The sequence below is a fragment of the Cajanus cajan genome, chromosome 9, assembly GCF_000230855.2.
Source record: "Cajanus cajan strain Asha chromosome 9, NIPB_CcT2T_4, whole genome shotgun sequence".
NCBI lineage: Eukaryota > Viridiplantae > Streptophyta > Magnoliopsida > Fabales > Fabaceae > Cajanus > Cajanus cajan.
In genome coordinates, this window is record NC_138525.1 from 13057516 (window position 1) to 13345873 (window position 288358).

At 35.6% G+C, this 288358-nt stretch overlaps 17 protein-coding genes, 2 long non-coding RNA genes and 2 other non-coding genes across 22 annotated transcripts; 13 read left to right on the forward strand and 8 right to left on the reverse strand.

The window, feature by feature from the left end:
* The first annotated feature begins 20613 nt into the window (after positions 1-20613).
* Positions 20614-22172, forward strand: LOC109813907 (alpha/beta-Hydrolases superfamily protein). The gene is made up of 2 exons (XM_020378198.3): positions 20614-21144; positions 21290-22172. Exons 1-2 carry the CDS (start codon positions 20774-20776, stop codon positions 21717-21719), a joined length of 801 nt encoding a protein of 266 aa, XP_020233787.1. The 5' UTR covers positions 20614-20773; the 3' UTR covers positions 21720-22172.
* A 28432-nt stretch (positions 22173-50604) lies between these two features.
* Positions 50605-53007, reverse strand: LOC109813906 (ARM repeat superfamily protein). The gene is made up of 2 exons (XM_020378197.3): positions 51784-53007; positions 50605-51008 (listed from the first exon to the last, which is right to left on the reverse strand). The coding sequence occupies exons 1-2, from the start codon at positions 52759-52761 to the stop codon at positions 50952-50954; spliced, it is 1035 nt and encodes a 344-aa protein (XP_020233786.2). The 5' UTR covers positions 52762-53007; the 3' UTR covers positions 50605-50951.
* On the forward strand, positions 52874-54694 carry LOC114916881 (uncharacterized). The gene is made up of 2 exons (XR_003805531.2): positions 52874-53013; positions 54343-54694. It is a non-coding gene; the product is annotated as an uncharacterized LOC114916881 (long non-coding RNA).
* Positions 54695-76149: 21455 nt separating this feature from the next.
* LOC145951742 (uncharacterized) lies at positions 76150-81444 on the forward strand. Its single transcript, XM_083063699.1, has 2 exons — positions 76150-78947; positions 79299-81444. The coding sequence occupies exons 1-2, from the start codon at positions 78791-78793 to the stop codon at positions 79598-79600; spliced, it is 459 nt and encodes a 152-aa protein (XP_082919825.1). The 5' UTR covers positions 76150-78790; the 3' UTR covers positions 79601-81444.
* Positions 81445-97721: 16277 nt separating this feature from the next.
* LOC145951946 (uncharacterized) lies at positions 97722-98705 on the reverse strand. Its single transcript, XM_083064144.1, has 2 exons — positions 98378-98705; positions 97722-98257 (listed from the first exon to the last, which is right to left on the reverse strand). Exons 1-2 carry the CDS (start codon positions 98703-98705, stop codon positions 97722-97724), a joined length of 864 nt encoding a protein of 287 aa, XP_082920270.1.
* Positions 98706-99508: 803 nt separating this feature from the next.
* On the reverse strand, positions 99509-100687 carry LOC145951947 (uncharacterized). The gene has a single exon (XM_083064145.1). It carries the CDS (start codon positions 100685-100687, stop codon positions 99509-99511), a length of 1179 nt encoding a protein of 392 aa, XP_082920271.1.
* A 9575-nt stretch (positions 100688-110262) lies between these two features.
* LOC145951948 (uncharacterized) lies at positions 110263-111198 on the reverse strand. The gene has a single exon (XM_083064146.1). It carries the CDS (start codon positions 111196-111198, stop codon positions 110263-110265), a length of 936 nt encoding a protein of 311 aa, XP_082920272.1.
* A 2806-nt stretch (positions 111199-114004) lies between these two features.
* On the forward strand, positions 114005-114078 carry TRNAT-AGU (transfer RNA threonine (anticodon AGU)). Its single transcript has one exon. It is a non-coding gene; the product is annotated as a tRNA-Thr (tRNA).
* A 9224-nt stretch (positions 114079-123302) lies between these two features.
* On the forward strand, positions 123303-126795 carry LOC114916880 (uncharacterized). The gene has a single exon (XM_029274472.2). It carries the CDS (start codon positions 124719-124721, stop codon positions 125451-125453), a length of 735 nt encoding a protein of 244 aa, XP_029130305.1. The 5' UTR covers positions 123303-124718; the 3' UTR covers positions 125454-126795.
* A 4840-nt stretch (positions 126796-131635) lies between these two features.
* LOC145951712 (uncharacterized) lies at positions 131636-136457 on the reverse strand. The gene is made up of 2 exons (XR_014429600.1): positions 136025-136457; positions 131636-132287 (listed from the first exon to the last, which is right to left on the reverse strand). It is a non-coding gene; the product is annotated as an uncharacterized LOC145951712 (long non-coding RNA).
* Positions 136458-142909: 6452 nt separating this feature from the next.
* Positions 142910-144586, reverse strand: LOC109813918 (F-box/kelch-repeat protein At5g43190). The gene has a single exon (XM_020378209.3). It carries the CDS (start codon positions 144346-144348, stop codon positions 143212-143214), a length of 1137 nt encoding a protein of 378 aa, XP_020233798.1. The 5' UTR covers positions 144349-144586; the 3' UTR covers positions 142910-143211.
* A 12451-nt stretch (positions 144587-157037) lies between these two features.
* TRNAT-AGU (transfer RNA threonine (anticodon AGU)) lies at positions 157038-157111 on the forward strand. Its single transcript has one exon. It is a non-coding gene; the product is annotated as a tRNA-Thr (tRNA).
* Positions 157099-159944, forward strand: LOC109813919 (mitochondrial outer membrane protein porin 2). Of its 2 annotated transcripts, XM_020378212.3 has the most exons (7): positions 157099-157277; positions 157354-157421; positions 157876-157986; positions 158074-158160; positions 158247-158455; positions 158938-159261; positions 159506-159944. In XM_020378212.3, the coding sequence occupies exons 1-6, from the start codon at positions 157226-157228 to the stop codon at positions 159242-159244; spliced, it is 834 nt and encodes a 277-aa protein (XP_020233801.1). In that variant the 5' UTR covers positions 157099-157225; the 3' UTR covers positions 159245-159261; positions 159506-159944. The 2 variants fall into 2 exon arrangements, with proteins under 2 accessions (XP_020233801.1, XP_020233800.1); XM_020378211.3 differs by having other exon boundaries at positions 157100-157277; positions 158938-159536.
* A 10666-nt stretch (positions 159945-170610) lies between these two features.
* On the reverse strand, positions 170611-201177 carry LOC109813904 (nucleic acid binding protein). Its single transcript, XM_020378195.3, has 8 exons — positions 200813-201177; positions 186383-187122; positions 180593-182343; positions 177544-177767; positions 176790-177384; positions 176621-176702; positions 171507-171554; positions 170611-171048 (listed from the first exon to the last, which is right to left on the reverse strand). The coding sequence occupies exons 1-8, from the start codon at positions 201126-201128 to the stop codon at positions 170845-170847; spliced, it is 3960 nt and encodes a 1319-aa protein (XP_020233784.1). The 5' UTR covers positions 201129-201177; the 3' UTR covers positions 170611-170844.
* On the forward strand, positions 191469-193383 carry LOC145951660 (uncharacterized). The gene is made up of 3 exons (XM_083063313.1): positions 191469-192232; positions 192372-192771; positions 192883-193383. Exons 1-3 carry the CDS (start codon positions 191484-191486, stop codon positions 193288-193290), a joined length of 1557 nt encoding a protein of 518 aa, XP_082919439.1. The 5' UTR covers positions 191469-191483; the 3' UTR covers positions 193291-193383.
* Positions 201178-225838: 24661 nt separating the features above from the next.
* LOC109813916 (uncharacterized) lies at positions 225839-229631 on the reverse strand. Its single transcript, XM_083064147.1, has 5 exons — positions 229146-229631; positions 228743-229014; positions 228415-228590; positions 227906-228219; positions 225839-227851 (listed from the first exon to the last, which is right to left on the reverse strand). The coding sequence occupies exons 1-5, from the start codon at positions 229629-229631 to the stop codon at positions 225839-225841; spliced, it is 3261 nt and encodes a 1086-aa protein (XP_082920273.1).
* A 12792-nt stretch (positions 229632-242423) lies between these two features.
* On the forward strand, positions 242424-245630 carry LOC109813905 (uncharacterized). The gene is made up of 5 exons (XM_029274471.2): positions 242424-243459; positions 243979-244218; positions 244330-244395; positions 244515-244580; positions 244899-245630. The coding sequence occupies exons 1-5, from the start codon at positions 242878-242880 to the stop codon at positions 244995-244997; spliced, it is 1053 nt and encodes a 350-aa protein (XP_029130304.1). The 5' UTR covers positions 242424-242877; the 3' UTR covers positions 244998-245630.
* An 8443-nt stretch (positions 245631-254073) lies between these two features.
* LOC145951949 (uncharacterized) lies at positions 254074-254589 on the forward strand. The gene has a single exon (XM_083064148.1). The coding sequence runs from the start codon at positions 254074-254076 to the stop codon at positions 254587-254589; it is 516 nt and encodes a 171-aa protein (XP_082920274.1).
* A 1759-nt stretch (positions 254590-256348) lies between these two features.
* LOC145951950 (uncharacterized) lies at positions 256349-256976 on the forward strand. The gene is made up of 2 exons (XM_083064149.1): positions 256349-256382; positions 256456-256976. Exons 1-2 carry the CDS (start codon positions 256349-256351, stop codon positions 256974-256976), a joined length of 555 nt encoding a protein of 184 aa, XP_082920275.1.
* An 11675-nt stretch (positions 256977-268651) lies between these two features.
* Positions 268652-272269, forward strand: LOC109813917 (uncharacterized). The gene is made up of 4 exons (XM_083064150.1): positions 268652-269426; positions 269505-270445; positions 270912-271607; positions 271793-272269. Exons 1-4 carry the CDS (start codon positions 268652-268654, stop codon positions 272267-272269), a joined length of 2889 nt encoding a protein of 962 aa, XP_082920276.1.
* A 13131-nt stretch (positions 272270-285400) lies between these two features.
* On the forward strand, positions 285401-286307 carry LOC109813909 (zinc finger protein ZAT10). The gene has a single exon (XM_020378199.3). The coding sequence runs from the start codon at positions 285456-285458 to the stop codon at positions 286110-286112; it is 657 nt and encodes a 218-aa protein (XP_020233788.1). The 5' UTR covers positions 285401-285455; the 3' UTR covers positions 286113-286307.
* Positions 286308-288358: the final 2051 nt, after the last annotated feature.

The following is a 288358-nucleotide window of genomic DNA, read 5'->3' on the forward strand; positions in this document are numbered from 1 at the left end:
AGATTCACTTTTTGGTGAGTTAAAATTTTTTTAACCTAACTCAACCCACCACGGATTAGTGGATTAGGTGGATTGACTCAATAAAATAAAGAGTTATAATTTTTTATATCCAAAAATCAAGTCTATCATTGATTCAAATACAAATACATAAATAAATATCAATCAAATTTCGACTAAAAATTACATAAAACACACACACACACACACACACACACACATATATATATATATATATATATATATATATATATATATATATATATATATATATATTTAACTAGCAAGTTAAAAGGACCAACCTGGCTCACTTAGGCTCAAAGCTGTTTGACTCATGGATTAAGTGAGTCAGATTGGAATTTAGCCAGAATCAGAAGAAAAAAAAATTCTAACCAACCAGTCCGAACCCATGGTTAATTGAGTTAATCCACTGGATTTAACTCATTTTGACACCTCTAAATTAAGTTAGACAAAAAAAATACAATTTAAAAGTAATATAGGTTAATTTATCTTAATACAAAATTATTATTTAACTTGTGCGGATTAGGTCGAGTCAAATTAACTCGACGTATCTATTCAAATCACATAGGAAAGTCTAATATTTTTTCTTCTTAAAATATTTTAAAAAGAAATATTAAATAGTTAGAAAATCAAGTAATTACATTAGGATAAGTACTTCAAATTTAGAAAGAAGGAAGATTGACAAGTTATGTACTTGAAGCTTTAACTGAATAATAGATAATATGCGGAAAACTTATGAATAAATTCAATTTTTTTTATCATTTTTAACCATCAAAGTGGGTAATAAACCCTATTACTTTTACTTTTAAATCATTCATTTTTGTGTACGTCTGTTAACTTTTTATTTCATAATAAACACGTGATAAAAAAACAGAGTTAGAGGAAAATGTCAATCATATTACTACACAATTTTAGTTTATTTTTGCTGATTTAACTTGTGATTTAACAACTGATTTAAATTTGTTATATATATATATTAACTTTGTCGGATATATTTATTATCATTTTAGTTCAGTTTGATCAGATTGTTGAGTCAATTCGCATGTCAACTCTAATTTTGGTCTCACTTTCTAGGTTTAAATTTGTTTTACTATCTTAAATTTAAAATTTTTATTTTTATTTTCTAGAATTTTTAAAAATATTATTTTAATTTTTAAATTACCAATAATATATCTAAAATAAATTAAGACAATTATATAATATTAAATGAATTTAATATATGTGATATTTTCATTAACAAATATAATAAGTATATTTTATATGAAAAAAATTGACAAACTTCTAATAAAATTTAAATATAAAAATAAAAATAAAAATTTTAAAATTATAAAATTAAAAATAATTTTAAAATTAAAAATATAAAAAAAATTATCTTAAATTTAAAAGAATAAAAAATCTAATTTTGATTATAAAATTTTGGATAATATTTTAATTTTATAAATATTGACTATTTCTATGTTAGAAAGAGACAATTTTTATAATATTATTATCAAAATGGGTACCTAGCAAGCAACTCAGCCTAGGTGAGGTTAGTACATCCATTTCTTGGATTATTTAATAAAACCTGTTTAGGTTCAGAAAGTGGACCAACAATTGACCACTGTAAGATATGGATCAACAATAGTTTTTTTTTTCTCTTTTTTTTGGGAATTATTAATTTTCTAATAATGTTAAGGTTTGAATGAAAAACGGGTAATTGAATTCATGTGAAATATATCTAGCTCTCTTTAAACAAAGTACTAGTATCATGTTTGAATTTTATGCATACGGGTGAACGAGAATAGTTGACGAATTCTGAATAGAGATTAGGTTAAAACAAAAGTGAGAAAAAAAAAACAGTGGAGAGTGAAATTTTGTGGTGCCGTACAATGTAACAATAAGGTAATTTGAAACGACAAAAAGTGATCATCATTGTCATGTCGTATCCCTCATAAATCTACCATTTGCTTTGCTGATTACTGATTAGTTGAAAACTAATCATATGAAATTCGTTTGCCACAAAGTAAAATCACACCAAATCATAAGACTAACTGCCGCTGGTTTTTTCAATCCGAAATGTTTTGTGAAAATGATAGTTTTCTAATAAAACTCATCTAAGTAGCGGATAATTAAAGTTTAAAACATAGTTACAGTTATTTATGGTATGTGTGGGTGATGTTTTTCAATAAGATTAGAATTTTATCTCACTAATAAATTTAAATATATTAATAATATCTTTATTAAATATAAATATATATTATCAAAATAAAATTTCAATTTCAACCAAAGAATAATACTGATTACACTTAAAAAATTGTAAGTAATTTCTTTTCATAATTAAATTCTTAGTTTTACTAATTAAACTTTCACTTTTAATTGGGTATAAAAAAATTAATTATACTTTAACATCAAATTTTGGATCACCAAGTGATAAATGTGTAATATTTATCATTTTTCTAATAATTAAGAACAAAATTTATGTACATTTTTTTTTAAATATGATGTAATTTTCTAATTAGAATTGAAGTTTTATCTTAATATAAGTAAATGTATATTATTGAAGTTTACATTAAATATAAACACATATTGTTGAAGTAAATTTCTATTTATAATTGGAGAATAACATCAATTATACTTAAATAATTATATCTAAATTTGTCTTAATTAATTAGTTTTTGTGTCAAAGAAATTGGTTAATCCTACTAGTAGAGTTTTCTCTCAATTATATATATTTTTTAAATTATATTTTTAATCATTTATCTTATTTTTTAAGATTCATTTTAGTCTTTTATATGTTAAAATATTCATTTTGATCATTTAATTTTTTATATTTGAATCAATTTGACCTTATTAAAATAATAATAATTTTAAATTGTGTGACACAATTTTGAATCAATTTTCAACTAATTCAAAACATGAAATTCATAACATTAAATTCAATTATATAAAAATTATGAAATTTTATTCATTCAAATCCAAAAAGGACTATAAATATAATGAAATTTTTGTCTCATAAGTAACTAGAAATTAATATGAAATTATATTTTTTTAAATATGTAATTTTTACCATATTTGTAACACTTTTTTATTTGATCGTTACTTTGTGTTCAATAGTTTTCACATAAGCAAATTATATGAGAGAAATTTCAAGTCTTGAGTTAGTTAAAAAATTATTCAAAATTATGTCTCAAAATTTAAAATAATCATTAATTTAAAAGGACTAAATTAGTTCAAATTTAAGAGATAAAAAATTAAAATAAATATTTTAAAAAATAAATTATCAAAATAAAAAATTTAATAAATATGATAAAAGATCAAAAATATTATTTAATCTTTTTTTCATTGTAAAACTCAAACCTAAAACCTAATGGAAGAGATTAAAGTTTCATTCCATTCATATTAACACAACATTGATTCTCTAAAAATCTCTGAAGATTATTTTTCACACTATGTTAATATAAAAAAATTACATTTTAATTAATAAAACATTTTAAATATAGTTTTTACAATAATTATTATACAAGAAATTATTTACCGTCGAAAATGGTTCATAATGCCAAAATATTTACCCTATTACTATTTAAATAAAACTATAATTTTTATTTCCTATAAAAAGATTGATAATGTTTTACTGTTTGGTATCTGTAACATAATATGGAAATATAAAAATTAGGAGTTATTTGATTGAGAAGAGATCGTAAGAAAATAAATAAATAAAAAATCACCAAAACCCAATTAAAGAAAAATCCATGCATGAGATGAGAGGTTGGAAAATATCGAAAAAATTTAACAAAGTGAGCCATTCGTTCTGTTACTCGATCGTAATTTATTTTAAATAAAAAAGTATTCGATTAAATATTAAGTTAATTGATTAAACTCAACAACTAATTGATTGAACTACAATTATTATTTTTTTCTATTTCATTATTTTTATTTCTTTTGTATTTTTGAAAATTAAATAATATTTATTCCAGTTTGTGTCTTATATCTATTCATATTTATTCCATTTTTCTATTTCCTATTTTTATTTACTTGATTTATTTCTGTCTATCTTATTAAACACACCATTAGACCTTAGTTCATAAAATAAATGAAAGTTTTGAATAACTTATTACCAGAAAATTAGATTACTTGTTTTTTTTTATCATATCTCAAATTAATTTTAATTAAAAAACAAAGAATCATATCATTTTTTATTTATAATTTTTTACTTCATTCTATTTTATACCTTTCTATCTTCTCTTATTGTTTCTCTCTCTTTATTAAAAGAAAAATAAAACGATCCCTTCATACTTATTTTAATTATTTTATTTTCTTAAAATTATGTATTTTGTATTACTATTAATTTGTAATATATTTCTTATACAAGAATATTATACACTATTTATTTTATCCCACTAAAAAAAATTCTAGATCCGTACCTAATTAGGCCTTTCTAGTGCCAAAATAATATATTATATACACCTACTTCAAATGCACGCCATATCTTTGTATTATAGTCAAATGTCAAAATCATATTATTCAACATTTTTATTTTAAAGCTAGTGTTATAATTTTTTTATTTTTATTTACTTTTATTTCTCTTCACTTTATTTTGTATTTGTTTCTTTTTTCTTTATCAAACACACAACTCAAGTTTTAGTTGTTTTGAATATAAAATACTTTTCATCCATTTTAATAAGATTTTTTATTCGTATATTTAATTATTAGCGAAGGTACTTCAAAGTTCGAACTGACTTCCAAAAGAATATAGCAGAAGGAAAATAAATAAATAAAAATTCCACGTTTCCACACGGAGTTTGTAATAATTGTTAGTATGTAGCAAATGCACGATTTAGTTTACTTTCGAAAATTTACAACTTTTTTTAATAATTTTTTTAAAAACAATTGTATTTTTTCCGTACCCTTATATATAAAATTAAATAATTATTTTTATAAAAAGAAATTAGTGATTATTTTTTATTGAAAAAAATCATTTTTAATGAAGGTATTTTTAAAAAGATTATCACCTTCTCATTTGTAGTATTGTCATCGTTTAATTTGACAGTTGCCGAGAACTTTGGAGCTGAAAGACCTTGAGAGCACGTTGTCTCTAAAGAAGATATAGAAGGAAGATTTTCTTTTTTTTTTCCAAAGGAAATATTCAAAATTCTAAGAACATCGTAGAGAAACTAGAGAAGGGATTAACTCTTCTTCTTTCTTCCTTTCTCTCTTCCTTCCTTTCTAAATTTTTCACTTAAACCCTTCATTTTCTACCATTTTCCCAACTTATCATAAAAGGTTGTGAGGAATTAAGACTGAGCTCCGAGGTTTGAAACCTTGAGCCAATGGCATGTGAAGTCGCTCCTCTTTGTTTCCTCTTGTGAATTTGAGTCTCCAAGAGGTAAGGGAAGCTATGATTCGAACTAAGTGTGTAATTTGTGTTGGTGATGATTGGAATGAGTTTATTAGTTCAGTTGATCGATTTAATGATGAAAGTTGAAAGGGGTTTCCATGGGTTTTGTGTGTGTTCAAAGGTGTTCATGGAGGTTCATGATTGATTGGTGATCAATTTTAGTTGCATGTTATTTTTGGTGATGAATTTATGTTGTATAGGTTGTATAGATGTTGTTGATTATGTTGCATGTTGTTGGAATTTTCTTGCTTTTAGGTATGTGGCGAAATCGGGTTTAGCACAAGTGTAGAATCTGATATCGCATCGAGGGTGTCTTTAAGGCGTCGGACATGGTTTTAAAGGAGATGTCTCTAGCTCACTAATGATGGGCATAGGATTGGTGGTGTCAGGCATGAGAAGAAGGACTCATTTTGGGTAGGAATCACGTCGACTGTGGGTTGAATGGCGTTGGATATAAGGAGAGAGACTCGTCTCTACCTAGATTCACATCGGACACTAAAGTGTGTAGCGCCAAGTGTGGGTCAGGTAGAAAGCTCTCTACTTGATCGGGCCCAGGCATGGAAGTTCCCACACAAGGCATGAGAGTGTGGGCACTCTCTGCCTCAACCACGTTGGGTGCAAGTGGTGCGACTTCCAGCGTGAGCATGATAGGGAACTCCCTGCCTTAGTGATGTCGAGCGCACAATGAGCGACATCAAGTGCGAATTTGATGATTAAAAAGTTGCATTTTAATGATGTTTTACAATTGATTGATGGTAGATAAGTTGTATGCTGAGAAGTGGGTTGTTAAATCTTATTTTTTAGTTGATGAATGATGAACTAGTTGTGTAAGTAAGAGGATGTATTTGTTGTTATGTGGTGATGTTGAATATGTTGTAAATTTGTAAGTCATTTTAGTTGCTTAAGTTGATTTCCAATGTTGTTTGTTTAAGATGTGTTGTAAAGATAATGTTGTTTACATTGTTTAAATTGACATGTTGTTAAGTTGAAAGTTGAATGTTGTACGTTGTTAAAGCTGATAAGTTGAATGCAGAAAAATGAATAAGCTTTTAAGTTGATAAGCTATAAATATATGGGTTAGATACATGTCTTAGTTACGATACATAGAAACTAGAGGAGAATTAAAGATTTTTTTATACTTAATATCCCATGGAATGGATATATGTTGTGGTGCTTTGAGAATCCGATTAAATCCTTCGATAGGTAAGTTGGCCTCATGGTTAAGTTATTTTTCAATTGTCTCTTCTAGTTTTTATGTGGTATCCGTCTGTGGGTAAGGCTGAGGCACACATGTAGAAAGTAACCAACCGAGTAAAGTATCGGGTCGGGGACTTAGTCTCCAACCTAGTATCAGGGGGTTGAGTTATTTGATAGTTGGTGGGCTAATCCCACAAGTGGCTTAGTGTTACAGACTAATGTCGTGATAGGTCCACATCCAAACTGTTTTACCTTAACATAGTATCATACTTCCTTTTTTAAGCGGTGAAACTTGAAAAATCAATCTAACTTATGTTAGCCATTGTTTTTAGTCTTGTGCTAGTTGTTGTTTCTATCCTTGGTGTCAAACGTTGTTTCTGGTATTATACTAACCGTTGTGATTCAGTAAGGTCCAACCACTTAAACTACTCAACCTAAGATGTAGAAGATCTTCATAGTTGATATGTATGACGATGCATTAGTTGATGTAAATGTATGTTCATTAATATGATGAATATGTTGTGAGTTGTTAAGTTGCTATGATGAGAATGTCCTATTGTAAGTTAAATTGTGATGGAGGACCATCCTTGGTACTTAATGTGAGACCCATCACATGGTTCATGACTAGGATAATGGAGAGATACCATGTATGGATCCACCTCCTAGGCCCAATTTGAGTAGTATAGAATTTTATTGCCTTATTCCAATTTTACCCTTGTATTTTGGGGTGTTTAGGACTTAGAATTTATTTTCTCTTGTATTTCCCATTTTATCCTTGTATTATGGGGTGCTTTAGATGATTAGGGTTTTAATTTTGGGCTAGGGTGTTAATTAGAAGGTGACGCATGTTTTTGGTGTTATTGAGTCTATTTTTGGTGTTAGAAAGGCTTAGGCCCAAGTGGAGGGCAAAGGTTGCATGGTCTTATCATGCACCTAGATATAGCCAATCAAAACCCAAAGATTCCATCCTTGGCCACCAAGTTGCATCTAGGGTTCATTTGCATTTCATTTGGAGTGCATTTGCCTACTCCAAATGCAACCCTAGATGCCTCCCCTCCTATAAATACCCAATGCACCACACCTTGTAAATACTTTGGATTATATGAATTTGAGAGAGCATTTCTTTGCCTCAAATCCTATCCTTAGTCCCTAGGTTAGTTCGGCTAGCCCCCTTCATTCTCCACCCTTGGAGAGTGAAACCCTAGAGTGGCCTCCACCTTCACTTGGAGTGAGCCAACCTTGAGCAACCATACACCATACACTTCCGCCAATCATCACTACTTCTCGCCTAGCTTCCTTCTTCCACCATAAACCTCCCTTTGTCTAACCTTTGGTGAGCCTAGATCATGGGCAAGGTGTCTCCCTTCAACACTTCACTTACAACCATGGAAGGAGGGACTCCATCAAGTGGTATCTAGAGCCAAGGTTCATCATGGGTAAAACTTTGTCTTCCTTGTCTTCTTGCTTGTTTTTCCTATTCGGTCATTTCTCTACTCTTTCTCATTTCTTGTGTGGCCAAATAGTTTAGGGCTCATTCTTTGTTCCTTGTGAGCCTTCCTTGAATATTATAGGTTTCCATTGTTAGGTGTTGCCATGCTTTTCTATTTTTTTAGGTTGAGTCTCATATGAACATGCTTTTGATTTTTGAATCCACCTAAGTTTTGTCATATTTTATGTTTCCTATATTTTGTCTACAAAAAAATTCCATGTATGTGCCAAACACCTTTGCATGAATACATGAACCAAAAATACCATATTGCATGATATATAGTGGGCGTGACATCTAGCTACCATCTAGGAGTCATTCATGCATGCTACTTAGTTCTAGCATGTTCCTTGAATTTTTTTGAGTTTCCATGTGTAAAATGCTTCCTTGCACATGCATATAAATTGCTGCTCACTTTTCCCTTGCATTCCCACTTGTGATGGTCTATATTTGATGATTGATAACCCTAAAAGAATCTAAGAGGTGTGCTGAAAATTTAGTACAAAACAAATTGTCCTAAATAGTACAAAACCAATTCCACTAAAAAGATTCCCTAAAGCACCTCTAAGAAACCGCCACTTGTCCTCATCTCTTTCTCCTAAATTTGACCTAATTTTTTTCCACTCACAAGTGCAAAACCTAAGCAACAAATGGACTGAACATTTAAAAAAAAAATTGGACCCAAAGTATAAAGAAAAGTGACGTGAAAAGAAAGGAAAAGAAAGAACAAAAAAAAAAAGAAAATTTGACCAAAAAGGACTTGTTGCTAGACTTGTGGACTTGGACCTTTATCTAAGCATTTGGGAGTTGGATGTAACGACCCGGCAGGCCACTATTCTCACAAATCACAGCACACCGAAAATACTAGGCAGATTAGAACGAGTATATAATTATAGTGTCTAGAATATAAATATATACATATGTCCCAAGTCCGACTAGAGTTAGGGTATACAATACAAGGATTACCCAATGCTCACTCGCGCTTGACGCAATGGCCATTGCGCCCAGCGCCGGCCAGGCAGAGACTCAAGGAGTCTCACGCGCCCAGCATGCACAACCCTGCGCCCAACGCGGGGAAGGCAGAGACCTCCCTTGGTCTCGCGCCCAGCGCAACTCAAATTGCGCCCAGCGCCCACGAGGCAGAGACTCCCAAGGAGTCTCACGCCCAGCGCGACAAGGAGCGCGCTCAGCACCCAAAAAGAGAACCAAAACCTGCCACAACTGGTATCGCGCCCAACGCGGTCCAAGTCACGCCCAGCGTGGGCCAGCCAGAGACCCACATTCTCAAGCGCGCTCAGCGCACTCATCATTGCGCTCAGCGAGCTTAGCCAAATGGGGTCTCCTGGTGGTCGCGCGCCCAGGCGCGAAGAACCCCGCTCAGCGCGAAGCTCAGCAGCAGCCAACCATTTTCGAAAGACTTTTCAAAATCTGCAGAATAATCAGAGAACCCCACATGCAATCGGTTCAATCTACTACATTATCATCCCAGAATTCAAAAACACCACCTTTTTCAACATGCAACAACAAATTCATCAAAAAGCCCAAGATTTGTGTTAAGTCTCAATTTTACCTCTTTTTGGATGAGACTTATTGAACAAATTCCACTCATCCTTTGAACCATTGCAATATAATTGTTCTCTTTTTGGTTCATTTTGTGTGCAGATATAACTAACCCAAATTCATCTAACAATACCTTAATCCACCTCATTTTTTGTGCAGGTATTGAGGAAGAGTGGAAAGTTGAAGACTCTTAGGATTGGAAACCTAAGAAGCTAAGGAGCAGAGAAGAGGCTCTGTGCCAGGCTCAATATAACCTGCGCTGGGCGTGACAAAAACAGAGTATTTCATCTCTGCCAGGAATTAAGCCGGGCGCAAAAGGAATTAAGCCGGGCGCAAAAGGAATTAAGCCGGGCGCAAAAGGAATTGCGCCGGGCTTGTGTTGAGACAGAGAGTGCTTGACTTCTCTGGAAGAACTTGCGCCGGGCGCGAAGAATTGTGCGCCGGGCGCGGAACCCTAATCTGATCTCCCAGGCTCGTATTTGAAGCCATTTTCGGGGTTCTTTCCCCCCATTCTCACATTGGGCGCCTCCAGGAGCTGCGGAAGGGATTCCCAGGGCTTGGGATCGTCCGTGTGCGGATCTTTCCTTCGGTTCTTCACTTCCTCTTCCATCTCTATTTTGTATTTGCCCTCTTTGTTGAGTGGTTTCACCCATTTTGTGGGGTTAGATGTAACCAACGTACTCTATTGTAATCTTTACGGTTTTAATGATGTATATACATGTTGTTTTATTCGTTGTTGTGTTTGTTTCTATTCTTAATGCTTGCTTTGGATTGATCACCCTTTGCATGATTTAAGGTTCCATGGGTATTGGAAAATAACCTTTGAAACTAGTTCTGAAACATATGCCTAGTGGTGATTGTATCTAGGGATAGAGCTTGACCCATTAGTAGTTTTAAACCCTAGCCCGTAATGCGGGTGTAGATATTGGGTACTCAAGGGATTGATATTCAATATCCGCATCTAGGCTCTTTCTCTAAGGGATTAGGTTTGAGTAAACTTATGGGTTGACTAAGCAATGAATTCAACAAGAGATTAAGGATACATTAGTGTTACGTTTGGTGAAATCTGACCCCCACAACCTCACAATACCACAATACCATTCCTTACCTTTTCCACTCACAAAACAATATTTATTTACAGCTTTCATTCCAATAGTCACAACTTTGCATTCACTGACAAACTATAAATTGGAATTATTCTTTAGTCACGAATAGTCAATAAATGCTTATTTTACCTTCTAATCCCTGTGGATACGATATTTTTACTACTTGAACGGCCGGTATACTTGTCGTGTTTGAGACCGTTGATAGAATTAAACTGATTTACAATTATAACAAAAGTACTTCAACGGAAATCTCAACAAGTTTTTGGCGCCGTTGCCGGGGATTAGAATGGAAATTTAGTATTTATAGCTATTTGTGATTTAATCCTTTACTGTTTTTGTTATTCTTTGTTAGCAATGAATTGTTGGAGCTAACCTGTGTACTCTAGTCTTCAGCTTTCTCTTGTATGCAAGGTACTGCTCAAATTGGATTCACCAATCCTTCTGAGTCATTGTTGAGCAATCATGAGATTGCACACGGGGCAAAAAGGAACAAGAGCAACAAGAGGAGAAGGAGAATCAGAGCACTTCAAGTTGGTCACCGTCAGGCTCGGGACAGTAAACAAGCGCTTCCTGGGAGGCAACCCAGAGATCTGACTTTGTTTATGTGTTTGTCCTTTCATTCTGTTGTAGATTTTAGTGTTAATGTTTGTTATGCATGATTGTTTTGTGTACACGTTGTTTGTGTTATATGTTGGTTTGTGGTATGTATTGTTTTGTGTTAGATGTTGATTGTTAGAATCATGCTTGAGTGGGTAAATATAGGGTACATCTTGTTGGGAGTGTGAGGAAGAGGTAACTCTGTATCTAGGTGGAAATCAGGCCTTATCTCAAAGTAAATTTAGGCAAAACTGACCATATCAAGGTTATGCGCCCGGCGCGCTTCACCTCGCGCCCAGCACAAGACTCGAATTGTGGTCTCTGGAACCCACCACGCCGGGCGCGTTTAACGCACGCCCGGCGCGATATCAGATTTTAAAACCTCGTTGATTTTTACTGATATTAAGCCCGGCGCATCTGTGTTAAGCCCGGCGCACCACATTCCTGACAGCCCATATTTATCTGTTTTCAATCATGTTTCTTTATGTTCTGTTGTATGTTGTATGTTTGTGTGCTTTATGTTGCATTGTTATAGTTCATTTCCGTGTGCATGCATGTTGTGCTTAATTTTGGTCTAAGGATATTCTCCATTTTTGCTATATTTGCTTGGTCATCACTGTGTATAATTTTTGTGCTCACCATGTTCTTTCATGAGTACACTCTGCAATCACTTCTGGTTACCAGGACTTTCAGGCGTATACTGGTTGGCCTGGGGACCAGGCTCCTAAGTTTGGGGGAGTGGAGCTGCTGAGGTTGATGGAGTTGATGATGGTGGAGCAGCTCTTGGAGATGATGATGACCAGACCCCATAGATGGAAGCAGATGGAGCCTACCTTAGTTTACCTTTGTCTATTGCAATTTATTCTTCTGTCTTTTATTTTCAGTATTTAACTATTTTTATATATAGTCTTTTTGACGATTACTTTGTTGGTTCTTTTGTGAATAGTCTGCCTTAGCATGGTTTTTAATCTTGTTGATACTTGTTTTGCTTGTGGTCGATTCTGGATTATAGTTTGCTTGATGTCTATGTTGTGTGTACCTTAGACATTTTCAAGTCACATTAGATCTTTAGTTCATGACTAGTTGCATACGGGTTTCAATGTTGATCATAGAACTGAGCTGAGTTCGATAATTTATGGATGCATAGCCGGGTGAGGTTTGAGCCTAAAACACTTATGAGTGAACTACGCTTAAGTTGCATGATAGACTTTGCTTGAGTTTTCCTGGTGGTTTGCTTATGTTGTGCACTTATATGATCAAGGCATTCATACTCCTCTATTTTGTAACCATCTAAGCCAAAAAGCCATCTCCACTCTTCACTTGACCCATACCTTTCTAAGCCTAAACACCACACCTTCCACTTTCCCCAAACCATGAAAAATTAACCATAACCCTTGCTTTGGTTAAGAGAGCAAACTGATGACATCAAATAAGTTTGGGGGAGTTGAAGAATGGGGAATTTTGGGAAGAAGAAAGTATGTGGTCAGCCATTACAAAAAAAAAAAAAAAAAAAAAAGAGAAAAACAAAGCAAAACAAAAACAAAAATATTAAGATGCAAAAATATAAATATGCATCTCATAAAGGCTAATGGCTTGGATCAGGTAAAGGGCATGTGCCAAATTGTTGTAATGGGGTATGGAGAGGGACATCATTGTAAAATCTTATTTGCTCTCTTAAGCTATAGCACCTTCAATCCTTGAAAAACCATAAAACTGCTACCGCTTGACCCTGCTTGACCCAGATTGCCCTAATAAAGACCTTGTGATAAGTGTCTGCATTTGTTTTACCACTAGTTTCATTTGGAAACGAAGAGCAAAGTTGAATTATGTGGCGTGAGTAGTAGACTAGAGAGAAACACTCACCCTGATACACTAGTGTGCATAGAGAGAAACATTTTCCTAGTGAGGATGCATACACAGATAGTCATTACTCTTCTCAGCTCTTTGATCTCTTTTGAAACCTTTGTTTGCACCTTGTCATGTTCTATTGCAATAATTATGATTGGAAATTCATCTGAGGTTCATGCTTGCGAAAAGAAGATACAAGTAAACTAGGATGTAGAAATTGACTCACTTGCAGTGCTTGTTATCTGCTAGATTAATTACCTTTTGCTTGAGGACAAGCAAGGTTCTAAGTTTGGGGGAGTTGTTAAGTCTCAATTTTACCTCTTTTTGGATGAGACTTATTGAACAAATTCCACTCATCCTTTGAACCATTGCAATATAATTGTTCTCTTTTTGGTTCATTTTGTGTGCAGATATAACTAACCCAAATTCATCTAACAATACCTTAATCCACCTCATTTTTTGTGTAGGTATTGAGGAAGAGTGGAAAGTTGAAGACTCTTAGGATTGGAAACCTAAGAAGCTAAGGAGTAGAGAAGAGGCTCTGTGCCAGGCTCAATATAACCTGCGCTGGGCGTGACAAAAACAGAGTATTTCATCTCTGCCAGGAATTAAGCCGGGCGCAAAAGGAATTAAGCCGGGCGCAAAAGGAATTAAGCCGGGCGCAAAAGGAATTGCGCCGGGCTTGTGTTGAGACAGAGAGTGCTTGACTTCTCTGGAAGAACTTGCGCCGGGCGCGAAGAATTGTGCGCCGGGCGCGGAACCCTAATCTGATCTCCCAGGCTCGTATTTGAAGCCATTTTCGGGGTTCTTTCCCCCCATTCTCACATTAGGCGCCTCCAGGAGCTGCGGAAGGGATTCCCAGGGCTTGGGATCGTCCGTGTGCGGATCTTTCCTTCGGTTCTTCACTTCCTCTTCCATCTCTATTTTGTATTTGCCCTCTTTGTTGAGTGGTTTCACCCATTTTGTGGGGTTAGATGTAACCAACGTACTCTATTGTAATCTTTACGGTTTTAATGATGTATATACATGTTGTTTTATTCGTTGTTGTGTTTGTTTCTATTCTTAATGCTTGCTTTGGATTGATCACCCTTTGCATGATTTAAGGTTCCATGGGTATTGGAAAATAACCTTTGAAACTAGTTCTGAAACATATGCCTAGTGGTGATTGTATCTAGGGATAGAGCTTGACCCATTAGTAGTCTTAAACCCTAGCCCGTAATGCGGGTGTAGATATTGGGTACTCAAGGGATTGATATTCAATATCCGCATCTAGGCTCTTTCTCTAAGGGATTAGGTTTGAGTAAACTTATGGGTTGACTAAGCAATGAATTCAACAAGAGATTAAGGATACATTAGTGTTACGTTTGGTGAAATCTGACCCCCACAACCTCACAATACCACAATACCATTCCTTACCTTTTCCACTCACAAAACAATATTTATTTACAGCTTTCATTCCAATAGTCACAACTTTGCATTCACTGACAAACTATAAATTGGAATTATTCTTTAGTCACGAATAGTCAATAAATGCTTATTTTACCTTCTAATCCCTGTGGATACGATATTTTTACTACTTGAACGGCCGGTATACTTGCCGTGTTTGAGACCGTTGATAGAATTAAACTGATTTACAATTATAACAAAAGTACTTCAACGGAAATCTCAACAAGATTTGTCAAAACCATCAAAGAACTCAAAAATTTCTAATTTTCAGCCTTTCTCACGAGATCAGCAACCATCAACCCTCTTAAACAACTGAAAAACATGCAACAAATGATTCTCATTCCAAAATCACTACAGAACTAGCTTCCCTTTCCTCAAATCAAGGAATCGAGCTTCGGGAAGAATAAAGAGAGGTAAGCGAAGAACGACTTGAACGACGAAGGAGAAGAAGAAGGGAAACTCCTACTCAGCTAGCAAAATCCCGATTCTGCTCCACACCACCACCTTGAGACAGCAATTTGGGGGAGAAGAACAAAAGGAAAAAGAGAGAGTGAGATAATGTAAGGTGAGAGTTTAGAGAGGAAGGAGTTAAGGAAAGAAAGATCCGTATGGGGGTATCACATTGGACTTGTGACATTTTGACCCTATTTTGAGACCTTAAGAGTGGCTGGACCGAATCACTTAAAAGACTTAAGCAAGTGGACTAAACACTAATCCATTCTAGTGCCATTCTAGGATTACTCTTTTGTGTGCTTCCTTTTTTTTTATTGAGTCTTAATTTTAGTTTGTCTTTTCTTTGGCCTCTTTTGTTTTGTCTCCATTAATTCTCTCTGAGTTTAGCCTTCCCCTAATTGTGCATTTTTAGTTTTTATTTTCTTGGACTCTTGCTCTTGGGTTGGTTTCATTTTGTTTGTAGGTGAAGAACCTATCTAGCAAACTAGCACACCTTTGGTGGATTTGAGTGGAGGAGTGAACCGAATCCAAACCTAGCCTTTGGAGGGATTTACACCACACAAAAGGAGTGTTTAAACACTTGGAGAAGACTAACAAGTTTGCTCATTGTGAAGGGACCCAAGTGGAGGAGTTGAAGACCTAGAATTTTTTTGGCTTTTCATATTTTTACTTGATTTTCCTTTTCGGCCTCTTGTGTTTTGGGCCTTGGTTTCATTCATTTTTTGGTTTGTAATTGGTCATTTCTAAACCTCTTCACTTTGGTTTTAGTTCGTGTAGTTGAAGGTGATTTGAAAACCTTCACCTAGGACTTCGACTAGAGTATGTTTTAAGTGCTTTCCTTTTGCATGTTTTATAGTTTTTGGTAGTATAATTGTTAGGGTTTTAACTTTGGTTCCAATTACGTTTAGAAGGCTTGCTTTTGCCTACTAGGAGTAACGTGCACACACACACTTTATTGTTGTGCCAATTTGTTTTGTGAGAAAAGTGGAAAAGGCTTTGTGATTTTTACTTGAAAAGACTTGGTTTTTAAGTGATTCCTAGTAGTCCACCTCCCTTTGATAGTTCACTTTGTACACTTAGGCCTTTTCCTACCTATCTTGCACCTTGAAAACCTTTTTGAAAACCTTTTATCACTCACTCTTTGTGAAAACTTTTTCAAACCTTTTTGAAAACAACTTTGTGAAAACCTTTTTGGATCAAAGATGAGTGATCATTCTAGTGTCCATGGTCATAATTCATGTAGTACTAGGTCTAGTGTTAGGGATGAACTTAGGCAACTCAAGGAGTACCTAAGAAAAAAAGAAGAGGAAAATATAAAAAGAGAGGAAGAATTAAGACAAAAAGAAAAAGAGTTTGAAAAAAATAATGAGGAAATAAAAAGATTGCTTGCTAGGCTAGTTGTGGGAGGAGAGGTTAGTGGCTCAAAACCAAGAGTCACTTCTCCTAAATCCTCAAAAGGCAAGGGGCATATGTTTCATTCAAGTGTTCACGAGGAGGAAGGGCATCATACCCAACCTCCAAGTGATATCTTCTATAGTAGTCATCACAATGATGATTACTATCAAAGACCCCCAAGGCAACATAAACATAGGGAGTCCTCCAATAAGGAACCCAACATCACTCTTCCCCCATTTCATGGCAAGGATAATGTTGAAAATTATTTGGATTGTGAAATGAAAGTTGAACAACTTTTCTCATGCCATGGAATAAGTGAAGATAGGAAGGTTTCTTTAGCAACCCTTAGCTTCCAAGGGCATGTTATGTATTGGTGGACCTCCTTAGAAAAAGAAAGGAGAATAAACCATGAGCCCCCAATCCAATATTGGAATGAGCTCCGTAGTGCTTTAAGAAGGAGGCATATTCCTCCATACTATGACCGAGAGCTTATGGATAAGCTTCAAATATTGAAACAAGGGTCCTCTAGTGTGGAAGAATATAGACAATCTATGGAGTTACTAATGATGAGGGCTGGGATTAGGGAGGAAGAGAGGACCACAATCTCAAGATTTCAAAGTGGTTTAAACCTTGAAATAAGAGACAAAGTTGAACTTTTACCTTATAGAGATTTAAATGAACTTGTTCAACTTTGTTCAAGGGTGGAGCATCAACTTAAAAGAAAAATTTTTCGAAAAGACTCCACTCCATCTTATTCCAAGAGTTTCAAGAAGGAGGGCCACTCTTCCCTACCTTATCCCAAAGACGAACAAGAAAAAAAAAGAAGAAAAAGAAAATTCATCTTTTAAAGCACCTTCCAAAGAGTCTAAGTCAAGTGAAATCAAGTGCTTTAAGTGTCTTGGAAGAGGACATATTGCTTCTCAATGTCCTACAAAGAAAACCATGGTTTTAAAGGCCCAAGATCACTATAGTAGCCTTGATGAAACTACTTCATCTTCCTCTAGTAGTGAAGAAGAAGCCATAGAATCCGAGGAAGAGATTTTACCTTGTGAAAGAGACTTACTTTTGGTAAGAAGGTTTCTTAACAATCACTCTAGTGACATTGACCAATCTCAAAGAGAGAACTTGTTTCAAACAAAATGCAAGATTTTAGAAAATACTTGTTCTCTCATTGTAGATAGTGGATCAACTTCCAATTTTTGTAGCACTAGATTGATTGATAAGTTAGCCTTGACTACAAAACCTCATCCTAAACCTTATAGAATGCAATGGATCAATGAGGAGAGAGGTATTGTAGTTAACCAACAAGCAAGCATACCAATCTCCATTGGCAATTATAAAGAAGAAGTTTTGTGTGACATAGTGCCATTGGAGGTTAGTCATGTCTTGCTTGGGAGGCCATGGCAATTTGACAAGAAAACAATCAATGATGGCCTCACAAACAAAATAAGTTTCCAACACTTAGGTAAGAAGTTTGTGTGGTGTTCTCTATCACCCTCTCAAGTGAATGAGGACCAACTCAAACTAAAAGCTAAGAAAGATGAAGAAGAGAAAATCAAAAACAAAAAGAAAAAGAAAAGAAAATAATTTTCCCTTTGAAGAAAAAGAAGGGTTAGGTTGAAGAGAACCTTAACCTTTGTGTCATCCTCATTCTTTTGGTGCCAAAGAAAGATGGAAATGGAGGATGAACACCTTTTTTTTTAAAGCCATCATTGAATAAGAGGCACCCAATCCCTAAAATAGATGATTTGGTGAATGAATTACATGGGGTCAATAATTTTTTTAAAATGGTGATGCCTCTTTGGCTCTCTCCTTTCCCTAACACTTTCATTCAACAAATTGTGTACTTAAGGATTGCATAGCTAAGTTTTAGTATTTTTACTTCCCTAATTGTGGTTTCACATCTTTTGAAGGATCAATGGAATGGAAGAGCTTAAAGATTTGAAGTCAAATCCTTCTCAAGAGGGAGGGGATGATGGAGGACCATCCTTGGTACTTAATGTGAGACCCATCACATGGTTCATGACTAGGATAATGGAGAGATACCATGTATGGATCCACCTCCTAGGCCCAATTTGAGTAGTATAGAATTTTATTGCCTTATTCCAATTTTACCCTTGTATTTTGGGGTGTTTAGGACTTAGAATTTATTTTCTCTTGTATTTCCCATTTTTACCCTTGTATTATGGGGTGCTTTAGATGATTAGGGTTTTAATTTTGGGCTAGGGTGTTAATTAAAGGGTGACGCATGTTTTTGGTGTTATTGGGTCTATTTTTGGTGTTAGAAAGGCTTAGGCCCAAGTGGAGGGCAAAGGTTGCATGGTTTTATCATGCACCTAGATATAGCCAATCTAAACCCAAAGATTCCATCATTGGCCACCAAGTTGCATTTAGGGTTCATTTGCATTTCATTTGGAGTGCATTTGCCTACTCCAAATGCAACCCTAGATGCCTCCCCTCCTATAAATACCCAATGCACCACACCTTGTAAATACTTTGGATTATATGAATTTGAGAGAGCATTTCTTTGCCTCAAATCCTATCCTTAGTCCCTAGGTTAGTTCGGCTAGCCCCCTTCATTCTCCACCCTTGGAGAGTGAAACCCTAGAGTGGCCTCCACCTTCACTTGGAGTGAGCCAACCTTGAGCAACCATACACCATACACTTCCGCCAATCATCACTACTTCTCGCCTAGCTTCCTTCTTCCACCATAAACCTCCCTTTGTCTAACCTTTGGTGAGCCTAGATCATGGGCAAGGTGTCTCCCTTCAACACTTCACTTACAACCATGGAAGGAGGGACTCCATCAAATTGTCTTAATGTGCTGAATATATTATGAGTCATTTAATTGCTATGATGATGATGTTGCCTTGCCGTAAGATGAAATATTTAATATAAAGATGTTTTATAAGTTGCATATTGAATTTTTTTCACTAGCTTATCTTTTGTTTTCCTTATGGTAGGAACTACGATGATCATACTTGGTATAAGAGAAGAACATGATTAGCAGGATGGTTGCACAATTGGGAGGATAGTCACATTAGAGGTGATTAGTTTTTCTTGAAATTGAAAATCCAATTTGATTATTTTTTAAATCATATTGTATTGTTCATAATTTAATGTCAAAATAACAATATAATAAACAAAGGTTGCAAAGTATATGTAACACTATCAACAAATAATAAATTTTATACTTTTTCTTAAAAATGTGATCATGCTATATTGGAAGAGGCATTATCCAATGAGAGAGAATAAAATATTTTTTTCATCTATCCCTCACTCCTCAAGAGTTTCAAGTAATTTTTCAAATAATTCTAATTTGATACGTGAACTGTCCAATTTGTAAAATGGAAGCAACTTACTATTTATGTTAATTTACATTATATCAATTATTAGTTTAACAAATCAACTCATAAACCTAGGATAACATTCAATTTGAAACTATTTGTCCTGTTAAGCTTAGTGGATTAGGATAAAATAATCAAATTTTATTTAAGTCAATGTTTTAAAACTCAACCTAATCTTGTTTTCAGATTGGTCGAACCAAGAGACCAAATTCAAATTGATAGTTGTAGCATACTGATGCAGTTGGAATTACTAATTTTATTATAAATTTTTTAGTTTTAAGGATTTGTTTATATAATATTTTTACATTTTTGAATTATTTCTATATTTTTTTTGGATATTTTATCCTTCTATTTTTAAAATTATTTAGTCATTCTATTTCTATTTTATATATTCTAATTTCTTTTGTAATAATATAATTATATACTTAAATAACTCGGTTATAATACATTTTTAGCCCATGTTCATCTTTACATCTTAAAATTTATTATTTTTATAATGTGAATTAACTTTTCTTAGTAATTATTTTTTATTTTGAAATATTTTTATACCATTATTGTAATTTTATAATTATAATCTCTAAAATTATACTACTTTTTATTGAATAAATATAATCTAAATTAAAATTTTTAAAATATTTTACTCGTTCCGAGAAGAGAATGTACCGAATTCCTGTATTTTGGTCGGTACAGTAGCAACTGAAGTTGAAAGGTTAAAAGGAAGATGTAAAAAAGAAAAAGGAAAGATAAAGAAGTGAAAGATGGGGGTGGCGGTTATAAATAGCAGCGAAAGGGACAAAGGGTTGGCAAAAAAGAAATACAAAATAAAAGAGGAAGAAGTTGGAGTTGAAGTGGAAGTGGAAGTTGAAGTTGAAGTTGAAGTTGCCTTGATCATCATCATCATCATCTTCAACATCGCAGAAGAAATAGGTAATTAGATTATAAGAGGATGGGAAGTTCGATTCTGGAGGCCCTGAACGTGCGCGTGGAGGGCTCAGGGGAGAAGTACCTGGTCCTGGCGCACGGCTTCGGCACGGACCAATCGGCGTGGCAGCGCGTGCTCCCCTACTTCACCCGCCACTACAGCGTCATTCTCTACGACCTCGTATGCGCCGGCAGCGTCAACCCCGACCACTTCGACTACCGCCGCTACACCACCCTCGACGCCTACGTCGACGACCTCCTCAACATCCTCCTCGCCCTCCGCGTCCCCCGCTGCGCCTACGTCGGCCACTCCATCTCCGCCATGATCGGCATGCTCGCCTCCATCCGCCGCCCCGACCTCTTCTCCAAGCTCATCCTCATCGGCGCCTCCCCCAGGTCCCACCACTACAATACTAATTCACTAATTCACTAATTCACTAATTCACTAATTCAGATTCAGATTCCTATTCCTATTCCTCTCTAATCTCTATGCTTAATTAATTACAATTTACATCTATCTATCTCTTCTCTTATTTCCCAGATTCCTCAACGATAAGGACTACCACGGGGGGTTCGAGCAGGGGGAGATCGAGCAAGTCTTTTCCGCAATGGAAGCCAACTACGAGGCCTGGGTCAACGGCTTCGCGCCGCTCGCCGTCGGGGCCGATGTTCCCGCCGCGGTCCGGGAGTTTTCTCGGACGCTCTTCAACATGCGGCCCGACATCTCGCTGTTCGTGTCGCGGACCGTCTTCCACAGCGACCTTCGGGGGATCCTAGGTCTGGTTAACGTGCCGTGTTGCATTATGCAGACGGCACGTGACATGTCCGTGCCCGCCAGCGTGGCGACCTACATGAAGGAGCACCTGGGCGGGAAGAGCACCGTGCAGTGGCTGGACACGGAGGGCCACCTCCCGCATCTCAGCGCTCCTTCCTACCTCGCTCGCCAGTTGGAGATAGCGCTTTCCGAGTAGCCAAGCGCGTGGCAGTGGCAGTGGCAGTGGCGAGTGGGTGTTGTTAAGTAATTACGGGGGTAGCTAGACTAGGCTAGAACCCACACGGGCTCAACAAAGAACAAGTGTACGAAAGGCTCCCAAACTTGACACCTGCCCAATAACGTGTGGGTGTTGCTTCTTACACTTTCGGATTTTTATTTCAGGATAAGAATCTGCACGTGATCTCTGCGTGCCCATTTTTAGTATTTCTTTTCGTTCTTGTGCTTTTTTCTTTTTTTAAGGGCAAAGAAAAAAAAAAAAAAAAAAAAAAAAAAAAAAAAAAGAGAAGGATGAGGGAGACTTGTTATTATTGTTTGTGGCTATTATTATTATTATTATTATTATAAAGGTGTTGTTTATTTTGTTGGGTTGCTAAATAACTGCATTAAGTGAGACAGGTGAAAAGAAATGAAATGATTTTGAATTATGTGACACGACCTGAGTACGGCACTTTCCCATTTTACAATGCCTTATCCGTTATACACTATCTTCCACAACGTGTCTGGCCCACTTATTCTTGGGCTTTCGTCTTGTTTGGGTTTCTGCTTCCTGTTTTCCTTCTTCGCCTCTGCCTATTCTTTTTCCCTGTCGTTTAGTTTATCTGTATTTATATATCCAAGTTTTTCTTTTAATATATTTGAGACAATTTTAATCTTTTAAATAAAAATATAAAACTGTTAAATAGAGATAATAAAAGGTTCAAATAATTTTTTTAGTGTGTAATAATTACATATTATTCTATTCTTGTGAGTAATTAAATGGAAGAAGATGACTTTCTCTCACTACTATATTAATAAATTTTTAAGTAAAAAGGTTACATAAGTAATTTTCAGTATATATATATATATTATATTATTTTTTTTACCGTAAAAGTAATTTCAGTATTAAAAATCATGTTACATAATTATTCCGGGACTGAAAAAACTTTAAAATTAGTTTCTAATATTAATAAAATATATCATAAGAAGTATTTAATATTTCAGAGACTATTTACATAATTTTATTATTTTAAAGATTATTTAAGAACGATAAAAAATATTTCAAGTCAAACTTTAATGATTTATGTGAAATCATATTTTTCTTAATTTTTTATTAGTTGATAATTTAAAATAATGTGTTAAATATTTATTTCGACCTAAAGAATCCGAAAAATAGTTATTTTTTTATAACTTAAGTCATTTTTTTTCAATATTACTCTAAGCATGAGGTTAAAATAAAAGATAAACTTTGTGAGATTTAATTTTCTTAATGTCATGGTGAAGCATATTAAAATTATTTTCAGAAGCATTTACATGCAACATTCCACAATAATATTAAAAATATTTAAAAAGTCATAAATTATTTTTATAAATTGAAAAAACTATTAAGAGGATTAAAACGAAAATAATTAAAATAATCTTACTTTAAAGGGACTCAACTTCTACATAAGTTAACTTTAAATCACCAATGGTATCTAAAGTTGTTCTGTCTGGTTGAGTACTTAGAATATGCATTCTTGCTAGGAAAGGTCATTGTTGTAAAAAAGATGCAAGATGAAGGTTACTCGGTGAAAACTTATCTTGACCAAATTGGGTGGACCTCAATTGCCGAGCTAAAGCGCGACTAGCACCATACTCCCTAAGTTATTTTCTAGGCCTCCATTATCTAGGGGCCAAACTCCATCAATGACTGTATCAACCAAACCACCATCCACATTAACCCTCTAAACATTGTAACAGTCTCTGGTTGCAAGAAGGAAGGCGAAACATACAAGGGTGATTAGGAGGCAACCATCACCCAAGAAATAGTAAATGCACTCATCTACTCTAATGGCCCAAGACCATCAGAGAGGAACGCCTTGAAAAAATTCCACTAATAGGCCAACTTGACTCCACTCAATAAGATGTTCCATAACCTATTGTTCAACATCTTCTTGCCAAGGTCAGGCTTTAGAGACCACGTATCTAACGTGGATCACTTCCGCCTTTACTATCATGTGTTGGGAAACAAGATTAATTTGTCAGAGTTGGTGTACAACCACTAGAAGGCATGTCTCTCGTAGCGCAACCAGGACAAAAGCAATAGAGCCCCAATACCTTATGGGATGCTCTTTTCTTAGATCATCTAGCATGTAAGGATTGATACTTCATCCTTCTCAATCGATCTTGATGCTGGAGAAGTCCCTATGACCACACTTTGAAAAATGGGCATAACCCATCTTTTCCCCTTTATGCAAAGCCACCCCCTGACCATCAAGGATGAACTAGTGGAAGAAGAGCCATCCACCAAGAAGCTTGCACTAAGTGTTCAAAAAAACTCGTTTGTCCAAACCTGCTCCCTCTAAACCATCTTCCAAAGTCAATAGCTCCAAACCCCTCAAAATCCATGTCTAAAAAACATCATCTGACTTAGATGTAAGCCACTTGTCCACCATCTTCATTGGAAATCCTCCACTTTCATCCTCGAAATCCTTTCTCAACCTCCTACACCATCTACATAACTACCTGCTTCTTCGTCTGCCCATTCATCCCAACTACAATCCTAATCTCAACCACCTTTTCAACCTTATCCTTAGCCACAACCACTTTAATAAACCATCCTATCGGCTCCAATAATATGCAAGATATGCCTAATACCTGGCCTTTAAGCAACCCCAGTCAATGGAGGAAGAGAAAACAGTGAAGCATCTGAAGCTTTAGTCTACAGAAGAAGCCAAGTAATAAGCCCTCACAAGGGCTGCTCTAACTTCCCTAGAGGCCCAACAATTGGAAGCTGCCATTAGTCTTTCCTTTACGAAGTAGAGGACTAATGATACTCAAGCTTAGATGGCCCCCAAGTTGTTTTTGAGGGAGAGCCTAAATCTGAAGGTCCTACTTAGGCTAATGCGGCTGAAGTCGAAGCCTCAAGTTTGGCCTTGCCTACTATGCATCTTTGTGGCACCACAATTCCAAACTTGGTGGAACTTGTGCATGCAATTTTCAATGCCAACATCTCAATCGAGGTGATCGTTGATGTGGCATCACTCAATGTGGATTGTTCCACGATGGAATCGAATCATAAAACTTTAGAGGATTTAGCTTATATAGTACCTTTATTTGATCTAGTTGACTTTGTCGACTAGAGCTCATACTCTGAAAAAGCATGCAAAATGGAGTGCTATTGGAAGAATAGTCGTCAGATGATGACTGTGTTAAAAAAAATGGCCTAACCAAGAGAGCAAGTGAATTGGTTGCTTAAAAATTTCTTACACAACTTTCTTAGTTTTGAAAAACTTTTCTAAATCTTTCCAAAAAAAAAGTATGTTGATCTGTAGTTGTATTTAGGATACTAAGTTCATATTCAATACAAGTTTATATTCACTCAATTATATATGCAGTGTTTATGCCTCACAACACATAACAACAAACATAAAAACATAATTACAAGAATGTAAATTCAAGTGTAGGGAGTGAGAAAAATGCACAACCAATTTATTTTAGTTCAACCACATCCACTTGTGACCTACATCCAATCCTCAATCAACTTAATTAAGATTTTTCACTAATCTTTAATATCAGATGTTTTACAATCACAATACCACATGCAATACACTTCTACACTATTAAAGAAACCACTTCTTGCACCCCAAGAAGCACTTGTAGCACCTCACTACAAGACTTCCTTTCTTAAGAAACCTACTTAAGAAAAACACAATAGAGAAGTTAAGGAAAGAATTCACCTGATGTACAGAACAAATTAGAGTAGGTGAATCAACTAAAGTAGTTTATTCTATCACTCCATGAATATGATGATCAATTCAATTCCTGAAATCTTTCTTGAGGTTATCACAAAGGTTATAGAACCTCTTCTTATAAAGAAAAATGTTTCTTAGAGAGTGTTTTCGAAAAAGATATCACAAAGATTTAAGTCTCTCAATTCTAAGTGTGAGAAATGATATATATATATTGATAGAAATAATCAATTATTTACATGGATAATCGATTATTTTGTTTTTAGCAGATATGGAAATCAACCAAGTTTAATCGATTATTTTGAGTAATAATTGATCATGCCAACAACTACTCCTAAGAGAACTTGTTGTGATAGTTATGTAAAGATATTGGTTATGTGTATAAATTGAGGGATATGGAATGTTAATTGCATTTTATAAAACACTTTTATTGATTAAATTGTGAGTTTTGGTGAATTGAGTTCTGACTTGTAATTTTGCATTTTTTGTTGCGTGTGGTTTCTAATATGTTGTCAAGCGCCATTTGGGGTGCATCGAGCATCGTCGAGGCAGAGACCAAAGTTTACTCTTAGTGTCTCTCATGTCGAGCGTGGGATAACCCTTGTTGGGCGTGAAAGCTTTAGGGGTTCATTGTGACACTTCTGTTGGGCGTGAGCTGACCCTCACCAAGCGTGGACACTTCAAAGAGCTCTCAGTGGTGTTCTCACTATGTGTGGTCTAAACAGAGACCAATGTGGTCCTATAGAGGTATTGCATTGGTGCAGACATGTGTCACTAGGCACCATTCTACATGTGATTCTTCTATTATTCCTTTGTTTAACCCTATGTTGTGACTCCTATAATGCAATGTTGATGTGGATATGAATTGATCTCTGTTGATGAATGTATGAGAGTGTGGGATGAGTAATGAGACATGATGAATGTGTGAATTGTGAAATTATGGAACCACGTGAATCATAAAGTCTATTTGACATGCATCATATGCATAAAAATGTTTTTGTAAGGGTATGATATGAAATACACGGCTAGGGAAGGTCCCTTGTGTAAAAGCTTGGGAACCAACCTTGGAGATAACTCAATTTGGAAGTCCTAGTCCTGCCCTCATGAGCATAGGATGTATCTTGCACAACTTAACTTTCCTGATCAAACCTTGATAGTATTTCCTTCTAGTGAGAGTGCAAAGGGTGTGACCCAACATGTACTCCTAGACTACTCTAGTGTATTGCTAGCGATAATGCACAAGTGTGATGTTTTTACTAGCACCACATGCATAATAATACATAGTCCATGTCCATTACATAATGCATTATAATGTATCTATCATTACTTATTATGTTTTTATTGAATAATTGTGTTAATAATGTCTATTGTATATGTCATATTTTAGTATATGTATTTTTTGTGTTTGGCTAGCTAGTTTTCATTTTTGCACTGTAAGCCATAGTGAGATATTTTTCACTCCCTTTCCTTTTATGTTATTTTCTTGTGGTTGTTGTAGGAGATCATCAACATGGTACTGAGGATGTTGGTGATGATGCTTAATCCTCAACGTTGGATTTTGCTCTAATAGGACACATGACACTAGAGTTTAATTAGGACTAGTTAGGATTTGATTCATGTTATTTAAATTGAGTAGTTTGATTTCAATTGCTTGTAATTTTATTAATTTCATCAAGTTTAGTTTACGTTAACAATGTGATTCACTTTACCTGCGTGGATTTTGTGCTTATTTCATCATATTGAAGTTAGTTAGTTTTATATTAATTATATGTTATGGTATGGTATGGGAGGCCGAGGTAGAGGGTGTCATATTCTGCACTTGTAGACTTACAAATCTAGCTTAAACCATCTGAAAACCAACAAATTTCAAGTATGCAATCCAATATATCACACACATTTATCATCCACATGTCATTTTCAACAAGATTAACATGCAACCAAGACTGACTAACAATCATCTGAATCACCCTAACATGCTCAAGTGACTCAAAAACCCCACCATGCAAGAATTTAATCTTCAAACACTAATATAGCCAATAACTTGGTTCAACATATTCAACAACCAATTCAATCAATGTTCAAGTTCCAACTTCCCTTATCTTTAATCTGAAGTGAACCAAGGGAAGAAGAAGAAGAAGAAGAAGAAGAAGAAACATAAGTCGAGCTCTAAGACTCAACACCAAGACAGATTCTTAGCTCCACAAGCTTGGAATCACTAACTCAATCGATCAACTATGATCCTACATGCCAATGAAATATAGAAAGTAGAAAAAGAAGGATCAAAACTTCAGAGCTTCTCTCTAAAGACTCCTCAAGAGTCCCTTAACTCCTAGGATCTCTCAACCACACCTCAAAACAACTCAACACAAATAGTGTAAAAATACAATAATTAATAATATAAAAAAAACTTATAGTGTTGCATTTGTAATGTTTCCTATTGATAAAAAATGATTAAATTTCACAAATTTAGCTTAGATTAATATATAGTTCCTATAAAATAAGGTTATTTTCATTTTAATCTTTTTTATTGTAGTTATTTTTATTTTGGTCATCTCAATTTTGTTTTTTGTTTTCTTTTTGATCCGCCCAATTTTTTATTTTATTTTTGTTTTAATCCTTTTAAATTTTAATCTTTATAATTTTTTAATTTTTCTATTTTGGTTGCTATAAATTTTTAGCTTTTCTACATTAGATTTAAAGGTAAACCGAACGACAAGGGAAAAAAATTCCAGGGGTGAAATTGAAAAAAAATAATTCAAAAAGGACTAGAATTAAAAATTATTTAAGCCAAAAATAAATCAAAATTTTAATTTTTTATATGGCTTATTTTATATTAAAATTATAAAATATTATTTTACTTTTTTGTTCAAAATTAAAAAAAATCAATTAAAAAGTAACTGATAGAGTTAACTTTGTTGCTATTGTAAAAAAAAATGGTAAGTAAAAATGTCAAACTTTTTACCTTGACTTTGTTATTATTATAAAAAAAAATTAATAATAACTTTTTACTCCATACGGTGTTTTTTTATAAAACTAATAATTTATGAGTATTAAGAGAATTTTTTTTTTCTCTGCAAATAAGATAGTTGATTTGATAGTATATATTAAAGTTGTCCTAAATGTATTTATTTATTTTTATAATTAACCATAACATTAACGAGAGACTTATTTTTATCAAATAATAATTAATGCCATAGATATTTTAGATTGATTATTATAGAAAGAACCAATACGTTGTATTGGTCATATAAAAAGAAACGGCAGATAATATATTATATAAAAAAACTGATAAATAATTGTAAAAATAATATAATAAAACATGTTATAATTATTTTCACTTATTTGAACAGAAACTAAAATGACCATTATTGTAGAGAGGTTTAATAATGGTTTCTGATGAATAAAAGAGTTGGTGAATGTCCCTACTAATATAAAAATCCCAAATTAGTTTGAATAGATACTTTTGAAAAGTGTATATTTTATAATATCTACAACGTACAAACTATATTATATTTATCTTCTATTCACAATTTGTTTTACTTTTTTTTCTTAACAAATATGATTATAGAATAGTGATGCAATTGCGTTTAATGAGTGGACGCAATTTAAATTTCACCTTTAGTTTTTTAATTGGAAAATATATTTTTATTATTTATAGAATACTCGTACAAAATGTATATTAGGGTTTACTTTTTTAAACATCCAGTGTAAAACAATAATATTTCAACTAATTGTTTAAGTAATCAATCATATGTGTCTAGAATATTTTTGAAGATCAATTTATTTGTAGAATTATTCCAACTTCACTGGGTTGCGGTGGTTGCACTTGCACATATGCAAGCCCAATACGGCCCAAATTATAAAACCTATTTAAAACTGAGAAAAATAGATATTATAAAATAATTTAATTTATAAATTTCAATAAAAATTCATCTAAACCTATAAAAAGGTAATACCATTAAACACTTAAGTTTTGGAGGAGCTAGTTAAATAGTTGCAATCGGATAAAATTATTTATGGTTCAAACTTGTGTAATAATTCTTTAAATAAATCTCTGTTGATATTTTCAGCATGCCATTGACCCTAAATTTTTATTATATATATAATATGTGTTATTTTTATATAAGAGAGAAAAATTAATAAATCATTTAATTATATATAAATGGTAAATATTAAAAAAAATTGACAATGATAAATATTAAGTATTTAAATGTCATGAAATTATTAGAGACTATCATGATCTCAACTGATTTCTATATGATAAATATAAAGGTAAAATATGTTTTTGTTTTTTTTTTTTTTAAATTTCTCTAATTCATTTTTAGTCCTTAAAAACTTTTTATTTTATTTTTGTCTCCCTAATTTTGAAATGCACCACTTTTAGTCTTCAAAATGGTTGAGATAACATTTTGCAAGTATTTTAAGTGTTATCAAAATTATTTTGAGAACCAAAAGCATGTTTTTAAAAACTAGATCGAATGACCAATCAAACCAGTTGGATATAGAATCGATCCTTAACCAATTCAATTCATTTTGCAATGAATTGGTGAAAAATTGGTAAAACCAGTCTAAAATCGACCAGAATTGATAAACCTGATAAACAAATTGGTCAGACCAGTTTGAACCGATTCAAAATATTTTATTTTAATTTTTAATATTTAATTTTAAAATATTTTTTTATATGAAAATACGTATTTAATAAAATTACAAATTAGAATAACTTATTTTTAATACTTGTCTCATAAATATAATTTAATCATTTATCTTGATTTGTAATTTTTAATATCTTTATTTTTTATAATTCATATTATATTATTTTGATACTTTTATTCTAGATGTAAAATTATTATTATTAATAGACATTATTATATTTTCTTTAAATTTAAACTTAAATATTATATACTACTTTGTTTATGATTTTACATATACATTAAATGTTAAGAACCTAAAAATAACGTTTTGTTTTAGTTTTTAGTATTGTAAAGTTGTGATATTATATTTATTTAATATTATTTTTCTATTGATAATTATAATAATAATTATTATTTTATTAATATTAGTTTGATCATTGTTTAACCATAATTGAATCATTGAACTTTGAATTAGTGTTTTAGACCTTAGACCAATTTAATGATCAGTTTGATTTTGAAAATATTGATCAAAAGTGATAACTTATCAAATTAGAATAATCAAAATCTTTCAAGAGATTTAAATTGAATTTTAATTTTTTTTGCCTTTCCCAATTTTTTCCTTCAAGCTCTGTCATTGACTCTTAATATGTAGAAAATTATACATTATACATGCACACACATGCACGCACACATACACACAATACATATATAGGAGGGATTCACTTACTCTAATAATAAGTCTTTGTAAACATATTTTACTTAATAACTCATATTTTACATTAAATTTTAATGATTTAACCGTTGAATTATAAGTTCTTAAAGTATAAATCAAGTCTACAAATTTTTTAAAATTTTGAAAATCACATGATACTTTATTTTATAAATTCAAATCAATATATAAAATATTTTTATGATTATCTGTCAATTTGAAACTTGAAACTTGAAACTTGAAACTTGAAATGGAACCCAATATAAGATCTAAAATAAAAAATTGAGACTTGAAATTGAAAAGGTAAAATTTTGAGATAAAACCTAAGAAACCCAAATCAATAAATGGAACTCAAATCTAAAATAAAAAGCCATATCAAATTTGAAACACATGTTCTTCAGAAAAAGAGCTTGTACTTTTGTTTGCATACAAACTATACCACCAAGACCTGCCCCTTTTCCTATAACACAACCACTTCCCCCTGCATTATGCCTCCTTGTAGGCCCATGAAGTACCTCGACGGTAATGGAAGGGGAAGGAGAGAGGGACTGGTTTGGAAAGTAGAAGGTTTCTTGAGAGGGTTTGGGAAATTATGAAACTAGGTTGAAGGATGAATGAGTCTCTTCAACTAGCTTCTAGTTGTGGTCCTATCTTCTTCCATGGTGACTCCAAGCTTCAAGAAGTTCCATGATGCTTCAAGAAGCTCCATGAAGCTTCAAAAATGGTGGGATATGGTTGAGATTGGCATGCCACTTCCCTTGGGAGGAAGATAAGCTATGGTTGGAAGAAAAGGTCTTAAGGAGAAAATTCTCAAAGAGAGAGCTAGGGCTTTTGGATGAGAGAAATCAAGAAGATATATCTCATATATGCTTAAAAGTAATGTGAATACAAGAGGGAACACACACACACACACACACACACACACACACACATATATATATATATATATGAAAGTTAGTAGCTTGTGATGCAAGCGAAGCTAACCTAGGTTAAGTTAACTTGAACTCAAACCACTCGACCAAACCAAGTTCCAAATGTCACTATCTTAGATCTAGAATGACCAATAAAAGCTTGCTATGTGGACAAGCAAGGGAAGTGTGACTCATGTTACCATCCTAGATCTAGAAGAACCATTAAGAGCTTGCCATGTGGCACATGTATTTGGTGTGACTAGACAATATCATGTGACTTGTTGGCTTACTTGGATGGACAAGGGGACATGTGGTACCCACATGTCTTAAATGTCCAAAACACTTGCATAAGGCAAGCGGATGTCCAAGCCATGATAAAAGGGCCAAAGTTGGCCCATCCAAGCCCAACAACATTTATTTGACCCTTTCTAGTAACACCTTCCTAAATTACTATTTACACCCTCAAATTAAAAAAAAATACAAGGACAAAAATATCCACACTATATGACCCAAATACAAAGTCCAAAATAAGAAAAATATACAAAAGGAAAAAAGAATACAAGAGAGAAATAGGCTATGAGACAAGCTTGTAACTTAAGGGCCTAGGCCTTCTATCTTCATCCCAAGCCCATTTTTTTTGTATCCTCCTTGACATTATCTTGTGATAAGCTTAGTGGTAGACACTATGTCATCAGGAAAGGAGAAGGATCTTGAGGATAGGAAAGGATAATAGAGAAATGTTGAAAGTGGAAGAGTGAAAATAAATAAAAAAAATGTAAAAGGAATGAATTTGAAGGGACATGAATAGTTGCAAAATTTTAAAAATAATTCAAAATTAAAATAAATATAACAACTTGACCATCCACTATTTTTAAAATAGATTAAATCAAAATACCCACTCAAAATAAATTAAACTACCTACTAAACACTTGTTTTAATTTTAAAGTAATAATTAATGCATTACCAAAAAAGTTATGGATTCTCTTTAACTAGCTTCAATTTACTCCCAATCTTTTTCTATGGATCTTAAAACTCAAAAGAAATATGCAAATGGTGGAGGATAATAGAAGAGAAGTGCACCACTTCAAGGAAGATAAACAAAAATGGTGAAGAACTTGCCACAATTAATAAAAGTTCACAAGGAGAGAATTTCTCCAAGAAAGAGAACTACAGTCTTGAAAGAGAAAACTCAATGTAGTTGATGATATCACCCTTTTGTTTGATCAGACTACTCTTTGGTTGAAAAGACTATGGCCACAGGTCTTTTTTTTTTATTTATCGTTTTATATATACCATAGTATTTTAATAGCTTTGGTACAAAAAAAAAAAGCATTTTGATCACATCTATTCCAAAATTTTACTATGTTAGTGGTTTAAAATGGTTCTATAAATTGATTCATTATTGACATAATTTTGAACTTAATTTATCAACAAATTTTCACTTTTGTATTCTTATTCATCTCTAATTTTCTTTGCGTTCTAGTATATGGAACCCAATCAATATAATTTTCAAAGATACATTAACTATTTGCAAAACCAACTACCACCTCCACCCTCTACCAGTGAAAATTCTTGAAATCTTCACTATTTTATATATCCACCACCATCATCCTCTACTGATGATAATTCTCCAAATTTTTACTATTTCCTGTATCCAACACCACTATCCTCTACCAATGATGATTCTCCAAATTCCTTCTATTTTATGTATCCTCCACCACTAACCAATCCTACTATGTGGTATATGCCTCTAATGGTTTTCAAAAAAGGTGTGGAGCGTTTAGTTAAGGAAACAAAATCACAAATCAGATCAATGTCTAAGTCATAGGTTGAGCAAGACAATATCACACTTGATGTAGAGGGACAACAAGAAGGATTATTTACTCAATAAAATCATGTGTTAGCATCATAATGGAAGAGAACACACTCTTTATTTAATCATGACTCAACATTTTGAAGGATCCAATTGTAGGAGTTGACAAATAGGAAATAGTTTCTATATAAGAATTAGAGATAATTATAATAGTTACCGCAATCAATTTCTAGAAAGGAAACCAAATCAATTGAAAAATTGATGGTTTCATATCAATAAAGCAATTCAATTGTTTGTCAGTTGTTACAAACAAGCTCATGATCAAAGAACAAGTGGAAGCTTAGAGAAAGACATCATGGAAATGCATATAAGATTTACTCATAATATATGGGTGATAAATTCAATTTTGAGCATACATGGTAGTTGTTAAGAGACGAGTCAAAATGAAAAATCAACGAAGAGCTTTTTAAAGAAAACAAAGTTTCTAAATCCAAGTTACCCTCAATGTCTTCTAAGACAGATGCGTCAATTGATTCTGAAGGATATGACCTAACAATACCAATGTCCTGTCCAATAGGCCAAAAGGAAATGAAAAGGAAGAATAAAGCAAAAGTTGTTGAAACATGTTCCAACAAAAATGAGTTAGGTAATATAGAAAAAACAATGGAAAAAGAAAAGTGATGTAGTGAAACAATTTGGTTGAAGCGAAGGAAGTAGTTAGCTTCAATAAGATGTACAAAGTCCTCTTGAGGGACATCTGGGATGATTGATAAACAACTTGAAGATCATGAATTAGCTTGAAATTTTATTAGCCGCAAGTTAGGACAATAATTATTATTGTAATTTTATTTTAATTGAATTTTATTACAAGTTAGGCAAAAAGTTGTTAAACTATCACAAATTAGGCTAATTTTATTTTAATTAATCTTTATCAGTTATAACTTTATTTTTAAATTATGATTAAGAAACCAGTTGTTGTTAATTTATCTGTTATGCAACTAGCTATTATGAAACTAGATGTTACAGAACTAGTTGTTAGGAAATTAGTCATTATTCATAATACTATATAATTGATCTAGACTTGTTGCATCTCATTCACAATTTTTTATTTATTTATCAAAACCTCCATTTTATTCTCTCTTTAAGTTCAAATTTAAGTCTTCCATGTAATGGATTTCGACACAAAATTTGATTCTTTTTTAACCAAATTATAAGTGAGGAACTTGAAGACAACATTGACAAAGAAATATTGAGGATAATACTCAAGATACAATAACAATTTGTCAACATTACTTGTCGAAGGAAAAAAAGAATAACATAGATTGTTGTTATGAAGAATGACACAGTTGATTATTCAATGATTATTTCTTTGATAATCTAGTTTGCACAAATGCTCAAACATTTCAATTAGTTTTCCACTTTTTTTTTTATGCACATGATATATTCTCTCTAGAATAGAAGAATTGCTTGGAAAGTACGAAAAAAATTACCTTAGAGTTTTGTGTTACTTGTCTAGTGTTCATCGAGGTAAAAAGGAGTGAGTATTCTTACTCTAAAGTGTGATTTATATATTTGTTGGATAGAGAGATTCGCCCCTAATTTTGAAAAAAAAAAATGTCATTATAGATGATAGGGTTTGTTTATATAGTGACATTATTATGCATAATGACTAATCACTATCCATTATACAAAATGCTTAATTAAGAGAATAATCTCATTTAATTTTGAATCTTGTAATTTTGTGGGATTGAAAGTAGTATCTTTAGAATGTGTGAAAATGATACGGAAGTAAAAGTTTCAATAAAATTGTTCTATTGTGTGCATGAAAAACTTTAAAGGTTTTTTCTACGTTAGTTCCAATAAAATACCATAATGTAGTGGCAAAACATAGTAGTGCATAATGCTTTTTGTGCACGAGATTGCGGGTTAGTGTGATGTCATGTCTTAAGGTTATGTTGTTCGTCTTTGTAGAGCATGGTGACAATCTCCATCCAATGTATAGTGAGGAATTTCACACATGATTGTAATATTCACAATCTAAGTAGGTCTCAAGTCAGAGAAAATTTGTGTGCGATGAAGGTACTTCAGATTTCAGTTAGGGTACTCCATTCAAAATAGCATATAAATTAATATTTAGATTAATGCAAAGGATGGAATAAAAGTTATTAATCTTTTAACTTTATAAAATTCAATATGACTAATATGATGATGGGTGTCAAATTCATGAAGTAAATTAGAGGATCCACAACTATCGATGATTATTCTTAAAAGTTTTCAAAATTATCCCTGTACACGTAAATTGTTGGGACGTGTGTTGCAAAAACCGAAATACCAGACAACCACTTAACAAACCTCATGTGTACATTTGTTAAATTTAATACAGTGTTTTCATAAACAAATGAACCAATGTGAATCATGAATTATAAATTCACCAAATACAAATTTATATTTTGTTAAATCTAAGTCATAGGGGTTAAAGTGATAACATTTACTAAATTCAGGATTCAAATTAGGAGTTTGTTGTATTTTTCTACAAATAAATATAAGATAACTTATATATATATATATATATATATATATATATATATATATATATATATATATAAAATTATAATAACTTTTTTTAAGTGCTGTGACTGAAAGAATAAAGAAGAAGGAGAAAGAACACAAATGATTATTTGTCAAAGTCCACCTAATGCATTCCGATTGACGGAATCTTGTTCTCTTTTTCTATTTAAATAATAAACGAATTTCGTTAAGCTAGTTTTTATTTTATTTTAATGTGAATAGAAATAATTTTTAATCATTAAAGATTTAAACCCCTTCTTTACTTCTTAGGTGGGTATCGGATGGTCCTGCTTTAGAATCAGAATTTAGATCGGTGATCTTTGAATAAATGCTGGATTTCCGTAATTGAGCTTCGTTATCTGCTAATGCTATTACAAATATTTTTAAATTTAAGTAAAAATCATAAATAATTAATTAAACATAATATATTTAATATATTTGATGAATACTTTATAGTATTAAATTAAATTAAAGAGATAATATTTTTAAAATTAAATGTTATAACAATAAATTTTTCAACCAAAATAAGTGATTAAATTTTGTTAATAGGTGTAGCAAAATAAAATATTTAAAAATTATATTCAAACTATAATTGAATAAAATTATAATAATATTAAATTAAAATTTGATATATCAAAATAGAAATGAAATTTAAATTAAATTAAGTAACAGCGTTTGCAAGACAAAATGTTATTAATTAAAAAGAATTAATGTAAAAGAAGTTACACGATTTAATAAGGAAGAAAATAAATGTTAAAAATACTTTCTTTTTAGAGTAAAAACGTAAATTTGTAATATACGATTGGGTAAATAAAAGTAAAATCTTTTACGTTGATTTTTGTTATATATTCCTGGGTACAAGTTTTTAATACAAAATAAAAATAAATAATTTTCGTATATTTTTTAATATTTTAAAGATTTAATGCGTGTATGGATTCTCATTGGATCCAAGTTTTAATAATTTTTTATGTAGAAATGTACTTAAAAATAACAAATAATTACTTCTTTTATCTACCTTTAAGGTTTTTAGATTAGAATCCAAGCACCTAATTGTCAGTGATTCATTCACATTATCAATGAATAAAAAGTCATACTTGTAAAAGTAAACAAATTCACCTCACATATTAATTTGTGATTGAATAAAAATATATAACTTCTTGTCAGCATTGATGTTCAGTGCATACTGCATAACCTTTTTTTGTGAAGGAAATTGATTATGAAGATTGAGGAGAGTTGGGGCAAAAGGCAATTGCGTCAAGTGAGGGTGATCAACACTTGAATTTGGTGCAGCAATAGGAACTCACAAGGTTACTTGATGTGTTTCCTGATATTTTTAAGGAAATTATTGGGTTGTTGCCTAACAGGGAAATTGAGCACGCAATTGAGCTGCTACTGGGAGTAGGGCCTGTCAATATCAGTATCCTCACTTGTATAAAAATAAGATAGAAAAATAAGTTACTGAGTTTCTGCAAGAGGGAGTTATTAGGCATAGCTCCAATCCCTTCTCTAGGCCAGTCATAATAGTTAAGAAGGATTCTTCTTGATGAATGTGTGTTGACTATCGTGCTCTAAACAAAGTGACAATTCTTGATAAGTTTCCTATTCCGGTGGTGGATGAAATCTTAGATTAATTGCATGGAACCTTCTATTTTAAAAAATTAGATTTTATGTCCTAGTATTACCAAATAGAGATGAAAGAGGAAGGTGTTTACAAGACAACATTTATAACTCATTAAGGGCATTATGAGTACCAAGTAATGTCGATCAGTTAATGAATGCTCCAGGAAGGCCAATCACATATTTCAGTAAGGCTTTTGTAAATCATAACTTGTCCAAATCAGCGTATGAGAAAGAATTGATGGCTCTTGTGCTAGCAATATGATACTGACATTATCTTTTGGAATTTGGGTAGAAGTTTTGTTGTTTTTACTGACCAAGAAAGTTTGAAACATTTGTGCAGCAACGGGTGGCTAGTTGTTATCAACATTTGTTGGATATATAAGTTGTTGGGTTACCAATTTGAAGTGGTTTATAAACCGAAACTTGAGAACAAGGCTGCAAATTTCTTATCTCATATTCATGAGGAAGAGGATCTTAAGGTGTTGGTTTCTTCACCTATTTGGGACCAAAGGATGGAGATTATAAATGAGGAAACGAGGGATCATGTTCTGAAACAAATAATTGATGACTTACAAATAGATTATAATTCAAGACGCGGGTTTATCCTTCAAAAGGGAGTTTTGTTTTATAAGGACAGGTTAGTAATACTTTCTTCATCATCTTTCATGCCCACTTCTTTTGGAAGATTTTCATTCCTCTTCATCTGGTGGACATTCTGAATTTTTGAGGACATAGGAGAATAGCAGGGAATCTGTATTGGATTGGTATGAAGAACAAAAATTAAGGATTTTGTAAAGCTTGTGACGTGAGCCAACGACAGAAGTATTCAGCCACCTCTCCTTACGGATTATTACAACCCCTACCCATTCCCAAGCAGATGTGCGAAGATATTTCACTTGATTGCATTACTGGATTACCTAAATCTAGAGGATATGATGCATTAATTGTAGTTGTTGAATGTTTGCCCAAATATGCTCACTTCATATTCCTTAAACATCCATACTCTGTTAGACATGTGGGTGCTGTTTTTGCAAGAGAAGTGGTGTGAGGTGTGGTTACATGGAATGCCACCATCAATTTTTTAGCATCTTTTGGCAGGAGCTATTTAAATTGCAAGGAACGGTGTTAAAAATGTCTTCTTATCATCTGAAGATTGATGTGCAAACCGAAGTGATAAATAGATGCTTAGAGACATATCTGAGATGTTTTAGTTTTGAACAACACAAGGGCTGGTCTGAATTATGTACAAGTACACCACCACCTTTCATATAACTACAGGAACTACTTGAAGTGGTATATGGAAGAAAACCACCAACTGTGGTTCGATTTGTGCTGGGAGGTGGAAGTTGTGGCTAGAGAATTATAAGATAGGGATGAGGCTTTAAACCAGTTAAAGTATAATTTAACGGAGGCTTAAGAGCATATGAAGAAGTATACACAGATAAAAGCAAAAAAATGCAAGTATTTGGGGTTAGAGAGTGGGTTTATTTTTATTTTTTTTTTAAGTTACGCCCATATAAACAACAGTCTGTTGTGTGTAGAATATATATATATATATAAAGAAAACTAGCTACAAAATATTAAGGGCTCTTTCAAGTATTGGAGAAATATAGGACTATAACCTACAAACTTCAATTACGTCCTACTTCACGGGCTTACCCTGTATTCCATATCTCACTACTTAAGAAGGCTATTGAGAATCACAAAGTAGAGGCAACATTACCAACTATATTACGAGAGACAACTTTTAGTGCAGTGGAAGGGTTTGACTATGAAGGACGCAACATCTGGGGATGAAATGAACTTGTGTAGTTAATTTCCTCATTTTAGCCTTGGGGACAAGGTTGTCCTTCTAGGGGAAGGAAGTGATAGATACCCGTTGTTGAGCCCAAGTCATGAGAAGCCCAAAGTTTCGAAAGTGTTTGTGGGTAAGAAAGGTTGTTATGCCAATTAGCTTTTGCTAGTGGAAAGGTGGGGTTCCAAGAATCTAACCATCCAAATTTTCTAAAATTATTAAAAAAAATATTTTTATTAATTAAATAAATTTTAAGAAATAATTCAAAAACTTTTAAAATAATTATGAGTATTTTTAATTAAAAAAATTTTGTAAAGTTATTTTATTATAATAAATATTTGAAAAAACATGTGTTTTTATTATAATTTTTTTATATTTTTTATTTTATTTATAATTGTGTTGGAAGAAATATGTTTATTTTATATATTATTTATAAGTTTTAATTAATCAAAGGGAAGGAAAGTATAATTGTGGTTTATGTGATTTTCTAATGGATTAAACATAAGTTAAGGAGTTTTTATGGGGGTTTAAAGTTAGCTTTCCTTTTTACTCTTTCTCATCTTTCTTACACTTCTCCAAATTCACAGTTTGTGCTCTAAAATTAGAGTGACTTGCATGGTGGGTAGTGAGATAAATCCTCAATCTTTGTTCATGTAAACTATGAAGGAAAAATCACAATTCTAATTTATAAACTGTGAATTTGTGTTAAGTACTCTTATTATGTGTTTTATATGTGACATTTGAATTGTGTAATTAATTTCATGTAATTTAAATTGTTTGGAAATCGATGAGAGCCTGTGGTTCTTGTAGGAAACTCTTGATTTATAAAGCATAGTGGAGATTGATGCTAATTGCATGAATAGGTGAAATTGATGTTGGATTTGAGTAATTGATGATATAATAGAGTAGTATTAGGCTTTAATTGTGATTTTTACCTATTAGTTTGGAGTTTGGGGGTTTTGGTTTCATAATGTGTGACTTTCGCACATCCTAGAAGTTTTTCATGAACTGGTGTCACATCAAGCATAAATTTATGGCACTGAATGTGATTATACATAGTGTTCCCTATTCTTGTGGCACCAGGTGTCAAATGGACCTTTATGGGCACCATTTGAGGCTATTTGTATGTAGAGAGGGTTTTATTCTCTCTATTTCGAGTGCGAAAAACGTCTCATTGAGCTTGATAACGTCAGAATTAGGTTTTGTGATCCTCATAAGAATTGTAGCCTTGAATATTAGCTTTCAAATTTCGTTAGAATCATCTTAAAAGGAGGTCTAGAACCCAAGTTATGATCAAATTATGAGCACAAATCAAGTTGTCAAATTTAGGTTGAAATGATGTATTTTTATAATTTTTAAAAATAATATATGACATAATTAACTATTTAAGTCTACACAAAAGTTTCATATAATTGTTTTATACTTTTTAAAAAAAATTAAGATCACCTTAATAACACGTATATAGCTCTAGATATCCAATCAAAACTCATACTTGAACAACTTAGCATACAACTACTTATCCTTAAGGATTTGTAATCTACTATAAGATTCTCAACATTCTCTTATCTAGTCTTAAAATATACAAGAATGTTTTTTATGAAGACTACTACGAACTTGCCAAGGTAGGGATGGAAAATCCTATTCATGTAGTCCATGAAAACTCTAGGTCCATTGGTCACACCAAATGACATAACCAAATACTTATAGTGACCATAACGGGTCCTAAAAGAAATCTTTGGAATATCCTCCAACCACACCCAAATTTAGTGGTATCTTGATCTTTTTAAAATTATTTTCTAAAAATATAATTTTACTTTTTTATAAAAAAATACATGGTGTTACAAAATTCAGAAGCAACACAATGCCCCCCACATATTGTCTCGTGGGGGTTATGCCTTGTTTGAGAAGAAGAAAATTAAGGAAAAGATGAGGATAAGACAAGAAGCACAGTTAAAGGGAGCGGTTAATCTTCCAACTCCTTCACACTTTCAAAAGTGGAAAACAACTCACACAAAGAAAATCCACACTTCATAGACCATGTTTATAAACTAAGAAAAGCATTATATGTTCTAAAACAAGCACCAAGGACTTGGTATGATAGATTAAATGACTTATGAATAATGGTTTTTTGAGAGGCAAGGTAGACACCTTTATTTTTAGAAAAGAATTCTTGGTAATAATTTCATTATTGTACAAATTTATGTTGATGATATTATATTTGGACTTACTAATGTGAAAGAATTTCTCAAAGTTAATGCATACTAAATTTGAAATGAGTATGATGAGAGAAGTAAAGTTCTTTCTAAGCCTATAGATCAAACAAGTAGATGAAGAAATCTACATTCATCAATAAAATTATAATGTAGACGAGCAACATTTTAGGATAGCTAAATTATCTTCTGACACTTTCTTCTAAAGTTCTCATGCAATAATATATACTAATTAGTGATTAGGTTACTATATTTATGAGCTTTTTCTTTTTGTAGATATTATAATGATGGCTATGAGATTCAAATATAGGATTTTATATATACTACTCTAAACTTAGGGTTGTGGTTAAGGAAAGGTCATTAACTTCTTTAAAGGTCAATCATATCTAAATTGTTCCAAGTTAAACATACTTAATTATGGAGTACTTAAGTGATTAGCACAAAAAAGTATATGCATATTATTAATATAAATAATATTAATTAATTTTTTTAAATCATTATCAATTGTATAGTTTATGGATCCCTCTCATTCAGGTGTATTCAAAATGTTACAAAAATTATTGCATTTGTTTTGATTTGAATAAAAAAATGATATTGAATGAATGTAAAGATTAAATTTCATAAAAATAATATAATCTATTTAAAAATATTAATGAAAATGATAGTGGTAAGATCTTAAGAATAATTGTGTAAAGATTATTCTTTTAGTTCTTCTAAAAAAATTGATATTTTTTTAATTTTGATTATTTTATATAAATATCATTTTATTTTATTCACAACCTATCGGAAAAAAAATATGAAATCACTTTGAAAAATTTTATTTGAATTTTAATAAATAAGATTTTGAAAGAAATATTGTTATTAATTTTATATATTAGTGAACATGACTTTTTTCTTTAATTTGATATTACTAAAAAAACACAACAAATTAGTGCTCCATTATAAATATTAAATTATATTAAAAAAATATTTTTTTAAACGCTTACAATATATATTTATAAAATATTATAAACAATACTTGTAATTATGTCATTATTTTTTTCAAAATTAAAGTTTTTAGATGTATTTTGATACTAAGTTGCAAAATAGTGACTCAACGAATTATTATTGAATGAGATGTTAAAAATTTTTAATTATTAAATTTAATTGACAAATTTATTGTTTAAAGTTTAAAAATTAAAATGAAAACTTAATTAAGTATATAAAAATAAAACTTAAATAAAAAATTTGTCCTAGACTTAAAATTTATTAGACATAATCCTATTTAAATTCTACCACATGACTTTCGATACAACTCTTTTCTTTTGCTCATGTATGTAGTGGATCTCAATCAAAACAATGAGTAAAACAGAATCCACCGTTTTTACTTGCTTAGGAGAATTTTTTCCACCCTGCACGTGCCAAATGTGTCTGAACTTAGATTTTAATTGACGATTGAAATTGAAGTCGTCAACTTTGGAGTCTGATTTTTTCGTTGCCATAATTTTGGCATGTATTCAATAAAATCTCACCGGAAATGATGACACCCTGTGAACAAATTAAACGATAACGTGCAATAGCAAATAGCAACAACACTTCCTATAAATGAATTTTATTGTAACATCGATATAGCATATGCATGTTATTTCTGAGAAATTATCATTGTACAGTTTTTTTTTTTTATAGCATCTTATGGAGAGAATGTTTCTTCATTAGATCTATCTTTTTTATTCACTAGGGATGGTCAATGCAGGTTCATCTACAGAGTATGATTCGAAATTGTCAAACCACAAAGGTTGAAACAATTGGCATTTCTTGATGCAGCCGAACAACTAACTACTACCATTATAATAAAAAGCTTAATTTTAAAAAACAAAATGATGTTGGAATTTGAAAAGAACTTTAAACTATATTGTTCCATTCCCACAATTAAGTATGTGAGATGAATTGATATATAATTAAATTTAATTTAACCAAACTATTATGATATTATATTTTTTCTAACAATTTTTTTAATATATGTTATTTTTTTATTTCATAAAAATTAATGATAAACATTTTTTATTGATGGGCCAAAAATTTAGCTTTGCTTGCTTAAATTATCTCACATTAAAATACAAAAAAAAAAAAACATATGGGACTTTGGTTGGGCTGTCGTGTTAGTTTTAATTTACTTTAGTAAACGTGTGGTATTATATCCTTTAGTGAACCGCATTTTGGCATTATCACATGTTTAATATAAGTCAGAAGGTTCGTGATTGCTTTATATAAGTTATATAAAAAGTGTTGTGAGAATTAAACATATTATAAATATTTGATACGCAATCATTACAAATCGTTTTTATATACGTATAAAATGATTGTATGCAAGATTAGTATATTAACAGCTTATTTGAGAAAACATTTTAACTGTCTTCAATTAAAAAAGCTGTATAAATAAAATTGTCTGTCACAACAGTTTAAATTTAGAAAAAAAAATTTAAAAATGTTATTTTTATCAATTTGAAAAGTTTTTAGGAGTTGAAGAGAAAGTTGACTACTTTCCTAATTTTGGTGTTATCCAACCCTAGTGAGTCTTTTGATGTGTTTTATGATGTTTTTCATCAAGGTTGGGGTATGTGTTTATGCAACAAAGGTAGTTAAAGGTTCATGAGAGGAATTATCCGACTCATGACTTAGAGTTGACAGTTATGGTGTTTGCCTTGAATATCTAGAGACATTACTTATATGGAGTCAAATAGGGATGGCAACGAGGCGGGTCGGGTACGGGTTTCATGATACCTGTTCCCGTCCCCGCAACTCAAACCCATCCCTGTACTCATCCCCATACCCGTCAGGTATATAATTTTCATCCTCATCCCCGTCCTCGTCAGGTATCGGATATACTCGTACCCGTAAAAAATTATTTTATTTTATTTTTGCAAAAAAATACATAATATTTTTAAATTATTTTTCCATTATATTACAATTATAATTAGGTTGTTTCTCTATTTCTTAATAATTAAACAACTATAAATGTTTTCCATTATAATAAATAATTATACATAATAAAATATTAAAATTCTTTAACACAATTAAATTGGGGATGGGTATTAAATCGGGGATGGTATTAAATCAGGGATGGGGACGAGGACGGGTATGGACGGGTAAGTATATACACATACCCGTACTCGTACCCGGTTTAATATATCAGGTTTTACCCGTACCCAGTCAAAGTCAGGACGAGTTTGGGTATTACCCACGGGTACGAGTTTATTTTCCATCCTTAGAGTCAAGTTTAATGTTTTCAATGATCATAAGAACTTGAAGTACTTGTTTGACCAAAAGGAGTTGAATATAAGGCAAATGAGGTGGATGGAATTTCTGAAGGATTATGACTTCTAATTGATATATCATCCTAGAAAGGCAAATGTAGTCGCTAATGCACTAAGTAAGAAATCCATCCACATTTCATCCTTCATGATTAAAGAGTTGGAGCTAGTTTAGAAGTTCAAGGATTTGAATCTCTGTGTAAAGTTGGCTCAAGATCACATTAGTTGTGGAATGAGTACCACTACTAATGAATTCTTAGAGCAAGTGTAAGAAAAATAAATGCAAGAGTTGAATTTGAGGAAGACTAGAGATTTGTTGGGCATTGAGAAGATAGTGGGTTTTGATGTCGAGGGAGATGGGATTTTGAGGTTTAAGGGCAAAATTTGTCTACCTTAAGATTATGACAGCTTAGTCTACATCTTGATATAACTAAGATGTACCAAGATCTCAAGAAAAAATTTTGGTGGTCTGGTATGAAAAGAGAGGTGGCAGAGTGTGTGACATCTTGTCTAACTTGTTAAAAAGCTAAGGTGGAGCATCAGAAGTTAGGTGGTTTACAATGATTGATGGAGATCCTAGAACGGAATTAAGATAGCATTACTATGGATTTCATAGTTGGATTGCCTAAATCTACTAGGAATAATGATGCTATCTAGGTGACACTAGTACAGAATATAGATTTTACGTCGGTCATTTTAGGGGGTTTTACGTCGGAAAACGTTGCGACGTAGAAGCGGGAGACGTAAATTTACGTCGGGGCGCGAAAACTGACGTAAATTTACGTCGGACATTACTAGGTCTGACGTAAAAAGTTGTAAAAAATTTAAAAAAAAAAGAAAAAGAAAAATGACTGCAAGCAAGCAGAACGGCCCGTTTTTCATGGAGAACAGCCCGTTCTAAATGGAGAATGTCCCGTTCTGAATGGAGAACGTCCCGTTCTTCATGGAGAACGGCCCGTTCTACAAGGAGAATGGGCCGTTCTCCAACCAGAACGGCCCGTTCTCCAACCTGGACTTGGCCACTTCCTTCTCCAGCTTCAAAAACTCAGAATGCACAAAGAAAGTAGTAAGTAGAAGAAGATGGGTTACCTTAAAGACCCTCACGAGGACAAATGCAACCTTAAACATGAAAAAATCCATTTTTTTCAGTGAGAAAACATTGTGTCAAGTGAAGAAAACAAAGAAAATAGGAAATGGGTACCTTGTTGTGAAGAAAAGTGAAGAAAACAAAGAAGAGAGCAAAATGTAGATGAACGAAGAGCCACGATTTGAGAAGGAAACGGGAGATGAGTTTGGGTTTAAAATTTTGAATTCTCCATGCGTGAACGATCCTTTTAGAGAGTAGAAGGCGCGCGGGAATATGAGAATATTGAGGCTAATTTACGTCGGCCTGGTGGGGGTCCGACGTAAATTAGCAATTCTACGTCGGAGCAGTATACAAGCCGACGTAGAATTGCTAATTTACGTCGGACCCCCACCAGGCCGACATAAATTAGCTTCTCTTTATTTACCATTCTACCACCGCGTTTTTATAACGTCGGTGTTGGCCTATTCCGACGTAATTTAGGTGACGTAAAAGACTCTTTTTGCACTAGTGTGATAGTTGATAAGTTGACTAAGTGTCCGCATTTTTTACCTATCAAAATTAAGTGGTTATTGGAAAAGCTTACTAAATTGTATATCAAGGAGATAGTATAGTTGCATGAGATGCCTTCTAGTATTATTGTAGATAGAGATCCGAGGTTCACTTCCAAGTTTTGGTAGAGTTTACACCAAGCTTTGGGGATAAAATTAAGGTTAAGTTTTGCTTATTACCCATAAATAGATGAACATTCAATGAAGACTATTTAGTCATTGAAAAATTTGTTGAGGGCCTGTGTTTCATTCATCTTGGTAGTTGAGAGGATGTATTGCCTTTAGTGGAGTTCACTTATAACAACAATTTTCATGTTAGTATTAACATGGCACCTTTTGAGACCTTGTATGGGAGCAAGGACGGAGCCAAGGGGGGACCTACGGGTGCCACGGCCCCCCAACAATTTTAATTTTTTTTTATATACATATATATTACTTTAATTTTCATTTATTATAAATTATATATTATTTATTCTCGGCCCCCCAGTATTGAAATCCTGGCTCCGTGGGAGAAGATGTATAACTCCTTTGTGTTGCTATAAAGATGGGAATCAATTGTGGTGTGACCATAGTTAGTTCAAAAACTACAAAAAAGGTGAAGATGATTTAGGAAAGGGTAAAGACTATTCAGAGTAGATAGAAGTCTTATTCTGATAGGAGGAGAAAGTCTTTGGATTTTTAGGAAGGGGAGCATGTATTTCTCAAGGTGAGAATAACTATTGGAGTGGGAAGGACAATAAAGTTGACAATACCAACCAAGGTTTATTAGGCCTTATTAGATCCTTTGTCATGTAGGTCCAGTGGCATATCAGTTAGCTTTACCACCATTATTATCTAACTTGCATGATGTGTTTCATGTCTTCCAATTGAGGAAATATATTCATGACTAAATCATGTGGTTGAGTCTGATGTTGTGCAAGTGAAGGAGAATCTAACCTATGAAAAACAACCAGTTGTTGTTGTGGATCATAAGGTGAAGGAGTTGAGGGGCATGTCCATCAACCTATTCAAGGTTTTTGGGATGTGGTCACTAGTGAGGCTACATGGGATATGGTTGTGTATGGACGCTTAATCAACGATAGATTTTATGATTTTAATCTTTTGTATATTTTGATGTATATTGTGTGTGTGTGTATATATATATATATATATATATATATATATATATATATATATATATATATATAGAGAGAGAGAGAGAGAGAGAGAGGGTATATATGTAACCCCACCCGGGGCTTTATGTTTTCTAGTTAAATTGAAAGGAACTATTTTATGTGCACCCTATACATAAATCTATTGCATGAATATTCAGGTGATTATTGCATGAGAACCCTAGTCTAGTAGATGATTTTATGTTTTTTTGTTATGTAATAATTGTGTTATACTAAATATAGTGATCTGTGAAATCCTTACATTATCATCCCTACCAAGCATTACAAAAACTATATGAAATAAGGTGTAATTAATCAAGTGCACTACATATATAAAACATGAAATAAAAAGTAACTTCCATATATCAATAACAGGCCTATAGTAAATTTGGTCAAAGTTTAATTTGTGTATGATAATCTATAGTAATCTTTTTTTAAAAAAAATAAATGTTACAATAACTTATTAATTGAATCTATAAGAGTATTTTAATAAGTATAAGTGTGATGTTAAAAAAGTTTAATGTAATAGTGATAAAAATATTAAATTAAACCAATTAAGCAAAAAAGATAAACCATAAGAATGGTTTTGCCTTTCATTTATTTAAACAAACATTTCTTTACAATTTTAGTCCAATCATTAATTGTTCAACGTTAATTGTTCAAATTATAATATTAATTATGATATAATATTGAGTAAATTATGTAACAATTAATATTTAATAATGTTAAAAATTATACTTTTGCTTATCAAAATTATTAAATATTAATTATCATATTATCTACTTAATGTCAAATTATTATAAATATTAAAAATTTAATAGTCAATAAAATATTTATTAGTTAAACCAAAATTGAGAATTTTATAAAATTGAAGAACTAAAATTATAAAGTTAAAAATTACAAATAAAATTATAAATTAAATATTATAAAGGGTTAAAAATATAATATAGTCAAAATTAAAAATAAGATAAAAACTTTGAATTTCATAAATATGTTGATATGAATCTTTAATTAGAAATAAAATTTTATCTTATAATAAAAAAATGTTTGGGTAATCAAAGTTACGAATTAGAAAACAATAGTAGTTATGAATCGGGATGGTAATAGGACGGATTAGAACAAACAGTAATATCATGTTTTCCACTCTATTTAGTGGAACTATTCATGAAAATTTTATATTTTGTACTTATCTATGAATATACATGGATAATTATTATAAATAAATGAATTTGTCGATATAAAGGTAAAAAAAAATGCCTATTTTTTCCTTAATTATTCATAACATTTTTATAGGTAGTACTTTTTTACATCCCTAATTATGCAACATACCTAACATTGTGTTTTCTTTGAAAGAAACACCGACAAAATAGAAAGGAGAGCGAAGAAATTCATCGGACGAAATAATGTATACGATTTGTTTCATAAGAGATGTGTTAAAAGAGAAATTTTCAGAGGTTAAAATTCATGTCTATAAATTTTGCTATATAAATAAGAAGAAATAACAAATAATCTCTAATAAAAATTTTACTTCATAAATAACTCTCATCAACACTCGTACAACTATTTATTTGAATAAAACCCCTTCTTAAAAGTAATTTTATTGAAATTTCAAGGTGTTTCATTCAAATAAATAATTTTTTATTTGAATAAATAATTATTTATTGTAATAAAACTTTTTATAAAAAATTTATTTGAATAAACATGTTTATTCGAAAAATAATAATTTTATTGAAAGGATAATATTATAATTTTATTATTAATTATAATTTTTTTCTATTCATTCAAACTAATAATTTTATAATATTATTTTTTCTATTTCTTAAATATTTATTTCAAATAAAATAACGTTATTTTTATCAAATTTTTGCCTGTTTTTACTTTTTTCTTCCTTTTATTTTTCTCATTCTCAGCTGTTTCTCTTGTCAAAACTAAACACAGTAAAGTTTGTTAATTGACTTGCTGTGAGAAGTGAATGATCGTAATAAAAATAAAATTAAAAAAAAAAAAGGAGTCCAGTTCAGCAGCGTCAAAGAGGGACCCACACTCCCAGACAGCCATCCTATAATCCATGATGGGACCGAACGACTAACCGCTACTCGTTAACGGAATGCAGTACACGTGTCAATTCCATTCTAGTTTTGTTTTACTTTATGCCTTTCGTTTATGTAAAAATCAAAACACAACATTGCATAATAATTATAATAACCATACAAACCAAACCTGCTTACGACTCCCCGCTCCAAAAGTCTTTACTCCTAACCCACTTTCCTTTTCAATTTTTGTTCCCTTCTTCCACGCTAACCATGTGGACACCTTCTATTCAAACCATCCTTTTCACCCCCACTTTATTTCTTTATTACTAATTAATTAATGCAACCTCAAACTATCATTCCAATTATCTCTATTTCAACTATAAAATTCTAACTAAATATCCACCGAAAAAATTATCTCCACTCATTCGCCCGTACTAGTTTTATGACATGCACTTTCCAATTATGAAGAGCTTTTCTTCTATTTAATATTTTTAATTTTTATTTATTATCATTTTTTTTATAAAACAATATATTGAAAAAATTGAAAAAGATCTCCTGACTTTTATCGATACATTTTGATTTTATTTATTCTCCTTTTTATGCTACCTCTCATCCCACCTAATCCAAGTACAAGAAAACAAAACACATTGTCACTTTTCGCTAGAAAGCATAGATGAAGTCTTTATTTTTTTAGAACTCTCTGTTTGTTATCCGGCTAATCATCTAATTTTAAAACCAAATAAACTAGTGCCACATTTATAATGGCAATAATTACATAAATAGCAGAAGGGCCCAAAAGCGATATCATCAGTTCTCACATTCACAGCAATAAAATAAAACTTAAATTAAGGGGGAAAAAAAAAAAAGCAGTGATGTCGAGTGGGAGTGCATTATTTTGCATAACCCAAAAACCAAACCAAACTCAAACTGAAACTCGTATCATTTATAGCACAAACTTTACAAAGCTTCTCCGTTACGAAGATATTTACAAACTTTACCTCTCCGTCTCTCTTCAGGGACGCATGTTGTTGTCTTTAACCAATTCACAATTTTAACGTGGTTTTTGTTTTACTCACACGTACGGTGCGGTGGGGTGGGGATACCAGGTGGTAAATGATTGTTGCCATTTCTGATGTTCAAACAGCGCCGTTGCCGGATCTAGGTTGTCGCAGAAGCTCGATTAGTTTCTCAGCCTACACAAACAATAAAAAATTATTTCATAAAATTTTAACAATTGTTCAAAGATGAGAGCACTGAAACAAGCCCCATGACTAAAATATTACAAAACTCAACCAATAAGATTGGCATATTCGATGCAATGGGAATACATGAGTCGATATTCACTAAAACAGATTTAATTACACATTAAGCAATCTAATTTGTGGTGGGTGGGTGGAGATGCTATGTGCAAGGACCCTGACGTGGCACTCCCATTACAACTTCCTTTAAAGGATAAATAAATAATTTTCTTTCATTATTCCAAAAATTCTACAATAAATAAAAAAAAAAAAAAATATAGAATTTAATGCAAACAAGTTTTCATCTAATCGTATATTTTTTTGTTTCTTTTCCCAAATTTGCGAATTCTATCTCCTGTATTTTTGTTTTCGTAAAGTTTATTTTACTACTTTAATTACTTAATTTTACTACATTTAGCATTTAAGAGAAACGTGTGGTCCTCACATATAGGACTCTACTACATTACCGCTATGTTAATTTTTTGACTAATGATTTGATTGGTTTGGTCTCTAAATTTAGAAGAGAATTGTTAGATAAATTATTCTTAGAAGGTGAAAAAAAATGATTAAAATTGTTTAAGTTGAATTCCCTAGTGTAAAAAGTGATGCAAATTAATAAAAATACGTGAAGAGGTAATAGGGTCCGAAGCGATTGGAAAGGGAAGTGGGAGGTGGCATGCACGTGAGCGATAGAAGAGGAAATGGCGTTGAAGAGAGAATAGAATAATACCTTTTGCTTGGCGCGATTGGTGCCGGACTGAGACAAAGCGACCAAAGGAGGAATGGCACCTTCGCGAGCGACCATGGTGCGATAAGCCACGCTGTCCTCGCACACCTGCAAAAGAATAACCACCGCGATTTCCTTCTGCCTCTGCGTCCCGACCTCAACGATCTCAACCAGCACCGGCACGCCGCCCTCCTCCACCAGCGCCGCCCTCGCCTCCGCCACCGCCACCAGCACGCTCACCACGTACGCCGACTTGTCCACCATGTTCGCCTCGAAGTCCGCCATCAGCTCCACCAGCACCTTCATGATCCCCGCCTTCACCGCCCTCGCCTTGTTCTCCTTCACCGTGCAGAGCGAGTAGAGCGCCGTCGACGCGTCCTTCTTCCCGCGGAACCCGCCGCTCTCCAGGAGGCTCACCAGCGCCGGAATCGCGCCGGACCGCCCGATCGCCGCCTTGTTCTCCTCCAGCTGCGACAGCCGCAGCAGCGCGCACGCCGCGTTCTCCTTCGCCGTGGCGCTCCCCGTGCTCAGCGCCCGAACTAGCGGCTTGATCGCGCCGGCGGAGGCTATCACCTCCTTGTTCTCGTCGCAGAGCGAGAGGTTGAGAATCGCGGTGACGCCGTATTCCTGGAGCTGAAGGTCCTGCGCCGAAATGAGAGAAATCAGCGGTTTTATTGCGCCGGCTTTCGCGATTTTGATGCGATTCTCCGGCTTGTTCTTGGCGAGTAACCGGATTTCCATGGCGGCTTGCTTCTGATCCTCGGCGGAGGAGGAGTGGAGATCGGCGACCAGCTGGCGGATCAAGTCGTCGGAGTTTTCGGTGGCGCAGGCGATGAGGAAGCGGCGCGTCTGCGATGAAGCGGTGGCGAATTCGCCAGATCTGTCGCTGTTGCAGTCGCTGAAGGCGGAGGAAGAGGAATCGTCGTTGATGCTGAGTTGGCTCAGACTCCGTCCCATGTACGTGTAACTCTCGGTTCCCATGAGGGTTTAGGGTCCGACGCTAGGTTCGGGTCGGAATTGCGAAAGGGGGAGAAAGGAAGGGTGGTTAGTAGCAAGTTGCTAAAAGCACATGAAAATATAATGCGAGGGGCGAGGCGAGGGAAGCGGAGTGGGATAACATTTTTACATGTGTATCCCAACCTTCGCCTCTGGGGTTGACACGTGCACACTTCAAGATTTATTTTACCAAATTCTAATCCGCCAAGCACGTGCGAGCACTGTTCCTTTTAACGCGTGCGTACGAACACCGGTTTTCCATGATGCCTGTTCTTTTCTAGTGAACTGATGCTACTAGTAAAAATAAATCCAACTATTATTTTAATGTGCACATCATATTCTACACTCATTTCTAAAGTTTTTTTTTATTAAACTTGAGAAATTTTCTCACTATGAACCTATTTTATCATTTAGTATTTTAGGGTAGTTACTTCTTTACATGTTTGATGGTAATATTCATTTTAATAATATATATTTATTAACATGCATCTTAGTATTAATCGATCTTAGATAATTTAAACTAATGACATCTAATATGTAACTTCCTTTGATTTGTCTTAGTTTAGAATATTCAATGAATGTAAAATGTCTTATCTCCATCTACTTGTAGCGAAAACAGTTTGGAAGTCAATTGCATCTTATTATGTGGCATATTTGACAAGTCAATTGACCATCAACCGAAGGACATGTTTAGTTTTCTTGGTTGATGGGAAATGGATATGGTATACAATAGCTCAAGTATCAAAGGCACAAAGAGTCTAAGTGATTAAGCTACTTGACCTTTAGAGACCAGTATGGTAGATAACCTCTAGGCTCAAGAATCAAAGTGTGAAGAGCTTATGTGCTTGATTCATGATACCATACACAACCTTCTAGTCTTGAGTGTCAAATGTACGAAAAGTTTGTGATAGTCTACTTGGTTGTTAGGAGACTAGTATAGTGCAATATTAAACGCGAATGGCTATTTCCCATGATAGCATTTTTAGGAACCATTCTTCAACGGAAACATTTATAGATATTATTTTAACTTCTTATCTAATTCACTTTTTTATTTATCATGTTTATTTATGAATTAAAATTTTAATATTTTTTAAATAAATTATCAATAAATAAAAATAATTTTATATCGCAATATCAATTATTTATTTTAAATTAAAAATATAATTTAATCTTAAATATATTTTTAGTTTCTTGCAAATATCCCTCGATCTTGTTTTAATCCCTATAATTTTTTTTGTCATTTTAATTCCTTAACATTTTCTTAGTATTTTTTTAGTCCATTATCTCTAACTTTAGTTAGTTTAGTATTAAAATAGTTAATAAAAAATATGAAATATTTTATTACAATAATATTTTTGTTTCGATCTAGAGAACGTCTAAGGTTTGTCTAGACGCTCAACCAAAAGTAGAGCATTCAAAAAGTGTAATCTGCATCTTTTTTTTCTCAAAGATTAAGTTTTTCATGCTTGATTACTATGGATTTATGGATCTTGAGATTTTCAAGATTTGATAAGGTAATTACTTATCAATGTGATTTTGGCTAATAAAGATAAGGTTTTATTCCAGATATGAATCTCGGGTTGGATTTGATCCAGCATTCCTTGGGAGTTTGGTTACTCAGTATTGGAGGTATGCTTGGTGGGGTGATAAGCCAAAACCTCTCTATTACACCCTCTCAACTTGATGTTCAGAGTACTCGGCCAAAACCTCTTGGCCAAACCCTCTCGACAAGCCCATCTCGGATTATATTAGGGATGACACTTGCCCTCTAACTTCAAACCTATAAGACAAAAGGGCTTGAAGAAATTGTAATAGATCCCTTTCTAAAAATATCATCAATTTTTGAATTATATTCGGATGTTAACTAGGTTTTTAAGTCCTTCAACTTTTTAAGAATTCAACTTTTAATTTTTCTCAATTTCTTTTTAACTTTTAGGCATCCATTAATTTTTCATCACATATAAATTGGTCATTGAGATTAAGTTTCCTTTATTAAATAATGATGTGTACTAATAAGTTACAGTTGACTTGACTGATAATGTCCACATGACAACTTAATAGATGTCAAATCATACGATATGTATAAGTTAGTGGTTAAAAGTTATTTTCATAACATTTTTTTTCAAGAAAAGCAGTTTGACCATGAACTAATATAAAAATTATGTGTCATATGTTATCTATTAGACACTTACATGCATATCAATATTCCATGATTTATTAACACACATCATCGGTTAACAAAGAAGATTTAACTTCAAAGACTAATTTATACGACAAAAAAAAAGTAATGAAGGACTAAAAGTTGACAAAAAAATATTAAGAGATTAAAAATCAAATTTTTAAAAAGTTAAGGAATGAAAATTTTATTTAACCTAATATTTATTTACATAATTGCAATATAACTACGCAAAATGCATATGATAGATATTTTTATTTAATATAACTACAACTAAAATTTATAATAAAATATATTAAATATATATTAAAATTTGATATAAATAAATATTTTATTATTATTTAAATTATATTAATATTTTTTATAAATAATTTATATCATAATATTTTATTATTAAAAGGCTCTATGTGTAGCATATTTTTTTACTAGAACAAAATAAATAATTATAATTTTAGTATGTAAATAAAGATAAAATAAAGTAAGCTTAAATATGTTTTTAGTCTTTGTAATTTTTAAAAATCTTGTTTTACTCCCTTAAGTTACCAATAACATATTTAAAAGTGACAAATTAAGACAGTTATGCAATATCAACCATATTTAATGTGATATTTTCATTAATAAGGACACTAATAAGTAAATTTTATGTAATAATATTTTATAAATTTCTTAACAAAATTTGAATATAAGGACTAAAATAAGATTTTTTGAAATTATAGGGACTAAAATCAGCAATTTTAAATTTGAGGGACCAAAAATAGATTTACCCTAAATTTGAGGGGATGAAAATATATTTAAGTCAATAAAGTAATTTAAAAATATTGATAAAAATGATTAATTAAAAAAATGTTTAGAATGTACGTTAGAAGAAAAAGGTGTAAACATTCTAGGAGGGTTTTTTTTTTAATTTTTTATTGGACAGCGAAATTCTAAGAGAGTTTTATTTTGTTTTTTACAACAAAACTTCTAAAAGGGTTAAACAAGCAAAAGTTTTACTTTTCAAATTAGAAAATGTAATATATATATATATAATAATAATAATAATAATAAATTAATTGATTAGGTTTAAATATATTTTTAGTCTTTTAAATTTAGGATAAATTTATTTTTAGTCTCTCAAAGTTAAAATTATTATTTTAATCTTATAATTTTTAAAAATTTTATTTTAATCTTTCTAGTTACTATTAATATATCTGAAAGTGATATATTGAGATAATTATGTAATATTAACTATGCTTAATGTGATATTTTCACTAATATGAATACTAATTGGTAGATTTTATGTGACAAATATTTAATAAATTTTCAAATAAAATTTGAGTATAAAAACTAAATAAAATTTTTTGAAATTTGAGACACTAAAAGACTAATTTTAAATGTAAGAAATAAAAAAATTATCTTAAATTTGAGAAGAAAAAAACATATTTAAATCGAATTGATTATGTAAAACGCAACCCCTTTATTTTTTTTTTTTTATGTTTTTATCTCGGCGTGCATTTGTTGGTCAAATTTAAACAATTTTCGTGATAAATATTGAATCCCTTGCTTCTATACCTTGTAAAATTTATTATTTCTACATTAAACTTTACTTAAATTCAGTGGGGAAACAAATAAATGGAGGTGGCCGAGAAGTCACTTGTCCAATAAAATAAAATGTACTGCTAACGTAGGAGAAGAGAAAGCCAATAAAATAACAATTATAATAATTAAATGCGGAAAATGAATAATGAAAATGAAAGATGGAAAGTAAAGTGGAAAGAGAAAAAAGTGTTGTGTTGTGTCATCCAACATCCGTTTTTCCTTTTCATATAAAAAAAGTGATATCGGTATTAATAGAGATGGCTTCATTCTTGAAACCGCTGAATTAACAATTAGAATTGAGCATCGTCAATAAATATGTTCCAAATATAATTATTGTCACTGAAGTCTACTTGTGAGTAGATCAAACATTGTTATCAATATCTAGGAATGATAGGGAACTTCACAATACATTTTAACATATTTTTTAAAATACAATTTTATGGTGGATTGAAATTAATTAAGAATTATAAAGTTTTGAATATAATTTTATTTAATATAAAGTGAGGTTTGTATTATTTTGTGAAAAGTTTAATAAATTTTAGATAAGAATAAAATTGTATTTTGAAAAAAATAAAATAGCATGTTATTAATATTTTTTTAAAGGCAATGTTATTAACATTCTTTAGCAATAAAAAAGTTGAGTATATGGCATTTCTAATTTTTGTTTTTGTTTTAAAACAATCCAAGTCATTAACTCGATGGGTTATCATAGTAGTTAAATATTTTATACTAATATATTATAAGTAACAATTAGTCTAAACTAGAATAGTCTTTCCTACATTGAGTTAAAAGATACTTGTGGTAAGACAAGAAAAACAAAACATGATCAATAGGGGTGGGCACCAACCCATATACCAACTGAAACCCACTATAATTTTAAGACTAAAATTACAAGTCACTAGCAATATAGGGAAACTCTAAGTTCAGTAGTTGTACTGCTCTAGGAACTTATGGCGGGTTTATGGTTGTTATATCTCTTTGATAAGTGAATTGAGTTGTACAACAATGAGTTGTAAAATGATATGAGTTGTACAAGTAACATATTATAATTTAGACATCGTCTTCCAAAAGACTTGCATAACACTTCGAAATATTTATAATTCATACTATTTAGAACTATTAAGAATGATAATTTTGATTAAAATACAAAGTGAAATTTGGCATAAAAGTGTAACAAAATGTTGCGAGTTATGTATTTTATTTTAAATTTCAATATTTAAATGATTTGTGTTGAAGTGATGTATTGGTGCTTTAAAAATCTAAGAATTAAGAAATTCTTAAAGAGTTAGTTATTTAAATTTGTTTTATATTGTGGTCAAAGTTGACCATGTTTAGGGAAGGTATATAAGGTTTTTTGAGAACTTGAATTTTATGAGTTTATTTCTTAAGAATTTTAGAGAGAAATTTTATAGAGAAACTTTAAATCCAAAAGATTTATTTTCTTCTTCTAACTACATAGGAGCGTCCCAATCTTTCCCTATAGCACTGTTGTGGTGATTGATTAGAAATTCAAAGTTAAGGAGCAGGGAATTGAAGTTGATGTATGGAAAACTATTAGGAAGTCTCATTCTTTGTCATTTTTCTTTCTTTCATTATCTCTTAAGGATTCTAGGTAAAAGAAGTTTGTAGGTTAATCTTCTGTGTTATATATGTTAATTTTATTGTGCTAATCATGATTTGGATGACATGGATGTTGAAAGTTGAAAGATTGGACCTTATTTTATGTTTTTGGGTTTCTTGATGGTTGGAAGAGGAATGATTGATTTTGACATGTATTAATGTTACATGTTGTAATTCTCTTGAATTTAAGTTGTTTAATATGTATATATGTTGATTTAAAGGTTGCATGTTGAGTTAGTAGAGATTAATGGTTTAATTTCTAGTGAAAAGATGTCTCTCCATGGTGAAACCCCTATTGTTGCCCAACAATGATTTATGGTGCCCAACGTGATTTTGAGTTTAAGAACACCTACCCAAAATTGTTATCTCACTTAGTAACAGATGAATCGCTTAGTGAGATATCGATTTTGTGGCTAAACTCACCCAACGAGATATATCGTGCCTAACATGAGGACCCACAGAGGATCTAGGTCACCCAAGAAGATATGCCCGCCCAATGAGAATATCCACAGAGACGGTGGAGCACTCAACGAGCTCTTGACCACCCAACGACAAGCGCTAGAGGAGTCTAGTTGCTCGACGAGCCAAAAGTTTGCTAGCAAGTAAAGTGGTAAAGTGTTCCCTTGTTAAATGATAGTAATGTCACCCAGCTAGAAGATCTAAAAAGCTCAACCTACCTAACGAGAGCCCTATTTTGATAACTTTTATACTTAATGCTTTGTATGATATGTTGAGATGATAAGTTGAACTATCACTACAAGAAAAAGTCAAATTTCCCATGGATTATTTCCCACGGACCAAAATCCGTCAGAAATTTCCCACGGATCTAAATCCGTGGGAAATTTCCGACGGAATTTCCCACGGATTTTTACATGAAGGAATTTCCGACGGAATTTCCGACGGATTTAAATCCGTGGGAAATTTCCGACGGAATTTCCCACGGATTTAAATCCGTCTAAAATTTTTGACGAAGTTTCCCACGGATTAAAATCCGTCTGAAATTTCTGACGGAGTTTCCCACGTCTCAAATTATTAAATAAAATTTAAGTCAATTATTTTTCAAATGCAACCAATCCTAATCGCATCAATACACACAACAATGCACTATATAATATTTTCATTATTATATGGGTGTTTTCAAAATATAAATAAGATAAATATAAATCAAAGTGTGTGAGGTATGACTTATATTACCTATATATAATTATATGTTTAGGTTATTATAAATTATAAACTAATTAGCGTAAATGTGTTTTTTGTTACTTATCTTGAAAAATACCAACACATGACGTTCAAATTTAAGAATAACACATATTTTCTTTAATTTTTAAAAATCACTCATCTCTTTGAAAATAACGTTATTAATTAAATAAGGGGGAAAAAAGTTAAATTATGTTCTGCAAATCATATATATGTATCTATCATTTATTTCTAAATTACATCCAATACTATGTCATTTTGATGAAAACTTTCATTGATCTTCAATTTTGAAAATAAGATTTTTTTCAATTCATTTTTAAAATTATTACTTAAATTTAATATATTTTTTTAAATCACAGTGTGCATGATATTTAAAATAAATTTCAAAAAAGTTGAAATAATGAAATAAGAGATCAAATCTCATTTAATTATTGATATTTGTATTAATAAATTATTTTCTCTTAATAGTATATAAACAGTATTATCTTATATAAGTAGTTGTATGTGCCACTTAAATAAATAAATAAAAAAATTAATACTCACTTAAAAATTTGAGAAGAGATATATGTATGACGTTATTGAGAAAAACTTCAAGTAGGGGTTAATGGATTTTTTTCTAGATTAAATCTTCTTTATTTAAAACTTAAAACATTAAAGTTAAAATAATTATACTAAATAATTATTTTTGTTCCTAATAACTGATTGATTTAAAAATCTCTCTTTAAGTTGTAGTAATTTTTTAAATTTACATTTTATTGATTTCTGAATTTTATATTTAAGTAAATCAGTAAAATACAAAGTAACGAGTATAAATATGAGTATTTAAAACTTCAATGAATCTATATATAGAAAGTAGAGATAAAGACAGAGAAAATGAATAGAAGAAAAATAGTTAAATATATAGTTGTTTGATTATCTATAGTAATAGATAAAGGGAAATATACGTCATCTTGTAACTGATTTTGTCTAAAAAATAATAGATAATCATACCCTTAACTAATTTTTATTTTATATATTCTAATTTTATTTGAAATAATATGATTATATATTTAAATAGTTTAATTTTAATAATTTTTTAAGTATATTTTTGTCTTTTCACTTAAAATATTTGAATTTCTATATTTTAATTTGAATTATTTTTTAAGTATATTTTTGTCTTTTTGTCTTAAAATTTTGAATTTCTAAATCTTAATTTTAATAATTTTTATTTCTATTATTTATTAATTCTTTTCATTTTAAATATTTTATAACATTAATAAAATTTTATAATTTTAATCTCTCTAATTTTATCTTACTTTTTATTTTATAAATATAATTTGGATTATTCATTTTATAATTAAATTAAATTTTTTAAATTTTTTATGAGTTTACATTCTAAGAATGTATTGAAATTCCTTAATATTTGATTATTAGATAGTAACAACATGGATATTCTGATTATTAGACATTATGTTATAATTCTACAACTGATCGTACTATATGTTATTTTTAAATTTGAACTCCTAAACTTTATTTGTTATGTATGACATTTTATTTTGTATGAATGAACTTGTTTTTATTTACATAATTATGATTGATTTAATATCTTTAAATAGGATAATTATTTAATAAAATTTTGAATTTAAAAAAAATAATTTTTCACAGAATTTCCCACGGATTTATCCATGGGTAATTTCCCACGGACAAATCCGTGGGTAATTTCCCACGGATTCCGTGGGAAATTCTATGAAAAATTATTTTTTTTAAATTCAAAATTGAGCAGTTTCAATACATTCTTAGAATGTAAACTCATAAAAAATTTTAAAAAATTAATTTAATTATAAAATGAATAATCCAAATTATATTTATAAAATAAAAAGTAAGATAAAATTAGAGAGATTAAAATTATAAAATTTTAATAATGTTATAAAACATTAAAAAAGAAAAGAATTAATAAATAATAGAAATAAAAAATTATTTAAATTACAATATAGAAATTCAAAAATTTAAGACAAAAAGACAAAAATATACTTAAAAAATAATTCAAATTAAAATATGGAAATTCAAATATTTTAAGTGAAAAGACAAAAATATACTTAAAAAATTATTAAAATTAAATTATTTAAATATATAATCATATTATTACAAATAAAATTAGAATATATAAAATAAAAATCAGTTAAGGGTATGATTATCTATTATTTTTTAGACAAAATCAGTTACAAGATGACGTATAACTTTATATTAAATGTGAATTTTGTAAATTCAACCGTTAAATTAAAAATATTTTACTCTTAAATCATATATACAAAATGTTATATTAATCGAAGATGTTTTCTTATAAAACAAAATTAAATTTGTTGAAAAATTTATATTTTCGATGAGAAAAGTTTTGTAGGAAAAGCTATATTATTGATGAAATATTTTAAATAAATTTATATTTTTCGAAAATGTAAGAACTGATTTTAAATTTGATATGAAAATATTATGATATTATTAGATAAGATTTTAAGTTAGTATTTTATTAATAGTTGATAATTAAAAGATAAAACAAGGATAAATACATTTTTTGAATTTTATATGTTTGATTTAAGATAACTTATAAAATAACTCTTTGGTAAAGTTATTCTGCTCAGTAACTCATGGCGTGTGTTAAATTTTATTGATCTAATTAATTGTTAAATTAAAAGTTACTAAATTTTACTAATAATTAATATAAAAAATTAATTAGTTTTGGAATAAATTATTTGTGAATTAATAATATAATTGAAACATTAATTATTTTAAATTATTTAACTAAAATCTTATTGACAATTTACTATATGATCTTAATATTTTTGTATAATTAATATCTGGTTTTACTATATGATCTTAATATTTTTGTATAACTAATATCTGATTTTAAATTTGATATGAGAATATTATATATAATTAGATAAGATTTTAAGTTAGTATTTTATTAATAGTTGATAATTAGAAGAAAAAAAACAACAAGGATAAATACATTTTTTGAATTTTATATGTTTGATTTAAGGTAAATAAATATATTAAATTAATTAATAATTTATTTAAAATATTAAAAATTAATTTATAAGTATGTATTAAATAAATAATTATAATTTTTTAAATTATATTATCATTATAAATTATAAAATTAAATAATTTAAATTATAATTTTAAATAAAAATAAGTAGACGTTAATTATAAAAGTAAGTACATATAAATAAATAATAATTAAATATATTATTATTATTAATTATTATTATTTGTAATATAAAATTATTATATATTATTATTATAGTACAAATATGAGATTGTATATTTGAGGATGACTTAAAAGAATTAATTTGTACAAGTTATACTGACAACATACATATACATTTCGGTAGCTAACTCATAAGAAGTTCACAGTTAAGCGTGCTTGACCTGGAGTAGTACAGGGATGGGTGACCTTCTGGGAAGTTTCCCAGAAATTGCACAAGTAAGGATAAAACACACTAAACAATGAAATATCGTGAAATAGAACCCTTGAAAGACCAAATATGAGGGTTGTTACATTAATAAATTTATTAAAATTAAAAAAAATTATAATTTTTGGGTAATTTCCCACGGATTTATCCGTGGGAAATTACCCACGGATAAATCCGTGGGAAAATCCGTGGGAAAGTTACCCACGGATAAAAATCCGTGGGTAAATTTCAGACGACCAATTTACCGACGGATTAGTGTCCGTCGGTAATCCGTCGGAAATGCCTCATTACCCACGGATTTTGGGCATTTCCCACGGATTTTTGCAGTCTGAAATACTGAATTTTCTTGTAGTGTATGATGGAATTGTGATGTATTACGTTGCAATGATTGATGAATCGTGTTGTAAAATGTTGAAAATAAAGAATGTTAGATGTCTTAAGTTGAATTGGATTTTATACCAAGTTTTGTATATGTTGTATTGAGTTGAGCTATGTTGTTGAGTTGTATTGATGAATTATGTTGTTGAGCTATGTGTTGAACTTAAGACTAGATGAGAGAGTGTTGTTTTGAAAGTTGAAATATCCTATTGTGTGGATATGTGTTGTGGTGTTTTAAGAGCCTAAATGTTGAAAAATCCTTCTTGAGTTTGTTGTCTCTTGAAGTGGAGTGTTGAGTCTCTTCTGTGTCCTTAATTGATATAATATGGTTTAGGTTTAAGCCATACTATTCATGTTATGACCTATTGAGTAAAGTATGAATTTGAGGGGTAAAATCCTTAACTGATTATTAGAAATGTGCATGGTATCAAAACAATAGTTAGTGGGCTAAACCATATGTGATTTGGTTAATGCATGTCAAGTCGCGGTGGGCTCGCACTTAAGCTATATTATACCTAATGAATGGTACTGGATTTTCCTAGTTTAAGTGGAGAAACCCAGGAAATCAATGTTGTGTTGATATTGGACGGGTGTCCAAAATTGTGTTGTATGACCTAGATACTAAAGGTCTCTCTGTGTTGTCATTCTATAGGGTTAAGTCACTTACACTGCTAACTGGTGTTGTAAAAGATCTCTAAGTTGAATGTGTAGTGGCACATATGAATGTAAAGTTGTTGTGTTGATAAGTTGTTGTGATGATATATTGCTAAGTTGTTGTGTTGTCAAGTTGTTATGTTGATATGTTGCTAAGTTGTATAAACATGTTGTACTAAAAAGTTGATAAGTTATTCTATATTGTTAAGTTGATCTATGGCTATTATAGTGTTATTATGATGAAGTTGTTTATAGTTAGCTACTTGCTTCTATATTATAAATTGTTTCTTACATACATACTTACCCTTATTTTTTATGTTGTTGGACTATGATATTCATATTATTACTGGAGTAGGGTCGGGTTAGGCCATTGGCCAACTGAGATGTTGAGCCAGTTTGGTGGTGGCTTATTTTTGGTGAAAGTTGTTCTTAAACAACTAGTTGTTGCTTGATCAACAATTTAGGGCTTTTATGTTTTGTAGTATGATATTTATGTGTGTGTTCAAGATCATTTTGTAATCCCACTGAGAGGTTTTACGTGTGTTTGTTTTAGAGTTATGTTCAACGTAACCCAAAAGTAACACACCAATTACTTTGATTTTTTTTTCATTGGAAAGATGAAAAAGTCCATTCAACCACTACTGAACGGTTTCCCGAACACACATTTTATGTTTTAAGTTGATTACTCCTTACATATATATTGCTGCATGAATATCAAAGTACACCTTACATGAAAAACAATCTTATGTTAAATGATAATTATGTTTTTCGTTGCTTATTCATTGAGTTGTAGTAAATGTATAAATCTGTTAGGTCATTACAAAAAAGTAAATGAAATAAGGAGTTGAAGGTAAAAGTAGCTAAAACTATTTTTTGGAATTTCAACAAAACTTAGAATGCAACAATTGATTTTAACTAAATAATGGAAAACGTTAGGGCTCAACTTCACCATGCCTTTTTTCATGCATTACAACTTATATTCATTTATTTTTAAGTTCATAAGTTATCATAAACCTATAAACTCACTCTAATCCTATTTCCTAATGAGAAAAAGTATAAGTTCCTCGAATAAGCTATCAATAAACCTTTTAATAAGTTTAGCCAAACAACTTGTCCGAAAAAATTATTTGGATACAAATTTAGAAGTATTTTTCTTTAGAGTTTTTCTACCAAAAAAACTCTTTATTTTTAGTAGAGAAACTTTATTCAATTTGAAAAGGTGCTCTTTATGTCCATTTGAAAAACTTTATGTTTTTGTGAGTAGCAAAGGATAATATGATCCTAATAGCTTCAAGACTAGCAATAAGAGGAAAGGTTTCAGTGAAATTAATACCTTTTTGCTGATTGTAGCCTTGAGCTACCAATCTAGCCTTATTCCTTACCACTTTACCTTGTTCATCTAGTTTATTTATGAATACCCATTTGGTTTCAATCACGCTTTGGTGTTCAGGCTTTGGTACTATGGTCCAAACGTCATTTCTTTCGAATTGATGAGACTCCTTTTCCATGGCAATGATCCAGTCATTATCTCTTAATGCTTTCTCTATGTTCTTTGGTTCTATTTTAGAAACCATAGCACATGAAACATTATCTCTAAGAGTAGATATGGTCTTGATGCCTTTAGCCTTATCTCCTAAGATTTGATCTTGAGGATGATAATTGACAAACTTCTAGTCTATCTAAGGTCTGGTAGATTCAACTAACTGATTCATCTATTCTTCAAGAGGGTCTATTATTTGGTTTGTAATGTCTGGTTCTTTTATCTGATCTTCTCCAATCTACAAATATGCAAAATCTTCTTCTAGATTTGATAGTTTCCTATTAGTCTTCAATGCATCATTAAATTTTACATGGATAGATTCTTCTACCACAAAGGTTATAGAGTTGTAAATTCTATAGGCCTTTGAGGTGTCTGAATATCCAAGGAAGATACCCCTATCCACTTTGGAATCAAACTTGCCTAGTTGAACCCCAATATTCAGGATACAACATTCACATCCAAAAGGATGAAAATATGATGTCGAATCTTCTTCCTCTCCATAATTTATAGGGAGTCTTGTTTAGTAATGATCTTATCAATATTCTATTTTGAATGTAAGACGTAGTGTTCATTGCTTTTACCCATAAGTGTTTTGGCAAATTATTTTCACAAAGGAGAGTTCTTGCCATTTCTTATAAAGTTCAATTCTTTATTTCAACTACTCTATTTCGTTGAGGTGTTCTTAGTGAGGAGAAGTTGTGAAAGATACCATGTTTTTCATAAAAGCTTTTGAAATCAAAATTTTCAAATTCAGTTCCATGATCACTTCTAATGGTAGTAATACAAAATTCTTTTTCAATTTGAACATGTTTATATAATATTTCAGAGACCTTAAATGACTTATGTTTGTGGCCTAGGAAATATACCTATGTATATCTAGAAAAATAATCTATAATGAAAAATCCATACGTTTAACCTCCTAAATTAAGTGTCCTAATTGGACCAAATAGATCCATATGTAACAACTCTAGTGGTTTAAAAGTGAAAACAATTTTCTTGACTTTGAAATATGTTTTAATTTGTTTCCCTTTCTAACATGCTTCACAGAGAAGATGATTTTTCCAAGAAATTTCGGGCAATACTACTAAACCCTTTTGGGTTATTTTTGAAATGTGTTTCATATTGACATACCCAAACTTTGTGTCAAATCCATTTTTCATCTTTTCTAGATACTAGACATGTTACATTTTGTTTGTTCAAGCTACTCATATTGATCTAATAGAGATTATTCTTTCTCTGAGTAGTAAAAAGTATAAATCTATCATCTTGTTTGACTATGCATGCATCTTTGTGAAAGACTACTATATATCCACTAACACAAAATTGGCTTATGTTAAGTAGTATCGCAACCCAAAATTTTTTTATCTTGCGACCTATGGTTTAGACATCCTTTTTAAGATCTCATTAATTAAGGAATGTCCGAATACCAAATAATCCCTAATTAATGATTTTGAAAATGGTTCATGGAGTCACCACCAATGTTTTAATCAAAACATTGGAAAAAGAAAAGGTTTTTAAAGATCCAATAATGGCCTTGATAACCAAAATTGGGTTCGGGGGTCGATTACGTGTAGCGAAGGTATTAAGCACCCCTACAACGCTCTTAATCGGTACCCTATGATGAAGATAACGTAATAAGAATTAATAGTTTAAATATTTAATCCCCTTTATACATAAAATTTAAATTACACGATAAACACTAAGATGTATACATGATTGCGTTTAATATAGCATATTTGAAATAAAAGAAGAGAAAGATGAAACAAGAGATTGATGAGTAATACCTCGTAACAAGCTTTATTAGATTTTCAACTATGGAGATTTTAGGTGCTTTATGGCAACCTTTCACAGTACACAAATATCCCACAAATCTCAAGAAATACAATAGGAGAGAGAGAGAGAGAGAGAAATTTCGAGCTCTAAGGAGTCTTGGACGAAATTTTGTGGCCTGAGAACTGTGCCCGAGCTGTCTATTTATAGACGTCAAAAAGTTTCCAGAACGGCCCATTCTGTATCCGACCATTTTGTGTTAATTTTGTAACTGGAACGGCCCATTCTGAAACTAGAACGGCTCATTTCAGAGATGAGATTAACACATAATTGTCTAGGCTGGAACGGCCGTTCCAAACAAGGGTTTTTAGGCCTTTTTAATAACTTGGAACGGCCTGTTCCAGTTATGGGAGCGACCCGTTCCAATTAAGGTTTGAGGCCTTTTTTAGGAGCTTGGAACGACCTATTCCAAATTAGGATTTTAGGCCCTTTTTGTAAATTAGAATGGCCTGTTCCGGCTTTGGAACAACCTGTTCTGGGCTACTAAAACCAGCTTATTTGGGCTTTAGGCTTTCCGATGTCATGTCTTGATGTTTCCATGCTTCAAGAGTTCTTTCCTTCAATAATGGAACTCCATTTCCTTGTTTGTATGCCCCCCGGACGAAATTGGGTGTCTACAAGTAGGTTATACTTTAAGCTTTAATATATAAAACATTATTTACAGTAAGTATAGAGTCTTACCTATCTTACCTATACCTCTGATTTTTCCTTTTCCACTTCCAAAGGAGATTGATCCTTCATGTGGTTGAAGGTCTAGGAACATAGACCTTTCTCCCTTCATATGTCGTGAGTAGCCACTAATCCTTTATTCTTCCCATTAAGGATATTTGCAACAAATATTATTTGAGATTTTGGTACCCATTTTTTCTTGGATCTTTTTCTATTAGTCCCCATGCCCTTAGTCTTACTCTTTCGTCTGCCTGGAGCTCTAACTCCATTTCCACTGGCTTTACAAATAGAGACCTTGGGTTTGGCTTGAGAAGTCCCTGAACTAGGGTCAAAGCCAATAGAACTTTTGTTAGACAGAAGTTTTCTATGCTTTAAAAGCATGTTCAACTTAGAAGGTCCATCAAAAAATTTGGTCAAGTCTTTCTTGAGTTGTAGGTTTTCAACTTCCAATGTTGTAACCTCAGTTGGGATGAAGCTAGTGATCTTGCCCTTGAGAGACTTTATATCTTCTACAACATCTGACATTTTCTCCTTGAGTTTAAGATTTTTTTTTTCTAAGATCTTTTTCTCTTCTTTAAGTTTCTTGTACTAAAGAGAAATCATGTGAGAGTTTTCTAGGAAAGGCTCAGAGGACATCTCATCATCATCAAATTCAAATAAATAAAAGTTAGAGTATGATTTTACCTCCATATCTATAGTGTCTGACCTAGTGTTTGCCATGAGACATATGTTGGCCTTCTCATCTTCTAAAATACTATTTTTGCTATTATCTAGATCCTCCCAGGTAACGAGTAGAATCTTTTTGGCCTTCTTCATGGAAGACCACCTCTTCTTTTGTAAAGGGCAATATGACTAGGTTTCTTGCACTTATAACAAACAACTTTTTTATTGTTAGTCTGAATGGGTTTTCTGAACCTGTCCTTCTTTCTATGGAAGTTTCTCAATATTCCTTTCTTCTTTAGCATGTCCTTGAACTTGCTAGACATGACAAATATCTCATTGTCTATGAATTCCTCGAAACTATTTTCTGAGCTGCTAGGCTCAAATTTTTCCTTCAACACTTTCCCTTTTTCTCTATACTTATTGGTCTCACCACCTTTTAAAGCAATACTGTCATTTTTTTAAGGAGATCTTTGCTATTCAAATGAACCTCATGAACTCATAGAGCTCTTAAAAGTTCATCAAGGGTGAGAACTTTAAAATCACAGGCTTTTGAGATAGTTGTGGCTTTGGATTCCCAGATCTTAGGAAGGTTGTCCAAGATCTTGAGATTATTCTGAGCACTAGAGAACTTAGTTCCCATGGATTTTAATCCATTTAAAATTATTTGGAATCTTCCAAACATTTCATCTATGGGTTCACTCTCCTTCATGGAGAACAACTTATAGTGTCTATGAAGTGTAATAACTTGTCTGAGCCTTACATCTTTAGTACCCTTATGAGTTATCCTAATGGCATCCCACATTTCTTTAGTCGTTGAGTAGCTACAAAGCTTGTTGTACTCTGTTCTGGATAAGGAGCAAGCAAACATGTATCTTGCTTTAGTATTGAGCTACAATGTATTGTAATCATCTTGAGTATATTCATTCATTCTCACACTTGGTAACAACAACATCGTCTTGAGTGATGATCCTCCAAAGGTGGTATTGGGTGGATTTGATAAACATATCCATTCGATCCTTCTAATACAGGTAGTCATCTCCATTAAAGGCAGGGGGCCTTGTGAGAGAGGCTTCTTCTGGTAGGTATTGTCCTTCATTGCTTCCCATAATGGATCTTTGTCCTTTAGCACAGTTAAATACTCAACCCTGTCAAAGGCTGAACTCTGATACCAAATTATGGAGAAAAGCTAAACACTAAAGGGGGTTGAATAGTATATATAAAAAATTTGCATGTTTTCTGTAGTGAAGTAGTAATGCTAGTCAAATAAAGCAAGAAGAGCAATCAAATGGAGCACTGAGTATTTTTATACTAGTTTGTCTTAACCACCAAGACTATGTATAATTCTCAATCCAACCATATTGAGTTCCATTATCTTTAAACAAAGATATACGTATTCTTTTACCAATTTACTTCTAAATCAACCCTAGGTATTCTTTGACTTGCTTCTTCAAACAACTACTCAAGTATTCTTTTAACAACAAACCTCTCTAAGCTTAACAACCAAGTATTCTTTTACAGTCAAACCTCTCTAGATTTAAAATAAGTATTCTTTTACAAACAAGCCTCTATAGGCTTAATCTTATAACAATGATTATAAAGGTTACTCAAATATTGTGTTCATCTCACGTAGACGTTATACAACTAATTACAAAGCAATGAATGTATACAAGAAAGAAAGAATAGATTTTCACAGAGTGTTTCTGTACAAATGTGTATGTATCAATTACAATTAATCTCTCTCTCTCTCTCTCTCTTTTATTCTTTGAATCTTCTTATATAGTAGTCCGAAGAAGATGATTGTTACAACACTTTGAGCCCAACTCGCAAGTTTTCTTCATCTGCCTTCATCCTCTTCCCATATGGCAAGTAACCATTTGGCACATTTAATACAAGCATTAAATGCATTTCACCAAATAGTACCTCTTATTTGATTAAGGAGGTTATTTATCAACTTTCCTTAGCAAATAGAGTATGTAAAAGAAATGTCATCACAAATTAGTTATAGCAATGACTTTATCTATTTTTCTCCTTGATTTTAGGGATTTGGTTTTGACGGAAAGTGTAGTTTTTTTCTTGAACAGATTTGTGAGTTTCAAGATGATCTTTTGATTCAATTTGTTAGAGAATGAAATATTCAAAGTGAACTTTATCTTAGTCTCAATAAATAATAAATATTTAATGTATATGAGACATACCATATACTTTGTTTTGATTAGCAATCATCTTATATACGATTTGTGTCATATACTTCATCTGATAAGTCTTTTAAAGATACGTTTCAAAGACACTTCCACACATGCATGTTTCTTCCATATAAAAATACTTTGTTAGTTAATGTTTAAATTATAAATTTAAGGGATCGTCTTTTGATTTAATATGTATGACTTGTAGTAAAATGCAATTTTCTTTCCATTAGTGTTTTTCTTATTTTCCTTGTTTAAAATTAGAGCTGACCATTTTTAAATCATTTTTTATAACTTTATAAAAGAGTTACTTTTCTTAAATATTATTTCTTATATTTAGGCAATTTAGATGACTATGAGAGTAGTTTTGAAGGAATCATGAAAACTACCATGCATTTCAAGGTTCTCGTTAGATCAAATACTTAAAAACATTATTATTTCCGTTGTGGTCTTGAACAAAAGGAAGGGAGTGCAATTAAAGTCATGGTGAGACTTGGGAGTATTTCTTGCTCGTGCTACCACTAATTCCACCCACAATGACGTCGTGCCTCCAGTTTTACTCTACCACATTAATCTTTCTTCTCCTTCGTTCTTCTTCTAAACCCAAGTCATACGATTAATTGACTGTTAGAGAAATTTGACTGAGGAATGAAGAGATAAATTATATTTAGTCCTAGATTTATTTTTAGATTACTTTTAATATCATTTGCTTAGTTTGATGGTCAAGTTAATATTTTATTCTGATATAATAATGTTTTTTTAAAGAAAAAAAAACATGTTAACCTCACGCAAACTATGAAGGTAAGCGTTCTGTAATATGTACGTTATTCAACGATTGGCTTAAGATATACGAAATCTACACCTCTATTAAATAAGAGTCTGTTGTAATGTGACCGCTGAAATGAAAATCACAAGCCAACGAGTCCACATAAAATTATTAATTTCGTTGATATCTATATAACAATTTTTTTATTCTTATTTTTAGTAATTTTAATCTTTATAATTTTTAAATTATTATTTAAATCAGTCATGCCACTAATATTATATTTAAAAATGATAAATGGAGATAATTGTGCATTAACAATTGATGAGTTTAATTTGATGTTTTCACAAAAACATTCATAAGTATATTTTGTATGATAATATTTGATAATTTTTTAACAAAATTTAGATATAAGAATTAAAACACAATATTTTAAAATTACAAAAAATTAATTTTAAAAGAATTAAAAACATGTTTAAGCCATTTGTTTTTCTCACCGGTACGAAAAGGATATGTTGATTCATTAATGAAAATGAAAAGGGAAGCAAGTTTCGAAATCAACAAAAGGTATCTGTACCCGAAACACTTTCAACAAATTTGCAATGATTGTTGTAATATGCTTAGTTATCTAGATATTATGTTATCTTGAACAAAGCCTCTTAAAGAATAGATGGATAAGGGATATTGATTAAAGGAGAAGTTTGCGTAATAAATTTTCTGAGATTTATCTCTCTGGTCGAACATGTTGAAATCAAATCTTTTGGACTTAGTCATTAATTTCATGGTTGTCGGCAGTGGAGAGCAATTTTTGTCTGTAAAGGTTCAAACAGTTGTATAGGATCAGCGGGTAGCATATTTGGAAAAAATGCTCAAAAGCTAGGTTAGTTAAAAAAATAACTTGTAGCTAAAGTTGTTATTTAACTTATTAAATTAAAAGTGTTATTTTATGAAATTAGTTATTAAATAATTTGATAAAATTTCAATGAGTTATTAGTTTGTGTGGTATTTATAAATTAAAAAAGGTTAAATTGTATTTTTAGTTCTTATATTTTAAAATAGAAATATTTACTCTTCTATTAATTTGATATTAGTTAATTATTAAATTTTTATTTTATCTAATAATTTGTAACGACTTAAATAATGTGATATTTAGTAATATAATATATATGAATAAAAATTAAAAATAACATAAAAAAAAATCTCCATTTATATCTATTTTTTAGTGATTAATATTTATTTTATCAATAAAAATCTTATTTGTGTGTTTTTTGTAATTTTTTTTTATTTTTAAATGTCATATTATTATATATCATATTACTTGAGTATAAGTATAGGTGAAAACTTAATGATTAGTATATGTTAATTTAATGAGAAGATAAAATTTTATGCTTTTAAAATTAGAAAAATCAAATGTCTCTGTTTTAAAATAGAGAGATAAAAAATATGGAATGATAAAAATAGAAAACTAAAATACAATTTAGTCATTAAAAAATATAATTAAAAAAAAGGTTTTATTAAAAATATCAGTAAGATTTTCAATGTAATTATATAAAAAATGATATAAAATCACTTTGGTGTACTTTAAGAATAAAAATAATAAATTTTTTAATTAAAATAGACGGATAATCTAAGAATTTTTATCCGACTATCTAATTATATATAGATGGTAGTTTACGGTGATATTATTGATTTTTACAATGATTTTTTAAAAGTAATTTTTAAGGTGATTTATAATTAGCATTAAAAAAAATCTTTACATCTACATTGTATCAAAATAAAAATTCTAAAATAAGAATTTGAATCTCAAAAATAAGAAATTTGCATTGTATGAAATAATAAATGCGATAATAATCATAAATAAAAAATGAATAATTGATAATATACTTAATTATTATATTTTATTCTGCAAGAATTTAATTTTATCATAATTTTTTTATTGTTAATTTTTTAATAAAAAAATTATGAGTACACTTTATTCTCTAAACTATATTTTTTCATTTTAGAAGAATTAAATACCTAAAAGTAAATATATTAATTGAAAATAAAAAATTAATAATTTTATACTTGTTCATTATGGGTTAAATTGACAGAAAGTAAATGACAAAATCTATTGCTTGGCCATTCCAAATTTTGCGGGGTCCCAGCCATTACCATTTCAAACTCAGTTTCATTCTTCATGTCTATTGTGAGTCTGTGACACTATCAGATTGAGAAATTTTGTGCAGTTCATCAGGCGTTTGATTGACTCGGTATTTTTGACCTAGTTGTAACAAGCTTTTCACAATTTTCTGCTACCAAACATTTTAAATTGGAATATATATTGTGACAGTGAGTTATCAGATTGAGAAATTTCACCTTCATGGCTAGTTCAAGCATTTGGTTTTGACTCAGTATTTTTGACCTAGTTGCAGCAAGCTTGTCACAACTATTTTTTTTTCATTTAGCTAGCACATTCAATCGGAATATATATTTATAACATTTAAAATAAAATAAAAATTAGAATTAGAAAATGAGAATTTCCAATAATACTCATTAGATTATAATTAAAAAACATTTGTAAGTAAGATTAAAATCTAATTATATAAATATATATTATATATGAAACTATTTATTATCATTATTTTCTTCTATCTTTTCACCACCATTACTATTAAGTACGATAATAATAGTATTAATAATATATATAATAACAATTAAAACGACGATAATAATGATAATTATAATGGAAATATCAATACTAACAATAATGTAAGATGTGCTTATAATTGAATTTTAATTTTTGTGACAAATATATTTTAAATTTGATTAAAGGATTATTATTAAAAATTATCATTTTCTTCTAAAAAAATTTATTTGAGATATATATATATATATATATATATATATATATATATATATATATCACATTTTAAAATAGAAAACATTTATAAAATAGTAATTTAATTTTTTAGCATTTTTTTCTTTGCATCATACACTTAACCTGTACTGACCATACCGCGAAGCCGAGCTCCAAGCTCGGCATCACAGTGCAAGATGATCTCGAGCACGCGTCATACGACGTCAGCTCGACATCCAGGTGAATCACAACTGATTCCCGAGGATTTCGCCCATACGAGATCCATTATCCAATCACTGATCACCGAAGATCTCGTCCCAGACGAGATCCACTATCATATCTTATCTCAGGCCCACAGCCCAAAGCAAACCTAATTCACTCCAAGGTACGTGCATTACATATACGTGACTATTACTCATACAAACCCTAACTTTAGCATCAGAGTCTCTTTTGCAGGTACCACCCCCATCTTGGAGCATCAGCGTACCAGTGAAGGAGGCTCACCAATCTTACTTGGAAGATCGTCCCTACGACAAATTCCGGTAAGAACATTTGGCGCCCACCGTGGGGCCGATCGAGACAGCTCTTATCGGCCACCCATATGGTATTCACCAGAAGCCACAACAGACGTGCAACAGAGGACGCTGAACACTCAGTCACCATGGACAGCGACGCTACAACCTTGAGAAGGCTGATCGACCAAGTCGAACAGATGCGCCAGCAGCATGACACTGACCTGCGCAACATGAGTGCCAAACACGAAGCTGACCTAGCGGCAATGCGGACAGCCAATGAAGCAGACCTCGCAGCCCTGCGTGAAGAAAATAAGCGCATTCGCGCCCAACTCCCTCGACGCCCCTCTGATCGCCCTCCTCACGGGAGCAACATCCATGAAGATGAGGCACACTCAACCTCTCAATCCCGGACTGCGACTAGGGCACCAACGTCGCAACCTGCCACGCACCGATCTCATGCATCGACGCACAAGCCGGGCCCAGACGCCAGCAGAGCACCCTCACATGCCACGGAAGGCCGCGAAACCTTCCGCCGACATCCTTTTGTGGACGACATCATGGAGACCCCACTCCCCCGAGGATAAAAGCCTCTCCATCTCGACCGCTATGACGGCACGACGGACCCCGATGAGCACATTGACCTATACACAACCCAGGTAAACCTCTACACTAACAATGATGCTATCCTATGTAGGGTTTTTCCGACCTCGCTCAAAGGGGCCGCACTCCACTGGTACACCCAGCTACCTGCCGAGTCCATCGACAACTTCAGTACCTTAATCCGCCGGTTCACGGCGCAATACGCCACCAGCCGACCTCTCCACGCAACCTCCACTGCGTTGGCCAACCTCAGGCAGAGTGATGAAAAACCTGCCTTCATGGAGCGCTTCTCCAGCATCTCGGTGAGGATCCGAAACTTAAACCCTGAGGTCGCCCTTCACTCCATGCTCATGGCCCTCAAAGCTGGCCCCTTTGTCGACAGCTTCTGCCGAGATCCCCCCCACAACATGGATGAACTTCGCGCCTGCGCGGCCGGATACATCCAGATGGAGGAGCACTCCACCTTCCGCGACCAGGTTCGCGGGAAAGCCCTTGCAAAGCCGGAACAAGGGAATAAGGATAAAATTAAAGTCAACAATGACAACCAATTCAAGAAGTCGACTAGGGCACAGAGGGGGGAGATACGACTTTTACACTCCCCTGAACGCACGTAGGGTACACATCCTGGAGGAAGCCAGCAATAATAACCTGCTCACCCTTCCACCACCGGGTCACACTCCCAGCAGCGCCGACAAGTCCAAGCACTGCCGGTACCACAGAAACCATGGTCACACCACAGAGGAATGTCGCACACTCCGGGGCCGCATTGAAGAGCTCATCTAAGTAGGTCACCTCGGCCAGTATGTCCAGCGCCAACAGAGTAATAGAGGTGGCTATGGAGGCCGAGGATGCGGTAGAGGTCGAGGTTCAGGAGCCCGCACTGACTCACACCCGGGTTCCCAACAAAATGCTAGCGGCGCAGTACAAGCCGAGATAAGCCAAGAAACAGAGTCGGCTCCCTTACAGGGAGTAATCAACACAATTACAGGTGGTTTTGCGGGAGGAGGCGCCAGCAACTCGGCCCGAAGAAGACACCTGCGGAGCATCAACTGCGCCCACTCTACCACCTCGGCCCCGCACAAAAGCTCACCGCCGATCTCCTTCTCCGACGAAGACGACGCCGGCGTCAACCCTAACCAGGACGACCCCATGGTCATCGTTGTGGAGATAGCCAACTGGAAAGTGCAGAAAACACTCATTGACCAGGGAAGCTTGGCTGACGTCCTATACTAGCCAACGTTCCTCAAACTAGACATCCCTCACTAAATATGGAGAGGTTGGGAACCTTATATCGAATTTATAATAAAATATGATTATATATTTAAATTTTTAAAAATGAATTTAGAAATTATTGAAATGATAATTTATATTGGATTTGAGTTATGATGGTGAAAGATATTTACCTGGATTTGAGTTATGATTGTTATAATCTTTTGATTTAATATTGAATTTTATTTATTATAAAACATAATAAATAAAATCTAAAATCTAGAGCAATTTCTTTTATAAAAATATGTAATTAATTTTAATATAGAATAAATTTAATATCAGAATATTTATGATAATATTAGTTATGATTTATATAATATTTTGATTTAATATTAAATTTCTTTTGATTATAATATTTTAATATATTTTATTTAAAATATCAGTTAACATATTTTATTATATTTTCATTTTAATTTATTATAAAATAATTAGAATATTTAATTTAACATCATTAAAAAAATAATCATTATAAAATTTATTATTTTTTAATTTAATTATTTATTATAATACTTTTTAGTTACCGTATTTATCAAAAAATTATTTTTAATTAAAATATATTTTAGAATTTTAGTTAATTCATTATCATTCACTCACTTGATTAAAAAGTGATAAAATATAATTAATTTTTAATTAATTTAATAAAATAAAAACTTTAAAATATATATATAAAATCTGTAACAATTTCTTAAATACAAATATTTAATTAATTAATTTTAATATATACTAAATTTAATATTAGAAAATTTATAAATATTTTAGTTATAATTTTTATTATCTTTTGATTATTTTTGTTTTTGATTATTTTTCATTTCCCACCTTTTTGTTTTTGATTATTTTTCATTTCCCACCTTTTTGTTTTTGATTATTTTTCATTTCCCACGCTTTTTTTATCAATTCAATCATTTTTTCCCTGACCCTCTTCGAAATCGCGTCCTAACCCTATTTTTCCCTCTCCTCCCCTTTCGTTCTCTTCTCCACTTTCTCTACTTTCGTTCTCTTCTCCCTGATAAACCTAACCTTTATTTTTCCCTCTCCTCCTTTCCCCCGACCCCGTCGCCCTCCTCGGCTTCAGCGTCGGCACCGCCGCCCGCCTCCTCCTTGATCTCCACCCCGCCGCCGTCCTCCACGCCTGGGAGGTCGACCTCATCGTCCTCCAGGTCGCCCGCTAGTATTTCAACCTCACCAGGCTGGAGTGGGACCATAAGGAGCGTTTCTTCATCTACGTCAGGAAAGCACTCGACGCCACTGTCCTTCAATAGGTTCTTTTATCAAGGGTTTTCGTTGTTGACGCAAGCCCATTGTTCTGGCTGCACGACGCTCTACTGTTCACGACAACTACTTGCCCAATCTTTTGCTGTTTGAACAACGTTCTACTATTTGTGTAAGATCCTCTCATTTTTTTATTCTTATAAGATTTTTATATATAGCAATTATCATCATGTATATTCCATCTTAGGAACATTTTATTTGCTTGTGCAACCGACAGATTTGTGCAGAAGGGAAAATAGGGGGTTTTGTGGGGTTAGGTAATGATTCCCCTATTCTTTGTTTGAACATTGAATTCTTGCTTTGTTACTGGATCACGAAAGATTCACTTTTCAAAGAAGTAATTTCCTTTACTTATACGAGTTATAATGGAGTAATGCCAAAGTTAATTATATATGCTTTAATAAAAAAATGGAGAGGATTGCATAACCCAACCATCAAACGTTCTAATTGGGCACATCCTAAACTAACTTAGCTGTCTTTTGCATTGCTCATATGTTTCCACGGCTCCACACATTTTTCATCAATAATGGGTAATAGAGTTACGTTACGTTACATATTTCACATTTCTTGCATATATAATATAGCCCTATAACTTGTAATTAACCTCAACTAGGGAAATGATCCTCTAGACCATTTAACAACCTCTGGGCCCTTTATGTTAGGAGAAAAATTTGTTAGAGTCAACAAGTAAGATATATAGACTGCTATATATATATGAACGGGTAAGGTTTTCCTTCCGATATGATATCCTAGAGTTGAGCTTGAAAGCACTAATAAAGTTCGGTATTTCACATGCCAAATGTCAATGCCTGAATCTTGTTTATGATTCCAAATTTTTCTCTAATTCTTTTTTTCAGAACTAGAATGGCTGGTGTTCCAGGTCCATCACCAAGTTCAGCACCATCAACACCCTCAACTCATACGCCTGGAGATGTGATATCAATGCCTTCTCTGCCTCATAGTGGTAGTTCTTCAAAGTGTATGTCTGAATTTCCCTCACTCCAATGTGAAAGTTTGTAGTCATCTCTTTGAATAGATTAATAGATAATTTGTTGTTCTTATGGTGATAATCTGCTGTGTGATACAGGGCTTGTGTTCGTTGAATAATTTGGTGCAATATTGATATTTAAAGACCCTTTATATTTTGAGAAGGCTTTGTATTTGATGAATAATTAGTCTAGCTTTTGTTTGGATGATTGATTTGAATGATGATTTTCAAAAAAGACAATTTTTATTAAATAAAAAGAGTTTAATACATTACCTAATTCTATTCAGTTTTTTGTTTCAGTGGAAACATTATTTAATCAGTTTTGTGATGGCTTGGATGAAGCTATTCCAGCTACTCTTAGGTCTCAAACATGTGAAGCTGGTGCTGGCATGTTGGAGCAGCCTTTTGCTGCAGGAGGAACCACAACTCAGCTGGAGCTGGATGCAACATGTGCAACTGATGCTAGAAAGTTGGAGCAACCTTGTGTTGTCGGTAAAGGATCAAATGTGCAGTTGGAGCTGGCAAAGGCAAACTTTAGTGTGCCTAAAGCAATAAATTCTGAGCAGCTTGGTCACGGGAAGACCAAACGTGTTCTAAGGCCCGGCACTTCGCTTCTCAACAACGCCACCCGAATATTTCTGTGAAGATTCGTGAACACGTTTCTCTCCTCAGTTGCGTTCCCTTACCCTCTCCCTCTGCGTTTGATTGTGCATTGATTAAAGATTCTGTCACCATTCTCTCTGAACTCGCTGAGAACGGTACTATTTCGTGTTGCTGTCTGATTTCTTTGATTTTTGTATTTTGTGTTGTTGCTGAATTTATGATTTGGCTTCTATCTCACAGAGCGTCTGGTGAAAATGATAGTGAATTGTGGTGCCGTTCCTGCTCTGGTCCGGCATCTTCAAGTGCCGGATGCATGGAAAGATGAAGGAGACAATGTGTGCTACCATTTTGAGGTGGCGAAACAATGTGCGCTCGTGCTCGAGCTTCTTGCAACTGAGGTAATTAAGTTTTGTATTGTTTTAATTATATGAAATTGTAGCTGTGTTGGTGGCTGTATATTTAATAATCAAATGTCACTAGGTGGTTGTGCATGTGCAGATTTTAAAATCTAAATGAATATTAGTAAATCATATTCATCAAATTGGCCTAAAATTTTCTGTGGTTATTTGGATTTAAACTGATTAATGAAGTATACTATATGCATGTGGTATGCTTTCTCAGAATATGTCCGATTGAATGTGTCATTTGATTTTTGGCTTTGCTAGTGGGGTGTGGCACGAGGGAGAGGGGTCACTTTGTTGAAAATGAACGGGTCTTTGATTATTTAACTTTGCTACCTCTATAGAAGTTGAGATTTTGGAATTATGTAGATCTGTGTTGTGTAAAAGGAACTGGATTTGGATAATAGAATTATAGAATACTTGTTTGTTAATATTTTTAATTACATGTCAGATGGAATATGGCTATATACTACTATATTGTCACAGTTATTGTTTGAAATTATCTATGAAACAGTACAGAAGGGTAAATTGGATTATGGATTTATAGACTAGATCTTCATTCAATGGGTGCTGTTATGATTGATTTAAGGATTATTTGTGGAATAGAATCTTCTCTTATTTTAGTTATTGAAATGTGACAGAAACTGTTACTTCCAGCATTTAGTTGTTATTAGTGTTTGTGCTAAAGAAAATGTTTTAGTGAGTACTAGAAGTTATTATTGGTTTTAAAATGTTTTAATTAGGATGGACTACACCTTTAGTGCTAATAATTTTCTAGAATGACTTATCAATTAATATCAATGCTTAATTTTTAACTGTTAGTCATTGAATAAGGGTGAATGCATTGGAATTACTCATTTATCATGTCCATTGTTCTGGTAATCGATTACAATGAATGGGTAATCGATTACCAGAGAACCCTTTAAATAAGTAAATTTCGAACATATGATTTTTCAATTGTCTGGTAATCGATTACATGTATAGGTAATCGATTACCAGAGAACCCTTTAAATAAGTAAATTTCGAACATATGATTTTTCAATTGTCTGGTAATCGATTACATGTATAGGTAATCGATTACCAGACTCTTAAAAACAATGGTTTCCTCAAATTTAGTCATAAACAGTTAGTGAGGGATTCATCCCAGTTAGTGACGGATAAAATCCGTCGCAAATAGTGACGAAATTCTGGCGTCGCAAATTGTGACGGATTCTACTTAATTAAAGTCATCACAGTTTGTGACGGATTTAATCCCTCACAATTTGCGAGGGATTTAATCCCTCACAAATTGCGACGGATTTTTATTAATTTCTAAACATTTATTATTAGAAATTAGTGATGGAAATTATACTGTTTGTGATGCCTTAATTCCGTCACTAATTGTGACGGAGAAAATAATCCGTCACTAAATATTTTGTGACGCCAAATTTTGTGACAGAATCATTTCCGTCACAAATTCCGTCACTAATTGATTTGTGACGGATTTTATCAAAATTAGTGAGGGATTTGTTCCCTCTCTAATTTTAATTTTTCTAGTAGTGAATGATGCTATCCTGTGTAGGGTTTTTCTGACCTCGCTCAAAGGGGCCTCACTCCACTAGTACACCCAGCTACCTGCCGAGTCCATCGACAGCTTCAGTACCTTAATCCGCCAGTTCACGGCGCAGTACGCCACCAGCTGACCTCACCACGCAACCTCCACTGCGTTGGCCAACCTCAGGCAGAGTGATGACAAACCTCTGCGGGCCTTCATGGAGCGCTTCTCCAGCATCTCGGTGAGGATCCGAAACTTAAACCCCGAGGTCGCCCTTCACTCCATGCTCATGGCCCTCAAAGCTGGCCCCTTTGTCGACAGCTTCTGCCGAGATCCCCCCCACGACATGGATGAACTTCGCGCCCGCGCGGCTGGATACATCCAGATGGAGGAGCACTCCACCTTCCGCGACCAGGTTCGCGGGAAAGCCCCAGCAAAGCCGGAACAAGGGCATAAGGATAAAATCAAAGTCAACAATGACAACCAATTCAAGAAGTCGACTAGGGCAAACAGAGGGGGGAGATACGACTTTTACACTCCCCTAAACGCACGTAGGGTACACATCCTGGAGGAAGCCAGCAATAATAACCTGCTCGCCCTTCCACCACCGGGTCACACTCCCAGCAGCGCCGACAAGCCCAAGCACTGCCGGTACCACAGGAACCTAGTCACACCACGGAGGAATGTCGCACACTCCGGGGCCGCATTGAAGAGCTCATCTAAGTAGGTCACCTCGGCCAGTATGTCCAGCGCCAACAGAGTAATAGAGGTGGCTGTGGAGGCCGAGGATGCGGTAGAGGTCGAGGTTTAGGAGCCCGCACTGACTCACACCCGGGTTCCCAACAAAATGCTAGCGGCGCAGTACAAGCCGAGATAAGCCAAGACAGAGTCGGCTCCCTTACAGGGAGTAATCAACACAATTGCAGGTGGTTTTGCGGGAGGAGGCGCCAGCAGCTCAGCCCGAAGAAGACACCTAGGGAGCATCAACTGCGCCCACTCTACCACCTCGGCCCCGCACAAAAGCTCACCGCCGATCTCCTTCTCCGATGAAGACTACGCCGGTGTCAACCCTAACCAGGACGACCCCATGGTCATCGTTGTGGAGATAGCCAACTGGAAAGTGCAGAAAACACTCATTGACCAGGGAAGCTCGGCTGACGTCCTATACTAGCCAACGTTCCTCAAACTAGACATCCTTCACTCTCTCATTCAACCTCACACGGAGCCCCTAGTCGGCTTCGCAGGAGAGCGAGTTCACACTCGGGGATACGTAGATTTGCTGACAACTTTCGGAACGCCACCGGATACAAGACGGGTCACGGTCTGGTACCTCCTCGTGGAAGCCAACACTTCCTACAACATCATCATCGGGAGGCCAACCTTGAACCAACTCGGAGCGGTAGTGTCAACCCCACACCTCACCATGAAGTTCCCGGGCAAGGACGATAAAGTCATCTCCGTCAAAGCTAATCAGAAAACAGCTCGGCAATGCTACGCCGAGAGCCTGAAGATTTCCTCGTCGAGCAAGCAAAGCAAGGGGAATCCCCCCACCATAGCTCCTTAAGTTTTTAAGTCTCTCTTCTTCTTTCAGTGTGAACAAAGTTGTGCACTCTTTTCCCACCTCAGCCTTTGACTGAGAGGGTTTTTAACGAGGCACACAAGCACCATAAATAAAACTACTCCTTTCGCTCATCTCATATTCTTATTTTCCTGATTATCTAAAGGACGAAAACGAACTCTAACTGTGCAAACGCTTAAATCCGAGGTCGAGTACGAACCTTGATGCTTCTGTTAAAGGTCGAGTACGAACCTTGATGCTTCTGTTAAAGGTCGAGTTCGAACCTTAATCAAATAGCAAATCCGAGGTCGAGTACGAACCTCGATGCTTCTGTTAAAGGTCGAGTTCGAACCTTAATTAAATAATCTATCTCAAACCTGAGGTCGAGTACGAACCTTGACGCTCTCGGTCGAGTTCAAACCTTAATTAAATAGCATATCTCAAATTTGAGGTCGAGCCCGAACCTCGACATTTCCGCTAAAGGTCGAGTTCGAACCTTAATTAAATAGAAAATTCGAGGTCGAGTACGAACCCCGACGCTTTCTTCAAAGGTCGATTCAGAACCTTAATCAAATCACTCTTCAAAGGTCGATTCAGAACCTTAATCAAATCACTTCACTCGAATTCGAGGTCGAATACGAAACTCGACGCTTCCGTTAAAGGTCGAGTCCGAACCTTAATCGAACCAACTCGCAAATTCCGAGGTCGAATACGAACCTCGACGCTCTTGTCAAGGGTCGAGTTCGAACCTTAATAACTTATTCTGAGGTCGAGTCCGAACCACATATCCGAGATCGAGTTCGAACCTCGATGAAACACGCACCACCCTAAATCTAAGGTCGAGTCCGAACCTCGACACTGTCGTTAAAAGCCGAGTATGAGCCGTATACCTAAGGTCGAGTTCGAACCGTGACAAAACATACATGACCCTAAACTTAAGGGCGGATACGAACCACCTATCCAATTCACTACACTCCGGTTTGAGGTCGGCTTAGAACCTTGGCGCTAATAAATCAAGGTCATCGAACCTTCACAGAAACGCTCACCCAAACAGAAGTCCGAGGTCAAGTCCGAACCTCCCTTAACATATGAGGTCGAGTACGAACCACAACATCCGGATCCGAGGTCGAATACGAACCTCGCCAAAAATTCATTTTATTCAAAACCGAGGTCGAGTATGAACCTCGATGTCCCCGCTTAAAAGTCGAGTTCGAACCTTAGCTAAATCATTTTGCTCAAACCTAAGACCAAACCCGAACCCCACCAAAGCCTAAGGTCAGATACGAACATCGACACTTTCAAGGTCAAACCCGAACCTTAATAAAATCGGTCAAATCCGAACAACAATAAAATCAGTTGCTCAAAATCGAAGCGTGTAAGGGCAAATACGAGCCTCGACACTCCCGATAAAGGTCGAGTCCGAACCTAACCAAATCGTCTAATTCAAATCCGAGGTCGAATACGAGCCTCAACACATTTACTTAAGGTCGAATTCTGACCTTGACTCCAGTCTAGGGTCATTTATGAACTTTCACAATAATTACTTAGTCAAAATTCGAGGTCGAATACGAATCTTAACACATTCATTTACAGCCGAGTTTGAACTCCCACGAAAAATCCTACTAAACAAAAAACTAAGGCCGACCTCGAACCTCGACTTCACCAACTCAAGTTAGAAGTATCACCATATACAAAAGCATATAACAGACACCAAACATGTGCCTCAAACAGCGCGAACAACCAAAATTGAACGCAAATATGGACAAGATAGAGAAAAATATATATATATGTATACAAACAAAGTTCTCAAAATTTAGTACATCAATTCAATCCAAAGAAAAATAAACCAAGCTATTACAAAGGCGGCCTAGGCTGAAGCATCCCCGCTAGAACTGTCGTCGGCATCGACCTTCTTGACTAGCCCCCCAAAGCGGACGATTTTCTCCACATGCATGGAAGAAAAGTCGAATCCGGGAGCAAGAAGCCGAGCCTGACGAGCAGCCTTTTGGAAGCCCCTCTTGTGCTCAACCACAACAGAGCGTTCGACCTCCGCGAGCCTCTTGTCCGTGGCCGCCTTCCCTGCCGCCAGCTCCGCGAGCTCTGCCTTCAAGGTGGCAATTTCGTCCTCACGGCCACCAAGAATGACCTCGTTACGGAGGCGCTCCTCAGCCGCCGCCGCCAACTCTCCCTTAAGAGAGGTCACAACGTCCTCCAGAGCCCGCACTTGGCCACGAGAAGAGGTCACCTCATCCTCTAAGGAGCGAGCGCGGCCTCGAGAGAAGGCGACGAGCTCCTGCAGCTCCCCCACCTGAGAGGCATAAGCCTCATTGGATCGCAATGCAATCTCAAGAGACTTCTGCACCCGTGCAAGGTCGCCACGCGCAGAGCGGAGCTCAGCCTCGTGCCGCTTCGCCTCCTCAAGGGCAGTGCTGAGAGCCTTGTTCTCCTCCCTCAGAATTTTATTCGCATCCTTCCAAGGTTGAAGCCGACCCCTCAGCTTGGCCAGCTCCTCTTGCTGCTTGGCCAGCTCCTCTCGCTGCTTGGCCAAGTCCTCCTGCTGCTTAGCCAACCTCGGTTTCCAGTGGCCTAGGATGCCCATAGTCCTCTACAGCAAGACCTGAGCAGCATCAAAACTATCCTCAGGACCAACCTCCTCTATCAGCCCCTGGTCCTCGGAGCTCAACGAACCCTGAGGGAAGAACTTCTCAGCGGTCACCCCCGAGCTCCACAGTGAGTCCATGTCGGCTGAGGCACTCACGTGGTCCAACCGCACTTTCAAAAGGCCCTTCTTGAAGCGATGGGCCAAATATCCGCTCCGGGAAGCCCCCTGTGGCGAGCCCGAAGGCGGTGCCGAGGCCGCAGCAGTGGACGGGGGAGCCTCACAACTCGGGCCCCCTCCGCGAGCCTCAACAAAGGCAGAAACCGACGTCCCCTGCTCGGTATCCAGGGAGTCCACAATGGGAACCTCCGACCTCGCCTGCGAAAACCAACCCCATGTCAGAAAATAAACAAGGTGGCATACGGGGAATCACAAAAACAAGTTAACACTATTTACCCCAGCAGCATGGGAGGCCCGCTCGGTGGCTGGGACCACTTCTTCGACGGCGAGAGCGACTGGCCCAGCGCCGGAGGTCGCCATCCCGGCAGCATTTCCTGCCTGCAAAAAATGACCCCAGGTCAAAAGACAAGAAAGCATAATAAAAGGCAACGAAAAGCCGAAGAAACAATACTCACCACCTCGGCAACTCGAGCAACTTGCTCAGCTGCCCGTACTCCTACCTCAGTGACGGCCACCCCGGCCTACAAGAAAACCTATATCACCACAATAAACCAAGGAAAGTCTAACACAGAAGAAACGTATAAGGAAGTACGACACTCACATCGGCGACCTGCGTGGTAGGCTCAGCAGCCTGGGCCGCCTCCCCAGCCCCCACTAGGGGAGCCTCTTTAGACGGTGGACTCTCAGTGAGATCCACCGCATCAGCATCAACGGCCTTGGAGGTCACCTCCTCGGCACCTGGAGGGACCGAGGTTCCCCCGACCTCTTTTCCCCCCCTCTTTCTCTTCCGGCTAACCTTCAAGGGGGCAACTTCCTCCTCCGGAGGCTCGGGAACCTCGAGCTCAGTAACGTTGTAGTGGTGCTTAAGCTCGCGCCACAAGTTCTTCCCCATAATGCCTGCAGACAAAAATGGAAACACATCAACAAAAGGAAATTACACGAGCCCTAGCAAACCACCAAAACACGAAATACTCACTCTCTAGGCCCCTCTCCCTGTAGGGCAAATTTGCAAGCGACAGAACGAGCTTGCAATCCAACGGGCGAGGGAGCGCAGCAAGGTTTTCAATGGCGGCTGCCTTTGAGGCAGTCACTTTCAGGTTACCCAAACCGTGAAACGTAGACGGTTTGGGACACCAGTAAAAAGGAAATTTCGGCAAGCTGCCGAAGTGGAACACCTCGTCCTCCAGGGGGTCAATACCCACAAGGGCAACCTGGAAGAACTCCTGTTTGGAGTTTTTATATGATTGGGAGTAGAGAGTAAACAAACCCCCATCCCTACTCCCATTCAAGGACAAAATACCATAAGGCGGAGCGCCCGCCTTCAGTTGATAAAAATGAAGAAAGACGCGAAGGGACACCTCTATCCCCAGAACCGCACACAGGACCTGAAAAGCCCTAAAAAAACCCCAACTGTTGGGATGCAACTGGCAAGGAGCCGCGTTGATAAAATTCAAAAAATCACACTCGAACTGAGTGAAGGGAAGACAGACACCTAAATCCCTAAAAAAGCTTTGGTACATATAGAAATGGGGAGAGTCTGTAGGCTTCCCCATATACACGCCCTCATCGGCCTGACAAGGCTCAAACCCTACACGACCTGGAGATCCTATTGACCTCTAGAAAGGTCCGAAACACGCTTTGGACCCCCACCATCTCGCTCTTGACCCAGTCGTAGCCAGGAATGCCTGGCTCTGGGCCCCGGGGCGGATCCCCCTTTTCGGTAGTGGCCTTCCCGGTAGCCACCGCCTTGCCACGCGCCTTGCCCTGAGAAGGCGCAGAAGGGCCGACACCACTTCCCCCAGCCATTGAAAAGACAAGAAAAACCGGGAAGAAAAGAAAAGAAGATAGTAAAAAGGAAGTACCTGGTACTCCTTTTCAGAAAACAACCCTAACAACGAAGGGGTTACCAAAAACGGTGACTGAAACGGAGAAAACGGAGACGGAGGGTGGATGAAAACAAGAGAAGCGGCGTACGCAGGAAGTTGAAAGAAGAGTAAAATGAAGAAGGCAAAGAGGCTCGAGTGAGAGAAAAGAAAGTCTTCTCCCAACAATTCAAAACGGCCGCGCCACGTGTCAACTCAAGGGCACGCCTGACAGCACAATTAATTACAAATTCATCATTGCATAACCGTCATTTCCCGTGGCACGTCACTTGCGCGTTCCTGGGGAATGAACGACCGCGACACATGTGAAAAGCCACTTCCCCCAACGAGCTCGGTCTTCACTCCTCGACCTACGGTCTTTGGAGCTCGGGGGGCTAGTGTACTGACCATACCGTGAAGCCGAGCTCCAAGCTCGGCATCACAGTGTAAGATGATCTCGGGCACGCGTCATACGACGTCAGCTCGACATCCAGGTGAATCACAACTGATTCCCGAGGATCTCGCCCATACGAGATCCATTATCCAATCACTGATCACCGAAGATCTCGCCCCAGACGAGATCCGCTATCATATCTTATCTCAAGCATAGAGCCCAAAGCAAACCTAATTCACTCCAAGGTACGTGCATTACATATACGAGACTATTACTCATACAAACCCTAACTTTAGCATCGAAGTCTCTTTTGCAGGTACCACCCCCATCTTGGAGCATCAGCGTACCAGTGAAGGAGGCTCACCAATATTACTTGGAAGATCGTCCCTACGATAAATTCCGGTAAGAACACAACTTATTGAGTCATTTGTATTAACAACTTTTTGTATTTATGTTCCTAAATTAACTAATGACTGAAATTTGATTTAAACATAAAATTAAGATTGAAACTACCACTTTATTTATATAGAGACTGACTAGATAAGTAATAGTTATACCTTCTTATTAATTAAAATAAAATACTCAATGCCTAGTCAAGACTTAAAAGAAAATTTGATTATCTAATATTTAAACTAATAATCTATATATAAATATGATTTGTTTTAAATTATATAATTGGTCAAGTCAAAATCATTATTTAGTCTTTCATCTATCTTAGAGTGTCGTGACAAACGATAAAAATATTGTAGTGTATGCCACCATTACGTCATATTTAAAAAATTGTTTTCTTTAAGTCAAACAATTATACATTGACAAAAATAGTCAAATTAATTAGTTAATTATTTAAATTCAGACAAATGTTCTTTTAGCTTGTAATTCTTTTGTGGATATTTTTATGTATTTTAAATCATAATACTATAATTGTTTAATATCGTCATCGAGTCCTCAAACAAACCCTAATCTTACGAGTTTAACTTTAGAACCTACAAATTCTATAATTCAACGTTTAGTTAGGCTGACATGGCAACTACACCATCTTAGTACACCTTTGTTGGGCTGTTAGGGACCTAAATTGCTCCTAGTCGAATTTATATCATACTAATATAACCTTCGCATCAACACACATTATGACAACTAGTATGGAAAAAATATTCTGTGCCTATGAAAAATAGAGAAAAAGGATATTTTTGATGTCAATTTTTATTGTTTAATAATATTTATGGAAGTTTTTTTCAGTTTTTTTTTAACGGTTATTAAGGATAAAATATATATAAATGTGATGATTTTTATTTATTATTAGTACATATAATTCACTTACATTTAAGAGATACTATCTTTTTAAAAGGCTCTACGCACTCTGTATGGCTACTAACAACTATTAACTCATCGTACACATTTTTTTCTCGTTTTATAATATTGTTGATTAAAACTTGGCTATATTAAAACCTTTATAGGTATTAGAGAAGAACTAAAATACTCTATACCTTTAATAATTATACATAGAATATTAGAAGATTACATCTAATTACTTAGAAAGGATATAAAGAAAAAAAATTATTTATTTATTTTTATCCAAGAGATATAATGATTTACTATAAAGTAGAGACTAAAAGCAGTTATATACCTCATTATCCCCTTTATAATAAATATAAATTATTACAATTTTTCTGTTTTAGTGTACTCCACCATTATCGGAATAGAAATATTACCAAAAATCCAACCCAACGTAAGTATGACAAACCATTTTTCACTACAACAAAATAGATTTTTAGTGACATTTAATATGATTTTTAGTGGTAATAAAAATTGTTACAAAATCTTTTAGCGACATTTTCACAATAGTCATTGTATGCAGTGTCGCTAAAACATTTAGCGGCAATTATTTTGAATGTTGGTAAAAATCCTTATAATGATCGAAAAAAATGTATAACTTTTTGTGACATTTTTTACTTTCTACTTGATGTGGGACTTGTAAGATGAGGATTGTCTTTTACTTATATATTTTTTACTTGTCTTATCTCCTAATTAATTATTTATCAATATTTGATATGGGATTTGGATTTTTTCCAATACACCTCCTCAAGTTTAGGAACTATTGAGTTTGGTAATGGTGAGTAATCTGATACCAACTTAGAATAATAAGTTATAGGTCTAACTTAACCCTACAAAACAAACTTGTAAGGTGAGAGTTAACATCCATTTATATCCTCTTTAATTATCTTATTTCTAGTCGATGTGGGATTTAAGTTTTTCCAAATAAATAATTGTCTCTAATAGTAAATTTTGGTGTGATATAAATACATTTTTAGTTACCATTATATATTATACATTAATATTTTTATTAAATAATAAAATAAAGATAATTAATTTATTGTCACTAAATAATTGTTGGTAATAATCAATTTTATTGTAGTGTTTGGACCACCTTTGACAATAATAACGAATGGATGGCATAAATCAGTTTATTATATATATATATATATATATATATATATATATATATATATATATATATATATATCATCTTTATAGATATGGAAAACTTGGAAATTTTAATTAATTTTTATAAATCTATGGTGCTAAGTCCTACGGTGGAAAATGGATGGATTGGATAAATTTTAGGCGAATCACAATTTATCGCATAAAAATAATTTATTAATCAATTTAGATCTATTAAAAATTTATATAAAAATTCAATCTATTCAATCTATTTAAAGTAAAATATTTATCTAATTTATCCATTAATAATTTTTTCATAGATAGATATACAATCCATCCATAAAAGTAATGTTTTAAAAGTTAAATAATTTTTATTTTAAAAATATTTTATTTATCTTCTTTTTATAAGTTATTACATTATTAAATACTCTTTTAAAATTCATAGACTTTTTTAATGTCAAAATAATCTTTTAAAAACATAATCCAATAAACATCTCATATTGTAATTTAATGGATTTTGAAAAAGTAATGGATAAATCACTAATCATCATAAAATTAAATGGATGGGTTGGATCCGATCCATTATTTATTTTTATTGTAATAGATGAATTAAATGTATTTAAGTATGGATAAATCAAATGGATAATGGATAAATGGATTTATTTGTCACACTTACTAAGTCTAAATTAAAAGAAGGGGTTAAATCTATGGTGAGAAAGACCCAATCGATCTTATGACCTAACTTGACTCATCCTAATTTAACCTATAGGTTATTGAGTTCATTCGATTCTAGGGACGAGTTATAACCAAATTAAGGTTGTTAACATAAATGATTCAACATTCGTATTTGTTAGTTAAGGATCGAGGTTCAATCCTCATCTTAGGTATGAAGTTGAAAATAAAGCTATTACTTTATCTCTAATATGAGCTTATCCAACTGAAGGGGATTTTACCTAAAACATAAGTTAATCCAACCTGCCTTACAACAAATGTTGAACCATTTATGCTAGCAACAAATAGCTCAATCGAAATTTAGGAACTAGTTAGGGTCAAGCGTAACCTAGCCCAACTTGTAATGATTTAACTAGTTACTACACTTACTATAACTCAGCGATTAAGCAGTGAAAAACATAAACATAATCTAACCTAGGATTATCATGTGATAATTCTTAGATATATGTATAGGAATTTAAATAACTAAAAACATAAAAATTTCTAAGTGAAATATAACCAAATCCTCTACATACATACATACATACATATATATATATATACACACACACATCATATAGTGACGAATCCAAGAATTTTGAGTAATGAGGGTAATACCCAAACATAAACTTATAATAATAAACATTTCTTCGAACTTACCTATCTATACCCCTATGAAATGATTTAGTTTAGTTTTAATCTAATGGTTGAAAATACATCCAAATTAATTGTAGCTGTCTATTTCAAAAATATCAATTCCCTCTCATATATAACCGCATTATCAATCTACTCTGCCTTTGCTTTTTAGTCCATGAGAATTGTAATAAAACTTCATTCTAACACAATCAACCCAAAATAACTGAATTCAATTTAATTGGTTAACATATCAGAACATGAAACCTAACATAACACCCAATAGATTCAAACTCTCCCAACCCAAGTGGTTACACATGTCACAAGCAGATCTAAACAATTTATCATGTCAGGTATTCCGTGGAAAAGTCAAATACAACATACAACTTCTAACTAAGGAGCTCATTCACAACTCTATGGACATTATTACAGATAAAAGTTGAGGTTTCAAAATTAAACAGAGCAACGCCATTACATTACAACTTCTAAGCAAGGAAATCCTTGAATTGGAGACAATTTAAATTTATCCATGAAACATTATTTTAGCTAATATGTAAATATGAACAGAGGAAAACATATAAACCCCTAATAGAGATGATTTTAGCTAATATGTAAATATGAATAGAGGAAAACATATAAACCCTAATAAAGAGAAGAATTAGGCAAAGGAGAGACATAGGCAAAGAAAAGCTTGTCTTTTTCTTTGACCTATGCAGAACTTATATAGAGTATAATATAAGGAGAGCTCCTAAGAATTCGAAACAAAATAAATTATGTATTACAATGAAGAAGCAATGCACCAAAAGAGCAATGGGAGAGAAAAATACTAAGTGGTTGGGAGAAATAAATTACTTGTATAGTGCGGTGGATGTAGTGTGGTGGATTTAGTGTGATAGTTGCCTAGTGGTGAATGCAGTGCTAGGGTTGACATCAGTGGCGGAACTTGGATAAAATGTTTGAAGGTGCCAAATTATTTTTTTTAGATATTGTACTTACACGAATCAGGTCGTCTCCCTAACTCGGATAAGTCGTCTTCCCTGTTGGGCCTAACCGAGGTTGTGCGAGGTTGATCAATAGGTCGAGTTCCTTCTCTCCGGTCTTCTTGTTCGGGCGTCTCAGATGTACCTGCAAAAAGGACTCCGATGATCAAATTAGTTAGGGTTCTCCGTTTCACGTATTGGTTATATTATTACCTGCGGTGGTTGTCCGAGTAACCGTGTAACTGCTATGGTGGTTATTGTCTGAAGGTGGTTGAATTGTCCTTTACCTTGTCAACCTGCCGAGGTGTCTCAATGATATCTCCTGTGACACGTCAGCATTTCATGGCTTTATGTATGGTCTTGTCAACGTGCCGAGGTGTTTTGGTGATGTCTCCCATCCGATGTTCCATGTCAGCATTGCATGGTTTTATGTTAGCTTGTTTAAGAGATCACCTCGGTCAAGTCAATTCGTAAACTCGGATACTCGGCTCGAGTCAGGTTGGTACATAAGCCCCCCAAGCTCTGAGTGATGTAAGAATGAAAGAGCTGAGAAGAAGAAGGGCTTTAGCCAATATAGTGGAAAAGGGGCGTAGAGAGCCATAGTGTTACGAGCCGAAGAGGTACACGTGTAGGGTGTGAAAATTCATAAGTTTATGCGCGTAACAGCTCTATTATGGGGAAACGGGAGCAGGTACGGCGCTCAATCATTATGATTGAGGGTTTTGGTGTAGAGCATTCAATGCGAGAGACGTGGCGGAGCGCGAAACGTCGTTTTGAAGAGGCGCAATGCTCGAAAAGGAAATGAAGAGATTTGGGGCGCATATATATACAAGCGTAGAAGGCGTGAAGGTGGCTACGATTATAAGTGTAGCAGACGAGAGGTCCGTGTAATATCCGCCATAGTCAGAGGGGCAAGTGCTTTCATGAAGAAGAAGGGAGTACAGGGAGCATACGAAGTTTCAGGTATCAAGCGTTAACTCTTGATCTTTGTGTTGTATTTGGGATTGTCATGGGTAAAACGAAGGATAATAGCGTTGGGGGTAAAGGGAAAGAAGCAAGTGTGCAAAAGAGAGGGGGAAATAACAGGAAGGACTCCCACCCAAAAATCCTTGCCACTGGTTACGAGTGGGTGAGGGGAGATGTAGGAAAATATGAAAGTAGGATCAAGAGCGAAATGGAGGCTAGTGTATTACAGCATAAATTGAAGTTTTGTCTTCCTCCATATTTAGAACGTCTTTCTATTGAACCTTGTTCCGCGGGGGAACGGGTGTTTTTTAAAGTGTCGACTACTCTTCCGTTCATATATATGTATCAATGCCTGTGTAGGGATTTAGGTGTGATGATTCCGTTTACCCCATTCGAGTGTGAGTTGTTATAAAAGATAAATGTAGCACCTAGGCAACTGTATCCGAATAGCTGAGGTTTCGTACGGGCGTTCCAAATTTTATGTGTAGTAATGGGGATAGAGTCGAGCTTAGGAGTTTTTATGCATTTTTATCAAATAAAATTGGGGGTACCACCGTTTGGGTGGGTGTCGTTGAGCGGAAGTTCGAATGGGGGTTTATTTCAAATTTTTGCACAATCATACAAGAACTTTAAAGAATAGTTCTTTAAAGTGCAATCGGCTCATGAGAATCCGAGTTTGGATCCGATTTTCCATTGGAATGGCGAACCAAAATTTCCTTTATGTTGGCAACCACAACCTGTGAGGTTCTCAGGATCAGAGGGGTTGGTGTTGTCACCCCGCGAGAAAGAAGACATAAAAAAGTTGGAAAAGCTAGCTCGGCCATTAGAGAGCAAAGCGATTTTATCACTTGCGAGATCCCAAAATCCGAAAGATGATTTAGAGAGAAAGTAATAATAATAGCTACATGTAATTAAAATAGTGTAATTGAATATGTTATTGATTGCTGTGATGTGCAGAGATCATGGGGAGGAGCAAATGGCGCGAGTTAAAGGGGAAATTTAACATAAAAGAAATCCCAGATGCAACTGTTCCTAAGCAAAAAGTGAAGAAGGAAAAGATAGAGGTTGAAAAGGTTGCCGACCATGCAGGTAATTCTAGTATGCCGAGGGAAGAAGTTGTGAAAGGAACGACAAACCCGGAGGGTGTGATCGATCTGGAGAAAGAAGACACTCTCTAGAGGCAAAGTGATAAAAATCCCGCTAATGATGGGGCAAAAAAGAAGGTATATTTCTTGTCATTCCTAAGCAATATGATATAATTATGTTAATTGTTTCTAATCTCCAATTTATCCTGTGAAGTCGGCTAGTGTGCAGGTTCCTGAATCGTCAAAACATTTAGTGTCAAACTTGGAGGCAGCAATTGCTCAACTCGGCTTCAACTCGCCAATTTCACAAGGGAGGTCGTCCCAATCTGGGTCGAAAAGCCGTCCGAGGTCATTGCATCAAAGATATGACACGGAGCATCCGTTGGCTAGGTTGGATCATGTGAGCATGTCTCCTGACGTGATTTCCTTTTAGAATGCCGAGTTGACTGCGGAAGCGTTTTACAAGGAAGATCCAGCCTATATTGTTGATAAAGCTTTGATTGAGAAGGTTGGACCTGTTCAAGGTTTGGATTCTGAGCAAGTGTTTCTGCAAAGATCTATCGCCGTGGTAGATCATTGAAAGAAAAAGTGGGATAAAAACGTTGCGCTGACGTCGAAGTTGAGAACTGAGAATGCCCAGATTGGCTCGTTGAATGCTGAGGTGAGTAACTTAAAGAAGAAATTAGAGGAAAGCTCAAAGGCGTTTGAGATTTCTGTGAGATCAAACAAGACGTATGCTGCTAAGGTGGATGACCTTTTGAAGAATGTGAGTGTGTTAGAAAAAGAGAAGGAAGTTCAAGCAGAGACCGTGAAGGCATTGGAAAAGAAAACATAGGATCATGAGGGGAATATGCAGAGCTTGAAAGGTGAGATGGTGGAGCTTTATAAGAAAAATAAAGCTTGTCAAGAAGTGATTGCCACTAATGTGAGGAAAATCCAAGAAATAGAAAATGAGAACAAAAAATTGAAGAAAGAGATGGAGGCTACCGAGTATGAAGTAGTCATGGAACATAAGAAGGGGTTTGCTAAAGCCTTATGGCAGGTGAAGTGTGTTGCCCCAAACACCGATTTAACAAAAATTCATATCAGCAAAGATGTCTTCAAGGGGAAATTGGTGAATGAGGATGACATCCTGGATGACATGAGAAGTGAAGAAAACAATGAATAATTATATATAGATATATTTTATCTTACAGCATAATAGTATGGTTTGTACTTAGGGTCTAATTTACTGTGGCCTTCATAGGCTAAACTTTTGATAATCGTTATAATATTCTGAATATCTTCCTGCAGGTTTTGGTTAATTATGGTATTGTACCGAGAATCAGCATACATACGTTTGCATGAAACTAGCGTTTATTTTAACAAGATGAATAATAGGATGAAATCGGCTCAAACTTGGCTGTGTCGGCTCAAACTTGGCCGTGTTGCGTCGCAAATAATTAAATGGATAAAATTATTGCTCAAACTTGGCGAGATTATTACTTGAAATGGACTAGATATTTGCTCAAACTTGGCAAGATTTTTGCTCAGACTTGGCTAATTTTTGTGCTCAAACTTGGCTAAATGTTTTGCTCAAACTTGGCTAATCTTTGTGCTCAAACTTGGCTAAGTGTTTTGCTCAAACTTAGCTAATCTTTGTGCTCAAACTTGGCTAAATGTTTTGCTCAAACTTGGCTGGATGTTTTGCTCAAACTTGGCTAATGTATTATTCACAGATGGTGGTAGCAGCTCAGACTTGGCTTTGTACCTTACGTAAATGATGATATCGAGTTATCGTAGTTGATGTATAGTGATGTAAATTTTAAGATAATTGATTGAATCATAGGAAAGTAAATTAAAAGTAAGGGAATAGAATACGAGAAGAGAGTATGTATGATATAGACTTATAAACCAATTACATCTCTTCAGTTTACCTCAGGCATGCCTCGTTAAAACCTCTTCAGCCAAAACCCTTTTTTTATTTGGGAAAAAAGACTGAAGTAGGAAAAAGAGTACAATACCTGGGTTTACATGTGTTTAACTAAAATAAAACTTCAAATGAGTGGCATTCCAAGTTCTGGGAAGAACTTTACCACTTAGCTCTGTTAGCCTATATGCTCTATTTTGTAGGCATTCCGATATACGAAAGGGACCTTCCCAATTAGCTGCAAATTTTCCCGCTGATGTATCTTTCCTAGCATCACCTGTAGCTCGCCAGACAAGGTCTCCCTCGTGGAAACATCTAGGTTTGAGCTTGGAATTATACCGTCGCGCAGCTCGGAGCTTACATGCTTCTTCTTGCACCCTAGCACACTTTCTTGTCTCCTCAATTAAGTCGAGGTCTATGTTCAATTGCGCCTTATTCTGAGATTCATCAAACGTCAATCTTCTGTGAGGAGTTTCTTGAGTGGTGGTTTGCGGTGTGCAATGGTATGCCCACAAAACACTAGGTAATTCTTCAACCCATTCTCATTTTGACGATCCCAGCCTTTTCTTAAGTTCTCAGAGAATCACCTTATTCGCTGCTTCAGCTTGGCCATTTGTTTGTGGGTGTTCTACCGAGGTGACTTTGTGATTGATCCCAAGTTGCGTAAAAAATTGTTCATAATTTTTGTCTACAAATTGCTTGCCATTATCTGTGGTGATTGCTTGATGTAGGCCATATCTGCAGATGATTTTCTTCCATGTAAATCTTTGGACACTGGCTACAGTAATCTTGGCTAGGGCTTCAACTTCAATCCATTTTGTGAAGTAATCAATGGCAACTAATAGGAATTTTAGTTGACCTTTGGCTACTGGAAAAGGACCAAGAATATCCATCCCCCACCAAGCAAAGGGTCATGCTGACTGTATGGAGTGTAAAGTTGTCGGGGGTAACTGGTGTAGATTGTCGAACTCTTGACAGGCTTTACATTTCTGCACATATAACTTGCAGTTCGATCTCATAGTTGGCCAGTAATATCCAGCTCGGGTAACTCTGGCAGCCATTGACCGAGCTCTGGAGTGCATACCACTGATACCCCGATGGATCTCGTCCATCACATATTTGGCTTGATCTGCGTCTAAGAATTTAAGGAGAGGCATGGAGAAACCTCGTTTGAACAACTCGTCGGCTTCGATGGTGAAGTGACATGACTTGTTTTTAACTTTGGAAGCTTCCGCTTTGTTATCTGGTAAGATGCCATGCTTAAGGTATCTCCAAATATCGGCCATCCAACCTTGCTGATAAGAACTATTGGCAAAGACTGCTGTGGTTTGGCAACTAGGGGCCGTTATTGTTTCTTGGATGATCGTCCTATGTTGGCCTGGACGTTTAGTGTTGACAAGTTTTGATAACAGGTCGGCCCTTGCATTCTGTGCTCTTGGGATGTGCTCTATTTGAAAAACATTGAAAAAAGATGTTAGATGAGATATCATAAGATTATACCTTTGCAGTTGGGGTTCTTTGGTTTGATAAGCTCCTCCAACTTGTTATGTAATTAGCATGGAATCACTGCAACACTTGAGTCTCCTAACACCAAGGTCTTTTTCCAGTGTTAAACCTGCTAACAAAGCTTCATATTCAGTTTGGTTATTGGTGGCTTTGAAGTCAAATTTGATGGCAAGTTCAAGCATCACGTCGTTTGGACCTTCAAGAATAATGCCAGCACCACTGCCTTTCACATTAGAGGATCCATCTACATGCAACGTCCAGATTTGTTCATCCATAGGTGGAACAGGGGTGAGCTCAGCAATGAAATCAGCCAGACATTGGGCTTTTAGTTGTCCTCGGCTTTCATACTTGATACCGTACTCGGACAGCTCAACTGACCAAGCTACCATCCGTCCGGCCAAGTCGAGTTTTCTGAGTATTTGCTTGACCGGGTAATCCAACTTTACAATAATCTGATGACCTTGGAAATATGGGCGAAGTCGGCGAGATGCAACTACCAATGCCAAAACCAGCTTCTCTATTGTCTGATACCTTTTCTCGGTGTCTTGTAGTACTCGGCTGATAAAATAAATAGGAGTTTGCTTTTTGTCGTTTTCTTGTACAAGTGCGGCACTAAGAGCGTTATCAGCTACTGCAAGATATAATAAGAGTCAGCTTGGCCGTTTGGTTTTGACAAGATGGGTGGACTTGACAAGAATTGCTTGAAGTTGGTAAAAGCTTGTTCACATTGGTCACTCCAACAGAATTCTTTTGGCTTCTTGAGTAAATTGCAGATTGGCTTGGCCTTCTCCGCCAGCTTGGGAATGAACCGAGATAATGAAGCAAGTCGGCCTGCCAACCTCTGTACCTCTTTGTGGTTCTTGGGGCTTCTCATGTTTATTAGAGCTTGGCACTTGTCGGGGTTTGCTTCAATTCCTCGGCAAGTGATCATGAAACCTAAGAATTTGCCTCCTTGAACTCCAAAGACACATTTGTCTGGGTTTAACCTCATGTTATGTTTTCGTATTTGCCCAAAAATTTCTGCAAGGTCTTCGATATAATGCGCAACAGATGTCGTCTTGATAACCATATCGTCAACATACACTTCAAGGTTACGACCGATTTGAGTGGCGAAGACCTTGTCCATGAGCCTTTGATAAGTGGCTCCTACATTCTTGAGTCCAAAGGGCATGACATGGTAACAGTAATTGGCTTATTCTGTGATGAAAGCGGTGTGTTCTTCATCAGGAGGGTACATCAATATTTGGTTATAGCCTGAGTAGGCATCTAGGAAACTGAGCATGGCATATCCTGAAGCTCCATCAACCAATCTATCAATGCTAGGAAGTGGGTAAGCATCCTTTGGGCAAGCTTTATTTAAGTCCGTGTAGTCAACACACATGTGCCATTTGCCATTGGATTTTTTAACCATCACCACATTGGCTAGCCAAGTGGTGTAGTTAATTTCTCGAATAAACCCTACACTCAAAAGTTTCTGTGTCTCGACCCTGACGGCTTCTCGTCTTTCTCCTCCAATTTTTCTTTGTTTCTGAGATATAGGTTTTGCCTCCCTGTGAATGGCTAATTTGTGGCAAATGAAGTTGGGATCGATTCCTGGCATGTATGCACTACTCCATGCAAAAAGATCAGCATTTTCAATAAGTATTGACATGATTTTACCTTGAACTTCAGTGTCAATGTGCTTCCCAATCTTGGTGCACTGGTTTGGCTTTTTACCAATCTGGAATTTGATTAATTCATCCACAAGGTCAGGACGGCGGTCATGCATATCAGCTCGGGGATCAAGATCGGCCGCTTCTTCTATACCAAGGTGTGCCACGACAGAGGAAGTCAGGACCTCAGGTTGATTGCTTGGTGCAATCTTTGAGGGTGCAATCTTCAAGCTTTGAGCGTAACATTGCCTTGTTATCTGTTGATTAGCTTTTACAGCTATAATGCGTCCATCTGTGCCCGGGAACTTCATAGTTAGATGAGGTGTTGATACGACTGCTCCCAACTGATTCAATGTTGGTCTCCCGATAAGGATGTTGTAAGAGGTGGCAGCGTCAACCAACAAATACTTCACCAATACTCTTCTGGAAGTTTGGGCTGTACCAAAAGAGGTTAATAGCTCAATGAAACCACGAGTATGAACTCGCTCACCTGCGAACCCCACAAGAGGTTCAGAATATGGTTGGATCATGGTATGGGGGATGTCAAGCTTCAAGAAGGTGGGCCAATAGAGCACATCGGCAGAGCTTCCCTGGTCAATCAGGGTTTTCTGAACTTCCCAGTTAGCCACCTCGACCGAGATGACCATGGGGTCATCTTGGTTGAGGCTTATGCCTTCATAATTGTCATTGAAAACGATGGGAGGAGTTGATGGGTTCATTTTGGGATTCGAGTTGTGGGAATTATTGATGTTATGAACATTGCGTAAATGCCGCTTTCTGGCAGAGTTGGAACTTCCTCCTCCGACAAAACCCCCCGAAATGGTATTAATGATCCCACGCAAGTTGTTCTCGGTAGAGGGTTTATCTCCGTGTTGTGGATCGACACTGTTTGCACTGGGTTTATTTTCTTCACGCGCAGGTGCATGTTGGTAGTTGCCATGCTCTTGGTGACCTTGGTGACCTTGGTGTCGTCCTTGATATCGGTTTGAATACCGACCTCGTCCTCTACCACGTCCTCGGAAGCCTCCGCGAGAAGCTTGACTCCGTTGGATGTATTGCCCAAGGTGGCCAGCTTGAATCAATTCTTCGATTTTATCTTTAAGAGTCCAACATTCCTCCGTTGTGTGCCCATGATTTCTGTGATATCGGCAGTGTTTGCTCTTGTTGGCATTGGCCAAGTTGTAGGCCGGAGGGGGCAAGGAGATCAGATCTGCATGGTTAGCTTCCTCCAAAATATTGACTCGAGGAGCATTAAGAGGTGTATAAAAATCGTACCTGGGGCCTCGTGTTTGACGGGGTCTTTTTGATCTTTGATCGAAGTGATGCTTTTGCTTCTCCTTGTTACTAGTTTCTCCCTTTAGAGTGAGACCATCTCAGATAGTGTTACGGAATTCCGCATGTTCTTCCATTTGTATGTATCCGGCGGCGCGTGCTCTCAGTTCGTCCATACTTGCTAGCTGGTGTCGGTACAGGCTGTCGACAAAGGGTCCAGGTTTGAGCGCCATCAGCATGGAATGGAGAGCGACTTCTGGGTTTAGATTTTGGATTTTGATGGAGACGTTGGCAAAACATTCCATAAAATGCCTGAGAGATTCATCGTCTTGTTGCCGCAAGTTGGATAACGCTGCAGAGGTGATGTGATGAGGCCTGCTAGTGGCGTATTGGGCAGAGAATAGGCAGACCAGAGTATCAAAACTGTCTACCGATCTGGGTGGTAATTGCGTATACCAACTAAGAGCGGCTCCCTTGAGTGATGTTGGAAATACGCGACACATGATGGCGTCATCGTTTGTGTAAAGGTTGATATGAGTAACATATGCGTCAATGTGCTCATCGGGGTCAATGGCTCCATCGTATCTGTCGATATTTAACGGCTTCCAAGCGGGGGGAAGAGGAACTTCCATAATTCCATCGACGAAAGGATGTCGTCGAGTGGAATCGTGCTCATGACGGCTGATGTGAGTATGTACAGATCGGTGAGTTCGTGTGGGTTCTGGCGGGTACGTGGGATCAGGAGAAGACTCATGTTCGCCCGCGGTGGGAGGAACATGGCTAGCATGATGTGTGTGAGGTGGTTGTTGATGTTGTTGCCATTGGGCTCGGAATGCAGCCTGTTCGGCACGTAATTGTTGCAAGTCGACTTCGTGCTGTTTACGAAAATTTTCCATCTCCGCCGCATGTTGTCGTTGCATCAATTCGATCTGTTCAAATAACCTTCGCAAGGCCGGGTTGTCTTCCATATTCGGCGTGCTTGAATGTGGTTGTGGTATACTCGTTGCTCTGTTGGTCTGACTTCGGGTCGAAACCATAAGGGTGAAGGAGGAAAACTTTTACCAGGCCCTCCTTCTAGCGCCAAATGTACTTACACGAATCAGGTCGTCCCCCTAACTCGGATAAGTCATTTTCCCTGCTGGGCCTAACCGAGGTTGTGCGAGGTTGATCAATAGGTTGAGTTCCTTCTCTCCGGTCTTCTTGTTCGGGCGTCTCGGATGTACCTGCAAAAAGGACTCCGTCGATCAAGTTAGTTAGGGTTCTCCGTTTCACGTATTGGTTATATTATTACCTGCGGTGGTTGTCCGAGTAACTGTGTAACTGCTATGGTGGTTATTGTCTGAAGGTGGTTGAATTGTCCTTTACCTTGTCAACCTGCCGAGGTGTCTCAATGATATCTCCTGTGACACGTCAGCGTTTCATGGCTTTATGTATGGTCTTGTCAACGTGCCGAGGTGTCTTGGTGATGTCTCCCATCCGATGTTCCATGTCAGCATTGCATGGTTTTATGTCAGCTTGTTTAAGAGATCACCTCGGTCAAGTCAATTCGTGAACTCGGATACTCGGCTCAAGTCAGGTTGGTACAGATATAAAATTATAAATTAAATTTTTTATTAAATAAAAAATAATAAAATTTCTCTTTTTTTTATACTTATTTTTTTAAAATTTTATTACAATTAATAATATAATAATATACAAATATAATATTAATATATATAAAAAAGAAAATTTGGAAAAGTTTGGGGGAGCCACGGCTCCCCCTGTCACACTTAAGATCCGCCACTGGTTGACATAGTACCAACAACTTGAGAAACTTCAAACCATATAGTTAGGCCAGAATTTTGATCTCAAATTCAACACATTTTCTAATTAAAAATATATAGATTTACATTTTTATTTGATTACAATATTTATTTAATATAATTAATTAAGTATTAATCAGATGTAATGTTTGTTTTAATTACGTACAAAAAATTCGGAGGCATAAAATAAATTTATATAACAGTCAAAAAAATGAAATTCATATAAAGTTATTCAACAATTTTTCTTTGGACAATTTTATTTTAGAGCTTATTTACTAAATTAAAAATTAATTGTTATCATAAAATTATCATATTTATAAAATTTATATATTTAATTTATTTATTTTCTAAATTAGAGCTAGATATAATGAAATATTTATAAATAATTTAATATAGTAATATTTTTTAAGGAGAAATACTTTTATTTTTAAGTTAATAAAAAATTATAAATAAATCAATTTAATTTAATATTTCCTGCGGAATATAATATGCATGAAAATTTGTAGGAAATAAAATAAATTCCTGCAGCTTTTTCTAGAAATTTTTATTTGTACAAATATTCTTATAATTAATATTTTTGTAGTAAATTTTGCAAAAAAATTCTGTGAACTCAAAGTTGCAAAAATATTCATAGCAATTTCTTGGAGATTATTTCTCACAATAACTCACACAACAATGTCCTGCAAACATTTTTTAGTATAAAAATCTGTGAAAAAAATGACATATTGTTAGTAGTGTAAATATGAATTTATAACATGCAAAGTTCTATAATAAAGTGAAGCATTAAAAAATATTAATAGTAAAATATTAACACTTAAAGAATCTCAAATCTTTGTTTCTCACACGAGAATTTGTCTTCCCCTTTTGAAAGGATTGCAAAATATGTCATATGTGAGTCTCATATGTTTTATGATCTTTCCTTTCCATTTGTACCGCATCAAAACTGAGGAAGAAACATCCCTCCCAAATCATCTTTTCAAGCTCAGTCGTTATCTTCCTCCAAGTTTCCTACTTTAAACCTCCTCAACTCTTGCCATGCTCAACTTTGATTCCATCATAAATTATGACCACCCTTTTTAATTTTCAACCATGTTTTCTTTTTGCCCTTCTTGTTTTTGAACAATAAAAAATACTTCGTCAAACTAAAATGAACTAAGAAAAATAGTGAAATTCATAAATGTTCTTACCGGAATTTGTCGTAGGGATGATCTTCCAAGTAGGATTGGTGAGCCTCCTTCATGGGTACGCTGGTGCTCCAAGATGGGGGTGGTACCTGCAAAAGAGACTCCGATGCTAAAGTTAGGGTTTGTATGAGTGATAGTCTCGTATAAGTAATGCACGTACCTTGGAGTGAATTAGGTTTGCTTTGGGCTCTGGGCCTGAGATAAGATATGATAGCGGATCTCGTCTGGGGCGAGATCTTCGGTAATCAGTGATTAGATAGTGGACCTCGTCTGGGGCGAGATCTTCGGGGATTAGTTATGATTCATGTAAATACCGAGCTGACGTCACGTGGCGTGTGCCCGAGGTCATTCTGTGCTACGGTGCCGAGCTCGGAGCTCGGCTCCGCAGTGCGGATAGTATACTAGCCCCCCGAGCTCCGAAGATCATAGGTCGAGGAGTTAAGACCGAGCTCGCCGGGGGGAAGTGACCTTTCACGTATGCCGCCTGTAGAAGTGCCATGTGTCATGACTGTTTATTTCCCGGAAACGTGCGAGTGGCGCGCTAAGGGAAATGACGGTTACGCAATGATGGTTTTGTAATTAATGCGTCGTCAGGCGTGCCCCTGAGCCAACACATGGCGTGGTGGTGTTGAATTTGGGGGAAAAGCTTTCTTTTTCCTCACTCGCGCCTCTTCGCCTTTTTCACTTTGCTTTTTTTTCCACTTTGCTCTTTTTTCCACTTTTTCAACTTCTTGTTCACGCCTCTTCTCCCGATTACATCTGTCCTTTATCTCCATTTCCTTCGTTTCGTTAATGACTGGTGGTCGTGGCTCAAGTTCTTCTGCGCCTGCCAGGGGCAAGGCGCGCGGCAAAGCGGTGGCCACCAGGAGGGGTGTCGCAGAGAGGAGAGAGTCATCCCCACCTAAGGACTTGGAGCCGGGTATTCCTGGTTACGACTGGGTCAAGCGCGAGGTGGGGGCTGTCCAGAGTGTGTTCAAGTCGCGTCTGGAGGTTGATGCAGTTTGGAAGACGCACCGTATTTGCGACCCCACCATTTCCCGGATGATTCGGCTCGAGCCTTGCCCGGCTGGTGAGGGTGTGTTCATGGGGAAGTCGACCGATCCCCCCCACTTTTATGTTTATCAGAGTTTCTTCAGGGACCTGGGCGTTTGTCTTCCTTTCACTCAGTTTGAGTTTGACTTCCTAAACTACATTAACGCGGCCCCTTGTCAGCTGCACCCCAATAGCTGGGGCTTTTTGAGGGCATTTCAGGTCTTGTGCGCGGTTTTAGGACTGGAATTGTCCCTTCACGTTTTCCTTCATTTCTATCATCTGAAGCTGGGTGTTCCGTCGTATGGTATTCTGTCTTTAAACAGGAGTAAGGAAGGGGGTTTATTCACTCCTTACTCCCAATCCTATAAGAATTTCAAGTCTGAGTTTTTCCGGGTAGTCCTTGTAGATGTCGATCCTTTGGAGGATGGGGCTTTCTATTTTGGTGGACTGCCAAAGTTCCCCTTTTACTGGTGCCCTAAGCCGTCGAGGTTTCATGGGGTGAACCCTTTGGAGTTGACGGCTTCGGAGGTTGTCGTCATTAAGAGTCTCTCGGCTTTGCCCCGCCCGTTGGACTGCAGGTCGATATTGTCGCTGGCGAACTCGGCATATCGGGAGGGGGTCCTGGAGGGTAAGTGTTTTGTATCTTGGTACTTTATTGAGGTTTGTGTAAACTTTCTTTTGCTGACGTGTCTTATCTTCTGTTTGTAGGCCTTATAGGGAAAGACCTGTAGCTCGAGTTGAAGCCCTGTTTCAACGTGACCGAGCTCGGGGTTTCCGAGCCTCCAGAGGAGGAGGTTTCCCCCCTGAAGATCAACCGAAAACGGAAGAGAAGTGGGAGAGAGGTCGGGGGGACCTCTGCTTCGCATGAGATAGGGGAGGTGGCCTCCGAGGTTACTGGAACTGGGTAGGTGGATCTTGCTGTGCTTCCGCCACCGGAGGGGGTCGGTCGTGTGGCTGTCGAAGAGGTGGCATTGGCTGCTGAGCCAGTTGTCCAATCGGGTAAGGTGCCAGCTCAAGCTGTTGACCGGGTTGCTGTGGTGAGTGCTTTTCTTCTCAGTCTTGTTTCCCTTTGTTGGCACTTGGATTTAAGGTTGTTTTCTATAGGTAGGGAATGCTGCCGAGGAGGTGGTCCGGGGTGCCGTACCTGCTGCTCCGGTCGGCGAGGTGAGTCGTTGGCCCTTCTGTGGTATTTGGCGTTTTACCTTTGTGGTGACTTTTGTTCTTAGGAGAGTGTCCTTGCTTTTCGCAGGTGGGGGGTGGCAGTGGGATATCTATGCCTTCTTTTACCGAGGTTCGTAGGGAGGGATCGAGCTCCGGGCTCGCTACCCCTGGTCCGGTCCCCAGGCCGAAGCGGCCACACATTGCGTATCGCTATGCGCAAGAGGGCGCGCCCATGCGGCTGGAGCACTTGAGTGCGTCGGAGGAGGTCGACTCCCTGTGGAGTGCCGCGGTGACTCACTAGAAGTTCTTTCCGAGGGGGTCATTGAGCACAACCGATCAGGCGATGATCGAGTCGGCCGGGCCAGTGGGAAGTTTTGATGCTGCCCAGATCTTCCTTCAGCGAGGGACGGCCATTGTGGATTACTGGAAACACAAGTAGTCGAGGTAGCAGGAGGACATGGCGAAGCTGAAAAGCCTTGTTCAGTCTCTGAAGGATGAGAATAAAGTCCTGAAGGGGGAGAATGGGGTTCTGACTGCTACCCTCGGTGAAGCGAAGATGCAGGGAAACGAGCTGCAGAAGCTGGTTACCTCATCCCGAGACGAGATGATGTCTTCTCGAGAGAAGGTTCGCTCTCTGGAAGATGAGGTCGCATTTTTGAAGGGCGAGCTGGTGTCGGTAACCGAGGAGCGTCTCCGCGATGAGGTTATTATTGGCAGCAAAGAGCAGGAGATTGCTGCCCAGAGAGTAGACCTGTCGTCGCTGGAGGCCGCGAAGGCGGCATTGCAGAGGAGACTTGAGGAGGTCGAGCGCTCCATCGTGGTGGAGCATAAGAGGGGCTTCCTCAAGGCTGCTCGCCAGGCCAGGCTCCTTGCACCAGGATTCGACTTCTCTGGCATGCATGTGGAGAAGGTAGTTCGCTTCGGGAAGTTGGTCCAGGAGGACGACATTGAGGATAGTTCCAACGATAATGCCTTTGTGTAGTGATGGAGCTAAGTTGAAGAAGATTGGTGAACTTCAACTTCTCCATGCTTGGACCGAATGTTCTTGAGGTTATCCTTTGGAAGAAGCTTGAAATCTCCATGAAGAAGCCTTCAATGGAGGAGAAGCCTTGGAAGGAAGTTCGGTTACTCCTAGCTTGTTGTAGAAGCTTGAGGAACCAATGCAAAGTTTGAAGAAACTTTGGTGAGAAACCTTGAGAGAGAATTCTCTTCGGTTTTGGTAAGGGACTCTTGAGAGAGAAATCAGAATTTTATTTCTCAAATGTTCAAAAGTGTCTACAAAAGAAGTATTTACAAATATATAGAAAAGAGGTGGCTTCTAGGAGAAGCTAACCTTAACCATGGTTCACTAGGAACCATGGTAAGGTTTACTTAACTCCTATGGTTTTAGCAAGCTTGCAAGGGAAGCTAACCTTGACCATGGTTCACTTAGGAACCATGGTAAGGTAAGCTTACCTTACTTGAGTTTAGAAGCTTGCAAGGCAAGCTTCAAAAACTCAAGAAGGAACTACTAAGGAATTCGGCCATGAAGAGAGCTAGGCGGCTTTGCACTTATTTTGCTCCTTGATTTAATTTGCAAAATCTTGATTTGGTGTAGTTAGGTTCATCATATGATGATGAGACCTAGCTACATCAAATCTATGAAAAATTAGGAGCAAAATGAGTCCAATATCAAAAATTTAGCCTAGGCCCAATTCTGGCCCAATTACTAGTCATACCTCAAGCTTTGCTAAATGTACCCCCTTTTCCCTACTGAAAAAATACAAAATGAATGTGTCAACTGGGGAGGTTAAATGGAGCTAAACTCTCCAAGTAACCTACCTTAAAAACAATATACACACAATAGGAAAAAGCAAATAAAGTGCCTCTCAAATACAAAGGCAAAAATAACCTATACAATAGACTATGTATAAACTGTATAATATGAACAAATAGAACTAGGCCTTCTCTTCATGATAGAGCATTCCAAGTGAAGATTATCTTGGGCCTAACAAGCCCATTAGTCTTCTCAAGATCCAGCTCTTCCTGTATCCTCCTAGCCATAGCTCTGGTCACTGGGCCCTTGGCCCATGGTCTATCATGTAGGCTAATTTTGTAATCGTAATTTATTTCAGCTTTGAACTCAAGTGTTGAATCCTGGGAATTTGGCTTGTATATATATATATATATATTTGTTACGTAAAGGTTTACATTTTACTGTATTGAAGCCGAGGTTCGGACTCGACCTTAGATTTTTGTGAAGGTTCAAACTTGACCTTAATAAACCGAGGTTCGGACTCGACCTTAGATTTTCGTGAAGGTTCAAACTTGACCTTAATAAACCGAGGTTCGGACTCGACCTCAGATTTTCGTGAAGGTTCAAACTTAACCTTAATAAACCGAGGTTCGGACTCGACCTTAGAATTTCGTGAAAGTTCAAACTTGACCTTAATAAACCGAGGTTCGGACTCGACTTCAGATTTTCGTGAAGGTTCAAACTTAACCTTAATAAACTGAGGTTCGGACTCGACCTTAGATTTTCGTGAAGGTTCAAACTTGACCTTAATAAACCGAGGTTCAGACTCGACCTTAGATTTTCGTGAAGGTTCAAACTTGACCTTAATAAACCGAGGTTCAGACTCGACCTTCATTTGAGGTTAGGCGTAAAATGATGCGAAAAAGATGTAAGTTGAATGGAATGAGTCATTTTATTGATTATGTAAATGTGCCTCGTTAAAAACCCTCTCAGCCAAAACCCATCTTTCTATTTTTTGGGACAAAAGATTGAGGCGGGAAAAGAGTGCACATCTCATTCATACGGAGTTCAACTATAATAAAACTTGAGATGCGTAGCATTCCAAGTTCGCGGTATAGGTTTTCCACTGAGCTCCTCTAGTCGGTAGGCCTCATTCTCCAGGTCTTCTGTAACTCGGAACAGGCCACCCCAAGTGGGTGCGAGCTTCCCATCTGTCGTGTCTTTCCGTGCTTCGCCTAGCAACCACCACACCAAGTCGCCTGCTCGGAAAGATCGAGGTTTTACTCGGGTGTTACACCGTCGGGACGCGCGGAGCTTGCAGGCTTCCTCGTGGATTCGAGCTTCGTCTCTGAGCTCGTCCACTAGATCGAGGTCGGCCGCCAGTTCTTGGGCATTCTGTTCACCGTTGAAGACTTGGCGTTTGTGGGATGCTTCGCCGACTTCTATCGGGATCATTGCATCGGCTCCGTAGGTCAGCCGGTAGGGCGTCTCTTGCGTGGTTGACTGAGGGGTGCAATGATACGCCCAGAGGATGCTGGGGATTTCCTCGGGCCACTGCCCTTTGGCGTTTCCCAGTCGCTTTTTAAGCTCCCGGAGGATGATTTTGTTGGCAGCTTCAGCCTGACCGTTGGTCTGGGGGTGGTCCACCGAGGTCGCAAGGTGTTTGATCCCGAGTTTGCGGAGGAAGTCCTCGAAATCCTATGCAATGAACTGTCTGCCATTGTCAGTGACGAGGGCGTGGGGAATTCTGAACCTGCAAATGATATTTTTCCAGGTGAACTTTCGCACGTTCTCGGTGGTGATCTTGGTGAGTGGGCATGCCTCGATCCATTTGGTGAAGTAATCAATCGCTATCAGGAGGAACTTTAGTTGGCCCTTCACGGGGGGAATGGCCCGAGGATGTCCATTCCCCACTGGGAGAAAGGCCATGCCGACATCATGTGGTGGAGAGTTTCAGGCGGCTGTCGGTGAGCGTTGCCAAATTGCTGGCATTCCTTGCATTTTTGGACGTGGGCTTGGCAGTCCGACTTCAGGGTGGGCCAGTAGTACCCAACTCGGAGTACTCTGGTCGCCATTGAGCGCGCGCCGGAGTGCATGCCGCATATCCCCTAGTGAACTTCCCTGATGACATAGGCTGCCTGAGACGCCGTCAGGCATTTGAGTAGTGGAGAGGAAATGCCACGCTTGAATAACTCATCCCCAATAGTGATGAACTTGGCTGATCTCATCCTTATCTTCCGAGCTTCGTCTTTATCCTCGGGCATGACTCCTTCTTTCAAGTAACTCCATATGCCTGCCATCCATCCCAGGTCTTCATTGTCGCTGACGTCGACGATTTTGTCGTCCAGGCTGGGCGAGTGCAAGGTTTCCTGGATGATGGTCCGGTGCTGCCCGGGTCTTTTGGTGTTGGCGAGCTTCGATAGGAGGTCTGCGCGGGCGTTCTGCTCTTGCGACACGTGTTTTATGGTGAATTCGTCGAAGGATGAGATCTGGCGGGACGCAGTGCGAAAGTACCGCTGCAGCATAGTATCCTTTGCCTGGTACGTCCCACTAAGCTGCTCCACCATGAGTTTTGAGTCGCTGTTGCAACTCACTCTCCGAGCTCCGAGATCGCGAGCTAGCCTCAGGCCTGCAAGAAGTGCCTCGTACTCCGCCTGGTTATTAGTCACCTTGAAGCCGAACTTGAGGGATTGCTCCAAGGCGACTTGGTTCGGCCTTTCTAGGATGATACCTGCACCACCACCTTTAGAGTTGGAGGACCCGTCAACATGCAAAGTCCATGCCTGGGGTTCCTCGGCAGTAGTTGGCGTGAACTCGGCTATGAAGTCGGCTAAGCATTGGGCTTTCAGGGGTCCGCGACTTTCGTATTGGATGCCGAACTCGGATAGTTCTACTGACCAGGCGATCATGCATCCGGCGAGTTCGGGCTTTCGCAGGATTTGCTTGATGGGATAATCAGTTTTGACTACCACCTGGTGGCTCTGGAAGTAAAGTCGGAGCCGCCGGGCCGCGGTGACAAGCGCCAATGCCAGTTTTTCTATCATTTGGTATCTTCTTTCCGTGTCCTGGAGAACTCGGCTGATGAAGTAGATAGGTGTCTGTACCTTTTGGTGCTCTTGTACGATGACTGCGCTGATGGTGTTTTCGGCTACTGTCAGGTAGAGGAGGAGGTCGGCGTTGTGATCTGGCCTCTATAGGATCGGTGGGGATGTGAGAAAAGATTTGAAGCTTTGGAAAGCCTCTTCGCACTGATCTGTCCACAAGAAACCCTTTGGTTTTTTTAACAGGGTGAAGATTGGTCCTGCCTTCTCCGCGAGTTTGGGGATGAATCGGGACAGTGATACTAACCGTCCGGCTAGGCGTTGGACCTCTTTCACCGTTTGTGAGCTCTGCATCTGGATGATGGCTTTACATTTCTCGAGGTTGGCCTCGATCCCTCTGCTCGTAATCATGAAGCCGAGGAACTTACCTCCTTGGACACCGAAGACGCACTTCTCCAGATTGAGGCGCATGTTATGCTTCCTGACCTGGGCGAATACTTCGGTGAGGTCGGTAGCGTGGTCTATTGCCGAGGTGGTTTTGACTACCATGTCATCGACATAAACTTCCATATTTTTCCCGATCTGTTGATGGAAAACCTTATCCATCAGTCGCTGGTAGGTTGTCCCTGCGTTTTTTAGGCCGAAAGGCATCACCCGGTAGCAGTAGTTGGCGTGGTCGGTGATGAAGGATGTATGTACTTCATCGGGTGGGTACATCATTATCTGGTTGTAACCCAAGTAGGCATCGAGGAAACTGAGGAGGGCGTGCCCGGAGGCTCCGTCGACTAACCTGTCAATGCTCGACAAGGGGTATGAGTCCTTGGGGCATGCTTTATTTAGGTCGGTATAGTCGACACACATACGCCACTTCCCCGAGTTCTTCTTTACCAGGACCACGTTTTCCAGCCACGTGGTGTACCTGACTTCACGGATGAAGCTGGCGTTGAGTAGTTTCTGTGTTTCGGCGACGATGGCTTCCCGTCTTTCGCCGCCGACCTTCCTCTTCCTCTAGGCGACTGGTTTTGCCTCCTTGTGTATCGCTAGCTTGTGGCAGATGAAATCTGCATCTATGCCTGGCATGTCAGCGCTGGACCAGGCGAAGAGGTCGGCGTTTTGGAGGATTTCTGTTTCGAGCTGTTGCCGCAGCTCTGGGGTCAACTATTTGCTGATCTTCGTGGTTTGCCCAGGGAGTTTCCCGATCTGGAGGTCATCGAGCTCGTCAACAGGGCTGGGCCGTTCGTCGTGAGCATCGGATCTCGGATCAAGGTCGGAGACTTCTTCGTGGCTGGTGTGAGCCGTAGTGGTGGTGTTGCTCTTGCATTGTTCACCGAGTGGGGCAACTTTCAAGCTTTCAGTATAGCATTGTTGTGCCACCTTTTGGTTTGCTTTGACGGAGATAATCTTCCCATCATGTCCTGGGAACTTCATGGTGAGGTGCGGGGTAGACACCACCGCTCCGAGCTGATTCAAGGTTGGCCTGCCGATGATGATGTTGTAGGAGGTGTCAGCTTCCACCAGGAGGTACCGAACCATGACCCGCCTTGAATCCAGAGGTGCTCTGAAAGTGGTTAGTAAGTCCACGTATCCCCGGTGTGAATGCTCCTTCCTGCAAAACCGACTAGGGGTTCTGTGTGAGGTTGTATGAGAGAGTGGGGAAAATCTAACCTGAGGAACGTTGGCCAATATAGGATGTCGGCCGAGCTCCCTTGGTCGACCAGGGTCTTGTGAACCTCCCAATTAGCTAACGCCACGGCTATAACCATGGGGTCATCCTGGTTGGGGTTGACACCGGCATAGTCGTTGTTGGTGAAAGTGATCGTCGGTGAGCTGTAATGTGAAGCAGAGGAAGTGAAGTGTACGCGGTTGACATTGCGCAGGTGTTTTTTTCCAGGCCGAGCTGCTGGCGCCCCCTCCTGCGAAACCTCCTGCGATTGTACTGACTACTCCCCGCAGGGGAGTTGATTCTGCTTCCTGGTTTACCTCGCCTCGCATTGCTCTGTCGGGGTTGAGTTGAGAGCCGGAGGGGTGATCAGAGTGTTGCCGCTGGGGTTGAGCGCGAACCCTCTTGTTTTCCGCGCGCAGAGCCGCTAGGTCAACTTCGTTAGTGGTTCGTATTGCGGCCAGGTCAGCTTCATGCTTGGCACACATGTTGCACAGGTCAATGTCATGTTGCTGGCGCATCTGTTCGACTTGGTCGATCAGCCTTCTCAAGGTTGCAGCGTCCTCTGTTGCACGTCTGTTGTGGCTTCTGCTGAGTACCATACGGGTGACCGATAAGAGCTGTCTCGATCGGCCCCACGGTGGGTGCCAAATGTTCTTACCGGAATTTGTCGTAGGGATGATCTTCCAAGTAAGATTAGTGAGCCTCCTTCACGAGTACGCTGGTGCTCCAAGATAGGGGTGATACCTGCAAAAGAGACTCCGATGCTAAAGTTAGGGTTTGTATGAGTGATAGTCTCGTATAAGTAATGCACGTACCTTGGAGTGAATTAGGTTTGCTTTGGGCTCTGGGCCTGAGATAAGATATGATAGCGGATCTCGTCTAGGGCGAGATCTTCGGTAATCAGTGATTAGATAGTGGACCTCATCTGGGGCAAGATCTTCGGGGATCAGTTATGATTCATGTAAATACCGAGCTGACGTCACGTGGCGTGTGCCCGAGGTCATTCTGTGCTACGGTGCCGAGCTCGGAGCTCGGCTCCGCAGTGCGGATAGTACAATAAAACTGAATTATTAGAAATAACTTCTTATAAAGTTTGATTATCGTTGACTAATTGATTATAGTTTTGAGAGGGACATATAGCATAAAGCTCTCGTAGCTCAGTTGGTTAGAGCACCCGTTTAGTAAGCGGGAGGTCTTGAGTTCGACTCTCAACGAGAGCAGTCATCAATGCTAATTAATTTATTCCCCTATTTTTTATGCTTTATATTTTGGTTCATGGAAAAAGGGTTTATATAAACCTTAGTTGTTGGTGGTGTTTTCCGATTTCGCTTTCGTAAGGATTACAATTTAGTTACAACTCGGATCAAGATACACCATCACATCTTCCAACTACACCGGTCTCGTGCATTCACTTCACTTTAAGATCCTCTATTTTCTCTTTCTCTCTCTTATTATCCGCTTTACAATTATTTCTAATTTATTTTATGATAATTTTAATTGCGTCATATATCTGCAATTCAAGAGAAACGTAACTGTGTTGGGTCGCGTAAGTATTTAATTGTAGGAGAAAAAAAAATGAAATGTTGGAATGAATTGAATGCAGATGAGGACTTAGTTCTTTCTGCATCTTGTTTGAGAGAAGGTAGTAATTGCGAGTTGTTCACTTGTCACAATTTCAGGACCTGAACTCCACATTGGTGAAGAGTAGAGGACTTTCCTCTGGCTACGTGGCTGCGGAATTCAAGTGAAACAACAAAGCTGTTAATGTCAAAGTTTATACTGAATCAAAATGTAGTTATCTCTATATCTTCTATTTCATAAATTTGAAAATACAGAGAATATTTGGATAAACTTTTTTAAAAGTAATTTCAAATAAAAATAAAAATAATTTTTTTACAAGTTAAAATTAACTTATTTATAAATTAAAATTAACTTATTTATAAGTTAATAGTAAGATTTTGAAAAAAAATTAATAAAACAACTTATATATAAACTAATTTTAATTTATTGAGAAACTTATTTCATTTTTTTTCTAAGTGTTTTTATAGAAATTTATGCAAACAGCTCATAGGGTTCTCCGCTTTGGTTAGTAATGGAATTTTGTTCTTTAGGTGTTGGCGACATTCACCGTCTCTGATGATGTGCCATCTGATTACAGTTCTGGCAAGGTATGTGACACCCTTATTACCCCAACACATATATTGTAATAATATAGATAAACTAAGGAAATCAAATTTTCAAAATAGGTAAAAGGGTTCACATAAAACCTTTAAAAACATTCTTCAATATCCAAAATATTCTGAAAATGAAACTTGGAAAATAAAATATAAGAGGTTACAAAATGTTTTCAAAATAATAGGCTCAACTCCGTATACAAATACAATTCATGTCCTAGAAATTCTCTGCCCCGATGTCACAATATCAGAGCATACCCATAAATCAACTGTTGACACTCTACATGTCACTCATAGCTGGATCTTCCTCACCTAAAACATCCACAAATTGTACGGTGAGAAAAGAAAGTATCTATATATAAAGCACATAAGGAAAACGCAACATATCGTCTCATTATGACTCTATACTTAATAAAATATTCATAAACATTTCAACAGATCATAACTCGATCAATCATACATCATCATCACGTCATAATTCGCAATCACACCAATCATCACAAATCTTGCACTTCACACTATGCCAAGGTCACGTTACCCATTTAACAATCCAAGGCCATGCTCACCCCCGATATAACACTGTGCCAAGGTCACGATCCCCCTGTAGCATATCTAGCCCAGGGTCGTGTTCACCCTCGACATGTTATTCAAGGTCACGATACCCACGTAACAATCCAAGGTCGTGCTCACCCCTGATATAACACTGTGTCGAGGTCACGTTACCCCTAACCCAGGGTCGTGCTCACCCCCGACATGTTAACCAAGGTCACGATACCCATGTAACAATCCAAGGCCGTGCTCACCCCTGATATAACACTGTGCCGAGGTCACGTTACCCCTAACCCAGGGCCGTGCTCACCCCCGACATGTTAACCAAGGTTACAATACCCATGTAACAATCTCGGGCCGTGCTCACCCATGGTCATAGGTGTGAAGAACCACAATCACATCACAATCCACACAATTCTTACAATTAACACTATGTCAAGGCCACGCCACAACTGACATAAGTGATACGTGTTAATTGTCTCACTCATCCCACATCATGCCAAGGTCACGCCCTCCCTGTAGCATCACTTACCCAGGGGCCGTGCCATCCCTAGTCATTGATGTGAGGAACCTCAATCATAATCATATTTACATTCATCACATCTCATCTTATAGCTCAAGAACATATCACATACACACCACGGATAAGTCCAACAAAATAAGGTTTCATACACCTCAAGCAATTCACATATAAATCGTCAATTCTTATCAATTGATATAATAATATTCATAAATTAATATAATACTCAACAGAATTACCAATTTAATATAATTTCAACATAAACAGTAAAATTTCCAATTGTTCCAAAACCTAGCTCACAGACACTTTTCTACAATTTTGTTCTCTCTCCCAGATCATCATTCTTACAAATTATTAGCACATTTATAATCCTCAACACATACCGAATCTAATGAGATCATCAATTCCCCAAACAAAAATCATCCAAATTTTCACAACCTAATTTACAGGGACTTTTCTATAATTTTGTTCTCTCTCCTAGAGCATCATTTTTACCAATTAATCATATATCCATATTCCTAAATACATACAGAATCAAATATAAGACCAATAATCATTCAAACAAAAATAATTATAAAATTACTCATAATCCTAAGGATTCTTCCTCTACCCAATTCCCTCATGTAACTCTACATATAAATAATTCCCTTTTCCACCGTACCTGGATAAACAGTAGTTGAACTAAACAGGGATCTCTTGGTCTCCTCCTCTAAGTGCCCCTTGGTCTTCAGAGAGAAGAAGAGGGAAAGAAGAGAGAACAGAAGATAATAGAAAGAGAGAATGAGAGATGTGTGAAAATGACAGGTGAGGGGCGCTATTTATAGGATTTCAGGCTCACCTACCGGAACGGCCCGTTCCAAAAGTGGAACGCCCGTTCTGGACCCTTCAAACCTACGCAAATTTCTCAACTGGAACGGCCCGTTCTAAAACCGGAACGACCCGTTCTCAAACCCAGCAGAACGTCCCGTTCTCCCTCCAGAACGGCCCGTTCTCCCTCCAGAACAGCCCGTTCTCCAAACCAGAACGGCCCGTTCTCCAATTGGAACGGCCCGTTCTCCCACTTCATTTTCTAAGAATTTTCTTATTTCGGAACGACTCGTTTCACTTTTGAAATGGCCCGTTCCGGGCAACGGATTGGGCCCTTGGCCCAGCGAAAAATTAGGCTGTTACAATACTCCCCTCCTTTATGAAATTTCGTCCCCGAAATTTTTGCAATGGTAGACTCCTCGCTTCTTACTTTCTAATTCTTATGCAACCTCACTACTTTATTCATGTACAACTCTATCAATTTCACCAAGGAATGTCTAAGGGTAAGACAAGTAAACTTGGCGAGCCTATCCACTAAAACACAATTAGAATCAATCTCTTAAGCGTCTCAGATAAACCTATAATTAAGGTCCATCCACTCATCATCTTACTTCCAAAATGGGACGTCTAAGTGCTACAAAAATTTCTAAAGACTTCTAGCATACTAAACACGAGTATACAATTTCTTCACTCCTCTCTTCACCTTAGGTCACTTCACTTCCATTGTACCACTCTGATCCTCCTAAGGTCCCGATACATCTCATTAGCTCCTAAATATATGTTAAGAGTACTGTTATGTCCTTCCTCTAAAATCATCTTTCTTAATTCAAGGTTACTATGCACCCAAGTTTGTTCTTGCACCACAAAACAATGTCGATTTCTACTCAGAAATGGTTATCTATACTTCTACCAATCTTCTCCACTTGGTTCCCTAAGAAAGGATCTAACTCCTAAGCTTCTCTAATCTCATCCATTAATTCACTAGTCACTTTCAACATAATCAATTCAATGCTCCTAAGGATAATCTCACACACCAAGCATAAGTCTTTAAATTCTTCAATCAAATCCAACCCTTAAATCATCAAAAATGATATATCAGAGGTCATCATAATCAAGACATCTGGCATAATATTGGTTTTACTTTTATGATCATTTCTAAAGATCAAGCACCTAAGCGTAAGTACACTTAGTATTCATATCAGATCTCTAATTTCACCATTCCATCTATACCCAAGTCAAACTCTTATCCATCACCTTATCCTATAACCTTATATCTTGTCACCAAAATGAATCAACTAATTATGCTTCTCCAATTTCCTTCAACAATCCATTCATTACTCAATTCATACTTAGTCTCACACTACTAAAGGTAACATTATAAGCCCAACTTAAGCCTCTAATTTGAGTCAAAAGGATTCATCTCTCTGATCATAAAGGAAGATAAATATAAAGGTTTCCTACACAAAACATCGGTCACCACAATGGCTTTACTCAATTAACAACTAAGTTTGAAATATTAGTCCTCTAGAAATTAAACTCTCTTTTGTCACATAATTAACTCCTTCAGTCAACAGATAATTAAGACTCTAACGATCAATAAATATCTCAAGCTTAGAATCATATAGGCAATGTCTCTAAGTGTCTCTAAATATTACAACTGCTAACTTAAAATCATAGGTAAGGTAATTCCTCTCATGAATTTTCAATTACCTAGACACATAAGCTACTACCCTTCCTTCTTGCATCCATACTCCAACCAACCCATCTTAGAAGCATCACTATATACCACATAATACTTACTAAAATACGGTAGTATTAACACTAGTCAATCTTTCCTTAAGAGTTTGAAAACTACCCTCACATTTGTTATCCCATACAAAGGCAACTCTTTCCTAGTCAATCCAGTCAAAGGTAATAGTAAGCGACCTAGAGAAGTAAGCGACGAAATGCTTTGGGGAGTTCCGAACTACTGCTGAATCCACGGGTAGGCAAGAGACAACCTGGTGAACTGAAACATCTTAATAACCAGAGGAAAAGAAAGCAACAACAATTCCTGTAGTAGCGACGAGAGAACGAGAGCAGCCTAAACCGTGAACCGCTATCTTAAAATTTATTCAATAAATTTCCTATAAATTATCCCAATAAAACTCCTAACCTCACTAATTGACTTTTGGTATCTCCCACTTAAGCACAACTTCTACCATAGGTAGATCTACGTTATATCCGCGCAAGAAATTACAGGGCCTAGAACACTCACCTCATACAATCAAAAATCATACTTAGATAATTTAGCCTAAATCTATCTTGGATACATCTTCAGAATTAACTCCAATATGATGATATCACATCTTAAGGTCAATCTCACTAAACACACAACCATTCACTAATTAATCCATAAGGTCATCTATCCTCATATCCACATACATGCATATCAAATCATATTAGAATACCTATTCAAACCTTCATATATATCCTTCCCAATCATATATATGAATCTATCACTATTTTACACCATATAGCATGTGCATGAACTTAACTTTACCACATAGCATCATACAACCTTGAACAACCTTACAATCCACATAACAATACCTCAGAATATCATAACAAAATCATTTTTATCCTTGCATTGCCTAGTAACTCAAAAACATCATGATAGCATACATCTCCCATCAATAACTGTTAAGGAAAATGATACCTAGAGAGTTACACTTGTCCAATGATCTTAATCCTATCTCAAAAGAAAGATAAAAGAATAAGCTATAACTCTTATGAAGACATGAGATTCTGAATAGATCCTCTTCGTAGCTAACAATTCAAAAATCACAACAGATAGATTTAACGCTTACAACTAGCCTCTGCTAACTATAACTGGAGTTCTAAACCTTCATTTTACCTGATTCCAGTGCCATTGAAAAGATCACTCCCAAGACTACAATGAAGACCACAAAATCTAAATCTATCAATACGGTACTCCTACTGGCATACCAAAACTACAGCGAAAACATCTCCTACACTAGACAACAATAGTGCACTAACATCCCACAAAATACCTCAACCTTCCCAAACTTACTTCTTTGTACCTTAAACTCATATCCAAGCTTCCAACTACAATCCCTAAACGAAAATAACTCACCTATTCCACGAAAGACTTAGAGCTGAAATAAAATCCTCATGCAACCTAACCCTTAACAAGATTAATATGCAAGCATCAAAACTTAAGGAAATCACAAACACTTTGACCTTTCATCAAGAACACTCAAAGCTCTAATGCTCGACAACTAACCTCTTGAATTCAATCACTACAACTATAGCTTTCAGAAATGCCACCAATCGTAAACTCTAAATACCTTCGATAAGTCAATTTCTCACCCACATCCAAGGTTTCACTAGTTCTAGTTGGTTAGCAAGATAACTTGTCTTCTACCACTACTTGCACCTATGCTCGCAACACGAGCGATGCCACCCAACCACTACTTCTTACATAAGCAAGAAGTACCAAAACAATTAAGCAATCATGAGAATAACAAAGAGCAATCAAAAATAGCATCATCAAGTTATATCATGTCTATCAGACAAATCCTGAGAACACAATGCACACAAATAAATAAACAACATAATCAACCATCACATTAGCACATCAATAAGTTCAACATTCAACTCATCACATTATTAATCTACCAAACAAGCATAGTAGACTCATAACTCACGGCCGATTGGATCGACCTGCTCTGATACCACTAAATGTGACACCCTTACTACCCCAACACATATATTGTAATAATATAGATAAACTAAGGAAATCAAATTTTCAAAATAGGTAAAAGGGTTCACATAAAACATTTAGAAACATTCTTCAATATCCAAAATATTCTGAAAATGAAACTTGGAAAATAAAACATAAGTGGTTACAAAATGTTTTCAAAATAATAGGCTCAACTCCGTATACAAATACAATTCATGTCCTAGAAATTCTCTGCCCCGATGTCACAATATTAGAACATACCCATAAATCAACTGTTGACACTCTAGATGCCACTCATAGCTGGATCTTCCTCACCTAAAACATCCACAAATTGTACGGTGAGAAAAGAAAGCATCTATATATAAAGCACATATGGAAAACGTAACATATCGTCTCATTATGACTCTATACTTAATAAAATATTCATAAACATTTCAACAGATCATAACTCGATCAATCATACATCATCATCACGTCATAATTCGCAATCACACCAATCATCACAAATCTTGCACTTCACACTATGTCATGGTCACGTTACCCATTTAACAATCCAAGGCCATGCTCACCCCCGATATAACACTGTGCCAAGGTCACGATCCCCCTGTAGCATATCTAGCCCAGGGTCGTGCTCACCCCCGACATGTTATTCAAGGTCACGATACCCACGTAACAATCCAAGGCCGTGCTTACCCCTGATATAACACTGTGCCGAGGTCACGTTACCCCTAACCCAGGGCCGTGCTCACCCCCGACATGTTAACCAAGGTCACGATACCCATGTAACAATCCAAGGCCGTGCTCACCCCTGATATAACACTGTGCCGAGGTCACGTTACCCCTAACCCAGGGCCATGCTCACCCCCGACATGTTAACCAAGGTCACGATACCCATGTAACAATCCCGGGTCGTGCTCACCCCTGGTCATAGGTGTGAAGAACCACAATCACATCACAATCCACACAATTCTTACAATTAACACTATGTCAAGGCCACGCCACAACTAAAAGAAGTGATACGTGTTAATTGTCTCACTCATCCCACATCATGCCAGGGTCACGCCCTCCCTGTAGCATCACTTACCCAGGGGTCGTGCCATCCCTAGTCATTGATGTGAGGAACCTCAATCATAATCATATTCACATTCATCACATCTCATCTTATAGCTCAAGAACATATCACATACACACCACGGATAAGTCCAACAAAATAAAGGTTTTATACACCTCAAGCAATTCTCATATAAATCGTCAATTCTTATCAATTGATATAATAATATTCATAAATTAATATAATACTCAACAGAATTACCAATTTAATATAATTTCAACATAAATAGTAAAATCTCCAATTGTTCCACAACCTAGCTCACAGACACTTTTCTACAATTTTGTTCTCTCTCCCAGATCATCATTCTTACAAATTATTAGTACATTTATAATCCTCAACACATACCGAATCTAATAAGATCATCAATTCCCCAAACAAAAATCATCCAAATTTTCACAACCTAATTTACAGGCACTTTTCTATAATTTTGTTCTCTCTCCTAGAGCATCATTTTTACCAATTAATCATATATCTATATTCCTAAATACATACAGAATCAAATATAAGACCAATAATCATTCAAACAAAAATAATTATAAAATTACTCATAATCCTAAGGATTCTTCCTCTACCCAATTCCCTCATGTAACTCTACATATAAATAATTCTCTTTTCCCCCGTACCTGGATAAACAACAGTTGAACTAAACAGGGATCTCTTGGTCTCCTCCTCTAAGTGCCCCTTGGTCTTCAGAGAGAAGAAGAGAGAAAGAAGAGAGAACAGAAGATAATAGAAAGAGAAAATGAGATATGTGTGAAAATGACAGGTGAGGGGCGCTATTTATAGGATTTCAGGCTCACCTACCAGAACGGTCCGTTCCAAAAGTGGAACACCTGTTCTGGACCCTTCAAACCTACGCAAATTTCTCAACTGGAACGGCCCGTTCTAAAACCAGAACGGTCCGTTCTCAAACCCAGCAGAACGACCCCGTTCTCCCTCCAGAACGGCCCGTTGTCCAAACCAGAACGACCCGTTCTCCAATTGGAACGGCCCGTTCTCCCACTTCATTTTCTAAGCATTTTCTTATTTCGAAACGGTCCGTTTCACTTTTGAAACGGCCCGTTCCGGGCAATGGATTGGGCCATTGGCCCAGCGAAAAATTGGGCTGTTACAAGGTACTAAGATTGTTATCTCTTGGGATAAAAGATTGGAGTGAAATTTATCGTGTTAGAACTATAATAGTTACTTGTTTTTTTTTTTTTTTATGTAGTTTGAGGTTCAGTATCTTCATGATCATGTGTCCTTTATTGTTGGCGTTGAGTTAAACCGCTACCCTTCTGTCGATTTTTCTGCGACTTTGGGTACTCCCAGCAGCATTGCCTTTGGAGCCGAAACCAGCTACTCCACAAGTGTTGGCAAGTTTACGAAATATAATGCTGGTGTGTGCTTGAATATGCCAAGTTCCCATGCTTCAGTAATTTGTAAGTAATTGAACTGTTTTTAATTGTCTGATGTTAAATTAGTACATGGAATGCATCTTTGTTAAGCCAAATATTTTCATATATGTAATGGTTATTTGTTTCTTGAATGCTACTTGGATATTCTTTCTATAAAGATAATTTAGATGTTTTTCTCGTCATAGAAGTGTTAGCGCGACACATTTTTTAAAATATTTTTATTATTAACTAAAATTTATTAGAAACTACAAAATCATGAGTAAGAAGATTCATTAAATAAGAGTAAAGTAAGATATAATTTTTGATGCATGTGTGTGATATATATGTGTTTATTCCAAAAAAGAAGTCTCACGTTGTTTGATGTTCGTAAGATTTAAGACTTTATATATTAAAGTGTTTCTTACACAAAAATATAAACAATAAATGTTGGTTTTGTGTCCATTAGATGTCTATTAGATGAGTCTTTAATGATAAAATAAGGAATTTATTTTGAATATTTATCATTTTTCTCGTATAACATAGATAAGTTCTTAAGGTTAATATTTTCGATTATCCATTTGTGTGACTTCCATATAAAAACAACAATTTTATGATTTCTAGTAAGTTTCGGTTAATAATAAAATATATATTTAAAGAAATTGTTCTTAGCATTTATCATTTTTAAAGTGTTTATTCCGAAAGGATTTTGACACAAGATAAAACTAAACTCTTAGTAAATAGTAATAGTTGGAAGTTGATTTTTCGTGAATTTTTTTTTCTTCCGCATAGACTTGAATATGTTATTTTTTGTGTAACATGTTTGGATCAATAAAATTTCTAACATACACACCCTACAAATTGAGGGCATCAATTAGTGTGATGCCAATGTTGGCAAATTAATGTTTTGGTATGTATTAGTGTACCGTGGTGGTGTCCTCTTGGCCGACCCGAGGCACATCAGCAAAATGACGAGCCCATAATAGGGACCCAAATATGGGAAGATTCACTTGCTCACTCAGACAATCAATAAGATCCCACAATCCGTGGGAACGGTAATAAATACCGGGAGTTACGAGTCCATAATGAGACGTGATTTATGGGATCATAAAGAGGAGTGTGCGATTCATGTCTGTAACGCTACACCATTATATATAGCAATGATTAGGTCTAAGAAGGCAGTTTTACTCTCATTGAATGTTCTAGGTCAAGACTGCTGTCAAGTTCTTTTAGCTCGGTATCGCTAAGGGTTCTTCGGCGGCGGTCTCCAATACCGGAACATTTTGGCGCCCACCGTGGGGCAGGTAAAACTGCATCCCACACCTTTGTTGTTTGACGTGAGCAGAAGGTCGCAATGACGAGGATTCTGAGAAGCAATGCGACAAGAGCTAGTAACGACGACGTCAATGGTGCCATAACTGGGAGCGCCAGCGGAATTGAAAATCCCATTCCCGCCGTCGGCGGCCACACTCTAGAAGAAATCTTGGCCGCAATAGAAACCTTGCAACGAGAGAACGAAGAAGAGCGAAGCAGAGAAGGAAGTGTCGTCGCCGGCGACGGAACAGATTTCCCGAATGTCTGATGGCGCCATTACCGGCCGAGCAAACCGGTGAATTAGCGCCCTCCGAGTCCCAGAGATCCATTCCCACGCCGTTTCTCACAAAGACGTACCAGCTCGTCGACGATCCCGCCGCGGATGACCTAATTTCCTGGAACGAAGATGGCACCAGCTTCATCGTTCGGCGACCCGCCGAATTCACACGGGATTTGCTTCCCAAGTACTTCAAACACAACAACTTTTCTAGTTTCGTCCGTCAGCTTAACACCTATGGATTTCGGAAGGTTGTCCCTGACCGTTGGGAATTCGCTAACGACTACTTCCGGCGAGGCAAGAGAGGTCTTCTCCGCGACATACAGCGCCAGAAAATATTGCCGGTACCAGCGGCGGCAACAGTAACCACAGCGAACGCGGTAACGGTGGCGGTGGCGGCACCGGCGGTGAGAACGGTGTCCCCGACGACTTCCAGCGACGAACAGGTACTATCGTCGAACTCATCTCCGATTGATGGGAGTGGGAATAATAATAATACAGTGCACCGCACCACGAGTTGCACCACTGCGGCCGAGCTGTTAGAAGAGAATGAAAGGCTTAGGAAGAAGCGCGGCAGCGAGAAGGTGAAGCCGAACAACTGTATCGACAGAATCACGCGGATATGTATGATCGAGGTCAACCAAAAGGCGTCAAGGAGATGCCATGAGGATAGCATGAGTAAAAAGAAAACATTGAAGGTCACCAAACCTCCATACCAGGTATAATTTCTAAACCTTGATCTGATAGAGGATACCCACAACAAAATTCTTAAATTATCCACACTGAATATCACAGAGTGGTTCAGAAATATACCAGCAGCAGCTAAGTGCTTTCACAGGGGCAGGGAAATTAAAAGCTAAAGAAAAATCAAAATTGTAATTTCGAATTCTAGATGCAATTATTATCTTATCTTTCATGACCAACTTCTTGGGCCCTATTAACAATCGCCAAATTAAAGTTGCTTCCAATGTTCTGCTTCCTTTTTTGAGTTATGTTCTTGTCATTGATGTGGTTCTCATCGACTTTCACTTAACATCATAGTGGTTCATTATTTCTGCTAAAATAACGTAACCCATATCTAGTGGTGTTCTTTAAGCAAACTCGAGCAAAATGATGCCACCAAGTGCCTCGTGTTTCCTGAGCCACACGTTTGAGGAGAAAAATGCCAAAGTACTGGATCTCAAATCCAAAACAATTGGTTACGGGGAATATGAACATTTATTTTGCAACACGTGACCGCTGATCCGATTGGTTATATGCTTCAATTGTCGTAGGTTGCTTCCTAGAGCAACTATTTTATGAAAACTTTTCATTCATGGCATTATACTTTATTCTTATTTTTAATTTAATATAATATAAATACTATGCTTGAATAATCATGTCAATTATAAAAATAAATAATTCAACTACTGAATAACTGAGGGTGTGAAACGATAACGATGATAATCGGGAATACAAGGTTCAATTGAGGCGTGAAGGTTCAATTAAGGTCGGAAATTAGACGATCAAAACCTTGGTGTGAAGAGAACTTTAAGGTCGGAATTTTTACGATCTATACCTTAGCGTGAAAAACGTTTTAAGGTCGGAATTTTCACGATCTATACCTTGGCGTGAAAATCGTTTTAAGATCGGAATTCTTTACAATCTATGCCTTGGCGTGAAGAGCGCTTTAAGGTCGGAATTTTTATGATCTATACCTTGGCGTCCAAAGCGCTTTAAGGTCGGAGTTTTTACAATCTATACCTTGGCGTGAAGAGCGCTTTAAGGTCGGAATTTTGACGATCAAAACCTTGGCGTGAAAAGCGTTTTAAGGTCGGAATTTTTACAATCTATACCTTGGCGTGAAGAGCGCTTTAAGGTCGCAATTTTTATGATCTATGCCTTGGCGTCCAAAGCGCTTTAAGGTCGGAGTTTTTACAATCTATACCTTGGCGTCAAAAGCGTTTTAAGCTCGGAATTTTTATGATCTCAACCTTGGTGCAAAGAGCGCCTTAAGGTTAGAATTTTTACGATCGAAACCTTGGTGTGAAGAGCGCCTTAAGGTTAGAATTTAGAAGACCCGAACCTCGGTGTGAAGAGAACTTTAAGGTCGGAATTTAGACGATCAAGACCTTGGTGTGAAGAGTGCCTTAAGGTTAGAATTTAGAAGACCCGAACCTTGGTGTGAAGAGCACTTTAAGGTTGAAATTTAGACGATCAAGACCTTGGTGCAAAGAGCACTTTAAGGTCGGAATTTTGACGATCAAAACCTTGGTGTGAAGAGCGCCTTAAGGTTAGAATTTAGAAGACCCGAACCTCGGTGTGAAGAGCACTTTAAGGTCGAAATTTTGACGATCAAAACCTTAGTGTGAAGAACACTTTAAGGTCGGTGCAAAGAGCACTTTAAGGTCGGAAATTAAACGATCAACATAAATCAAGTCAAACGGTGCGCCCCAAGTTGCGACCCAAAGTAGGTCAACAAAATGCCTATCTAACATGCTCTTCACACCTTAGTGCTCGAGCATGGAGGGCTATGTACCATGAAGGTCTTCCATAGACTGACCAAAGCAGGTCGGCAAAATGTTGATCCAACATGCTCTTCGCACCTTAGTGCTCGAGCATGGAGGGCTATGTACCGTGGCGGTCTCCCATGAGCCGACCCGAGGTAGTGATAGACTATGGCCAAGGCCAAGGAATCCAAGAGGAGATACATTAAAAGAACCAAGAGGAATGGGATGATTTTGAAGACCTTTTTCATATGTTGTAAATATCTTGTACATAGTTTCTTTTGTATAGGTTATTTTTGCCTTTGTATTTGTAAGGCACTTTATTTCCCTTTTTAGTAGCTATTGTATATTGATTCTAGGGTAGGTTACTTGGACACTTTGACTCCATTTAACCTAACCTAGAAATACATTCTTTTCTTAGTTTTCTAGTAGGAGTGGCATTAGCAAATTACAGAGTGTCCTTAGTAAGCTAGAGAGTGCTCCTAGCAATTTAGCCAAAGGTGGTCCTAGGCTAAATTTTTCATATTGGACTCATTTTACTCCTAATTTTTCATAGATTTGATTTAGCTAGGTTCCATTCCCATTGAATGAACCTAACTAAACCAAATTAACCATTTTCAAATCAAAAGGAGTAAATTAATTCCAAGAAGCCGCCCACCTTAGAAGTGTGTTCACACTTGTGTTCACACTTGTGTGAACACTTGTGTTCACACTTGGACGAAATTCATGGAGTTTCTTAAGCTTGGAAGCTTGAAGCACAAGCTTCTCCTTGGCTAGCTTACCAAGCAAGCCAAGTGAGAAGCTTGCTCTCCAAGCCTCTTGACCTTGGACGGTTTATCTAGACTCAACCATGGTTCCTAGTGAACCATGGTCAAGACTAGCTTGCTCTCTAAGTTTCCTACTCCTATAAACTTGTAATTCTTTGATTGTAAAACACTTTTGAGCAAATTGAGAAATAATAATCAGATTTCTCTCATCAAGAGTCCATTCTAAAACCGTGGAGAACTCTCTCTAAGGTTTCACCAAGGTTCTTCAACCTTAACCATTGGTTCCTCAAGCTTCTACACTAAGCAAGGAGTAACCGAACCACCTTGAGGCTTCTCCTCCATTGAAGACCTCTTCATGGAGCTTCAAGCTTCTTCCAAAGGTCTACCTCAAGAGTTCACGGTCCTAAGCATGGAGCAAAGTGAAGGAACATCAATCTCCTCACCTAGTTCCATCAGGTAGGTTTACAAAATATTGATCCAACATACTCTTCGCACCTTAGTGCTCGAGCATGGAGGGCTATGTACCGTGGTGGTCTCCCATAGACCGACCAAAGCAGGTCGGCAAAATGTTGATCCAACATGCTCTTCGCACCTTAGTGCTCGAGCATGGAGGGCTATGTACCGTGGTGGTCTCCCATGAGCCGACCCGAGGTAGTTTGACAAAATATTGATCTAACATGCTCTTCGCACCTTAGTGCTTGAGCATGGAGGGCTATGTACCGTGGTGGTCTCCCCTTGGCTGACCCGAGGCACATCAGCAAAATGACGAGCCCATAATAGGGACCCAAATATGGGAAGATTCACTTGCTCACTCAGACAATCAATAAGATCCCACAATCCGTGGGAACGGTAATAAATACTGGGAGTTACGAGTCCATAATGAGGCGTGATTTATGGGATCATAAAGAGGAGTGTGCGATTCATGTCTGTAACACTACACCATTATATATAGCAATGATTAGGTCTAAGAAGGCAATTTTACTCTCATTGAATGTTCTAGGTCAAGACTGCTGTCAAGTTCTTTTAGCTCGGTATCGCTAAGGGTTCTTCGGCGGCGGTCTCCAATACCGGAACAATTAGTATACTTTTCTTTTTTGGTGAGGTGTTAAGGAAGACTCCATGAAAGGTGTCATATTTACACCAGCTAGATAGATTGAATGGGGGAGCTGTTGTGGGAGAGATTAGCAGAAGGTTCTCTTCAAATGAAAACACATTGACAATTGGATTGAATGTTCTTATGTGGTTGATCCTCATACAGTTGTGAAGGCAATAAGCTGAACAACCATGGCAACCTTGGGGCTTTATTGCAGCATCAGCTTACGTGTGAGTCATTCTTCACAATCTCGGGCGCTTTTGAAACAAAGGATTTGGACAAGAGCCCCAAGTTTGGTTTCTCACTCTTGCTCAAAGCCTTCAACCCTTCATGGATTCATGAACTGAGGTAATATATTAAGTATATTTTCAAAGTAATTAATAAGTAATTTATTATATTTTAATTTTGGACACAATATTTTAATGTACTAATTGAATAAATATTATATATGATCATATGCTTATAGAATTAATAATAAATACAAAAAGAATGTAATGAGTCTAGACTTTGAATATAATAATATTTTGGCCAAAAAAATTGATTGAAAGAAGAAACAAGTTTCTTAAGTCATTCATGATAGGTTTATTTGATAGAGTTTGACAATAATATCATACTAGAGTTAACCAAGAGCTATAACGATGGAAGAAAATGTTATATGTTCTTTTAATAGTTTTTGAAAATAAAATATTATTTCATACTATCTAAATGTTAAAAGGTGTTGTTAGACGCTTACCTTGATTAATATATTAATTTGATTAACATTAATTTTACGAAGTCACGTATAAATGAATGTTCCAATCTTTATTAAAGAAATTATTTTAATATTTGATAATTAAATAAAAGTATTTAATTTGATCAAATTAAATAAATAATTTTAAAGTAAAATATTGTTATATTCTTTACTGACACTTAGAGTATAGATAATATAAAATATAAATTATTTGAAATGTTTTTTTTTTAATTTCATGTCGAAGAAATTAGTTGATAAAGAATATACTATATTAGACTTGGTCAAAGTTGTTTCTAATGCTAAAATTAATTAGCAATAGAAAAGAAACAAATATTCAAATTGTTTTCATTGTATTTGTGATAAGAAAAACAAGATGCAAATTTTAAAGGTATTTACTTTCATATTTTTTATTTTTATTTGAAAAGCAAGATTTTATTTTTGACAAATAAGATGAAGTATGTTAATGGTTTCCTAATTTTTAGGAAAAATGGTTCTTAATTATGCTATAAGTTTAGCTTTGTGATACATAGAAAAATAAACTCCACTACTATCTTTTCTATCTCTTTTCAAATAGTTTGCAAGCATTAAAACATTTTAAGGTTTGTATTTAATTCGGTTTCACTAGTCAAAGAATTTGAAAACAAATATTGGTCTTGATGTAGATACACATAAAATCTTCACATCATTGAAATATAGTTGATAGTCTCATAAAGGATTATTCTATAATTTTATCTATTTTAATACCTATTTTAAATATAAAAGATTTATTTAATTCAAATATATTATTCTATAATGTTATCTATTTTAATACCTATTTTAAATATAAAAGATTTGGTTAATTCGAATATGTGTGTGTTTCCTTCTTATTATGTTCAAATGATTGACTGTGTGTGTACATGTATATTTGTATGTTTTAACATGTGTGTTTCCTTCTTATTATGTTCAAATGATTGATTGTGTAGAATGTACACGTATATTTGTGTGTTTTAACACTGTTTTTATCCTTCATATTGTTACACGTTCCTTCGATTAAGTTGAATTGAATGATAGGAAGAAAGATGAGGAAATTTATATAAATTGTTGATATATGTTTTTTTCCTTCTTATTATGTTCAAATGATTGATTGGAGAGCTTGAGATTAGAAAGGAATTGTTACTCGGAATGAATCTAAATTTTTTATGCCATCTGGTTCAAAACTAGTTTTTTGAAGTAAAAAAAATCATGTAATTGTTTATCCTGAACTTCTCATTATTTTCTGGAGTTTATGAATTTGGTCTTCAGCATGTTGACATTTTCGTTCTCTATTACATAATTCATACACACTTGGCTGTAAATATTTGAAGAGTATCCCTTGTTAGTCCAAGACCAATGACATCCCAAGAACATATAACGTGCTTAAATTCTTTTGAAGAGGATTCTATTAGTCACTAGTCAGTAATTTGAATTTACAACAAATCAAGCATGCAATCATCTTTGACGGTTTTATTGGGAAATCCACTCTCTTGTAGTCCAGATACAACTACACATTTAGCATGCATCTTGATTCTTGAAGCAGTTTGTGCATATTGAAGTTCTGTGAGCATGTTGCCCTTATTAATTGCAACGAACATTAGGCTATTGATAATACCTTGTCACTTGCTTCACAAGTGTTGGGTGCCTAACAATAGTTATTATTATCATTAGGGTATTGATATTAGCTTCTCATGTATATATTATTGAAGAATAAAATAACATCAGTTGTTAGTTAAGTTTTATTAGTTTCTGTTAATTCTGTTTTGGGGTTTATTTTGACTGACCCTCATTGTATATAAGTGTGTAGAGGCTTGTAGAATAATATACATTCAAGACTAATAGAAATGAATTATTCAGTCATTCTCTTTTCCTCTCTACTCTCTTTTCGCTTTATGGTATCAAGAGCAATCTCAAGGAGAGCTCCGTCGTGCCATACTCTGACCCAACATGGATGAAGAAGAAGGTTCATTAAAACAAGGCAACATCAAGAAAGGAGATGAGTCACCGAATCCCAGCAGCCCCTACTATCTTCATCTGGGTGAAAATATCAACACCCTCACTGTCCCCCCCGTTCTTGATGGCCTAAACTATCATTCTTGGAGCAAGTTAATGAAGAGAGGACTTCAATCAAGAAACAAATACAAATTTGTAGATGGAACGATCAATGAACCAGCAGCTAATGACTTCTTGCATGATGCTTGGTTAAGGTAATACTATGGTCATTTCTTGGATAACTCAATCTGTTTCTTTGCAGATTGCACAAAGCATTGTATATATTGACAATGCAAAGAATTTATGGAAAGATTTGAGAGACAGATTTTCGAAAGGAGACCATTTCAGGATGTCTGATCTCCTACAAGAAATTCACTCTATCAAACAAGGAGAAAGAACCATTTCCACTTACCATACAGATTTAAAGATTCTGTGGGAGGAGTTAGAAATCCTGAGGCCTATCCCAGCTTGCTCCTGCACTGTAAAATGCACTTATGAGCTGGTGAAAACTGTGAGAAATTACAAGGAAATTGAATATGTCATCTGCTTCCTCAAAGGTTTAAATGACTCCTACAACACTGTCAGATCCCAGGTATTAATGATGGACCTTTTACCTAACATTAACAAAGTTTTCTCTCTTGTTTTGCAACAAGAAAGACAGGTCTTAGGGACCTTGCTTCAAGAGGCCAATCTGGTGGCAAGCATAACAAACAATAAGCCATCTTTTGGATGAAGAAATGGATCCTTATCCGGAAGAGGTAGAGGAAGGTCTAGTCAAAGAAATTTTAGCAACCAACCACAAAAAATCTGCACCTTTTGTGGAAAAGAAAGAGACACAGTGGAGACTTGTTATTTCAAACATGGATTTCCTCCGAATTTCAAGTTCAAAAATAAAGGACAAACATCAATTGTGAACTCCTACACCTCATATTCCTCTACCTCATCTAACACTATTGAAGGCAGTGATCACAAAAATATTGGAAAAGAACACACTGAGGTAAGCAGTACCATTACAACTGAACAATATAATCAACTTATGGAGATACTCAAGGGATCAAATGTAAATGGAGAAACTCATGTTGTAGACAATCTCCAACAACATCCAGGTAATATCTTATCTACTCAAAAGGAAGAAAAATTACCTGATAATGTTTTGATACTGGACAGTGGCGCCATTGACCATGTATCCAACTCACTTTCTTGTTATGACTCTTATAACACTATTGAGCCTATAAGAATTAAACTACCAAATGGATTCATTACTCAAACACAAATTTCTAGAACTATTATCTTTTCTGACAAATTTTTTTTACAAGATGTTTTATACATCCCTGAATTCAACTACAATATTATATCTGTTAGTAAAATTGTTAAAACTTTCAATTGTAAAATTGTCTTTGACAAGCTATGTTGTTATATCCAGGATCACAACAACAAACTGATGATTGGTCCTGCTAATCTTCAATGCAATCTGTATTATCCTTTAAAGGCAAAAAATTTCAGAGACTAAGACCGTTAATTTTGCTAGAACCTCCACTAACAACAATGTGAATAATTGTAATTTTGATTTGTGACATTATAGACTAGGTCATCCATCTGATTCTGTTTTACAGCAAATAAAAGGACAATTTCCATATGTTAAGCATGATCACAAACTTGTCTGTGACTATTTCCATTTAGCAAAGCAATGCAAGTTATCTTTTCCTATTAGTATTAACTCTACTGCTTCTTGTTTTGATCTGATACATATGGATATTTGGGGTCCCCTTTCTATTTGTTCCATCCATGGTCACAAATATTTTTTAACTATAGTGGATGATTTCAGTAGAAACACTTGGGTTTCCCTTATGAAAGCTAAATTTGAAACCAGGACCCTTATCCAGAACTTTATCTCTCTAATATCTACTCAATACAAAAAGAAAGTTAAAACTATAAGGTATGATAATGGCATAGAATTTCACATGCCAGATTTTTACAACAGTCAAGGTATTATACATCAAACATCTTGTGTTGAAACACCACAACAAAATGTTGTGGCTAAAAGAAAACATAGACACATTCTGAATGTGGCCAGGTCTTTATTATTTCACTCCAATCTGCCTAATGTTTACTGGTCATATGCAGTTCTTCATGCTATACATCTAATAAACAAATTACCCACTATTGTGCTGAAAGGCAAATCACCATTTGAAATTCTTAATGAAAAACCCCCGACTTATCTTGATCTAAAAGTCTTTGGAAGCCTGTGTTTTGTTTCTACACTTACTCAACATAGAAATAAATTAGATCCCAGAGCTAAGAAATGTGTCTATCTAGGAATTAAAGTTGGTACAAAAGGTTACATTGCTCTAGACTTAACCACTAGAGAAATTCTTCTTTCTAGGAATGTGATTTTTTTATGAAAATATATTTTCTTTTCACAAGGTTCCTGACATTAATAAACAGGTTGATCCTTAGTAAGTGAGAATTTTGATTTCCTATCAATTGATATTAATCTACCCAACAATTATCCTATGGAGGATGAAGTTTATGACAGCGTGAATACTCAGCTTGGTTCTGTTATGCCTCAAGTCACTCAAGGTGAGCTTGGTTCCCCTACACCTCCAAACGTTGACCTTCGAAGATCAACCAGGCATAAGCAAGCACCAACTTACCTGATTGATTATCACTGCAATCTTTTACAAAACATTGAAATTCATGATTCTAAAAATATAAGGTACTCCTTGTCCTCTGTTTTATCTTATCATTCTCTAAATCCGGAATTTTTAAAATTCAGCCTTTCCATTACTACTGAAATTGAGCCCAAAAACTATCAACAAGCTGCTCAATCTCCTCATTGGATTAAGGCAATGCAAGAAGAACTTGGTGCACTAAAAATGAATAAAACTTGGTGTTTAACCCCTTTACCCATAGGAAAGTTTGTTATTGGATCCAAATGGGTTTACAAAATCAAATATAATTCGGATGGGACCTTGCAGAGATATAAGGCCAGATTAGTGGCCAAAGGGTACAATCAAACTGAAGGATTGGATTACTTCGACACTTTTGCTCCGGTAGCCAAATTGACTATTGTGAGGCTACTCCTTGCCCTTGCCTCTACTAAGAATTGGTTTCTTCACCAACTTGACATCAATAATGCCTTTTTACATGGTGATTTAACTGAGGAAGTTTACATGAAAGTTCCACAAGGACTCTCTGTTTCAGATTCTACAATGGTTTGTAAATTACAGAAATCTATCTATGGCTTGAAACAAGCCAGTAGACAATGGTTTGCTAAACTCTCTACTTTTCTTTTTAATCTTGGATATAAACAATCTTGTTATGATCATTCCCTTTTTATTAAGAAATTCAATTCTAAGTGTATCATCATTTTAGTTTATGTTAATGATTTAATATTGGCAGGAGATGATGCAAAAGAAATTGCTTTTTTCAAACAAAGTCTTGACAACACTTTTAAGATTAAGGATCTTGGGAAGTCTCAAATACTTCCTTGGTCTTGAAGTGGCAAGATCAAATTCTGGTCTTACCATATCTCAAAGAAAATACACTTTAGATCTAATTTCTGACTTTGGTTTGTGTAAAACACTAATTTTATCCCACTAATTTTTCTAAATTAATAATTTACAAACTAGATTTAAACTAAAAAAATACACACAATAACCATAAATAATAAATAAAAAATAATAAAAAATCAGAAAAAAGACAAAATAGGGAAGCCAAATCTTCCTCCGTATCAAAAAATGTGTTTTGTAGTTAGTATAACTTTTTTCCTTGTCCTGTAAGGTTTCTATGTTAGTGTAAAAGTCTGGTTTTGGTGCCATGCGTAAAAATAATTCTCGGAACTGCAAACTATGCAAGCTGGCATTTTTTTGGCAGCATGCTTTGGCTTGTATACGTTTTTTCTATAAAGGGAAGAATATAAGAATAAGATGGGGGAAGACAGAAAAGAAAAAAAATGGAGAACAAAGGACAACAACAAAATTTCAAGCAGGGAGAGCTCAAACAGAAGGCCAAAGAAGAGGCTAAAGTTGTGCGGGTATCAATTACTCTCCCAATTTTTTTTTATTTCTATCATTAAAACAATTTTTTTATGAATCTTTTATCATGGAATCGAAACCCTTCTTCTCAAACTTCAGTAAACCCTAAAGCATTTAACGAATAAAACCTAGTCATAATCGAAAACAGAATAAATAAAAAATGGGTTAATGAATACTACTAGAGAAATATAAATGAATAAGCCGCCGCAAGAATCGCCGCGTGCCGTCACCGGAGGCGATTTCTGGTGACGGCGGTACCGGAGGTGATTTCTGGCGACAACGGTATGCACGTCCATTTTCTTCCTTATGCACTTGTCGTGCGCAGCCGCGGCAAGCCAAAGCGGGTCGAGCTGCTGTGAACCTCCTCCTTGTTTGCAACCCGCTCCGTTACCGCCATCTTCTTTCCCCATCCGCAACGTCAATGGCCGACACCATTACAAAGCCAAAGAAGCCATATATGGCTTGTGTAACCCTAATGCGAGGGTTTTAGTCTCACTCACCTTTTTCTCCTTTTTGCTCTACTGCTACATGAAATGTGGCTTAATGCCACTTATTTCCGTTTTTTCCCTTTCTGTTTCTTTTGTCTATTTTTTTCTTTTCTTTTTTATTTCCAATGTGGGCTCAAGTGGTTCAATACCATTGTGTCCTTTCTTTTCCTTTTTCCATTTTTGGGACTACGTGGGCTAAGTCCATTTAGAAACAAACATCCCTGAAATTGTTCAATCATTTTTTTTCTTTTTTGTTCTTTTCCTTTTTCCAAAATGCGTAACAATGAATATACCACTCAATCAAATTTTTCTTTTCCTTGTTCCAAGATGCGTAACAATTAATATGACTAGCAGAGTTTATTTTATTTTACAAAAAAATTAATTACTTTATTTGCATCCATATATTGAGTTCTCATGTTACTTTAAAGATATGGATAATAGTAATTATTATTACTATTATTATATCAATATTAATAACATTTATTTTTTTTAAGAAGAAATTAACAAAACAAATTATTTAAATTTGACATTCCCTTAATCTTAGATGATGGTATTTGTTTCTTGTTTAACAAAATTGGTTTAGTTGATTTTATCTGATTAAGTTGTTTATTTATATAAATGTGTTAGACGTTTACATAATTTTTAATCCATTTAGACTACAATAATAATAATAATAATAATAATAATTATTATTATTATTATTATTGTTGTTGTTATTATTATTATTACCGTGATATTCTTTTATCAGCATGTATATTCATAATAACTATCATGTTAAAAGGAATTATTTGAATGTAACATTCTCTTGATTCTAGAATATAAAGGTGCAAGTTGTGACAATTTGTTATCTTAAAGTTTTTATTTAAAATATAATTAAATAGCAAAATATTACCACAATATTCAACATAAATATTTGAAGTTATTATATCAAAGATTTTATTTGAGGAATGGTTAATTAGATGTGACATCTTTTTAACCTTTGAATTTAAGGTACAAGTTGTGACAACTTGATATTTTTAGATTTTCTTCCAAAATAAAATATCCAACCAAAAAAATCTTTTAAGATAATAATATCTATAGCAATAATTATAATTAAAATTTTATTGAATTGACTTTGGTGTACACCTTAGTCAATTTTATATGTTTACGGTGAATGAGCTGAGACAATTCAAGAATCCTATATTTCACAAAATAAAATTTAATTAAAAAAATATCAACGCACAAATATTTTTTACCAAAGAACTATGTGACTCTGATTCTACATTACACATGGAGATACGTAGGAGCAAGAAATAAACCTTGTCGAGCCAAAAAATAAAAAATATATTATCTCCCTTTTTATATAACAATAATAAATTTAACCTTTTTTAATGCATTAGTTAAATTAGTTAAATAAAATATATTTGATCATTTTAGTGAGATAAATATTTTATAAATTATAAATAATTTGTTTAATTAATTAAAGGTAATCGTCTTAGGACGAACATTGTGAGGTATTAATACCTTCCTCACACGTAATCGACTCCCGAACTCAAAAATCTGGTTTTCGTAGACTATTTTCTATTTTACGGTTTTTCCAATGTTTTTTCGTAAAAAATAACATTGGTGGCGACTCCCTATTTTTAATTTATTTTCGTCGTCTCATCGCTATCTCGGTTGCGATAGTTTGCTTGCAGCTAAACCAACCCTTACACCTATGGTCAAGACTACTATACTAGCTCATGATGACAGCCCATCTTATGCAGATGCTATTGGATACAGAAAGCTAGTCGGGAGATTACTCTACCTTACCAATACCAGACCAGATATCAGCTTTGCTGTCCAACAACTCAGTCAATTCATGAGCAATCCAACTGAGCTGCACTACAAGGCTTGTATTCGTGTCCTCAGATACTTAAAGGGTTCTCCAGGACAAGGCATATTTTATCCCAACAATTCTACTTTACAACTAAAGGGATTTAGTGACTCAGATTGGGCCACATGCCCAAATTCTTGAAAATCTATCACAGGTTACTGCATCTACCTAGGGAATTCTTTAGTTTCATGGAAATCCAAGAAGCAACCTATAATTTCAAGATCCTCTTTCGAGGCTGAATATCGGACTTTAGGTGCTACTGTATGTGAATTACAATGGCTGACTTACCTATTAGATGATATTGGAGTTTCCCACATTCAACCAACACTTCTCTATTGTGATAGTGCATCAGCCAGACATATTGCAGCTAACACAGTATTTCATGAAAGAACCAAACATTTGGACATTGACTGCCATTTGGTTAGGGAGAAACTTCTTGCCAAACTTTTCCACCTTCTTCCTATTAATAGCAAAGAGCAACATGCTGACCTATTTACCAAGCCTCTTGATCCTACTCCTTTTTCTTTTCTTCTTTCCAAGCTAGGAGTTTTGAATATCTACTCTCCAGCTTGTTGAGGGAGGGGGGGTAATGGAGAATAAAATAACATCAGTTGTTAGTTAAGTTTTATTAGTTTCTGTTAGTTCTGTTTTGGGGTTTATTTTGACTGACCCTCATTGTATATAAGTGTGTAGAGGCTTGTAGAATAATATACATTCGAGACTAATAGAAGTGAATTATTCAGTAATTCTCTTTTCCTCTCTACTTTCTTCACTTTATATATGGCTCACATTAACAAGCACTTATTATCTGTTCCGGAATCATACTACCCATGTCTAGGAGAATGATGAAAAACTGTTTACACAATCATGATATTGTAAATGTGATAGAAGAAGAAAATGAGAGAAAAAAATATTAAAGAATATTTGTACACAAAAATTCATCTTAAGGTGGGCAAAAGAATTAAGTTTAAAAAAAAAAAGTCACCATGCTTCAGAACCATAATTTGTACAATTGAGAAATGAGACCTTCTCGAGTCAAGGTAGTCGAGGCTTACAAGGACTCGGCTAGAGCCCAGAAGTTTTGGCAAGCTACATGATCATGTAAAGGATTAAAAATCAAAGATTATAATTTTCATTCATTAATCTATATGCAAAATCGTGATAATTCTAATTATACAAATATGGTAAAAAAATTATTAAAAAAAAAGTGCATGGTAAGAACTCCGTTTTTAAGGCTTCAATTTCATTTTCTTTCTACATTATTTTTTTAGTCCTTAATGTTTTTATAACTTGCAAAATTAGTCCGCCACTTTTTCTTTTTATTGATATCAATTGTATATTTATGTGATGTTCACCTAGGTAACATTCCTTATAAGCTAATTTTGTTAATATTTTGAATCGTTTCAATGGTTAGAACAGATATATAAAAAAAATGGACTAGAAAAATATATCAGTAGAATAAAATACAACATATAACATCTAATGAAAAAATTAAAGGATAAGAATTACTTCTAAATATTGTCAGATAAGAGATTATTAATAAAAGACCTGATAGAGTATCGACTTATTTTTTAAGAATACTTTAATAAATTTTAGGTTTAATTTTATTATAATTTACTCAAAGTCAAAGATAAATGTTAACATAATCTTTCTAAAATTGAAGCTGATTCATGCTAGTAATCTCTTCTAATATAAATTACTTTAAATGTCTTAATCTAATTGTATAGACTATAGAAGTACATATAATGGGCCAGTCCGATCAAACATGCAATACACCTCTTTTTTTTTTTGGTAAGTACACTTCTTTTATATATTTTTTTAAAAATTATAAAATATTGTAGTTTTTTTTTTTAAATCTTCTATTTTTACATTTTTAATTTTCAATTTACTACTTTCTTCTTCTTTTTCACACACTTTTTTTTTTCTCTTTTAGTTTTTACATGTTACCAAAATAAGTAGGGTGAAGGAAAAATAAAGGAGTGCATGTAAAAATTGAAAAAAAGAGGAGAGATGTGTGAAAAAAAAATACTAAATTAAATATTTTAGATGTAAAATCAAAAAATTAAAAATTAAAAATTAAAAAATTAAAAATTAAAAAATTAAAAATTAAAAAATTAAAAAAATTTAAAATTTTAACTTTTTTTTCTAAAAAAGGAGGTGTAGTTATAAAAAAAAAAGGAAGTGTATATGTCATGAAGCAACATGCAATTCACATAAGACCAAACCGAGTCAATAAACCGGTAGTGGAAACTGTATGACATATGAATTGGGCTAGCTTACGTTTGCCCCACTGAGATATTTATATAGTCACCGTAACTTTGAGAGAGTTTTCTTTAAGTTATCAACTTTTATTTCTCAAAATAACATTCTTAAAAGTTTAATGATTGAATTGACATGAGGTACTAAAAAAAAGGTTAAATATTTAATTTGATCTCTCATAATAATTAAAAAATTTAATTTGGTCTCATTTTATTTTTTGATTTCAATTTAATTCTCAATAATTTAAAAATACATCAATGTGAGACTTCTATCCAAATTTCACGAACAGTGTTAAATGTGGACGACGTGGATGTCACGTAAATGTATAGGTGACAAAGTTTTCTTCTTCTTCTGTAATGGTCTCATACGTCATGTGTTAATTTTACATCTAGAATAATCCGTTCTCAAACAGAACGACCCAACCAGAACGACCCGTTCTGCTTGCACTCATTGTGTGTTAATTGTGCATATAGAACGGCCCGTTCTAGATGGTTTAAGAACAGGGCGTTTCAGATGTAAAATTAACACACAACGAGTGCAAGCAGAACGGGCCGTTCTGGTTTCAGAATGGACCGTTTCAGATGCATCTGTTTATGGAATTTGGACAAAAGTCTCACATTAATGTATTTTTAAATTATTGAGGACTAAATTAAAACAAAAAATAAAGTAGGACCAAATTAAAATTTTTAATTATGATGAAAAACTAAATTAGGCATTTAGCAAAAAAAAAAAATGTTAGGTTGTTAATGGTGAGAATCTTATGTTGAAAGTGGGGTGTAGGAAAGTTAGAAAAATAATTACATATATAATGTTATTCATACCAATTAAAACATACAAAAGTTATTTTTTTCTTAGAAATATCCAATACTTGGAATAAAATTCTTAGTCTTATAACAAATATTAGAAAATACATTTATATATATATATATATATATATATATTCATAAGAATATGATAAGATAACTTGAAAAAATAAATAATAACAATGACTTTGAAACAAACAAGTCCTGTTGAATCATGAAAAGGAACATAATCCAAGGATTGGAGACATTTTAGATAAGAACAAAAGGAAAAGTTTTAATTATATGCTGGCGGATACCTCTGAATCCGTTTTTAAAGTTGAGGTTGTTCTAGAAGTACAAGATAAATTTCCGCAACAAAAAAGAACATGACGTGGTTGATTGGTTTTAGTTGTAGAATATAAAAGATAAAAGATATACCCGGTCAACAGGTCAACTCCTTCTCTGCGATCCTGCAAGCCAAGGATCCATGTTTCATGTAATATTTTTCAAAATACATTTTTAGTTCTATCACTTCCTTTACATTTTTAATCCTTATAATTTAATATATTTTTTATTTTACTTTTTATAGTTTAAAATAATTTTTTTATTTATACCTATTTTTAATCTACTTTTTAATATTATTTTCTTTTTATATTGATGTTATAAATATATTAATTTAACTTTATATATTTAATATCAAATTTATTATATTAGAGCTGTTATAAATTAAGTCTCTCGACCTTATTCTTCTTATTCCTTGTATTTTCAACTATGATACTTATTATTGGGATATTTTTTTTATTTTCACAATATTGAAAACTTCTTTTACACAACATTAAAAACAAATTAACGACAAAAATTAAAAAACCTAAAATAACTATAGTATAATTATATAAGAATTAAAAATATTATCTTAAATTATAAGAGTTAAAATAATTAAAAAATAAATATAGACTAAAAATATTTATTTTAAAATAAAAATTAATAGATAAAGTAAGTAAAATTTTAGTAACTAAAAAAAACTATTTTAACAATGTTTTTTATCATTCCAAAATTAATTTAACTGCAACTTGCAGAGTAAAAGTTTAGATATCTAGCAAATTACTAGTATATAAATTTTAAAATGTCTTGGCCGGCTGATTACTTCCACAATAAGTTAATTTTGCTGCAAAAGAATGTTTTAAAACAAAAGTGAAGGATAATCATTACTAGAAGCGCCTCCATTGAAAAATAAAATAAGTTGAACAATAACAAATATTAGAATATACCGTTAACTTGTTGTGTACACATTTTTCTTATTCTATCTTTAAAAAAATACATAAAATGATAAAATATTCAAATATGATTGAAAGTACAAATGTTTGACAAAATATGCACACTAAAAACACTAAAAAGTAAACATTCATCTTAGATTTTGTTATAAATTATAAATATTATTTACAATTATATTACTAATTTGCACAAGTAATTCATATATTAGAGTTCAAATTAAAAGGAGATATTTATTTATTTAATACCTAGCAAATTCTTGCGACAAATTGTCTCAAGGCAAAATATTCATCGATAATAAAAAAATAGCAGAAACGACAGACGCAAAAGAAACAGAAGAATTGGCATGATTTTCACAAAATTTGGTGGAGTTGTTAATCCAAATTATAGTAGGAAATTGTTAATCCAAAATGAAGAGATGGAATTTTCAACCAAGTTGGCATTACGGTAGTAGGTACAAATTTTTTCATGATTCACTTCTAGTCTGCCTAAACAGTTCACATGAATAACATCAGAAAATCACTCTAAACCCCTAAGAAACAGTACACAATACAAGTCACAAACCCCTCAGAAAATGCCAAATAGACTAGATTCTGTAGGACAAGATTTATGAGCCATCACATACACAAAACAAAACAACAGAACTGGATGAATTGGTACTACAATCCGAATCCGAATCCGAATCCGAAGCAACAAGAGTTGCAGAGAGAAAATCAGACTGATGCATAGAGATTGGGAACAAAAGAAAACCACTTGAAACCACAGCTACATTTGAGAGGCAAAGAGGGGCACCTAGGAAGCCAATGCCAAGTCCTCCGAGAGACCAAATAATACAAAATCTCAGGCCACGTGTAGCAGCAAATGCAGATCATCCCTTCATGCCAAAAGCAATAAACATGCTCATAGTTATGATAACACACCGACACAAACTTTCTACACATAAGATCAGGCAAACTCTGCATCTCCACCCAATTCTCATTCCCACTCCCATACTCCCACACCTTAATGCTCCTCGAGATGCCATTGCTCCCAACCCCACCCACCAAATACAATTTCCCCTCCCCCTCCCCCTCCCCGTCACTCACCAATTTTACAAAAGTGAGTTGACTCGGCAACCCCGCGTCAAGCCTCTCCCACTCGCCACTCTCCAAACCGAACACCACCACCGAGAAGGGTTCCGGCGTGGCGAAATACAAACCCCCACGGAACAAAACCCCTTGCTGGGGATCCAGAAGCGGTCCGAAAGCGCGGAACCGGTTCCAAGCCGGCGCATTGGAGCGGTAGAGGAAGACGGAGTTGGAAGCGGGGTCGGAGGAGAAGAGGAATATGATGTAGCGAGATGGGGTTGCGACGAAGGTTAGATGGTTGAATTGAAGGGGGTAAGTGGGGTAGGGGATGTTTCTAGAAGCTTTGGCGAAGAGGTTGCAGACGTGGAAGGAGCAGGAGGCGGTGTCGGCGAGGCAGAAGAGGGCGCGGGAGGAGGCGAGGGTGGTGAAGGAGGGGAAGGAGTGGGAGGGGAGGGAGACGTTGCGCCAGGTGGCGAGCGTGCAGTCGTAGAGAGGGAAGTGGCGGTGGAATTGAGGGTGGGAGAGTAGGAGGAAGGAGGAGAAGGAGGAGGAGGAGGAGGAGTGTTTGGAGATGAATTTTGGGGAGAAGAGGAGGGAGCAGAAGCCCTTGCAAGTGGATCTCAGACTCAAGAAGGTTTTCAGAGGGAGGAACGACAGGATGTACTCCAGGATTTCTGGGGGCAGTTTGCTCCAGATTCTCGGATCCATTGGAGGGGAATCAGAATACCAACTCCTCGTCTTCGTCTTTACCAGGTTCATCTTCACTGTCATCTTCTTCTTCATCGGGGAATTGGAATTGCAAGTGTTTGCACCGTTTGTTTCTTTGTTTGCCCACAGAAAGTCACTACGGAACTAATGTGGGAAAGAGAAAACCATTGACTTACTGCCTGCCTTTGCTAAAATGGAATACTACCTAACTCTATCAAACAAACAAATCGCACACGCTTATCACTTGCTCCTCATTTTTGGATAACAAAACCACTATCTGATTCACTAAAACCCTTCATAAATATAGATTTTCAGCCTTTCATTTACTATGGCCTCGTAGATGAAACAAATATCACAAGATAAATGTTCTTTTTATTTAATAAATTATGAAAGAATTTTTTTTAGTTTATACAAAAATATTAATTATTATGGTGTTCTCCTGATATTATCTCAACATTTACCATTATCTTGTTCTTATTATTTTGGTTGTCGTCTTAGTCTTCATCACTATTCTCATTATTATTAATATTTTTGTTGACATTTTAATTATCATTACCATTAATTTTAATAAAATAATAATAAATTATTAATATATTTAATATTCTTAAAAGTATAGATTAAAGTGCTCTCTGAAAATTGTGAATATAATGTGATAATGTGATAATGTAAATATGATGATGAGATGTGATGATAATAATGTGATATGAGAATGCATAAAGTCTTGATTCACATGTATCATGTGCATAAATATTTTTAAGGGTACGATATGGAATACACCACTAGAGAAGGCCCCCTAGTGTAAAAGTTTTAAATTAGTCCTTGAGGATAGCTCAGTTTGGAAGTCCTTGTGACACCCTTACTACCCCAACATATATATAAATATAATCATATAAATAAACTAGAGAATAAAATTTTTAAGTAAAAGGGTTCACATAAGCCTTCATATTCATTTATCAATAACCAACATAATAATTGAAAATAAAACTTGAAAGTTTACAAATTGTTTCCAAAATCATATTTACAATTCCAAATCCATATAAAATCTATGTCCTAAAAATCCTCTGCCCCGATGTCACAATATCAGAGCATACTCACAATTCAACTGTTGGCATTCTAGATGTCACTCGTAACCGGATCTTCCTCGCCTAAAACATCCACAATTTATACGGTGAGAAAAGAAAATATCTACATGCAAAGTACATACAACCACATCATAATGAAATCATAATTCATATATATACAAGCATGTATCATAATTTATCAATCCATCACAATCCACACAATTTTACGATTAACAATATCATTTCCACGTCCATAATTCAAGCCAATCTTACAATTAACACTATGCCAAGACCTCGCCACATCTAACACAAGTGATACGGGTTAATTGTCTCACTCAACCCACACCATACTAAGGTTCGTATCATCTTTGATCATCCAGGAGTACGCTCGTCCCTGAAGCATCACCTACCCAGGATTCATATCATCCCTGATCATTCAGGAGTACGCTCGTCCCTGAAGCATGAGTGTGAGGAACCACAATCACATTACAATCCATACAGTCTCTTGCAATTAACCCTATGTCAGGGCTGCCATAATCGACATAAGTGGTGTGTGTTAACTGTCTTACTCATCTCACACCATGCTAGGATCACGCCCTCCTTGTAGCACCACTTACCCAAGGGTCGTGCCATCCCTAGTCATTAGTGTGAGGAAACACATCACAATCACATTCTTAATCATGTCCATACAACATCTCATCTCATATCACGATTTCATATCACATACACAATTCCATATCACATACTCAACAAAATAAGGGTTTACACATCCCTCCAGCAATTCACATCTAGATCATCAATTCTTATTAAATAATATAATAATAACATTCGTAAATTAATATAATAAACAATAGAATTATCAATTTAATATAATTTTAACATAAATAGTAAAATCCCCAATTGTCCCAAAACCTAGCTCATAAGCACTTTTCTACAATTTCGTTCTCTTTCCCAGATCATCATTTTTACAAATTATTAACATATTTATAATCCTCAACACATACAGAATCTAATGAGATCCTCAATTCCTCAAACAGAAATCATCCAATTTTCACAACTTAACTTACAGACACTTTTCTATAATTTCGTTCTCTCTCCCAGAACATCATTTTTACAAATTAAACATATATTCGTAGTCCTAAATATATATAGAATCACATAAGACAATTAATTCTCCAAACATAAATAATTATAAAATTATTCATAACCCTAAGGGCTCTTCCTCTACCCAATTCCCTCATGTAACCCTACATATAAATAATCATCTTTTCTCTCGTACATGGATAAATAGGAACTAGGGCATAACCTCTTCCTTTCTTTCCTTAAACAAGGACCGGGACTAAAATTGGGACAGAACCTCATCCTCTAAGTTCCTCTTGGTCTTCAGAGAGAAGAAGAGGAAAGAACAGCATAAGAGAGAAGGAAGAGAAGGTGTGTGAAAATGAGAGAAATGAGGGTCTATTTATAGGAATTCTGGCTCACCTACCGGAACGACCTGTACTGAAAGCGAAACGGCCCGTTCCGGAACCTTCAAGTATACACAAAATTTTCCACTGGAACGGCCCGTTCCAACTAAAATATTTTAAGCATTTTTTTTTATTCTGGAACGGCCCGTTTCACTTTGGGAACGGCCCGTTCTAGAACAACCCAAATAGGCAAATTTTCTACTTTGGAACGGCCCGTTCTGCTACTTAAAAAATGGGTTCATTTTCATCATTTGGAACGACCCGTTCCACTTTTGGAACGACCCGTTCTGGGCAATCAAACATAGGTATATTTAGTCATTTGGAACGGCCCGTTCCAATTTTGGAACGGCCTGTTCCGGGCTACTGATCCACCCTAATTGGGCCCTTGGCCCAGTGAAAATTGGGCTGTTACAATACTCCCCTCCTTTAAGAAATTTCGTCCCCGAAATTTTTGTAATGGTAGACTCCTCGCTTCTTACTTTCTAATTCTTATGCAACCTTTCTACCTTATTGATGTACAACTCTATCAATTTCACCAAAGAATATCTAAGGGTAAGACAGGTAAACTTGGCGAGTCTATCCACTAAAACCCAAATAGAATCGATCTCTTAAGCGTCTCAGACAAACCTACAATTAAGGTCTATCCCCTCACCATCTCACTTCCAGAATAGGACGTCTAAATGCTACAAAAATTCCTAAAGACTTCTAGCATACTAATCACGAGTATACAATTCCTCTACTCCTCTCTTCACCTTAGGCCATCATGCCTTCGCTGCACCACTCTGATACATCCTCTTAAGGTCCCGATACACCTCAGTAGCTCCTAAATGAATGTCCTTCCTCTAAAATCATCTTTCTTAATTGAAGGTTACTAAGTACCCAAATTTGTTCTTGCACATCAAACAACATCGATTCTACTCAGAAAAGTTGTCTATACTCCTACCAATCTTTTCCACTTGGTTCTCTAAGAAAGGCTCTAACTCCTAGGCTTCTCTAATCTCATCCATTAATTCACTAATCACTTTCAACATAATCAATTCAATGCTCCTAAGGATAATTTTACACACAAAGCATTAGTCTCTAAATTCTTCAATCAAATCCAACCCTTAAATCATCAAAAATAATATACCAGAGGTCATCATAATCAAGGCATCTGCCACAATATTGGTTTTACTTCTATGATCATCTCTAAAGATTAAGCACCTAAGCGTAAGTACACTCGGTATTCATATCAGTCCTTTAATTTCACCACTCCATCTACACCCAAGTCATACTCTTATCCATCACCTTATCCTATAGCCTTATATCTTGTCACCAAAATGAGTCAACTAATTATGCTTCTCCAATTTTCTTCAACAATCCATTCGTTACTCAAGTCATACTTAGTCTTACACTACTAAGGGTAACCTTATAAGCCAAACTTAATTCTCTAATTTGAGCCAAAAGGATTCATCTCTCTAATCATAAGGGAAGATAAATATAAAGGTTTCCTACACAAAACATCGGTCACCACAATAGCTTTACTCAATTAACAACTAAGTTTGAAATATTAGTCCTCTAGAAATTAAACTATCTCTTTAGTCACATAATTAACTCCTTCAGTCAACAGATAATTAAGGCTCTAACGATCAATAAATACTTCAAGCTTAGAATCATATACATAGTATCTCCAAATCTTAGTATAAATATTAAAGCTGCTAACTCAAGGTCATAGATAAGAAAATTCCTCTCATGAATTTTCAATTGCCTAAAATCATAACCTACTACCTTTCCTTCTTGCCACAATACTCCTCCCAAACATATCTTTAGAAGCATAACTATATATCACAAAAGTCTTACTAAAATCTAGTAGTATTAACACTAGTCAATCTTTCCTTAAGAGTTTGAAAACTACCTCCTCATTTGTTATCCCATACAAAGGCAACTCTTTTCCTAGTCAATCCAGTCAAAGGTAATAGTAAGCGACCCAGAGAAGTAAGCGACGAAATGTTTTGGGTAGTTAAAAAATAAACATAGGTCCAAGAATTCCTGATATAGATTAATCTTTCGAACTACTGCTGATTCCAAGGGTAGGCAAGAGACAACCTAGTGAACTGAAACATCTTAATAACCAGAGGAAAGAAGGCAAAAGCGATTCCTGTAGTAACGACGAGAAAAGTGAGAGCAGTTTAAACCGTGAACAGCTATCTTAAAAATTTACTCAATAAATTTCCTATAAACTATCCCAATAAAACTCCTAATTTTACTAATTGACTTAGGTATCTCTCACTTAAGCACAACTTTTACCTTAGGTAGATCTACATTATACCTCCGCAAGAAATTACATGGCCTAAGACACTCACCTCAAACAATCAAAATTCATACTTAGATAATCTAGTCTAAATCTATATTGGATATATCTTCACACGTAACTCTAATATGATGATATCATATCCTAAGGTCAATCTCATTAACACACAAACATCCACTAATTGATCCATAAGGCCACATATTTGCATATCAAATCATATTAGAATACCTCCTTCACATATACCATCCCTAAGCATGTATGAATTAATCATCGTTTACACCATATAACATGTACATGAACCAATTTTACTACATAGCATCATATCATTTTAATCAACCTTTCAATGACCAAACCTCAAAACATCACTAAATCTATTTTTATCCTTGTTATGCCTAAAATCTCAAAAACATCATGACAGCATATATCTACCTGACACACAGAGTTATACTCATCCAAATGATTTTAAACCTATCTCAAACGAAAGCTAAGTGGATAAGCTACAACTCTTATGAAGGCATAAGATTCCAAAAAGATCTCCTTCTTAGCTAAAAATTCAAAAAGCACTTCAAGTATATTCAGCGCTTACAACTAAACTTCTGATCACCAAAGCAGTCATAACTAAAGTTCTAGACCTCCGTTTTATCTTTTTCCAGTTCCATTGGAAAGATAATATCCAAAGCCACATTCTTCATGAAGACCGCAAAAATTTAATTTTGTCAATACGATACTCATACTGTCACAACAAAACTGTAGTGAAAATATTTTCTACACCAAACAGCAATAGTGTATCAATATATCTAATGCCACAAAAATACCTCAACTCTTTCAAACTCACACCTCAACTTCCCATTCAAGCCTCCCACCAAAACAACTCACATATTTAGCACAACAGACTTTAGAAAATAAAACTTACGTGCTACCTAAACCATAAATGGTTAACATGCCAGTACTAACACTCAAGGAAATTACCGTCATTTCAATCTCTCACCAAGGAGACAACCACCTTAGATTCAACCGCTACAACTATAGATGTCAGAAATTCCATCAATCGTAAACTCTTAGTACACTCGACAAATCAATGTATCACTCACACCCAAGGTTCTAATAGTTCTAGTTGGTTAGCACAAGGCTTCGTCCACTATTACTGGCACATGTGCTCGCAACACGAGCGATACTATTCAACCACTACTTCTTACATAAGTAAGAGGTATCAAAACCAATGAGTAATCATTAACTAAGCTATATCATGTCTTTCAGTCGAATTCTGAGAAAATAATATATAGGTACGACACTAACAACATAAGAGAAACATCATCATCATATCATTATCCTCATCCTAAAGCAAAACATTTATAGTACATAATAACAACAAACATAATCAATCATCATACCAGCATATCAATAAGTTTCACAATTCATTTCACTACATAATTCTTCTATCAAACAAGCATAACAGACTCATAACTAATGGCCGATTGAATCAACCAGCTCTGATACCACTAAATGTGACACCCTTACTACCCCAACACATATATAAATATAATCATATAAATAAACTAGAGAATAAAATTTTTAACGTTAGTAAAAGGGTTCACATAAACCTTCATATTCATTTATCAATAACCAACATAATAATTGAAAATAAAACTTGAAAGTTTACAAATTGTTTTCAAAATCATATTTACAATTCCAAATCCATATAAAATCTATGTCCTAAAAATCCTCTGCCCCGATGTCACAATATCAGAGCATACCCACAATTCAACTGTTGGCATTCTAGATGTCACTCGTAACCGGATCTTCCTCACCTAAAACATCCACAATTTATACGGTGAGAAAAGAAAATATCTACATGCAAAGTACATACAACCACATCATAATGAAATCATAATTCATATATATACAAGCATGTATCATAATTTATCAATCCATCACAATCCACACAATTTTACGATTAACAATATCATTTTCACATCCATAATTCAAGTCAATCTTACAATTAACACTATGCCAAGACCTCGCCACATCTGACACAAGTGATACGGGTTAATTGACTCACTCAACCCACACCATACTAGGATTCGTATCATCCCTGATCATCCAGGAGTATGCTCGTCCCTGAAGCATCACCTACCCAGGGTTCGTATCATGCCTGATCATTCAGGAGTATGCTCGTCCTTGAAGCATGAGTGTGAGGAACCACAATCACATTACAATCCATACAGTCTCTTGCAATTAACCCTATGTTAGGGCTGTCATAATCGACATAAGTGGTGTGTGTTAACTGTCTTACTCATCCCACACCATGCTAGGGTCACGCCCTCCCTGTAGCACCACTTACCCAGGGGCCGTGCCATCCCTAGTCATTAGTGTGAGGAAACACATCGCAATCACATTCTTAATCATGTCCATACAACATCTCATCTCATATCACGATTTCATATCACATACACAATTCCATATCACATACTCAACAAAATAAGGGTTTACACATCCCTCCAGCAATTCACATCTAGATCATCAATTCTTATTAAATAATATAATAATAACATTCGTAAATTAATATAATAAACAATAGAATTATCAATTTAATAGAATTTTAACATAAATAGTAAAATCCCCAATTGTCCCAAAACCTAGCTCACAAGCACTTTTCTACAATTTCGTTCTCTTTTCCAGATCATCATTCTTACAAATTATTAAGATATTTATAATCCTCAACACATACAGAATCTAATGAGATCCTCAATTCCTCAAACAGAAATCATCCAATTTTCACAACCTAACTTACAGGCACTTTTCTATAATTTCGTTCTCTCTCCCAGAGCATCATTTTTACAAATTAAACATATATTCGTAGTCCTAAATATATATAGAATCACATAAGACAATTAATTCTCCAAACAGAAATAATTATAAAATTATTTATAACCCTAAGGGCTCTTCCTCTACCCAATTCCCTCATGTAACCCTACATATAAATAATCCTCTTTTCTCCCGTACCTGGATAAATAGGAACTAGGGCATAACCTCCTCCTTTCTTTCCTTAAACAAGGACCGGGACTAAAACTGGGGCAGAACCTCATCCTCTGAGTTCCTCTTGGTCTTCAGAGAGAAGAAGAGGAAAGAAGAGCATAAGAGAGAAGGAAGAGAAGGTGTGTGAAAATGAGAGAAATGAGGGTCTATTTATAGGAATTCTGGCTCACCTACTGGAACGGCCTGTACTGAAAGCGAAACGGCCCGTTCCGTAACCTTCAAGTATACACAAAATTTTCCACTGGAACGGCCCGTTCCAACTAAAATATTTTAAGCATTTTTCTTATTCCGGAACGGCCTGTTTCACTTTGGGAACGACCCGTTCTGGAACAACCCAAATAGGCAAATTTTCTACTTTGGAACGGCCCGTTCTTCTACTTAAAAAATGGGTTCATTTTCATCATTTGGAACGACCCGTTCCACTTTTGGAACGGCCCGTTCCGGGCTACTTATCCACCCTAATTGGGCCCTTGGCCCAGTGAAAATTGGGCTGTTACAGTCCTAGTCTCACCCATTGTGTGCATGGGATGTATCTTGCACGACTTAGCTATCCCGACAAGACTCTGGTAATATGTCCTTCTAGTGAGAGTGCGTAGAGGGTGTGACCCGGCATGTACTCCTAGACTACTCTTCGTGTTTTGCTAGCGGCAATATGCCATGTGATGTTTTACTAGCGCCACATGCATGATAAAATGTAGTCTGTGTCCATACATGTGCATTTTAATGTTATATGAAAAATTGATATGTCTTGGATAAGTGAGATGTGATGTTATTATTAATTTATCTATGTTATACCTGTCTTGTTTGTGTTTGGCTATCCGGCGTATATTTCTACGCTGTGAGCCAGAGTAAGATGTTTCTCACTCCTTTTTTTCTTGTGTTGTTTTCTTTGACTGTCATACAGGTGATCATTAGTGTGAGGCTGATGATGTTGGTGATGAAGTTTAGGCTTCTATGTTGGGCTTTGCTTTGATAGGACATGTGATATCGGGGCATAGATAAGATTAGTTTAAGATGTTCTTATTAAATTATTTTGGAAAACTCAGTTTTATTTCTTTGTAATTTTACCGGCATGTTATTTGGATTAAGTTTATGAATGTGAGCTCTTTACCCATACGTGGTTGAAAATTTGGTTTTTATTGATGAAAAATTTTATTTTATTTTTATAATTACTGTATATGTATGTTGGGGTAGAAGGTGTCACAACCATTGTAAAACCTTGAGCATCTCCCAAAGGCTTGTTTCATTTGTCTTCATCTTTGCTCCTTGTAGAGGAAAGTGTCTGTTGGTATATTAAATGATTGAATTAAATGTGTTTCACCAAATTATCACTTTTTATCTGGTTAAGGAAACTACTTATCACTTTCTAGGTACCAAAAGTGAAGAACCATGCATGTATCAGTTTGAAACGACTTTTCTTGGAATTTTTCATTCTTTATAAGATATTCTAGTCCCTTTTTGAAAAAAAAAACAATTTTGTAGTTCCTTTAGTGAATTGTGAGTACCAAATAAGCTTTATTAATTTGACTTGTTAAGGAATCCTGTGAACAAAAATGATTCTCTTATCAAACATCATAAATAATGTAAGTTAAGAGCATATGTCTTACAGATGAAGTGCTTCGTCTGTGAAACTTAATGTCAAGATAACTAAACGTCTTAATCAAACCATCTTACAAAAATTCATCTTAAAAAAACTTTTCTCTCCAAAAATATCTATGTTTGTTATCATTAAAACTTGAAATCTTGGAGAGTCTAAGATTATCTTCTGACTTAACACTTAGATTCAAACAAAATTGTATTGCAAGTTTCATAAATGTCTGGATTTCTTTCCATTTCTTGAGGTTGTTGTATTGGTACAAAAATGTTACTTTTAGAAACTTTTTCTTCTTCCCAATTCTAAGCAACATTTTCATCAACCTCAACATCTCAACTAACGATGAGCTTCTTTGTTTGCAAGTTGTAAACTTGATAGCCTTTTGACTGCATGTTATACCGTAAGAAGATTCCTCATATAGTCTTGTCTTCTAGTTTGTACCTCTTTTCATCAAGAATATATATATGTAGCATATAGATCCAAATGCTCACAGGTGTTTAACTAATGGCTTTCTTTCACTCCAAGCTTCAATAGGAGTTTTATCTTGGATTGCCTTGGTTGGACATCTATTAAGTATATAAACTACAAAGTAAATTACTTCAGCCCAAAAATTATTAGGCAAACCTTTTTCCTTTAGCATTAATTTAACCATCTATAAGATTATGTGACTCATTCTCTCAGAGACAACATGTTGCAGAGAATATGCAATTATAGGTTGTCATTTAATGTCTTCATCCTCACAATACTTGTTGAACTTGTATGAGTTGTATTCTTTGTTGCAATCACTCTTAAGTACTTTTATATGTTTTTCACTTTTCTTTTCCATAAAAGCTTTAAACTTCTTGAAGATTTAAAAAAAAATTGGTTTTTCTTTAAGAAAGTAAACCCATATCATTCTATAAAAGTCATCGATGAAAATGATGAAGTACCTGTTGTTGTAAAGTGATGATGTCCTCATCGATCCACAAATGTCAATGTGAATCAAATCCATGAAATCTTTTGGTTACAAACTTAAAGTTAGGGTTAGCCACTCCTATTACCCCCTTAATGGCTTGACCCTCTAACTCATAATATCTATTTCATTTTTTGAAAAAGACAAAGATCCAATCACGCAAGCGCTTGTGTTCACAAAGTGACGATAATGAATCATCGTTATCACTTAGACCACGAAATTACAGGATACCACTTCACTCTATAAGAAACATTTTTTCTCTTTATGATATGATGTTTATCTACTAAACTATTGAAATATATTTAACTAGTTAATGAGTCTCTTTGTTTTTGTTATAATATTTTTCCTATCTCATTTCAATTATCATTTATTTCTTTATTACTTGTTGGTATTGTTGTTCTTGGATCCAACTCTTACCAAATATCAAGTATGTTATTTTATTTTTGTAAGGATTGTGTTATGTGAACTGAGAATTATGAACTGAATTTGGCTTGTTATAAAATTATGATCCTTTGTAGGAATTGTATACTAAATGAGTAAACTTGTTTAATTTTGAATATTGTAGTCATGAATGTTGATGATATTTTTGAAATATGGAGGATGATTTAGATATAATTGAGACTCTACCTAACACGAGGAAAAAGCTTACCATTGTTATTAATCCTTTTGTTACTACTATTGGCAATAAAAGCAAGAGAAGGGTTATCAATGATCAAGACCAAGATACTGAAAAAGGCTAAGAAAAGTAAACCTAATACCTCTAAGGTATGAAATTATTATGAAAAGATTGGTCTAGTTGATTGGGTGGATAAATGTAATGATTGTGAAAAATTGTATACATGTAAACCTATTTCAGGTACTAATCATTTAAGACATTATATTATTAAATGTATTAGATCTTCTAAGTACCAAGATGTTGGGGTTACATTAGATAACAAAGTTAGTTTATTGAAGTAGTGGAAATTTGATCCTAAGGCTTATAAAGATGCACTTGCTAGGTGTTTTATCATGCATGATCTTCCATATAATTATGGTGAATTTGAAGGCGTTTGAACAATAAATAAAGTGTTAAATCCTAATTTTAAACCTATTTGTAGAAACACTTCAATAATTGATTGCAATAAAGTGTTTTTAACTAATCAAGAAAAGCTAAATAATATTTAATTCTCATTCTACATAGAATATGTATAACTTTTGATGTATGGATATATCTAACTGTTGGTAATGATATCTTAATCCTTTTTTGACTTGGGTGCTATGCACTCTTTTATCTGTATTATATGTGTACAAAATTTAAAGTTACTTGTTAGCTCTCTGAGTTTTGATATGTTGATATCTACTTTTACTTTTGTGTTTGTTATGACTTCTAATGTATGTATGCATTATTTGGTTGAAGTGTGTGGGTGTTGTTATAAGGTGAACTTGATTTGTTTGCCTTTGGTTGAGTTAGTTGCGATCTTAGGGATGAATTGATTATTTGGTAATCACACCCTGATAGATTGTGTTAAGAAGGCGTTGATCTTTTTTGAAGTTGAGAAGCATAAGTTGGTTTCTACTAAGCAAGTAGATGATATGTTAAAGAAAGAAGCCCAATGTTATGTTGTTTTCTCCTCTCTAAGTGTGAAGTGTGAGTAGTTGATTGATGCAATTGAGGTAGTCAGAAATTACTGTAAGGTATTTTTACATGAAGTTCTAGAGTTACTTGCTAAGAGAAAAGTGGAGTTTTATATTAACTTAATGTAGTTGATTGATGCAATTGAGGTAGTCAGAAATTACTGTAAGGTATTTTTACATGAAGTTCTAGAGTTACTTGCTAAGAGAAAAGTGGAGTTTTATATTAACTTAATTTCATGTATGTGGGTAGCATCAATAACTTCTTATAGAATGACTCCAACTAAGTTGTTTAATATGAAAAAGCAAATTGAGAATCTCTTGAAAAAATAGATACTTAGATCAAGTGTGTCTTCATTAAAAAAAGAAAAAAAAGAATGATAGTGCTAGTACTTCAAACATTTAAAAAGTTAATCATCAACATCAAATACAATCTTAATTTGGTATTAAATAGAATCTATCACTTATTTTGGTGCTCCAATTTTTTTTGAAAAAAACTATAAACATTATATTCTGATGCGTATTATGTAAATTTGGACGTGTATTTATGAGTGAGAATTTGAATGTGTTTCATCCAGTAACACAGTCTCTTTCGTCTTGTTAACTGACCCTATGAATGTCTGTCAAACAGTATCAGGATTTTATATCATACTTAAAGCAGAGGGATTGTGCTGGGGTTACTAAAAGCCCAGCTTCAAAATCCACATGGCAAAGAAAATAGTTAATAAAGTAATGATAGGGAAAACAGCAACAAGCTCTCGTAGCTCAGTTGGTTAGAGCACCCGTTTAGTAAGCGGGAGGTCTTGAGTTCGACTCTCAACGAGAGCAATTCTATTTGTGAAATAATTTTTGGCCCTATTTTTTATGGTTTATATTTTGGTTCATGGAAAAAGGGTTTACATAAACCCTTAGTTGTTGGTGGTGTTTGTTTTTGCAGCGAAAATGTCTGGCAAAGGACCTGGTTTCTTCTCTGATATCGGCAAGAGAGGCAGAGGTAAAACAAATCTCTCTCCCATTTTCACTTCTTACGCGCTTTCGTCGCAAACTAAATTCCGATTTCGCTTCCGCAGAGATTCTCACGAAGGATTACAACTCCGATCAAAGATTCACCATCTCTTCCTCCACCAATACCGGTCTCGTGCGTTCACTTCGCTTCTCGATCCTCTATTCTCTCTCTCAGTATTCGCTTTACATTCATTTCGAATTTATTTTCTGATTATTTGAATTGCGTAATTCATTTCCAATTCAAGAGAAACGATAACTGTGTTACGTCGCGTAAGTATTGACGCTAGAATAAAAATTAGGACAAAATTTAGTTACATTACCTACTTGGAACTTTTTTCTAATCAATATTAGAGTTTTATTTCAATAACATGGATTTATATTTAATGCAGAAATCTATAATATATATTTTTGCATATTATTAAGATGAAACTTTAATTCTGATTAAAGCAGTAGCAATAGTACTAAGTTTTATCTTTTTTAACAAGGTAAAATGAATTAATGCAGACGAGGACTTGGTTCTTCTGCATCTTCTTTGAGAGAAAGTAGTAATTGCTTGTTGTTGTTGTTGTTACTTGTCACAATTTCAGGACCTGAACTCAACATTGGTGAAGAGTAGAGGACTTTCCTCTGGTGACGTGGCTGCGGAATTCAAGTATAACAACAAAGCTGTTAATGTCAAAGTTGATACTGAATCAAATGTATTTATTTACCTCTTATCTTCTATTTCATAAATTTGAAAGTATAATATTTTCCGCTTTCGTTAGTAATTGAATATTGTTCTTTAGGTGTTGACGACATTCACTGTCTCTGATGTTGTGCCATCTGCAAAAACCATTGCTTCGATACGTCTACCTGATTACAGTTCTGGCAAGGTACTAAGAATGTTGTCTCTTCTGATATAAGATTGGAGTGAAATTTGTTATGTTAGACTTGTAATAGTTACATGTTTTTGATGTAGTTTGAGGTTCAGTATCTTCATGATCATGTGGCTTTTACTGTTGGTGTTGGTTTAAACTGTTCCCCTGCTGTTGATTTTTCTGGGACTATGGGTACACCCAGCATTGCCTTTGGAGCAGAAACCAGCTACTCCACAAGTGTTGGCAAGTTTACGAAATACAATGCTGGTGTGTGCTTGAAAATGCCAAGTTCCAATGCTTCAGTAATATTGTAAGTAATTGAAGTGTTTTTAATTGTCAGATGTTTAATTAGTACATGGAATGCATCTTTGCAATGGCAAATACTTGTAGATGTAATGGTTATTTGAATGCAACTAGGATGTTCTTTCTATAACAATTTTTAGATTTTTTTTTCTCATGATAGAAGTATTGGTGACACATTCTTTAAGACATTTTCTATTATTGGTTAAAATTTATTGGGAACGACAAAATTAGAAGAATGTGGAGACTCATTAAATAAGAGTAAGACACAATTTTGTGATTTCTAGTATATTTCAGTTGGTCGTAAGAAGTAGTATGTATAAGGAGTGTGTTCCTGGCATTTATGTTTTGGAAGAGTTATTGAATAACTGCTACCCGTGTTAGTGGTGTTGAGATACACACCCTACAATTTGAGAGCATAAATTTGTATGCGATGCCAACTTTGGCAGATTAATGTTTAGTTATATAATAGTGTACTTTTCATTTTTGCAGAGGTGATAAGGGAGACTCCATGAAGGTGTCATATTTGCACCAGTTAGATAGATTGAATGGGGGAGCTGTTGTGGGAGAGATTAGCAGAAGGTTCTCTTCAAATGAGAACACATTGACAGTTGGATGTTCTTATGTGGTTGATCCGCAGACAGTTGTGAAAGCAAAACTGAACAACCATGGCAACCTTGGGGCTTTATTGCAGCATGAGCTAACACGTAAATCATTCTTGACAATCTCGGGTGCTTTTGAAACAAAGGATTTGGACAAGAATCCCAAGTTTGGTTTCTCACTCTTGCTCAAGCCTTAATAGATTCATGAATAGAGGTAATCTATTAAGTATATTGTCATACCTTCCTTCAATTAAGTTGAATTGAATGATAGGATGAAAGTTGAGGAAATTGATATAGATTGTTGATGTATGTTTTTTTCCTTCTTATTATGTTCAAATGCTTGATTGGAGAGCTTGAGATTAGAAAGGAATTGTTACTAGGAATGAATCTAAATTTTTTATGGCATCTGATTCAAAACTATATTTTTTGAAAAAAATTATGCAATATTTTATTGTCAGGATTTTATGAATTTGTTCGTAAGCATGTTGACATTTCCGTGGTATGTTACATAATTCATACACACTTGACTGTGTATATTTGAAGAGTATCCCTTGTTAGTCAAGACCAATGACATGCCCGGAACAGATAACATGTTTAAATTCTTTTGATGAGGATTCTATTAGTCACTAGTCAGTAATTTGAATTTACAAAACAAATCAAGCATGCAAGCTGCATCACCATCTCCCATCACTGTCTGGACAGTTTTATTGGGAAATGCACTCTCTTGTAGTCCAGAGACAATTATAAACATTTAGCATACATCTTGATTCTTGTAGCAGTTTGTGCATATTGAATTTCTGTGAGCATATTGCCCCTATTAAATTGCTACGTACATTTGTAATATTGTAACTGAGCGTGCAAGTTATATACAAGCTTCCCTTTAATATTGAATTAAAATTTGATAGCAGTAATATAACCTTTTTATACTATCATGTAATATTGTATTGATGCATCGCTTAGTTATAGTAGGTAAGGATCATGATAATTAATCCTTAATTTATATTTACTTTTAGTGTAAAATGAAATCCTTCTTTATTTGCATTGTGACAACCCGATTAGGTATAGACATTATGCAGTCGATAATAGTGGTTTATAAATGTTTATTCTTCTCGTTCTGTGATTTTTGTTACTTTACAACTTCACAAAAAATTTAAGAAATGAATATTTTCTTAAAATTTTGAAAAAAAAATCAGTGGACTGAATTTTTATTTATTTTTTCTATAAAGATAGTTACTTTTCATACTTGTCGTTTAAAAAGAAGAAAACCTAATTTTATGAATACCGATCTTATATCCTTATAAGAAAGTGTAGGGAAAAAACATCGTAGATTCAAATAAAATTGGACATCGATCCTTTAAACAAAGTTCCAGGCATTGTGGATAAAAAGAACATGTGATTTAAAAACAAGACTAAATTAAAAGTGAAAAGCACTCTGCACACTTTGCACTAACAACATAGGATTTTAAAATAAATAAAAGTAATAAAGATTATATTAATATTATAAAGTGATAAGTGATTAAAAAAATTGAATTTTACTAAAATGATCATTATTTCATCTTATTATTAAGTTTTTATCTCTATTTTTAAATATTTTACATATGTATTGTAAATGATAGATAAATAATAGTAAACATCGTATTAGGCAGTTAAAAATAGTTTTAATCTTAGTAAGAATATTATTTAATATTCTTAATATGTGTATTATTTTTAAAGTTAGTAAAAAAAAGTGTTCTAAATCAGGTGTTGATCTGTGCGAAGGGATACAGTAAAAATAATTTAAAAATGATTTCAATTTTTATCATAATTTTTAGTATACCATAATAGTTAGTATTCTTATATAATATAAAAATATTTAATAATTTGTGTATTCACGTTTTACATGTAATAGTTTTAAATTGCGATAAATTTGATTGGTATTATTATAAATGATGTTTAGTTATACTAACATGGTTAACAAGAATCTCTTTATAATTTATACAATTATATAAAGGATATTTAAGCAACTGTTTTAGTCTCTATTTTTATATAAATTATTTTATCCTCTTTTATTTTACTCATAATTCTGAATCATCTTTTTTCTTTAATGTCTTTTTTGTCTCATTTTTTTTTAATTTTTAAATAACCGTTAAAGTAACTATCTACAACATATTTATTTTTTATTTATTTTAATTTATTTAAAAAATAGAGAGACTCAAAGTGTCTCTTTTCCTCTAACAACAACAACAACAACAACAATAATAATAATAATAATAATAATAATAATAATAATAATAATTATTATTATTATTATTATTATTATGTTATATGTTTGATGTAATAAAAATATTAACAGAGGAAAATATTAAAATTAATAGGAATGTGTTAATCTTATTATATTTAAACATCTATTTATCAATTTATCTTTTTAGTAAAATATTTGGGACTTGAACAAATATAGTCATGTCTTTCACTATTATTCGGTCTTTATTACTTTAATTTTTTTCATTTCAAATTAATTAGAATTAAATGTCTTTAACTTTAAATTTTTGTCAATTTTTACTTTCAATTTTTGACAAAATTGATTTGATTTTAATTCTTAAATTTTCTTTGATGAATAAAAAATCTTGACGTTAGGGATCAAAAATGTTAATGAAAGGAAAAATTTAGGGACTAAAATTAAAAATTAATAAGAATTTAGGACTTAAACTATTAAAAAAACTTGTTTGGAAACAAATATTAAAAGTTAATAAAAGTTTAAGGAATAAAAATATGTTTAATCCAATTAATATTAGGCATGAAGTCATGACATTTGAAAAAAAAAGGGTGACCAATAAATACATCATAGACAAACAATATCAATCAATTATAAATATTCAACAATCATAGAATAGTCAAAGTGTCATACCTAAGATCAAAATATGACACGATTGTCATGATATAAATAATACAATTAAATATAATTATCAACATAATTGCCATGATATAATCAACATGATTATCAATACAATTATCATGATTTAAATGACACAATTTGATACAATTATTATGATATAAATGACATGATTTGACATTGTTGAGAATGAAAATAAACTCTTTCTTTTACAATTAAGAATGAGAGAACACAAACAAAATAACATCATAAAGAACAAGAAAAACATTCACAAAATAATTAACGTGATCCGATATCTCATGCCTACATCTATAATAATGCTCAAAATGTATTACATGTCTTTTTACTAATTGAAACTTGAATGCTCTCTTCACAAGTTTTATGACGAACAAAACTTGAAAACTCTTAACATAAGTTTTATGACAAAACCTTGTAAACTCTCATTCACAAGCATTTTTGAAGAAACTTGATAAACATTTTATAGCAAGCTTTTTTTTTTCTTGACGAAACTTGGTAAATCTTATTTCATATGACCTTTTTCATTTAAGGTTATAACCTTCTCTATTGGTTAAGTGATTCTTCTTATCTCAAAAGTTTTTATTATTGACTTAACATCCTAACCTTAAAAAGAGGAAATAAATTCTTAAAATAAATTTAATATATCTTAATTTTGAACAATATCCTAAAAGAAGAATATTTTCTTTGAAAATCTAAACAATATCTTAGATATTTAAAATTGAAAATTTGAATTGTTTTCTTAACAAACACCACTATCAACACGATTTGCCATGATTATCAACACGATTTGCCATGACTATCAATATGAATTCCACAATTTAGATATGATTCAACACAACTTATTCACTTGACCATCATGATCAAATGACACAATTCAACATGACTAATCAACATGTTCATCGTGATTCAAAAAATGCTTAATTATAGGCTCGATAAAAAAGGATTAAAAATGAAAATTCTTAAGTTTGGATTTGATATGACTATTGTCTGGCTGAAATAACTTAATAATTATACCTTCATCCTCATGTATAGCTAGCAATATGGGTTACCCAAACCATTAAGTGTGGATACTTCCTTGGTGTAGCCTGATCTAAAAGCATCAAAGGACTTTGTATCTACTATGCCCCCTAGTGAAGAATGTGATATTGTTAGCATTGACTCTAAGGAGGTTGCAAAGTTGGATCTTCTAGAGGAGGAGCAGACAACTGATAAGAAGTCACGGGAGCCCCTTATGACTCCACAAGACGATCTCACTACTGCAATCTAACTAACTTCAAGATGTTTTTTCATTCAAGGGTTGTTCTAGAGCTAAGTTATAAGGGAAGCCCTCATAAAATGCCTAAATGATTAGTGGATTGCATAGGCCATGTCAGATTCAGTCATGGACTCAATTTTTCGTTGCTACTACCTATCCAAAGGCTGCTCTAAACTCTTTTTGCAAAGGCATGGAAAAGAAATGCCAATACATAGAGGATGTGAGGCATATGAAATATGCTCACAATCATCATTATGGAGCCTCTCAGACAAAGAGTACCCTCTTTACTTTATTGGGAGTCACTCTTAAGTCTCCCTTACCCCTACTTAAACCATGCCATTTGATACCAATGTCGTTTATCTTCTACAACGCGTTTATTACTACCCCTTTCCTTTATTCTTTACTTTTCATGTTATGTTGCCTAGTAATATCATGTTCACTTATTTCAATCATGCACAAACTTAGCCAAATCATTTAGTACTGCTCCTAGATTAGACCCTCATCCTTCTCAACAAGCATAGGACAATGTTATGGCATTCTTGTTCAAGTTTTTAACTCTAGCTCTTCTCATTGCACTTAGAAGGCAAGCATGCTATGTGCGAAAGCTTCAGATGTTGCTCACATGCCTCAACATTGAGCTTAGTTTAGATGAGAAAGACTGATTTTGGACTAACATTTGTTGGTGCCGAAAGGGCTAGTAATACAAATGCTTTTGTTGAAGCTTTTGCACAATTTTAATTTTTTTATTTTCATTCAAATTTCTTTGATGTTGAAACAATTTTAACTTGATTGATTTCATCTTACTCATTCAGTTCATACATGTTTTCAGGGCAAGTCCCTTATGTATCTCATTATCTTAGTAGTTTCTTTGATATATGATATGCATGTTACAAACTATTTGAATGGTTGCATGCTTTGAGATAAAACTGATCTGCTCTAATATACTTCAATCCATTAATCTCTATTAACGACTTTGTGCCAAAAATATCAATTTTTAGTTAAGACTTTTTACACCCTTACAGATACTTTTTCACAAAGTCTTAATCTATTTCAACAAAAGTATTAGTAAAAAAAGGAAAAATATAATTGTTAAGTCAAAAAACATTTTCATCTTACTCTCACGAAAACTATTTTCTACTAAAACAGCCTTTTTCATCTTACATAGATATAACTATATGTTACTGAGTTGACCCTAAAGAGGTTTGGCTGTAAAAAAAACTTGGTTGTTTAAGCTTAGAGAGTCTTGGTGTACAAAGAATATTTGTATAGTTACTTGAAAAGGTAAATCAAAGGACTCTCAGGGTTGAGCTAAAAGTGGCTTGGAAAAAGAATACTTGTATATTTGTTAAAGATAGTTGATCTAAATCAAGTTAGATTGAGAACTAAATATTGTCTTAGTGGTTGAGAAGAACCAATATAAAATTTTGTATGTTCAACCTCTTGACTCTTCTTAAGACACTCTTGTGATTTGTGTTACTACTTCACTGTTTGAAAAGATAAGTTTTTTTATAGACACTATTTAACCTCCCCTCTTTCTAATGACTATCTTTCTCTCCACATATAATAATAAAATAATAATAATTTTAATTGATTCAATTATAAGATCTTCAAATTTTTAAAATACAAATCTATTATCCGAATCAATTAAGGTTAAATTTATTTAGTTTATTATTGATTTGATCTTATAAAAAAAATTGAACTAATTTAATTTATTTTGTTTGAACTACCAAATTTATTGAATTATTTAAATCGATGAACACCCCTATGTTAGACTATAGTACTAAGGAAATTTATGTGAAAGTGTAATAAAAAAAAACTATCATAATAAAAAATTGAAAACATCAAAATAAAATAACTTAAATATGTTTTAATTTATCGATGGAGGTTAGATCTAGAAAAATGATTAATTTCTCATGATGAATAAAGGTTCAAATTATTTGTGATTGATTTTTATAGAAGAAAAAAAAAACAGTGTGCGATAATATCTTAATATAGTTGGTTTTACTGATTTTAAAATCTCAAAAGCAGATTTTACTTTTAAAAACAAATTTCAAAAATTATTTTTGATAAGCATTTTTTCTTATTTTCTGCTTTTAAAATACAGAAAACAGTTTTTCCATTACTACCGTTTTTGGAATCTTTCTTATTTAAAAAAACAAAACAAAACAAAAGGCGAACAAACCTTGCTTTTGAAAAATTTACGTTGTATTAGGTAATCAACAGCTCGTACTAAAGGCATCCTTATATTTGTTTGCAATATAAATAGAATAACTAACGTTGAATCTTTGTGCTTTCGGTAGATTCCATTCCATACATGAAACATATTAATTCCATTGGCAAATTTTATTCTAGCTCCATTATCAATCAATGGATTGGTATATATTTTTTTTATTAGTAAAATTGAACTTAATATAAGAGATTACAAGTTTTCAAATGCGTTGTTGAATAAATTGAACTAAACTCTTATGCCGTTAATATATTTATTTAACAACGTTTACAAACTTTTAAACAATGAAAAAAATATCAAAAGGTGTATAAAGAATAATTCCTCTATCTCATGATAAATGGTGTAAGAATTTTTTTTTTTCAAAATTAGGTGTTAATTTATTTTTTTTAATGTACCACTAATTATTATTTTTATTTGTATTCCTTATGATATTTTTTAAATGTTGATGTTGTACTGTTTCATTTATTATAAAAATATTAATATTAAAATTTATTTTGTAAAATTATTATTTTTTATCTATTTACTTAGAAGACATTTTGTCATGAGATGAAGAGACTAATTAAAAGAATATGGAAAGTGTCAATAGTCAATACTCTTTATTACGAAGAATTGTACTTGTATTAGGTAATCAAACTGGCCTCCCTAGACATTTTGCAATATGAATAGAATAACTAAACCGATAGTTAAAGTTTTGTTTGAGCTTTCGGTAGATTCCATACATGAAATTCTTGCTGCCCATATCAGTTAACATGATCTAGCTTTTTCAAGAACAAAAGCTTATTGATTATTAACTATCCAGCACGTAGACATCTACAAAATGTTCTGTCTTTGAGTTTGACACACTTCAAATACATCTTCACACACATCTAACACCTCTTGACAATGTTACACTTAAAAATTATCATTCTTTTTAGACATCTCTCTAATACAATTTCAAATCCTTTTGTATATCACTTAGATTGATATCAAAAACGTAAATTAATTCTTTGTCTAATATAAACATTTATCCAATATTTTTATTATATAAAAAATTTAAAAATTAACTTATTTATAAATATTACAAGACCCTTAATATTTTATTTTAATCTTTTAAAAAACTCATATTCATAAGAATTATTAGTAATAATTTTTAAGAGATATGATTCATCTTTTAAGAGTCATTCTTGCATAAAAATTAGATAGTGTCTATGTGTGATATCATACATCTTATATTTTGGACATTAGTTGTGTCTTGGTATTTGTGTTTGCGTCGTGTTCCTAATTTTAAACAAAAAATTGGGATAGATACATCTTTAAAAAGAAATAAAAAAAAAGTATTTATTTTTGTTTATATCACATATAGCTTCCACAAAAGATGATGTTGTTTGAGTTAGAAAAGACTAATATGAATGATAAATCTCTCATTTTAAATATTTAACATACATGTATACTCAAGACTCAAAATTAAGATTAATGGTTAAATTAAAGATAATTGATCCACATATTTGTCGGAGAAATAAAAAGTTTTAAACATTATATAAAATTATTAATAAAAAAATATAACAATGACAACAAATTTAAAATTTAAAATCTTTTGTGTACTACTCCAACCTCACTACTAAATCTTAGAAGGAGAACTTTTTTAGCACAAAAAATAGTTAAACCGGAAAGTTAAAGACTCTACTTATGGTTCTGGAAAAGAAAAAGGTTGCTAGACATCTATTGCCAATACTATATAGTCCACTGAATTTGAATGCTATTGGACCTAAAAGCCAACCACATGGTAAGAAGATACTTATTCTTTGTCTTTGATTACTGACTTTTCTTAATAACTGAACTTATTTATATGTGAGGCACCAGGAACAACAAAGAGAACTCTCATTGATCATAGAGAGGGTGCAGGGACTTAGGGGGTATGATGAAAAGATGGTGTTTCTTCAAGAGGCTGAGAAAAGAATCATGGAGAACAATGAAGCTTTTGAGGTCTGCATTCAAGTGGAAGAAGCTTTATTGCCCAATTTTCTTCATGGACTACGTGATTTTTAAGATCGTGTCCGCGTTTGAGACCATTATATTGGTCTTCATGCTCTCTTTTTTCTACATTTGTTGCGGTTGCACCTTCTAATTTTTCGAAACTTGTTACGTGTAATCACCATAGCAATTAGATTGAATGCAATGTCATAGATCAAATTGTACAAGTTTGACTTATATACTATACATAATGCAGACATAGTTGTCCAACTAACTCATTAATGATATTAATTTTCCGTTATAAGTGCTGTACAATAATTTGTTTAATTTCACATGTAATCATATATAGGTTGTTTATTTTGAATGTGATTTTCTACGGATATGATTTTCAGAAGTTAGTGGTTATAATAATTTTTACGACCAAATGTAATTCCTCTTTTCTCAACAATTTTCCAAACACGTAAATAGACCGATTTCGATCTTGACTTAAATGTCAGCAAAGAATGTAGACAAGTTGATCGTCAGTTGCAATATGCTGAACTTGAAAGAGCATTGGATGCAACCTTCTTACAATCAGAATCAATTGTCCAATTCTGTGTGTACGCAATATGCTTAGTACGAGATAACACCGCTTAATTTTTATTTTTTTTTATAATTATATTATTAGTATGAAACATCGATTTTATTAATAAATATTTTTGTAAAAAACATGATAGACTATTTTTATTGAAATATTCAATTTCAATTATGTTTTTTTATTTAAAATACTTGTTAATAAGACCTTAAGAGGATCAATTCGAGTATCACTCGAAATTAGAGATGGCAACGGGGCGGGTCGGGTACGGGTTTCATGATACCCGTCTTCGTACCCGCGAGTTAAACTCATTCTCGTCCCCGTACCCGTACCCGTCGGGTATGTGATTTTCATCCTCATCCCTGTCCCCGTCGGGTATCGAGTATACCCGTACCTGTACCCGTACCCGTTAATTTTTTTATTTTTTATTTTTTATAAAAAAATATGATATTTTTAATTTATTTTTTTATTATATTATAATTATAATTAAGTTATTTCTCTATCTCATATTATAATAAATAATTACACATAAAAAAATATTAAATTTTTTTAATATAATTAAATTGAAAGTGAGTATTAAATTAAAAATGAAAACGGGTACGGGTACGGGGCGAGTAAGTACATACACGTACCCGTACCTGTACTCGATTTAATGTATCGGGTTTTACTCGTACCCGTACCCGTACCCGGTCAAACCGAATATTCCCCATCAAAGTCGAGACGAGTTCGGGCATTACCCGCGGGTACAGGTATATTTGTCATCCTTACTCGAAACCATTAAAGTTAAACTTTTAAATTAATATTTTTACCTACGATTTTAAAAGAATAATATATATAGAATTAATAGAAAATTTAAAAAATAAATATAATATAGAATAGTCATTTTCATTATGTTAAAGTATGGGATATAAACTTTACAATACATAAACTATACCATCTATTTAATAATTTTTTTTATTGATAGATTTGTGATGTGTATCAGTTAACAGATCACAAACCCGTCAATCTCGTATACCAAAGTAGATAAAATGACTTATGTATTATAAAATGAGTATTGCTACAGCCTCCTAAAATGGAGGCCGAAAAACGCTCTAAATATTAAAAAATTATTATTTTTAATAAATTTATTATAAAATAATTATTTTATAAAAAATTTATTAAAAAATAATAATTTTTTAATTATTCAAATAATTTTTCGACTTCTATTTTCGGAGGATACAGCATTTTCCTTATAAAATATATAACATACACTTTAGCATGAAAAAACAAAATATATAACATACACTTTAGCATGAAAAAACAAAATATATAACATACACTTTAGCATGAAAAAACAAAAAAAGTGACTAATCTATATTATATTCTTCATTCAAATTTTATATTACCTCTATATACTTTATAGTTATGAAAAATTCTCATAGGAAGTTTTTCTATGTGCATTTATAAAATGTGAAATTGAATCGTACTGGATTCTACCAGAGTTATTATTCATTTTTTGTAATTATTATTTTATTTTCAAATTATTTCTTCAATTCATAGAAAAAATTGAAATAGTAAATAAACAATAGGTTAAATACCTATTTTGGTCTCTTCTAATCTTTTTTTGTTTCAATGTAGTCTCACTTTTATTTTTGGTCTCAATTTGGTTCCAAACTAATTAATTGGTTTCAATTTAGTCCCAAATTAATTAATTGATTTCAATGTGAGACTTCCATCTAAATTATTTAAACTAATTAATTAATTGATTTCAATGCGGGACTTCCATCACAAATTCACGTGCCCAAAAGTTAACTCCGTTTAAATAATTTGGACGGAAGTCCCACATTGAAACCAATTAATTAATTTGCAACTAAATTGAAACCAATTAATTAGTTTGGGACCAAATTGAGACCAAAAATAAAAGTGGAATTACATTAAAACAAAAAAAGATTATAAAAGACCAAAATAGAATTTTAGCCTAAACAATATCTATGACTACTTGATTAAATATAAAAAAAAAGTGGGATAAATAATAGATACTATTAGAAAGATCCTTTAGATAACAGGTAGTTTAATTGGTATTTCTGTGATCGGTTAAATTAATAATTTCGTTCATATTTTGGATTAGGTTCATCCATGTAATAATAGTATTAATTAAATTCTCAAAATAAAAGCATAAGAACTCAATACAGATACATTCTAATTTGTCAAGGAAAGAACGGATTGTTTCTCAGGTCTTAATAATTAGATTTTTTTTTGTTCATATTTTTATTATATTTTTAAAAAAAACTATTCATTTTTTTTAAAGATAGTTGAAGAAATTCAATTTGTTTAACTAAATTACCCCATTCCCTCTCATCTTTAATTGTATACTTTTAATTTACAATTTATATTTAATAGTATAAATTTATATAACTCCATCAATGACTCACTAGTTTAACCACTAATCTAATGTCTTGACTAAGTCAATCATATGTCAAAGTTTTAAAACATTACTTGTACCAACAAAATACTTTTAAAAGAATTATTTATTTTAGTTCTTTCTACTTTATTTTTCTACTGTCGTTTTGCATTAAAAAATATTGAAGTGCATAATGACATTCTACAAAATTTAGAACTAACGTAGAACTTTTTTAAAATTTCAAGAATTAAAATATCTAGCTACGTTAGTTTATTCAACTTAAGAAAGAATTCGGAGAAAAAAAATCTTAGATCTACATCAAGAGCAAAAAGTTTCACCTGTTAGATCTACAACAAACAACAGATATACACCCCAATTTCCCACTAATGCTACTACTCCCCTGAAAGGAAACACTACAACTAAAGCAAATAACATAATTTCTTTTTTACATATATCGGCGTTGGTCGTACAAAATATGCCTTCAGCTTCACTACTGGCTTAGCTCTATTATTATACCTATGATATCATACCCACTCAAAGTTTGTTTCTTTGGGAAGAACCAAAGCAATGAGGCAATCTGACGGATCAGGTGCAATAGAAAGCAAAGAGCACGTTTCAAGTGAGTGGGGGAGAATGAATAGAAGCCTTGCCCATATGGATTTTGAAGCTGGGATTTTAATAACCCCAGCACAATCCCTCTGCTTTAAGTATGATATGAAATCCTGAAACTGATTGACAGACATACATAGGGTCAGTCAACAAGACGAAAGAGTGTGTGTTACTGTTAGTGGACAAAACACATTCCAATTCTCACTCATAGTACACGTCCAAATTTACATAATACGCATCAGAATGATCAATATGTCAATGGTTAAAAAAAAATAGAGCATCAAATTAAGTTATAGATTCTATTTAATACCAAATTAAGATTATGTAAAGTACATCTCAGCAGGGGGTAAAAGTTGGTCCCTAATTCCTTTCCCAGTAGTCTTCATCAGAAACTTACGCTAACATTTGTTAAAGGAATCGAAACATAATACACTAGAACTTGCGAGATAATTTAGTTACTCCATCATGGAAGTCTTGGTAACAACATAGAGGCAAACTAAATCCACCATAAGATTCAGTGACCAGTTCTGAGAGGGACAAATTGAAATCAAAAATAAATGAGGATAAGGAAACATACCCTTCTGTGGTCACTTGTGGATGATGGGATTAAACGGCACACTTCCCTCTACAACAGAAATCAATACCATAAAATCAGATTCAGGGGAAACGGACAATGCAGACATCTTCGATATTTTAAATTATATTGAATATTGATATGCATATAATACAACAGTCTATCATAATTCAGAACTATGTTGCCTTGCCTACAAACCTATTATTTATGTTTTTCTTTAAGTAATAAATGAATCATTACCATAACATGAAATAACAAGTTTATTTAATTTCGGCAATGATTTTCAATAAATTTTGCAAGAGGTAAAAATCCAGCAATAATACCATGACGGAAAATCAATATAAATATAAACTATAATAAAAAAAATAAAGAAATAGAAAAAATTAAATACAAACATATATAATGTATCTGTATAATGATTTTTAAAAAAAATGTCATATTTAAGTATCAACTATAATAAGAAATATAATGAAGTAAAACAAAATAAATATAAATATATGAATATAATTATATTTGTATCATGATTTAAAAAAATGTCATATTTAAGTATCATCATATTGTACCCAATACTAGTTTCCCTACCGATGAAACATAGTAGACAACTCTTACATTTCATGGCCAGTCAAGAGTAAAAAGAAAGACAATCATTTGGGTTGTTACACCGATCCAGGGTATAAAAACCCCACTTTGCCCTCTTGATGTTGTCCCTTCAACTACAGGGCTAAATAAACCTCCTAACTTCCAGCAGCACACTGTTTTCAGGGTGATTATGTACCCCGGTGATTTTCTGACAAGTCCACTTGTACAAACATTTGCTAAATTTTTTCCAGACAAACCCAGCGTCTCCTAGCAAACCACTGGTCACCATTCGCCCTCTGGCAACTAATGTATGTTCCCTGTTGATTTGGTTCCAACAGAACTCTTAACCCCTTCCTTTGTCACAGGTCTGATTCATGCAAGTCTCTGTTCATGTTTTTTTACTGTGTTGTGTACGTCATAACTCACAGATTCTAATCTCATGAGTTCATTCATTCTTTCTTAGTGTTCTGTTTTTCTACTATTAATTCCATCTTTTTCTTTACTTCATCCTCTCTGACTCCCTCCCCCATTTATGTTCCATGACTTTTGTCATTGAATTTGCAGTCTCTCTAGGCACGTGACTTTCCTTCTACGTCATATATATATATATAAGGATGATTATAATAACACCGATGTAACTTTTATTAAGTATTACACCACTCAATAACTTTATATTAAATGTAAATTTTGTAAATCCAACCGTTAGATTAAAAATTCATATCACTTTATATGTTTATATCAAATTTTGTTAAAATTAAACAACTTAAAAGTAATCAAAGTGTTCATATTTTAGTATATTTTGAAATATATATATTACGTAAATTTTATTTTATAAGAATAAAGTATCAAATCATCTTGGATTAATATAAAATTTTGTATATATGATCTAAAAGTAAAAAGTTTTCAATCTAACGGTTGGATTTACAAAATTCACATTTAATATAAAGTTATCAAGCAGTGTAATACTTAGTAAAAGTTACACCAATATTATTATAACATTCCTCTATATATATATATATGTCCTACAATCTCCATGCTCTAGATGTCTAATGCTAGACGTGATGAGCTCTGATCCATATCATCTATAGATATGGAAAAAATAAAGCTTAAAGGTTTGGACAATTCTCATTTCATGAGGTAACTATTTGGATTGAATAGGCCCAACTAAAATTCAAAAATAACATTTATATGTCGTTTTGTCTTGTGCATAACCTATGAAATACATTAGACAACTCAAAGATCTAACTTTCCCTGATGAGAATTATAAATATGGATAAAGACATAACATTCAAAGACAAGACTCTAGAAACTACTCATAATGGAAAATTGTAAAATAAAGGAAAGAGTCACCATGATTCGTATGGGACTAAGCCCCCCTCATAATACTGTTGAGAGAAATGGTAAATGGAGAGAACATATTCCTTGTGTATTGCAAAGCAAAAAATTGTGTTTATATACAAAGTAGTGGGCTTAGGCCCATAAGATAAAACTATATCTAACACTCCCCCTCAAGTTGGTGTATATAGATCATATGCACCAAGCTTGTTACAAATATATATCAATCCTAGGACCCCGTAATGATTTGGTGAAGACATCTGCCAACTGATTAGTAGAGTTAACAAACTGAGTAATAATGTCCCCAGATAAAATCTTTTCACGAATGAAGTGAAAATCTATTTCAATGTGTTTGGTCCTCTCGTGAAATACTATATTTGAGGCAATATGAAGGGAAACTTGGTTATCACATATGAGAGTCATCTATGTAACTTCGCCAAATCTCAGTTCTTTAAGCAAATGTTTGAGCCAAATAAGCTCACACGTAGCAGAGGCCATAGCACGATATTCTGCTTCTGCACTAGACCTTGCCACTACATTCTACTTCTTACTTTTCCAGGAAATCAAGTTATCACCGATAAAGACACAATAACCTGAGGTGGATCTCCTGTCAGAGGGAGAGCCTGCCCAATCTACATCTGAGTACCCCACAACTTGGGTATGATTGTTGTAGCATATAATAAACCTTTTTCCTGGAGCACCTTTGATATACTTCAGAATGCGGATGACTGCATTCCAATGTCCTGCACGTGGAAAATTGAGAAATTGACTCACCACACTAACCGCAAAAGAGATGTCAGGACGAGTTACCGTGAGATAATTCAATTTCCCAACCAATCTCCTGTACCTCTCAGGATCTGAGAAAGGCTTCCCCTGACTTGGTAGATGTTTAGCATTGGGATCCATAGGTGTATCAACAGGCTTGGAACTCATTAGCCCAGTTTCCTCTAAGTTTACCAAGGTCTTTTATCTGAAAGTGATGGCAAAGATGTTTTATCTGAGAAATGCCATGATGATCACTGCCAGTAAGAACAATATCATCAACATACACTATCAAGTAGATGTACCCAGCAGTGGAATGTCGATAAAAGACCGAATGATCAGTTTCACTTCGAGTCATACCAAATTGTTGGACTACGGTACTAAATCTACCAAAGCATGCCCTTGGAGACTGCTTAAGACCATAAAGTGATTTGCGGAGACGACATACCAAACCAAAAGACTCCCCCTAAGCAACAAACCCAGGAGGTTGCTCCATATAAATTTCCTCAAGCAAATCCCCATGAAGAAAGGCATTTTTAACATCCAGTTGATAGAGAGGCCAACGAAGAAGAACAGCCAAGGCTAAGAATAATCTGACAGAGGTCATCTTGGCAACGGGGGAGAAAGTGTCGTCATAGTCTAATCCAAAAATTTGAGTATAACCTTTGGCGACCAAACGAGCTTTGAGTCGATCAATGGTTCCATCAAGACCAACCTTGACTGTAAAGATCCATCGACATCCAACCACAGACTTGAAACAAGATCCCAAGTACCATTGTTCTGAAGAGCACACAGTTCATCAATCATGGCTTGTCTCCAACCAGGGTGGGCCAAGGTATCACCTACATTTTTAGGAACAGACACAGAGGAAAGAGAAGAGAGACAAGTATATTGGGAAGGGGATAACCAGTGATAACTCAAAGTAATATAATGAGGGAAAGGATTATGAGTAGAATGATTACCTTTCCGGAGGGCAATATGGAGGTCAGACTCAAGTGGTTGGGCCAGAAGGGATGAAGGTGGTGGCACCGAAGTAGAGTCGGTTGGGGGTCCAATGGAAAGGCTGGAGCGTTGCCAACAATGATAAACTTGAAGTGGAGGCGGAGGTGGTGGGTCGGGTGACACAGTAGACACAGGAGGAGTATCAAAAACAAGAGGGATGGTTGAAGGGGCAAGGCGTTGGGTTCGCCGGAACAAGGCGACCGCGGTGGTGGGTTGCTTGCCAGAAAACAGACAGAGGTGGACGGCAGCAGCAGCAGAAAAAAAAAATTGAAAATAGGGAAAAAAAATTGTCGGAAAGAGACACGACAAGGTGGGTAGCCGGAAAACGGAATGAGACACGTTTTCGAGCACCGATGAACAATGAGTCCACCGGAAAGTCAAGGATAGGCTCTGATACCATGTTGAGAGAAATGGTAAATGAAGAGAACATATTCCTTGTGTATTGCAAAGCAAAAAGATGTGTTTATATAAAAAGTAGTGGGCCTAGGCCCATAAGATAAAACTATATCTAACAAATACAAAAGGGTAGCCTATTTATCATATTAAGAGGTAGTTAATACAACTTCTCCCATAAGACTCGGGAACAAGCATTTGTAAGTGTAGGGTTTTGGAAACTTCAAGGGGATGGCATTGTTTTGTTTTTGCAACCCCATTGTGTTGAGGGGTATCTACACAATTTGACTCATGAACAATACCATTATCTTTGAGGAATTTGGAAAACGTTTTGATGCACTCTTTTCCATTATCTAAACACCTGAGTGCAATCATCAATAAAGGAAACAAACTACTTTGCTCTAGAAATATTTCAAATAGATATAAGTCCATACACATCTAAATAATAACGGTGTCACAAATTTGGGCATAGCATTTACGGTTTAATAAAGCCACTAACAGAACAGTGGGTGCAGTTAAGGCAACCCAAGGCTTGCCGCAACAAAGGCAACAGGGGTTTAGAAGCAGATGCAAAGACACCCCAGGATTGAGAGCTTTGTTGCCAACTTGAAAAAGGTGACTGAATTTTATTTCTAATTCAATTATTTACATAAGGTGATTACAAATCATATATATAGACTACATCTAACCTCATTAAGCAATTACAAGAGAATCAAGTCTAATCAAATCTGTCCTGGATGGTCATGAAAATAATACTACACAACAAGATTGTAGACAAGCAGCCAGACATGTAACAAAGGAGAGAAGATTGACAAGCAAATCAGAAATTACATGGGAGCATATATAGGAAACAAAGCACGCTGATCATGTTTGTGCATGCTATAGTATCCTTGAGCCATGTCAACCCATGCATATTACCAAAGAATGTTTATCTAATATAATAGCCTAGGATAAAGCGTCAATTAACAAATTACACACATCTATTGACAAAATGAGCGTGAGATGGTTGGAGAGGGAGAGCAGCCAAAGGATGTACGGAAACTCACTCTATGAGATGGAGTAGCAGCAAATGTTGATTTCACATGTCGAAGATCAGTGCGTTTTGTCATGTCTAATTTTGTGGGCCACCTGCACCAGAGAAAACCAATCTAAATAGGCCTTAATTTGAAGAAAATATTAGTCTGACCAATAAGGAAGCAACAATTGATGTCTTACTCAGTAGGCTCAGGTATGGCATTTGAATATCGACAGATATTTGAATCTGCTTTGCATGCATAAATTGTACAGTAATTAACCCCACTTTTACAGAGATTCCCCTGCCATTGATACTGCACAGACTGTCCTGAACATTCAACATTGACTGATTCTTGGACAGGCAGTGGTGGAGGAGGAGGAGGAGGAGGCGAACTAGGCAGTGGAGGAACCAAGGGTGGCTGAACCTGGGGTAAAGGTGGTGGAGAAGGAGGAACTGGAGGTGGTATCTCTGGCTGAGGCGGCAAGGATGATAAAGGTGGTGGTATAATTGATGGAGGCACCTGCTGGTTATAGGGCTGCATTGGAGTTCCTTGTATCTGAGCAAGTGGAGTTACTGAAGCAGGAATAAAAGGAGTTACAACAGCATTACTATGAAAATTATTTGGCATTACTCCCGTCTTGAATTGGCTGACAGGTAAATGATTATTTATTCCCCGACAATCCCATGGACCATTTGGAGGAACATAAACAGGGCGAACAAAAGGAGATGACTGAATTTGTTGTGGTGGTGGAATGGAAGGTCCATGTGCTGCAGAGTGCATATGTGGAACATTACCTGGCATAAGATTAAAGTCAGTTTCAGAAACAGTCACAATTGTTCACCAGAAAGCACCATATGCATCTAACATAGCTATTCAATTATAGTAATTCCATAACCATGAAAAAGTTTTACTCACAGACATGCATAAACAAAGAGGAATTCATAGAACACTACCTCCTTGGTGAGGATCCTGTGACGAATTATCATAACCATCAGGTTTCCTAGCTCCAACCTCTGGCATTTCCCTTGAACTAGGAAAGTGCCAGTTTGATTGAGGCAGAGGTGCACATTGCATTCCACTAGTATGATTTTCAGCATTTATCCTGGGGGATACAAGCTCCATAGAATTGTTCTCTGGTTTAATTGACAATGGTACAGCATTCTGATGTCCAGGTTTGCTGCATAAAGGAAGAACAATAACCTTGCAGGTCAGTAAACACTAATAAATTATTCTGAGGACTTGCCTATGAAACAATCTAAAGCTGTTGAACTTGGAAGAAACAACAATCCTTAGCCACCCACACTTCAACAGAATTCAAGATCAATAGACAATGGGGTAAAATAAAATGAACTTACATCATTGGAGAACTGATGTAGATTAAATTAGTTTCAATGATTCATTTAGAGTTTTAAATTTCATAATTAGGAATTTTTATTTGGGATTATCTTTCGTCATTTTTTGTTTAGGGAATTTATTTTATTTTTTATGGTCTTATTTTAGCTTAAAATATGAATGATTTTATAGGGTATTTGGTTATGTTAGGTCTATAAAAAAAATATGTTTGGTTTAATTTAAACTTGAGAGTTGAGACTCTTTTGGTTATTATATGATAACCAGATTTGTATTTTAGAGATATATTTTGGTAGGAGAATCTCACCCTAGAAGAGTACACACTTTGTTTACTATGATGGTTCAGTTTTAGAGCCTGATTTTGATAATGTTTTCACACTCCATCAATGTCTCAGCTTTTGTATTCTCCCAAACTCATGCATTTTGAGATTACCTTCAGATTCCATATTTTGATTGATCTGTCCCAGTGTCCCAAACAATACTGCTATGTGAGAGACTGACTGCCACAATCAGAAAAGGTTGGACTGCATCTGCCAACACCAGTTTCCTACTTTTGGTATGATTTTCAGGAAGAAAAAAGAAAAAAACACACCACTGTTGTGTCCCCATCCCCGACCTATGAGGAAACAATCACCACTAACAAGCTGCACACCCACTTGCCTCAGCAATTGTTGGCTTGACATGCACCAAACAGCATCCTGTGCTCCCACGCACTCATTTGTGATTTTTACAAACCAGGAACTAGATATGGGAAATAAAAGAGATTTTATTGTATAGGATGAAAAGAATAAGAGAACAATCTCTCCTTCAAGGGTTTCCTCTTCACAAAGGATTTCTCCTTTCACAGAGCAAAACTCAATTCTCAAATAATATTCAATCAATCCTTTCCCTTTACATCCTCCTATTTATTTAACTCGTTAACTCCCTAACTTACTAATCAATATCCTAACTGTCTTAACTAACTTTCCCTTTCCCATAGTCCTAATAGGTTGTCCCATAATAACACTTTTGGACTGCATATAGTTGACTCTCAAGTATTTTGGTGGGAAAGCTCGAGTGTCTTAAGCACCCAGCATATCATATATATTTATTATATATACAACACAATAGTTTGATACAATTTACATCAAGAGAGAAAGACAAAAAGTACAAACTACTTTCTACATTGACCTTAGAAGTACAAGACAGTAGGTAAACAAAAAACAGCTTTTAATCAGGTTTTCTGACTGATACAGCTATAGAGCAACTTTTTGGGGAAACAAAATATCCCCTACTCATGTGTATTAAATGAAATAAGGCTATATAAGTATATCTTTGTGGTGCCATTTAAACATATGATTTCAGGATCTTGTATGTCTTTGTTTTCTCTCTCCTAACACTAAGTCACTAACATATATTAGATAATTTACAGTTGAATAGTAAGTTGTGCTTGTCAAGTACCAACTCACCCATTAGCTTATACTGTTAAGCAAAGGCTCATGATAGTTTTTATAACTCCAAAACACAAATTCCCATGAGTCCTTTGGGCTTGTTTCAATATAACATGTATAGACACTGCCGAGGATCAAACCGAAGGCACTAAGGATCAAACCCATAACCAATTAATCACAAAGTCTGTGATATCATCTCAAGGACCACCTTTAACCTCTCCTAAAAGCTTAAGGTTTTAGATAAGGGCTCAAGATAACAGTGTGGATCGTTTCACCAAATTTTATATCAATGAAAAAATTATTCATGTAAAATAAATACTTTTTAGTATTATCATTTGGCAACTGTTAAGATATTGCATAAAATTAAGTTGTAACAAGAAATAAATCTTTATCTATACTCTATGAAATTTCACATGTAAAATTCACATAATAGATTAAGGACAGTAAAACAATCTAAATATGCTACTATTAGAATTTATTTTTTTTCTTATAGAAGAATGAGATTTTAAGTAATTGCTAATTAGCAACAGCACTGTATCATATTTAGTATATTTTACACTTATGTTGAATGACACAAACAAATAATCAATTCACTAGTTTCAGAGTATATATACATTACGTATCATCTAGCAAACATGTCAAACTGAAAATACATTTAAAAAAAAAATTAAAAGAAAAAGAGGACCTCCGATCTCGTGTTCACATGCCGATTGTTTTTAGTGCCTTCTGTTTGGACTTAGGAGAGAGTCGAAACTGAGAAGATATTGGAGTTTGAGGCATATGCTTCCAAATGGGGAAAAAAAGCCATGCAATTCAACATGTAGATTGTTTTTAGTGCTTTCTGTTTGGACTTAGGGGAGAGTGAAAACTGAGAAGATATTGGAGTTTGAGGCATATGCTTCCAAATGGGGAAGAAAAAAAAGCCATGCAATTCAACATGTAGATTGTTGTTAGTGCCTTCTGTTTGGACATAGGAGAGAGTGGAAACTGAGAAGATATTGGAGTTTGAGGCATAAGCTTCCAAATGGGGAAAAAACGCCATGCAATTCAACATGTAGATTGTTTTTAGTGCCTTATGTTGGACTTAGGAGAGCGGAAACTGAGAAGTTATTGGAGTTTGAGGCATATGCTTCCAAATGGGGAAAAAAAGCCATGCAATTCAACATTGAATATACTTTTTTGTGTGTATACTGTATACATTATAAAAATTAATCTTCTATACCTGAATTCTATCTGGAAGAACAATCCTGGACAACCACGTAGATTCTTTAGAACAAAAGCGGCACCATCAATATTACTACATTCAACAAACCAACTACATCCCATCTGCATGCTTGCTTGTGTCAACTGAACAATGGATCCAGCATTTCCAATGGCAAGATTGCAAACGGCCATTAACTCATCATCTGTGAGGAAGAAAGAGCTACTATGCGGAATAGTTATGCAGAGAGTGCTGGATGGCACAATATCTTCTTCACGCATGGAAGGACAATTATTTCCAGTTATATAATTATCATTGAGACCTAGGTTCTGATTAATATTATACTTTGCGCGCAATGAAGCAAGTAAGGAGGACAAGTGAGACATCCTTGTTCGACTGCTGTCAGCAGGGCTCCCTGGTAGTGTTCGAGCATGAGGTGATCCAGCAGGGTTGTTGACTTTAAGGTCAATATGTGGAGGAGCAGGTAAAGGCCTTGCACAATCCATATAAGCATGCCCAATTCCAACATTAACTGTTCCTGGACCAAAATGCTGGTTATAGTTGCTTCTTTCTCTTCGGAGATGTCTCAGATGCAACATGACAGTGGTAGCTTCTTCAGGAGTTTCAAATTCAACAAGTAATGTAAACTCACAGCTAAGATATATATATCCAAGAGGACCTTTGTGGATCACTTTACTTGATTCATGGAGGATATCTTCCTTGGCTGATTGACTGGGAACATTTCCAACACAAATATGAGAACTAGAACCAATTGCAACACCATTCATTGCACCCCTTGTTCCAAGTCCTATATCCATGAACTTTACACGACAAGGAAAACATCCGTGTAAATAGTGTCGAGATTTTATCGCATCAACAATCCTTCTGTACTCAACCAAGGCAAACCCTTTTACAGGAAAGAAAATAAATTGCTCAATAGGACCAAATCTTTCTAACTGAAACCTAATATGACTTTCGGGCACATCAGGACTTATATAGCCTATCCATAGCAGCTTAGCAGCAGAGACAATATCCATGGCTGCAGGATCTCCATCACAGCACCAGACAATTTGACTTATTGCTGAAGCAGTTGGCGACATAAAATGATTATTAGGAGATGCCAAAGAATTACTAACAGATCCACTAGAGGATCTCAGTGGAGGTGAATTGAAATTCATATTAAAGACTTGATTTTTCTCTGAATTCAGAAAATCATTTCTACCCTCAAATGAATTACTCCTAAAATCTACTGGTGTTCTAACTGCAGGTGAGTATATTTGATGGCTTGCTGAGTCCCTAGGTGTTGAACATCTAACGTTGGGCATATTCCCTTCCTCCCCCATCCCAATGATCATGGGCTTTGAGACTCCATTATCATAATGCGAGCCCACTTTTAACACAGGAACATTTTCAAGAGAAACTGCAGAGCTATGAGCCATCACATATTTGTCAGAAACCTTGTCAGTAAAACCACCATTAGAAGAACCAACATGAACTCTCAAACTGTTGCCTTTTCCAGATGATTCACCAACGCTTTCATGTTCCACACAGATCCTAGGAACCATGTAGTTCCTATTCATGTAAATCGAAGAATCAGCTTTATCTTCATCACTATCTGCTTGACAGTCTTCTAAATCAGCTTGTTGAGCAAACATTCCAAGAATTCCTTGTAGTAATGACGTAATGTCTGGTGATGCATTGGAGTGCAAGTCAAGTAATTTCTTGCATCTACACAACATCCATTTCCGCAGTGGGGGGTCCTTGTGAAGAACCTGTATAGAGAATGGCCATGAAAAAGTTTCTTAGTAAGAACTAAGAAGCTATTAAAATATAAACTCTTAAAACTAAGCAAAAAGAACCATATTTTTAACAAACATTCTTCAGTGTCAACAGCAATCAATATGCTATTAATTTCTAACAAAATATAAAACCTACAAGCAAAAAGTTCAATCATGCCTTCACAAAGTAAAATACAAATAAGAAAATTGCATCACATCATATCTTTACAATCAAATGCAATGTATAAAGACATTTTCCTTTGATGAAACAAAGGAATTAAAGAGCAATACTGACAAGCTGTACACTGCTACAACACCTTAAATTTCAACCAAACTGCCAAGAATTTGATACAAATCAGGAAGTTTTTAATGATATATGCATGGTAGTCAGAACTGCAATTCAACTCGTAGAATTACAATTTTATGCTTCTGCATGCTTGGATGAGTTCATACATGAACAGAATCTCATGAAAGCAAAAATTGTAAAATCACAGTGCAAGATTGTAGAAGCGGTATAAGCATTTTTTTGAGTTTGCAGTGTCAGTTTTTTTTCGAGGATTTTTATTCATTTTTCACATTTTAGGCCAGGTTTCAGTTTTTTTTTTTTATTGTATTGGCCTTCTACAAACCTAAGTCCATCAGTTCCTAGACCTAAATGGCTAAACTCAACACCATCCAGCCTCCCCCAAAATTGCCCCAACATTCTTCTTCCACCATTCATCCCAGCCTTCTTCAACCTAGCTTTTGCAACCAAACTGCTGTTTGATCACCAGAGCTCTCCTTTGTCTTCCCCTGCATCTGGAGATCCTCTCCACCACGTCGGTGATCCTCTCTGCACAAATTGTTAAGTGAAACTCTTTTCCACTACATCGGAGCCTCGGAGTGTCAGAGGTAATATACTAGTCTGCCACAGTCCCACTCTTTCTCTGTTTTTCCTTCCTCTGCCTCTGCAAAACTGTTTTGCTCCCACTGTACCCACTACAGTTTCCCTTTCTTTGTTTCTCTTTCCCACAGTCCAACCTCAGCTGGTGCCGTCATCGATTCTTTTTGTGGCTCATCTTGCTAATATGGTTAATGAAGGACAAGGGGATACAGAAGATGGAAGCAATAAGAATCTCTTGAGTCATTATGATTTTAATTTGGATGAACTGATTGAGTCTTAGATTTAGCGTTCCAAACTAGGTGTTTTAAGTTGTTTTGCTATGGCAGTGCAGTATTTTAAGATGTTTTGTTAGTCATTTCTGATTTGTATGGATTAAGTTATTGACTTTAATATGCTTATGAATCTATAATTATGAATTTAAGCTTAATAATGTATTTCATGTGTTATAATGGTTTTCTTTCCTCTTATTTATACTATGTGAGATGCATGTATTTGGATTTTATAAATCTTGAAGAAACTTGCACTTCGTGTTACGCTTCCATGATTTACGATTTTATGACTTTTTCCTAATTCTAACTAGAATCTTGATTTTGACTACCTTGTATATAAGGTTCACTTCTTCATATGGATGTCATTATAGTAAATAAATGAAACAAGGAAGGGGGGAGAGAGAGAACCAACAAAACCACAATAAAAATAAGGGGAAATTGCCCTTACCTACCATGAGGTCTTCTTAAGTGACACACACTCCTTAGGAGTTTTTAAAAAAACTCACCTTCCCTAGATAGCATCAAAGAAGGGGTGTGTATGTCATTTTATTAAATAATATAATGTGTGACTTTATTAAATACATTAGGGACGTGAGTGTTTTTTAAAATCTAGAGCAAGTGTGATTATCATTTAAGACCTTAGGGGAGATGAGTGAAATTCCAACCCCCCCCCCCATATAAATAATAGTGTTTGGATGAAGAAATTTAAAATTCAAGGAAATTGAATTACTTTGATTTCAATTTCCATCATTCTTTAAATGTTTTGTTTGGATAAGTCAATTCAAATTTCTTAAATTTTAAATTCTTAGTTTGGATATGGTAATTTGATTTCCACAAGTAAAATTGATTTTTTATATATATATATATATATATATATATATATATTGAGATCTTATGATTAAATTTTATAAATTCAAATATTAGCAAAATTTCAAATGTTTAACAGCTTTAAAATGAAAATCAAATAATGTTTAATAATTTAAAAATATTTTTGAATATTAAATAATTAAAAAAATTATTGATATTTTTTATGTCGATTTTGAAAGAGAGGTAAGGGAGGTATGAGGAAAAAAAAAAAAAAAGGAGAGAAGAGAGAAGAGAGACTACTAGAAAGAGGGAGAGATGAAGAGAAAAGAGAAATAGGCGAGAGAGAGTATGAGAGATGGAAGAGAGAGAGCCAAAAGAAAACATAATCATCCTACACCAAGCAATATTGTTCATTTTAGTCCCTATATGATAAAACTTAGTTGTTTGCCAACTTTATAGCAGTATCAGTTTTGGTCCCTATAATTGACATCTTTTGTTTTGCACCCTATTACACTTCATTTTGGTTCCTACATGAAGGGAGGAGGGGGTATGGAGGGACTCTAGCACCATTATGACTTTATTAAACAATAGGGACAAATTTGTTAAAAAATATATCTATGCATGGACTAGAATGAAAATATGACAGCAACATTCAGGGTTTGTAGCTGCCAATAGAGCTCTGGTGTGCAGCTGCACAAAACTCTTTATGGCCTCAAACAGACCCCCCAAATGTGACCCGTCACTATTTGTTTACAATCATTGCTCTCACATTATCTACCTTCTTGTGTATATAGATTATATAATCCTGACAGGAAATTCTTAACAGCTATTTCAATAACTTACTCTACAACTCAATGATGTGTTTGCCCTAAAACAACTTGGTGATCTTGAATATTTCTTGGGCAATGAAGTCCGAAAATGGTGCTTTGTTACTTACTCAAAAAAAGTACATTCAAGACCTACTTTAGAAAGCTAAAATGGCTAAAGCAAAGAGCATCTCGTCTTCTATGGTTAGAATCTCATTGGGTTGCTGTCAAAAGAATTCTAAGGTATCTCAAGGGTGAGCCAATCTTGGCCTTCTTCCAAAACTAGCAACAATCTCTGAATCACCTTCAACTTAATACCTTCTCTGATGCTACTTGGGCCTTGGATCCTGATGATAGGAGGTCTACATCTAGCTCGTGTAGCTTTCTAGGACCAAACCTGATATCTTGGTGGTCCAAGAAAAAAAAGAGATTGTAGCTCATTCAACCGCAGAAGCAGAGTACAAAAGTTTAGCAGCCACAGCTACTGAAACTTTATGGATAGTCTATTTTACATAAATACATATGAAACTATTTCCCCTACTATATATTGTGATAACTTAAGCACAGTGGTTCTGTCTCACAATCCTATTCTCCATGCAAGAACAAGCACATGGAACTTGACATTTTCTTTCTCAAAGAGAAAGTCATCAATAGTCTCAGTCTTACAGATTCCTTAGGATGAACAATGTGCAGATATCCTCACAAAATCCTTATCTCCTACTTGGTTTCAGTATCTTTGAGATAAGCAGAAGGTCAACGATGAAAGTATCTCTAATTAATTCTTATCAACAAACTAAAATGTAGAGCTCTCTAGTTACCTTATTTTGCTTATATACAACAGACAAATTGCCTATAAATAATAACTTCTTTTACTTGAAGATTTGTTCATTTAAGAATAACATTAGACATGTATAATCATGCCAAACAAGCTCAAGCTTTAAACTTGGATCAGTCATCTACAGAAAACAAGCCCTCAAGTCAATTGCACTTCAATAATACATGCACAACTACTTTAAGACTAGTCTACTCTATTAACCATTTTATCCATATAGATAACAGTATAGATGCAACTCTTACAAGACAGTACAAGAAAAAAACTACATCCTGCCTAGAAAAATAATTTTCACAATAGAGTAATAATAAAGTTCAAAATAGATGCAGACTATGCATGCAATTTGTTAGAACAGATATACTACAGGAGAAAAATATAAAATATATACTGCTTATAGATGATATTCACACAAGTTAACAATTATGAAGTATTTTACCCGTATAAGCAAGCAGCTCTTGCCAACAGATAAATCACCACCAGAGACATGGTTGTCTTCATTCATAATTTCATCACCAGCCTCCTTGTCTCTGATGCCTGACCCAGTAGAATCTGTACATGATTTAGGTCCACCAATTGCTCTATCCAAAAGGTGAACTGCTTCATCATCATCAAATGTGCTAGTTACAAGGCTCAGAAAACGCTGTCCTTCATTAGCTCTCTCTTTTGTGCCAGAGCCTAAGAGCTCCAAACAAGCTGCAAGCAAATCTTTTGGACAAGAGAAGAATATCCAAAGTAGACATAATGCACGCAACTTGGACAGTTTAGTCAATGAAGACTCATCTTCATCTAAAACATTTTGTTTCAACTCAGAAAAAACCTCAGGGGTATCTTGCATATTCAGGAAATTCTTGTCTAGCATCTGAAAGACATCCTTTCCTTCAAATAAGTTTATAAAAAAAGTGAGCATATTCTGAAAAACTGCTGAGCAAATTCCTCTAATTACAGCTGATGTTGGCACAACAGATGAAGCAATGCAGCAAATATCAGCTAGGCCACAAATACAGGCTCTAGCAGTTTCAAATGCAATACCATTGGAATCCTCTCCTTTACTGATTAACGCCAAACTCGAGTTGTGCATATTAATAACAACTTTAGCTGCAGCTTCCAAAGCTGTTGGACAGTGACATGCGTATCGAGGGATAAGATCGGCCACAATTCTCTGTACACTAATACAACCTGTCACATTATATAAGTTTCACTTAGGGCAAAACAGAATTCCAATCAAGGTAATATTTTTCTATCAATTCCTTCAATATCAGAAATAGAGGATAGCTCACTTTCAAATTAAGCACTTGATAAAGTGATAAAATCACATCATGAGGTAGAGACATGGCTATTTTAGGTGATATTGAAACCTAAATCTCTTGTGCTTTCTGCAACTAGCTTGGACTTATTGAGGCAGACACTAAAATACTAGATCTTTACAAGTGTAAAAGAAACACATTACTGCAGACATCAAAGTAGCTAAATGAGGTTAATAAAGCAGCAGTGGGGCATTAAGCATTTTTTCTCCATTTAATGGTTCCAAGTATGACATTGACCAAAGCAGAAAAGTTGCAGTAACAATTTTTTTTTTATTTGTCAAAAATGGAAATCTCAAAGAAGAGCACAAACATGGATGAAGCAAGGCTTCTTGGGGTCTAGTTTTACTAATAAGTGATCAAAGGCATTCATACTTGACATATGGAAACATGATTATTATTGCCAATACATTTGCACTTCAGAAGTCCAAACGGAAGCAAAGTTACTACTATAATATCTTTATTTTTAATTTGGGCAAGGCCAGTAACTTGGCATGAAAATCCTGTGATGCAGTAAAACAAGAATTTGCAGAGGGATTATAAAATGGAAAGGGATATATCTGGATGATGTTGAGCAAAACTGGTAGTGGGCTGAAGAGTATGCTAAATCCCAGCCACAGTTGTTAGGAAATTCTAGATTAAGTGGTGTCAGGACACTTGAAGCCAGTCAGCCAGCTGAGCTAGCAGCAGCCGTAGTTCGGCTAGAACTGCTAGATGTTAGCCAAACTTATTCTTCTGAATGTTTAACTTGTGCCTCAAGATACATACCTGTATAAATACTGATCTGTAAATCAGAGATTAATGAGAACCATATTTCATCTTCTATCTCCAGTTAATCGCATATCTCAGTTTTCTCTCTAACAAGAATAGCTCCCTACATTTTTTCCACTGCTGTTCTCATCACCAACACTCATCTTAATATTCTCATTTTGTTACTCCCACATTTCCCTCATGTCCCTTAAGAGCCCAGTATTTACTACCATATAGTATAGCCACACGTCAGCAGTACGATAAAAGTAAAACTTGCCTTTGAGTTTGGCAGATACTTTGTTACAACAAATAGCCCCTGTTGTTTTTCCCCATTTTAGCCATTCCACTTGTATCTAGTGTGTGACATCCTTATTAATTTCTCCCTCATTTTGCATCATTAATCCCAGATATTTAAAGTAGAAACCTGTGGTATTACATTTTGATATAAACCCGGTATATTATTAGAAAGAATAAGAGATTTCTCGCTTAGTACAGTGCTTGACTTGCAGAACTTCTACGGTTTGCACCTCACAAGACAAGATGAAATCCTTCTTGTTGGAAATAGGAGTATTTAGTGATTATTACTCTTCCTAGTTTCTTTGTTCAATGTATCTTAGGAAGTTGTGGTATTTTTAATTGTTGTCTTGGAAATAGTTGATGTCATTTATTATCTTTGTAACCACTATCATTATAAATAAGACCATTGTGCTGAGTGAAAAAATACACTCAAGCATAATCAGAAAATGTGTTCCCTATTTCTCTCTTTTAACATGGTATCAGAGCCATTTAGATCCACTTTAAAAATGGGTCACCCACCATTGATGCATGCCTCATAGGCATGAGAGGGTGTATTGGGAAAAACCCAAGTCCCACCAGTCCTAGATCATTAAAAAGGGCCACCCACCATTTATCCACGTACCAAGCCCAATAGTACTGGACGTGAGGGGGTGTATTGGGAAAAACCCAAGTCCCACATCGACTAGAGATTAGGCAATTGAATAATATATAAGTGGAAAGCAACCCTCACCTTACAAGTCGGTTTTGTAGGGTTCAGTTAGGCTTAAATCCACTATTCTAACATGGTATCAGAGCGTACATCCATAGAGCTCCTAATCTAAGGGGCTCTGCTTCCGCAACGCATATTTTTTAAGCAAGCTTGGCTGGGCTCTTGAAGCTGTCAAGCGTTCCGACGACTTTCCGGCAACCTTTCTGTTTTTCTGACATTTTTTCTGCTATTTTTCTGATGACCACCAGATTTCTGTCATGGAAGGGGAAGTTGTTCATCCACCCCCAAATAATCAATTTGGAGATTTGCAGAGCATTCATTCTTCCTATAGGTTGAATGGAAAAAATTATTTAAAGTGGTCACAACTTATTCGCACAATATTGAAAGGAAAAGGGAAAATCAGCCACCTGACCGGTGCTGGTCCAAAGGAAGGAGAACCAAATTTTAAAGCATGGGATGAGGAAGATGCATTGATCATTGCTTGGCTATGGAATTCTATGAATACAGAAATTAGTGATACCATTATGTTTCTCAGCACAGCAAAAGAAATTTGGGATGCAATAGAGCAAACTTATTCCAAGGCTAAAGATGCTGCCCAGGTATATGATGTAAAGGTGAAAACTCTAGCTGCAAAACAGGGAAATAAATCTGTTACTGAATATGCTAACCAACTGAAGTCCCTTTGGATGGAATTAGATCATTATAGAGCTATCAAGACTAAGTGTGCAGGTGATGCTGCTGTATTGAAGGAATTTATTGAGCAAGACAGGGTGTATGATTTTCTTGTAGGGTTAAACCCTGAGTTTGATCAAGTTAGGGTCCAAATCCTTGGAAAATCTGAACTCCCAAGTTTTAATGAGGTGGTTGCAATTGTACGAAGTGAGGAAAGTAGGAGGAATTTGATGCTAGATTCTCCAATTGTAGAAAGCTCAGCCATGGTGGCTAAAAAAGAAAAAAATGGGCAGTCAAAGAAATCAGATTTATGGTGCACTTATTGTAATAGGCCAAGACATACCCAAGAGAAGTGTTGGAAACTACATGGTAAACCTCCTAATCTAGAACTAGAAGGAGGAACATCTCGAAAAGGTGGGCAGGTCTATGTGGCTGAAAAAAATGAAGAAAAAACAAATTCTTCTAGCATACTGGAACCTGCTAGCTTGAGTCAAGAAGAAATAGAAAGGATGAGCATGGTTGTCAAACTCGCGAGTCAACTCGTAGAATCGGACGAGTTTACGAGTCTAGGGGAGCAAAACGGGTTAACTCGCTTGTAGAATCGTTTTTGGGTAGACTCGGGTAGACTCGGTCAGAATCGCGAGTCTGAGCCCGAGTCCACGAGTCTGGTGACGTTTTTTTTTTTACCCCTAAATGGCCCAAAAACGACGCCGTTTTGCCTAGGTCAGTAAGTGAGAAAATGTTTTTGCCCTGCGCGCTAGCTGCTCCACCATTTGCACGTTTTTGAGTCTCCCTCCGTAGCTAAACCCTAAACAGCCATCTCCGCCGCAGCTACGAACTCTAATCGCCCCTCTACGAAACGCGCGTCTCCGCCACTACGAGGGCGCCTCTCCGCCGCTACGAACGGCGCCGCATCTTGCTGGGACGGACGCGAGTCTCCCTCCGCCGCATCTCCGCCGCATCTCTGCCACCGCCAAAATCGCTTTCCGTCATTGCAGCTTCCACTCTTCCAGCGTCGTGACTCGTGAGTGTTACTTCTCAGTTCTCACTCTAACATTTTTTGATTTTTTGGTTTGTTGGTGTTATTCACAATTTACATATACTTAGTCTCTTACTCGGTTACTCCTATAATTGCAAGATGTCTGAAACCGGTGGTGGCTCAAAGTCTTCAAGCAATGCAGTTTCTTCTTCCAGAGGAAGGAAAAATGCCCCTGGAAATAGGACTGACATGGGTTGGAAGCATGGGACAGATGTTCTAGGCAATGGAAAAAAGGTGAAGTGCAACTATTGCACAAAAACTGTCAGTGGGGGGATTTTCAGATTTAAGCGTCACCTTGCTGGTACTAGAGAAGATTCTGAACCATGTGCAATGGTACCGGAAGAAGTTAAAATTCTAATGATGAAAATTGTTGCGGAGGCTAAAGAGACATCAATGAGGAAAAAGAGATTGGTTGATATTGATGAGGAAGATGACATAGAGAAAGAGATGGAGATGAGGGCTTTGACAAAAGGAAAAGGAGTTGGTGGTGCTGGAGTTCAAATAACATTAAACCAAATGATGAAAAAAGACTATAAGGACCAAGTTGATCAACAAGTTGCAAGGTATTTTTACACAAGTGTCATTCCCTTCAATTCCATTAAAAATGTAGTTTATAAAGATGTGTGAGATGATAGGGAGATATGGAATTGGTTATAAACCCCCTTCTTATCATGATGTGAGGGAGAAGCTTTTGAAACAAGCTGTGATTGAAACTGATTCAATGCTTGAAGAGTTTAAGAAGGAATAGAAGAGGACTGGTTGTTCAATCATGTCTGATGGATGGACAGATAAGAAGAGGCGATCAATTTGTAACTTTTTGATCAATAGTCCTAAGGGGACAGTCTTCCTATATTCATTAGACACATCTGACATCTCTAAAACAGCTGATAAAGTTTTTAAAATGTTGGATGATGTTGTCAATTATGTAGGAGAAGAGAATGTGGTCCAAGTTGTCACAGACAATGCTGCAAATTACAAGGCAGCAGGTGAAATGTTAATGCAGACACGGAAGAATTTGTATTGGACTCCATGTGCTGCTCACTGTATTGATTTGATTTTTGAGGATTTTGAGAAGAAGCTAAAGGTTCATGAAGTGACTATCAAGAAAGGAAGAAAGATTACCACCTACATATACTCTAGAACAATGCTCATTAGCATGTTGAAGAAGTTCACTAAGGGGAGGGACTTGGTTAGGCCCGGTATAACTAGATTTGCTACTACTTATTTAACTCTATCTTGTCTCAATGATAATAAAGCATCATTGATGTGTATGTTTAGTTCAAATGAGTGGAAATCAAGTAAGTTTTCCTCTACACCGGAGGGAAGAAAGGTGGAAGGCATGGCTTTAGATAGTCGTCAATGGAAGAACATAATCATATGTCTCAAAGCCGTTGTTCCTCTTATGACTGTCCTTCGCTTGGTGGATTCTGATGAAAAACCTGCCATGGGTTTTATATATGATGGGATGGATTGTGCCAAGGAAAAGATAAAAATCAACTTCGGCAATGTTAAGAAAAGGTAAACTTTTCTTAGTTCTAAACTATATTTCTATTGAAATTTAATGATCTTATTTAGTAAATTAGTATAGTTATGTACTCATGTTTCTAGTATATGATAATGGCAATATTCCTAACTTGCATTTATTTCATATTTATAGTTATGAACCTGTATGGAATATTATTTATGAAAGGTGGGATAAACAACTCCATAGACCCTTACATGCAGCTGCATATTACCTCAATCCCCATTTCCATTATGACCCTAATTTTAGAGATGATGATGTTGAGGTTAAACAAGGGTTATACAATTGTATGACAAGGTTGGTGAGTGACTTGAATGAGAGGAGCAAGATTGGTACGCAACTTGCTGAATTTCATTATGCTAGAGGGTTGTTTGGTCTTGATACTGCAGTGGCTAGTAGGAAGATTATGCTTCCTGCAGAATGGTGGGACTTCTATGGGGATGGATGTCCAGAGTTAAAGAAGTTTGCAATCTGTGTACTAAGCTTAACTTGTAGCTCTTCTGGATGTGAGCGTAACTGGAGTTCATTTGAAATGGTAATTGAATTAATGTCTTTGTTTTTAGTTGTTAATTTTTAATGTTTAGAAATTAGAGTTTTAGCCTTATAGGTAATCTTGAAATTTTGGTTTTTGTATTCTATTTTCTAGGTTCATACAAAGAGAAGAAATCGCTTGCATCAAAGGAAGATGAATGATTTGGTTTATGTGATGTATAACTTGAAGCTAAAGAGTAAACAAGTGAAAAGAAATCTTGTTATTCCTTTTGATGAACTTCATTCTGATGATGAGTGGATAACTGAGGAAGGAGATGCTATTTTTAATGGAGAGAATGTCCAACCACCACTTGGGGATGAAAATGAAAATGTGGATGATGGTGGAAATGTTGAACTAGTTGGAGATTCAACCAATCCAACTTTAAATGACCTTGAGGATTTGGTCTTTGATGATGTGAATATTGAAGAACCCTTATCATCAAATGAAGAGGATGATGAGCTTGAAGAAAATGAAGATGATGATGATGCACATGCATTTGTTGGAGGATTGGACTTTGATTGATTAATTTAGATCTTGTTTTATGTTTTTGATTTGTGGACTTATGTGTTTTCGACTTTTGGTTGTTTATGTATGGTTAAGATTTGTATTATGACATTTTATTGTTGTTATTTGACTTATTTCAGACTTAGAATGTTGAAATAGTAATATCATATTGTGTGTATTCATGTTTTTTAATATATTTTAATATTAGGTAGACTCTTACGAGTCTACGAGTCGAGTCTACCAGAGCTCCACGAGTTTGTGTAGACTCTCGAGTTTGACAACCTTGAGGATGAGAGCTTTTTTCAGCAGCCTTGAAAAACCATCAGGTACTTGTTCTTTGGCGTATTCAGGTATGCTTCCCATTTCATTCGGATTTAATGTCTCAAAAATTATTCCATCTCTTTGGGTTCTTGATTCCGGAGCCACAGATCATATGACTCCATCATCTAAATTCTTCTCTACCTATTTTCCATGTCCCAGCAATAAGAAAATAGCAACTGCAGATGGGACTCTTATAACTGTAGCTGGTATAGGAAACATCCATATAAATCCCTTCATAACCCTAAAAAATGTCCTTCATGTTCCCAAATTGTTCACAAATCTTATCTCAGTGAAAAAACTTACGAATGACATTTCTTGTAATGTTGTGTTTAATAATAATTGTTGTGTATTCCAGGACAAGGAATCGGGGAGGACGATTGGACGTGCTAGAGAAAGGAATGGCCTTTATCTTCTTGAGGAGCCAAGTTTGTCCGTTTTAGAAAAAAACCAGTCTCATTCTCTCATGTCAAAATATTTATTGTCAAAAAAAGAAAAAATTTTACTCTTTCATTATCGGCTTGGACATCCATCATTTGAAACCATCAAAGTTATGTTTCCGTCTTTGTTTTCTGGAATAAAAATTGATTGTCTTCAATGTGATGTGTGTGAAATTGCAAAACACAAGCGTGTTCCTTATCCATCAAGTACAAACAAAAGCACATTTCCTTTTTACCTTGTTCATACTGATGTTTGGGGACCGTCTCCTATACCAAATGTGTCAGGGGCTCGTTGGTTTGTGACGTTTATTGATGATTGCACTCGAGTTACTTGGGTTTTCCTACTTAAACACAAATCTGAAGTAAGCAATGTCTTTCAAAATTTCTTCTCAATGATTAAAAATCAATTTGGTGTGTCCATAAAGAAACTTAGGTCAGACAATGGCAAAGAGTATTTCAATCAAATTATTACTCCGTTTTGTCAAAAAGAGGGAATAATTCATGAGTCTTCATGTGTCCAAACACCTCAGCAAAATGGAATTGTTGAACGCAAAAATAGACACCTCTTAGATCAAACAAGAGCATTATTGTTTCAAAAAAATGTTCCAAAAACTTTTTGGGGGGAGGCTGTTCTCACAGCAACATATCTTATCAATCGTCTTCCCTCTAGAATCTTGGGATTTAGGAGCCCTATGGATGTACTTTCTTGTTTCTATCCTAACATGTCCACCTCTAGCAATCTTGTACCAAAGGTCTTTGGGTGTGTCACATTTGTCCATGTTCATGGTCCAGATCGAGGCAAACTTGATCCTCGGGCCCTAAAATGTGTCTTTGTTGGATACTCCTATACTCAAAAAGGGTATAAGTGTTATTATCCTCCTTCAAAAAAATTCTTTATATCTCGGGATGTCACCTTTCATGAGGAACAAAATTATTTTTCACAACCTTATCTTCAGGGGGAGAGTCTTTGGGAAGATAAGGAGATTCAGTTTGAAGCTTCACCCCTTCCAACTCTTGAGTTAAATTCTTATGATCTAGCCCAAGAACCGGAGCCTGAAAATGCACCAAATCCAATTGAACATGAACCTGAAAAAGCACCAGAACCTCAAGAAAAAAATGCACCAGTTGAATTTGAAAATGATAAAAGGTTTGGGAAGAATCTGGTTTACACAAGAAGATCAAAGGTCATTCCTGAATTGACACTCGTCCAAGAGGCCAATCCAATTCCTTCAGATCAGGTAACAAACTCTGATTTTTTAGCTTCAAATGATAATCTTTCAACTTCCCAAAATGAAATAGAAATTCCAGAACTTGACAATGATCTTTATCTTCCAATTGCTTTTAGAAAAGAAACCAGAAAATGCACAAAAAAACCTCTTTATCCTCTCTCAAACTATCTTTCATTTCACAAATTTTCTCCAACTCATAAAATTTTTCTTGCAAATCTAAACTCTATTTCAATTCCCACCAATGTTTTTGAGGCATTATCTGATAAAAATTGGAAGCAAGCCATGGATACAGAAATGGAGGCATTGGAGAAGAACAAAACATGGGAGTTGGTTTCTTTGCCAAAAGGAAAGAAACCAGTTGGTTGTAAATGGGTATATACAGTGAAGTATAAGGCAGATGGATCATTTGAGAGGTACAAGGCAGATTGGTTGCTAAAGGTTTCACACAAACCTATGGGATAGATTACTCAGAAACCTTTGCTCCAGTTGCAAAGATGAATACAGTTCGAGTACTATTATCTCTTGCTGCAAATTGTGGTTGGGAATTACAGCAATTTGATGTGAAAAACGCTTTCTTACATGGGGAACTTGAGGAGGAAATCTATATGGAGGTCCCACCAGGATATGAAGTTGCTGTCAATTCTGTTTGCAGGTTAAAGAAAGCTCTATATGGATTGAAACAATCCCCTCGAGCATGGTTTGGAAGGTTTACCAAGGTCATGACTGCCTTAGGATACAAGCAAAGCCAAGGGGACCACACTTTATTCATCAAACACTCCTTCTTAGGAGAAGTAACTGTATTGTTAGTATATGTGGATGATATAATTGTCACTAGTAATGATCGAAAAGAACAACTTCTCTTAAGCCAACAACTAGCAAGAGAGTTTGAGATAAAAACACTTGGGAAATTGAAATATTTTTTGGGAATTGAAGTGTCTCACTCTAAGAAAGGCATTTTCATATCTCAACAGAAATATGTCACAGATTTACTGAAAGAGACAGGCATGGCAGCTTGTAAACCTATGAGTACTCCCATGGACACAAATCTCAAATTAGGAAACTCAGACGATAGTGCAACAGTGGATAAGGAGATGTATCAACGTTTGGTTGGAAAATTAATTTACTTGTCTCACACAAGGCCAGATATTGCATTTGCTGTAAGTTTGGTCAGCCAATTTATGCATTGTCCGAGAGAAGTTCATTTGCATGCCATATACAGAATTCTGCAATACCTCAAGGGGACTCCAGGAAGAGGAATTTTATATAAAAGAAATGGAAATACAAGTCTTGAAGCCTACACTGATGCTGACTATGCAGCATAGTAGTCAATCCCGGATAGCGGAGCGGAGCGGTCGACCCTAAAACTGGGATAGCAGGATGGCGCGGAGCGGGATAACCGCTATTTAAATATTAATTTATATATATTAAATAATTAATAATATATATATATATAAAAGCTAAAAAAACAAAAAATAACTTTAAATTCATGTATTAAACATTTTTAATAATTAAAAGTTCATAGTGAAGTAAACAAAATAAAAAAATTAAGAAAACAAAATATTTAAAGTCTTATATTAAATTTTTTATTACTTAAAATATTATCTGAATTAATAATAAAGAGAAGTTACTTTCTAAAAAAAATAGTGAAGTAAAAGGCCCTTAATCAAATCAAAAGATAAAATAAAACTTGGCCCATTTGGCCCATTTGGCCTAACCCTAATTATTTTTCCACCTTCCTTCTAATTGTGAGACTCAAGCAGCCGTCACCAGTTACCACTCCTCTTAGAAGAAGACAAGACTGTAGATGTTGGAGAAGACAGAGCCACCATCGGAGAAGACAGCACCGCTGTCGGAGAAGACAGAGCCGCTGTCGGAGAAGACAGCACCGCTGTCGGAGAAGACAGAGCCGCTGTCGGAGAAGACAGTGCCGCTGTCGGAGAAGACAGAGCCGCTGTCGGAGAAGACAGATCGACGAAGATCCGCCGGAAAAAGAAGAAAAGTTCCGTCGCCCACCCGCGATCGCGCCGCCACGCTCCGCCACTTTCGCAGCCGCTCCGACCGCTCCTTCAAAACGCTCCGCAACAAACTTTTTGAAGCGGCACGGAGCCGCTCCGCTCCGACGCGCCGCGATTGCGGCCGCGACAACCGCTATTGACTACTATGCTATGCAGGATCAATTATTGATAGGAGATCTACTACGGGATATTGCACATTTCTTGGGGGAAACTTAGTAACATGGAGAAGTAAAAAGCAAAATGTTGTTGCTAGATCTAGTGCTGAAGCTGAATTTCGGGCTATCGCACAAGGTATTTGTGAACTACTATGGTTGAAAATTATCCTAGAAGACTTGAAGATTACATGGGATGGACCAATGAAACTCTATTGTGATAATAAGTCAGCAATCAACATAGCTCATAATCTTGTTCAACATGATCGAACCAAACACATTGAAGTGGATAGACATTTTATCAAAGAAAAGCTTGATAGTGGTTTGATTTGTACTCCATATGTACCTTCACAAAGACAACTTGCAGATATTCTTACTAAAGGCTTGCGCTGTCCAGATTTTGAGAGAATAATATGCAAGCTGGGAATGGAAAATATTTATTCTCCAGCTTGAGGGGGAGTGTTGGAAATAGGAGTATTTAGTGATTATTACTCTTCCTAGTTTCTTTGTTCAATGTATCTTAGGAAGTTGTGGTATTTTTAATTGTTGTCTTGGAAATAGTTGATGTCATTTATTATCTTTGTAACCACTATCATTATAAATAAGATCATTGTGCTGAGTGGAAAAATACACTCAAGCATAATCAGAAAATGTGTTCCCTATTTCTCTCTTTTAACACTTCTCAACCTCCTAAGAAAGTGGATTGGAGCCTAACTCATCCCTACAAAACCGGCTTGTCAAGTGAGGATTGTTCCCCACTTATATATTCTTTAATTGTCGTATCTCTAATCTATGTAGGACTCGGATTTTCCACAATACATCCCCTCATGTCCAGCACTATTGGATTTGGTACGTGAATAAATAATAGATAACCTTTTTTAATGATCTAGGATAGGCAGGATTTAGGTTTTTCCCAATACATCCCCTTACGTCCAGCACTATTGGACTAGGTATGTGGATAAATGGTGGTTGGCCTTTTTAGAGTGGATCTAGATCGCTTTGGTACCATCTTAAGAAAGTGAATTGGAGCCTAACTCAACCCTACAAAATTAACTTGTAAGTAGAGGATTGCTCTTCAATTATATAATTTTTAATTGCCTTAACTCTAGTTGATGTAGGACTTGAATTTTTCCCAATATAATCCTTCTTCCTATTTATATACAGCTACTAATTTACTAACATAAACCCACACTTAATGGGCCTAGTCAATTGGAGGATCACTCCCCTTCTTTCTAAAATAACTGCTAAAAGACCCTAACATATTTCTACTTCTCTTGCTAAAATTGCAATAAATATACTCTATCTTACCCCTACTTCGGCGAAAACCTTTTGTTTCTTTAGTCTGTCTCCAAATTTCAAGTTTAAAGTTAATTGCTTCCTTTGATTCTTCAATAAAAATTATATCATCCGCAATAAGCATGCAATTAGGGATAATCTACTGTATGTCCCTAGTAGGTATGTCCAAGACTGGATTGAACAAGTAAGGACTTAAAGCTTAGCCTTGATGTAATTCTATACCTATGAGAAAGTCCTTAGTTTCCCCTCATAGCAAGAATAAGATTTCTAAATTGTGAGATATCATCGTGTACAAAACTATTTTGAAATGATGGATACCTTATTACCACCACATCCCATGTTCACTATTATATATGTGTGTGCATAAATAAATATATACATGCATTACACATGCATAAATATAATATATATATATATATAATTATATATATATATAATTATATATATATATACATATATACATATAATATAATGATAAATTTAAAAAAATTATGAAAACTTAATAAACATTTATCCTTTTTTTCATTTCTATCACTCAAGCCCTAGATCTTTGTGACTACATGTTATTAAGTTGTGACTGAACTAATATAATGAGCTCACAATCTGCCATATTGGAAATGCACCACCACATCAAACTTACAAGTTTATAAAATTTTTATTGTGGAGTTCATTGTAATGTTTTGTAATTATGTTTATGATGTTTAATAAAAAAAAATCTTGAATAGTATTTTAATTAAATTATGTATGTAATTTTTTTTCAATAATTTTTCATAGTTAACTGAAGTGCAGCCAATAAGTAAGGGTATGGGAACTTAAGTACTCAATGGGTACTTAAATATTCAATGGGTAAGGGTACAGGTATTAAAGTTATTACTTGGGCGGGTATGAATACAAGTCCAGGTATTTTTTGTTTTAATGTGGATATGTGCATGGATACTATAATACCCTACCTAGACTCTATCCATTGTTATCCTTATCTATGTACACAACCTTAAGACTCTGGTTCAATGGAGGAAAGGGGAGATGAGCAATTTTCATGGAAGGGAGGGACTTCAATCACATATTTTGTTTGGTTATAGAAGGAGAGGGAAAAATAATTTATGTTTGTTTAGTTCACGAGGGGAGAGGTTTAACATCAAAATAACCTTATCCTTCTCTCCTCCTCCAAATCCTCAGAATATTGGAGGGGGGCCAAAATAGGATGAAAAGGGATTTTGCTCTCCTGTCCTCTTTTCATAGAAATTAACCAAACATGAAAGGTTTAAAAAAAAAAAAAAATTCCCCTTTGCTCCTGTCCCTCACCTCTATTTTCCTCCAACCAAACACTATGTAATAGAGAATGCAATTATTGTCAATCATGTGATTGATATTGTTGATTCTTTTTCTATTTTGCAGTTTCCTCATTTAAAAAATTAAAGGATCATAGGAAAAGTTGTTGAACCATAGAAAATTATTACTATATCTCTTAAATTTAGGGATTTCTTTCTTTTTTTTCTTTTGTATATTTCCTCATTTGGGAGAGTACAGTATCATAGGAAACGTTGTTGTATCATAGAAAATTATTCTTCCTTTTTGTTCTTCTGTATCTTGTATCTATAAATTTGTACCTCAGCATTTCTCAATCAATCAACTCGGTACAAAATATTCAATATTTTTCAGTTTTTGGTTTCAAGTACTTTTTTAAGCAAAACCACATCAGAGATTGGCATTCTTCACCACATGTCCATATCATATGTCAGGAACATTTCTTGTTTCAAAAGAACATTCGAAAAAATATGATTTACAAACCCTAATAAGCAACACTAGCAAGAATAAGATTGAAATGTCATCATGTATAAAACAATTTCAGAATGAATTGAAGTCTCGAGCAATTCCCAAACAAAAATGAAATCATTTCTTTCATTCCCAACACTCCAAACATTACGCAAACATAAATAACACCATACAGGGTGGTGACCTTTATGCACAGGGTTTTAATAGAAAGATTCCTCAATGGTTTTCTACAGAAACGTTCCTCTCCAGCACAATCGCATTCCGATTGCAATCAAACTATTGAAAAGAGAATAGCGAGAGTGAGAAAAGGCGATTACCTCTAGAAGAAGTGATGAGAGCGAGATAACTCTGTTCAAGGTCTGACATGTTGGGAGCGTCTTTCTGAAGCAAGCAAAGCTTAATCCGCTTGTAGCCTTCGTACACGCTTCGAATTTCATCCTTGTTCCGCCGCTTCGCGAGAATCTCCTCCTGAGACAGCGGGGGAGTTGACGGCGAGGGTAGGGCTTGCGGGGAGGGAGGGGTGGCGTCGGACGCCTCCGCCGGTGCTGGCGGCGGCGGAGGCACAGACGGTGGCGATTCGGGTAAAGGCTCGTACAGCTTTCGCTTCTTCGGAGGCTGCTCCACTGAGGCCATGGCTAGTGAGGACTGGACTGGTCTCCAACGCAGTGCACGAGCCTACTGCGCTTTCCACGCATTTAATTTAAGAGTTAATCCTGTACGCTTCCAGTTTAAAATTTTTTTACACTGCAGTCAATCAAAATCATTAATAATACCTTCTCATCTGCTCATTTAATTAAATTAAAATAAAAAAATATTATTAATAACTCTGATTAATTACGAGTATAAAAATTTTACACTCGTAATATATAGATGATTAACTTTTAATTTAATTTACTCTATGTATATCATAAGTGTTTGATTTTACATTAAATTTTTTATATTAATTACTTTTAAAATGTTAGTTAATTTAATTTTAGGTTTTCTTCTTGTACATTGAGGATTTGATTCTAGGTTTAAAATTAATTATGAATTGGTATTTCAACTTGTACATATATACCAAATATTTATTGTATATAAAAAAATATGATAAATTATACTTATAAAGTTATCATATTTATACTTATAAAAATATATAATTTATCATTATTTTTATATACAGTAAATATTTGGTATGTACAATATTAAAATTATAAAAATATGATAAATTATAATAATTTATTAAAATAAATATTTTTCAACATATAAATTATATTTTATATTTATAAAAATAATTTATACTATAATATAAGATTAATTTTAATTATTAATAATTTATTTTAAAATTATTAAATTTAATTTATATATGTGTGTGTTTGTGTGTGTTAAATACAAATTGAAATAGATAAGAAGTTAAAAAAAAAATCTCTCATTGAAAATGAAAATGCCTAAAAATGTTTTACTTAACGAGGAAATCTCTAAAATTGGTATTGTATAAAACAACTAGTTCTATTTGATAAAAAGAGGTGAATTATATTAAAAGATTATAGGACCTAATTAGGATAATTATGAACTTGTAATTTTTATTTTAAATATAATTTTAAAAACAAAATTAGTTCTACTAAAATGGTTTATAACTCACTTTTAAAATATTTTTACATTTATTTTCAAAAAAATAGATTTGTGAATTTAGGTTTTAGTTTTAAAAAAAATACATTTGACAATGGTTATTTTTGTCGTAATTATCACTATCATTTGTACTACTACAATAACCATTGTCACTAACAATATCACTATTATTTTTATCAGTGTTGTCCCATTATTGACACCTCCATCATCACTATCACACTACCACCTACATCATGAATATCACCATCATCGTTACCATAAGTACCGTTATTGACAATTCCACCAATACCATTATCACTAGCACTATCATTACCACCTACACACTAGCATTGTTATTACCACCCAAACATACTCTTGAATTAAGTTTAACATGGTAGAGAACTTTCATAAAGAGAAATTGAAGACAAAAAAAAACAAAATTTAAAATAAAAAATTGGTTGTAGTTTATTTTATTTAAATAAAAAAAAAAGGTTATTTGTGGGAGAGCACACGAGAGGTGTAGAAAACGTGAAGAACATGGAAGACATGGTGTTGACAGTGGGGGACAATGTTTGTTGGCCCTTAGGGTTACAACCGTCACCTAAACCTCTTGATGATGGGGGAGGAAGGCATGCTACCTTACCAATTTCGTTTTTAGATAAGATGATGGGGATAAAGGGTGGACATCATATGGAGAAAACAAATTTGATAGCCAAAAAACTTTTCTGCATTGAACTGGAGGGGGTGATCGTTTGTGACCTAAGTGTTTCAATGATGATAAGGTGTTACAAGAGTAACATCAACCTTGAAAGGATGTTGTGATTGTCAAGCTATTGAGGAAGTTTTTAAGCTTCTTTGTGATGAGGGATTAGTTGCGAATGGCTTAAAAGCTAGCCAACAGGTTTGAGATGGTGGATATTAGTTTCGGATTCTATATGGTTAAGTTTGATTTACCACAGAATCGGGAAAAGGTTCTTACTGGTGGGCCTTCGATGTTGTTTAACCATTATCTTGTTGTCCATCCTATGGGTACCAAACTTTGTCACCTTGGAGGTTAAGGTTGAGACTACTTTGGTGTGGATCTGATTTCCATGTTTAGGCATGGAATATTATGATGAAAATATCTTCTTGGCTCTTGCGACGACGGTTGGACGACCCATCAAGGTGGATATAGGGACGATGGATGCATCATGGGGTAGGTTTGCAAGAGTCTATGTTGAGATAGATTTGAAATAGCCAGTGGTGGGTCGTATTTGGGTTCATGAGCATTGGTTCCATGTTGAGTATGAAGGGTTACACTTGGTGTGTAAATGTTGTGGCCTTTATGGTCATACTGTAGAGAAGTGTCCTACGCGACCATTGGAAATTTCAGGTCATGATGAAGCTAGTTTGCCGATGGCGGTTGCAGGCTCGAAGGATGCATTTGTTAGGAGGGAGGAAGTGAACCCTAGCCCTAGAGTGACAACTACAAACCCTAATGCTGAGAATCTAGGTGCAAAAATTCCAAGTGACAATCTTGGAGGAAAGATGCTATATGGTGATTGGATTGTGATGAAAAAGTAACCACAAAGCTTAGGCAAAATTTAAAGGATGTTTAGATGTTGCAAGATGTGGTGGTTTGGAGGGAAGCACAACAACTTTAAAAATAATAACAAATTCAATGTGTTGCATGAATTAGGTAAGGAACCAAATCAAGAGGTGGTTATGAGGAAGTCAAGTTTTAGTCAACCTAGAAAGGAGTTAAGTGGCAATGTGAGGGGTTTATCACCTACAACATATGAGGACATAAAAGAAGTAAGTGGGTTCTTCCAAACACACATGGATGAGGTGAAGTCGATGGAGGTGTATGTATTAGGGACAAAACATGGAAAATCAAGCAAACTTGAGGGTACAAGTTTACTGGTTGGTATACGTAATTTTCATGTTTTGCATGGTAACCAATTGGTGAAGGGGAAGATTGTAATTACTATGACAAAGCATGAACCCATTACTACTACCTTTGGTAGTAAGGCAATTATGCAAATGGAGTTCCTAACACCAACCCGATTATAGTCTAGGGAATCACCAGATCCTCTGGACTAGTTAGGGGTGATGGTGGTTGTAGGGATTAAGAATGTCCCGAGTGAGTATGAGGAAGATATTGAGGATGATATGGTTTTGGAGGATAATATGGAGGAAGAGTTGACTCATAATCTAGAAAGGGAGGTCATGTGTGTTGATTCCTTTTTATTCCTCTTATATTTATGATAAGTTTTGACGATTATACTTTTCTTGCATGAAAGGTGCAGGGGTTTTGCGAATAAGAGGAGTTTTGCACACACAAGGGAACTAATATCTCTTTATAAACCTGAGCTAATAATTTTTTTGGAAAAACATGTTCACTCCTTTATTGGTTCAAATTTTTGACATATGGAGGGTTATTCTTTGGTGGTTGTGGAATAGTTAGTTGGCCATAAATGTGGTATTTGGGTTGTGGCATGGATTGGTAGCCCATTTTCAGTTTTTATACTGGGAAAAATGTCGTGATGTATTTCGATTTGTATTAGGTGGGGAAATTATAGTTGGTTTTGCTCAATTATTTATCTTAAGGATTTGCGCGATTGCATCTCCAAGCCATGGATGTTGATGGGTGATTTTAATGACATTGTATTGCCCTTGGAACAAAAAGGAGGGGTGTTTTCTTGTCTTCATCTTGAAGCTTTTGCGAGGTGTCTTAGTAACTATTCATTGATGGATATGGAGTTCTTTGGTGGGAAGTTTACGTGGCAGGGTCGATGTGTGGGAAGTGTCCTAGTGTCTAAGCGTCTAGATAGTGGAGTTTGTAATCAGGCTTGGAGGATGGCTTTTCCAGAAGCTACAGTTGAGCATTTGATTCACCGTCACTCATATCATATTTCTATTCTAGTTCGGTGTAAACATGTTGTAGGGAATAGGAAGAATAAGCCCTACTATTTCCAGGCGGAGTGGTGTACTCTCGGAGTGTATCCGGCATTAGTTAATAAAGTCTGGTAGAAGGAGGTTGTGGATATTAGTGTGGCTTTGCAGAAAATTGGAAATAAGTTTGTCCAATTTAACTCCTATGTTTTGGGTAATATTTTTGGACGGAAGAAGAAGTTACAAGCCTGACTGAGGGGAGTTTAACAAGCACTAGAAAACATTGATTCGGTGTAGTTATTACTACTTCAAGGTTCCTTTTGTTGAAAGAATATGAAGACATTTTGTTTTAGGAAAAAACATTATGGTACCAAAAGTCTTGTGAGGCTTGGATCCGATTGGGTACCAAGAATACTGCATTTTTCTATATTCAAACAATGGTTCATCGTAAACGAAACAAGGTCCATGGTTTATTTATTCCCTCTAGGGAGTGGTGTACTACTGATTGAAGGCTCCAAGAGGAGAACTTGAGGTACTTTAAAGATCTATTTTCCATGTAGGAGAGGTTGGGGCATTCGAAGCTTGAGGATCATGGTTTTATGCTTTTTGCAATTGGGTAACAATGATTGGTAGTACTAGCCATGAAGAAGGAGGTATTTCAGGACTTGATGTCTATGAAATCTTATAAGGCACTTGGGCCAAATGGGTTCCAACCAATCATTTTAAAGATCTTTTGGACTAAGGTAGACATTACAGTTTAGAATTTTGTAACCATAGTTTTGCTACTAGTCGAGTTGATCCCAAGATGACAAAAACTCTAATGGTGTTAATTCCAAAGGGAGATTCTCCTTTTAGTTTTAAAATTTTTTGTCTTATCAGTTTGTGTAATGTTTATAAGATTTTATCAAAGGTTCTTGTTAATAGGTTAAAACCTTTTTCTGAATGATTTGATCAGTCTACTTCAAAGTAGTTTCATTCCAGGGTGAGGTATGAAGGATAATGTTATTGTATCACAAGAGGTAATATATCATTTGTGATGCAACAAGAAGAAACGTAGGAATTTAATCCTCAAATTGGATTTGGAAAAGGCCTATGATAAGGTTGACTAGGTCTTTTTAGAGCACACGTTGAGATTGTTTAAGTTTCCTGAAGTTATTATTTCTTTAATTATGAGTGGGATCTCATCCATAAACATTTCCATGTTATGGAATGGTAGTAAACTGGAGAGTTTTAGGTCGGTTAGGGATTTATGATAAGACGATCCTTTTTCACCCTATATGTTTGTATTATGCATGGAGTGATTGGGTACTCTGGTACACTAGGAGGTGGAGGGGGATAGGTGGAAGCCAAGCTCTCATTGTTCAAAGGGTGTTATCCTACTTTTGTTCCATGTCTAGGTTGAAGTTGAGCCTCGATAAGTTGCGAATTATGGCTTTAGGGGATGTCTCGTGGGGGCAGAAAAAGATGATTCAATAGTTGACGAGAATTAGGTTCATAGAGCACATAGATAAGTATTTGGGTTTTCGTATGTTTTATGGTCGAGTATCTCATTGTGATTTTAACGCTTTAATTGAGCATGTGGAAGGGAAATTAACCACATGGAAGGGTCATATTCTTAACAAGTCAAGGAGAGTCACTTTAGCTAATGTTTTCATCACTTCATTGCCAACATATGATGTGCAAATGCATTAGTTCTTGAGTTATATATGATTATGTGGATCAGACAGTTAAATCTTTAATTTGGAAGCGAGTTATGGGGAAGGGTCTTCATATGGTGGGTTGGCAAAAGATCACTCAACCCAGAAGGTTTCGCAAGCTAGGTATTTGTCAAGCTAGGCTTCATAATATGCCACTTCTTAGAAAGCTTGTTTGGGAGTTGTTACACCCATCAAGTCAATTTAGAGCCAATTGTTGGGAAGCTTATATCTATAGAGAGGTCATTTATTTGGTAGCAAAGTTAAATATGACTCAATAGTGTGGTAGCTATCCAAAAAACTTTGGATCAGCTATGAGTTTCAAGATCAAGTTAGGGGATGGAAGCTTATCTTTTTGGGAGCAAATGTGGATGCTAAAGTTACCTCTAGCTAGGGTGATCCCATATGTTGATATCCATGATATAGATGTTGGTGTTAAAGATGTGTGGAGTGGGTCTGGTTGGAGTTGGATAGCCTTTTAACAAGTTACCAAGTAATATGGAGCATGCTCACTAGTAGAAAAAAGGCTTTTAAAATCGGTTATTTTCAACTTTTAAAATTCGTTCCGTAACCGATTTTAAAAGAGCCGATTTTGAAAGTTAGACTTTTAAAATTGGTTAAATAACCGATTTTAAAAGTTAACTTTTAAGATCGGTTATTTTATAACCGATCTTAAAAGTCCGGGCTGCAAAAAAAAATTAATCTGGAACGGGCCGTTCCAAAACCAGAACGGGCCGTTCCAGGTTTTTTAAAATGAGTACGGGCCGTTTTCCTAGCAGAACAAGCCATTCTACAAGGAGAACGACTCGTTCTCCTTGCAGAACGGGTCGTTCTCCTTGCAGCACGGCCCTTTCCAGTTTCATAATTTGCCCAAAATGAACCTACAACGAAAATAGAGACAAGAGAAGAGCATGAGAAAACGAAAAGAGACACAAGAAAAGCATGAGAAGACGAAAACGAAAACGAGAACGAAATTTACCTTATTAGAGACTTTAGAAAATGAGAGCGCGAGAGAGTAAAAAAATGAATGGAGGGAAAGATTAAAGAGAATGAAAATGGAGGGAAATATAAAAGGTTTCTAGCGATACTTTTAAAATCGGTTATTTATGAATTGATTTTGTATACTACATACAAAATCGGTTCTGAAATAACCGATTTTAAAAGTAGCACTTTTAAAATCGATTCTTAAATAACTGATTTTAAAAGTAGAACTTTTAAGATCGGTTAAAATTTAACCGATCTTAAAAGTTATGTCAGACATACCTTTTAAGATCAGTTATTTTATAAAGTTGTCACTGCGTCACTTTTAAGATCGGTTACCTTATAACCGATCTTAAAACTCCAATTTTAAATCCAATTTTTGCATTAGTGGCTATTAGGGAGATTCACCTTATGTTGGCGCAAAATGTCCTTGATCTTTAGGTTTGGCAACTTGCCATTAATGGAATATTTTCTTCTAAAAAAACTAGTGGCTTCATGATAGAGATGGGGTAGCAGGGTCTGGTAATTGGATGTGGATTTGGCGGCTTCAACTCCCTACAAACATTTAATTTTTCTTTTGGCAAGTGTTCCATTGTGCTCTTCTAGTTTGTATTGTTGTCATGCATAGAGTGGGGTTGGTTCTCGATGATTGTCCACGTTTATGTAGGAATCGATGTCTCACTACTTATTTACGTGCCCTCATGTGATGATATTTTGGTCTCACTATGGTTTTTCTTAGTTGTAGGTCCCGTTAGATACAGATGATGCTTGGCTTAATCGATTGTGGGAGTTTATCAAGGGGAACGATTGGTTGATTCCAATGGTCATGTGGTATGTTTGGTGTGCTCGAAACAATCTTTGAGTAGTTGGAATGGTTGAGCATGAAAGTCTATCTCAAGGTTGCTTCATTACAAATTCATACAAATAGTGTGTTTTGTGGTTGTCCCCCCAAGCATGCTCATAATGTTCTGGTTATATGGACTCCTCCTCTAAGATATGTGATTGCATTAAATGTCGAGGTAGTTGGTAGGGTGACCCTATGAGGGTTGGTTTTGGAGGTCTTGATTGTGAATGGGATAACAACTTCATCTATGGATATTATGGGAAGGTGGATAAAATGGATATTCTTTATGCTAAGGTTATGGCCTTGTTACATGGGTTACAATTAAGTTGAGACATAGGATTTAGAAAGGTTCAGTGTTTCTCTAATTCTCAATATTTAGTTAACATGGTTTAGGAGGAGGTTGGCTTATATCATCAATATGCGAATGAGATCATATGTATTAAAGAGTTGTTGGCTAAGGAGTGGAAGTGTATAATGCGACATGTGTTTCGAGAAGGGAATTGGTGCATGGATATTTTGGCAAAAAAAGGATTCTTATTCTAGTGATTAGCTATAGGTGTTTCATGAGATTCCAAAGTTTCTCAAGGATAGTTTGGAAATGGATGCTAAGGGAAGTGCATTCCTTATTACAAATAGAAACCTAAAGAGATTTAGGAATCACTTCACTACTCATATTCCTCATATATGATCATACAAAGAGACTCTCTCTATTACCTCAGATGAAGATCTTTGGATAAAAGGCATGATCTCAATAGTTTGAAGTTACTTCACATGTTTCTCAGGGTTTTCCTCTACAAGTTTTAAATACAAAAATTAAAAAAAAAAATCTTTTTTTTTTTTAAACTGAAAACAAAGAAATTGTTTAGTGGACAAGCATGTTTATATATATATATATATATATATATATATATAACAGGTTTGTATTTTCTTACATAGGCATAGGCAAGTTTATGTATTGGTTTACCATTTTATGTAAACAACATGTATCATTCAACTTTAGAAAATTTAAGTTTGATTTCTATGTGTCATTCAACTCGAAAGAAAGATCAACCGTTAAATTGATATACAAGTATCATTTCATATCGAAAAAACAAGTTGGAATGGCAACTAGAACAAACAATTTTATCTTTTCTTACACATGCAAGTTGTGTTTTCTTACACAAGCAATTTGTATTACAAATGCAGGTAAATATATCCATGATAAAGTTGGACTAAATAATCAACAAAAAAATATTGATACCAACAGTTACAATACATACTACTTGAGTTTATAACTGGTCTACCACTTTATGTAAACATATACATTTACATGTGTTTATTTAAACAATCATCATCAGATTTATAATTATTGTGATATCTTATTTTCAAAATTTTCTTATAAGAAATTTTAAGTTTGATATCTACCCACATGTATCATTCAATTTCTTTTTTAAATGATAGAAAAAAAAAAGGCTTAAGCAAATCAAAAAAGAAGTTTTCCTTTATTCATTTATATACAATAATAGATAAAGATACAACTGCTGAATTGATATAATTATTGGTGGGAACACTAAATTTAGATAGGTAACAACCGTCAAGTCCCAAATCACAATAAGAATATCAATAAGTACATATAGGCTAATCAACGATAATTAATACAAATATTAACTAACAAATTAATGCTATTTGAGCAAACTCCAATCAATAGAAAAGATTAAAACTTAAAAATTAATATTGAAAATCAAGCAACAACTAGAATGAGCTTTTTATATATATATATTTATTAATAACTATAAATTATTATTTATTTAATTTTTATCAAACTATCTGAAATCTATCACCAACTAAGGTTATTTAACCTGATAGGTGATATAGACTAAGTTAAAATTACCTATTTTATTTAAGTCACTTATTTTATTTAAGTCACTTTTTCTTAACATCAAGTCAAAGCTTATTTAATGATTGGTCGGAATAAAATATACAAATGTAAAATTTATATTAAAGACCACAATTATCTCATTTTTACATGTCAACTTAGCAAAAAATATAAACATCACATGAGTTCGTGTATATATTAAACAATATGTTATTTATTTTATAGTGTCACATCATCTTGTTAAATTCTTAATAAAAGGTTATAAAAAAATTAAATTATAAACACTATTTTAAAGTTTTAAAAACATAATTAAAAACTCAATAAAGCTATAGATTAATTTAACCTTATTGAAGATAAAATTATTCAAACTTTTTCATATATTGTTTATTAAAGGAAACGCGTTTGGTTTGGACTTCCATAATATGGACCTTCTACCATCCACGTACATTATGCAACCTGGCGAAATTAAATAATTATATATATATATATATATATATATATATATATATATATATATATATATATATAGTCTTCGGCTGCCCAAAAAGTGGCAAAAAAGTCTCATTTTGTTCTATATTTGTTTCACGAAGTCTGCATAAAATTAATTAGTTTATTATGCCCATAATTATACACAATAATTAATTAATTTAATATTCCATAATTATACTTAATTAGTTGTTTAAAAGACGTTCTAGAAATACAACATAAGTATCATACCACCCCCGCAACAATTATTTTATGTGAGCCTTTGAATTAGAAATTAATATATATATATATATATATATATATATATATATATATATTTTTTTTTTTTATGTATGCGCTCAGAAGATAGGACATTTTTTTGTACAGAACATATTAATTGTTTATTTGGTCTCCTTCGTTATGTTAATAGAGTTTACGCTTTATATTGTTTTTTTAAACTTCCCATTCTAAGGGAGATAATTTATAAAATTGTCATTACAAAAAATACGTCTTCTCGACAATTATTAAAGTAAACTCAGATGTTCAAAAAAGAAACATTATTTGGTTTAGATATGAAATAAAATATTAATTAATTTTCAATTAGACTCCGTGTTCTTTGCTCATACGTGCCCCTCATGACTTTTAATTTAAGACATCACGTTTGTAATATTTTTTAGAAACTTTCACCGTTTTTTATTAGTAGTATTGTGAGTTAATAACATGTACTATGTATGAGTTGTACGTACGAATAGAATTAGGCCTCTCTCACTACTACACTTGAATATGCAATCGAAGCTGTCACTTGAAAGCGAGCCACCCTATATACAAAATGTTGATATTAAAGCAACGACATAGTTATATATATATATATATATATGTGGAACAAGTACAATATGTGAACGACCATAAAAGTGTGTTGATATTGAAAGGTACGTAAAAGAGGGATTAGAAAATGTATATAAACAAAAGTAAGCTAATTGCAGACATACTCAAGACAAACCAACCTATGAATCGGTTGAAAACTAATAAACGAGTCACGCACACACAACTAGCAAGTTAGTGCACACACGTAAATTAATGAACAGAGAAAGACCAGTGTAAGTTTATTCCCCGAGTGTATATGTCTTTTTCTTACATTTATCATATGTTTTAGACCTAATCTAGAAGAAGTAAATTCTATTAGAGTATGTTTGGATGAAAAATTAAATGTAGTAATTCATTTTTAAAAAAAATTTCAAATGTTTTGGGATGGAATGCTTTGTTTGGATGGAAAACATTAGAATTCAAGTGTGAAGTGAGTTCCATATCAATTAAAGTTAGACATATGTGTGAGTAGTAGATAAGTGAGAAAGACTCATCTACTTAATGCCTTAAGGTTTTGGAGTTATGATATGGTGTCAAACTCATTTGTATAGTATACTTATTATCTATTATGCTGAGTGCTCCCTACTATTAAAACTTCTCGATCCAACAATGGTATCAGAGTCGATGATCCAATGGTTTGACCAAGTGACTAGTGATCGACTTAGTCAAGTATTGGCTATGTTTGATGGTTTTGACCAAGTGACTGATGATCGACTCAAACGAGTATTGACCAATAGAAAATAGTAGTGGATGGGTCCAAGAGTGAGATCTTGAATAATGGAATTGGTTGGAGATCTAAGAGTGGGATTATCTCTTGTACTAAAAGTCTCCCTAAAGGTGTGAATGATGTGTGTCATTAATGTGCAACAATGCAAGTAAGACTACCATTAAATACTCTTGGGTAACCATGTGTAAGGAATTCACACTTGAGGGGGAGTGTTGGAATTCAAGTGTGAATTGAGTCCCACATCGGTTAGAAACACTAGTACAAAAATCACTTTTAAAATCGGGGTTTTAAAATCGGTTCTTAAGCAGCCGATGTTAAAATTGACACGGTGAAAATTTTGTCAATAATGACATTACTTTTTAAATCGGCTACCTTTTAACCGATTTTAAAAGGTCTCTGATGCAACTTTTAAAATCGGTTCCTAAGGAGCCAATGTTAAAAGTAGCTTTTAAAATCGATTCTTAAGTGGTCGATTTTAAAAGTAGCATTTTTAAAATCGGCTCTTAAGTAGTCGATTTTAAAAATGCTACTTTTAAAATCGGTTACATAAGAACCGATTTTAAAAGTGCTACTTTTAAAATCGGCTACTTAAGAACCGATTTTAAAAGTCACTTTTAACATCGGCTCCTTAAGAACCGATTTTAAAAGTGTTACTTTTAAAATCGGCTCATTAAGAACCGATTTTAAAAGTGCTACTTTTAAAATCGGTTCTTAAATAACCGATTTTAAAAATGTCAATGCCTATATTTATTCTCTTTCCCTCCATTCTCTTTGATCTTTCCCTCCATTCTCTTTAATCTTTTTCTCCATTTTTTTCTTTACTCTCTCGCACTCATATCTAAAGTCCCTAACTTCTCATTTTCTTTGCAAGACTACTATATCAAGGTAATATTCTAATTTTTTTCTCATGCCCTGCATTTTGGTAAATTTTGAATCTGGAACGGTCCGTTCTGCAATCAGAACGACCCGTTCTGGTTGCAGTACGGGTCGTATTGCAATTAGGAAGGACCGTTCTGGTTGTAGTACGACCCGTTCTGCAATCAGAACGCGCCATTCTGATTGGAGAACGGGTCGTGCTGTAATCAGAACGTCCCGTTCTGACTGTAGTACGGGCCGTTCTAGACTACAGTTTTAGGCCTTTTGAGGAAACTGGAACGACCTGTGCCAATTTAAAAATCTAACTTTTAAAATCGGTTTTGCATGACCAATGTTAAAAGTCTTACTTTTAAAATCAGTTGATGCATGACCGATGTTAAAAGTGCCACTTTTTAAAATCGGCTCTTTTAAAATCGGTCAAAGAACCGAATTTAAAAGTAAAAAATGACCAATTTTAAAAGTGTTTTTTCCACTAATGAAAGAACTACCTACCTAATGCCTTAAGGTTTTGAGTTATGATTTGGTGTCAAATTCACTTGTATGATTGACTTACTACCTATTGTGTTGAGTGCTCCCTACTAACAAAAAAATTGAAATTCAAGTATTTGTAAAATTCTTCATATTTTTTCTTTCTTATCTCACCTATATATATTTTTTTATCTCTCTCCTATCTCTTAATTATTAACTATTTAAAAATATTTTTAAAATTATTAGATGTTATCTAACATTAATTTTTAAAACTATTAGATATTTTAAAAAAACTGGATAATATTTATTCTTATAAAATTTAGTCTTAATCAATCAATCAATCTATCTATTTATTTATCTATCTATCTATATCTATATATATACATATATATATATATATATATATATATATAATCAATTTTACCCATAATGAAAATCAAATTATCATATTTAAAGTAAGAATTTAAAATTTGACTTATCAAATAAAACATTTAAAGCATAATAAAAATTAAAATCAAAATAATTCAAATTTTTAAAATTTCAAAATTCTTTAAATTTCTAAAATCCATCATCCAAATACATCATTAAAAAAATCTAATACATAGATTTAATATAATTGAGTCCAATTGCGCCTATGCAGATTAAACACACCAGAGATTGATAATATTTTGATTCTATATTAAGTCCATGTAATTGCAACGCTGAGAGAAATATGAAATCATAGTGATACTCATTCTAACACTTTAGTCTTAATACTTATTTTATTAAGGATTCAAATTTTGGTAAGTTTTACCTCTAAATTAAGAGTGACTCTTTAAATAAGATGCGAGAATCGCAAAATTTATAATTTTCAATAAATTTCAATCAATAATAAACAAAATATTGGTAATAGTGTTAATGTATAGAAATTTAATTACAATTAGTATTTTAACATATACAATACATAGACTAAATATTTATTATATATAAAAAATTATAATAAATAATATATCTATATAAATAATTTTTAAAATTTATATAAATTATATAATTTTCGAAAACAACACATAAATTATATTTTATATATTTAGCAAATAATTTAGATTGTAGCATAATATTATTTTTATTTATTGATAATTTATTTAAAAAATATTAAAATTTATTTCATAAATGATCATGATAAATAAAATTGAACTAGATAAAAAATTTTAAAAATTTCTAAAATCCCTTTTATCCAAAACAAAATGTCCCTAAAACACTAGCATGCAAAATAAAGGTTTGTATTTAATATATAAAGACTAATTTTTAAATTACAATAACTTTTTTAAAGTGTTTAATTATAGGGACTTAATTAAAAGCTCTATTAAAACTATAATTATCTATAGATTAATTTAACCTTATTTTTATACGAACATTTTTGTTTATAATAAAATGTATACATATAGATAAAAAAGATAAGCATGTTTATTAAAAGATAAAATGTATATCCAACAAATAAAATATAATATGTATATTTCTCTTCATATATAGAAGATAAAATGTATATCTCATATATAAAAGACAAGATGTGCGTCTATCTCAAAAGGTAAAATATAAAATGTACCTCTATCTTTATAAGTAAAAGATATTATATGTAAAAAAAAAAAAATTTAAATCAAGCCAAAAATATTAGCCGTTGAATAGCTACAACAATAGTTGAATTTCCATACCATTGCCTATGATTTTCTTCGATGTTAAGAAATCTAGTTTCTATGCTTAGTAATTAAGTCTTACTATTTTATTATATTTCTTTAATCTATATAAGAGAACATGTTGTACAATGGAATCAATCAATTTGTGTCACTGGGTTTTGTTTATTATTATTCCACTAATAACAATTAGCAACAGAGTTTGAGAGCCTAGCGATAGTATGAGTGAAAAAAAAAATATTTTGAGTGTGTGAGGAATAAGATGATTCTCATTTTGTAAAAAAAAAACGGAGAATTGTTATATTTTTTTAGAGAGATATGACCACCGGTTACAATATTATTTGGTGTGGTCCCAAATTAGATGAGAAGTTAGATTTTAGTTATTGGGCAACTTTGATGATTACACATTTGAAAGCTCATAATATTTGGAGCTTTGTTGAATCGAGATTAGAAAAATGAGTTGATGATACCGCTAAGAGGAGAGACCAATTGGTATTGTCACATATTCATCAAGGAGTAGATTATTCTATTTCTTTACAAAATTGTAAATTCCAAAACTACTAAGAAAACGTGGAATATTTTGAAACTATATCATATAAAGGAGTGGAGAAGGCTCAGAAATTCAAGTTGTAATCTCTATGAAGGAAATACAAAAGATATGAAATGTTCAATTCTGAATTTGTGAAACAATATTTTTCACGTGTCACAAATCTCGTCAATAAGATGAGTGTGTATGGAAAAGATATTTCTGATATTAAAGTGGTGGAGAAAATTCTTCAGACAATGTCGATGAAGTTTGATCATGTAGTGACTAGAATAATTGATTCCCACAACATAGAGACCATGACTGTAGCAGAGTTGCAAGAAAGCATCGAAAGTCACGTGAATAGAATCTTGGAGAAGACAAAAAAAAGTAAATGAAGAAGCGTTAAAAAGTCAAGTGAATCTCAACAATGTAACTAAAACTAGTCAAAACATAGAAAGTAGAGGTCGTGCTAATTACAACAATGGAGGAAGAGGAAATTTCAAAGGAAAAGGATGAGGAAACTTTAAAGGTAGAAGATACGGAAATTTCAATCAAGGACGATATAATAATTTTGGATCATTCAACCACAAGAAGAGGAGGAAATAATTTTGGTGAACCGTGGAAGAGGATTATCAATAAATAACATATTTTAATTGCTTCAACTGTAGAAATTTTGGGCACACAACTACAAATTGTAGATTTAAACAATAGGAAAACATAACAGAGTCATCAAAATGTTGATGAGAATTCTTATTACCTACAAAGTTTATTTTTGGCAAGCAATATGTTTTTCGGGAATGAAAATATTTGGTATCTAGATGTTGGATGTAGCAATCATATGTGTAGGAAAAAAGAGTTATTTTCATCTCTAGATGAAACATTAGGACTTACCGTGAAATTTGGAAACAACACTAATATTCATATTTTGGGGAAAAGGCCAAATTACTATTAGAGATTAAAAGATGCTTTACAAAATTTTATCTTTGATGTTTTCTATATTCCTGGTCTTCATCACAATTTGTTCAGTATGGGACAACGATTATAGAAAGGTTACAACATGTAGATTCATCATGAATTTTACACATAGATTGACAAAATGGAAGATTTATAGCTAAGGTAAAGATGACTCATAATCGCCTATTCCATTTGAAAATTTGTCATGAAAAGTTTTCTTGCTTGAGTTTGATTATTCCCAATGATGATTGGTTATGGTATATGCGCATTGAACACTTTCACTTTTCTGGATTGAATTATTTGTTAAGAAAAGAATATGTTTCTAACTTGCCTATTGTGAATATTCCTAATGATATATGTGAGACATGTGAGATTGGAAAGAAACACAGAGGATCATTAACATCTGGGGTGTCTTGGAAGGCAAATAAGTTATTGGAGATAGTTCATTAAGATTTGTGCATAACTAAGATACCAACTCATGGTGGTAGCAGAAATTTCATTACTTTCATTGGTAAATTTACAGAAAGACATGGATATTGTATTGAAAATTAGAAGCATGTGATATCTTTAAGGCATTTGTAGGGAATCAAAGTGGTTCTTGAATTAAAACATTGAGAATTGATAAAGGTCAAGAATACCTTCTTTGAGCTGCATGGAATTCAACACTAGCTGAGAACTAGATACACACCTCAACAAAACGGAGTTGCTAAAAGGAAAAACAAAACAATATTGGATATGGTGAGATGCATGTTGAAGGCCAAACAAATGCCTAGAGAATTTTGGGCAAAAGCAGTTGCTACTACTGTCTATATCTTGAACATGAGTCCGACAAGAAATGTTCGTGACAAGATACCAAGAAAAGCTTGGAGTGGAAAGAGACCATCAATCATACATCTTAGAGTTTTTGGATGCATAACATATGTACGTGTTTCATATCAGCTTAGAAAGAAATTAGATGACAAAGGAGAAAGGTGTGCTTTCATTAGCTACAATTCAAATTAAAAGGTGTATAAAGTTTACAATTTGGAGACAAAAAAGGTAATTATTAGAAAAGATATGACATTTGATTAGAAAGGCATGTGGGATTGGTCTCTAAACTCCCAAAGGAGAAGATGGTGATTCCCGACAATTATGAAGAGATCGAAAGGCAACCAGATCCAATTGTTGATGAACCAAAATCTTCTAACAAACTAAGGAGGCGTCGCCAACTATCAGCTAGATTGGAAGTTATGTTGTGGGTAATGATAATGATCCATTTGATGAGGATATTATCAATTTTGCTTTATTTGTAGACTATGAGCCCGAAGAAGCCTCAAGTGATGAGAAGTGGAAAAAAAAATGGATGATGAAATTCATGCCACACTAAGAAGAATGAAACTTGAGAGTTAGCAAATTTTCTAAGAATAGAAAGTCTATTGGAGTGAATTAGGTGTACAAGACCAAGTACAATCCTAATGGAGAAGTTGATTGCTTTAAAACAAGATTGGTAGCAAAAGGGTATAAACAAAAACTAGGTATTAATTACTTTGAAGCATTTGCACTTGTTGCAAGGTTGGATACAATACGTATAATTATGGTCTTAAAAGAAATACATTGTTGCACTTTCTACTACTCAAGTTGAATACATTGCAACAACCAGTTGTGCTTCACGAGCACTATGACTTAGAAAAATTTTAGAAGTGATGCACTAGAACCAGAATACTCCCACAAAAATACTTTGTAACAACAAGTTTGCAATTGCATTGAGTAAAAATCTAATTTTTCACAGGTGGTCCAAATACATTGATATTTGATTTCACAAAATATGAGAATTAATAGTTGATAAATAAGTGAAGATTAATTATTGTCCAAGAAAAGAACAAGTTGTAGACATTTTTACAAAATCTTTGAAAATTGAGTTATTTTACAACTTGAAGAAAATGCTCGAAATGATACAAGCTTGATTTAAGGAAAAATATGTATAAAAAAAAAGTTAAATCAAGTCAATATTGATTGTTGAATAGCTACAACAGTAGTTGAATTTTCTACCACCACTTATGACTTGCTTTGATGTTAAGATATCTAGTTTTTATGCTTAGTAATTAAGTCTTAATATTTTATTATTTTCTTTAGACTATGTAATTAAGAGAACATGTTGTACAATGGAATCAATCAAAGGTATGTTTGGTTCAAAGAATAAGGGAAGGAAAGGAGCAAAAATTTTAATAGAGGAAGAGAGAGAAGAAAAAATTAAAAGCTTTGTTTGGTTGAGAGGAGAGAATGGGAGGAGTAATAACTTTTTTCTTATTTAATTCACAAAGAAAGAAGAGAGATTTTAAAAACCAATTTACCTTTAAATCCCTTTAACTTCAATTAAAAAAAACATGAGATATGTTATTTTGAACATTATATTGAAAATATTTTAAAATTTCTCCTCTCCGTTCTAAATCTCTCAATATTGAAGGGAAGTTAAAATTAAATGTCTACTCCTCTCCTAAAAATTAAACCAAACAAGAAAAATTTATAAAAATGTCTTCCCTCTCCTCTTCCAATTCTCTCCAACCAAACATTATCTAAAAGATAAAAATTAATATTTAATCACTTTTTTATCAATAAAAAATACAATAAAAGTAACATGTTTAAATTTAGTACTTTATATATACTACTCCAACTCTGAATTACTAGCTCAACTCTAGTGATTCAACATTAAATCACATTAAATATTTAGCATGTTCAACAACCTATATTAATTAGTTATAATAATTGAAAAACATATAATATGTAATTAAAAATTTATAAAATAATTATTTCAAATAAATTATAAAATATTAATATAAAAGACATGCAATCAATTTTTTTTTTTTTAATCTAGACTATAGGTATCTTCTATTGAAGGTAAATCATGTTCAACCTGTCAAGAATCATATATTATGAATTGTACCTGTCTCATGGGCACACTAAGTCTTCTAGTAGTTCAAAGGCCGAACGAGAGCTCCGATCCAATGCGCTGGTGAAGGGGTTGGTACCTGCAAAAGGCACTCCAACGCTCAAGTCAGGACAAGCTCGAATATCTAGGATAATTAATGAACAGTGACGTTACCTTTTGACCTGAGTTATTTATACTGACATTTATGGGCCCTGGACCCCATGGGCCCTGCAACATATTTACCGTATTAGGTAATACACTTTAATCGGCTAATTAACCCCTAATCTCTGATTAAGAATACCAAGTGATGATAGGCCGATCCAGGTGGCCCATTGACGTTCGGCTACCTGGTCCTGCCATTCGGCGGCTGATAAGGTGGTGGCCGAACCCTCCTACCTGTACACTGCCCCCCAGCCTTGAAGGAAGGTGAAGCTTTCTTTAAGGGTAAAACGGAGACAGTTACTAGGGTAAGGTGAACGATTGCGTACTTGTAACCGTTGGATCTCGGGAATCGAACGGTTACGTATTTTCAAAACTTGAATTTTCCCGCCCGTTTTTTGAGCCTATAAATAGTTGCGTGGTAGGGCCATTCACACGTATTGCTCTCAACCGAATTGTGGTAGCCGAAGGTCTCTGAAGCCGATCCAACTAACGATTGCGATCCTTTGAAAGAATTGGTAAGTTGTTATCGCCATGGTTAATACTTCTACAAGCTCATCGGTCGGCAGCTCCCGGTCGTCGTCGTCCGAGGGGTCCTTGTCTAGTGCTTCAAGTCGTCCAAGTGCGGTTCGATCTCCAGTTGACATCGAAAGGCCGGATGATGATGTTTCTTCTTTAGGGGAAACTTCTACCAGCGGGAGTGAAGAGATTCAAGAGACGACGAAACGCGTATCGAATCGGCAGCGGTACGGTCCATCCGATGTGCTACGAGTGGGTAAATGGGGAGGTAACCTCCTACTACTCGCGTTATCGAGACACGGGCATGATCACCAACCTGTTGGATTACACCAAATGCTTAAACTTTGACGCCACTGAGGCTCCTTATTCGATTGGAGTTCGGTCATGCTGGAATAACGCCTTTCCGAATCCTGACATGGTCTGTCTTGATCAAAGTGGAGCGAAGATGGAGTCGTTCTATATGTACGATTGCCTCCTTCGGGATCTCAAGGTCAAGCTGCCGTTTGACGAATTTACTATGGGGGTGTTGAGAGTGCTGAACGTTGCCCCTAACCAATTGCACCCGAATAGCTGGGCGCAATTGCAAGGTTTCAAACACCTGTGTAAGTGTATTGACATTAAGCCCTCTCCACTCCTCTTTCTGTATTTCTACTCGTCTCGGCCTTCTGTCTTGATGAAGTGGCACTCCTTAAGCCGAGTGGGGGATCGACTACTACTGGATAGTTTCACTTCATCATATAAAAACTTCAAGGCCAGATTTTTCCGAGTGACTATCAGGCCTAATGGACGACGCTTTTTCTTTGATAAGGACGAGAAGCCTCTGTTTCCACTATATTGGACTTGTACCCCTCGGCCTTACGACGTAGTGCCGAAAAAGATGCTGACGACCGAAGAGCGGGAGGACCTGAAGTTATTACTTCGTCTTCCTCGGCGCTTGCCGACTAGGTCTTTAATTAACTTGGTTGAATCTTCACGTTGGTGGAATGACCTGATAGGTATGTTATCTGTCCTATTTCGACTGTCAATTAAATTCCTATTGATGTTTACCTAACCCTTTTTGCAGGAATCATGGTTACCAGTGGCGCCGACGAGCTGAACATTCGCAACTTGCTTGCTGCTCGGGCGAAGCAAGACAGAAAAGCCGGGGGTGTAGGCACTTCGGAAGTTGCACGCACCCCCCGACCAGATAATGATGACCGAACGCCTCCTTCTCCCGAACGTAAAAAAAAGAAGGGAAAAAGGGGAAAGGAGACCAGTCGGGAACGTCCTAAAAGGAAAAGCGCTGAGGAAAATCCAGAACGTGCTAAGAAGGCCAAGTCAGTGCCCGAGGCATCACCCAATCAGACTGTGATTGTGGTGCCGCCTCAGTTAATGTCTCGTGCCTTTCTTGGTGACGATGTGTCGGCCGAGACGATGATTCGGCCTGATATTGTGTCTCCTTTCGGGCAGGAGTTCTTGGCTAGCCTGGATGCAAGAGCCAAGTGGAGACTTTACTGCCGCCGAAGCTATCGCGGTTAATGAAGAAGTGGCGGCCAAAAATCGGGATCTGGCGGCCGAGTTGGATGCTGTTCGGCGAGACAATGATACTCTTCGCCTGAACCTTCAAAAGGCAACTAATGAAGAGCGACGCCGACTGGAGGAAGCTCAGGCCGAGTACAACAGCCTAAAGGAGCAGGCAAAAGAGAAAATTGGTTTTCAACATGAAGCCGGCTTTAAACACGCGGTTCGGCAAGCCAAGCATTTCGGCCAATTCGAAGAAGGCTTCGAGTTTGATATGACCCGCGATTTTTATTAAGGGTCGTTGATGTCGTTTGCTGATATGCCTCAGGGGGCCGACCCTGATGATGCTGAACCGGGTGCTGCCCCCCAACCAGAAGATGATGCTAAAACCTCTTCTGAGGAAATCGCCGTTGAAGGGGATAATCCAGTGCCCGAGACCAAGACCGAGGGAAATCTCGACACTATCATGCAAGACGATCCTGTTCGAACCCCCGAGGAGTAGTTTAGCTTTTGATAAGTTTTATGTAAAGGCTTTAACTTTTTGCTTAATTAGTTGTAGATCGGGGGCCGATAGAGCCTCCCTCTTTGGAATGAAATGATATTGTCCCTTTTTGACTCTTGCTGTCTTTAATAAGTCTTCATTTAAAATACTTACCAAATTTGCACGTAAAACTCAAGTAATAAATAACCGAATCAACGTTTAGGCTTATAAAAATGAAAGCCACTTGCCTTCTGAAAAAAGACCGAGTGGATTCACTCTGGATTGCGTTGATTCTTTGGCAAGACCGAGTGGATTCACTCGGATTTATGTTGTTTTCTGAGCAAAACCGAGTGTATTCACTCGGAATGGCGTTTCTTTATGAGCAAGACCGAGTGGAGGTCACTCGAAAATGCTGTGCCTTCTGAGCAAATCCGAGTGGATTCACTTGGAATTGCTTTGCTTTTTGAGCAAGACCAAGGGAGTCATTCGGAATTGCGCTACTTACGAGCAAGACCGAGGGAGTCATTCGGAATTGTGCTACTTCTTGAGCAAGACCGAGTGGATTCACTCGGAATTGCGTTGCTTCTTGAGTAAGACCGAGTGGATGTCACTCGGAATTGCGTTTCTTTTTGAACAAGACCGAGTGGATGTCACTCGGAATTGCGCGGCTTTCCGAGCAAGACCGAGTGGATTCACTCGGAATTGCGTTGCTTCTTGAGTAAGACCGAGTGGATGTCACTCGGAATTGCGTTGCTTCATGAGCAAGACCGAGTGGAGGTCACTCGGAAATGCTGTGCTTTCTGAGCAAATCCGAGTGGATTCACTTGGAATTGCTTTGCTTTTTGAGCAAGACCGAGGGAGTCATTCGGAATTGCGCTACTTATGACCAAGACCGAGGGAGTCATTCGAAATTACGCTACTTCTTGAGCAAGACCGAGTGGTTTCACTCGGAATTGTGTTGCTTCTTGAGTAAGACCGAGTGGATGTCACTTAGAATTGCGTTACTTTTTGAACAAGACCGAGTGGATGTCACTCGGAATTGCGCGGCTTTCCGAGCAAGACCGAGTGGATTCACTCGGAATTGCGTTGCTTCTTGAGTAAGACTGAGTGGATGTCACTCGGAATTGCGTTGCTTCATGAGCAAGACCGAGTGGATGTCACTCGGAATTGCGCTGCTTTATGAGCAATACCGAGGGAGTCATTCGGAATTGCGCTACTTATGAGCAAGACCGAGGGAGTCATTCGGAATTGCGCTACTTCTTGAGCAAGACCGAGTGGATTCACTCGGAATTGCATTGCTTCTTGAGCAAGACCGAGTGGATTCACTCGGAATTGCGTGATTTTCCGAGGCACATCCTTGGCCGAGTTGATCAACTCGGGAGGGAAGCCTTTTGTGCGATTTTAACGAGGCACATCCTTGGCCGAGTTGATCAACTCGGGAGGGAAGCCTTTTGTGCGATTTTCCGAGGCACATCCTTGGCCGAGTTGATCAACTCAGGAGGGAAGCCTTTTCCGTGATTTTCCGAGGCACATCCTTGGCCGAGTTGATCAACTCGGGAGGGAAGCCTTTTGTGCGATTTTCCGAGGCACATCCTTGGCCGAGTTGATCAACTTGGGAGGGAAGCCTTTTGTGCGATTTTAACGAGGCACATCCTTGGCCGAGTTGATCAACTCGGGAGGGAAGCCTTTGCTTTATTTATTTCTTTAGCCGATGAAGAAGAAAGAAAGAATAAGGAAACAGAATGGTATAATTGAACTGATTTTATTTATGGGTGCCTCGTTAAAAACCTTGTCGGCCAAAACCCCTTTTCACTTTTTTACAAGGGGAGAAAAGACCGACCGAGGAAAAGAGTGCACCATGACTGTACATCGATTTACACAAATCAACTATAATAATTCTTTAAATGAGTTGCATTCCATGTTCTGGGGATGACCTTTCCTGAAAGCTCTTCTAATTTGTATGCTCCGTTATGGAGGTTGTGGCGAATTCTGAAAGGGCCGTCCCAATTGGCAGCCAACTTGCCTTCCTTAGGATTGCATCGTGCTGGTCCTTGCACCCTCCAGACAAGATCTCCCTCGTGAAATTCTCTTTTGGAGAGTGTGGAGTTGAATCGCCTGGCCATTCGCTGCTTACAAGCTTCGGCTATGATCTGGGCCTTGGTGCGGACTTCATCAATCATATCGACTTCGGTTCGGAGTGATGCTTCATTAGCATCTCATCAAAATGCTGTCGCCGAAAGGATGGTTCCCCAACTTCGACAGGAATCATGTCGTCGGTGCCATATGTTAGCCGAAAAGGTGTCTCTTTAGTTGTGGACTGAGGTGTGCACCGATAAGCCCAAAGGACTTCTAACAATTCCTCGGCCCAAGCTCCCTTGGCAGCTCCCAATCGCTTTTTTAATTCAGTGAGGATCACCTTATTAGCCGCTTCGGCTTGCCCGTTGGATTGCGGATGCTCTACGAACGTAAATCTGTGTTTAATGCCAAGATCTTGAATAAACCGATTGAGTTTTTGATCAGTGAATTGCATACCGTTGTCAGTTATGAGGGCATGTGGAATGCCGAAGCGAGTAATGATATTCTTCCATAAGAACTTTTGGACATTGGCAGCTGTAATATTGGCGAGTGGCTCGGCCTCGACCCATTTTGTGAAGTAATCTACAACAACCAATAGAAATTTACATTGGCCCTTAGCGATTGGGAATGGACCGAGGATATCCATTCCCCACATTGCGAAAGGCCATGGCGAGCTGATACCATGTAATTCTTCAGCTGAAGCATGAACGAGATTGCCATGTCGTTGGCATGAGACACAATGCTTTACAAATGTTGCACAATCATCTTTGAGGGTTGGCCAGTAATATCCTTCCCGAAGCAGTTTTGCCGCCAGAGTTCGTCCTCCCGAATGGAAACCGCAGATGCCTTCGTGAACCTCCCTTAAAACATAGTCTGCTTGTATCGAATCGAGGCACTTCAACAATGGGACTGAAAAACCTCTGCGATATAGGTCTCCTCTAACAATGGAATACCGAGCTGCTTGCGTTCGGAGTTTTTTAGCAGCTAAAGGGTCAGACGACTCTTTGCCTTGTTCAAGGTAGTCCATTAGTTCAGTGATCCATGTTTTGGTTGGCTCCTCAACCGTCATGCATTCGGTAGATGTTACACTTGGAGTTGCGAGGTCAAGGTGGAGTGTGGTCCGTAGCTGTCCCGGCCTCCGAGTACTGGTTGCCAACCGAGCTAACTGATCGGCCCGCTCGTTATGCTCTCTTGGTGTGTGCTTTACTTGGACTTCATCGAAGGCGTTGCGCATTCTTTGGAACAAATGATAGTATTTCAACAAGCTGGTATCTTTCACCTGAAAGTTATCATTTACTTGCTCTGCTACAACCTTCGAATCGGTCTAACATATCACTCGTCTGGCCCCGATCTCTTGTGCAAGTCTTAACCCGGCCAATAGTGCCTCGTATTCGGCCTGGTTGTTTGATGCTTTAAATGCAAATCGCAAAGATTGCTCAAGATTTACTCCCGCTGGTCCCTCAAGGATTATACCTGCTCCACTTCCTTGATTGTTTGAAGAGCCATCCACGTGCATCGTCCACAAGTCACTCACGAATTGCCCTTTCGGTTGCAATTCGTTGACGAAATCCACCAAGTATTGAGACTTGATCGACCCTCGTGGCTCAAAACTAATGTCAAATTCTGATAGCTCAATAGACCAAGCCATCATCCTTCCTGCTAATTCTGGTTTACGCAACACCTTGGCTATTGGGCAGTCAGTTCGGATAACGACACGGTGACTCTGAAAATATTGCCTGAGGCGCCGAGCGGTGTGGACAAGTCCAAGTGCCACTTTTTCTAGAAGCTGATATCTTGTCTCAGCCTCCTGTAACATGCGACTGATAAAATAGATTGGTTGTTGTCCCTCTTTCTCTTGAATTAGAATGGCGCTGATTGCGTCATTTGATACGCACAAATAGACCACCATTGGTACCTCGGGATCGGGTTTGGAAAGAATAGGTGGTGAGCCGAGGCGCTCCTTTAAAGTCTGGAAAGCCTCCTCGCACTCGATAGACCATTCGAACTTATTTACCTTTCTCAACAAACCAACAATGGGTTTGGCTAATTCGGCTAGACAGGGAAGGAACCTTGATAAAGCTGTAAGGCGTCCTGCTAATTTCTGAACTTCCTTGAGGTTTTGGGGACTTACCATGTTGACAATTGCCATGCATTTATCAGGATTGGCCTCGATACCCCTTGCCGACAACATAAAGCCGAGAAATTTTCCTCCTGATACACCGAACACACACTTTTCCAGGTTCAAGCGCATGTCGTATCGGCGCAATTGCTGGAATACCTCCGAAAGATCGGCCACGTGGTTGGAAATGTCGTGGGATTTAACGACCATGTCGTCGACATATACCTCCATGCTTCTACCAAGTTGGTGTCGGAAAACTTTATTCATCAACCGCTGATAGGTTGCACCTGCATTTTTTAATCCGAAAGGAATTACCTGATAGCAATAGTTGGCCGAATCAGTTATAAAGGCCGTTTTTTCCTCATCTCGGGGATGCATGCGAATTTGATTGTATCCCGAATAAGCATCAAGAAAAGTGAGGATCCTGTGTCCGGAGGCTCCGTCAACTAGCCGATCGATATTTGGGAGTGGATAAGCATCTTTTGGGCATGCTTTATTGAGGTTGGTGTAGTCAGTACATATTCTCCATTTTCCGTTTGGTTTTTTTACCATTACCACATTCGTCAACCAAGTGGTGTAGTGAACTTCTTGGATAAATTTGGCTTCGAGCAACTTTGCGACTTCGGTCTCAACTGCAAATTTTTGGTCTGTTCCCATTTTCCTTTTACGCTGGGCGATTGGCCTTGCTTCGGGGCAGATTGACAACTTGTGACACATGACACTTGGGTCTATGCCGGGCATGTCAGACGGTGTCCATGCAAAGAGATCCTTGTTTTTCATTACTATACGGCCCAGGGTGACGCGATCTTCTTCGGATATGTCAGCTCCAATATACGTAACCTGAGTTGACTGAGACCCGAGCTGTAACGGAACTTTCAATTCAATTGGCTCTACACGTTCCTCATCATTCATTCTTGGGTCAAGATCACAAACTGGTTCCTCAACCGGTGCCGAAGGGTTAACAACGTGAACCCTATTGGATTTTGAATTTCTTTCTTCCATGGGAGCTACTCGCAAACTAGCGAAATAACATTCCCGAGCGGCCTTCTGGTCGGCGTGAATTGTGATGATTTTCCCCTTGTCGGATGGAAATTTCATTGCTAGGTGCGGAGTTGATACGATTGCGCCTAGCATGTTCAATGATGGTCGATCGAGGAGAATGTTATAAGATGTGTTAGCATCTACCACAATATATTTTACTTGAATTTCCCTGCTTTCCTGTTCGTCAAAACAAAAACGAGTGAAAAGTTTAATATATCCTTTGGTGCTTACCCTCTCTTCTGCAAAACCGACCAAAGGATTGTCATAAGGGATTAACTCTCTCTCGGAGATACCCAACTGCTTAAAGGTATTCCAATACAAAATATCTGCCGAACTGCCTTGGTCGACCAGCGTTTTCTTGACTATACAATTGTGAATTTCCACACTGATCACCATTGGATCGTCTTGTACCGGATCAATGCCTTGAAAATCGGTGTCAGTGAAAGTTATTGTTGGCAATCGCCGGGAAGGTTGCCTATCAACAACATTGACCGATAGAATGGCTCTTAGGTGTCTTTTTTGGGCTGAAGATGTTGAACCTCCACCTGCAAATCCACCCGCAATTGTATTAATGACCTTCCTACGGGAAGGTGTCGAATCATCTTTCCTTTCTTGCGACCTGCTTCTCTCGCGCCGAGGTCTATCAGAACGATCCTACCTATGCCGGTCATGGTGTCGAGGCTGGTATGACGAGCGGGGATGAGATGACCCTGGCCGATCCACAAAATTATGCAACTTGCCTTGTTTAATCAAATCTTCAATTTTATCTTTCAAGGCAGCACATTCTTCGGTGGAGTGTCCGCGATTGCGGTGATACCTACATGCTTTGCTGGTATCAGCGCGTGGTGGGGTGGAAGCTCTCTTTAGGACCGCCAACACTTCTGCTGCCAAAGCTTGTTCAAGTACTGTGGCCCAGCTTACAATAAGAGGAGTATAATGGGAGTACTTGGGACCTCGCACAGGCGGTCCCGAAGAGCTATTTCTTTGCCTCGCCCCCTGTATGTCTGTTCTGGCTTCTCGGGCTTAATTGACTGTTCAGCTCAGGCTTGATTTCGAAATTCTGCCAACTCTTCCATCTGCATGTATTTATCGGCCCGCCTTCGTAGGTCGTTCATGTCCGAAGGAGGCTTCTTGCAAATGTTGTTGACAAATGGTCCGGGCTTCAATGTCGTTGTAAGGTGATGGAGCGCTACAGCTGGGTTGAGGTCTCGGATCTCCAAGGTTGCCTTGTTGAACCGATCCATGAAGGCCCGAAGAGATTCCTTTTTGTCTTGTCGAAGGCCGACAAGAGATAGAGACGTCAGACTGTGAGGGCGGCTCGTTGCGAATTGAATGGTGAACTGGGATGACAAAGTGTTGAAGGAATCGATGGAATTGGGAGGGAGCCGCGTAAACCAACTCAATGCCCTACCTTTGAGTGATATGGAAAAATCCGACACAAGGCAGCATCGTTCGTTGTGCTCAGCGTTACCTGTGTCAAGAAAACATCAAGATGTTCATCAGGATCAGTGGTACCATCATATTTATCAATAGGCAAAGATTTCCAGTTATCCATCAGCGGAAGTTGCATGATAGTAGGGGTGAAGGGGTGACGATGCGTTCCAATGGTTGCCAAATCTGTTGGCCGACCGACGATTGGTTGGGCTGAGGGTAGCTTTTCGGGTGCTACGGAGGCATGTGGGGCCGAGGTGTGCACTTCGTGGGATTGATAGGACCCCTGAGTTTGCATGTTGGTTGCCTGAGTAGGCTTCCACGACGGATCTTGATGTTTGAGTGCCTCATTCTCGGCTCTTAATGCCGAAAGCTCCTTCGCGTCCTTCTCCCGTTGTTGTTTCATCGCGGCCATCTCCTGTTTCAACAGACGGACGGTTTCAGAAAGATCGGTCTCGTCTACAACCTCGATGTGTTCCTCCTCGTGCTGATGATCTGTCGTGTTCGTTCTCCTTGTTATCGCCATTGTTTCGCTCAGTTAATCTTCACAAACGTCTCAGTTTGGCCCCACGGTGGGCGCCAAATGTACCTGTCTGATGGGCACACTAAGTCTTCTAGTAGTCCAAAGGCCGAACGAGAGCTCCGATCCAATAAGCTGGTGAAGGGGTTGGTACCTGCAAAAGGCACTCCAACGCTCAAGTCAGGACAAGCTCGAATATCTAGGATAATTAATGAACAGTGACGTTACCTTTTGACCTGAGCTATTTATACTGACATTTATGGGCCCTGGACCCCATGGGCCTTGCAACATATTTACCGTATTAGGTAATACACTTTAATCGGCTAATTAACCCCTAATCTCTGATTAAGAATACCAAGTGATGATAGGCCGATCCAGGTGACCGATTGACGTTCGGCTACCTGGTCCTGCCATTCGGCGGCCGATAAGGTGGTGGCCGAACCCTCCTACCTGTACATGAATAAAGTTCACCCTTCGAACATTTTGATACACTTGTATGTGTAAAACTTGAACTCGAGATCACCGGATAAAATATAACAACCGTTTCACCATCCTTCCATTATGTTTATCCAAAAAAAAAAAAACCCACTAATTTACATGCAATACAGGGTTCGAAGAGCATTGGCACAATTTTTTTAAAAAAAGTATTGTTGTGGCACCGCATTTTCAAGGATACAATTTTAAAAAATACTGAAAAATGACATTTTTGTGTTTTTAAATTTGAGTTTTTTTTAAATATATATTTAAAGGCAAATTTTCCAAAAACCTTCGGAATTGAATCTGAAACGTTGATGGAATATAACATAATATGAGATCATTAATGAATAAATAAATCGTGGTGGTTATTATAACTTTAATTTCTGATATAGCTCTGCAAAAATTATTTGTAGCAGTATTCATTATGTTTCATTATATACGTGAGTAACCAAAATGAAAAGACTTGGCAATATAAGAATGTAGAGAAAACAGCATAGGATCACGTGTCATGCGCTGCGTGGACGAAGCCATATAATATATAGTTAGTTTGGTTGGTAAGGTAGTTTAATAAGACATAACAAGTTGTCAATGTTCTAATTCACAGTTCACAAAGCGATGGCGTTTCAGCATTTGGGAGACGAGACGAACCCTAATTTTGAAGATCAATGGAAACCAGAACTTGAGGCCACGGCATGATAATAGACAGAGTTTGGAAAGGGAATAAAATCAGATTTTTAGGGTCTCCAATAATGTGATATATAATTAATATATATATTCATGTGTTATCTTAAGCTTCTAGATTTTATTCTTTGGCCTTTTCAACCCCACAAAAAGCATGGTGCTGTGGATTTAGGTTTCTTTAAGGCATCACCAAAGGTCGTGCAATGGCCGGTGCAATTTCCAAACTTTCTTCCGAGACAAATGCTATAAAAAATGAGGGCATGAACATTCTATATGCGACGTGTCGAACGAATGGGAGCGTTACGATTGGCGGAATCTATGGCTAAGATAAAGTGAGTGTTGTTAATGTGTTTAATCGGCTTTGTTCAGGTAATCTGTTGGATTAATCTCGTGTACGATCCTTCGATTAATTTTATGTACGATATCACAGCTAGGGTCTTAGCTTTTTCGTCGATATTATTGTCCCCGTCATGCAAATGCATATGTGGTAACCATTATCTCACACATTCTTTAACTTATTTATATATATATATTAGTAGGGAAAGAGATATTTCGTGCATCTTAATTATCTTTAAAAAATAAAAATAATAAAGTGAGTAGTGAGTAGTTATGAAGAATTTGGATTCTCTCCTTGTTTACGGTAGAATTTGTTTTAAGGATTCTTTTTACTCGGACTAGCACAATCAATGTTTCAATTTAGATATGTTAACGTTCTTATGTATTTGGAACACAGTGCAAAGAACAGAGACAAAGTGGAAACTTTCAAGAATTGCTTGTCTCTAAATATTCTTTAAGTATTATCAAGCAATAGTGTTCATGTATGTAAATACTTAAATGCACCGAATGAACAACACGTATATTAGCAATGCAAATCATAGTTCATTTCGTACAATGGTCAAATTACATTACACATGAAAACATATTGATCAAAGTATATGAATACACTACGTGATTAAACGAAGAACAAGAAGACTATTCTACTTCTACTCCTAAAAAGAGAAAATAAAAGTGGTCGAGAGTCAGTCATACCCAAAAACGATCTTGTGCACGAGAGCCATATGTGTGTGTAGGCAGAGAATGCTTCAGAAGCTAATTCAAGTATGAGTTTTTCCGACCTTTGTTAAGGTGCGTAGTACTTGTATTTATAGAATTAATTAGGGGCAGTTAATTTCGTGCACGTACATCATTAGGGGATAACCGCTGCCCACTATGCTCACCACGTGGTTTTAACTTGTAACTTCTCATAACCGCTTATCTCACGTAAATTAACTTCTCGACCCAGTCGTTAACTCTCCTTGTATGACCGTAAGTACTTTGCACTATGTTACTACTTTTCGAGCACATCGAATGTCCCATTTCAAACAATTACCCATTCGTTCATTGGTAGACGCGTGCCTTTATAATCTCTTTCGAGGAATCTTGCAAATATTTCGACTCGTTCGTCTTCGAGTTGCCCCAACACTCCTGCAATTTTTTCTCTCTAGCCTCTCTCCTGCAATATTAATAGTCATTAGATATATCTAATGGTTCAAATTTAATCATTTAAGAAGTTACATTAATTATAAGATTAAATTTGAGTCATTAGATATATTTTATGGCTATTAATGTTGCAGGAGAGAGGCTGGAGAGAGAAAATTGCAGGAGAGGATCTAAATTCAGTTATGAAAAAATGCGAGAAAATTATTAATTTGTTGAAATTTGAAAGAAAAAAAAATAAGAGAAGAAATGATGGAATGGGTAGTTATAAGATTATGAAGAGGTTACTTATAGTGTAAAAAAGACATTAAAAACTCTTAATTTTTGAATTTTTCCTAAGCAATTGAAGGGATTTAATTATTCAATTGAAAGTGAAAACTAAAAACGGTTGCAAAAAGGAGTATCCTTTTTATATATTGTTATAGATTATAACATGAAGTCTATTAGATTGTGTCGCCATGAAGTATAATTTTTTTTGACACTCGTTATATCATTATGTTTCTCTCTCTCTTTTTAATTTTAAAAACCATTTTGGTGAGTAATGGAAGAAAACTATTTATAAATGACTTTTGGTCTTAACTCTTAGGTTAGGTAAAATATGTTGATATACTAGAAAAAATCCTTAGTTAAAGCTAAGGGACTTATGTGTCCTAGCTCCTCTTTTAGGTGTTAATTTTTCAACCTAATTTATTAGCATTATTAAGAGTCTAGGTCAAAGGTCTTATAAACACTCCTCTCTTAACTACTAATTATGTCTTATCAAACATCAAAACAGATAACTCATGTGGAACAACGTATATAATGTCAATAGACTTGAATTTAGAACATTAGCTTTACAAGTAAAACCTATATCACTCTTGTCTCAAAGTTTTGATTACCAACATATTTTGATATATCAAAAAATTTCATATTATTTAGAAATTAAGACTAACGATAATTTATAAATACTTTTTTAAAATAAAATTATAATAATTAAATAAAAATCATAATAAATAATATATCGAATAACCTTAATAAATATATTAAGTTTGATGTCAAAACAATATATTACGTGTGATATATTTAAGTTATAACCTACCATAAATAGTCAAACACTTAATGCGGGAATTGATTCTTCATTCTCTTTGATTACATTAATACAAAAAGTATGTACATAGATGATAACGTTAGGGATTTAATATTAGTATTATTGACTTATTGTACCTTTGTCTTTTATTCAATAGGTTAGAGAAGGAGAGTTTCACTCACAGCTGGAGAAAAGGGCAAAGATATTTTTGCCACACATTAACAAGTTTTTTTTTTTTTTTTTGGAGTGCGATATATAGAAATTCATGGCAATGTCAATTCCGTATGAAGTTGTACTTCGTCGCTGTCAATGAGTTGGAAGATAATATGCATCTCATAAAAATAACTTTCATTTAGTTATTTTGATTAATTATAAAATAGCTTTTAATTGATTAATTATATGGAGGATTTTACTTGACCGTACCTAAAATTTAAGCTCTGATTATGTTGTTAAGATAATATATTCTTGTGCGTTTTAATACGTTTATATAGTATCAAAGCACTAGATAAAAGGAAGACAGAAAAGAGACTGATAAAAACAAATGAATCCTTTTGCAGAATAAAGTAATTAAAAGGTAAGATGGTGTTCGAAAGAGAAAAATAAAATTGACATGTCCTTTAACCAATCATGACATATGTTTGTATGATAAAAAAACAATCTCTTTCAAGCATGACTATATTACTATACAACATCGAGAAATTCCAAAAAAAAAAAAAAAACATTATAAAAGTATCATAAAAAGTATATCCAAAGCTCATGTACCAAAGATCGTTAGTTTTACTAGTATTCCGTTTTAAGATTTTAATTTCAAGTTTTAAATTTAATAAAGAATATGATCTTGCATTAGGTAACTTTAATACAATTAAGATTTTGAAAAAATTAGTCTTTAACAAAGTTGAAAAATATGTGAGTAAATTTTATGATCACATGTAATTTCATAGAATTCATCATTCAAGAGAATTACATTTAAAAGATCTTAGATAAATATTTATCATTATTTTCTATAATGTAAAGTTTTTTTTTTACACCGACAACTAAACATATATTTTAATAGTATTATGTCATTTGCTTATTTAATGAACTAAAAATAAAATAAATAAAATAATTTAAAAGATATGATTGGTTGTTAGTGTAAAAATTTTTACATTGATAATGTAATGTATGAATGATTAACTCATATAAAATTTCTAATAAGTTATTATTTCTTCTCTTCTTTCATTTAATTGGTCTCTCTATGATAATATGGAAACCTCTTTTAAGTTCTCATAATTTCCTCCTTAAAAATAGATTTTGTGAAGAAGTGTAAAAGAAACTCTTGAAAGAGAGAGGAAGAAAGAAATTGTACTAATTAGTAAAAAAAACTTAACTTTCATAACCTCCTTTAAATTCCATTTTTTAAATTATTTTCCTTTAATACCAAAATCACCCTTTAATGAAGTAAAAAAGATAAAATTAATTTTAATAATTTAAAAATAATCTTCAATAATTTTTAATATATTTTAAGTTTAATAATCATTACATTAAACATTTTTTCATTAAAAACCATTCTTTAAATACATTAGTCAACATTAGATTAAATAATCTAACAAAATATACTCCCAATAATACTATGTGTCAAAAAAAAAATTTCAAAGCTAATGTTAAAAAAGATTATGACCGATAATGCAACGATACGAAAGAAGTCGTCCTTTAAGAACTCTTAGTTAAATAAGTTATTTTGCAATTGGTTAGATCATATGGTCCACAACCATACAATAATCCCCTTCCCCACCGAGCCCCTGCTTAAACTTGGGTCCAAATGTTACCAACATGAATGCTTAATTTGATTATAATTTGAAATCATGATTTTCTTCAAAGAAAAAGTAATTGTTTTTTTAGGTTGTTTAAAATACATTTTTAAAATTAACTAGTAATTACATACATATATAAGAATGATCCACTTACTCCAAAAATAAATATCGATAGATTTACTTAACTTAATAACTCATGTTTTATAAAATTTTAATAATTCAACAACTAAATTAAAAATTCTTAATGTATAGATTAAGTTTATATATAAAGGTAAAAAACAATTAAAAATCATATGATATTTCGTTATATAGATTTAAATCAACGTATAAAATAATTTTATGATTATATATTAATTTAAATTAATAAAATAAAGTGTCAAATAATTTTTTATATTTTTTTAATTTGTAAATTTGATCTATGCATTCAAAACTTTTCATTTAACGGTTGAATTGTTAAAATTTGATGTAAAACATGAATTATTGAATGAAATAAATCTATCGAAACTTATTCTTGAAGTAAGCAAATCCTTCTTTATATACATACATATATATATATATATATATAAGAGTGTATTTGGGAAGTTGTGAAAATTAGATTATTTTAATAATTAATTATATGAATTATTGACTTTTTCTTATAATCAATTATAATCAAAATGAAATTTTGTTTGGGTAAGTGGGATGAAAATCAATTTTAAAATATTTAATTTTATTTGGATATAACTACAAAAATTAGTTTTTATAATAAATCAACTTAAAAGGAAAAAAAGTTGAAAAATAATCATAAGTTTCGAATTTTTAGCTTCACAAAACCAGCTTATTTTTCAAGAGAAATATTGTTTACAAATTTAAACTATTATCCCAAACACAATTTTTCTTTCTAAACACCTTTTCTTTTCAACAAAACAATTGAAATTGGAGATTTAATTTCTCCTACCCCTAGTGTTTGGAAAAAGTTATAAAATATTACTTGTGTCCCTAATTATAAGATTTTTTAAACTAAATTAGGTTCTTTAAGAAAATTAGTTAATTTAGTTAATTAAGAACATTAAAATTGTCAATAATTTAAACGAAAATTTTAAAATTAAACTTCACTCTTCCCACCTAATTAATTAATGTTTGAAAGAAACATATATTTATATGTCTATTTATCTTCTCAAATTCTAATAAGAGAGAAATAGTTTTTATCCAATTAATTTTATGCATTTATTATCTTTTGTCTCAACAAATTTTAATTAAATAAGGGTGTACTTGTTGAGAAATATTTTTCCAAAGTCTTCAATTCAAAGTTTTTGGTCCTCGATCCTCGATTTTCAAGATTGCAAACGATGATTATACATGTAAAAAGGACTTTGATGTCAAATTTAGAGAGTGTTTAGAGTATTAAAGTGTATTTTTAAGAGTAAAACCATACCTTTTGAAGGTAAAATGACATATATAGATGATAAAACATTACTGATAAATATTTGGTCATTTAAGTGGATTCAAGACCTTTCATTATTATGTACACTTGGACCTTTTTTTCTTCAAAGCTTTATTACAGAGAAATGTGTCTGCAAGATTGAGAATTCCTTGGCCTACTGAATGCTATATTCGATCTAGATAAGTTCTATAGAATATAATGCAAGGTCAAGAACTAGTGAGTTCTCAACATGGGAATCTAGGACCTATCCGATACATAAGCCCCACAAGTCTTTAACTCCTGGGAAAAAAGTTTAATGTGTTATTATCTAAAATAATTTGTCTCCTGCCTTTAAATTTTAAAGTAGTCACCTTCTAAATACGACACCATTTTAGTGGTCGCATCAAGCATAATGATGGTATGCTAAAGGCCTTATGATCTCATAGGTGTGGAATATTTCGAAAACATGGAGTATTACATTTATCTCTTCGATTGATCTTGAAGGGATCTAACAATTCAGAAAGATGCAATGCTTCATCTCTTGGAGCCCTCCTCATCTATGAATATGGTCTCTTAGCCCTCAGAAGGATTCACCTACAATCTCCAACTTAATTATGAATACTCTAAGCACTAGTCCTTCCTTTCGCATGACTAAAGAGTCCAAGAGTTGAGTACTGATCAAGTATGCCTTCCTTTCCTTCTTTTTATGAATTATAGTAATAGCGTAGAGTCTCCCTTCTTAGGCAAGATAGAAGTGAACATTATTTTCAGCTCTTCTTCTTCCTCCTTATTTTCCCATGAAAACTCCACATCCCAAAAATCCAATTCCTCCCTATCTACTAGCACTCCTAGTGCTATGACAGCCCCCTTAAGGTAGAGCCTCCCCAACCAACTATCAAGATACCTCGAATAGTTGAGGGTGCTTTGGTCGAGAATAGAGCGATAAGTCCTAGTAGAATGGCCCCTTTGGTAGACAATTTTGACTTGATGTTGATCCTCAACCCCAAAGTTAGGTTTGTTATGGCAGTCGGGGAGTACTCAGGTTGGGTCTATGACAAAGTCTTTGAGTACTCCTCTAAATTTATTGACAAAACTTTGTTAATTCACTTCCTTAATAACACCAACATCATCCATTTTGGGTGTGACAATCTTGTCAAAGCTTAGAGGCTCTTAGAAGAGGAAAGGGTATGCCAAAAAGTCGATGATGATGAAGCATGCTTCTTCTTCATGTACAAATGCCACTTCAAGCCATTAAATGTTTGGCTGCTCTTTGATGCCTCCACCACTAGGGTGCTATCAATCCTTAATGTAGCCCTGATACAACTTCCCCTAATAGTTAGGCCCTCTTGCAAGCATTCTGGTTCATTTGCGAGAACTTGGATATAACACCAACTCCCGCCATCTTCCTACATTTTTACGAGCCCAAGCTTGGAATCATTTTTAGCTACTTGTCCTTAATTAGCAAGGCCTATAGGGTGTTGTTTGAGCCTTATATCACCTCCTTCATTTGCATATACTTTGCAGTCATTCTAAGACGTTCCTTCATAGAAAAGGTTGACTTATTATGCAAACTATCCAGAAAAAGACTCGACCTTAAAGCTGTCAACATCTGGTGTAGGCAACTTTCTCGATCAAATTAGGAATTTTGAAAGTCACCGTCTCAAACCTATCCATGAAGGCCTTGAGAAACTCATCCTTACTTTCCTTAACACTGACAATGGCAGTTGAGGTCATAGCATGAGATCGACTAGTACCAAACTATGTAGTAAACTCAGAGACTAGTACTCGGAAGAAGTTGACCAAATGGGATGGAAGATGAGTGAGTCACTTTAGAGCAACTCCTTTCAAAGAGGTACAAAATAGTCCGCTCATGATTGTGCCAATACTTGTGAGCATGCTAACTTGAAAGACATATAGGTTAACATAATCATTAGGATCAGAGGTCCTATCATACTTATTCAATCCCAAATTCTTCCATCCCCTTGGAAGAGGGATCTCCATGATCTCATCAATAAAAGGGGTGCTTGTGGAACTCTTCTTGTATAGCAGCAAAGTGAGGTATTGAAGTGTTCAGCTAATACGGATGTTTGTGACAATGTCCTAATTGATTGAAGTACCTCAATTACCAATATTTCGAAAGGGAAAATGGAATTACCTAAAAAGTCAAATGAGCTTGGTTGCCAAGTGGGGTTGATGCTAGGAGTAATAATTTTGGTGATTGTCTATGATTGCTCGATCAACTATTGTAGTTCAGAATCCTACTACTTGAGGAGGCCTATCTCCTCCTCATATCGCTTATGTTGTTGCTTACTCTGTTTGCACCATTGGTGCAACTCCCTCTACAAGTTGGTCAATATATGGATATTATCTACTACTTCGAGATTCTTAATGGGTGATCCTCCTACTCCAACCATCTGTGTTCTAATTAGTAGAGTCCATAGGAATAAGTTTTCTATGGCCCCATGGTGGATGCCAAATGCACTTGCTGAGAAGTATCCATCCAAAGTCTTCAATTCAAAGTCCTTAGTCCTTGGTCCCCAGTCTTCAAGATTGCAAACAATGGTTGTACATGCAAAAAGTACTTTGATGTCTAAGTTAGCGAGTGTTCAAAGTATTTAGGTGTATTTTTTTAAGAGTAAAAGTGTACCTTCTTAAGGTGAAATGCAAGCGCGCACACACACACACACGTACGCACGCACGTACACACACACACACACGCACACACACACGCGCACGCACGCACGCACACACACACACACACATATGTGTGCGTGTGTGTGTGAGAGAAAATGTTACCATTAAAGGTTCAGTCATTTAAGTGCATTCAATAAAATATTACCATTAAAGATCAAGTCATTTAAGTGCATTCAAGGTCTTTTATTGTTATGTAACACTCGGATGTTACTTTCTTCAAAGCTTTATCACACAGAAACGTGTCCTTTAAGGCTGAGAACTCCTTAGCCTATCGAATTTTTATTTTGCTTAGATGAGTGTTATAAAATTTGATGTAAGGCTGAGAAGAGTGAGTTCCCATCATGATAACCTAGGACCTATTTGATACAAAAGGCATTTTAGAAAAAATATAATTAATACAACTAACCATTAGAATAAGGTCTCATAAAAAGAAACAAGTAAAAACATGAAAATAGTCTAATATATAGAGACAATGGTAATAACTTATGTTATTCAAAGGATAGTAACTTATTTCCATATATATACATATGTAAGTGTTCCTTACTAGCCAAAGAATTAAGGATAATCATGTTCTCTTCATGAGTTCCACGTCTAGGCCTTTGAAATGAAATCTAAGTTAGCTACGAGATTATATGTATAATCAATTATAATTTGAATGGATTTTTGTTTGGATAAATTTGCCGAAAAATGATTTTGATATGCTTAATTTTGTCTAAATGCAACAAAAAGTCAACTTGTATATAGTAAATCAGTTGTATAGGAGAAAACAAAGTTGTTGAAAAATGATCATAAACTTCAAATTTTCATATAAAAAAAAAACTTATTTTTATATTAAAAAAACTGCTTACAAATTTAAGTTATTTTCCCAAATAATCAGTTTTTTTTTTTCTTTTGAAACATCCCTTTCTTTCAAGAGAAAAAAGTTTTCCCAAACATGTCGTTACAGTCATTTGGATGCTTTAAGTTGGTGAGAGCATAAGTCAATAGGTGAAAGACGGGGAAGAAAGGATGAAGTCATTCATATTCTCTCCTGCTAGATGCATTTATAGGTCCTTTGGATGATTTTGATAGGAAAAGATGAAGATGATGTTATTCATATATAGGGGGAATTACCTTTGTAAATCGTAAAGGAAAAATACGTGTTGTTTTTTTTTTAAAAGCATACTTCAAGTTAATTTAAAACTAATACCAATATCTAATCATAATCTAGTCAAACTATTATTTGTGGATGAAAATGAGTTGCATATGAGGTGCACAAATTATAATCATGCTTCCTAGAATAAAACTTAAGCATTATGCGAAATGTAGATACGCAAGTGCCCTACAGCCTGTACGACATGATCCGTGAGATATTACAGCATAAAGTCTCCAACAAGGTTAAACAAAATTGATTTGCAAGCCATTATATAATAAATAAGATACGGGAAAGGGAAATCATTGAAAGGATTGTACATTAATCCTATCATCGTGATATTCCTAGACAAAACTTAGATATTGTATTATTATATAATAGAATTATAATTTTAGTTTGATAATTTGTATTAAATATCGACACAAGTTATTACGGTGAACTCCACAATCTAATTAGAGATTAATAAATAAAAAAAACTTAAAAATTACATTGAAGTTTATTTTTTCTTTTAACAGGAGTAATATTGTTTGAGACAATTAAACACCAATGATTTATTTAGATTAGGAGTGAAACACATAGGAAAGAAAAAATAATAATAGACATAAAGGGACCTAGAATGAGAAATATATGTTATTTGGATAGATAGGATAAAAGAAAGTAGGAAAATTTATTTTTGCTTGTTTGGATGTGTGAAAAAGAATAAAAAAGAAATAACTAAATTATGTAAAAAAATATATTTTTATAATAGTTAAAAATATAAATTTTCAATATAATTATTTTTCTTGACAAAATTATCTATTATTTTAATTTTGTTAAAAATTTAAACCTAAAAATATGAAGAAAAAAAAAGGGAGGAAGATATTTTTCTTCCTATTTATTACAATTTTGGGGAATGCTTTCAAATGGATCCCACGTACATAACTTTTTTTTTGTCTTCTTATTTCTTCTTTTCAAACAAACAATATAGAAATTTAATAAATCTATTTTGAGTATGGTTTAGATATAGGTTTAGAAGTGCTTTTAAAAAAATTTCTACCAAAAAATATTATTTATTTTTAGTGAAAAATCTCTCAAATCTTCTTTTAGATTGTATCCAAATAAACTCTTAATCTTTATTCTTCTTATTTCCTTCTTTTCCATTTTATCTCCAAACAAAAGAATAATGTGATCATTTTAATTTGGATTTAAAATTTAGTCCATAACATTATTAGAGATTAATCTCTACGTAAGACTTTTCATTTGATTTATCTAAGAGTCTATTTTGATAAAATTCTCAAACATGTACTTATAAAAAGAAACTACTTTAGTGCATAGCACATGCAATTTTGAGTTACTTAAAATTAAATAGAGTTGTTTATATAAACAACCATTCTTTGTGAGTTATTTAATTAATATTTGTGCATATGCATGCAAAAGAGAGAATGAGATATTAAGGAGAAAAAAATGATATTCGTGAGTTAAATAACTTTGTGGCAAGAATTTTTACTAAAATAAGAATTAAAGTGAATTCCTTAAAATTGAAGTGACGTATATAGAATCAGATAAAATGAGTTGTTTATTTGAAAACTATCAAAGATGTTCTAAGAACTTATGGAAAAACTTATACAAACACATTAGTATTGAGTTTGTTCCTTTTTTATTTTTTGTATAGATCATAGATATTTTTTACCCGAAACAATCTTATTTAAGTTGATTAAAACTGTTATAGACATCTTCTCTCTCAGAATATTTAATACGGTTAAATACTCAAGATCACTTGAACATGTAATCATTGATTAAACCGAAACAACCCTTTTAACAGTTGATCTACATGTGTGTGTGTGTGGTAGGTGATGAGTTTGTTGATGAGAGAATACAATGCATTATGCATACATAAGTTGAAGCAATGGTGAGCTTGGAACACCAAGGAGACACAAAGCGTTCTCCACGGTTGCTCTGTCTGTCCATAAAGTAGTTTAAAAGAATGTGAGATTCATCCCACGATGTGGCCGCTGACCTTCATTTTTTTAATTCCCTCACACAATTCCTTTTCCTTTATTATATTCACATTGAAGACTCCCACGTTCGTTCTTCAACCTCACCAACGCGCATGCTAAGCTCCCAAGTTCTAACTCCTAACTATACATCACTATCACCATTAATTAACACTCATTAATCCCCTCTCAATCATTACACTTAGACCCTTTAGAGCACAATTTTATCGAGTCTAACTTGTTTAAAACCCATTGAAAAATCAACATTATTCTAAATTATCACTCATGAACTTGGTCCCATATGAGTTGTCCTTTGCCCTCAGTGGACTCCTGAGTTCAGTTACAGAGAACTCGGACCTATCCATGACACAATCATTACCATTTTAAAATGCTATTTACAAACCAAGTCAATGCTTACACCAACACTTTTCTTGGGATTGAGTATAAATATGTCCATAGCTTTTGCTTATGCCAAGCAAGCATTTAATTAGCTTCTCTTTGTTTTAATAACCCTTTTTGGCTTTTGGCCTTTTCTTTTTTCCTAAACGCACACACAATAGAATGGAACCTGTTGGAGCCTTCCCTGATGGAGAATGGGATTGCTTCCGCAGAATGTTTGGCAGTGAGGAGCATGATTTCACACCCCAGATTCCACTTCTGCTTCATGGTGATGATGAATTGAACATTTTGACACAACCAACATTTTGTGCTGGTGCTGAAAATATTGAGCGTATGTTTTATTCTTTAGATGCTCACAATCACAACTCAAATTCCCAGTATATTTCACAAGAAAGTAGCTATAGTAGTAATTGTAGTGGTGACACTGTCTTCATTGCCAATCCGGGTAGTGCAAACTATTATTTTAGTTACCCTGATCATGTGCTAGCAAATAATGCATGTGAATATTCCATGGATGAGAAAATTTTTGCCTCTTTTGTGCCATCACTTGCTGACATTGTAACCGAAGAGAGTGTCAAAGATATTGGGAGTGACATATTGGAGAATTCTGAATGCAATCATATGGAACCTATTGTTTTTCCCACCAAGCAGCTGCAGCTCAAAAGGAAGCTTGATCTGCCTGATGAAGATAAAATCAACAACAGATCCGAGAATCACAAGAAAAAGGCTCGTGTCTCAAAAGATGTAAGTTTTGTCTATAATTTCTCTAAGTAATTGGCTTCTAAAAGTTAAAAGCACTTGTAAATACTTGTCGTCTGACCAAGTAATTCAACACTTGTATTCGTTTTTTCTCAATGATTATTGATTATATTCCATTTTTGTCTAGGACATAAAGTCGCAATCTCATAATTAATTGATTATACATAAAAATTAAAGTCATTTTTTTATTGATATTGAAATCTCTTTTAGACCTAAAATTGCAACAACATAATATGAAGGATTAAAATGATATTTATATAATCAGTAAGTTATTGCTGCAACCAAAGTTGAATCTGTTAAATAAAATTGAGTTGACAAGTGAGTGAAAAAGGAACTCGTTAATAGTGATCAACTAGTCAGATTTCTTAACAAATATTTATTATTGAAAATGATAAAATCGGTGTATACTAGTAACATGATTAAAAAAATGGTATTTATATAATTTTAGTTACTGTACATTGAAGTCTGAAATTTGTTAACAGTTTTATTGTGTTCCATGATCAGGGGCAAGGATGCATGAAAAATACATGGTCCAAGAAGAATCAGAAACAAGGAAGCAATGATGATGCAGAAGAGACTAATGCAGGATCAGATGGACATAGCTCAAGTAGTAACATGTCAGAAGATGATAATAAGGAGAATAGTGGAGGAGCCACTTCAGGCTCTAAATCTCTTCTCAACTCAAATGGGAAGACAAGAGCAAGTAGGGGGTCAGCAACAGATCCACAGAGTCTCTATGCAAGGGTACATAATATAATTAATCACTTCAAATACAAAACCTTTTTTTTTCTTCTTTTTTTCCTTATGTGATTTGTGTGTGGTACTTATGTGTTACACTCTTCTTGAATATTGCAGAAAAGAAGAGAGAGAATAAATGAGCGACTAAGAATCCTACAAAATCTTGTCCCAAACGGAACCAAGGTAGGCAAAATTAATGTTGTAATTCTTGTTTCTAACATTGAGATCAGTGGTGGGGCATAACATAAGCCAAATTCAATGGAGTTATGTATTAATTTTATTTATGGTCGAATATAATGTAGGTTGATATAAGTACAATGCTTGAAGAGGCAGTCAATTACGTGAAATTTTTACAGCTCCAGATCAAGGTATGCATACGGATTGTGTATAATTGAAAAAAATTGTAGGAACGCTCTCTCTTACACTTCCTTGCTGATATATATTTTTTTTATAGTATATTAATCGAAAATCATAAATTTTAGTAAACTTAATCATCAAATAAGGAGACCGGTTAAACAAAATAGAGATTTATGAAATTTGATATTTTTAATAAATTTTAGTTGATATTAAAAAAAATGTTAAAGAGTGTATTACTTGTTTGAAAATAATTGTTTTCTTAAGTTTAGAGACATTAGCATATATGCAATCAAATTGTAACATTTTTATTTTTATTTTATTTTGTGTAGCTTTTGAGCTCTGATGACCTATGGATGTATGCTCCGCTGGCTTATAATGGGCTTGACATTGGACTCAATCTCAACATGAAGAACTCCGTACCACTCTGAGATTAAAGAAACTAGAGGGACACGTTTTCCGTTTAAACAACAAAAGGGAAAACACCTAAGTAGAAAAAATATATATGAAATAAAAATTGAGCAATATATGTGTATTCTAACATGTTATTATTGGGTAATGTGAATAAAATAGCAGCTTCGTTTTTAAAGAGAATCGTCACTTTCTTCATTAACCACGTGGCGTCTCTTTCTGACTTTTGTGACCATCATTAATGTTGTGTTTTATAGAGCTGTTATGGTGAAAAGTTGAGATTAATAGAAAGATATAGTGTAGAATTCAAAATGTATTGTGATTGGTAAAAGATAAAATAAGTGGGGCCCACTAATTTTTTTTTCTTCCTTTCACATATGAGAGATGAAATAGCATTGTTTTCGAAAATGTTTTAGATGATATTGCTAGAATTGTCCAGGTAACAGGTCTGGTAATTAATTAATAAAAATTGAAGCATTTTAGAATGGTTAAGAATCGGTTAGATCAATTTAAAATTGAATAAAAATTTGTATAAAAATTTGGTTAGAACTGATACAATACAAAATAAAAATATCATTTCAATTTTTATAAATTAATTTAAAATATCATTAAGAAAAATGAAAACATATATTTAATAAGGATTATAAATTAGAATAAATTATTGAATAAGTTACTTTTAATATATTTTTATAAAATATAATTTAATTATTTATATTAATTTATAATTTTTATATCTTATTTTTTTATAATTCTATATATTTATTAAAAATTATTCTAGATATAAACTTGTTATTATTGATAAACATTGTTATATTTTACTAAAATTTAAAATCTAGTATTATGTTATATTTAGTTTGAAATTTTATGGGTACTTTGAATGTTAAAAACTCATAAAATAAAATGATGTTTTGTTTTAATTTTTAGTGTGTTTAAATTATGATATTATATTTATTTAATATTATTTTATGTATTATTTAAAATAGTATTATTAATTTATTAATTCCAATTTAACCATTATTTAGTAATGATTAAATTATCGAACCTTGGTTTGTGCCTAAGTCAATTTAAATGTACTTTTTATCAAAAGTACTCATTCTCTACAAAGTCTTCGATCTTTGGTCTTCAATCCTTGAATTGGTTGTTGTACCTTCAACAGGAACTTTAATGCTAAAGTTAGCGAGTAATAAGAGTGTATGAATATAATCTCAAGAATAAGTCTACTTTCTGAAGGTGAAACGTAGCTATGTGTATATATATAGGAGAAGAAATGTTATTGTTAATTGATAAAATATTTAAATACATTCAAAACTTTTTATTGTCATGTAATGGTCAGACTTTACCATTGGTTAAACTTAATCATGAAGTTATAGTCCTTGGTCAATCGAGGACTATTTGGATTAGGAGTGATCTCTATCGATTAGTTTGACTAATATTTGAACTTATATTTAACCAATATATCAGCCTTGTGTAGCTGAATTTATAGTCAACATATATTCAGCGAGAGGATCTAAGACCTATCTAGTACAAATGACAAATTCGATTTTAAAAACACTCTCAAATGGAAAAGGAAAAACTTGTTACAAAGTGAGTTCCAAAAATAATCATTTATTTCACCTATTTAATATCACATCCTTAGTTGTATTTTTTATTTTATTTCCTAATCAACTTTTGTTATACGATTGTGTTGAGCAAAATTCAATCGATTTAAGTTTGAGAACTCTCATTTTATTCATTCTTAATCGATTAGATTTCTTTAATAGCTCATCAAGCTTAAATTTTTAGCAAAAATAATCAATTAAATGGGAGACATAATCAAATATGTCTTCCTTTTATTTATTTAAAAAAAAAATTATTCATTCGTTATCGATTAAATACATGACATAAACATCATGTAGGTCTTTTATTAATTTTTTTTTTACTAACATGTTTGTCTTTTATATGAGAGTATAATAGGAATTTAACTTATATTATAATTTATTTTCTTTCCTTTCATTGAACTAAACAATTTTATTATATTGATTCTCTTAAGTTTCTCTCCTTTCATTAACACGTTTTGCTGCATTTAGGATTCATCCTATGAATGATTGGTTTGGCTAGATTGGTGAATGGCCTCTACTATATGTATTCACAAAATGATCAAATTCTAACTTCAAATACTGTGAGGCATAAGATTTGTAATTCATCTTTTGTTTTGTTGTTCATGGATGTTGAATGCATGAACGGATTTGAACTCTTGAGGTGTGCAATGTACTGTCCTAAATGACTTATTTGTAGACTCTCATGCAAGTTACCCATGTAGAACTAACAAATTTACTCTTACTGATTCTCAATATTTATAGAAGATGATATTGAGTATTGTGGTTATAATTAATTACGATGATTAAAACTAATTAATTTTAAAATATTTGATCATTAAAATTAATTAAAACTATAACAGTTAGGTTATTATATCTCATTAAAATCGATATTAGTTAAGCTTTAATATTAGTAATTAATAAAGTAATTATTTTGAATTTAAATTTAAATTCAAAATAATTTTATGAATAAATTAACTTTTTGAAAAATCTTAAAATATATAACAATCTCCCACATATTTCAAAATGTTTAGAAAAATATTACTAGTTCTCATATAGGATTTGATGCATCAGATCTAATGTAGCAAGCTATTGAACCAAACCTAAATTGATAAAACTTAACACATAATGTAGTAAATATAGCAAGCTATTAAACTCAAAACACTTGGCGTGTATCAGAGATTAACCAATCACAATACACCCCCACAAATCCTTGTTGTTATCATTGTGTTGCTCTTTTAGGCCATGCACAGATATTCATGAGTTTTTTAAAGATCTTGCCAAGATCCCATGCAAGCGGGTCCACTTAATACTCATGTAGATATAGGTGATTTCATCAAGTGTATGCTACAAATCATACACCACCTATAAGAGATATGAAAATCATTAAAATCTTTATAAGAGGTTAAGTTTTCTCATAATCATATAAAACTCAATTATAAAAATTATCCTCTCATTAATGCAGCTTTAGCACTTTCTCACACCATAGTAAGAGATAAAAAAATTAAAATTGATTAATACCAATTTAGTGCTAAAAGAACTAACAAATAACTTATTTTTCCCATTGAACCTTCTTAATGAGATCTCCAATCACAAAAATTAGGTTACCATCACTGTTTATTTCAAATGACTTTAATAAAATCTCATTCCCCTCAATGTTTATAAATAGCTCACAATGTTTTGTAAATAATATGTATTCCGTAGGGGTTTAAAGTCAAAGGATCGGACAAATCCATTATTGACTACATATAATAATCTTTTTAAGCAAATGTTATATAACATAATTTCTTAATTTTATATCCTTGACAAAATATTTGTTAAGAGGTTATATTAAGCCCCATAATCAACCATCTCTAGAGTAAAAACCTCTAATTCAATAATTATTATTGTTTAATCTCAAATTAATTTCACTACAACAAAGTGTAATGACACAACATTAGTGAATTTTGTCTCTTATGGATCCAAGACTCAATTAATCATCATTGTATTTTTAATTCAATGGAAGATCCACAATGTTAAATACCATAATTTATAACTTTTTTTTTATAACATCTCATATTATGTAAAATATTGTGATATGGATGGTATCATATTACTCATAATTGACAATTTACATTATCTTCACTAACTCGTGTCGTAAATGACTATAACTTTTAAGAATTAAACTCAAAACATTCACACTATCAATACAAAAGGTATTAACATTTATTATATGATAATGCATTTAATTAGGATACTTAAATGACACTCAATTATCACTAGTTATATCTCTCATATAATGTCATATAGATCAACATATTATCTCAAAAACAAATAAAATATATAATCTCCAAAAACATAAAGCAAAAATGCTTATCACCACATAAATTGATGCACACTAATTTATATTTGTTATTGGATAAATCTCATCTCATTCATGAGAATTAATATTGATAATTAATTCTTCCCACTATGAAGAGAATCTCAAAAATAGTTTCCTACATCATATTTCAATGATGTCTCACACATATTTATTCACTTCCACATATGAATAGAATCTCGATAATTAATTACCTAAATTATTTTTCAAATGATGTCTCACAATTTATTCTTATAAAAGCATTTTAATGTAGGTCATGTGTCTCATGTTTCAATAATATATGTAACATAAAATTATAAATAAAAAATGTACTTGAAGTCATTTAAATTATGACGCTCAATTAATTGGATTTTTTTACTCAAATAATACTATTTTTAAAAAAAATTATCTAAATAGCAACTGTGCAAATTTATTTCCGCAACTAGCATCATTTACTATTCATGTTCAGAACGGGCCGTTCTAGTTTAAAAAATAACACATGACAAATGGATCAGAATGGGTCGTTCCGGATTCAACATTAGTACATAAAAAGTAGAACCAGAATGGGCCGTTCTGGCCTATAAATAATTTTTTTTTCGATTTTCACTTATCAAATATCAAAACTCAGAAACTAACATCAAATAATTAAATTTATTGAATATTAACATTATAAATATAACTAAATAAATTTATTAAAATTTAATACAACAATAAAGATCAATAGTGGCGAAAACTGATTATGTTGTTCTCTAATGTTCATCTCTATTTTAATCCTGTTGGACTAAAATTATTATAAATATGGTGAATAAAGTAAGTTTATGAGATATCAACAAAAATAAGTTCATAAAATTTAAATAAATAAATAAATAACTACTTTCATCTGTAATAGTTCCAAAGTCGTTGTAACAGTGAATTATTTGGAAAAAATTAAAACGAACCAAATCAAATTACTCTAATTTAAATTATTTCTTGTAAAAGATACATGTGTTATTTACCATAAAAAATAGCAAATTTCTTTTTAGGACTGAAGTGGCGTTTGTATAATTCACACAATTTTCATGTGATGAAATTATAATTAGAAGTAACAAATACGATACCAGATTTCGAAACAAGAAAGCCACCTCAGTGTGATAGAAATTCACACAGCCCACAGTAGCATTTGGGCTAGGCTGACAATGACCTTACGTCACACTCATGTGGGCTTTTTCCCCACTCACTCAACTTCAAAGCCCGCTCAGTGTGTACCCAAAACCAACCCCTTTTGTCACCCCTTTCCCACGTTCCAATTTGCAATTGCTTATTCTCATTAAATAACAAAAAACAATTTGTAACATATATGTAAGTAAATTTATATGATCACATTTTTTGTTTCTCTTTTCAGGTAAGTACTATTACTAGCAATATATTATAACTTTTATACAAATCCAACAAATTGTTTAAACCCACTTTTGTTGAATAAAATAGTTTATAAATATATTTTGTAAACCCAAAATATATTTTTTGAGATATTAAAATTTATTTAAGAGAATAATCTCTTAAAAAGTATATTTTCATACACATAAGTATTGAGAATTAAAGCATTCACTTGTCACATGGTTAAAGACGCGATTTTCTGCCATGTTCCAATTGCATTAATCCATGATCGTAATATATATATATATATAAGAAAAAGATACCCATTATTTCATGTGTTTAACATTTTTTTTATTCTACGGGTTGATAGGTACGTAGGCGAAGCTCCCCCAACAAATTAATGGTCTAGTTGCATTTCAAACTTGTTATTTGCCAATCACGATCATTTACTTACCACTAAATTTTAATATAAAAAAGTGCAAAAATGTTAATATGAATATAGAAGTAATATTAATAATTTGATTTGAATAATATTGAACGTAATTATTATAAGTAAGATCTCAAATTAATAAAAGAAAAATATTTGAGAAAAACTTATTAAAAGTGGATAGTTAGATAAATATTAATTATAGCAAAATTAATAAATATTTCATATTAATAATATAATTATAAAAAAATATAAAAATACAGCATATTCAACTTGTATTTGCTGATGGAACACTCCATCATGGATGAACTCATTTTTCTACGCTCTAACTTAATAATAATAATTATTATTAACATCAACATAGCATCTTACTCTTGCATCTCAAGCGAATTGTCTTGCCTTGACCTTTCAATTTTCTTTTTGCATTTTTCTTTGTTTAAGTGATAAAAGAAAGCATGAGAATGGTTTATACTTTATATGTTTGAAATGAAAATGACAGGTAGAGAGGTTTTCTCATCTATTTCTAATTCAAACTTCATCATATTTTCAAACGTGTTTTGGGATTCTTTTTTTTTAGGGTCCGTGTGTTGTCATGTTTAAACTAAATATTGTACCGTCTATTGTGAAAATCTATAAAAAAATAGAATCACGTTTTTCACTAACTATAGATGATTAAATGGGCATTTAATTTTAAATTTTACGTAATCCGTTGATTAGGTTTGGCTTGGGGTCCCTGAACATAAATTGACTAGCAACATAGGTAAGCAGTGACTTAAGCCTTTTCATTTTTTTATTATCATGATTAATGAAAATGTGAGTGTTTCTATAAGTATTGTTGTGGTTTGATTGCATATTTCTGACCTACATCCATTTGTTTATTTGTTTGTTTTTTAATTAAAAATATTTTAGCAAGTTATATTATACGATTAAAATTTTAACTTTTTTGTACTAGGAGGGACCTTTTCGGCCAAACAATAGGCCGATAGGGGTGCTCGAACCGATGAAGACGCTGTCCACAGGTAGGTACCCCTTCGGTCAAATAGTAGGCCGAAAGGGAGACCCCGAACCGATGTAACACACTACTACACCCCCTCGGCCTTAGGATAGGTCGAACACCCCCTCGGCCTTAGGATAGGCCAATCATCCCCTCGGCCTTAAGGCAGGCCGAACACCCTCTCGGCCTTGTACCTGGCCGAGGACTTCAACAAAGACCAACTCACGAAGAGCATGGGGCAAAACCCTCGGCATTGACTTAAACCGAACACCTCCTCGGCCTTAGGGTGGGTCGAACACCCTTTCGGCCTTGTACCTGGCCGAGGACTTCAACAAAGACCAACTCACGAAGAGCATGGGGCAAAACCCTCGGCATTGACTTAAACCGAACACCTCCTCGGCCTTAGGGTGGGCCGAACACCCTTTCGGCCTTGTACCTGGCCGAGGACTTCAACAAGGACCAGCTCGAGCAACACGTGACAAAATTAGACACTTATTATACAGTAATTACCATGCCTGATTAAGAAGAGATTAAGGTTAATTCAAGTGTTACCCATCTTCCAACACTGAAGGCCCACCAGGCCCAATTGTGTCTCTATAAATACACAGGTGATGTGACATAAATGAGGTACGTTACTATTCAACATAAAGGCATTTATTGCTCCATACCGAATACTTACTTGATCGTTGGAGTGCCTTTGCAGGTACCCTCCACACCCTTTGAAGACAGTGTTCGGTCGGGACTAAAGACTTAGGAGATCAAGAAGGAAGAACGACGAGAGGAGTGTTCCCACGCAGGAACATTTTGGCGCCCACCGTGGGGCCGAAACCAAAACGGTTCTCGACCCTGAAGCAAGATGGTAACTACTAGAAGTCAACAGGAGAACGTAACCGAATACCTTTTCGGGATGCCCCGGGACACCATCGGACGGCAAACTAATCAGAACGAGGATGGGATGGAAGAATCTTACGTAGACCGGTCTCAGCAACCAAATCCGTCTTCGGCCATCGAGCAACTAAAGGCCGAAATGATGGAACTCAGAAGGCTTCGAGAAAAGGATGCTCACGAATTATCGGCCCTGAGAAGAGAAAATGCCGAGCTCAGGAGCGATAATCGGACATGGCACCCGTCACATGATACTCGCAATCAGTCGACCCGGGACCAAGGTGAATCATCCGGATGGTACAAGGAAGTCAACGTTCCTCGGCCATCAGGTGGGCCAGCGACAACGACACAAGACCAGCAACGACGACAGGGAAGGACGCCGTTCACACCAGATATCGTCGGGGCTCGTTTACCCGACAACTGGAAAAACTTGACCCTGGAAAAGTATGACGGAACGTCCGACCCTGAAGAACACCTCGACGCATTCGTCACACAGGTCGGTCTGTACACGGATGACGATGCAATCATGTGCAAAGTCTTTCCTACTTCGTTGAAAGGACCAGCACTCAATTGGTTCACGCGGCTCCCTCCCGGATCGGTTGATTCGTTCACGACTTTGTCATCCCGTTTCGTAATACAATTCGCCACAAGCCGCCCTCACCAACTAACCTCGATCGCGTTAGTTAACATCCATCAAGAAAAGAAGGAACCCCTCAGAACATTCATGGAGAGGTTCGGGAAAATGACCTTGGCCATTAGAAATCTAGATCCCACGGTGGCAATGCACCATCTCACCATGGCGCTGAGGCCAGGTCCTTTTGTCAATAGTTTATGCAAGAAACCACCCCATGACCTGGACGACCTGCGGCAGAGGGCTACAAAATACATGCAGATGGAGGAGCTGGCCGAGTTCCGCAACCAAAACCGACCTGACCTATCCCTCGCTAAGAGAGAAAATGACAAGGAACATCCACGATCTCGTCCTCGAGAAACAACCGATCGTGAGAAGAGCAATAACAGAGGTCCAAGGTATGTGCAATATACGCCGCTCAACACCAGCAGGGCCAGGGTGTTGGAGCAAGCTCTAGCCAAGGAAGTTTTGGCTGTTCCTCGAAGAGCTATGACCCCTCCTCACGCTGACAAGACCAAAGCGTGTCAATTCCATCGGAACAGAGGACACACTACGGAGGAATGCTCCGCCCTTCGGGATCGCATCGAAGATCTCATTAAGGCCGGCCACCTCCAAAACTTCGTCCGGATGACAGACAACCCAAGAAACGACCACCGCCCCGGAAGAGGGGAGCATACAAGGGATAACCGAGATCGAGTACCCCCCCGGAACCGATCCCGCGAGCGTAGTAGGTCTCAAGAAAGAAACGATCAATGAGACTGCAATCAGCCCAGGCGAGTCATAAACACCATTGCCGGAGGCTTCGCAGGAGGCGGAGGCTCGTCTTCAGCACGGAAAAGACACTTAAGGGCTATCAAGTCGGTCAACGCCATAGGGCGAGCATCTCCCATTTGTATGCCCCCTATTACGTTCACTGACCTAGACTTTCACGGCATTGATCCGGTGCAGGACGACCCAATGGTCATTAGCGTGGAGATCAACAACTGCATCGTGAAAAAAACGCTGGTCGATCAGGGAAGTTCGGCCGACATCTTATACTGGAAGACCTTTGAACAGTTAGGCATCCCGGAACAAGAGTTGACACCCTATGACGAGCCTTTGGTTGGGTTCTCGGGCGAACGGGTGGACACCCGCGGAACCATAGACTTGTACACCTACTTCGGGGATGACCAGCGCAGGCGGATCAAGGTTCGTTACGTGGTGGTACATGCCAACACCTCGTACAATATTCTGTTGGGAAGACCCTCCTTGAACAAGCTCCGAGCCATCGTCTCCACCCCACACTTGGCTATGAAGTTCCCAAGTGAAGAAGGGGTCGTCATCACTGTGCATGTTGACCATAAAACAGCGCGCGAGAGCTACTTCGCCAGCTTAAAAGTAGACCAACTCCGAAGCCCAGACGGGACGTGAACGTCATCGGCGACACTGGCAAGCAGAAATCAATGGAAAGCCTTGAGTTTGATCTGAGGCTGGAAGATGAAGATAGGGTCGAACCTATTGAGACAACAGTCCCTTTCCAACTCGGAAAGAATGAAGAGCAGGTTACCTTTTTGAGTTCTCAACTATCCGAAACAGAGGCTAGAGACATCAAGCAAGTCCTACGGGAATATTTGGATTTATTTGCTTGGACGGCAGCGGATATGCCGGGCATCGATCCGAATTTTCACTGTCATCGACTCTCGGTGTGTCGCGACGCCAAACCAGTTGCCCAGAAGAAAAGGAAAATGGGTGGAGAGAGAGCCCGGGCCGTGAAGGAAGAAACGACGAAGCTACTTCAGGCAGGATTCATAAGAGAGGTGAAATATTCCACGTGGCTGGCCAACATGGTTATGGTCAAAAAATCGAACGGCAAGTGGAGGATGTGCACCGATTACACAGATTTGAACAAGGCATGCCCGAAGGACGCTTACCCGCTACCTCACATCGACGCACTGGTGGACGGAGCGGCGGGTCATCAAAGACTAAGCTTCCTTGACGCGTACTCGGGGTATAATCAAATACCCATGTACCCGCCGGACGAAGAAAAGACTGCGTTCATCACTGACTCAGCCAATTTCTGTTACAAGGTCATGCCTTTTGGCTTGAGAAATGCTGGCGCCACTTACCAAAGACTCATGGACAAGATTTTCCGGCATCAAATAGGGAACTGTCTGGAGGTCTATGTGGACGATATGGTGATTAAGTCCAACTCCGCCGCCAACCATTTGGAAGACCTCCACTCGATTTTTGACGAGGTGAGGCGACACAGCATGCGATTGAACCCGGCTAAATGCACCTTCAGAGTAGCCGGTGGGAAATTTCTGGGCTTCATGTTGTCGAAGAGAGGCACAGAGGCCAACCCCGATAAGTGTCAAGCAATTATCAACATGCAAAGTCCTCGCAATGTAAAGGAAGTACAGCGCCTGGCCGGACGCATAGCCTCTCTGGCCCGTTTTCTCCCTTGCATGGCCGAGAAGTCAAGACCTATAATGTCGCTATTGAAAAAAGCCACCAAATTTCAATGGAACGAGGAATGCGAGACAGCTTTTCAGAGTTTCAAGACGACGCTCATAACTCCACCGCTGTTAAGCAAGCCAGACCCTTGTTTAGACATGATAGTCTACATATCGGTGTCGGACAAGGCTATCAGTGCTGTACTGGTCCAAGAAACGACGGAGCAAATGCCGGTGTATTTCATCAGCCGAGTCCTACAAGACGCCGAGATGAGATACCAGCATCTGGAAAAGACAGTCCTAGCCCTTGTACACACTGCCAGGCGCCTTCAACACTATTTTCAGAGCCATCGGGTGCTCGTCTGAACGGATAGTCCAATAACTAAGGTCCTGCGAAAGCCGGAGTTGGCGGGACGAATGGTTGCTTGGTCCGTAGAATTGTCCTAGTTTGATATTCGCTTTGAGCCCAGAGGACCCATCAAGGCACAAAGCTTGGCCGACTTCTTGAATGAATTCACACCTCAAGCGCTCCCCGTTTCCCATCTTTGGACCCTGCATGTAGACGGGTCGTCAAACCAACAAGGCAGTGGTGCCGACATTATTTTAGAAGGTCCCGATAAGGTAGTAATGGAACAGTCACTCCGTTTCGGTTTCAAGGCATCCAATAATCAAGCCGAATATGAGGCCCTTCTGGCAGGCCTAAGGTTGGCCAAAGACTTAGGCATCCCCAGAGTACAATGCTGGAGACACTCGTAGGTGGTAACAGGGCAGGTCAACGGCACCTTCCAAATTAAAGAACCAATGTTGTTACTATACTTTCATGCGTTTAATAAACTGAAAGCAGGTTTCGAAGATATACAAGTCAAACACACGCCTCGAGAACTCAATATGAGAGCCGATCAGTTGGCCAGGCTAGCTAGTAGCAAGAAGGTTAGCCATTTGCGCAACATGATACAACAAGAATTGCCAAAACCAAGTATCACACAGACCGAATGCTTGCAAGTTCAGCAAGAAACACCCAATTGGATGACCGGAATAATAGAGTACTTAGTAACCGGATCGTTGCCTATTGATCCATTGGAGGCGAAAAAGATGAGAACCATGGCGGCTCGATACACACTGATCGCGGGAGAATTATACAAAAGGGGGTTCTCATCACCTTTGTTGAAATGTTTGGCGCCGGATCAAGCACAATATGTAATCCGGGAAATACATGAAGGCATATGCGGAACCCACTCAGGAGGCCGAACTCTCGCAACCAAAGTTGTCCGGGCAGGATATTATTGGCCAACTCTTGTGGCAGATTGCTCAAAGTTCGTTCAACAATGCAAGCCCTGTCAGCAACACGGACCGTTGATGCACTAACCCCCCGAGGGGCTACACTCCATTGTCGCCCCCTGACCATTCTCTATCTGGGGTATGGACATTTTGGGACCTTTCCCGCCAGCAAAAGCCCAAGTCAAGTTTCTCCTTGTGGCCGTTGACCATTTCACCAAATGGATCGAGGCAGAGGCATTGGCTACAATCACGGCTAATCACGTTCAGAAATTCTTTTGGAAGAATGTTATTACCCGTTTCGGAATCCCGTATGCTTTGATCACGGATAATGGTTTGCAATTCACTGACCGCCGTTTCAACGAGTTTTTGGCCGGGTTAGGGATTAAACACAAAATGACCTCGGTAGAGCACCCCCAAACCAATGGGCAAGCCGAAGCGGCAAACAAGGTTATCCTTAAAGAGCTGAAGCGACGCCTCGGGCAAGCTAAAGGGACATGGCCCGAGCACTTGCCAGAAATCTTATGGGCTTACCGTTGCACTCCGCAAAGTTCAACCAAAGAGACCCCTTTTCGGCTAACTTATGGCACAGATGCCATGATTCCGGTGGAGGTAGGAGAGCCTTCCTTAAGGCGAACACTATTCAATGAACAAACCAATGATGAAGCACTGAGCGTCGAATCGGATTTGATTCAGGAGGCGCGTGACCAAGCCCTTATCAACATGGAGGCTTGCCGAACCCGATTAATTCGAAAGCATCAATCGAAGGTCAAGCCGCGAGATTTCCAACCCGGTGACCTGGTCTGGCGGGTCACGGGAGAAGCACGAAGGGACAAGGTTCAAGGGAAGTTGGCACCCAACTGGGATGGCCCCTACCGTATAATGCACAACTTGCAGAACGGAGCGTACAAGCTGGAAGAACTCACAGGAAAAGCCATCCCTCGGACATGGAACGCGACACATTTAAAGCACTATTTTAGTTAACGAACGCAATGTAATTGTTTCGGTGCACTCTTTTCCTCTCCTTGGGTTTTCTCCTCTTAAAAAGAAAATGTGAAGAGGTTTTCCCGAGAGGAGGTTTTTAACGAGGCACCATGTTAATGAAACAAATTTGTGAATCTTTCATCTGCTCATTAAAAACTAAATTCCCTCCCGAGCACACTCGCTCGGCCAAGGTTGACAACCATTCCCTCCCGAGTTTAATTACTCAGCCAAGGACGAGTATTTTCCCTCCCGAGTACCCTCGCTCGGTCAAGGATGAATAAGTGAATCCCTCCCGAGCACACTCACTCGGCCAAGGTTGACAACCATTCCCTCCCGAGTTTAACTACTCGGCCAAGGACGAGTATTTTCCCTCCAGAGTACCCTCGCTCGGTCAAGGATGAATAAGTGAATCCCTCCCGAGCACACTCGCTCGGCCAAGGTTGACAACCATTCCCTCCCGAGTTTAATTACTCGGCCAAGGACGAGTATTTTCCCTCCCGAGTACCCTCGCTCGGTCAAGGATGAATAAGTGAATCCCTCCGGAGCACACTCGCTCGGCCAAGGTTGACAACCATTCCCTCCCGAGTTTAATTACTCGGCCAAGGACGAGTATTTTCCCTCCCGAGTACCCTCGCTCGGTCAAGGATGAATAAGTGAATCCCTCCCGAGCACACTCGCTCGGCCAAGGTTGACAACCATTCCCTCCCGAGTTTAATTACTCGGCCAAGGACGAGTATGATAGACTATGGCCCAGGCCAAGGAATCCAAGAGGTGATACCTTAAAAGAACCAAGAGGAATGGGATGATCTTAAAGACCTTTTTCATATATTTTGTACATAGTCTTTTGTATAGGTTATTTTTGCCTTTGTATTTGTGAGACACTTTACTTGCTTTTTCTAGTGTTTGTATATTGATTTTAAGGTGGGCTACTTGGAGAGTTTAACTCCATTTAACCTCCCTAGTTGATACTTTCATTTTGTATTTTTTTAGTAGGGAAAAGGGGGTGACATTTAGCAATGCTTGAGGGTGTGCTTAGAAATTGGGCCTGAGTTGGGCCTAGGCAAAATTTTGCATATTGGACTCATTTTGCTCCTAATTTTTCATAGATTTGATTTAGCTAGGTTTCATCATCATATGATGAACCTAACTAAACCAAATCAAAGATTTTCAAATTAATTCATGGAGCATTTTGAACCATGGGCCGCCTAGCTCATTCTTTCTCTTTGGCCGAATTTTTTAAGTAAACCTTCTTGAGTTTTGAAGCTTGTCTTGCAAGCTTCTAAACTCAAGTAAGGTTAGCTTACCTTACCATGGTTCTTAAGTGAACCATGGTCAAGGATTAGCTTCTCCTACAAGCTAGCTAAACCGTGGGAGTTTAACTAACCCTACCATGGTTCCTAGTGAACCATGGTTAAGGTTATCTTCTCCTACAAGCTACCTTCCCCTATATATTTGATTTTCCTACACTTGTACTCACTTTTGACAAATTTGAGAAATATAATCTGAATTTCTCTCCCACTCAAGAGTCATAAAAACCGAAGAGAACCCTCACTCTAAGGATTCTCTCAAAGTGCTTCTACTTTTGGCTTGGTTCCTAAAGCTTCCTTCACAAGCTTAAGGAGTGGCCGAACCTCCTTCATAGACTTCACCTCCATTGAAGCTTCTTCAAAGGAGATTTCAGAGATCTTAAGGAGTAAACCTCAAGGCATTTCGGTCCTAAGCATGGAGCAAGTGAAGGAATCATCAATCTCCTCACCTAGTTCCATCAGAGTATTTTCCCTCCCGAGCACCCTCGCTCGGTCAAGGATGAGTAAGTGAATCCTTCCCGAGCACAATCGCTCGGCTAAGGTTGATAATTCCCTCCCGAGTTTAACTACTCGGCCAAGGACGAACACTTTACCTCTCGAGCACCCTCGTTCGGCCAAGGTCGAAACCGAAATTCCCTCCCGACCAAACAACCATTACCACACCAACATTAAACAGTTATTTATGCCCACCAATAACGAAGTACCAACCCTATCGGCCAAAGAAAAACTTGGAAAAAACTTAGGACTCTGTCAGAATCGGTATTTAAAGTCGAATCGGTCACAAATTCATACGAATGAAAGTGAAAAACAAATTCATTAGAACTGTCAAAACGGCACTATCGGTCGAAGGGTACAACCAAATGTGGCTCAAACGGCCCAAAAAGAATCAAAAAGCAAAGACCGTTATACCTATATACATCATTAACAAAACAGATGTATAATCAAAAACGAAACACCAACACCCTTCAATCCGCGTGGGTGGTCTCCTCGGTCTCTTCATCTTCATTCACGGTCGTCCCCGGATCCTCCGCGGGGGCTGACCGAGGCGGCGCCATGTCATCCAGCTCCATATCATCCGGCGCAGCAGCGAAATCCATAAAATCCCCCTGAAAGAAGTCCTTACTCAGCTCAAAAGCGAAGTCCGGGGGGAAAGTGCCGAAATGATTGGCTTGCCGAACGGCGTGCCAAAACCCTTCCTCGTGCTCCTTCACAATTTTGCCTTCGCATTCAGCCCGGAAGGTCGCCATCGCCGCATCGCCTTAGGCCTTCGCCCTTTCCACTTCAGCCTGGAGTTCCTTCACCTCCTCAACCCGCATCCGCTCGACATCTTCCGCCGCCTGCACTCGACCTTCCATCCCTTCATAGGCCTCCTTCCAGTGGGCCACCTCAGCCTCCAACGCCGCTTTCTCACCAGTTAAAGCCTCTTGCACCGAGAGGGATTGTTGCAGAGCCGACTTAGTATCTTCCAGGCTCTTTTGGAGATTATGCAAGTCTCCCATCGGTTCTAAGGCCATCTTCCGAAATATGGCAGTGGCCCTCATGTGCAACTCGCATGCCATCGCCCACCGAGCCGAAGGAGTGGCTGCATCAAGCATAATATGCCTTTGGGCCGATAGCAGATCAGAAGACATCATTCGGGCCGGCCTGATCTCCTTCGATAAGAAGTCCTTAGCGAAGATGGTCGAAGGTACGGCCAAATCTGTGGAAGGACCCTCAACCCTTCGTTGCTTAGGCCGAGAGGCTTCCGTCCCCGCGGCATCGGTCTTCTTTTCCCCCTTGTCTTTCCTCTTTCTGCCCCTAGAATCGGGAAGGGCAATAACAGGAGGCGTGGGCCGAGGAGCATCCGTGGCTTGAGGTTGCCGATCAATGGCAACGCTTCGATGATCTTCGGCGGAGGTCCCGGCCGGGGCTTTGCTCCTCATCAATTGCCGATACGACAGTCCCAATCCTTGTTGCGCCATCCAACCTGCAAAAATCAAACAAGTCACACATCAACTCAACAAGCACAATCAATACGAAGTAACAAAACATACCCTCTAAATCAAAACGAGGCCGAGACGACTTCGGCAGCAGCACCAGAAACCGAGAAGGGATGCATTTCGGCAATCCTTTGAGAACGTCTAAAGCCGACAACTCGGCGTCGGTCATCATGTCCTCGGGAAAGTCATCATACTTCCGAGGCTGCCGGGTCCAATAAAAAGGAAAAAGGGGTTTCTGCTCGGCATCATAAAAATAATTCCGTCCGGCAACAGGGTCTATGATTACTTTCACAAACCCCGATTTAAAACCCTTGAAGGACGACGTGAAGGGCGTCAATAGCGGTCGGTCGACGTTCCGAATCAACGAGAGCCACTTCACAGTCTTATTAGACGGACGAGTACAGAAAAAATGTAAAAATAATCGTACGGTCGGCTCTATATAATGGTATTTACAAAGTACCCTAAAAGCTTGCATATAAGCCCACGCGTTTGGGTGCAACTGCGTCGGCGCCACGTTCAACACACGCAGAACCCCCATCTGAAAATCGTCAAACAGGAGCGACATGCCGAGTTCTCGAAAGAAACACTCGTACATGTAGAAGAAGTCTCCCTGACCCTCCTGCTTTGCAAGAAAGACCAGGTCTAGCCCCCCAGGGCCTTCGGCCCGGCACCGACGCAACATGATAGGATACGGCTCCCAACCATCCCATCAGCCCAACGTGCATAGACTAAGGAGCCGTATCACGGCAGCCCTCTCATAAAAACGAGAGAAATATGCCGCCACCTCCCCATCAACCCACTCGTACCCCGGAATTTCACAGGGGGGTACTTTTTCCTGTAATCCCCAGGGCTCATCTCAGCATCGGGTAAATCCGAACCGGACGAATCACCACCAGACTCTCCATTACCGTCAGATGATGATTCCCTAAGACCCTCGACTACTTCCACCTCGGTATTGAAGACCAACATCTCGGCCTCGGCATCTTGTGCCAAAACCCTAGCACTGGCCGAAGACCCTGATGACAATGTCACACCTTCGGCTGCCATCGCATCAACAAAAACTCAATGCAAAGCTTAAAGTAGCCTACCTTAGCAACTATTCAGCTCAGAGAGATACGGGTTTCGGGGCAGTGTTCGCTATCAACAAGGCACGAGTCGAGTTATCATCTACATACCTTATTTATAGGAATTGGACACGGCAACCCAAAAGCCCCTCATAAATGCTTCTGAAACAAAAGGACACAACCCCAGAGCACACATCCCAAAGCCGGCTATAGCATGCAACGGTCATTATCAAGTCACACCTCCCGAAAACCACGTCACTCCTACGCCCTGAACCCTAAAATCACTAAATCGTTTCAGCACCCAAAACCCCTTCGTCTTTCATTCCTTGGGCTTGGGGGGGTAGTGTACTAGGAGGCACCTTTTCGGCCAAACAATAGGCCGATAGGGGCGCTTGAACCGATGAAGACGCTGTCCACAGGTAGGTACCCCTTCGGTCAAATAGTAGGCCGAAAGGGGGACCCCGAACCGATGTAACACACTACTACACCCCCTCGGCCTTAGGATAGGCCGAACACCCCCTCGGCCTTAGGGTAGGCCGAACACCCTCTCGGCCTTGTACCTGGCCGAGGACTTCAACAAAGACCAACTCACGAAGAGCATGGGGCAAAACCCTCGGCATTGACTTAAACCGAACACCTCCTCGGCCTTAGGGTGGGCCGAACACCCTTTCGGCCTTGTACCTGGCCGAGAACTTCAACAAAGACCAACTCACGAAGAGCATGGGGCAAAACCCTCGGCATTGACTTAAACCGAACACCTCCTCGGCCTTAGGGTGGGCCGAACACCCTTTCGGCCTTGTACCTGGCCGAGGACTTCAACAAGGACCAGCTCGAGCAACACGTGACAAAATTAGACACTTATTATACAGTAATTACCATGCCTGATTAAGAAGAGATTAAGGTTAATACAAGTGTTACCCATCTCCCAAGACTGAAGGCCCATCAGGCCCAATTGTGTCTCTATAAATACACAGGTGATGTGACATAAATGAGGTACGTTACTATTCAACATAAAGGCATTTATTGCTCCATACCGAATACTTACTTGATCGTTGGAGTGCCTTTGTAGGTACCCTCCACACCCTTTGAAGACAGTGTTCGGTCGGGACTAAAGACTTAGGAGATCAAGAAGGAAGAACGACGAGAGGAGTGTTTCCACGCAGGAACACTTTTCAATTCATGTTATTTTATAATTAGTATGTTCTGTGTTTTTTCCTTAGTAGTATTAAGCCACTTATTCTACTTTTACCCACATTTTTGTCAAGGGAAAATGAATGATATATAGAGTTGTAATTAAAAGTTTCGTTTTTTCGAGTGGGGAGTGGGAAAATGGGTGATGGGGATGTAACTACTCTCTTAATCAATAAGTTATAAAAGAGAGAAGAAAGTATTAATGATTAAGTAATAGTACAAAAAGCTTTTAATTTTAGTTAATTTTATTTTACATTTAGGATTGATTTTATAAACGAGTGTAAAACTATTTGGTATAGAGAAAATCAATTTTTTTTTTTATCAAAGTTTTATAGTATAAATGATTTGACATTTATACTTTTTAATCAAATATCAAAACTATTGATCTTTGATTTGAGAATAAAATTGCAAACGAAAAAAATATCACTTTATTCCTATAAGGATTATTTGAATGAAAATAAATGATATTTTCTTATTAAATAAAAAATATATATTTATTTTTATATAGAAAATCAGTTTGGCAAGAATTGATGTACAAAGTACGTTTTTTTTTTCTTTTAAAATTGCAATACAACTATATTATCTTCTTGATATACAATATTCCAATTCTAACATAAATAAATACAAAAAAAGAATATTTTTTTATTATATATACAATATTGGGTTAGGATTTGTTGACACCATGATGTTAAATTAGTGTAATAATATTTTTAATAGAATGTAAATTTAATTGATCTAATTATTATATTTCAAGATATAATATTCATGATCATCTATATTAAATTTTAAATAATTTAAAATTTTTTAAATATGTTATCTAATAATATATATATATATATATATATATATATATATATATATTTTAAATATCGTCAATTTATATGTTAAAAGAAATATGATGAACTACTAAATAATATTACAATATAATACAATTTTATGTATTTGATTTAATTAATAATATGATAAATACAACAATTGAATATGCATTCAATAAAACATTATTGAAGATACCATTTGATTGATTTCACACTATGATTTCAACATATCCTAACTATATATATTACAATCAATTAAATAAATCATATATATTACAATCAATTAAATTAATAAATTGATATTTAAAATAATATTAAAAGTAAGATATTAAAAAGGAATTATAAGCGGTCTAAGTAAACTGCAATATTTTTTTTTTCAAAAGAGTACAATATTAAAAAAATATATAACAAACTGAAATGTAAGAATATTTTTTTAGAAAATAATAAATAATTAAATGTGATAAAAATTAAGTATAATAAAAATTATTGTTCATGATATAGCTAAAGATGAAAATAATTTATAAATATATATATATATATATATGTATATAATTACCTTATTTATATAAAATAAAAAATAAATTATTTAACTAAATTATATACATAAAATAACTTAATTATCTTAATCTAATATATTTTTTATTACCTTAATTAATATTTTATATTTTGTTATCTATTTTAACACTAAAGTAATTAGAGTTAATAATAAAGATAAAAAAGAATATTAAGAAAATATTAGACCTAAAACTGAAAAAAAAAATTACTTGTAAAAATTAGAATAAAATAGAGTCATATTTCAAAGACTTAAAACATATTTAAGTCTTCAATAAATCCTACTAAATATATAAGAATTAGTACAAATATATAATGAATTGTGAGAAATAATTATGAATTAAATGATATTATTAATTGATTGAAAAAAGTCACCTCTCTCGTTGCAAGGAAGTTGGAGGTGTAACAGAAACTAGAAAAGAGTAAAAATTCGTATATTATTTGTCCTTAAAAAGGAAAGAGTTGTATTTCCATGGTTAGACAGTTAATAAATTTTCTTGTATCAAAAGAAAAATTTTGTAATCCTTTTTTCAATAATAAAGGTTTTATTTTTCTTTGCTCACGTAGATAAAAATTCTAAATTCTCAAGCTTATTTTTTTTAAGTCAATTCTCACGTTATTCTTTTATTTTAATTTTATGCCATGCCCATTTAAAATTAATAGTGATAGAATTTAAGATATTAATTCTCAAGAGCATGCAAATGAATTTGAAATGGTAGGTAGTAAAGTAGTTATTGTTCCTGTGTTAGGATACACACTTCACTTATCCTTGTTGTAGCGGGTCTGATCCTAGGTCTCAGTCTTCTCGTTCCTATCCAGGTAGTCCGATGTGAGGGGGGGTGTGCCTGCAAAGACACTTCAACGCTCAAGTAAGTGCTCGGCGTAATAAATGTGGTAGTTGAAAGTTAGTTACGTACCTCGTTGGGGTCCTATTTATAGTGATTCTTATTGGGCCGCGATTAAGGACTGGGCCCCGGGAAATTAGGGGGCTAATCCGGTGCATTACATAAATTAACCTCTCCATAATTATCCTGGCGTAAATCCGTGACTTGGCCGAGCACACCGACACGTTCCGTTCAGATTGTGAGTGGTTGGTGGGCTCGGGTATTCGACCTGGTCGTCCACGAACTCGGGTATTCGGCCTAGTCGGCCACGAACTCAGGTATTCGGCCTAGTCGGCCATGAACTCGGGTATTTGGCCTAGTCGGCCATGAACTTGGGTATTCGGCCTAGTCGGCCACGAACTCAGGTATTCGGCCTAGTCAACCACCATACGGTATAGTTATTTCAATGAACAGTATGTATGTATGTTTTGAACATTCCTGAGCTTATAAAACTATCATCAGACGAAATAATCTCCTATCCCATACTCTACTATCATATATATGTAAAATAATGAAATAAAATATTAAATAATTTTAAATTTTTTAAAAATTTATAAATTTATTTTATGTATTAAAAATTTTAAATTCAGCCATTAAATAAAATATAAGTTATTAGATAGAATAAATTTAAGTAAACTTACTCATAGAATAAACAAATCACACACACAATTTTTTATAAAAAAAAAAATAATTTTTGAAATAATTGTGTTATTAACTATAGTAAAAAAAAATGGAGGTCTTGTAATGAGATATAAAATAAGAGATATATAAAGAGAGATAAAAAAAATAAAATAAACAATTATATAAGTAATGGGAGTATTATTTGTAATAAAAAAAAATATAATGTGCAATTACTTAATAAAATTTTTCATTTAAAAAATAAAATGTTCCTATTAAAATAAAGATAAAAAAACAATTAAAAATAAATATATACCATTTATGGTTATAAATTATGACCGTCAAATGTTCCCAATCAAATCAACTCAAATAAGTCCGCAATAAAATGGATTGCCATTTTTCTATGCGTTAATATGGTTGGTCCACAAGCTAAACAAACCGTTTGCGGGGCAAAGTCCATGTACCTATTTATTTATAAATAAAATAATTATTAAAATTATTTTAATCATAAACAAGTTTCGATGTGAATTTGAATTTATTTTTTTAATAAAAATATCCTGTAATTGATAGTCGTGAATTAATCAATTCATATATATTAAATATGAATAACTATTTTAAGAGTTATTTTTTAATAATGTTTATAAATATTATTTTAATTTATTATCTAATTTAATTTTTAATTATTAAATTTATTTATAAATAAAATTTTAATATTTTAAAACAAATTATTAATAATTAAAATAATATTAGGTCATAATATAAATTATTTATTTTATATTTAAAATAAAATTTATATGTTTAAAAATATTTATTTATAATTTTTTTTAATATTATTTATATAAATATAATATTTATTTGTGTATATAATTTATTATAAATTTTATTTATGTATATACTTATATCTATACAATATATAAAGAGAATATATTTTCATGTAATCATTTTTTGTCTCCACAATTTTTTTTTTTATTACAGCCTCAATTATAAAGATTTTTTTTAGAATATTCATTTTAGTAATTATTTTTTAATTTCTGAGTTTTATATGGATCATTTTGCCCGACACACACACACACACACACACACACACACATATATATATATATATATATATATATATATATATATATATATATATATATATATATATATAAATAGATAGATAGGAGGATTCACTTATTTCATGAGTAAGTCTACTCAATAACTTATGTTATATATCAAGTTTCAATTATTCAAACATTGAATTATTTGATATCTTATTTCATTAATTCAAATTAACGGATAATCATAAAAACATTTTATACATTGATTTGAATTAATAAAACGAAATATCAAATAATTTTTAAATTTTTAAAACTTTACAGACTTGATATATGTATTAAGGATTTTTAATTTAATAGTTATATTGTTAAAATTTGATATAAAACATGAATAATTGAGTAAAATAAGTTTATATAGGTTTATTTTTGGAGTAAGTGAAACCCCCTTTCTCTCTCTATCTCTCTCTCTCTCTCTCTCTCTCTATATATATATATATATATATAGCATTTTACTCTAAAACTGAAAATTAGCTACTCACAAAATAATTATTTTATTTTTTGATGTAAGAAAAATAAATAAGATAAGATAATAACTATTTATTTATTTTAAAAAAATCAATAAAGGCACGAAGTATTTCTTTTCTTACCGGTATATAATAAATATTTAATTTGTAAAATACACAGACTAAAATTCAGTTTCTCTTAAAACATAAAAATCACTTAATTGTATTTTACTTTTTACAATAATTTTTTTACATATGCATGACTATTAGAATGTTTAAGAAATTCAATTATTTAGAACGTGAGGCATGCAATACGGAGCTGGTTCTTGCGGCACTTAAAAACTTTTCGGATAATGGAAATATCCCCTTCACCAAGGTCGTGGACGCGATGCGCTCTACACAATTATATGATGAACATACAAATGTCGTTGCTAGTTTATTACGTCGACACTTCATTGAGGAAGGGAAACAAACGTTACATTATGTTGATGGAAGACAGGCTAGTTTGAGTTGTCAAGATGATCCTGGGGTGTCAAACCTGAATTTTAAATACTTGATATGATGAATATAGTTAGATGGAATTGTAGAGGGGTTGGGAGTAAAAGTTTTATACCACTCATTAACGACTTAATTAAGATAATATTGGTGTGCTATGTCTTATGGAAACTCATATCAATGGTTCAGCAAAAAATGTGATTAATCGAATCAAACTTGATAGTGCATTTCAGGTAGATGCGCATGGATTTGCAGGTGGGATTTGGATTCTTTGGAATTCTTCTACGTGGAAAATTGAAATTTTAAGGAACTCAAACCAATACATTAATTCATGTGATGGCTGGGCAAGCAACTTGTTCATGGAATCTCACAATAGTCTATGGCAGCCCTCATTCCCAGTTTCGGGTGGAACTTTGGAGGGATATTAGAAGAATTGCGATGGAGATTAAAGGTGCATGGTGTTTGTTAGGTGATTTTAATGCAGTTCTTCAAGACGGCGAAAGACATGGTGGTAAGCAAAGGGCCATCAATAAAGGCGATGCTGCGTTTAGGAAGTTAGTGAAAGAATGTGACTTGATTGACATGGGGTTTCAAGGCTCTCCTTTCACATGGAAACGAGGCAACTTATATGAACGTCTGGATCGAGTGCTAATCAATTTAGATTGGCAAGTGATTTTTCCTCACGCGAATGTCCTACATTTACACCCTCTGAAGTCTAACCATTGTCCAATCATGTTGAAGCTAGGTGGCATGATGAACTCAAGAAATCATCGTCGGCCTTTTAGATTTGAAGCTGCCTGGCTTACTCATCCGGAACTTCCAAAGGTTGTCTATAACGGTTGGAATGAACAATCAGAATGGGCTAACAAGATGAGTTCTCTTCAAAAATGTCTTGCCAACTGGAATCGGACCACCTTTGGCAACATTTTCTTCAAGAAACAGAGGCTTTTAAGAAGATTAAATGGTATTTCTACAAAGTTATCTCATGAACGAAATGACTTTCTTGAAGAGCTGTCTAAGAAACTATGGAGTGAATATGAACATGTTCTGATACAAGAAGAGCTACTTTGGTTTCAGAAATCCCGCTACAAATGGCTTGAATTGGGAGATCGTAATACAAAATACTTCCATGGATCCACACTAATTAGAAGAAGGAAAAATTGAGTAGTAAAACTACAAAATGATTCAGGTGATTGGATAGAAGATAGAGTAGAATTGGAAAACTTGGCAACAAATTACTATAAGTCCCTATTTGCTGAACCTGGTAATAGTGAGCCCTTCTGTTTATCGAATGGATTTCTTAACCTATCGCAGGAAATAAAAGACATGTTAGCCTCTCCATTTACTCAACAAGAAATATTTTCTGTTCTTCGTCAAATGGGAGGTTTGAAAGCCCCGGGCCCTGACGGCTTTCATGCTATATTCTTCCAATCACAATGGAACATAGTGGGACCTTCGCTTTGTAAGCTACTCTTCTCAATCTATGATGATCCAAAGTTGGTGGCCGATATAAATAAGACATCCATTACTCTCATCCCTAAGGTAGACAATGTTATGTCTTTGAAACAAATGAGACCTATTAGTTTATGCAATGTGTCTTACAAAGTTCTCACGAAGATGATAGCCACTCGATTAAGACGAATTATGGAGGATTTGGTGGGCCCTAATCAATGCAGTTTTGTTCCTTATAGGCAAACAACAGATAATATCATTATAACTCAAGAGGTTATTCATTCTATGAAGCATAAATCGGGTAACAAAGGATGGATGGCCATTAAGATTGATCTTGAAAAAGCTTATGACAGATTAAATTGGAACTTTGTTAGAGATACGTTAGCTGATATCGGCCTACCTCAGAAATTGATTAAGCTAATCTGGCATTGTATCTCGTCGCCCTCGATGCAGGTTCTTTGGAATGGGGAAGATTTATGTATGGAAAGGCTTTTTCACCTCATTAAAATTGCTAAAGATCATCATTTGTGGAAGCCAATCAAATTATCAAAGAAAGGCCCACCTTTATCCCATCTAGCTTTTGCTGATGACCTGATTCTATTTTCTGAAGCGTCTTTGGACCAGGCTGAAATTATCAAAGCTTGTCTGGATAATTTTTGTCACAGCTCGGGCATGAAGGTGAGCACGAAAAAAACTAGGATTTTCTTTTCCAAGAATATAGGATGGAGTGTCAAAAACGAAATAAGCTCATCACTTGGCTTCCAACGCACAGATGATTTGGGTAAATATCTTGAATCAAATTACACCATGAGCAAGTGAGTAAAAGGAGCCTTCAATTATATCATGGATCACATTAACAGAAGATTAAGCTCATGGAAAACAAAAACTCTTTCCTTTGCGGGGCGCCTCACCTTAACAAAATCGGTTCTTGCCGCAATTCCATCATATACTATGAAAACTGTCCTTCTCTCTAAACAACTCTGTGATGATATTGACAAATCCTGTCGATCTTTCATTTGGGGACAGGATAGTGGCAAACGTCGTATACATGCTCTAGCGTGGGAGGGTCTTTGCAAACCCTAAGGATGACGGAGGGTTAGGTTTGAGGGAATCACGCAAAGTTAATATTGCTTTCATGATGAAGAATTGCTGGGCTTTATGTTCTCAACTAGAAAAGCTTTGGGTCCGAGTGGTGCGTTCCAAATATGCCTGTGGTGATGGGTCTATTCCGGTTGTTAATAAAAGATCAGTGGCATCTAACCTTTGGAGGGGAATCTGCAACGCTTGGGTGGAAGTTCAACCTCAAATAGCTTGGAATGTAGGGGATGGATTACTTATCAAGTTTTGGATAGATAGGTGGCTTCCGTCGAAGACTGTTCTCTACAAGGTGGTTGTTCAAGACTTGCCAATAGATTTCCAAAATAAAACAGTGGCAGAATATGTTGGAGAGGATGGAAGTTGGAAGCTTGATACATTCCGGTCGTTGCTACCTACTCCTATTTGGTATGAGATCATGGGTATTGCGTCTCCTTCCCTTGAAAACGACAAGGATTGTATTGTTTGGGGTGGTTCATGTGATGGCAGGTTTTCTATTAAAAGTGCTTATGCTTCCCTGACTCCCTCACCTAGAATGGAGTCAACAGACCTTTTTAAAAAGATTTGGAAATGGCCTGGTCCTGAAAGGATTCGTTGTTTGTTATGGAGGATTTCACAAGATAGTTTATGCACAAATGCTTGGAGGCTGTCTCGCTTTTTAACATCAGATGCTAGATGTCCCCGTTGCCACATGGATCGGGAAACTGCTTTACATGTTCTACGTTACTGTACATTTGCACGTGAGGTATGGAGGGGAATCTTGGGTCAAGATGTGGACCAAAATTTTTTTAATTTCCCATTGACTATTTGGCTGGAATCAAACCTTGATACGTCAGTGCCTAATTGGATACATGAGTTTGCACACTGGACTCATTATGGAAGAATTGTAACAATTTCACCTTTTGTCAAATTGTAACAAACCCTTTACAGGTTGTTTGTGAAATCAAAGGCCGCATGCATGTCTTATCAAGCACGACATTTTGTAAGCCTCATATTTTTTACCAGAAAGATAACCCAAAGTCACATATTCGATGGACCCCTCCTCCCTCTAATATTCTGAAACTTAATTGCGATGGGGTGGTTGCGGATAATGCTTGTGCTTCGTGTGGAGGGATCTTGCGAGATAACAATGGAGACTTTATATTGGCTTTCTCAGGTTTGATTGGAAACTGTTCAGTGCTACAAGCTGAATTATGGGCCATTTTTCATGGTTTGAGACTGATAAAGGATAAATTTCTCTCGTATCATATAATCATAGAGTCTGACTCAGTAATAGCTACTGAATTCTTGAACAAAGGTTGTCCCAGAATTCATCCGTGTTACTCTCTTATTAACCAAATTGTCAGGATGGCAGGAGAGTTTTACGAAGTAGAGTGTGTTCATATCCTTCAGAAGCCAATCAAGTAGTAGACATATTTGCTAAATTAGGACTCTCTTTCATAGAGAGACTTCAATGTTTTAACACGCCACCAAATTGGGCACATTTTTTGTTATTAGCAGATAAGTCTGTTGTTTGTTTTCCCGTGGCTTTTAGTGTTTTTTTGGGCTTTTAAGCCCCTTTGTCAATAAAAAAAAATTGTGTCAATGTATTAAATTAATATATATATATATATATATATATATATATATATATATATATTATACTTTAATTTAAACATTTACTTTCATAATTTCCTCCTTAATTTGTTTAAAACTAATAAATAACCAATTATTTATTGTTTTGCTTATATATTTTTTTTTATTCCTGGAATATCGAAGGCCGATAGCATAGCGTGGGTCAATCGCTACCATTTAACCACACGTTTGGGATTGTTTTGCTTATATTCTCAGACACAGTTACGCGAATTCTGCATGGGTTTATCAGTAAACAACCATGACGCTCTCCACTTTGATGAATGGTGAAAGTATAATTAGAATTAGTGGCAATAGCCGCTACAACTCTACTCCACTAATTGTTGCTGTGGTGACACAAATTCTACCCCACACAATAAGAAAACTGTGGCATCACATGTGATCTGGATGGTTCGTTCCTCCTTTTCCAATTCCTCTCTGTCTACCCTATCTTGTCTTGGAACAAACCAAAGCATAACATATATAGCCTCATGGCGGTGCCTGTTTTTTAATGCCTGATGTAATTGGCAGCAACCCCCCGTAGAGTCTTAGCCACCCATGACAGTCCACAGATGTCAAAGTTCAAAATTCCACTTTCCACTTCCCTTTAATATACTTGGAAAAATTATTGTAAAAGAAAGGTTTAGTGTGTGTGTAACACTGGATGTGGAATTCCCATAAATAACTATTGATTACTTTTTTTTTCTTCTTTTTTTTCTGGACTTAGGTTTTGAAGGTGTAATCGAATATGTACTTAATATATTATTTCATCACGTTTTTAATTTTTTAATTTTTAATAACATCTTTCTTCTTTTTATATTTTTGTAATTTAATCTTTAAAGTTAAGAATTTATTTATAATTCATCAAATTTCGCAAAATATTCCTTAAATCATCATATCTAAAAAAATCATATTATATTTCCTACAAATTTTTATTTCATGTCGTCGATTTCTGTAAGACCCACTTTCTCTCTTTCTCCTCTTTTTCTTTTTCCCCCCAAACCCTCACACTCTCTTTTTCCCATTTGCGCTTCTCCTCCATTTGCTGTCTCTAGGTGGTGGTGCGGAGTAGCTTCTTGGGAGGTGCTGATCATAGAGAGCAAGAGGTAGGAGAGCTGATTTCTTATCCGAGAGCTGAGTCCCCAAGCTTGTTCTTCCTCTTTGTTCAAGCTCCCTTTCGTTCTTCTCCTTCATTCAGGTTTCCGAAGCTCGGATTTCTTCAAAGCGAGGTAAGGGAAGCTAGTCCTTAGGGTTTTGTGTGGTTGAAAATGAGTTATATGAACTCTTGTGGCTGATGATGAGTGATTATAATTGCTGTGTTGCTGGAAATTTGGGGTTCTTGGAGTGTTGAGGGTTTAAGTCAAAAACTTGGATTTTTGCTTGATTTGTTGTTGCATGCACATAAAGTTGGTATCTTTGAACTCCTTGATGAAAATGTGGCACTTTGAACCGTTTGCATGTGAGTTTTCTGTGAAATTTTGCAGGTTTTGGAAATTTTTCGAACTTGGGAGAGTTACTGATGAGTTCGCGCTGAGCGCTGTTCGTCGCGCCGGGCGCGTGACCACCAGGAGACTCTGTTTAGGCAAGCCCGCCGGGCGCAAGGCTGTGTGCGCTAGGCGAGCTTGCAAATGGGGGTCTCTGGTTGGCCCGCGCCGGGCATGACTCGAGCTGCGCTGGGCGCGATATCAAGAGTAACATGTTTTTGGGATACTTGGACTGCGCTAGGCGCACTTTTGGACTCGCTGGGCGCGGAGGCTCCTTGGGAGTCTCTGCCAAGGGCACGCCGGGCGCAATTGTGAATTGCGCTGGGCGCGAGACCCTGGTGGGTCTCTGCCTTCCCCACGCTGGGCGCGGGTTAGGCTCCGCTGGGCGCACGAGACTCCTTGAGTCTCTGCCAGACAGGCGCTAGGCGCAATTTGGAATTGCGCCAGGCGCGGGAGAGCCTTGGTGCTCTCGGGTTGAGTCGCGCTGGGCGCAACCTCGAGTGCGCCGGGCGCGCAAGGAAAATGATGATCTATAGGACATTGACTGTTGAGTTGTGCCGAAATTGTTAATCAATGATGTGATATGCTGAACCAAGCGAATTTGATGAATATGTTGTGATGATTAGGGGATTAAGCTGAGATAAATATGTTAGTTGTATTAGAGGTGTATTGTTGAGCTGGAATCAATGGATTAATAAGAGAAATTATATAGTATAGCGGCATTATAGACCGTTGGGCTGAATTGTAGAAAGTAATAATTTTGTTGAATTGTTGTGCTGTGCTGTGCTGTACTGGGCTGAGATATGCTGGGTTGGGTGATATTATAGCCGCTAAGTCGGTGCTGTTGTTAGCCACACATGTGGTGCTGATTCTAACCGCTAAGGTGGTGCTGTTGTTGCCGCTAAGTCGGTGCCGTTATAGCCACTAGAGTGGTGCTGTTGTTGCCGCTAAGTCGGTGCCGTTATAGCCACTAGAGTGGTGCTGTTGTTGCCGCTAAGTCGGTGCCGTTATAGCCACTAGAGTGGTGCTGTTGTTGCCGCTAAGTCGGTGCCGTTATAGCCACTAGAGTGGTGTTGTTGTTGCCGCTTTGCGGTGCCGTTATAGCCACTAGAGTGGTGCTGTTATTGCTGCTAAGCAGTGCTGATATTGCCGCATTGCGGTGCTGATATTGTTGAGTGGTATAAGCTGTACAAGTGTGCTGATAACTGTATCTGTTGTTAATTATATTGCCAATTATATAATTGTATGATGAATTTTAATTTCACTAGCTTACCCTTCTGTTGTTTTCCATGTTTTTGGACTGCGATGATCATACTATGTATGGGAGCAGAGCAGGAATAGAGGTGCGTCTTGTGGTGAGGTTGGTGGACCTTGCAGCTGTTTTGCTTGGCGATGTGTTGTTTTGCTTGTGGCTACGTGGGATAGTAGCATTTGGTTGTATTTTTCTTTAGTACACTTTAACTCTAGTCAGATTGGAACCTTGTATATCTATATATATTCTAGATCCTATATTCATATACTTGTTCTATCTGTCTGGTGTTTCGAGTGTGCTATGCCGGGCGTAGTGACCAGTCGGGTCGTTACACTTTAGTGGTATCAGAGCAGTTCGAGTCTAGTGGACACTCTTTGGGGGTGGTCCCTTTAGGCTTTTTGCTGTGTTAGCTCTGTGCTGTGTTGTTTTGCTGTGATGTCTGTTGTGCTGAAAATTGCTGTGCTGAAATTGTTGTGGTGATTCGTTGTGCTGTTGATTTTGTGTGGTTTAGTATTGTTTACTAAAGATGTTGTTACCTTTGTAGAAGATGACTAGGACAAATGAGCAGATAGCCCGTGCCCTAGAGATGTTGGCCATGGCTATGCAACAGCAAAATGCCTATTTTGCTAGGATGGAGGCTGAGAGAGCTGCAGCTGGTGCAGCAAGACCTGCAGGGTCACAGGAGAGCCGGGACCTTGCTGAGTTCCGGAAGTGTAATCCTCCACAGTTTGCAGGAGATGCGGATCCAGAAGTGGCTGACCGCTGGATCCGTGAATTAGAGAAGATCTTTACCGTACTGGGATGTCCTCCAGAGAGGAAGTTAGCATACGCTGTATACATGCTTGTTGGGGAGGCTGAACATTGGTGGAGAGGCACCTATCAGATGCTTGTTGCTAGGGGAGTTACAGTTGATTGGGAGTGCTTCCGGACAGTGTTTATGGAGAAGTTCTTCCCGGAAAGCGTGAGGCATGCCAAGGAGGCAGAGTTTATGCGATTGCATCAGGGTGGGATGACAGTATCAGAGTATGCGATAAAATTCGAGCACCTAGCCCGTTTTTATTCGCAGGGTATGCCTGAGGCTTGGAAATGCAGGAAATTTGCAGATGGATTGAAATATGAGCTGAAGAGGATGGTGGTGCCTATGGCCATCACGGAGTTCCCAGCCTTAGTGGAGAAGGCGAAGGTAGTTGAGCAGTTGGAAGGTGGAAACCGTGCGGTGAGGACTATTGGGGGACCATCTGGGTCCAAGAAGGGTGAGAGTCTGAGGAAACCATATGACAGGCCCCAACCACAGCAAGGGGGTTCTGTTTCTAGGCGATCTTCCAGTGCTGCTAGTGGAGGTAGACAGAGTGGAGGTGCTACTCTGAGATGTTTTAGGTGTGCTGGGCCCCACTTTATCAGGGACTGTCCGCACACGGAGAGCCGTTGCTTCAGATGTCATCAGATGGGCCACGAATCGGCAAATTGTCCTACGAGGGATAGACCAGAGAGGAGCACTCAGAGGAGTAATGTACAGAGGGTTGATACTCAGAGGAGTAGTGCACAGAGAGCTGATACACAGAGGGGTGACAGACCTACTACTGCTGGTAGGGTATTTGCTTTGACGGGTGCTGAGGCTTCGACTTCTTCTGATCTTGTGAAGGGGAAGGGCAAGGCCGCTGGTAAGGATGTGATGATTCTATTTGACTCTGGTGCTACGCATTCATTTATATCATATGCATGTGCTGCTTTGTTGGGTGTGCCTGTGTGTGAGTTGGGGTTGAGACTACTCGTGTCGACGCCCGCTTCTACTTCTGTGATTGCTTCTGAATTGTGCGTGGGTTGTCCAGTTGTGGTGAATGAGAAGAAGTACAAGGTGAACTTGATTTGTTTACCTTTGGTGGATATTGACATAATCTTAGGGATGGATTGGTTGTCTGCCAATCGCATCCTTATAGACTGTGCCAATAGGCGGTTAATCTTCCCTCAAGAGGAGGATGAGCTGTTGATCTCAGCTGTTCAAGCTGAGTCCTTGCTGAGGGATGGGGCAGAGTGCTGTCTTCTGCTTGCTACCACGAGTGTGGAGACCGAGAGAATCTTAGCTGGTATCGATGTGGTGAGGGAGTATGCCGAGGTGTTCCCTGACGAGGTGCCTGGGTTGCCTCCTGTTAGGGAGATGGAGTTCAGCATTGACCTGGTTCCAAGTGCGGGACCAGTGTCAGTAGCTCCCTATAGGATGGCTCCTGCTGAGCTGGCTGAGCTGAAAGATCAGTTGGAGGACTTATTGGAAAAGCAGTTGGTGCGACCGAGTGTTTCGCCGTGGGGTGCCCCTGTGTTGTTGGTAAAGAAGAAGGATGGGGGTAGTCGACTGTGTGTTGATTACCGGCAGTTGAACAAATTGACCATTAAGAACAAATATCCACTTCCCCGGATAGATGACTTAATGGATCAACTGAGGGGCGCGTCGGTGTTTTCTAAGATTGACTTGAGGTCAGGATATCACCAGATTAGGGTGAAGGAGGGTGACATACCGAAGACTGCTTTCAGGACTAGGTATGGTCACTATGAATATGTTGTGATGCCGTTCGGTGTGACCAACGCCCCCGCAGTGTTCATGGACTACATGAACAGGATCTTCCGGCCGTTCTTGGATAAATTCGTGGTAGTGTTTATTGATGATATCTTAATCTATTCAAGGACCCCGGAGGAACATGGAGAGCACTTGAGGACAGTGTTGGAGATTTTGAAAGCGAAGCAATTGTATGCTAAGCTTTCAAAATGTGAGTTCTGGTTGGATGAGGTGAAGTTCTTGGGCCACGTGATTTCAACTGAGGGGATTGCTGTTGATCCGGCTAAGGTGGAGTCGGTATTGCAGTGGGAGCGCCCGAGGACTGTCACGGATATACGGAGCTTTGTGGGCTTAGCGGGTTACTATCGGAGGTTCATTGAAGGGTTCTCTAGGATAGTAGCGCCTCTGACCCAGTTGACGAGGAAGGAGCAGCCGTTTATTTGGACAGATGCCTGTGAGCGGAGCTTTGAGGAGTTGAAGAGAAGGTTGACTACTTCTCCTGTGTTGGTGTTACCGGATTCTGGTGAGCCTTTTGACGTGTATTGTGATGCTTCTCATCAGGGTCTGGGGTGTGTGCTGATGCAAAACGGGAGAGTGGTGGCATATGCTTCAAGGCAACTGAAGATTCATGAGAGGAACTACCCCACTCATGACTTAGAGTTAGCAGCTGTGGTGTTTGCCTTGAAAATTTGGAGGCATTATTTATATGGTGCTCGGTTCAACGTTTTTAGTGATCACAAGAGTCTGAAGTACTTATTTGATCAGAAAGAGCTGAACATGAGGCAGAGGCGATGGATGGAGTTTCTGAAGGATTATGATTTTCAGTTGATGTATCATCCGGGCAAGGCCAATGTGGTGGCAGATGCACTAAGTAGGAAATCCATCCACATGTCGAACATGATGGTGAGAGAGCTGGAGCTGGTTGAGAAGTTCAGAGATTTGAATCTCTGTGTGACGTTAGCTCAGGATCACATTAGTTGTGGGGCAGTTACCATAACTAATGAGTTCTTGAGGCAGGTTGGACTCAAGCAGTTGCAGGATGAGGAATTGGTGAGACTTCTTGGTTTATTGGGCACCGAGAAAGCTGCTGGTTTTGAGCTGGGAGAAGATGGGATCTTGAGGTTTAGGGGCAGGATTTGCCTACCTCAGGATGCTGAGCTGAAGAGAGCTGTGCTGGAGGAGGGCCACAAAAGTAGACTTAGCATACACCCAGGTATGACTAAGATGTACCAAGACCTCAAGAAGACTTTCTGGTGGTCTGGTATGAAGAGGGAGATAGCTGAGTATGTGGCGGTCTGTTTGACCTGTCAGAAGGCAAAGGTTGAGCATCAGAAGCCGAGTGGGTTATTGCAGCTGATGGAAATTCCGGAATGGAAGTGGGATAGCATTACTATGGATTTCATTGTGGGGTTGCCTAGGTCCGTTAGGAATAGTGATGCTATCTGGGTAATTGTTGATCGGTTGACCAAGTGTGCGCATTTCTTGCCTGTCAACATGAAGTGGTCCTTAGAGAAGCTGACACAGTTGTATGTGAGGGAGATAGTACGGTTGCACGGGGTGCCTTCCAGTATTATTTCCGACCGAGATCCGAGGTTCACTTCCAGATTCTGGCAGAGTCTACACCAAGCTTTAGGCACAAAGCTGAAGCTGAGTTCTGCTTATCATCCGCAGACGGATGGTCAGTCGGAGAGGACAATCCAGTCCTTGGAGGATCTGCTGAGGGCTTGTATGTTAGATCACTTGGGTAGTTGGGAGGAAGTATTACCGCTTGTGGAGTTTACTTACAACAACAGTTTCCATGCTAGTATTGGGATGGCGCCGTTTAAAGCCTTATATGGCAGGAGATGTAGGACTCCTCTGTGCTGGTATCAGGATGGTGAGTCAGTGGTTGTGGGACCGGAGTTGATCCTACAGACTACTGAGAAGCTGAAGATGATTCAGGAGAAAATGAGGACTGCCCAGAGTAGGCAGAAATCATATGCTGACAAAAGGCGTAAGCCTTTGGAGTTTGCTGAGGGGGAACATGTGTTTCTGAAGGTGACTCCGACTTCTGGTGTGGGTAGAGCGCTGAAGGCTCGGAAGTTAACACCAAGATTCGTGGGTCCCTATCAGATAATACAGCGTGTGGGTCCGGTTGCTTATCGGTTGGCTTTGCCACCGTCTCTTTCAAACCTACACGATGTATTTCATGTGTCCCAGCTGAGGAAGTATGTGCATGATCCGAGTCATGTGGTGGAGCTGGATGATGTACAAGTGAAGCCGAACCTGACTTTTGAGAAGTTGCCAGTAGCTGTGGTGGATCATAAGCTGAAGGAGCTGAGGGGCAAGTCCATTGCTCTGGTGAAAGTATTGTGGGATGCAGCTACTGGTGAGGCTACTTGGGAGGTTGAGCAGCAGTGCAGGGAGCGATATCCGTTTCTTTTCCCAAGTAAGTCTGTTTTCGGGGACGAAAACTCTTGTTGTTGGGGAGGTTGTAAGACCCACTTTCTCTCTTTCTCCTCTTTTTCTTTTTCCCCCCAAACCCTCACGCTCTCTTTTTCCCATTTGCGCTTCTCCTCCATTTGCTGTCTCTAGGTGGTGGTGCGGAGTAGCTTCTTGGGAGGTGCTGATCATAGAGAGCAAGAGGTAGGAGAGCTGATTTCTTATCCGAGAGCTGAGTCCCCAAGCTTGTTCTTCCTCTTTGTTCAAGCTCCCTTTCGTTCTTCTCCTTCATTCAGGTTTCCGAAGCTCGGATTTCTTCAAAGCGAGGTAAGGGAAGCTAGTCCTTAGGGTTTTGTGTGGTTGAAAATGATTTATATGAACTCTTGTGGCTGATGATGAGTGATTATAATTGCTGTGTTGCTGGAAATTTGGGGTTCTTGGAGTGTTGAGGGTTTAAGTCAAAAACTTGGATTTTTGCTTGATTTGTTGTTGCATGCACATAAAGTTGGTATCTTTGAACTCCTTGATGAAAATGTGGCACTTTGAACCGTTTGCATGTGAGTTTTCTGTGAAATTTTGCAGGTTTTGGAAATTTTTCGAACTTGGGAGAGTTACTGATGAGTTCGCGCTGAGCGCTGTTCGTCGCGCCGGGCGCGTGACCACCAGGAGACTCTGTTTAGGCAAGCCCGCCGGGCGCAAGGCTGTGTGCGCTAGGCGAGCTTGCAAATGGGGGTCTCTGGTTGGCCCGCGCCGGGCATGACTCGAGCTGCGCTGGGCGCGATATCAAGAGTAACATGTTTTTGGGATACTTGGACTGCGCTAGGCGCACTTTTGGACTCGCTGGGCGCGGAGGCTCCTTGGGAGTCTCTGCCAAGGGCACGCCGGGCGCAATTGTGAATTGCGCTGGGCGCGAGACCCTGGTGGGTCTCTGCCTTCCCCACGCTGGGCGCGGGTTAGGCTCTGCTGGGCGCACGAGACTCCTTGAGTCTCTGCCAGACAGGCGCTAGGCGCAATTTGGAATTGCGCCAGGCGCGGGAGAGCCTTGGTGCTCTCGGGTTGAGTCGCGCTGGGCGCAACCTCGAGTGCGCCGGGCGCGCAAGGAAACTGATGATCTATAGGACATTGACTGTTGAGTTGTGCCGAAATTGTTAATCAATGATGTGATATGCTGAACCAAGCGAATTTGATGAATATGTTGTGATGATTAGGGGATTAAGCTGAGATAAATATGTTAGTTGTATTAGAGGTGTATTGTTGAGCTGGAATCAATGGATTAATAAGAGAAATTATATAGTATAGCGGCATTATAGACCGTTGGGCTGAATTGTAGAAAGTAATAATTTTGTTGAATTGTTGTGTTGTGCTGTGCTGTACTGGGCTGAGATATGCTGGGTTGGGTGATATTATAGCCGCTAAGTCGGTGCTGTTGTTAGCCACACATGTGGTGCTGATTCTAACCGCTAAGGTGGTGCTGTTGTTGCCGCTAAGTCGGTGCCGTTATAGCCACTAGAGTGGTGCTGTTGTTGCCGCTAAGTCGGTGCCGTTATAGCCACTAGAGTGGTGCTGTTGTTGCCGCTTTGCGGTGCCGTTATAGCCACTAGAGTGGTGCTGTTGTTGCTGCTAAGCAGTGCTGATATTGCCGCATTGCGGTGCTGATATTGTTGAGTGGTATAAGCTGTACAAGTGTGCTGATAACTGTATCTGTTGTTAATTATATTGCCAATTATATAATTGTATGATGAATTTTAATTTCACTAGCTTACCCTTCTGTTGTTTTCCATGTTTTTGGACTGCGATGATCATACTATGTATGGGAGCAGAGCAGGAATAGAGGTGCGTCTTGTGGTGAGGTTGGTGGACCTTGCAGCTGTTTTGCTTGGCGATGTGTTGTTTTGCTTGTGGCTACGTGGGATAGTAGCATTTGGTTGTATTTTTCTTTAATACACTTTAACTCTAGTCAGATTGGAACCTTGTATATCTATATATATTCTAGATCCTATATTCATATACTTGTTCTATCTGTCTGGTGTTTCGAGTGTGCTATGCCGGGCGTAGTGACCAGTCGGGTCGTTACACTTTCTACATGTAAAAATTTTGTATTATTTTAAAAATTTTATGATTAAGAAGATTACAAGAGAATTTTAATTAATAAAGGTTAAAGTTTGATACTAGAAAATGATAATAGGGAATAATAATCTAACATATCTATCCAAAGATTTAAAATATATTTTGTGAATTTCATGAAAGGTAAACGAATTTTTAATTATAATGACTAAATTACACAAATATAAAAAGATGGAAAGTTTAATTACAATTTTTTTTAGTTTAAATATTTAAGGGAATGTTTGATATGTAAAATAATTTTATTTTTATGGAGATCTTAAATCCGGAATTTTGATTTTTCATGTTTGATTGTTATTTAAAAATAAAAAGATTCTCAAGAATATAATTTCTTGAAAATTATTTTTAACCTGCTTTTTCACAAAAATATTTCATAAGAGAGTAAGAATTTAACTTTTCCGAATTAGAAGAAAAATTATATATATGTAAAAAGATCTACTTTTAAAATAGAAAATTTATCTCTTTCTATTTTTCTTTCGTTCTTTGTCTCTCTCACTCTCACTCCCCCTTTCTTCCTCTTCCTCTCCCTCTTCTTCTCTCTCCCTCCTTCTATTTCTATTCCTCCCTCTCTCTTCATGTTTCTCACTCTCTCTCTCCCTCTTTCCCTCTCTCTCTCTCCTTCTATTTTTCTTTCTCCCTCTCCCATATTTCCACTTCTCTCTCTCTTTTTTGTATCTCATTACTTTTGACCTTGTCAATTTTATTAATATTATTAAAATATGTTTTATTTTATAATTTATTGGTATTTGTTAGTACTTTTTATTTATTTATTTTTTATTGGAATAAAATGAAATAATATATTTTTATCCTTCTTATTTATTATGAAATATTTATTTTGTTTATTTATTTTGTTGAATTTTGCATTTAAATAATTTTAACTGTAAGTTTTTCAACTTTTTAAAAATAGTTTAATGTCGTATTTGTAATAAGATTTGAGTAAATAAATATATCTAATGAGATTATTTTAATGAAGGATATTTTTGTAAAAAAATATTTGTATACCCAAAAATATATAATAAAAAAATTAATTTTCAAAAATCTTGTATAAATATTCCTAAGAACCTTTATGAGTAATCAAACAAATTTTAGCTATTATCAAGAATCATGATTCCCGAGACTTGTAATTCCCAAGAATCATGATTCTTGGGTGGGAGAAAATTTTTCTTCTACCAAACGCCTCCTAAGTTAAAATTCTTAATAAAATTTAGGGATCAAAAGATGTATTTAAGAAAAATGAAATACATCTTCATACATTTATACTAGGAGCCATTTTTAAAGCTAGTAAAAAAATTGTAAGAATAAAGACAATCCATGTATCTCTTGTCATGAGGTAATAATTTTTTTATGTCTAGAATTTGAAATGAGCTTGACACCACATCATAATTCAAAATTTTAAGGCACTAGGTAGGTGGTCTTTCTCACTTATATATCACTCAATATGTCTAATTCTAACTAATGTCTAATTCTAACTAATGTCGAATTGTCTTCATACTTAAACTTTAATATCCTTCCTCAATTATAAATTTCTTTCACATTGTCACACTCACTCCTCATGCAGAAGTGTTTTTCATCTAGGTATTCAATGGTGACCTACTTGTATTGTCATTGCACATCAATAAAACATGTCCTTCACATGCACCTCTAGAAAGACTTTCAACAAGGGATGACCCCACTCTTATATCTCTTACCAATTTCATTGTCTGATAAAGGATCACACTTTTAGATTCATTGTTAATTCTATTAGTCAATATTCATTTGAGTTGATCATTAGTCACCAAGATCATGTCTAACAAATTTTAGACCTAAGACAATTTTTTTTATTTGATTTTTACTCTCATTTAATTAAATAATTTTTTTTAATTTTTTTTAATAAAATTGTTAATTAAATTTAATAACTAAAAAGTTTCAACATTTTACTCGATACTCATTCAATCACTATTTTTATTAATAATATTTATGTGTGTATATATAAATTTTAAATAATTGTATGATTTTATATATTAATAAATTAATTATAATAAAATATATCGCTTTATTATTTTAATTAAAAATAATATATATATATATATATATATATATATATATATATATATATTTGTGTGTGTGTGTGTGAATTTGGAGTAGGGGCTTAAAACAAGGTCAATGTGCCTCATTGACCTTACCTTAATGATAGTTCTACTAGTCGTTTGGTCAAATCATCGACTTTAATATCATTATTGGGTTGAGAAACTAAAATATCATAGAGAGCTCCATTAATAATTAATAAAAAAATATATAAATAAATTTAATATTATATTATAATCCAAAATTTTAAGATATTAAATAAATAATTTTTTTTCATTTATATATTATTCAACGTACTCTATTTTAATGGATGATAGATGTGACATTTTCTTCATACTTAATCTCCAATGATTCCTCCTATAAATAGGAACTTGGTTGGTGGCCCGCTGCCCTAAATCCAACAAATTATATAGACAAGAGTCCAAAAAAGGAGTTATGTAGATATGAGAGTTGCTAAGATGATTAAATAGGTTACACTTGGTACTCTTGAATGTTGTTGAGTAAGGTAATTGTTAGATTTGCTATAGTAAGGCCTTGGTATTGGAAACATTATCCATGATGACTTACTTTCCAAGTTGCAAAAGAATAGTGATGCTTAAAAGGTCGGCCCCCAAAAGATGTTGACAAAGAAAAGTGATTGGTTGAGTTATGCCGGCTGCTGTAGACTATCCCCAATTTGGACCGCGTTCACTCCCCACCCAACAACACAAGAACTTTTATTATTGTGGATGTGGATTTTGACCCCAAACCCAAACTTGGAATTTGGAACAAGTCTCCTTCGAGACTTCACTCGGTTTACGTTGCTTCTCAGTCGCTTCTCCACTTCTCTCACACTCTCTCCCACACTCTGCACTTGTTTGACCCACACAACACAAGCTCACTCTTGCCCACCAAGAAATTCCCAAAAAAACGTGCTCCACTATAATCCACCTCTTCTTTTTAAATAAATAAATAATTTATTTATGCTAGCTTGCGCACCGCGCTTACTTGCACTTGCACACCACTTGGCACGCAACTTCCCTCACGTCCTTATATACCCCTTTCCAACTCTCACTCTTACACAAGACAGCGTTGATTTTGAGATAGATAGACATGGCTCTGGAAGCTCTCAACTCACCCACAACAACCGCCCCATCTTTCCCCTTCGACGACCCAAGCGTGCCATGGGCAAAACGCAAGCGTTCCAAGCGTTCGCGTGACCACCCTTCCGAAGAAGAGTACCTCGCTCTCTGCCTCATCATGCTCGCTCGCGGCACCACCAACCGCCACCTCACCACCCATCATTCTTCCAACCTCTCTTACAAATGCTCCGTTTGCCACAAAGCCTTCCCCTCCTACCAAGCGCTCGGCGGTCACAAGGCTAGCCACCGCAAACTCATTGCCGCCGAAGACCAACCCACCTCCTCCACCGCCACCGCCACCAGCTCCGCCGGAGCTCCTAGGACCCACCAGTGCTCCATCTGCCACAAAACCTTCCCCACCGGACAGGCCCTCGGCGGACACAAACGTTGTCACTACGAAGGTAACGCTAACGCTAACGCTAACGGCAACAGTAACACCGCCTCCGAAGGCGTGGGGTCCACTCACACCGTTAGTCACAGCCACCACCGTGACTTCGATCTCAATATCCCGGCTTTTCCCGAATTTCCGACCAAGCCCGGAGAGGACGAGGTTGAGAGCCCTCACCCAGTGATGAAGAAGCCTCGTCTCTTCGTGATTCCCAAGATCGAAATCCCCCAATTCCAATAAACCGTTCAATTTTTAATTTTGGCCCTCACCCAGTTTTTCTTTTTCGATTATTTTTGAGAGTTGTTTCGTTTCATATTTGATTTTGTACATATAGTACTTGGGGTTTTGTTGGACCGTACCGGACCCAGTTCAGTGGTTTGGGTTGTACTTTGATAGTGGCTGATTATTCGGAATTCAATTCAATTTATTTGTTAATTTATTGATTGATAATAATTTAACTTGTGAAGTTAATTGGATCTAGTTTGGTTTTGTGGAATAGTTTATGATGAATATTGCGTGGAACCGCCATGATGAAACCGCAGAGTCGCGTGGTGGGAGTGCCTGTTTCTGTGTTGAATGAAACCACTTGCGCATCTTTCAGACTCTCTTGTTTATTACTGAAAAGTGGAACTCAACATCTTGGTCCACTTTTTTTTTTTTTTTTAAGAGTTCTCGTTTATGGTGACTACATAATTTATTCTATGCGCAGTTCTTTTCGGTTTTTAGTTTTTACATTTCACCGCCTGACAATATCTACCTTGCACGTGAGACACTTCACTAGTTCACCATTAAGCAGTGTTGAGTGTCGAGTAATGTCACATTTACAACAACAATTTAAATAATAATTTCGACAATATTATTGTCAAATTTTTTACGTAAATAATGTTTTTTTAACGTAAATAATATTTTTTTTAAAAAATTTTACCAAAATAACACCTGTGCAACTTTATTTACATAACTAGAACTATTTACTGTTCACACTCAGAATTCGATTCTCCGGGAACCGAATTCTAAGCTTCAATTTTTTTTTTCTTTTTTTTGTGAGTTATTTTTAATTTTTTTTTTAGCGTTTTCTGCTAGTTTGCGCAAGTCTGGGAAACAGAACAGCCCGTTCAGGAAGCAGAACGGCCCGTTGGCCGTTCTGCTTAAACACATGGAGTGTTATGTGTTTAAGCAGAACGGGCCGTTCCAACACTCGCGGAAAATCAGCCATAAACCAAAAAAAAATAAATTAAAAATAACTTAGAATTCAGTTCTCCGGGAACCGAATTCTGAGCACAAAAAAAAGAAAAAAAAATTTGAAGCTTAGAATTCGGTTCCCGGGGAATCGAATTCTGAGTGTGAACAGTAAATAGTTCTAGTTGTGTAAATAAAGTTGCACAAGTGTTATTTTGGTAAATTTTTTTTAAAAAAATATTATTTACGTTAAAAATTCTATTATTGTCTCTGTATCACTTTTTTTTATTACATAAAGATATTCATTAATAATAATGGAGAGATAATCACAGAATTCATGAGTTGTTATGCAATCTTTTGTTGTTGGAACATTACTCATCGTTGTTTAAGTTATACTTTGGTTCAGTTTTTCAGTAGTTCTTGTCGCAAGTCATAAGTCGCAACTTAACTTTTAGGTGTACTTAGGAAGAGGAAAAATTTGAAAGGAATATAAGTGTTTGCGGTGGAATTGGTTTATGGATTCTTTTTATTCAAACTAGTACGAGACCCGTTTCAATTTAGGTATTTGACGTTTTTAAACTTTATGAAGAATAAGAAACGGAATAGAAAGACTAATAATTACTTGTTTCCAATTATTCATTAATGATTACCAAGCAATAATGTTCATGCATATAAATACTCAAATGAATGGAATGAACAATAAATATATTAGCAATACAAATCATAGTCCACTTTGCATAATGATCAAGTTACAATATTACGATTAAAGACCTACAATTACAGAATTAAAAGAAAGAACACTAAACCTAGAAAAAGAAAAGAAATGTGGTCAAGAAATTAGTACCTAGCAATCGTGTGCACGGAAGCCATATGCGCAGGCAGAGAATGCTTACAAAGTGCAAGTATAGAATTTCTGACTTTTGTAAATCACTACACTTTTCCTATTTATAGAGCCAATCGAGGGCAGTTAATTCTGTGCGTGTGCGTTGTTGGAGGATAACCGCTATCCACTATGCTCATTACGTGACTTAAGATGTAACTTATCGTAACCATTCATCCCACGTTTTTATTTTCTCGATTCTACCTTGGTGTACTGTCCGTACCGCGAAGCCGAGCTCCGAGCTCGGCATCACAACACAAAATGAGGTCGGGCACGCGCTACGCGACGTCAGCTCGGCATTTAAGCAGATCATAACCGATCTCGAGGGATCTCGCTTCAGATGGGATCCATCATTTAATCCTATCATATCTTATCTCAGGCCCAAGGCCCAAAGAAACCCTAATTCACACTAAGGTACGTGCATTACATA

Excerpts from the sequence above, each read along its gene's own strand:
- LOC145951946 (XM_083064144.1), bottom strand. The coding sequence starts at position 98,705 with ATGGTAGCTTGGTCAGTTGAGCTGTCCGAGTACGGTATCAAGTATGAA. Across the intron at positions 98,258-98,377 it reads TAGGAGACTCAAGTGTTGCA|AGCACATCCCAAGAGCACAG; the intron begins GTGATTCCATGC and ends TTTTTCAAATAG.
- LOC109813904 (XM_020378195.3), bottom strand. The coding sequence starts at position 201,128 with ATGGCCTCAGTGGAGCAGCCTCCGAAGAAGCGAAAGCTGTACGAGCCT. Across the intron at positions 182,344-186,382 it reads AGAGCTGCTTGCTTATACGG|GTTCTTCACAAGGACCCCCC; the intron begins GTAAAATACTTC and ends TTCTCTATACAG. Across the intron at positions 171,555-176,620 it reads CTGCTACTCCATCTCATAGA|AGGGAAGTGTGCCGTTTAAT; the intron begins GTGAGTTTCCGT and ends TTTCTGTTGTAG.
- LOC145951742 (XM_083063699.1), top strand. The coding sequence starts at position 78,791 with ATGATTCCAAATTTTTCTCTAATTCTTTTTTTCAGAACTAGAATGGCT. Across the intron at positions 78,948-79,298 it reads TAGTGGTAGTTCTTCAAAGT|CTATTCCAGCTACTCTTAGG; the intron begins GTATGTCTGAAT and ends GCTTGGATGAAG.
- LOC109813919 (XM_020378212.3), top strand. The coding sequence starts at position 157,226 with ATGTCTGGCAAAGGACCTGGTTTCTTCTCTGATATCGGCAAGAGAGGC. Across the intron at positions 158,161-158,246 it reads CTGATTACAGTTCTGGCAAG|TTTGAGGTTCAGTATCTTCA; the intron begins GTACTAAGAATG and ends TTTTTGATGTAG. Across the intron at positions 158,456-158,937 it reads TCCAATGCTTCAGTAATATT|AGGTGATAAGGGAGACTCCA; the intron begins GTAAGTAATTGA and ends TCATTTTTGCAG.
- LOC109813907 (XM_020378198.3), top strand. The coding sequence starts at position 20,774 with ATGGGAAGTTCGATTCTGGAGGCCCTGAACGTGCGCGTGGAGGGCTCA. Across the intron at positions 21,145-21,289 it reads CTCATCGGCGCCTCCCCCAG|ATTCCTCAACGATAAGGACT; the intron begins GTCCCACCACTA and ends CTTATTTCCCAG.
- LOC109813917 (XM_083064150.1), top strand. The coding sequence starts at position 268,652 with ATGGCTGGGCAAGCAACTTGTTCATGGAATCTCACAATAGTCTATGGC. Across the intron at positions 270,446-270,911 it reads GTCACAGCTCGGGCATGAAG|AATTGCTGGGCTTTATGTTC; the intron begins GTGAGCACGAAA and ends TTCATGATGAAG. Across the intron at positions 271,608-271,792 it reads ACTGTACATTTGCACGTGAG|GTTGTTTGTGAAATCAAAGG; the intron begins GTATGGAGGGGA and ends AACCCTTTACAG.
- LOC145951660 (XM_083063313.1), top strand. The coding sequence starts at position 191,484 with ATGTCTGATGGATGGACAGATAAGAAGAGGCGATCAATTTGTAACTTT. Across the intron at positions 192,233-192,371 it reads TTCGGCAATGTTAAGAAAAG|TTATGAACCTGTATGGAATA; the intron begins GTAAACTTTTCT and ends TCATATTTATAG. Across the intron at positions 192,772-192,882 it reads ACTGGAGTTCATTTGAAATG|GTTCATACAAAGAGAAGAAA; the intron begins GTAATTGAATTA and ends TCTATTTTCTAG.
- LOC109813918 (XM_020378209.3), bottom strand. The coding sequence starts at position 144,348 with ATGAAGAAGAAGATGACAGTGAAGATGAACCTGGTAAAGACGAAGACG.
- LOC109813905 (XM_029274471.2), top strand. The coding sequence starts at position 242,878 with ATGGAACCTGTTGGAGCCTTCCCTGATGGAGAATGGGATTGCTTCCGC. Across the intron at positions 244,219-244,329 it reads CACAGAGTCTCTATGCAAGG|AAAAGAAGAGAGAGAATAAA; the intron begins GTACATAATATA and ends TGAATATTGCAG. Across the intron at positions 244,396-244,514 it reads TTGTCCCAAACGGAACCAAG|GTTGATATAAGTACAATGCT; the intron begins GTAGGCAAAATT and ends AATATAATGTAG.
- LOC109813916 (XM_083064147.1), bottom strand. The coding sequence starts at position 229,631 with ATGGCGATAACAAGGAGAACGAACACGACAGATCATCAGCACGAGGAG. Across the intron at positions 229,015-229,145 it reads TTGATGTTTTCTTGACACAG|TTCACCATTCAATTCGCAAC; the intron begins GTAACGCTGAGC and ends TTGTCATCCCAG. Across the intron at positions 228,591-228,742 it reads AAATACATGCAGATGGAAGA|CTGGGCCACAGTACTTGAAC; the intron begins GTTGGCAGAATT and ends TCTTATTGTAAG.
- LOC109813906 (XM_020378197.3), bottom strand. The coding sequence starts at position 52,761 with ATGGGAACCGAGAGTTACACGTACATGGGACGGAGTCTGAGCCAACTC. Across the intron at positions 51,009-51,783 it reads CCAATCGCGCCAAGCAAAAG|GCTGAGAAACTAATCGAGCT; the intron begins GTATTATTCTAT and ends TTGTTTGTGTAG.
- LOC145951948 (XM_083064146.1), bottom strand. The coding sequence starts at position 111,198 with ATGATAGAAAAACTGGCATTGGCGCTTGTCACCGCGGCCCGGCGGCTC.
- LOC145951947 (XM_083064145.1), bottom strand. The coding sequence starts at position 100,687 with ATGAACCCATCAACTCCTCCCATCGTTTTCAATGACAATTATGAAGGC.
- LOC145951950 (XM_083064149.1), top strand. The coding sequence starts at position 256,349 with ATGCTGGAGACACTCGTAGGTGGTAACAGGGCAG. Across the intron at positions 256,383-256,455 it reads CGTAGGTGGTAACAGGGCAG|GTTTCGAAGATATACAAGTC; the intron begins GTCAACGGCACC and ends AACTGAAAGCAG.
- LOC145951949 (XM_083064148.1), top strand. The coding sequence starts at position 254,074 with ATGCCCCCTATTACGTTCACTGACCTAGACTTTCACGGCATTGATCCG.
- LOC114916880 (XM_029274472.2), top strand. The coding sequence starts at position 124,719 with ATGGCGCCATTACCGGCCGAGCAAACCGGTGAATTAGCGCCCTCCGAG.
- LOC109813909 (XM_020378199.3), top strand. The coding sequence starts at position 285,456 with ATGGCTCTGGAAGCTCTCAACTCACCCACAACAACCGCCCCATCTTTC.